This window comes from Orcinus orca, chromosome 2 (assembly GCF_937001465.1).
Source record: "Orcinus orca chromosome 2, mOrcOrc1.1, whole genome shotgun sequence".
Classification (NCBI taxonomy): domain Eukaryota; kingdom Metazoa; phylum Chordata; class Mammalia; order Artiodactyla; family Delphinidae; genus Orcinus; species Orcinus orca.
Window position 1 is genome coordinate 56,694,557 of NC_064560.1, and position 273,988 is coordinate 56,968,544.

The 273,988-nt window shown below is 48.9% G+C and overlaps 3 protein-coding genes across 9 annotated transcripts; 1 reads left to right on the forward strand and 2 right to left on the reverse strand.

Annotated features, from left to right (window-relative positions):
- The first annotated feature begins 2,776 nt into the window (after positions 1-2,776).
- On the forward strand, positions 2,777-37,903 carry MORF4L1 (mortality factor 4 like 1). Of its 3 annotated transcripts, none has more exons than XM_033402987.2 (13): positions 2,800-2,977; positions 7,423-7,469; positions 9,155-9,222; positions 12,483-12,599; positions 14,130-14,216; positions 15,022-15,102; positions 18,034-18,059; positions 18,544-18,632; positions 19,647-19,748; positions 20,924-21,012; positions 22,503-22,675; positions 22,958-23,042; positions 24,451-25,203. In XM_033402987.2, the coding sequence occupies exons 1-13, from the start codon at positions 2,938-2,940 to the stop codon at positions 24,533-24,535; spliced, it is 1,089 nt and encodes a 362-aa protein (XP_033258878.1). In that variant the 5' UTR covers positions 2,800-2,937; the 3' UTR covers positions 24,536-25,203. The 3 variants fall into 3 exon arrangements, with proteins under 3 accessions (XP_004278394.1, XP_033258878.1, XP_033258879.1); XM_033402988.2 differs by lacking the exon at positions 24,451-25,203 and adding an exon at positions 37,347-37,903 and having other exon boundaries at positions 2,830-2,977; XM_004278346.4 differs by lacking the exon at positions 12,483-12,599 and having other exon boundaries at positions 2,777-2,977.
- CTSH (cathepsin H) lies at positions 37,861-57,227 on the reverse strand. 4 transcript variants are annotated; one of them, XR_007475416.1, is made up of 12 exons: positions 57,044-57,198; positions 53,684-53,715; positions 52,908-53,013; positions 51,270-51,340; positions 50,585-50,689; positions 47,945-48,031; positions 47,118-47,173; positions 45,236-45,317; positions 43,902-43,970; positions 41,044-41,150; positions 39,109-39,367; positions 37,861-38,295 (listed from the first exon to the last, which is right to left on the reverse strand). XR_007475416.1 is itself a non-coding variant. In XM_004278342.3 (12 exons), the coding sequence occupies exons 1-12, from the start codon at positions 57,132-57,134 to the stop codon at positions 38,220-38,222; spliced, it is 1,008 nt and encodes a 335-aa protein (XP_004278390.1). In that variant the 5' UTR covers positions 57,135-57,227; the 3' UTR covers positions 37,861-38,219. The 4 variants fall into 4 exon arrangements, 3 of the variants coding, with proteins under 3 accessions (XP_004278390.1, XP_012391652.1, XP_049561666.1); XM_004278342.3 differs by having other exon boundaries at positions 39,109-39,234; positions 57,044-57,227; XM_012536198.3 differs by having other exon boundaries at positions 39,109-39,234; positions 57,007-57,178.
- Positions 57,228-65,276: 8,049 nt separating this feature from the next.
- On the reverse strand, positions 65,277-169,059 carry RASGRF1 (Ras protein specific guanine nucleotide releasing factor 1). Of its 2 annotated transcripts, XM_004278341.4 has the most exons (27): positions 168,332-169,056; positions 150,584-150,690; positions 142,144-142,291; positions 135,443-135,535; positions 132,636-132,889; positions 125,146-125,225; positions 122,441-122,634; positions 121,839-121,948; positions 117,767-117,885; positions 115,793-115,953; positions 111,801-111,864; positions 109,618-109,754; positions 107,180-107,262; positions 100,366-100,614; positions 97,501-97,874; positions 94,993-95,118; positions 93,177-93,347; positions 92,507-92,613; positions 91,974-92,086; positions 90,696-90,756; positions 86,586-86,689; positions 85,011-85,095; positions 81,693-81,890; positions 77,482-77,561; positions 71,202-71,319; positions 69,260-69,328; positions 65,277-66,603 (listed from the first exon to the last, which is right to left on the reverse strand). In XM_004278341.4, exons 1-27 carry the CDS (start codon positions 168,605-168,607, stop codon positions 66,511-66,513), a joined length of 3,774 nt encoding a protein of 1,257 aa, XP_004278389.1. In that variant the 5' UTR covers positions 168,608-169,056; the 3' UTR covers positions 65,277-66,510. The 2 variants fall into 2 exon arrangements, with proteins under 2 accessions (XP_004278389.1, XP_033258877.1); XM_033402986.2 differs by lacking the exon at positions 71,202-71,319 and having other exon boundaries at positions 168,332-169,059.
- Between the last annotated feature and the right edge of the window lie 104,929 nt (positions 169,060-273,988).

Genomic DNA, 273,988 nt, shown 5'->3' on the forward strand with positions numbered 1-273,988 from the left:
AAGTATACAACTTGATGAATTTTTACATTTGTAAGCACCCATGTAACCACACCAGATTAAGGTTATAGAACATTTCCAGCACCCTGAAGTTCCCTAATGCCCCTTTCCAGCCAATTCCCCCTTCTACCCCAGCAAACCACTATCTTGACTTCTGACACCATCGTTAAAGTGTATTGTCTTTGGTGTCTGGCTTCCTTTGCACAACATGACTTCCTCTTATATTAAAACAAGTTTTTAGAGACTGATAATACCATGTTTGTCGTGGATACGGGAAAACAGGCCCTCTCTTTAATTGTTGGTTGAAATCTAAGTTGATGAAGCCTTTAATAAGTTTAAAATGCCCACAGTCTTTGAATCAGTAATTCTACATCTAGGGGCCTAAAAAAATAAAAACAATGGGCACGAAGGTTTAGTTTGAAAGACATACGTTTCTAACAGTATGAAAAACTGAAAGCAACCTAAATGTCCAGCAAGAATCAAGGTTAGGTAAATGTGGTCTATTTATACTTAAGTATGTCACGAACAATTAAAATGTGAGGGCTTCCCTGGTGGCGCAGTGGTTGGGAGTCCGCCTGCCGATGCGGGGGACATGGGTTCGTGCCCCGGTCTGGGAAGATCCCACATGCCGCGGAGCGGCTGGGCCCGTGAGCCATGGCCGCTGAGCCTGCGCGTCCGGAGCCTGTGCTCCACAACGGGAGAGGCCACAACAGTGAGAGGCCCGTGTACCGCAAAACAAAAACAAAAACAAAAACAAAAACAGAAAAAAAAAAAAAGTGAGATAGACACATAAGTAATTGGAGTGACCTCTAAGCCATATTATGAAGTAAAAAAAGAAGACACAACAATATATACAGTCCATTTATGGTAAAAGGAAAAACAATTAGGGAGCATACAAAAATGTCCATGCAAAATGATGGGGAAGTAAATGAGGGAAAACAGAAGGATTCCTCAAGTTTTGCCCTGTATTTTATACCTCTGAATTGTTGCATCATGTACAACTCAAATATTCAGATATTACTTGCACAATTAAAACATAAAGGCAAAAAAATTAACTTTAATATAAATGGAGAAAGAACACAATGAGGGTGCTAGGATAAAGAAACTGCAAGGATACTCAAACAACTTACAATAGTAGTACCTTTGTGGGGGAAGGAGCAGATGAGGGACTGAAGTGGGAAAGGGACTTCTCACTATCTTCACTTTTTTTGTTGTTGTTGTTAAAGCTTCATGCACACTATCTGATCCTTATCCTCAGAATAAGCCAATGAGGTACATTTTGCAGATAAGGAAAGAGCATAGAGAGATTAGCCAAGCAGTCCAATTTCTTTTGTTTGTTTTTGTTTTCTTTCTTTTTTTTTTCTGCACTGCACAGCATGCAGGATCTCAGTTCCCCCGACCACAGATCCAACTGGAGTCTTAACCACTGGACAGCCAGAGAAGTCTCACTATCTTCAGTTTTATATTAAAATTATTTTGAATTATTGAATTTTGAATTATTTTAAAATATTCTGTATTCAAAACGTTAAAAGAAGTATACTTCAGAGTTTTGGTGTGGTGATGGGGTCACAAAGAGGCCCTTGCCCCTTTCTTTGATATTCTAAGGAGTGGAACAGACCAGATGCTGTGCAGACAAATGGAGTGAGGGTTCTTTGTGGGTTTCTGTGGTCAAAGAAGGGCTTGTGTTCAGGCAAGACTGAAGGAGAAACTGGAGTCAGATAAATGGAGAGGGGTCTGGAATTCATGGGGTGCATAGCATGCTCAGGGGAGGGTTTAGAAAAGGCATGGAGACAAGCACAAAGCCTGGAGGACGGTGGGGGACTGTTTGTGGAAGGACTTCAAATGCCAAGCTAAGGACCTTGGGATTGATCATCCTTAACGTTTGCTGAGCGTCGATTCACTGTTCAGCGCTGCACTGAGCCTTTCCATGCAAGTCTCACAGGACACCGATGGAAAGGTGGTCTTATTCTCCCCATTTTGCAGGTGAGCAAACTACAGACTTTTTGAACAGGGGAACGACACGAGGAAATTCGTTTAAACCGTGTGTGTACTCAGTAACAGTTCAAAGACATCAGGTGACCAAAAAGTGCACACATAGGACAGGTGCAGAACCCCAGCGTGGGTATTACTTGGTATTATTCACGGTAGCCTCTTTGGGCGGCGGGCATTAAGTACATCACCCCAAAAAGCCAGAGCTCGCCCCCACAGCCTGCCTAGTGTCTCTCTCTCCGTCCTCATTTCCGCAGGACCCAGGCTGGAGAAGGGGAGGTGCAGGACCCGACAGATGGCCGTCAGTCCCACCAAATAAACTGTCAGTGAGCTTGCTAAACAACGAAACTTCTAGACGCGGACTCCACTGCCTACCCCACTTCTGGCCAGATTGCTGGCCGTGAAACTTTTCTAGGCGGAAACTACTCGAGATGCTACTGAAAGTAGGCTTCAGGAAGCAGCCTTTTCTCTCAGGCCATTTCAAAGCCCACATCATTGTGGCCCTGTACTGCCCGTAGGCCTCCGCAACTGGGCCTCTCCCATTCTTAAAGTGAGGCACTGCCTTCCCTTGCCCTCGCTCCAACAAACAAGCAAAATCAAATCCCGGCTTTAAAAACCCCAGGCGGTCCTGGGGTAGGGGGTGGGAAGAGGCCGCCACCCCTCCCCCACACCGCGGCGCCTCAAGCGCCCGGGAACTACCAATCCCGGCGTGCCCCGGGGCGGCGCGGGCGCAGGGGCGCGTGCGCGGAGGGCAGCCGTTGGCTGGAACGGCGGCTGCGCGGGTCGCGATGCTGTGAGGTCTGCGACCGCTGGCAAATCGGGCCCAGGATGTAGAGTTGGCGGTGGCTGACGGCGCGTCTGACGCGCAGTTGGGTGGGGTAGAGAGTAGGGGGCGGTAGTCGGGGGTGGTGGGAGAAGGAGGAGGCGGCGGCGGCGGCGAATCACTTATAAATGGCGCCGAAGCAGGACCCGAAGCCTAAATTCCAGGAGGGTGAGTCTAAGCTCCTGGGGAATAGGCATCTATCGGCGCAGGAGAGGGAGGCGGGCTCGGGGTGGTTGAGGCTTGGGGGCCGGGGGTGGCAAGGGCTGCGCCCAGAGGAGGCGGCGGACAGGGCTTTGTGCGGGGAAAGCGCATTGCGGCGGGTTATTTCGGTGCGTCATGAGGAGAAAATACCTTGTGAAGCGAAAGCGTTAGGCAGGCGTTAGAGTGGCAGAGGGAGCCATTGCCGCGTGGCAAAGCCTTAGTGCAGTGTTTGTTCTGAGGAAGAGGGCGCGGAGAAAGTAGCCTATTGTAGGGAGGCGACTGGAGCGCCATGGCGGCCGTCAGGGGAAGTGATGTGGCGTGGGGGAGGGGAGTCAGCGGCGGCGGTTTCGGGCGCCGGCGCGGAGCACCCCGGCCGCGTGGGCGGCCAACGCCTGGCGCTCTCGGGGGGCCTCGAGTCCGGAGGTGGTCGCGCTCGGTGGAGCCGCCGGGCTGCGGCTGGGGGGGTGGGCTTCGCGTCTCGGGGCGGGAGAACTGCGTTGTAAAATGGCTGCTGCAAGATGGCCGCGCCATCATGGCCGCCGGCGCCTGGGTCCCCGGCTCTCGGCCGCCGACGCCGCTTTAGGGCAGATACAGCGCCCCCTTTTTCGCCCGCTCCCGCGCGGGAACCGGTTCCCCGATGCTTACCCCAGGGAGGTGGGTGGGAACTGGAGAGAAAAAGCGCGAGCGTCTGGGTCGGCTTTGTGTTGCCGGTAGGCGTCTCTTTGCTTACCGAAAAGCCGAGTGCCAAGATCCTATGGGGATGTGACTGCGCTCTTGCTGTGCGGTTGCTTGTAAAGCAATAAATAAAAGCTACCTGAACGCGGTATTATGTTTCCACCTAGAAGTCCCATTGCCTTGCTGTTATCTTTTAAGTACAGCAGTTGTTTGACTAATTGCAGCAATATTTGGTTAACTGATTTGAAAGTTGAGTTTTTATTGTCTTTGATCGACATATCTTGGCCGACGGTAGAATCTGATTTCAACCGTCGAAGAAGACAGCTCTTTAATTTCCACAATTAACGTATCCAATCATTTATATTAAAGTGGAGGTTTAGGAGTAAACTAAAATGGAAGTAAAATTCTGTGAGGCAAGCAAGAACACTTTAAAATTCCCTTTCATTATTATGGATGTGTTAGTTACCGTAGATGACGAGACGTCTGCAAAAAATTGTTGTAGCGATTTTCAAACTTTAATGTGCATTAGTCGTTTACACAAAACCCAAGTATATTGTAACTCTGTGGAATATTTAAGATGTTTCTAAGCGTGTGTCTGCTGTGACTGACTCTTAATACCTGCTTTCTCTCACGCTGAGAAGCTGTGTGACTACCTTCTATGGATTGCCTTTTTTTTTTTTTTTTAACCAGATATTTTGGAGCAGGGATTCTTAATCTAGGGTCAGTGTTTATAATTCAGAAGATCCGTGAACTTGAACGGGAAAAAGTGTTGGTTTCTATTGTCTAACTAAAATTTAGTATTTTTCAGTTGTGAATGTTAGAACCCCTCCCCCACAAAACAAGCAAAGCAAACAAAGAAACAAAAAACCGCAGTAGTATTAACTGGATGTTTTCATGTCCCAGCATTACAGTGGTGGGAGATACATTGAGACGAAATGTATGCTCGTTATTATTTCAGAGTTGTGGTAGTAATTGGATCAGTGGCTAAATGCTTATATCCATTAAGAAGCTCATATAAAACCATAGAACGTGATATTTTAAATGTTTTGGTAACTATTTCAATACAGTTGGTTTCTTTTGTAATACTGTTTTACGTGTTTGTAGAAAAATTCTGGGAATAGGCCCAAAGGCTTAACCAGACTGTGAAGGATCCATGGCACAAAAAATTAATCCCCACTGTAGGATATGAAAGGAAGATCACCCAGGTGTGCGACAGTTAAGGTTGGCTTACTGGAGGAAGTGCTTTAGTTCTAAACTAGAGGGATGGTAAGAGTGATAACAGCGAAGGAGAATCCATGTGCTGCTATAGTGGTGAATTAGAGAAGAGTATGAACTAGTGTATCTGTAAGGTTTTGAAAGCTACCCAAGAGTCTCTGCACTTACCATTACCACCACTTTCCAGACATGTTTTCTACTCTTGTGTCAAAGTTGTAACCATCTTTAAGAAATTATAATTATTTATAAGACATTTTCAGAGAATATCTTGTAAGGAAAAACGAATATTCTGTTGGAACTCACAGAATTATAACACTGCAGAAGAATTGAGCTTCTGTAATGGTGGAAATACGAATGATCAGAAACAGTTTTTTTTCTAAATGGTTCTTTTAAACTTGGAAGTTTTTATTTAATAATGGTGCAACATGTTATAAGCAGTTTTTAAGCACAGTGACTGTTTGGCACTCGACTTGGTCTTCCACTTGAAATGTTAAAGCATAAGGTAAAGAAAGCTATTGGGCAACTAGCCCATTGTCTGGGGGAGGACTTTTAGCTTGTTAGGAGACTGACTGATGCTGGAATTTGAGTAATGTTCCCAGTAAGCAAACGAGTGGCAGGATGGGGAATTGGAATCGCGTCACCCTTGGAATTTTAGAGCATTGGGCAAAATTACCTTTGTAGTTTGATACTAGAAAGGATTAAGAGTGAAGAAAGATTTAAAGAAAATACCTGAGACTGTGGTTTGCTCCTTAACCCAATTAACAGTCCCCAGTTAACACTTCCATGAAAAAAATAGGCATTTGTTATCCTGGGTCATGCTCTTCAACTTACTGTATATTTTTTCAACAGGATATTAGGGCCAGGTAGCTAGAATGGAGGTCAAAGGGTCTTAGCCTCAGTGCAATTGTCTTTGGAGGCAGCCGCCAAAAGGAGGGAGAGGGGAGTGAGGCCATTTTCAGGGTGCCTTTAGAGAGTACCTGGAGTGTTAAATTTGGGTACACAGGTCTGATCTTTGGCGCTGCTCTTTAGGCCCTATACCTTATCTATATCCCCATGGTCTCATTCTTATCCACCGTATTCAGCAGTGGCTCCAGCCTAGCTTTCTCTTGCCCTCCAGACACATGTACTCAACTGCTTAGCAGATGGCTCCAGTTTGGATGTCCTGTAGGCACTGTAACTTACTCCAAAATTGATCAGAAACCTCTCCCCCCATTTCCTTTTCTCATTAATGCTCCCACCATGCTGGAAGTCAGTTTAAAGTGTTTCTACTTTGGCTTAGCTGTCCTCCTCACTGCTTTTGATTCATACCTATTTTCTGTTCTTATCCCTGACAGTTGGGAGAAGTCTTTGGTCTCCTTGTTTCTAGTCTCCACTTTTTCTGCATAGGCCTAGTAGCCTCAGGCAGTGGTTCCTCAGAGTGGACCACTGCACAAGAATTTGTCATGTTTCTTCTATGCTTTGGTACCAGTTGCTTTCCTCAGCATGGGCCCTTCCCTGTGACCTTCCCAAGTAGCTCATCAGTCACTCTTCTTACTGCTTATGAAGATAGTTAAAATAGGAAATCCAGTAAATTGTGCAAAACTGTTTGGTTACATGTCAGTGTCACCTATACTGCCCTGTAGTCTTTTCAGAAATGAGCTAGTAGGCTATTTTAATTTAATTTTAGAGCTGAAAGAGCTGACTCTGTTGGCATTTTTGTTACCTCTGGGCCTGTTGAAATCAAGTGGACCGAAAATAATGTGAGAAGTCTATTTCTTCTACAATCAAATGATATTTTAAGGTACTGCCAGGAATTGCCTGCCTGATTTGTCTGATTAGCAGGGGTGTCTTCCAGATCTTATTCCAGTCCCTAACATTTTATTTAGTCTTGCAAGTCTTAATGGTAGCTGCAACACAGAGTGTAGTTCCAAAGTTTAGAATTGTCTGGGTTTTTTTCTTTCTTTCTTTTTTTTTTTTTTTTTACTTTTTCCCATTGAAGCAGCCCAACACCCAGAACATCATTGAACACACTGAAGGCATGAACATAGTGGGACCTCTTTTTTTAAAAAACAGCTGTATCTGATGCACATTGAAATTTTTATGCACAGATTGTTTTTCTTAGTTTAATCAGTTTAAGATGGTTGGAAGCAGAGAAGGAATAGGTAGAGCATAAGGTCCTAAACTTAAGATGTCTTTAAACACCATATGTATCAGTACATTGAAAAATAAACCAATTCTGCCAGTAGATAGCTACAGTAGATTTAATTTGTTTAGCAGGTGATAGATGATTTGATGATTTTAATAGATTGATATCCTGATTACTTTTTGTTGTTTACATCAGTTGCTAAGGTGTTTTTGTTGTATTGAAGTTTGATCTGAAGCGTTGATGGATGCATTGCCTTACCCACTTGCCTACTCTTTTGAGGAGTACCATGGTACAGGTGTGACGGCTCTCCATCACAACCAGATGTGCATATTCTTACATATGAAGATAAATCACAACTAACCCAGTACTTTTTTTTTTGTCTTTTTTACTTTTACAGGTGAGAGAGTGCTGTGCTTCCATGGGCCTCTTCTTTATGAAGCAAAGGTATTAAACTTGTTTTCTCTTGAAAAGTTGGCTGAAATTACTGGTTGGATAATACCAGTTTTCAATGGTTGGTAGCTTTAGTGAGAGCTACCTTTTTCATAGATTTTCATAGATTCATAGTTCCTCATCTTCTCTTTATGGATGTGTTTGTTTTCTTAGTGGGTCTTATAAAGCATTGCTGTCTTGCCATTCATCTTACTGAGCTGCTAAAGGTCCAGTAGTTGGAAAGAGCATTTGAGGGGAAAGATAGAATATTGACTATTAATGGGAGCAAAATAGCATTTTGTAGTTAATGACTTGTGAGAAAATACTGCCAAAGTTAACTTTATTTGCAAATATAATGTGCTGAGTAAGCACTGAGTAGTTACATTAAAGGTAAAAACTAACATTTAAGATGAGTACATTTAACTTGTTGGATTGTTTGGCAAAGTCTGAATTGTGGGGGGGTTCCGGGGGGGTTCCCTTTCCCTTTTCTCTGTATCAGTGTTGTGCTCAGGTAATAAAAACTGATTTTCCATTTAGCCAAAGGTAAGTGGGATGATGCATTACGAAGTCAAAGGTGTTCTTAGTATTTTGTTTCTGGTAACTTTTTTAGCACAAATATTTAAGGTGTGTCAACTTCTTTTACAGTGGTAGGTTTTAAAAAATGAACAGTATGCTGAACAGTATAATATTTAAAGGCAATTTCAATGTATGTTCTAGGTGAATATGTCTCTGAAAATAAGACTAAAGTGTCAGTGTGACTAACCATTTTCACTACTTTTTACTTATTTTGAATACATAGTGGATGTATGTTTTTAAAGTTCTTAAATGGCTGAAACTGGATTCATGGAGATGGTCAAGAACTTTTTGTGTGTGCACGTATATCTTAATGGTGTAATACCGCTGCAGCTTATAATATATTCTGAGTCCAAGTTTTTTTTTGTTGTATCAACTTCTGACAAACTACTGGACTGGCAGATTTTTCTGCTCTGGCAGCAGAAACACTCCAGTGAACAATTTTAAATGGTGATTGAAATAGCTTAAACTATTGTGGTTCTCTTGATTTGCATCTGATAAAAACTTAAATCCAGACAGCCCTCACTTTTTCATAGTTAATGACTTCTAATGATTGGATCCAATTTGTTTGGCTGCTTTTAAGAAGAACACAAGATGTTTTTCATCTCTCACTTTGCTAGTTGCTGATAATCTGCAGCAGAACAGCTATTGCCTTGTGTAAACTAATGAAATTTTTTAATGATTCAAATTATTCAAAATTTTTTTAATTCTTTAAAAGAATTTAATAATTCTTCAGCTGAATTTATTTTTGAAATAAATGTAGCTTTTGGCTAGTTGGACTTTGAGAAAGCACAAATACTGTTTTCATTAGCTGTTCTTGGATAGCTTATCTAGCCCAGTGATTTAAGGTTTTAGGGGGACCTTTTGTGCTTATGGTTCTTCAGATTTGTTGGACTGACTCCAACAAATTTTAAGACTGTTCGGCAGTTTTATAACTGAATACCTAAGTAGTCTGAAAGTTTAAATAATGTTCTTTTAAAGAGTTGCATCTTATTATGTTCATTTTGGCCACCAGAGAGTTTAAGTGTAGAGTTTGTCTTTGAAAGATTGGTCACTTGAAAATTATCCAGGTAGTCTTTTTTATTTCCTTCAGTATTTCTAAGTGAACTTTTTCTTTTTTATTTCAGTGTGTAAAGGTTGCCATAAAGGATAAACAAGTGAAATACTTTATACATTACAGTGGTTGGAATAAAAAGTGAGTATTAGATCTTCAAAAGCAATGTTTTATTTATAATTAACAAGGTAGCTTTGTGTCGTAGACTGATAACAAGCATATGCTTCTTAATTTTTGCAGTTTTAATGTAAATACATGTTGAGGCAAAGGTGAACCATTTGCAGTGTGATGAAAATAGAATAGAAATTAGGGTATACAGCCTTTTTTTTTTTTTTTTTGCTGCACTGCGCAGCATGTGGGATCTTAGCTTAGTTCCCTGACCAGGGATCAAACCCACGCCGCCTGCACTGGAAGCTTGGAGTCTTAACTACTGGACCGCCAGGGAAGTCCCCTACAGCCATTTTATTTTACATTCTTGGAGTATTTCTTGTGTTCCGGTATAATGTCTAATAATAATTAGCCCAACTATTTTCTGGTTTTGGTACATTTTAAGACAGCTTGAGTTTTTTGCCTTAACACAAACTTAGTGATTACATATGGTATTTCAAGCAGTTATACTCAAAGCTAGTTGGCTTTTTCTACCTAGAAGCGGGGGGAGGAGGAAAAAGATTGCCTGATTTGGAAGTATTAACCAGCTCATGTTTTGAACTTTAGAAGCATAATTAAATGCTAACAAAGTGAATTTGTGTGGTTCACTTTTTGGCATATGACCTAACAGAGGTACAGAAATTTAGTTACAGAACCTAATTTTGCACCCCAAAGAGTTAAAACTTTTTTTTCTTTTTTAGAAGTGATATTGATGTTGCTGGGAGTGGACAGTGGTTATAGATTGAACACATTCTAGAATGTTTAGCCATTGGAGCTCTTTGTCAGTGATGGGTCCTTCTTCTTGGGGCCCATAAATATCACATTTGATAATTTAATTCATTTTTGGTGCTTGTAATTGAGTAGCGTATAATTTTTACTATGAGAGGATTTTAATTTTACTAATGGTGTTTTGTGCTTCAAAAATAGTACTGCCAGAAAGTGTAGTGCTTGAGGAGTTGTTTTCTAGCAGATTTTAAAGCTTTGTGTCACCTTAGCCATACTCTGGTAGCCATACTCTGGTAGCTCTCCAAGTGAGCACTGCCATCTGATTTGATGAATACTCTTGCTTTGGAAGGAGCTTTTCTCCTTGACATTTACTGACTCTGTGACTTTGGTCGTCTTTCATACAGTCCCATAGCCAGGTGACCAACCCAGTTAGTTTTATTTATTAGTTAGAAAATTTTATCACAAAATGGTTTTAGCTAAGAAGAAATACCAGACCCTTACATTTTTTTCCATTAGTATAATTGTAGAAAGGTAGAGATGTAAAAGGTGTAAAAGTGCATTCAACAAATGATTTTTTCCAGTTAATGATAATTAAAATATTTATAATAATAATATGTTGGTAATACAGTAACTCAGAGTGACCCTGTGGGCTTTTAATCCTTTGGTCTTTTTCTTTTTTTTTTTAAATTTATTTTATTTATTAATCTTTGGCTGTGCTGGGTCTTTGTTGCTGTGCACGGGCCTTCCCTAGTTGTGGTGAGCGGGGGCCACTCTTCATTGTGGTGCACGGGCCTCCCACTGCAGTGGCCCCTCCTGCCGCAGAGCACGCGCTCCAGGCGTGCAGGCTTCAGTAGTTGCGGCGCACGGATCCAATTGCTCAGCGGCATTCGGGACCTTCCCGGACCAGGGCTCGAACCCGTGTTCCCTGCATTGGCAGGCGGATTGTTAACCACTGCGCCACCAGGGAAGTCCCTCCTTTGGTCTTAATAGAAGTAAATGTCTATGATTTTAAATGGGATTTCAGGATTAATGCTAAATTGAGGGTAATATCCAGGAAAGTTTATCTTCTGGATCCCAGTGTAGTTTATGGCTTTTTCTTCCCTGTTAAAAAAATGAAGTGTTTAAAACTGTATTGCAGTCTTTTACTAGACTTAATATGTTATATGTCAATATTCTGTTAACGTCAGGTAAAGTTGAGAGTATATCAAGATATGAAGAGAATCTCAGTTCTCTATAGGAAATAGAATATCTTATTTATGCATATCATGTATGGGAAGTCTATCCAGGAAATTAAAGAAAAGCAAATAGCAAATTCATGGAATAGATCTGACCCCATCCCCGTGTACACTGTAACTGTTTTAGGATTTCATCTTAATAGAGTGAAGACAGCTTTTGTGCTTAATTCTTTCATGTATAATATTTTCTATAAAATTACATGTAGGTATGTACAGTGTGAAGACTGGGTTTTAAGTGGCATTTGTAGCTTATAAGAAATTGTGGAAATACATAAAATGCTTGCATTTTCTGATAGTGTTGCTTGAAAATAAACCTTTGTTTCCTTTGTTACGTTATCTAGTAACAAATAAATGATAGGGTACACAGTTTTTTTGGTTTTTTGTTTGTCTCATTTTATATATTACTCCTTGTAAAAAGAATTAAGGAAAAAATAGCACTAAATATTGGAGATCTTTATATCTTTGTAGACATTGAGGAATATTAACAAGGATGTGTTTTTTGTAGTTGTTTTGGTGTATAGATGAATATAAGGAATTTTGAAATTTTTGATCTTTAGTAAGTATTTAGAGAAGCCTTTAAATCCATACAGAAAGGAGGAGGAGTTGCTCAAATACCCAGCAAGTATGTTATGTTTTTATTTAGTGCTGTGTAAGTAGTGCCATGGATCATTGTAACTTTGGGAATTAATGACAAGCTACCTTTAGAAAATTCTGAGATTCTTTTATGCTTGAGCTATATGTAAAAATTTCTGGATATTTGGCCTTCAGTTACTACCCTAGTAGTGGTGTTCTTCAGAGCAAAAGATGTTGTCATTTCATTTTCATGTGGTTCAGCAAGGGTTTTCAGCTCCTGACATGTGAAGGAAACTCAGGAATTGGTTTTTAGATCAAGGTCCTTATTTAGATGCATTTTATATCGGGGGAAGGAATTTGCAAGGTTCTAAAATAGAACTTTGTGGTAAATAAAAATTTGCTAGCTCCCTTTAATTTAGAGAGAATTGGAACAGGTATAAGAATCAGATCCTCATTTTGAGTACAGTTCATAGGATACTGTACTTTCAGAAAAGCATACCACAAAAGCTCAATCTCCAAACTGGAATTTTCTTAAACTTCAGTAAATGTATACTTTTCAAAAGCACAATAGATAGTAAGATATTTCTAAATTCTCAAAAACCTTATTGGAATTTGTTGACACAGACATTTAAGTATTATATTTGTAAATAAATCTTAAAGCTTAAGCTAAATTCTACACCTAGTTACTGAGATTACTTTGTACTATGCTGTCTGTATCAGAAGTGCTGTGAGGCCCAGGCGCTCTGAAAAAACTTTGAAGACACGTGAGGATATTGTAGCACTTTTTCCTGTTCCTGAAGGAGCTCCCTCAGTACACCACCCCCTCCTGACCTCTAGGTAAATGCATGTTTTGAAGTTTTCTCTAGGAGATCATGTTGAGGATTGCTTTTTATTTTTTATTCTTCTTTTGGCTGTCTTACATGAGAGGTCAAAGGTGGGAAATTATTAAATAAAAGACTTTGAGGATACATCTCTTTGTGTCACTAAAGGAGCTCCTCAGCAGGAGGAAAAAATTTGCACAAAAAGTTCAGCATTCCCTAAGAAATACCTTATCTTTGTTTTCCCCTTTGGAAAAAAAGCCACATCAGAAATCCTGTTCTGAACAACAAGGTCCTACTATGGCACAGGGAACTATATTCAGTGTCCTCTGATAAACTATAATGGAAAAGAATAAGAAAGGAATGTAAATATACGTATTACTGGATCACTTTGCTGTATAGTAGAAGTGAACACAGCATTGTAAATCAACTATACATCAATAAAATAAAATTTAAAAAAAAGATCTTGTTTTGAAGGAGCTTTTCTAAGTGCCAGAAGGCCTTAGCAACTAGATATTTTAAGAGAGTGGTTGGTTCTATCTTTTGATGTTTAGAACACCAAGAATGGTTTTGCCTCGAAAGTTGGTGTATTCGTTTGTGAGTGAGTGATAACCATTGTAACACTTCAATTTACAGTCTTAGCTGAGCTGATCTAGATGGTATTCCGTATTGTAGACCTCCTAATATGTTTCTGACAGACCTTGAGTGTTTATTTTTTATGTCAAACTCTCAAGTGTTTTATATGTATTATTTAATTCTCATAACAATCCTACGAGATAGGTACTATTATCCTCATTTTACGGGTGAAACTAAGGCACAGAGAGTTCTGTAGTTCTGTATCCCAGGCAACCAGCCAGTTAGTTTTAGTTCTTTAAGAAGTCAGCTTATTATGGATTCCTGTGCCTCATGGTTTTTTTGGAATTAAAGTTCTTTTAGGTACCTTTATTCTGTAAGGATAGTTGCTTAGGGGCTCTTATGTTAAATGCCATGCTTTTATGCCATTTAAAAAAACAATTTGAATAATCTCTTTTTGGACTCGCAGTTTAGATTTGGAATGTTGCGTCTGAGAATATGTTTATTGCCTTTAAAAAACTTTTATTTATTTATTCTTTGGCTGCACTGGGTCTTAGTTGTGGCACATGGGATCTTTCATTGTGGCATGCGGGCTTCTCTAGTTGTGGTGCGTGGGCTCTGTAGTTGCAGCATGCGGGCTCTCTAGTTGTGGCGCACGTCTCAGTGGTTCTGGTGTGCAGACTTAGTTGCTGCGTGGCATGTGGGATCTTAGTTCCCTGACCAGGGATAGAACCTGCATCCCCTCCATTGGAAGGTGGTTTCTTAACTACTGGACCACGAGGGAAGTCCCTTTACTGCCTTTTTACAGAACAGATTTTCACTTTAGTTGAGAATGAACTTGTAATGCCAGTTCGTCAAATTAGTTCAGAGAAGTCTAAAGTCTTGCCTCTTGTATTTCTAAAAAAACATAGTGGGAGGACAGTCTGAGTAATAATGAAATAGTTTTGAATGATATTTTAACTTTTCTCTTTTTCAGTTGGGATGAATGGGTTCCAGAAAGCAGAGTACTCAAATACGTGGACACCAATTTGCAGAAACAACGAGAACTTCAAAAAGCCAATCAGTAAGTTTGTTTTGCAACATGAATATGAGGAGAAATGCCTGTAAGTTAATTTTTGGAAATGAAATCCACAATGGAAGTCATGTTGGCTGCCTGCCTTTAAAATGATCCTTGGGACGTGTCAGCTGCTGTGTTATGACTTTGACTTCAAGTGATCAGAAAAGCTTCTCCTGGGGAAAGGAAGTAGCATACATATCATTTCTGGAGTCTGTCCTTAGAGGTAGGTAGAAAATAGAGCAGGATGTTGTTGGAAATTTCTGAAGTTGCATACTCATTGTTACGGTCTTATCTCCTGGGCTGTTTGGAAGGTACACTTGGTGGGGGAGGAATAAGAAAGGAAGTGGGGGTTCCCCATTGTTATTCACCTCTGAAAGCACATTGAGAAAAGGAACCCTGAAAGACAGTGTGGTCTATAGAGTAATTGTTTTAATTTCAAAACTGAAATATTAAGAAAATGGAAATGATAAAATGGGATCAGATTAAAAAAAACATTGGGATTGGTGAATTTTAAAACAAATGGAATTTTCAGTTATATGAGAATCTATTGTCACTTTTTACATTTATTTTAATTTTCGTAAGTATAGAAGAGCCGAATCTTAGGCCTTTTTACTGTTCTTCCTTTCTTGAATTGATTTTTGTAAATACATTATCTCTCTGTTGAACTCGTTAAATAAAAACTTTGTACCACAATATGTATAGGCTCGGGACTTCAATTTGAATATAAATTTCAGAATGGAATCAGGTGATCAATTTATTTTTCCACATAAATATTCATTTTAAGATGATTTTATTGAAATTATTTTTGAAGGGAGCAGTATGCAGAGGGGAAGATGAGAGGGGCTGCCCCTGGAAAGAAGACTTCTGGTCTGCAACAGAAAAATGTTGAAGTGTAAGAAGCTCTATCTTTGTTTTAATTTTACATACTGTTTGTGAAACTCATACTTGACACACATTGTCTTCTGTTAGGGTTTATTGAAAATGAAAACTGGAACATTGTTGTGATTGGAAAAATGCCAATGAGAATCCCCTTGGTGTTGGGTTGCTGAAAATACCTGTTAATTACATACTGATTCCTTAATTACATACTGAGTCCTTAGCAGTTTTTCTCCCCCCACCTTTCCTTTATTTAGTAAAGGATCCTTTATGTAGTAAAATATACATAACGTGAAAATTTACCACTTAACTCTTTTAAGTGTACAATTGGGTGGCATTAAGTACATTCACAACCCTCCTTCTTTTAAAATTTATTTATTTATTTATTTAGTTACTTACGTATTTACTTACTGCACCAGGCGGCATGTAGGATCTTAGTACCCTAACCAGGGATGAAACCCGCGCCCCCTGCAGTGGAAGTGTGAAGTTTTAACAGCTGGACCACCAGGGAAGTCCCTTACAATGCTTCTTTTAAGTTATATTAAATATGTATATATATAATGTGTTTTCTTTTACAAGTATAGTGTTGAATTATCAGGACACAAATTTTGAGATTGGAGGATAGATTGGCTTTTTCAGTAGTGCTAAATATGTGTATTAGTTTTAATTCCCCTTTTGAAACCCATGGTAACTGTGAGATGTTAAGGTTTCAAATCATCCCCCCTCCTCTCAACCCCCAAGAAAAAGAAAACCATTCCTTGTTAACGCTTAAGATTTAGAACATCTTGGTAATAAGCCTATGTGTGCAAGTCATATGCATACACACATTGGTGTAATAAGTTTATGTACCTGAAAGCCAGTGTGGGAATGGTAGCTTAATAAAAGAAAATAAAGAATCATAACTTTTATTAAAAGATCATTGTTTCTTGCCACTTGAATATTTTAAGAACAGATAGGTTTAATGAGTGGTCCGTCATGTGCTTCTTTTCAAAGGATCAAAAGTAACGTGCTCTAAAATATGATTTAAGAGAAGTATGTTTTCCTTGAGATTATATTCTGTTGCTTTTAGACCTAACTAGTCTGACTTTACTACCTAAAAATTAGGTGATAGTAATGAAGGTAATGATGCATTTTGAAATATTTGGGGTTTTAACCTTTTTGGGTGAGTCTTTTTCTCAAGGAGTCTTCCTTTTAATGGGAACGTTGACACTTTGATAAGATTGTAATCTGAGTACTTAGGAAGGCATCATGTAATTTTAAGTATTGCTTTGCCCTGGTAGAATAGAAGATCTATTTTAAAATAAAAATACTGAGTAATTAAACCTGGAGATTTATTTTTTTTTAATTCTTTCATTTTGATTTGAGATTTTGATACAATTTTTAATATTTAATGTTTAGTTTTATACCTTACACCATCTTTAGTGTTTGGTAATTGTTCTGTAGCTTTCTCTGAATATACATAAACATGTATGCATCTGGTTGGAAAATATGAGAACCAGATTTACCTTTACTTTGTTGACATCTAGGTCCTTAAGGTTGGGCGCTTATTCTTTATAAACTAATAGTGAATATACGTGAATTTTGTTAGTGCTTTGGCTTCCAAGCATACTTTGGTTGTTCATTATTTAGTGGAATGACTTTTCTCAAGAATGACTTTGGGCTTGTTATTCTTTCAGGTACGTTGAATCTAACAGTTCATATTTTGATTATAACATTTAGTCCTGAGGCTTAGAAATAGGAAGTCAGACAACACCAGCAGTTTATTTATTGTATGAAATCCGTTGGCGTACTTTGAGAAAGTAGCTTGCATGTTTAATTAATACAAGCAAGAAGGTTGAAGCAAGAGTTTTTACACCACTGGTATTCATTGAAGTATAGTTTATAGATCTTTAGAGTTGAGCTCAGTTGTCAGTATTTTTTCTTTAATTCTTTGGTATAGACTGGGTAAGAAAGGAGTGTAAGGGCTCTTGGCTTCTCTTGGTCTGCACATATTCTTGACATGTAAAAGTTCATGGTTTAATCTGACTCAGAAATACTGTCCAACAAATATTAGTGTTACAGAAGTTAACCTTAGAGAAGGAGGGAAAAACCTGTAATATCAGATGGCCAGATTTTTGTGTTTATAACCAACATAAGTTAATTTTGAGTCATCAAATGAACCCCAAGCTCTAAATTAAATAAATACAGGTCGTTAACATTCGTAAGTATTAAAGCTGTAGAAAAGTAAAAATATTCAGGTGTTCTTTTATGGTCCCTCCAGGCAGAATCTATAATTGTGGGTTTGTAAACTGTTTTCCTTGTATTACAGAAATAATTATGTATAAAATCAAAGTTAGTAATTTACTCTTTGTTAGTGTGTATATAAATAAACATGAGTTAAGTTGCTGTTAGAGATGATAACCAAGACATTAGCTTTGTTCTACGAATGGGAGAACAGTGTTTGGTGTGGTAGTGGAAGGAATATAGTTGAGACGAAATAAAGTGAAAGAATTTGGACCAGTGAGAGTGGAGTAATGGATTGGTCTGAAACATACAAATCTAAAATCAAATTATGCTGTACTAAAGTAATTGGGAGAAAATATTTTAACCTTTGGAGCTTTTTTTTGTGTTTGTGGAACTAATAATATTATCACGAAGTATATTTTTATCACTTAACATGCTATAAACTTACAAACGAATAACATAACCCTGGAAGGAAGTTTCCTGATGTGGTTTTGGTTTGGTTTTCTAGTATGTGGAGGGAGATATAGATTTAGCCAACTATCAGTAAAAGTCCTTGTGTCTGAGTAGTGAATGAGAATATGCAGGAAATAAGATCGCTGCCTGATCTTAGCAAACAAGGCAGTAGTATTTCTCTATGAACTTAACCTGGTAAAAGGAATTTAAACAGAGGCAATTTTACTAGCAATAATTATTTATCTTTCCTCTTTTTCTTCCCTCCTTTCAGGAAAACAAAAAAGAACAAACAGAAAAGTAAGAATATTAACTTTGTTTAAATTATTTTGCCTTTTATAACATTTGCATTTTGAATTCACTGTTAAATTTTTAAAGTTATGAAGTTTTAGAGTAAGCTTATGTTGATGGTCTCAAATATGAGTCACAGCAATGTTACAGAGTTAGGTACATAGTAGTAGAGAACTCATACTCTTTCTACCATGGAGAAGCCTGTAAGCGTTTATTATTTTCATGTTACTTAATGACTGATCCTGAGACAATAACATTTTAAAAATAAATGTAAGATGGTAATATTATTAAATGTCGCTTTGTACTAGATGTTTGGTAGAGCGGTTTATAAAAGTTATATTTTTGGTAGGAATATGATTCTTTAATGTAGATTTAAGTAAAATCAATGTAATGGAAAAGTCAAAAGAGGGTATGTCATGAAACTAGTTTCCTTAACAGAGTTTCTCATTTATTAAGCTAAAAATACCCCTTCCTGACCCCCAAATTTTTATAGCACCTGGAAATGGAGATGGTGGCAGTACCAGTGAGACACCTCAGCCTCCTCGCAAGAAAAGGGCCCGCGTAGATCCTACTGTTGAAAATGTGAGTTTTTCCTTAAGTTTATGAATATATAGCATGTTAGAATTTTTAATCTTGTCATTTTACAACACAGTAAAAGTCATAGAACTTTGAGTGTCTCAAAAGCATTGCTAACATGGTTAACTACTGAAGTGAAAATACTTCCCTTTTTTGGATGAAGGATATATTTGTATACATCTTTATTTCACTTGTAGCACTAGATATGTTCCTGCTAGATTTTACCCCCAATTCATCATCAGGTGTTCATTGTGAAGCTCTGTGGTCACGTACACCACTAAATATTTCTTTGGTATTAGACTGAATAGACTTAGCTAGGTCACATTAAATGGTTTAGTGTGTCCCAAGATGATTTAGTAAAGCCACAAAAAGTGCCAGGAAAGCCTGTCAGTTCTGCATGTGTGTGTGGGTACAATAGTGTAGGATTCTTACATAAGTGAATACAGTGTCTCGTTTCTAATTTAGTATGTTTATAATTTCCAAAGTTATGATTTTGAAAATAGGGGTTTTAAAACTTTAACCAATGTCGTTTACATTTCTGAAGCTGAGGTTAAAACAGTGGTATGTTCTAAAAATCAGGTATTTTTAGAAAGTTATTGAAGACAGATTAGAAGATAGTACATTTAATATTCTGTATTAAAGATGTAACTTTAAGATAGTCATGTTTGGGCTAGTCTTTGGAGGTATGCCTATTCAAAATCAGTAAATTTGAAAATACTAAGTTAAAATGCATCAAGTTGGAGTGGTCATTTATAGAGGAAAAGGAAATTTGCTAAAGAATATTTGCTTTCACATGAAAAGACATTGAATGGACTATCAAGATAAGATTCTTTCCTCCCAGGAGTTAGCTATATGATCTTTCCACTTATCAGTTTTGAAATGACAATTCCAGCAGTCCATTTGAGTAAATGATTATACCCAGAGGCTCTAAAGGTTCAGAAAAGCCTTTAGAAAACACTTGGAGCTGTTATGCAGCAAGAAAGGACAGATGTTTAATACTCTTCCTTTTTTTCTGTTTAGGAGGAAACATTCATGAACAGAGTTGAAGTTAAAGTAAAGATTCCTGAAGAACTAAAACCATGGCTTGTTGATGACTGGGACTTAATTACCCGGCAAAAACAGGTAACTTGAAAGCTACACAGATTGTAATCTATGTGATATGTTCTTGCTAGTGTAAAAAATTTTTTTCTAAAGGAAAAGCTTATAGACTTGAATATTGAAAGTATGATGAGTATTTTTTAATTCAGGGACAGAATAATTTGATCATCAGAAAGGACTTGGGATTAAAACGAAGTACATATATCAAAGTCCATGAGTTTATAATGTTTTTTTTTTTAAAGGTCAAGATAACTCATTGTTGGCAGTTGCTAGGGCAGGAACACATTATTTTGAAAATCCATAAAAGCAAGCATGTTGTTTCCTGTCTTAACTATCATTGAAAATGGGATATTGTCTCATATGTTGCTGCTAATGGAATGTAATAGGAAGCACACAATACTGGCTGCATGGTATTTGTGACCTCTAAAAAGAACCTGAATCTGACAAGATCCTAGGTCTAATTACTTGTGTACAGGAGATAGGGACATTATGAGGTATGTATGTAACATCACAAGGGTAGTCATCAAAGTCCAGAATGAGGCACTCTACAGGACAAAAGAACCAATTTCTAAAATAGCACAAGCAGGGGTAGGGGAGAAGTAGGGACTGTGTGAGGATTACGAAACTTCATAGACATCAGTCATATACTGTACAGTAATGTGGACTTCGTTTGATTCTTGATTTGCCTCTGGAGCTAAACTGCTAAGTTTAGCTGAGTTTTACCACTTACTGAGTTGGGGCAAGTTACCCGGCCTTTTTGTGTTTTAGTGTTTACATTTAGTGGAATAATGGGTCCCAACCTCATAGTATTGATGTGAGGATGAAGAGAATATTCAGGTAAGTGCTTCAGACAGGATCTGGCACATAATACTGTATAATACATGATGACTTGATAATATCACAGAGGTAAATTTATGTGCAAGTGTATTCCATATATAGTAATAGTGTAATGTGTCCAACAGATTGAGTCTTCAGAGCTGTGCTGTCCAGTATGGGAACCACTAGCCACTTTTGGCTATTGAAATTAAATAAAACTAAATTTTTAGTTAATCATATTAGCCATGCTTTAAGTGCTGAACAGTGCCCTTTTCTATTTTGTAATACTATTAGGTCATCTCTTATTGCGTTAAAGCTTTTCCAGTATACTTTTCCTTTGAAAAAGAAGATATTAGTATTCAAGTGTATTTTTGTTTTCATAGCTCTTTTATCTTCCTGCCAAGAAGAATGTGGATTCCATTCTAGAGGATTATGCAAATTACAAGAAATCTCGAGGAAACACAGATAATAAGTAAGAATATACATATCTTTGAAGTATACCCAAAGACATTTCAAACATTATTTCTAAATAAATTATCTGAAACGTGTACTTTAAAACAATACCATCAGGGGCTTCCCTGGTGGCGCAGTGGTTAAGAATACGCCTGCCAATGCAGGGGACACGGGTTTGATCCCTGGTCTGCGAAGATCCCACGTGCTACGGAGCAACTAGGCCCATGCACCACAACTACTGAAGCCTGCGTGCCTAGAGCCCTGTGCTCCGCAATGAGAAGCCACAGCAATGAGAAGCCCGCGCACCACAATGGAGGGTAGGCCTCGCTCGCCTCAACTAGAGAAAGCCCGCGCGCAGCAACGAAGACACGACGCAGCCAAAAATAAAAAATAGAATAAATAAATTAAAAAAAAAATCAGAAACTAGTAAAATAGAATTTCATTGCTTTAGGGAGTTTGGCTGGCAGATGTTTTCTTTTTTTGAATCTTATTTTTTATACAGCAGGTTCTTATTAGTTATCTATTTTATACATAGTGGTGTATATATGTCAGTTCCAATCTCCCAATTCATCCCACCCCAGCCACTTCCCCCGCCTTGGTATCCATAGGTTTGTTCTCTACATCTGTGTCTCTGTTTCTGCCCTGCAAACCGGTTCATCTGTACCATTTTTCTAGGTTCCACATATATGTGTTAATATATAATATTTGTATTTGTCTTTGACTTAACTTCACTCTGTATGACAGTCTCTAGATCCATCCACGTCTCCACAAGTGACCCAATTTCGTTCCTTTTTATGGCCGAGTAATATTCCATTGTATATATGTACCACGTCCTCTTTATCCATTCGTCTGTTGACGGGCATTTAGGTTGCTTCCATGACTTGGCTATTGTAAATAGTGCTGCAGTGAACATTAGGGTGCATGTGTCTTTTTGAATTATGGTTTTCTCTGGGTATATGCCCAGTAGTGGGATTGCTGGATCATATGGTAGTTCTATTTTTAGTTTTTTAAGGAACCTCCATACTGTTCTCCATAGTGGCTCTATCAATTTACATTCCCACCAATAGTGCAAGAGGGTTCCCTTTTCTCCACACCCTCTCCAGCATTTGTTGTTTGTAGATTTTCTGATGATGCCCATTCTAACTGGTGTGAGGTGATAACCTTCCTGTAGTTTGGTAAATGTTTTCTTAAAGGGCCAGATAAGTAAATGTTGCAGGTAAAATCGAAGCTATATCTAAGTACCTATATAACCATTTAAAATACAACTATTTGAAGATGTGAAAACCATCCCTAGCCTGAGGGCTATAGTTTGCTCACCACTGGTCTATTTTTGGAATTGATTTCTTGCCGCCTTATTAAATCTCTGTTTTAAAAATCTGTTCAGTAGAGGCTCAGGGTCATTAGTTTAACCTTTTAATTCGTTACCCTTAAGTTGGTTGACTTACTCTTCATCTCTCAATTCCTTTCAGTGACCTGCTTTGAAGGTAAATATTTTTATTCATTTATCAGGGAGTATGCTGTTAATGAAGTTGTGGCAGGGATCAAGGAATACTTCAATGTAATGTTGGGCACTCAGCTGCTCTACAAATTTGAGAGACCACAGTATGCTGAGATCCTCGCAGATCACCCTGATGCGCCCATGTCCCAGGTGTATGGAGCGCCACATCTACTGAGATTATTTGGTAATACTGCCATTTAGAAAACAATTTTACTTTTTTTCCTTTGAGCCTTTAATATTTTTGTCTTTCCTAATTTATATCAAGTGGTAACATAAAATAACATTTCAAAAATAATGATTTAATTCCAATTTGAACTTTTATTTAATATAGTAAAATCCAAAGTCGGTTTCTAAAATCATATACTTTAAAGGAATCAGTGATTGTTGCGTTTGCTCATGTAATTAAAATACATGCTTATAGTGCTACCTTGGATGTAACTTTGACTAAATTCTTTTGTTTAAATAGTACGTATTGGAGCAATGTTGGCCTATACACCTCTGGATGAGAAGAGCCTTGCTTTATTACTGAATTATCTTCATGATTTTCTAAAGTAAGTCTAAAAATTAATGCTTGAAATAAAAACGTGAATTAGTCTACTGTACTGAACATTACTCTGATAGATTGACATTATATAGATACTATTATAAAACTAAACAACAATGTGTAGTATTGGTACAAGAGTAGATACATTGTTAATGGAACAATGTAAGTGCAAATGTAAGCTCTTAAAGATGAAGGGAATGTATGTTACACATACATGTTAAAGGGCTGGTATCTTTAACACAAAGAAGAGTTCTTAATATGAAAAAGATGACCAAACCAGTGAAAAATAGACATTGGAAATTCACAGAAGTCTCAGTAAAAAGGCCATTAAAATGTGTTTAACATAATTAAAATATCTCTTGTCGATTGGCTTATAATTTTGGAGAAATGGAGGAAAGGGCAATCCTGCTTTTTACAGCTTTTTGGAGGGCATTTTGGCAATGCATATAAAAATTTCAAATGTGCTTTTTACCCTTTGACCAGACAGTTAGGCTTCTGGGAACTTATCCTGTAGAAATACTTGAATGCACAAAGATTTCCAAGCATGTTTATTGCATTTGAAAAAGAAAATGGTGAAGAATTTTAAACCGTTATTAATAGATGAGGTAGGTCTAAATATATGAATCAAGAAAGATGTCCATGTTGTGTCAGTGTAAAAAAAATAAATTGCAGTAGAGTATGGTATGATTCCTCTGATTTGTAGAGAAACACTTTCAATCTTTGGAATAGATTTGGAAAAATAAGGATCATACTTAACAGTGAGTTGTTTCTTGGGCATAGTTTTGGGCGAGAAGGAGTTTTCTGTTGCTACTTTATATAGTTCTGTGTTTGAATTTTCTTAAAATGGCACCGTGTATTTTATAATAATTTTAAAACCAACGTGAACCTGGGAATCTAAACAGCTTTATAGTCTTTGCTTTACCAATGATGAATTAATATCCTTCCTCTACCCCCACTTCTTTATGAAATGAAAGTGCTCTACTACTGGACATTTCAGGTCCCTTTGATTTTTATGGTGTTAATTCCAAGTTTAAACTTGAGAAATACTGGTCAATTTCTGAATTTATATTTAATATGATTTCAGAGAGCTAAAGAAAACACCTAGATGTTATTCTTTTAGACTAACGACACCTGTTTCTTAAAGGTAGTCCAAGTGCTCAGGTTGGTATTCTGGTGACTCCTGTTCTTTGCTTATTTGAAATAAGGGGAGTAACTCTGGACTTCCATCCTTATTTGTGTTGTTGTCTGGTATATAACCCTATTTACCTGAGTTATAATTACATAGTTTTACTGTGAGGTTGTGATTATTTTAGTATATTTTAAAGTGCTTTGTGTGGCTTCTGTATATAATTAAGAAGAGATTAGTATCAAAATATGATTCTTTTTCATGCTTGTAATGAATATTTCATTTTTAGATACCTGGCAAAGAACTCTGCAACTTTGTTTAGTGCCAGCGATTATGAAGTGGCTCCTCCTGAGTACCATCGGAAAGCTGTGTGAGGCGCTTATACTCACTCTTGTTTGGATCTCTGTAAACACATTTTTGTTTCTTAGTCCTTCTCTTGTACAAATGATGTACTTTGGAAATGTTAGTGTATAACAGAAGTGATGTTTGTTTTCTGTTTGATTTTAAACAGAAAATAAAAGGGGTTACAGCTCCTTTTTTCTTTTCTTTTTTTTTTTTTTTTTCATTTCAAAGTTGCTACCAGTGTATTCAATGATGGACAACAGAGAGACGTACTGTAGAGTGTTTTATTGCTTAGTTGACAAAGCTGCTTTTGAATGCTGGTGGTTCTATTCCTTTGACACTACGCACTTTTATAATATGTGTTAATGCTATATGACAAAATGCTCTGATTCCTAGTGCCAAAGGTTCAATTCAGTGTGTATAACTGAACACACTCATCCATTTGTGCTCCCCCCTTTTTTTTATGGTGCTTACAGTAAAGAGCCCATCCTTTGCAAGTCATCCATGTTGTTCCTTAGGCATTTTATCTTTGCTCAGATTGTCAAAGAATGGTGGCTTGTTTCATGGTTTTTGTATTTGTGTCTAATGCACGTTTTAACATGATAGACGCAATGCATTGTGTAGCTACAGTTTTCTGGAAAAGTCAATCTTTTAGAAATTGTTTTTCAGATCTTCAATAAATTTTTTCTTTAAATTTCAAGGAGCAGTGTGCTTGTGTGGATGCATCACAAAACATTTGTATGTTGTGTATTCCTTCTTGTATTTAGACAGTGATTTTTCAGGTGAGTGATTTTCTTGTTTGGCCTTTTATGGAATGAGAAGCTTGGCTTCATTATCTACCTTTAATCCACAGCAGCTTTGGTAGTTTGCCCTCTTGAGTTCTGGCTAAAAAGTTAGAGGTTCACGTGACTATTTCTCTACTTTTCATAGACTATTATTATTAATTTTGAGCATTGAGGGAGTTTTTTACCTGTGTGACAGCTAGCTTTCTGCTAATTGTTTACTTTGAGGTGTTTACCAACATTATTCACAATGCCTATAATTTGAGCTCCTTCCCCCAGTTTAAATGTAGGCCTCCTTGAGAGGTTTTGACCTGTGTTATCCCTCACCTTTGTACTGTGGAAGTTCTTGAAGTTAAAAGGCATCTCATCTCTGCTTCTAGGAGTACCCCCTGTGATTTCTTCTTTGTTCTCCCATACAGTCCATATATTCTTGTGAATGGTTATAAACATGAAATCGACTGGCCCAAAGCTGGGCTCAGATTTGGCTCTGTCCTCCCCTGGCCGTGACTGTCACTTCACTGTCTGAGCCTCGGTCTCTTCATCTGAGATAGGAAGGTTTGGTGATAGGTTGACACAACATCTCAGACAATTGTTATGTGCTTTTTTTAACAGATGAGTTGACATTGTGATCAGACAGAATAGTTCTCTGTTTACACTAGTTGTCGAGAGGAGAGACAGAAATCAGTCAGCTCTGGAATCTTCTTTCCTCCCCTTTTGTGGTTTGGCAAGAAGCTGACTCAGCAGGTGTGACTTAGCTCAAAGAAAGAATAGGCTGAGACCGGAGGTTGAATTCCAGAGGTTCCCCCACTTGCTAACAAGGCCACCTTGTTGACCTGGAAGCACTGCTGTCACACAGATGCCTCGAGGTTCCTAGCCCCACCCCAAATACGTAGAGCATTATGGGGGCAGGTCCTGTGTCTGGCCCTGATGTGGCCACCCTCAGTGCCATTCCTGGTGGGTCAGGACAGCTTACAGGGTTGGCACCTCTGCTAGTTCTAGGTTTTCTCCCAGTAACTCGAGTGGGTTAGTGATGTGTGTGGGAGTCCAGAACCCATCTGTATGATGTGAGCTTTCTAACTGTTGCTTGCTCTCTAACCTCATATTTTCTTTTAGCCATTTGAGACTGCATTGTCCAGGGCAGTGGTGAGATTCTCGGCCCTGCCCCCCAGAGATGTGGGTCAGCAGGCTCAACATGGGGTTCATAACTGCCGATTTTATTTATTTTAAAATTTTCTCAACTTTTTATTTCAAATTCAATCCCACAGAAAAGTTGCAAGAATAGTAGGATGAATACTTAGTTGTATACTCTTCACCTATAAGATTTACCTTTTGGGGCTTCTCTGGTGGCGCAGTGGTTGAGAGTCTGCCTGCCGATGCAGGGGACATGGGTTCATGCCCTGGTCCGGGAGGATCCCACATGCCACGGAGCGGCTGGGCCCGTGAGCCATGGCCGCTGGGCCTGCGCGTCTGGAGCCTGTGCTCCGCAACGGGAGAGGCCACAACAGTGAGAGGCCTGCGTACCGCAAAAAAAAAAAAAAAAAAAAAGATTTACCTTTTGTTAATATTTTTGCCATATTTGTGTACACATGTTCTCTCTCTCTCCACACACTTTCATTTCTCTGAATCATTTGAAAGTAAGAATGTAATTGCATTTTTAACAATCTCAGTGCAAGATCCTATTTGAGAAAAACTAGACTAGAGATTCACTGTATAGTAATTTATTGGGGGCAGGGGAAGAGAAGGAGAGGGGTTAACAATATTTTCTGTCTGGAAATTAGGGCACTGTCACCTTTGAGAAAGATAAACCAGGTCAGGATCAAACTGATTTAGGAGCCAAATATTAAGCTAACTGATTGAACTCAAGAAAGGGTTTTCAATGGCTTGTTTGCAGTTAAGAATATTGAGAGCTTCCCTCCCTCCCTTATTCCTCTGTGGCAAACCCTAAGAATAAGTGAGAGGGGACAGATAATATACACAGATAATTATGTAAATTTCTTAAACAGCTTTAAAAAAAAAAACAAAACTCCTTGAATATGACTTTAAGGAGAAGCTTCCTTCTCCGGTTTGCTGTCTTTATCCATAGGATAGTAATAGGTGTTGCCAACTGGTTGACCCTCTTAAGGAGTTTGGGGAAGGAAAGTTGTTCCTCCCTCACCCCTCACTCACTTCCACATGACACAAGGTAGCTCCTTTCACATTTGTCTCGATTTGCTTAAAATGGCAAGAAGGTCGTTATTCCAGCTGGCTTTGGCCCTCTCTCAGACCCACCTGTAGAGTTCAGGTGGGTCTGAAGTTCACCATGTTCCCTGCTCCTGACCCCTGCTCCTCTGCATTTGTAGTGCAGGCTGGAATGTCCAGACTAGGGGTGCGGTGGGGCAGGCCAGTGGAGGTGGGGTGGCAAGAAGCGCCCTCCCTTGGCTGTGAGATCCAGCAATAAAGCAGAGGGATGTGATTAACAGCCCCAGATTAACAGCCCCAGAACTCTCATTACAAAAGATGTATGTGCTTTGTTGAAAGAAAGTCAAATAACCCAGAAGGCTGTTGGTGGTTCTTCCTCACATACATTCCAAGTTAAGTACTGTTAGCCTTGTGGTGCAGGTCCTTCCACACCTTTCCCTATGGACAGATGGACACGTCTGAGTTCCACTGGGGCCAGGACAGAGGAAACAGAAACTCAGCCCCGTGGGGACCCAGAGGAAGGAGGACAGCACCTTCAACCGTCCTGCTGTCTTGATAAGCCAATTGTCAGATTGCCGTGCGGTGGGGTAGCCAGGCTGGGCTGGTCCCAGCAGCCTTTGGGGAGAATCAGATTGGGGAAAGCTGCAAAAACGAAACCGAAGTAAAATAGTCTCTAAGTATTGCTTCTTTATATTGTAACATTTAGATACTGAGAATAATTAGAAAAGCAGGAATTGAAAATGAGGAAGAAATGAGAGATGAAGTGGGTGGTTTCAGAAGAACAGATGGATGTGTTTTGTGATGCAGCCTTGGGAGAGACTGGAGGGCAGCTGAGCCTGCGAGGATGTCTCCTGCCCTTGGGAGGGACTGGGGGATGGGATTCATGGGTGTTGTGCCTGGGAGTGATCAAGGTTAGACAGACCTCTTGAGGGTTTGGTGCTCCTTTATCTGATGTTCTCTGGCATGAAGTTATCCATGGGCAGAGCTGTGGCTCTGATCTGAGTTCATCATCCTGTGAGTCTAGCAGTGGTACCAGCATTGACGCCCTTACCCCACCCTACCCGCCTTGGTGAGCATGCACAGGAAAGACAACATACTCTCCACAATGTTCATGGCATAGGTGATAGCTCTGTGTTTTTATTCAAGGATGACATCATCCTACCTTTCCTGGTCCCAGAGCTGGAGACACAAAGATGCCCCCATGGGCGGGTTGGTCTGGGACCCTGGAGGTTCCTGGTATGACCTGTGTCACCAACTTGGGGCACACTCCTTCACTTTACTTTTCCAGGTGATGCTCAAAGCTTTATGTCCATAAGCAACAATTCTTATACCTCCCTCTAGATCACCCTTCCCCTGGATGTCAGAGAAATCCAGGGGTCAGTCCTTCCCAAGCTGGACTGGGACACCAGAAAATTAGATGTGCACACTAATTGACCGTGGTGACCACAGGTGTCGCTGGTGTAAGTGAAGGTTTCCTCATGGTCCATGGGCCTGCCCACTCCCTGGGGACACATGCACAGGGTTGTGAGAGCCCACTCTGGTGCCCTAGAACAACTTCTCTTGGCTGTCACATGTTCAGCCTTCCTTCCTCAGAGCAGGACATCTGCCAGGGTCCCTAAGTCCTCAGTGGCTTCCCTCAGCTGTTGCATGAACCTGTTGATTCTGAATTTGGGTCAGCCTCCAGGGCATCTGCCCTTCTCCAGGGGGAGTCACCTTAAGGGCCTTTCCTGCCAGGTGCCTGCTTCAGGGCCACCCCAGACTACCCCGATGGCTGCCCCAACTTCATCCTCTGGGTTCCTGTGCAAACGTCCGCCCTGAACTGTGGAATCCAGGGAGAGGCAATCTGCTGAACCACACACAGCAAACCTGGCGGCTTGTTTATGTTTATCATCTTTCCCCAGAACAACTTGCTGCTTCTAGATTCACATAACCATGGAAGCCTAGTCAGAGGATTTTTCCCATAATAAACATCCATTCTCTGTTTCTAGTTTAAGACTCAAATTCTCTATCACTCTGCATTAGAATACTTAGTTTAAAATGTTTAAAAATATATATACCAAGAACTATAAAAAGAAAGTAAATATTACCCTTCAGATACCCCCTTGTATCAGCCAGGGTGCAAGAGAAAGGACACCTCAGTGGGGTAGTTTGAGGAGAGTTTAAGAAAGGGCTTATCTGCCAAGGAGGAGGGAAACCCCAGGCAGACATGGATAGTGCCCAGCTACCACCCATGGGCCCGCAGGGGCAAGGCCAGGTCTCCTAAGCGCATATTCAAATTACTTTCAAAGGTTTTAAGAATCCCAAGGATTCTAAATCCTCTTTGAAGAGGCGGCAGAGTGGAGGGGCTGAGAGCACAGACTTGCGTGCGAATGCTGACCTGGCCACTTACTGATTTTGTGATGTGCGGCACGTTGCTTAACCCGTCTTGTGCCTCAGTGTCCTCACCTGCATGTGGGGGTTATAGTAGTGTCTACTTCATAGGGGTGCTGTGAGGAGTGAATGCTGTACATGATCCAGGTGCATTGCCTGGCAAATGGAGCTTGTGAAATAAAACCAATAAAAAAATGTCACTGTATATGCAACAAGCTGATGTAACGTGCTGACTCCCAAGACGGGTGGGCCTTTTACCTTGCTCTTTGTTGCAGGCAGCAGACCAGTATTGTCCTTGGACTCTCAAGCCCCACAGGACTGTAGGGAAAGAATTCCTTTCTTACCACTTCTGCTCCCTTGGTGCCAGGCGCAGGTGCCTTGGACTTGGCAGGCCGGGGCGCCCTTGCTGGGCATCCCCTTAGGGGACTTGGCCTGCAGCCCTGACTCATTGGTAACGAGCCAGCAGAATCCCTCCCTCTCTGCCCTCCAGGGTGGCTGTTTCCTAGTCAGTCCCTGCAGACACAGCCTTCAGCTAAACTCATGTGCTTACTTGTTCTGTTGCCAGTTCATTTGCCTTTCTGAATGCTGTTTGAATGCTAAAAACAATTATTAAAAGTTTAAACTTCATTCTGAGTCAGAAAACTTCACTGAAGTAACTGCTGGTGGGAATCAGGTATACTTTCCATTCTGCTTAATTTTTAATACCAGCTTGGCATTTTTTTTTTAATTTTTAGATTAAAAAATTAATTGAAGTATAGTTGATTTACAACATTTTGTTAGTTTCAGGTGTATAGCAAAGTGATTTGGCTATGCATATATATATATACATACATGTCTTTATTCTTTTTTTCTGATTCTTTTCCATTATAGTTTATTACAAGCTATTGAATATAGTTCCCTGTGCTGTCTTCAGAGAAGGCAGAAAGAAAACTCAGTTGGAAGCCTGTGAGTTTGTGAATGCAGCTCCTAGACCTGACTTGCCCCCCTGCCATGTGCCTTCCCTGCCTCCTGGGGCAGGACGGGGCAGATGTTGGGGGCTTTTTTTTTTTTTTTTTAAGGCGTGCTGAGCAGCATGCGGGAACTTCCCTGATCAGGGATCAAACCCATGCCACCTGCATTGGGAGTGCGTAGTCTTAACCACTGGACCGCCGGGGAAGTCCCACATGTTGTGGGCTTAATACACAATTGGTTCTGGACAAATGAGTAGAAGATAACCCTCTTTTCCTGAGCACTTTCTAAAGGCCAGATGTGGCACTGGCTCATACAAATGCCACGTAAGTTATGTCACTGTCACGAGCAGACACGTTCTTGGGAGGAGATGCCTAGTTCACCTACAGTAATATTGATGGTGGCAAGGATAGGCCCTGATCTTCCACAATTAATGTGCCTTGATATTTTTAGGTCTTGAGTACAGACTTGTTTGTCTAAACATAGCCTACTGCATTCATCAGGATTGTTTTAGTTGCAACTCAAACTGGCTCAAATTAAAAAGGGAATTCATTGGCTCATGTAACTAAAAACTTTGTGGAAAAGCTTCGGGCATTAAGGTGCTTTGTGGTGCTTCAAAGCTTTAGGCATTGGTCCAGATGCTCAAGCAGTGTTCTCTGGAATAGCTCATCTCTTGACCCTGCTTTCCTCCATTTTAGCTTCATTTCATTTTTGGCATTTCCACATTTCAGCAGAGTGGCCAAACAGAAGGCTACTGGTTATGTCGTACTAACTTAGCCACCCAGGGAAAGAGAGTCCCTTTTTTTTTCTTTTTTCTTTTTTTTTTTAGCTTAAAACACCATACATTTATTATTGACAGTTTTGGAGGTCAGAAGTCACTCTCACTGAAACTATTGATAAAATCACTTGTCAGCAGGCTGCATTCATTCTGGAGCCCCAGGGGAGAATCTATGTCCACACCCTTTTTTAAAAAAATTGAAGTATAATTGACCTATGTTCTAACACCATGTTCCCAGTGTACAACATATTGATTCGATATTTCTATACATTACAAAATGATCACCAGAAGAGTCTTTTGATGCTTTCCACAAAATCCCTTGTTTATTGCCTCTGAGTGGCCCATCTTGAGCTATGTGCTGTTCCCTGGACCAATCACTGTGGCTGGGAGGATGAGGTGGTGTCACTGACAAGGCCTAGGTCACATGGTCCTGGGGGTGGGGGTGAGGGTATAGAGTCCCTCTAGTAAAACCTTAGGGATTAACGGGGGCAAGGCATGGCTTCCCAAAGAAAAACCCAATGCTTTACCCAAATAAAACATGATGGAGAGTTAGAGCTTACTAAACTGAAATTTTCTCTTTGGAATTTCTACAAATGTTTCTGTTTGATTTAAGCAAAACACACAGGAGCCTGTCACTCTCTGGGTTTCCCAGACTCACTGGTGTGGCATTTGCCTCCTCTTACCTCCCAGCCCCAACTTCCTGTCATACAGAGGCCCCTATACAGAGCTGTCCTGCAGTGCTCTTTGCCATTCCTGAGCTTTTGAACATGCTTTTGCCCTACCCTACGTGGAATGCCTGCCTCGTTCCTCATTAAGCCCATTCATCCCGTGAAACTCGGCTCAAAAGTCTCATCTGTGAAGCCCCTGGTTTCCTGGGGGCAGAGCCAGTGCCTAACTGTATGGGTAGCATCCCATACCTCACAACACACACACCTAGACTTTTTAAAAAGGATATAATTTACATACCATAAAACTTACCCTTTAAAAGTATACAACTGAATGAATTTCAGTATATTCACCAGGTTGTGCAAATATCACCACAATCTAATTCCAGAACATTTTTAAGACCCCCCAAAAGAAAGCTGAGACCCATAAGCAGTCACTCTCCATCCTCCCCTTCCTCAGCCAGTGGCAGTCACCAATCTACCTTCTGCTTCTGTTGATTTACCAGTTTTGGACATTTTGTGTAGACGGAATTAACACAATACGAGATCTTTCATGTCCGGCTTCTTTCACTTGCACAATGTAATAGTGTTTCCGAAGTTTATACACGTGGTAGCTCACCTTTTTATTGATATGTCTGAACAATATTCCACTGTATGAGTATACCACATTATCTTTTTGTCAGATGATGAACATGTGGTTATTTCCACACTTGGGTAATTATGAATAATGCTGCTATAAACATTCATGTACACGTTTCTGTGTGGACATATATTTTCAATTCTCTTGGGAGTGGAATTGCTGGGACATGATGGTAATACTGTTTTTAACTTTTGAGGAACCGCCAAACTATTCCAAAGTGACTGCAACATTTTACATTCTCATCACTAGTGTATGAGGGCTCCAGTTTCTCCACATCCTCCAACACTTAATATTGTCCATCTTTTTGATTATAGCCATCCTAGTAGCTGTGAAGTGGTATCTCAGTGTGGTTTTGATTTGCATTTCCCTATTGAGTAATGACGTTGAATGTCTTTTCATGTACTTACTGGTGATTTTTACATCTTCTTTGGAGAAATGTCTATTCAAATCTTTTAACCATTTTTAAAATGGGTTATTTGTGTTCTTATTGTTGAGACGTAGTTTTTTAGTCTTAATACTCAATCCCTACCAGATACTTGATTTGCACATATTCTCTCCTATTCTGTGGGCTGTCTTTTCATTTTCTTCATGGTGTCCTTTGAAGCACAAAAGTCTTTAATAAAGTCCAGTTTATCTGTTTTTCCTTCTGTTGCCTGTGCTTTTAGTATCATATTTAAGAAACCATTGCCAAATCCAAGATCATGGAGATTTGCCCCTTGTAAGAGTTTTATAGTTTAGCTCCTACATTTAGATCTATGAACCATTTTCAGTTCATTTTTATATGTGGTGTTAGGTAAGGGTCCAGCTTCATTCTTTTGCCTGAGGATATCCAGTTGTCCCAGCACCATTTGTTAAAAAGATTATTTTTTTCCCATTGAATTGTCTTGGCACCATTGTTGAAAATTAACCACAAATGTATAGGTCTCTTTCTGGACTCTCAATTCTGTCCCATTGATCTGTGCCTATCCTTATGTCAGTACGACAATGTCTTTATTTTATTGTAGCTTTGTAGTAAGTTTCAAAATTGGGATAAGTGAGTCCTCCAAATTTGCTTCTCCTTTTTAAGATTGTTTTGGCTATTCTGGGTCTCTAGCATTTCCATGGGAATTTTAGCTTGTCAATTTCTGCAAAGAAGCCAGGTGGGATTTTAATAGGGATTGTGTTGAATCTGTAGATCAGTTTTGGGAGTATTGCCATCTGAACAATATTAAGTCTTTAAATCCACGAACATAGGATGTTTTTCAGTTTATTTAGATCATTTTTAATTTCTTTCAATAATGTTTTATAGTTTTCATTGTACAAGTCTTACACATCTTTTGTTAAATCCTTTCCTAAGTTTTTTATTCTTGTTGATTCTGTTGTAAATTGGATTGTTCATTGCTAGTGTATAGAAATGCAGTTGGCTTTGTGTGTTCATCTTATATCCTTCAACATTGCTGAAGTTGTTTATTAACTTCAGTAGTTTCTGTGTTGTGTATGTGAATTCCATAGGATTTTTTTTTTCTTCTTTTTTTAAACAACATAATTTCTCAAAATAATTGATTTAAGCATATGCAGTGGTGACTTCAACCCTTGACTCCTGGCTCAGTACTGGTGAAAGTAATCAGCTTAACCATCTCAGAAGGACTGTGCCAAGTCAGTGAGCTGCTTGTGGATCCTCATCTGAAAACAGTCCCATATCTTAGAAACTTCACCACAAGGAGTTTTTCTTGTAGTGATGCTTAGAGTCTTCATAGGCATCTGAACTGGTCCTTTCACTTTGAGATTCTTTGCCTTTGCACCACTGATCAAGACAGCACACATCTTCTCCAAAGATTTTACACTGTGACTGGTCAGGGTAATTCTAATTCGGTGAATTGCCACCTCTGGTTCCGTGGGTGTCTTTCTGGTATCTTTAAAAGCCGTGGCTGCATCACGGCTTCCTGAAAGACTGTTCCTCAGGGAGATGGAACAGTACAGCTGTGAATCAGGAGCAGAAGTGGGCAGTCCAGGGCTCCACTGGGGCTGCGGCTGTGTCTGCATCTTCCTCCAAGAGCAGGATTTTCTAGATACAAGATCATGTCATCTGCAAACAGAGATGGTTTTACTTCTTCCTTTCCATTCTGGATGCTTTGATTTCTTTTTTTGCCTAAATGCCCCAGGTAGGACTTCTGATACAGCCGTGCATAGGAGTGATGCTGTGGGTTTTTCATAGCTGCCCTTTATCAGGTTGAAGTTGTTCCCTTCTATTCCTAGTTTGTTGACTATTTTGTCATGAAGGGGTGGTGGTGTTTTTTTTTCCAAATGCTTTTTCTGTGTCTATTGAGATACAGTTTTTGTTCTTTATTAATATACCATATTCTATTAATATGGTATATTACATTGATTTTCTTATGTGGAACCAAATTTTTATTCCTGGGATAAACCCACGGTGTGTAGTCTTCGTTATATGTTGCTGGATTTGGTTGGCCTGCAGCATTGTATTGAGGATTTCTGCATCTGTATTGATAAGGAACATTGATCTGTGGTTTTCCTGTGATACATTTCTTTTTCATCTTTGGACCTTATATTTTGTTGTTGTTGTTTTATTTTTTACTTTGTTGTTTTTTCCCCCAGCATGGGAGCTCCTTAGGGCCAAAGATGAGTACCGTAAACCTCAGATCTCTAGACCTCAGCACAGGACCTATGTGGAGGGGTCAAGAGATGGTGACTGAGACAAATGAGGCAGCTTCTGCCCTGTACCAGACTGTCTTCTGGATCCTTGGAGTTCAAGTGCATTTGGAATGTTTTCATCCCAGTTGGATAGAACCTTGCCTGGATAGAACCTTAAATCCAAACAGCACCAAGGCATGGGTCATTTTTCCTGTTTCACAACAGTCATGCCCACGGGGATGCCGGGAGCATCTTTGTATTCTCCCAGGAGCCTGGTGTGAGAGGGGAGTTGCAAACAGCTGACACTCAGTAGTTGTTTGGTAACTGAAGGAGAGGGTGGGAATTGGCCTTTGCAAGCCCCCTTTATAGGAGATCTATGATCACCTTGTGGGTTTGAGGGCTGCAGACATCCTGGGAGCTTGTGGAGAGAAAGCCTGCATCCAGGTCCAAGCCCATAATCTGTAATGAGCTAGGAAACCCCCCAGATGAGGTTGATTTTGAAAATGGTTATTTGCTTCTCTGTGGTAATTTGAATTTCTCTGAAACCTCATCCAGAATCTTTCTCTAAAATGAATGACTTAATAAAAATATGATTATTAATAACACGGTTATATTGGTTCATTAATTTCAACAAATATTACATACTATTGCAAGATAGTAATAATAGAGAAAACTGGGTGTGGGATATATGGAAACTCTTTGTATTATCTTCACAATAATTCTGTAAATCTAAAACTTAAAAAATTTTTAAACTTTACTTAAATGATATAATGCTGAGTGAAGATTCAGGTTAAGCTGTTTTTCCAAATACTGTCCAATTTCCTAGCTCCTTTTATTGAATAGTAGAAATTGGTTTGTGTCTGCTACTTACGTATAGAATTCTCATAATCTGGGTGTTAGTCTACTCTTAACTGATACACTCTTTTAAGTGTTGACATTTTATACATTTTGATATGTGAAAGAATCCATTTTCATTACTCAGTTATGAAATGCATCTTGGGCTCTTTCTCCCCCAGGTGAATAGAAGGCAGCAAAAAATTATATGGGGATTCTAGATGGAAATGTACCAAACCTGTATTTTTATTTTGGGCTAGAATCAATTTATTTATGTTAATCGTTCAAATTCAAGAATATGGTATGCTTCTCAATTTATTCAAGTCTTCCTTTACAGTTTTTAGTAATTTAATCATTTTCTTCATGTAGGACGTGTGTGTGTGTGTGTGTGTGTGTGTGTGTGTGTGTGTGTGTGGTTATTCCTGGCTACTAGTTTTGTTGCTACAGTGTAAAATACTTTTCTTCTGAGTTTTCTTGAAGGATTTTGATTTTTTTGTGTCTGGTAAGCAGCCACTCTCTGAACTCTTTCCATTAGTTCTGAGTTTTGATGTATATCCTCTTGAATGTTTTCAGCCACATTAGTATACCGTCCGCACATATTAATGTGGTTTATTCCTCACCACAGCAGCCAGACCTTCCAGATTAATGTTAAGCAACTGTACTGATCTTGGGCCTATTTGTTCCCCGTCTGCCTTTAATGGAACTCCTTTTATACCACTGCCCCGGGTTTGGGGATCTTTATTGTATTAAGGAATTATGCTTTCATTTCATTTAGTGTTTTTTAAAAATCTAGAGTAGATTAACTAGAATAAAATAGATTGAATTTCATCCGATTACTGTTTATTAAGGTGATTGGCTTTTGTCTTGACTTACTGTTGTGGTGTCTTATGTTACTAGACTTTTGTAACAGATTAAACCACACTTGCATTGTCTAAATAGGGCTTGTCATGAAAATAACAAGTCTCAAGCTGTTAGCTCTCCAGGAGGCCCAAATGACATGAAAGATTTTCTTATTAGGTACATCTGTGAACTGTAGGACCAACAGCACCAACTTGTGCCACAGACCCTACTCCCTGGAGCCCAGAGGCATCGGGAAGCAGCAGAGACTCCACGGCCACCCTCTGGATGGAGACCCCATTTTCTCAAGAGAAGGAATGGTGGAGGTGGTGGGAGCATCAGGGGAAGAAGAGATGAGGGCAGTCCCGGGCGGAGGGGCAGGGCAGTAGGAGCAGGAAGCTGGGATGGGGGAGGCCCCGTGGAGAAGTACAGGCTTCCTGGCCGGTGTCGTGGGTTTGAATCCTGGCTCTGCCAGGGCCTGACACACTAGCTCCTCTTTCCCCATGTGGGGACGAACAGTCAAGATCTCAAATGAAACCTGTTCTTCCTCCCGGGTCCCGCCTCTGGGAGACAGTGGCACCAGCACCCACGCCGTCCTCCCAGCCAGAGAGCCGGCCACCCCTTGGTGCCTCCCTCTTAGGAGGCCAGGGCCCGGAGGCAGGCCCAGGCCCCAGCACACAGCCTGACTCGGGGAGGTGCTCACGGAAGGTTTATTCAATAAAGACCACAGAAAAGACTGTCAGTGGAGCTTCCTCCAAATGGGAAAAGCAGCCCTTCTGGGAAGAAAACATTCTTGGTCCATGTGGCGCTGAGTCAGTTAAAAACCATGCTTAAGGGCACATGGCTGGTGGTGACCTCTGTGTCAGAAGACGTGCGTGGGCTTGTTGCTCCATGGAATTCTTCCTCATCGTTTTCTTTGGGTTTCCAGGCTCGGGGCCCTGGCGGGGGGTCTCCCACTGCTCACTTCCTCCAGGGCAGGGTTTTAGGCCCCAGGCTGCCCGGTCCTCCCTCCATCCACCAACCAGTCGCTGCTGCTGCTGCTGCAGCCCCGGCTCACACCAGGGGGATGGGGTAGGAGGCGCAGGCTGCCAGGCCGCACATGTTCTTCCCGCGCTCCAAGAGGAAGTACCTGCACAGAGGGAGGGGCTGAGGCGTGGCTGGCGGCTTCCTCTCCACAGGCCCTTCTGGAACCAAGGTCTGACTCCAGGGATTAGGCCCTCTGAACTTGCTCACAAAACAGCAGTACTGGGTTTATCTGACCACCAGGAAATCTCTGACCTGTGAGTAACTTCTCCTTCCCTCCACCTGGCTGCCCCCTGAACTCTCTTCCTTATTTTGTCCATATCTCACTTGTCCCAGAGTTTGCTGAGGGCCCCGTTCTTAGCTCTGCCTAGGCTCTCACGTAGTTATTTAATCACCACTGGGACCCCTCGGGTAACAGATGAAAACCCCCTTTTCAGGTGAGGACATGGAGTCTTAGAGAAGAGACAGGGACAAAGTCCCATCAAGGTATGTACCCAGGCCACCTGATTCCAGCCCCATTCTAGAAGGAGGGGCTGTCAGCCATCAGGTAAACTTGGTGCTCGGATTTCTCACCCACAGGCCCTCCCAGGTGCTGGCTTAGTCCCAGCAGCGTCCTGTGTTGTGAACTGTTTCCTAGTGGTGGTCATAGAACCTCCTGAGCCAAATGGACTCCTGTTCTGGACACAGAGTCATCAAAATCTGGGGTCCAGGATGGGAGAGGGGCTGCTGGAGGCTTCTTGGGGGTGTGAGGGTTACATCCTCAAGCTCCCCTCTTCCTGGCCTGGGCTAAAGGCTCTGTTTAGCAGCCCCTTCTTGGAAGCCACATTTGAGGTGGAGGAGACCCCCTGCACACTCCGAGGGCCCCCAGACCTGAGCAGTCACACCCCCTCCCAGCACACGGGACCTGGAAGCTGCTTACCCCTTCATTCCCCACTGGGGACCCCAAGAGTTCTTCACGATCCAATAGGGTGTCCCATTTTCTTCTCCATACCCAACAGCCAGGACTGCGTGGTTTACTTTATCTGGAGTTTTATGACAGGAAGTACTGGAAAGTGAAAATGAAAGAGGCTTGAAATATGGAAAATATGTGGGACTTCTGTGGCGGTCCAGGGGTTAGGACTCTGCTTCCACTGCAGGGGACGTGGGTTGGATCCCTGGTAGGGGAACTAAGATCCGGCCTGCTGTGCAGCACAGCCAAAGGAAAAAAAAAAAGGTGATTCGATCACATCCAACAAGTGAATTAGAGCAAGGTTTCCCAAAGCGGGGACTGGGAGGCATTTAAGGTGGTGAATTAACTCTCGTTTAGTCACGGGGAAAGAGAAGTATTCTCTTCAGCCCCTTGGGTTCTTCTCACCCAAAGGAGCGAGATTTAGCGTGGTGCTGGCCCAGCTCTGACACCTGACGCTTTCCGATGCCTCTTTCATAACAAGGAGAGAGCAGCCCTCCTGCTGCACCTTCTGAGGGCAACAGTGTCCGGCTGGAGTTTCACATGGCATTGCTTTGTTGCCACTGTATGTAATTTTAAGATTACCTTGTATTTGGGACAATTACACAGGTTTCTCATTTTAGCTAGTGAACTGGTTCTCATGAGGAAATTCTGAAAATTTCAAGAGGACAAACTGCAGTGGTCGTGTGATCACTGAGCCGATGTGTAACTGAGTTGTTGGTATGTGCCAGGCCTAGGGACGAGGTGCGAGACACCAGCAGCCTGAAAAACTCTGCTCCTGGATTTAGGACGCCTCCTTCGGCAGGGAGGATGGCAGAGAGGCTACTTCCATACAGTGGACCGAGGGCTGTGACGGCTGGGGGGCTGACAGGAGCCCGAGGGAGGGGATCCAACCAGGTGGGAACGGGGTGGGGCAGGGGCAAGGCTTCCCTGGGGAGGCAGGGGACTCGCATAAAACTATGAGCTCTTCAGTGGGGCACGGGCACGGGGTGGAACAGGGAGGACGCGGGTGGCTTTGACGGGAGATGAGCTTGGAGAAAGAAGGACCAGATCACGAGGGTTTCCCCGGCCGAGCTAAGACACGAGATGGGGAGATGCTGGAGGATGGAGAAGTTGGAGTGGTGAGAAGGGTGTTCCCGAAGGCTGACTCTGGCTCCGAGTGGAGGACGGACCAGCAGTGAGAGCACAAGGACAGAGCAGGAAGGAGGCAACGGTGGGCAGAGACACGGGGAGGGAGCGGAGAGCACGCTTCTGAGCAGTGTTAATGGGGCAGCGTCTGGTGAGGGACGGAAACATGCAGGATCTCAGGTTTCCACGGGCCATCCAGCTTGATGCTGCAGCGAGGCCCTTAGATCTGTGGGTCTAACGCCCGGCAGAGACCAGGCTGGCGGATGGAGACTTGGAATTTCTCAGCAAACAGCTGGCCGTGGAGTTCAAGGAGTGTGTGAGAAGAGGGCAGAGGACTGAGGAGAAAGCCCTGGAGAACACCTGCACTTCGGAATGGCCAGATGGCAAGAGGCCATGAAGGAGATGCTACCGGAAGTGGCCGAACTCATATTGCAAAACAGGCAAGAGGCCTGGGTGAGACGACACCAGTGTTAGAGAACTCGGGCTTCCTGAAAAACCCTGCGGTGGAGGCTTCAGCACGGGATTCTGGTGTCTGAGAGCAGCCATTTCCTATTTCACATCTTCAAATTTCTGAACACAGGTTTTCATCACGAGAGGCAGCTCTTCTACTGAGGAAGGGTGAGCTCTGGGCTCAAATGAGGGCCGGGACCCCAGCCCTGACCAGCCATGTGACCGCCTCTCCTCCTCCCACTTGGGGACCGTGGATCCTGACCTTCAGGGCTGCAGGCTGATGCACTGGCGGAAGGTGTGAAATGCCCACCCAGCCCCTCCCCGGCTCACCTGGAGTAGACACCCTTTTTGTACATCAGAAAGTCATCAGTCACCTCGAAGGCAAAGCTCACAGGGTTGTACAGGGCCACCGCCTCCACCATCGCCTCCTCGTCGTTCTGTGGACAGAGGGGCCGACAGGTGGACACACGTGGCCTCTGCCACCTCCCCACCCCACTTGTGAAATATGGCCCTTTGCCCCAAAGTAGGGGACAGAGGCTCAAAGCGATGATTCTGAGGAGGGAAGAGAAGTCTGTTTTAGGCCAAAAAGCTGCCGCCAAGGGGGAGCTGCCCTTCCTTACAGCACAGCCAAGCCCTGGGTATTGGGGGCTGGTATGGGGGCCGCTGCCCTCTTGCGCCTGAATGGCCGGGATCCTTGGGGTTTTTTTTTTGGCTTGTGGGCCCCTCCTCCCAAATCCTGGCTCCCTTGTGACCTCCCTCGGCTTTGCTGGGCTGGACCGCGCGCTCCTCTCTCCCCCCCTCCCTGCTCTGCTCCGAGGGAATCCTGCACCCTTCCGGGTCAGGCCCAGGGTACAGCGTGGACTCATTCACTCGCTCACTCACAGCCACATGCCAAGGCCCTCCCATGGACCAGGGGGTGCAGAGATGGGTGTGACTCCCCCACTCCCACCCGCAGGAACCCCTGCACCCACAACGCCAGTCTAAGGAGCTTTTTTTGGTAGAACTCAGGGGTTAGAAGTCCATGAGCAGATAAGGCCCAGACGGTGGTAGAAATGTGTGTGTGTGCCCGAGGAGGATGCATCCCCATCCAGTGGGGAAGGTGGCATGAGGAAGTCAGAGGCTTCCTGGAGGCTGCGGCTTTGGAACAGAGCTGCGGAGACTGGGCGAGAGCAGCAGTTGCAATCACCGGGGGAGCTTTACAAAATCCCAGTGCCCAGGCTGCGCCCCAGACGATTATATCAGCATCTCCAGGGTGGGTCCCATGCGCAGGATTTCTTAAAGCATCCCTGCTGGGACCCACTGGGTTAGCGTGAGCTAAGGAGGCCATTCCCCTGGCTGGAGACTTAGGGAGTTGAAATGAGGGTGAGCTGAGGCCCGGGCTCTGCTGAGGGAGGGTCAGGCTGCAGGGGCTGGGGCACCAGCCCTTCCTCCGTCCTGCCTCCCTGGAGGGGCAGGCAGTGACACGGCTGCAAAGAGCAAACGGCTGCCTGATAAGCCGCTCCCTTCCCTGTGCTCAGAAAGGGCCTTGTGAGCACAGACAGGTCAGGGCAGATGAGAGCAGGAAGGCACGGAGGCCTGCTCACCTAGAGGGGAGCATGTCGTGGAGCTAGCCGTTCCTGTGGCCATCCCTCGGCCCTGCCAAGGAGGGCCGGACACCAGTGCTGGCCTGCTCTTAGGGCCCTGCAGGTGCCATGGGCAAGGCTCTCCTGGGCACCAGGCAAAAGGGATACCTTTGAGCTCCCGGTTCACTGCCTAATGGGATACGAATGGGCCAGAGTCGGTCAGCCCTTGGTGAGTGTATCTAAGAGAAACTGGCTCTTGTTTTGTTTTTGTGTGTGGTACGCGCCCTCTCACTATTGTGGCCTCTCCTGTTGCGGAGCACAGGCTCCGGACGCGCAGGCTCAGCGGCCATGGCTCACGGGCCCAGCCGCTCCGCGGCATTTGGGATCTTCCCGGACCGGTGCATGAACTCGCGTCCCCTGCATCGGCAGGTGGACTCTCAACCACTGCGCCACCAGGGAAGCCCACTGGCTCTTGTTTGAAGATAAATCTACCATAGTCAGAAATATCCCAAATACAGGGTATAGATTTTGGAATGACATGGTTTCCGTTCAAATCCAGCTTCCACTTCTAGCTTTGTGGCCTTGGGCACGTTACTTAACCACTCTGAACCTTTCTTCACCTATAAAATGAAGGTGATAATGACATTTATCTCCTAGGGCTGTCTTGGTAATACATGCTAAGTGGTTGGTATAGCTCCTGTCAGCACTCCATAAATTTCATTACTGTTGCTGACTGCATGGCGCCTGCTTTAATTAAATGGTAGCTACTGTCATTACACAGTCATCACGTGTGTGATTTACGTACACATTTGTGGGCACACACCCTCAGCCTACTGCTCTCATCAGCACACGTCACACCTACACACACCCGTGGAAATATTCTTTCACTCTTTATGCATGTTCGCCCGTGCTTGCAAACATGCAAACAGTGGAGTCACGAGGGCTGTTCACACTTATTCCAGCTCCCTCTCGGACAGAGTACGGTTTGTACTGTACTGAAGTTATGGACTTCCCCATCTACCTGAGGTTAGGTGTGGCTGTGTAACTTGTTTTGGCTTTAAGAGCCAGTGCATAATTTACCACTCTTTCCGTCTGCCTGGGTCCTGGAGTGAAGCCAATGACACAGAGAACAGCCCTGCTTAAACCAAGGGACATGCCACACGAATGAGACATAAAATCTGATTGTTTTAAGCCATCCAGAGTTTGGAGCTGTTCCTGCAGCATAACCTGGTTTATCCTGACTGACACACATTCATACTCTGTGCATTCACATTCCATCTCTCACACACATACCCGACATCACACACATCCTCACATCCTCTTTGGTAGGATGGGGATTAAGTGTTGCATTTTACAGACAAGAAAACTGAAACACAAGATGGAAGAGTTGTACAGACCCAGGTCAGAACCAGAGCACCCGAATGCTAGTCTCTTGCTCTTTCCCTCCTGTCTTCCATCCTGCCCCCGTCATGGTGATTGAGATTCAAGGATAATCAAAACTCTTGAATCAAAGTGATGTGCTGCTCAGAAAGGCTGCCCTGCAGTGCCCATTGGCCATCTGACGGCAGTGGAGACTGGCCTCCTGATAGAACACATTCCCTATCCGAGAGAAGGATCGGTACTCACCATTGTGATGTTGGCCACATCCTTGACAAAAGCAATGGCCTTACTGGGCTGGAACTTGCACTCACCATCCTGTTCAGGGTGGCAAAGGTCATGGGATACAGGTTAGGGATGCTCGGCCCCGGGCTGAGACTTCAGGCTTCCCCTATGCAATTTGATAACATTTATAAAGCGAAAGCCTGGGTGATGAGGTCACTTATGAGAGAACTAGAGACCTCCTTGCCCTCAAGGACCTCACAGTCTAGTGGGAGGAAAGGGTCCTGTGCTGGCTTTGGCAGAGGTGGGCGCGCATGGCACCTGCTGGGAGCACAAGGAAGGGGCCAGTCTCAGCCCAAGGAACTTCACCTGCAAGAGGCAGGCACAGAGGACACACGGAGGGAAGATCAAACCCTTCTGAGGCGGGAGAGACGGTCAGGATGACAAGAAGGCAGGACCTGACGTTTAGGAACCAGCAGGTTGGGGGTGGGTGGGAGCATAAGGCTTATGAAGGGGAGAGTGAAGTAAAAGCCAAGACTGGGAAGACAGATCTGTGCGACGTGGGGGGAGGGCAGGCCTCGAAAGGCAGGCCGAAGAGTCTGGAGTTTCTCTTGCAGGCCCTGAGGAGCCTTTGAAGAGTTCTGAACAAGGCAGGGTGTGGTCAGAGCTGAGTCTCAGAGGCCACTCTGGCGGCCCCTGGGTGGGTGGGTGGGGGGGCCAAGGAGAGGGCACCCACAGTGATCTAGGGTGAAGGGAAGCCAAGGTCCGAGTGCAGGCAGGAACACAGAATGGACCAAAGGAGCAGATGCGAGAAGGTCTAAGATGGTCAGAAGGCTGACTGAGGTGAGGTCTGGGTCAGGGAGCCGGCCCAAGAACGGACCACCGGCCGCCAAGACATTTTAGGGAAGGGTGGTCCTCCCATCGCTGAGAGAGGAGATACAGGAGGAATCCCGGGTTTGTGGGACAGTCGAGGTGCCCAGCCGTGCAAAGGCGGGGTTGAGGTGATGGCAGGGGAGGCCCTGGACAAAGTGGGTGTGGGCCCAGGAGTGCTGTCCGCACGAACGGGGAGGGAAGAAGCCAACAGACGGCATCCCGGTGCACTCACGGCAGGGCGGGGCAGCCTGACGGTGCTGCCCCACACAGGGCGGTAAGAGGCCCCCCCGGCTGGCTGACAGCTGGGGCTTGGGCAAGTAGAGGAGGGGAAAAAGTGAGCTGCAAGAGACAATTCTGAGAATCCGGGCGGAAGTGGGGAGTCCTCCCGGGGGGGTGCAGGGGAAGAGATGTGTTCCGAGGCTGGGACAAGAACGGAGATGGGGAGCATTGCAGATCAAGAAGACGGAGCCCAGGCTGCCCAGAGTTACCTGGCCCTTGTAGGGGTAGGTGTCTTCACCCATGATGCCCTTGTTGTACCGGATGTACTCGAAGGCCTGGCTGGGGAGACCCCTGCAAGAAGCATACACAGCTGTGCCTACCTGAGACTGGCCCCGATGGAGGCAGGGCCTGCAGGGGCTGGAGCTTGGAGACGTTTGCCCTGGCAGGGCTGGGAGGCCGTGGTTGGGGCATGTCCCAGGGGCAGAGAAGTCTCCGAGGGGCTAGCAATGCCACCCTGTTTGCCCGGCCACAGGATACAGCTCAACAGACTCAGAAGAGGCTATCAAGGAGGGTCCAAGGTCCAGCCACACGTGCTTCCGTGGGACAGAGAGCTCTGGAAGCCAGGCCCCTCGCTCTGTCAGGAACAGGACCCGACAGGATCTGCCCAGCTGACTGTCGTTGCCACCACCGTGCCCACTGGGCCCCGCCTGGTCAGGCGGTCTGCAAACGTGACTTTCCAACCCCTCAGAACCCCGGGAGGTAGCTGCTGTTACTTCTTGAAGCTCAGAAAGGCTGAACAACTTGCCCAGGGCCCCAGAGCTACAGCCAGGATCTGCTTCCAAAGGTGGATCTTCCACCTCGTGTTGCCTCCTGGAGTAAAGAAGACTCGACAGCTATCCAGCCACGACTCCCCATCAATCTCCTGTCCCTTCTGGGTTTTGTCCAGAGCATCTGTCACCACCCCACCTGCGGCACAGCTAGAACATCAGCTGCTGTATCCCTCGTGCCTACATATAGGGCAGGTGCTGTCGTACTTGCTGAATGAACGAAAAAATGAAGTAAACCAAAGCAAACAGATCCCTCGGAAAAATGGTGGGGCCCCAGGATGCCCTTTCAGACCTGTGACGGGTGGTGTTTATAAGTTGCAAAGAGGAAAGAGACTAAAAAGCCATGAGGCTAACCATGATATGATGGTGGACCAGCAACTAGGCCGTGGCTTCACCCCCGACTCCCAGACGCAGCCCGAGCGTGGAGGCCCTCGTGCTGGCTCTGTCAGAGCAGGTGGAACACCGGGCCTTCCCAGGACTCGCCCGAGAGAGGGATGGGCCGCAGGTAGGCGAGCGGAGGCGAGGCTGGGAGCGTGCCCTAGGGGAGCACGAGGGCCTGGCTTTACACACGTATGTTCTGGGAAAGCCGCTCATCCCGAGGAAAGGTCTCAGAGCACGTGAGGAGGAGATGAGGGCTGGAGACACAGAGAAACGTGGGTAAATCCCTAAGAACCCGTGGGTTGGGGGAATTCCCTGGCGGTCCAGTGGTTAAGACTCAGTGCTTTCACTGGACTCGGGTTTGATCCCTGGTCGGGGCACTAAGATCCTGCAAGCCATGTGGTATGGCCAAAAAAATTAATTAAAAAAAGGGCCAGGAAAGCAGGCCCAGCAGAGACGCAGCCTTTATGCCTGAACCCTGCACCACATCTACAGGAAAGCTCCTCGACGCGGCCTGCCAAGCTGGGGTGGCTCGAGCTTTAGAGAACCTGTGGAAAGGCCAACGAGACACCTGTGTGTGGATCGTGGTTTTGGAGGATGATGTGCTTCTCATTCTATTAATTCTTTCGGCCACTCGCCAGAGGCCTTGGTGGCCGGTGAGGCCAAGTGTGCTATGGGGTGAAATCCGGGTGACGCCAGGGATCGAGGATGGATCTTGGAACCAGCCAGGCCTGGGCTTGCATTACAGCTCTGCCCGTTCCAGCTGAGGGACCTTGGGCGTGTGAGGTGACCTTCCCCCTCCACAAGCGGGGCCGATTTTGCTCCCACCGAGGGCAGAGGCTGTGGCAGTGCCCAGCCCGTACGAGGCCCGACAGAAGTGACCCCGGGAAATGAGCAGGGGCTTTGCCCCACCCCCACCCCCCCCCAACCCCGGTCAGGGCCGTACCCTTGGCAGCCGTGATTGTTGAAGTTCTGGGCGCAGTCCACCAGCTGCTGCTCGGCCTGGAGGGAGGAACGCACGCCCGGTGAGCTGGGCGCCTCCAGCGCCGTGCCTCCCAAGTGGACCCACGCCTGCGGCCCCGCCCGCCCGGGCCCAAGGGCACCAGATGCTAAGCTCCCGGAGGGCAAGGGATGTCTCCCCAGCAGCCGGCCCCTGTCGGGGAGAAGCTCAGCGACGGCCTGGCAGCCAAGCGGGCAGGTGAGAGGACGCGGGGGGCCCTGGAGGTGTGCACGTACGTGTGGCTCCTGGGGTCCCGTGGTGGCAGACGGGAGGGGGAGGGGACAGGCCTTCCCTCAAGCCGGTTCCTGGCGGCCCTCACCAGCCTTGCCGGCCCCTCTTCCCCATACAGGAGGCAGCGGCTGGGCAGTCACCCCTCACTCCAGGGGCTCAGGGGTCCCCGCTCGCTCTTCCCTGCCTGAAGGTGACCAGCTTGAGAGGGGCCACAGCTCCTACAGGGCTGCCTCCCAGGCAGGCTCTGCTCTCGGAAGGCCCCAGGTGGCCACACCGAGGAACACCCCGACCCACCCAGGGATGAGCCCTTGGGCCATCCCCTCAACAAGCCTCATTCCTTCTGAAGTGTCAGCTGAGGTCTGCACGCTGCATGTCCGTGAGGCTGGGACACCTGAAGTCCAACTGAAATGGCACTGTCAGCAAAAGCCACAAAGAAGCCTGATGGCCCAGGTCTGGCCCTCCGAATCAGGCCTTGGAGCGAAGCTGTGACCCCTCTCCCGCATCCCTCCCCCAGCACCACGGCTGATCAGCTGATCGCTCACCAAAGAGGGCAGCCTCCCAGTTGCTATGGCGACAGCAGACTCCAGGGCCCCGGTGGTGGAGAAGGTCCAGCAACTGCCGCAGCTGCCCTAGAGGCCAAGGGGAGGGGGAGGGAGGTCAGGGACCAGGACCCCGCAGGCTCCCGTGACTTCAGCTGACAAAGCCCTGGCCCACACTGTCCACGCTGACCCTCACGAGGCCCGCGAGGCCGGCATCCTTCTCCCCGTGTTGCAGATGAGGAGGCCGAATCTCGCACAGGGGAAGCAGCAGCCGCCACCGCTGACAAGCGCCCGTGCACTCCCAGTCCTGGCCCCCCGCTACCAACCCCCACCGGCCTACACGCCAGAGCCCTCCCTCCCGACCCCACTCTGTGCTCTTCTGTTCCTCGGAAGCTTTTTTTGGCATGCGGGATCTTAGTTCCTCGACCAGGCATGGAACCCACGCCCCGGCAGTGGAAGCGCAGGGTCTTAACCACTCGACTGTCAGGGAAGTCCCTCTACTTCTGAATCTTATGCTGATTCCTCTTCTTCCCACTGTCTTCCAACAGAAGGACTCGCCAGAGTCCTGTTTCTAGAAGCTTCTCTCTCACCTTTCCACCTCCAATCTCACCTACAGTCCCAACTGTTAAACTGACAACTCCCTAAACGCTCAGCCTTCACCTCCACCCAGGCCCAGACACCCTGTCTCCCAGATGATCCCACCCGTATATGCCCCAAACCCCTCAGACTCTGCGTGTCCTGCCCCACCCGTCCATCTCCCCATCCTCTGCCACGGTCACTGCCGCTGCCCGGCCACCTTCCTCCCGGCGCCTCCCGAGGGCTCAGAGTCGGGCGCTGGAACCTGCCAGCCTGGTTCAAATCATAGCTCTGCCCCACACCACCGTGCGACCTGGGCGAGCTGCTGCCCACTCTGACCCTCGGTCTCATCATTTGTAACATGGTAACAGCCGTGCTTGCCTCACAGGGCTGTTTGTCAGAGGGGTAGATGAGATCCTGCCCGTCGTGCAGTTACCCCACGGGCTCCGTAATATTAGCTGTTGTTTGTGTTTTTCTCTCAGCCGCATCTTGGTCTCTGTTCTGCCCCTTGCTGGTTCAGTCTTCCATATTTTACTTCTGAAACTTCTCCTAAGATTCCCGTCCTTGCCGTCCTTGTTGAGTCCTCACTGCTCTCTCCCTGGAAAGAGCCTTCACCCTACCCCGGGCCCCAGTTCTTCCTCTCAAAGCCTTCCCTCGGCAGGGAGGGAGGGCCTGGTCAGAGCGTCTCTGGCTGGTCAGAGGCTGGGCTTGGCCACCACTGCAGGAGGCAGGGCAGGGCCGAGTGGCCAGCACTGGCCTTGAGCAGAGACCCGGATGGAAGGGCCCTCTGTCATCTGCTTGCCTTGTACCTTCAGCGCTTCCTCCTCTGTAAAGTGAGAAACCCTCAAGGCTGCTGAGCTAATGTCAGATCCAGTCGCTGTATCTGTAACCGCATGGTGTCTACAGTGAGAGACCACACACACCCATGAGGGTAATCGCCTTGTTCTGGCCCCTCCGCCCCGGGGTTCCATCCTGCCCGAGGGTCAGTTAACACAAGGACCCGGAACGTTCTTGGCAGACTTCCCCTTCTCACCTGCCCACAGGGTGAGCAGGTTTCGGGCTTCCACATTTAACACTTGTTGCTTTGAACGGTCGTGGAATTCTCAGATGGTCTAAAAGCTGCCTTTGGGGCTTGGGGCAGAGGGCTGACTTCATTCTACCCCTCCGACTGCTGGGAGGGGAGACTTGTCTCGGCTTCCGGGTGCTGGTTTAAACGTCTAGATCACTAGGCAGGTTCTGGGAACCCAGTGAGCCTGGGAGGATTTGGAGCTGTGCCATGTGGCTTTAAGGAAAGGGAGAAAATGTTTCTCATGGAGAGTTTCAGTGGAAAGCAAAGTGCTTCCAGGAGGGAAACCTTCACCTGTATTTCCTGGGATCGAGAGGTCGGCATCTTCCTGAAGAAGGCCACTGCACTGTTACTTCCAGGGGACAGCAAGGGGTGGGTCCAGTCTCTCCAGGACAGAGCAATGTGCTGGGACCCTCCAGCCAGCGGCTGGGTCCTCACCTCTGTGAGTGCGGGGAAGACGCCGCCACTCCCCTTGCCAGGCATGCTGTACCCTGCGGGGGTGCTCCTGAGAACAGGTCTGAAACGCTGGGTTCCATTCTGTTCACTAACCACCTGCAGCTCCCTTGTGGGAAAGCAGCCAGCCAGGGAGGGGCTGGGCCCTGGTGCCTCGTGCAGCGTATGGAGGACGGGGAAGAAAAGATATGTGGGCAATAGGAACGGGGTCCCGGTGCGCAGTTACTGAAGGGCACAGAGAACGTGATGTTTTGGGTGACTGTAGAAGAGACCTAGGGCCAACGGGGAACTTTACACAGTGGGGTGGAACAAGGGGGATGGGTAAACTTCAGCCCAGTGAAGAAATACACTTTTATCCCCCAGAGCCATCCATAAAAACAATGACCTCCCAGCCTTTCAGAGGAAGGCAGCTAGAGAGATGATGAGAAAAAAGTAGAGTTGGGGATATACTCTCTGTGTTTTGGGATTCTTTTGAGTTTTTCTTCCCGGCATGCTGCCTGAGAATGTGGCCATTTGGGGTGTGGGGAGGTGGGGACTGTCATGCAAACCTGATTTTTCACTGGTGAGACAAAATTTCCTTTCTTCCGCCAGTCCGTGGAGGGTGGGTAGGGGCCAGTACCCCGAAGGTAGTTACCTTTGGTGGCTGAGCAATTCTGAAACAACGAATTACATTTTTTTCAGGGGGAAGAAGAGAAACCGTTTTGATGGAAAAGTATGTAATTAAAGTGGAATCACCAAGAGAGAATAAGAAAGACTGTAGCTGTCAGAACCATCCCACCTCCACCCATTGGTTCCAAATGCTAAATGACAGGTCCTTCTGGGAGCCCAGATTGGGGGTAGTTAGGACAGGGGAGGCGGATTTAGCAAATAAAAATACAGTTCACTCAGTTAAATTTGAATTTCAGATAAATGATGAATAAGTCTGTAGTGTCTGTCCTGTGCAATATTTAGGATATACTTATGCTAAAATATCATTTGTTGTTTATCCGAAATTCAGTTTTAAGGGGCAACTGTATTTTCTCCAGCAACTCTAAGTTTGGGGTCTGCATGAGGCCATGAGCATGGACTGACGAACTGCTGGGAACTGACATGTCTGGATCCCCCAAGAACCTGGGGGCCCCCCAGCTGCAGCTGGGGAGGGGCCGAACCACTCTGGAAGCAGAGCGGGCTATGAGCTGATTCCAAAGGTTTGAGCGAAAAGACTCAGATTTGGTCACAATGAATAACACCCACCTGAGGTTCTGACCAAAGATACTTGCGTTTTAATTCAGCAAAGCTCATGTCTGAAAACTGGTTCAGTCCCACTGAAAAAGAGAAGGAAAAACCATAAACGAACAAAAAAACACAACAAAAAAGAGGAGCTCAGTAAGTCACTAATAAAGAGAAAAACTAATGAAACCCCACGTTCACGTGTGTCCGATTTATAGCCCCCTGCAACTTGGCTCCTTTAAATTTTTAAATGTCGTGTACAGTTGACCCTTTCAAAAAAATTTTTTTTTTAATTTATTTTTTAGTGAAGTATAGTTGATTTTACAGTTGACCCTTGAACCGCATGGTTTGAACTGGGCAGATGCACTTACACACAGATTTTTTTCAGTAGTAAATACTGCAGTGCAGCATGATCCCAGGTTGGTTGGATCCTTGGATGCAGAACCGTGGAGACAGAGGAACTGGGTATACAGAGAAACCGTGTATATGGAGGGCAGACTGTAAATTACACTCAGATTCTCAGTGGTGCAGAGGGTCAGTGCCTCTAACCCTGCATTGTTCAACTGTAATTCAATATACCAAGGTCAACTTCACGTGCTTCAGAATTCCCTGGGGAGCTTGCCTTCGCTTTCTCTTTCTTTTTTTTTTTGTAATATTTGTTTATTTATTTTGGCTGCGCCAGGTTTTAGCTGTGGCATACGGGATCTTTGCTGCGGCATGTGGGATCTTTTAGTTGCAGCATGAGGACTCTTAGCTGTGGCATGCATGCGGGATCTAGTTCCCTGACTAGGGATTGAACCCGGGTCCCCTGCATTGGGAGCGCAGAGTCTTACCCACTGGACCACCAGGGAAGTCCCATGGGGGAGTTTTTCCACAGTACAAATGTCTGGGCTGCACCCTGGAGATGCAGATGTAATGGGTCTGGGGTGGGGCCTGGGCACCCATATTTTTAGATACCCCATCAGTGAGTCTGGTGAACGGCAGGGTACAGAACCAGCACACCTGCGCCAACTGCCTGCCCACCTGCCACCTCCTTCAGTCTTCCTAACCCGCGAGGGGAGCGTTATCCTCTCCACTTTACAGTCAAGTGAAACTTCAGAGCGGGGTCACATAGTCAATACTGGGCAGAAGTGAGATTCAAGCTCTGGTTTCCTTCCACCTCATGCTTTTGCCCACAACACCAACTTGGCTGACACTGCCGTCATTTCTGAGCCCTCAGTATACACGCTCAGTATACACGTGTGTGTGTTTCTAGTGAAACTAACCCGGAGGGAAGGCAGATGTCCTAAGAGGCTGCTCGAGTCCAGGGCACGTCTCTAAAGAGGCTGCCCCGACAGCAATCCAGGGGCTTAGCATCTGGGCTGGACCCACAGATGGCAGGAACAGGGCAGGGCTTCTGTACACCTCCCGTAAACTTCACAACCATCCAGGGGTACCAGCATCGTCCTAAAGCTACAACCCCTTGAATCTCAGAAAATAATGGCGGAGCCAGAATCTGAGGTCAGCCAAGCCCAGCTTCAGAGCCTGGCTTGCTGCTCCGTCCACCCCAAGCCCCTAGTGGGCCCTTTAATCAGTGGCGCCACTCATTGATTTCCTTCCCCATCTGAGATGCTCCCTCCTGCCATGGGCGAGAAGCCCGCAGGAAAGGTGTCCCCACGGTACTTTTGAATGTGTGGTTCCCGGCGTTGTGGGCATTGATCTTCCTCCAGTTGCTGACAAACGCCTGCAGCCTGTGGTGGTACTCCTCCGAGCTGTATTTCTTTTGGTGCTGAAACAAAACACATCAGCAATAAGTCACAGAAACAGGATGCAGCTCACCAGAGGGAGACAGTTTTGTTTTCTAAGAGGAGGATGGCAGGTTTTCTTTCTGCCACAATTCTCAGGCCAAATCTGTATCACAGGCAGGACACTGCCCTGGGTCTCTGTGGTGAAAGTCAGGAAGTTACAAAGCAACCCCCCCTCCCCCGCCCCGCTGCCTCTGGGGACCTGTGGCCAGAATGAAGCCCATGCAGCTGCCAGAGAGTCAGCCAAGAGACCAAGAGGCCCTGGTGAAGGACCTGCCAAGTGCAGGTCACCTCTGGACGCCGCAACTGGTACTAGGTCAAGTTAATGGCAGACATCACCATGTTTCAAAAATACGCACACTAGCGTTTTCCAACTGATTTTGCAGCAAACACACAATGTGACGTGAATACAAAATACAGAAATGAATCTCAAGGCTTGAAAGGCTGCTAGCCAACTTCATCACTGGGGACCACTGTTTGGAAGGAATTCACTTAACTGAATCGTTCCCAGTGTTTGACCGATTCCCGGTTGGGAAAGACCCAGGGAGATGGGGTTGGAAAATCCCTCTTCATTATCTCAAATCCAGCACAGTTTCGTTTGATAACAGGAAACTTAGTGAAGTGAAGAACTTCAGAAAGAAGTTGGACACTGACCTGCAACATCCATGACTTAAAGTGAAACTTCTCTGCAAAAAGAAAAAAGAAAAAAAAAAAATTAGGCCTGGGTGTCTCGCAGTAACGTCTATAGCCAAGTAGGGCACATCAGAACTGATTTGCATTTTAGGGAACTGGGCTAAATTTAAAGCACCCAAAATGGTGTTATCTAATGCTGAACGTGAAGAGGAAGTCAAACTCTTACCGCTTTTGTACTCCAAATTAATTTTGAAAAACTACATGCCATTAACCTATGGTATTAAAAGTCAGGATAGTGGTGGTCCTTAGTAGGGGTACAGAGGGGGCTTCTGGGGTGCTGGTGATGTTCTATGTCTTCATCTGGGTGCTGGTTTCACGAGTATGTTTAGATTATGAAAATTCATTAAAATGCATATTTAATGATTTGTGCCTTTTTCTGCGCTATACTTCAGGAAGAAGTTAATTTCAAAACCTATATATCCCAAGTGTGGGCAAAATTTTGTTAAAGGGACAGATGGTAAATATCTTAGACTTCGCTGTCTCTACAGTCTGTTATAACTACTCAACTCTGCCCTTGTGTGTGAAAACGAAGGGATGTGACTGTTTCAATAAAACTTTATTTACAAAAAACGGGCTGGCCAGTCATTTGTAGACCCCTGCTATATCCACCCTTGTACATTTTTAAGCTATCTAAAAACTGCACTTCAAATGTTCATAGCTGCAAAGGATGTATTCCAGCTTATTGTAAAGAATGACATATAAAAATAAGAATGTTACATCATTCTTTTAAAGCTAGCGAAAAAGATCCATGATACCATCATGATTTGATATCCACCATCAGTAACATGAACAAGTCCTTCTATAAGAGCTGGATATTTCAGATAGTTTCTTTTTCTCCTTGAACTCCCATCTCCACCCACATCTCACAGAATTTTACCCTAAGGGAGTATCTGTTTATACTTGGTCGCTCTAGCATCCTTTTATGCAACAACAAGAACAGAAAGTATAAATTTAAATTACTGTTACTCCCTGTGACCCATATGCCTCTGACTATTATAAAAATTTATTCTGGATTAAGTCATCATCATCACCATCATTATTAACACTGATTAAAACATGTCAAATATACCTTATGAAAAGTATTTGTTAAACATAAAAAGTAAACTTGTATCGGAAAGGCATCTCTTAATGAGGTAAATTAAACTTTACTAACAACCCCCCTCCCCATGGATTTATATATTCATGGGTGACTATTACCGAGTTTCTTGAATGGGTTAGCATTAATTCTGGTCTTTGCCTCAGCCCTTTAAAAGGCTTGAGAAATTCTGCTCAAATAAACAGGATTGTTCATTGCTTATTGCTTCTGGGAACAGAAGGCAATTTTTAGAGCAATGTCACTCAATTCCTTGCACTCCTTCCTACGCCCCAAATCACATGGTGCTCTATTACGCAACATTATTTCTAGGACCCCAGCAGCTGATACTTTGGTGAGGTCCTCTCTTCTCTTGGAAGTAAAGGGTTTGGGAATAGATTCCCTGTCTGTGCCGGTATCACTTGGAACTTTTTTGTGTTTCCCCACTGATCCACACCCCACAGTTTCAAGATCACTGTTGTATGGAATTTAGGATCTCCCCTTGTGGGTCACAGATCTGTTCCGGAAAGCAAGTGATAGCCACTTTCCCAGGGGAAGAAATGCACATTTCCCCAATATATGCCCTGCGTGGGGTTTCAGAGGATTGCAAATCCTAGTTAAGGCCCTGCTACAGCGGATGGCTTCAGAGGAAGACAGATTTAAGGCAGATGGAGTTTAGGACAACTGACCAGTGTGTGCCTCCAGAGGTTTCAAAAGCAACAAGCAGGTGTGAAAACCCAGTATTTGTTCTCATTCGCTGGAGGTCAGCAGAAGAAAAAGCCAGAGATGATCTTGGGCGAGAAAGATCTCTGGTGACCCTTCACCCCAACCTCAGATAGATCCATTTCAATCCATTGTGACTTTTGGAAGAAAGCACACATCCTTTATGTACCGCCCTGTCTCGGGGACCACGTGGGAGTGTCTAGAACAGGGATTAGCCTGTTTTTGTATGGCCCACGAGCTAAAAGTGTTCACACTTTTGAATGGTTTTTAAAAAATGACATTTTGTAGCACCTTAAAATCATTTGAATTCAAATTTCAGTGTCTATAAGTAAAAGTTTCCGGGAATACAACCCGCTTATTCATTTGCACACTGCCTAGGGCTGCTTTCAACACAGGTAGCTGCTACAGAGCCTGTGTGGTTCACAAAGCCTGAAATATTTACTATCTGGCCCTTTACCTAAGGAAAAGTTTGCCAAGCCCTGCTTTGGTGTTAAGACGGCTTCCAGCACCAGCCCTCCTCCTCCACGCAGGACACAGCCAGGGTAAAGCAAAGCCCTGGCTTGGGGGCAGCTGGGTTTTCCTTAGGTTGGGACTGAGCTGGAGCTGGGCGTCCTCCCAGGTCTGCAAGACTGGGGGACTTCCTTGGACAAATGGGTCGGGAGGAATAAGGCAAGATTCTGGTCGAAAAGATTCAGCCCCAGTGATCTCTGTCCCATCCCCAGGCTGCTCTTTGGCTACAATTCTTTGTCCTCAGGGTGAGGGGGCTGGTGGTCTGCTGAGGTCAGAGCCTGTGGGCAGTGGGCAGAGGCTGAGGGTGGGGAGTGGCAGGGCAGGAGGGAGGCTGCAGGGGCGAGCCTTCAGCCGGGGGAGGTGGCTGGACCCCCAGCAATAGAAGGGGTGTAAGAGCAGCATGAAGCTGGGCCACTCACAGCCCACCTGGCCATAAGGGGGAGCCCTGGGGCTGGACCTTACCACCCTGAGCCCTTGGAACAAACACCCTCAGTCTTCAGGGGCTAAAACTGCTATTGCTCTAAGTGCAAGTCACTCCTCCAAACAGCCCGTCCAGCCCATTGTACAGACAGGCTCTCAAGGCACCTCTGGGGATCCCCTATGTGCAAGTCCCTGGAAGCTACTAGGAAAGGCTGGAAAGTCCCTGCTTGCCTCTGGCACGGGCAGATCAACGTCCTCTAAGTCTCCAGATGGGGGGTGGAGGGCAGAAGAGGCCGCAGACTGCTGTGGCGTACTAGTCTCTGCAGCGCCTCGAGCAAGGGGGACCCTGGGCACCTAGCCACCCGCTCCTCTGCTCACGCGAGACGCCCGCCCTCCAAACCTTCCCCTCCTCCCGCCCCCCTCCCCGTCACACAGGTCACCCTGGCTGGATCCCTGTTCCCGACCCGCAGAGCCCTTGAGCCTCGGGCCTGGGAAATGCGCTGCCCGGCTGCTCCCGAGCCCAGAGTCCCCACCGCCCAAGGTCCCCAGAGTCTCCGACCTGCCGGGCCCCTTTCCGGGGGCGCTCGTCCCCGTACCTAGGGAGCTCACTGCCAGGTCGGCGGCGCCGCAGGAGATGGGGCCCAGGAGCCAGGCTCCGGCGCAGAGCAGCGGCAGAATGGCCCACATCGTGGCGGTGGCTGCGACTCGGCCGGCGCACTGGCTCCGGAGGCCGCGGGGCAGGCAGCCAAAAGCCGCCTCGGGGAGGCGGGAGGGCGCGAGGGGCGGGGCCGGGCGGGAGTCGGGGGGCGGGGGGAGGAGGCGGGAGGCGGGGGGAGGAGGCGGGACCCTGCAGGACTGCCCGGAGCGCCAGGCTCGTGGGAGTGGAGCACCTTCGACCTCCCGTCCTGGCCACATCACTCCCCTTTCTCCTTCTCTGCAATTAAGGGCAGAGGAGAGTTGGACCGCTCCGTGCGGCGGGGTCCTAGATCTGCTGGTCTGTCAGGACTGGCAGGCACTATGGGCGAGGGTGGTGCCTGTCCCCACCCCAGAGCCCCCATCTCCCATCCTCATTAATCACATTCCCCTGGTTGTCCCTTGAGCCTTGGGATGAACTTAAACTAGAGGAAGTAGATAGCAGTTTTTATGAGCTTGTTCCACCCCTAGCCCCGTCCGCCCCCCAAGAAAGTCTAAAGTCTTTCTGCTGAGAAAGTCCTATTAGCAGCTGTAGAGCCATTTTTTCTTTTTTGCAAATCTGAAAAAGGAAGAATATGATTTGTAAGAGTCTGGGTGTGAGATAAATAAAACAATGAACATCTCCAATGAAGGAAACATGCACAGGGGTTGCTTCAAGGGAGAGGAGAGGATGATCAGACCTGCCTGCAGCACTCAGTGGGACCAGGTTCTTCACTTAGGTCATCACCCTGCCAAGTGGCAGGTTGTGGACCTGCCATTTTACAAATGGGGAAACTGAGGCTCCGAGAGTTGATGGCAACGTTCCCAGGAAGCGTGCAGAGGAAGTCTGAACCCAGGTTTGACCTACTGCACTTGCTCACCCTGCTCCTTTGCAGCCCGAGGCATTTTGGTGTGGTCAGAGCCTGTTAGGGCTGGCCTGTCAGATCTGAGCTGTCTTATGTCTCCCTCCCTCAGACAGGAGGAAACCTAGTTCTCACCCAGACTCTGCCTGTGAGGCTCCTGGGGAAGCAGATTCCTGGAGTTCTGTCTTGGGATTTGACTAGCAGGTCTGGGTATGGCTCTGGAATCGGCACTTACAGGGCTTCAGGGTGACCGCTCAGGGTGGGCACTGAATCTGCATGAAGGTTAGCAGTGCCAGCAGACACTGTCTTTTCAGATAAAGCAGATCTTTGTCAGTTTATAAATCAGCCCCTGTCTGGATGCCCCTTGGGTGTGCTTTGAGGCAAATGTCTGAGAAAAGACCCTGCATGGTTGCTATTTGGAAAGTTAAGCCCCTGGCTTTGGGATAAAGGTGTCCAGCCTCTGTGATGGCCTATCCTTCAGGTGTGCAGGAACCACCTCATCTTTCTGCCCATCTGAGCCACCTGGAGAGTGGCAGGACCGAAGGCCCTAGTATTAGACCTCAGACCCCAAACTCATTCCCTGTGCTGGGTCTCCAGTGACCCTCCTTTGTGGTTCATTCCAAAAGGCCTGAGATATGAAAGGCACTGGCCTGGTCAGTTATAGACTAATGTTTGGTTCTAGTCCTACTACAGATTCACCATGTGACCTAAGCCAGTGGTTCGCCCCCACAGGACCTCAGTTTCCTCATCTGTAGAATGGGAGTAGGTGCCCTGCCTCCCAGAGTGGTTAAACATAGTTTTACAGTTTAGTTATAGGTAAAACACTGGACCCAAGCACGGCACCGTAATAGTGACTCACCCCAAATACGGGCTCAGTCTTGGGCTCTCTCTCCATCGTTTGCTCCCTGCAGCCACTTTCTTGGTGAGTTCATCTACTCCTATGGCTCCAGCTGGGCGTCACCTCTGTGAGGGTTTCTCTGCAGTCTTGGTCCTCTGTATTCCCACAGAGGGGAGGTTGAGGACTGGTGCTGGACACAGAGTGCCGAGCCAGGGATGGTGGGCAGAATTCTAGTTTCCATCGCTCAGTTATTTGATCGAACACAATCTACAGACTGCTGGGCAGGGACTTTGCAGGTGGAATTAGGCTTCAAATCAGCTGATTTGGGGGGATTATCCTGTATTAGCTGAGAGGTCCTGATGTAATCACAGTGGCCATTCAGAGCAGAAGAGGAAAGCGGGAGGCTCAGAGAGATGAGGCAGAGGGAGGTCAGAGCTCTTTGAACCATGAGAAGGACTCTACCCACCATGGCTGGCTTTGACGGGGACCCTGAGCCAAGGACTGTGAGTGGCCTTTAGAAGCTGAGAATGACCCCAGCCCACAGCCAGTAAGGAAACGGAGACCTCAGCCCCACAACCACATGGAGCTGAATTCTGCCAACGATCTCAGTCAGCTTGGAAGCAGATTCGTCCTGCGGCATCCGCCGGAAAGGAAGGCAGCCTTGCTGACCCCTTGCTTTCAGCTGTGTGAGACCTGGAGCAGAGGAACCAGCCAAATCCACGTGGACTTTTTTTTTTTTCTGGGCACACCACGTGGCAAACAGGATCTTAGCTCCCCGACCAGGGGACGAACCTGTGCCCCCTGCAGTGGAAGCATGGGGGTCTTAACGGCTGGACTGCCGGGGAAGTCCCTCCACGTGGACTTCCGACCTCTCTACCTGTGAGGTAATAAATTTGCATTGTTTTAAGACTCTTAAGTTTGTAGTAATCTGGTCCGCAGCAATAGGAAACCAGTACATCAGGTGAAATGCTCGAGCTGACTGGTGTCTCTGGTGATAGAGGGCCGGGCCTGATCTCGGGCTCCTGTGCCCCATTTTTGCACTTCTGGAGTCTGGGGAGGGCAAGAGGGGAGAGCAGGTCTTATCCTCCACACCCAGGAGTCATTATCTCCTCTAGGGATGTGTTAGACTCAGTGCCGAGCGCTTTACATGAATGAACTTTCTTAATTCTATTGATGTTTTCCCCCATGACATAGATGAGGTGACTGAGACACTTAAGTAACTCATCTGTGGTCCCACAACTAATCAGTAAGAGAGCTGGGGTTTGAACCCCTGGCTAACTGAGTCCAGAGTTCTCCACAGGAGTGGGCAGCTGCTCCACAGAAGCAGGTGAATGAAACTGAGCCTGGAGGCCTGCCTGCCTTCCTGATTGTCCAGGCCTAGAGTTCCCTGATGCATCAGCAGAGCTCAGGCATCCAACCAACCCCAACCGCAGCTCCTGGAATCCTCAGTCAGCGCCTCCTTCTTACTGTTCTAGGAATTATTGCCCACCCCACCTCCACTGATCCTTTTTCTTTAGGCCAAATCTGCTGGTCATTCCCCTCTTCCCCTCAGAACGTTATCCCCTCCCCAGCTATTACCTACGGCTTTAACTGGTTTCCCACATCACTTGTCAGAGTCAGCATCCCGGCAGGAAAACTGGGCCCCTCACCAGACTTATTATATTTCTGCCCTCTACCTCTAGCATCTTGTAATAATAATAATAATTGCCGTAATAACGTAATATTTACAATAACTACCATTTACAGGGATTTTGTTCTTTAATGCTCATAACAGCCCTGTGAAGGTTCTTTGAGAATGCACACAGCCACTTTCTTGATAAAGAAATTAGATTTGGAGAAGTTAAGTAGGTCTGCTGGCAGGTGATGGAGCTCTTTTCACACCCACATGCTGATTTTACATAGTAGGTAAGCAGAGGTTTGGTTAAGTGGTTTGGGTGGATGACGGTGTGTAAGATGCATAAGTGGATGAATGGATGGAAGTAGGGATGGATGGATATACAGGAAAATGGCTTTATGGTTGAAAGACTAAATGGATGCTTGGTTGGAAAGAAGGAAGGATGGATGGATGGATGGATGAATGGGATGGATGGGTGGGGGCTTCCCTGGTGGCGCAGTGGTTGAGAGTCCGCCTGCCGATGCAAGGGACACGGGTTCGTGCCCCGGTCCGGGAGGATCCCACATGCTGCGGAGCGGCTGGGCCCGTGAGCCGTGGCTGCTGGGCCTGCGTGTCCGGAGCCTGTGCTCCGCAATGGGAGAGGCCACAACAGGGAGAGGCCCGCGTACCGCAGAAAAAAAAAAAGAAAAAAATAATAATTTAAAAAAAATAAATGGAGGCAGGGTCAGAAGAAGCCTCACTGACGGATGGATGGGTAGCTGGATGGATTGGATGGATAGATGGGGATGGGTGGAAGGATGAATCAGTGGATATAGAGATGAGTGATCAGAGAGTTTGTAGAGTGGGAAAGGTAACGAATGCATGAGGTGTATGAGTCTGCATCAAAGAGCAACTTCGGTTGGATCGTAATATGAAGTTGGGCCTCTTGCTAGCTCCATTGTTGATGAGGAGACATCCTGTTTAGCTATCTTGATTATTTCTTGCCCTGAGTCAGAGAAGTCAGCCTGACAATGTCCTCCAACTGCATGAGAAGGCGTTGTTTGTCCCCTAAGAAGTCAGGGAACATGGGAACCACCACTGGTTTTGTTTTAAGCCCTGAAGATGCTGTATTCACATCCAAGAAAGTGTGAAGGCTTGCAGAAAAGTCCAGAAGCTGTGTTTCATTATGGCCAGGACTGGGGTGAAGCCAGTAAGGTTATGTTGAGCAAGTATAGGGTTTTATCCTGTCATTGTTTTGTTTCTTCATGTGTGATATTTTGTTCATCATAGGTTTTTGCATTAATTTTTGTTATTTTAAAATACTGCATTAAAATATTATGCAATAAAAATATCATGACTGAGTTTTTTGGCCCTCCCTTAAATGCTGCACCTGAGAGGGTATGTCTCATTTCTTTCACCCTCGTCCTGGCCCTATGACGGAGCACCAGTTTCTGGACTTTTCTGTAAGCCCCTGTACTCCTGTGCAGGGGAAACTTATCCCTGTTCAGTTTGCTGCACTCTTGCATCTGTGGGAGTGAAGATGTGTCTGCCTCCAGGGCCTCCTTCAGTCACTTGTTGTTCACACATTCTCCCCATCTACACTCCTTTGTTTTCACTTAAGACCTTCTATGATATATCCCTACTCTGTTTGCAGCATCCACTGCCACTGCACTCCTCACCAGTCCACAGGTGAGCTCCCTGTTCTGGGCACAGCCCTACCTCCACCCCCCTCCTCCTGCCTTGTCCTCTTGCCTCCACAGAAACTTCCTCTTCCTGATCTCCTGAATTAATCATCTGCATCACACACTGTTATGCTTCATCCCCTACTATTTTGGAGAGTGTCCTGCAGAGCTCGTTGATTTTCAGCAAGTTTGCACCCTTTTGGCCGTTAGTCTGAGTGGTCAGTACTCATGCCATACTGGTGGTTAAATATTTTGAAAATCAGGTTTCCTGTATCTTGCCCTCCTCTGTGAAATGGAGGTAAAAATACCCAGGAGCTCGAGCTCAGACACAGAGCCTGACACGCTGCAAGTTGGACAGAAACGGTAGCAGTAGCGGTCGCTGTTGTTATTTATTGAGTCAGACGATAAAACGCTGGTGGCTTTAAAGGTGATATGTGAGGGGCTGCGGATCCTGGCTGAGAGAGGTTTGCAGGTGCTGTACTCCCCTCCTGATGAGGTTTCCGGGTGCCGTGAGAGGGCTGGAGAGAAGCAAGAATGGGTGTACGGGTTTGTGGGTGGACACGAGGCTTGGCGGGAACCAAAGAGAAAGCACAGCAGTTGGGGCCGTGGGGAGACTCCAGACCTGGAAGGCGAGCAGCCGGTTTGCCAGGACCCTGTCCTGTGTGAGCAGGACATACCTGACTTCCCTTGCCGGCAATAAGAAATGGGCCTTGACTGTCTTTGGGCCACGAGTCACTTGATCTGAGTGTGGGTAGTAACTGCACACTAAACATACATTATGGCGTATGCTGTGATCAGTGCTGATAAGGGGCTGTCTGAATGAAAATAGAGTCAGGTTGGGCCAGAGGGAGTCTGCCTGATTTCACCATCAAGCCCTGCTGTGGTACCTCTGGGTGACTCCCCGGCCAGCCACTCAGGGGCCCCGGCAGGCCCCTCCCACCTGCCACCTGCCTGGTCCCCTCTCTCCCTGGATGCCTCACCAGACTTGCTCAGCCATCGCTCGGACTGTCTCTCATCTGAGACACTCAGGCCCCCCACTCTTTGCTCAGCTAGAAACCTTGGGTTTCTAGCCCTTCAAGGCCCAGTTTGGGACAGTGCCTCTAAGAAGCTCTCTCTGAACAACCCCCTGCCCCCGTTTCTTTTTTTACTGTTTTTTTTTTTTTAATTTCAAATGAAGTGAAATCAATATAGTATACAACTAACCATTTTAAAACATATAATTCAGAGTTATCCCATTAACTGATATAATTTCTGATCACATCTGGAGCACTTTTTAATGAGCAGATGGTTACATTCAGTTCTTTCTGTCTTTTTTTTTTCTTTTGAGGTGAAATTCACATAACATGAACTAACAATTTTATTTATTTTTATTTTTTAATTTTTGGCCACACCACGTGGAATGCAGGATCTTAGTTCCCCAACCAGGGATGGAACCCGTGGCCCCTGCAGTGGAAGCGTGGACCACTTCCACTGGACCACCAGGGAAGTCCCATGAATTAACCATTTTAAAGTGTAGAATTCAGAGACATTTAATGCCTACACAACACTGTGCAACATTGTGCACTACCTCTAGTTTCAAAACGTTTTTTTTTTTTTTTTTTTTTTTTGCGGTACACGGGCCTCTCAATGTTGTGGCCTCTCCCGTTGTGGAGCACAGGCTCCGGACGCGCAGGCTCAGCGGCCATGGCTCACGGGCCCAGCCGCTCCGCGGCATGTGGGATCTTCCCGGACCGGGGTACAAACCTGTGTCCCCTGCATCAGCAGGCGGACTCTCAACCACTGAGCCACCAGGGAAGCCCCACGCCAGATCTTTAGTCGCTGGTATGTGGGATCTTTTAGTTGTGGCATGTGGGATCTAGTTCCCTGACCAGGGATCAAACCCGGGCCCCCTGCATTGGGAGCACAGAGTCTTAACCACCAGGGAAGTCCCAAGGCAGGGACCTTGACTGCATTGTTCATGGCTAAGTCCACAGTGCCTAAGATGACCTGAAACAGTCAGGGCTCTACAGATAGCTCATGGTTAGCAAGTGCTTGTCCCGTGCTCATCACCTCAGGGTAGCAGCTTGTAGCAGCACACTGAATCCTCCCAGCAACCTTAACTGCTTTTCTGTGTCTGAAGAAAACAAGCAGTCATGGAGCCTGTTGGCTGCAGCTCCCAGGGAAAAGGGTCTTGCCTCCCAGCGGGCCTCATGCCTGTCACTGAGGGTCGTGTTCTGGGCCCACCCTTCATGGGTGGCTGTGAGGAGGGGTCTGGGGAGGACCAGGGTGCCTTCCCTGGGGCCACGCCCATACTAGCTCTTCCCCAAACAAGTGTATTCTTTTATGCTTCTGGGATTTTGCTGGTCCCCCTGCCCGGCATGCCCTCCCTGCCCACCTTCTTCTGGAAAATCATCCCTACTTATCCCACACCATCCTTACACCTCTGTAGAGCTTTTTCCAATCCCCCCACCACTGTCCTTTCCTCCGTGGTGTCCCCAAGGCACTTCCTGCACCATCCTGTGACAGCGTGGCTCAAACGGTCTGTCTCTCTAGTAGCTTAAAGATGGCTGCACATTCTTTCTGGCTCTTCCCATCAAGAGGAGGTGCTTGATTCTCTTCCCCTTGTGACCAGGCTGGCCTTGGTGACGTGCTTGACCAATAGAACACTGTGGGTGTGGTGTTCTGGGAATTCTGAGCCTAGGTCAGAAGAAGCCTTGCAGCTTCTGCCTGAGTCTCTAGGAAGGCTGCTCTTCGGACCCAGCTGCTACTGTGAGAAGCCCAAGCCACGTGGAGAGGCCACGTGTGGACGCTCCGGTCGACAGCCCCAGCTCAGCCCCCAGCTAAGGGAGAGCACCATCTTGGACACCCCGTCCAGTCGAGCCTTCAGATGACTCCAGCCTCAGCTGCTCTGTGACCGGCACCTCACAAGGGACTCCAAGCAAGAACCACCAGCTGGGCCCAGTCAACTCACAGAACTGTGAAAGATTGTTTTCAGCCATCACATTAAGGTTTGGAGGTATTTGTTCCTGCTGCAATAGAGAACATCAACAGTCTCCCTCATCAGACTCTGAGTACCCCCCAAAAGCAGGGATTCTGCCCTTATCGCTCCAGATCTCTGGTCTGAGCCCAGGGCCTGGTAAGGACCAAGTGCTCAGCAAATATCCCTTGCGTGAATCAATGAAACCCGTCAAAATGCCGCCGTTCACCCTGAGATAGAATAGATTTATTAGCAAGAGGTAATCAGGAAACATATATTTTTACAAAAATGGAAATTTCTTTTTTTTTCCAAACAAGCTGTAAGTTGAAATATTGTAGGACTTGAAATAGAATTCTCATACCACTAGGTATTGCTTACAGCAAAAGTTGTCTGTTTGTCAGAGTGGAGCATGCCTGCCACTTCAGAGTTAACCTGTGTTTTCTATACTGTACAATGTAAAAAATAGATGGTAATATTCACAGAATAAGCACTACGGTACTATATTCCTGCTAGAAGGCATTTAGACAGGACTACAGTATATGCAATAAAAACACTTGGCTATTGATTTCCTAATTCTACAGTGTGGTACTATTTTTTTCACAAGGCATACAGACTTGGAGCAACTCAACGTAAGCTTGTAGTGACCGTTAGGCAGCTCATAGAGGAAAAGTGACATTCTTGTGTGTTCCCGACTCGCAGTGAATGCTGGGCAGCCGTCGGCAGAAGTCGACATGACTTTGTGTCGTGATTCTGTTTTCCTCAGGAAGTTCCAGGGCCTTGTCCAGGGTTATCGAGACTGCTAGTCACGCTACCTGGTTTTATTCTCAGAGCCAGGAGCGACGTAGTGCCTGAACGAGGTGGTGGCCTCAGTGTCGCAGGGCGTGGTTCTCAGCGGGCAGGACTCCTTTCCCTCCAGGTCACTGGGAGACACGGAGTTTTGAGACCTGCGATTTTGGCTGAAAAAGCTGCTTTGGAAATTGGCATCACCGTCAGCGGGAAAATTCGTCGATGACTGGACTTCAGGGTACGGTTCCCCCTCCCGCCTCCCCCCTACCCCCCACCCTGTTATAACAGCTACATGGAACATGCCGGAGGATGCTGTGTGGCCAGCTCAACCCAGGGGCCTGGGCTGGGGACGGACAGAAGCAGGACTGGTGCCAAAGACTCGTGTATGCACGGATTCTGTTTTCCCTTTGGGGGAGAGTGAGGGGCTGGGAAGAACAGACTAAGAGTACAGTTGTTTCAAAGAAACAGGCACTGCAGGAAACGCGGGATGGGGTGCGTGGACCAAGTCCTAACCGGTGCAGAGATTCACATTTTGGTTCTATAGGAATCTAAGAACAAGAACGGATTTGTATTCTTGGAGAAGCACATACTAAAGAAGAAAACCCAGAGAAACCAAACGACTATGTACAATATCATATAGCATGTGTCCATGGAGGTGGGCTGGGTACAGCTTCAGGTGGGGAGTTTTGGTTCTATTCGGAGAGAACACTTGTAGAGACTTTCTTCGTCCATTACAAAAGATTGGTCCAGTAAATATTGGGTTACCTGAGAAAAGGAAAAGAGAAAAAGGAATGGCAGGGCGATGGGACCTCCATAATACTACGTGGACGTCGGGTGTCTCCCGGGCATCAGGCACTAGGGTGGAGGCGGGGAGGGGTGTCGGGCTTGCACATGAGGCAAAGATGCATTAAGCAGTGTTGTTTCTTAGTATTATTTTTTGCCTTTTTTGTCTTCACAGTAATATAAAATCACATAGAGTCAAAATTACTCTTGACCACCGTTTCTTTGGTTGAACATTAGGTGAAATATTTGGGGCTCATATTAAAAAAACATCTCTATCTACATATCTAAAACGTTAATTGTAGCATCTAGGTAGTGGATGTACGGGTGTTCACAATTCTTTCAATGTTTCTGTATGTTGGAAAAACGTAGTTAAACACCAGGTTTTGTAACACTGAGAGAGATTCACCCAAGAGAAGACGGTGGAAACTGAGGCCGTCTAAGGAGGCTTTCGTCTCATGAGGCTCACTCCAGGGCAAAATCTCAGAGTGGAAAATCAGGAAGAGTCACCTCGTGGACTCAATCACTCTCCTTCCTCCTCCCTCCCCACTTCACACTGCTCTCAAGTGTTTTGCTGGATTCCTGTGTGTTCAGTGTAGGATGAAAGATCAGAGCCCAGATCTCATAGGCAAACCCCACCCGCCCTTCGAAGAGAATCTTTCCCAGGCTCATTGACCTGTCAGTTGTTTGGAGCCGAAGGTTCATGTTTTTCCACAGAAACTCAGAGCAGGAAGAAGAAAACACATTATATTCCTTAGCACGTAATTGGGAATCATCTGAGCTGCTTGAGGAAAATCAAGCCTTTGTTGCGAGCGTCTTTGCTAATGGACCCTCTGCTACTGTGAGGGACGGAACCGGCTTCCTACGACGCTGATCACCAGTCACGGATGAAATGATTATTGTGTCTGACGAGTGGCTCTCACCCAGCACCTCTGGGAAGACGATCTCAGATACCACGGTCTAGATTAACTCGTATCCACTGATAAAGATGTGGCGATGTTATAGCCATGTGAAATAGACCAGACTTTTATAAATAGCTAGCAGCTTCCTGTGAACAGCCCTTTCTAGAGCACAAAATCTCAACCCTCCCAAACACTCTGGGAATCAGCAGACTGGTTAGTTAGTTTCCTCCGTCATGAGCATTTGTTTCCCTAAAAATTTTGCTTTAGCGGGAGACTGGCAGCAAATCCCACCACTGCAAAGCTGTTAAGGAAAAGAGTCTGAAGGGCAGTAACATGTATTTGTATTGCATATGGAGCTCGAGGGCTAGTTTAAGAAGGGGCCAAGGCCTAATACAGTGCCTGGCACACAGTACATGCTCAGTAAATACTTGAGCGAATGAGCGAACAAGGAAGAAGTGGCACAATTGGTTCACCCACTGATTTTTCTTCTCTTTGTGGCTGTCAGCTATAAGACAGATAGTGAGTTCACGGAACATGGCAGGAAACAGGGCAAGTCTATCACAAAGGAAAGTAGAAGGAAAAGTACTAAGAGCTTGATTTTCTGGTATGTTCAGGAGTGTGTCTGGGGCTGGATATCTTTTGTGAACTTCAAACTAGGAGGTTAAGAAGCTGGATGGAAAGCAAATACATCTCTGGGCAGCGTAAAAAAGTCATAGGATTCGGAGCCAGAGTCTGGATTAGCAAGTCCCAGTTATTTTAACTGTAAAAGGGGGGCTAACGGCACAGGGTTTGAGTAGTGAAATGAGACTAACATGCCAACCTCTCTCCATACAGCCCCACCACCTTTTAAAAAATGCGTATTAATCCAGTCCTGTAAGCTCCTTTCAGGGCTTCCCACTCTCCTTAGGACACGGCTCCAGATCCTTCTAGAAGCCCACAGTCCCACCTGGTTCAGGCTTGTCTGAGGCTACTCATAGCTGCCGTCTGCGGTCTCTGTGCTTCTCAGATGGGCCCTGTCCCCCAACCCCAGTACAGGCCCCTGGATTCACACTCTCACAGCACCCTCTGATTCCCGAATGTACAAGGTGTTTTCTCCCCCACCTTGCCTATAGCAGCAAAAGACTGAAACAACCTAAATGTCCATCAGTATAGAGGATCGAATAAATACCTGAATTTCTCTGCAGCCGTAAGGAAGGAGAATGCCTCTGCCTCAACAGGAAATATCTCCAAGATATGTTATTAAGGGAAAAAAGAATGATGCTGGAGCAATGTATAGTATGCTACAGTATACATTATAGTAAAAAAAAAGTTGGGGTGTGTTTGCATACACACACAAAAAATGGATGATACGGTTGGCTTTGGGAGGGGAACTTGGAGGCTGGGGGACTTTTTGCTGTGTGCCCTTTCTAGCTGTGAATTTTGAAACTGGTGAGCAGTTCGAAAAGATGTGATAAACACTGCCTCTCCTGCCTCAGGGGAGGTCAGACATGATTATAAACCATCCCATGGCAGGTAAAAATCAGACAGGAGCTGAAAGATTAGCACAAGCGCAGTCCAAAGGAGGGGGAACTCAGGGCGGGTCAGGGGACAGGGGACAAGAAGGGTTTCCTAAAAGAGAGGGCCCAGGGAACTCCGGGGCAGAAAGTGGTTGGGTGTGGAGCGGAAAAGGCAGGGAGGAAGGCAGTGCAGCCAGAGCCCTTGTGAAAAAGCGGAAGTGACCGAAAAAGCTGCCGGCTTACCTTTGCCTGGTGCTCTATCTTGTACGCAGTTTGTTGAAACTGGCGAATCTCTCGGATGATGTGGGATATCTGCGGGAAGGAAGGAGGGGTTTGGAAGACAGTTTTCTCTTAGTACCCCCTCCCCCAACCCCCCCCCTCCCCCCAACCCATGCCACACAACAGAAGGGACATCCACAGACATGTCTGCAGTCAGTCTCTTAATTCACCTCCTGGGAGACCCCACTGAGGCAGCGAGAGTTTCTTTAAACCAGACACCTGCCTCAAAGGCTGACACTTGGTAAGAATCTGTACATCGACAGGTTACAAGTTATGATATAGAGTATTTGTCCTTCTCTGACTTATTTCACTAAGCATAATACCCTCTAGGTCCATCCACGTTGTTGCAAATGGCAGAATTTCATGCAATTGATTTATTTACTGAACTATAGTTGATGTACAATATTATATGTTACCAGGTGCACAAACAGTGATTCACAATTTTTGAAGGTTATACTCCACTTATGGCTATTATAAAACATTGGCTATATTCCCCGTGTTGTACAACATAACCTTGTAGCTTATTTTATACATACTATTGGGTTGGAGAAAAAGTTCGTTAGGTTTCAAGTAAAGACACATTTTTCATTTTTACCGAGAACTTTACTGAACAACGTATTCAGTAACCGAACGAACTTTTTGGCCAAAGCAATAGTTTGTACCTCTTAGAATTTCCTTCTTTTTTATGGCTGAATAACATTCCTCTTTCTCCGTGTGTGTGTGTGTGTGTGTGTGTGTGTGTGTGTGTGTGTGTGTGTTTGTATACACCACATCTTCTTTATCCAGTCACATAATCTATAAAAATACTGCATTACTATGTCATATACCTGAAACTATCACAATATTGTAAATGAACTATACTTCAATAAAAAAGGTGCATATTCTGAAAGGTAAAAAGTGTATTTAGTAGGGTCACATGATAGATGATGAAGAAAGAATTGTTTTAAAGACTCAGAGATAATACAGTAAAAGAAAATTACCCATCATTTTCTCTGAGTAATGAAAATAAGTGAGTGATTTTTTGTTGCTAAAAAAAAAAAAGAATCTATAGGTTAATTATACTGTGTGATTAAGAGAAAAACATATCATTTGATCAGTGGTGCTGGCTTATCCAACATCCTAAAACAGCCCCCCTCAATTCCAGCAACAGCTAAAGGCCTCTGCCACTTTCTACGTGCCCACCATGTGCAAGGCCACACCAAGGGGCTCCCCCATCCTGTTCCCAGGTCAGTGCTGCCAACTTGCCTTTGACAGAGAAACCTTACCTATTGAACAAAATCTCAGGAGGAACCCCATGACACAGAACCGATACAAATAGAGGCTCTCTAGTTGGAGTGAGAAGACGAGAAGGTTGGCTGGAAAGCAGGCTCCCTGCTGGAAGGATCCTCATCTCCCCTCTCAGGGTCTAGACTCCTCTGGGGAAACTGGAAACCTACTTGCTTAGGAGGTGCTGCAGAAATGACTTTGCTGCGGCCACATAACGCAAGTGCTTATCTGAACAGTAATGGATGGGGTGCGAAAAAAGGGGCAGGCTTTGGAGTCTGACAGACTTGGGCCCCAGACCCGGCTCTGCCTTTTCCTTAGGGGTGACCTTGGGCTGGTCATTGATTACTCCAAGCCTCAGCCTGCTCACCTGTAAGGTGGAGAATAATAAGAGCACCCACCCCTCAGACTGTGGGCATTAAAGGAGGAGATGCAGGTAGAGCCGGCTCCGGGCCTGCCAGATGCTAGCTGCTCGTTTGAGGAAGTGACTGTTCTTACTGGAGAAGCTGGGTTCAGGCTCCCCAGTGCGTGTGCCGTGTCCAGTCGGCCAGGACTGTCGGGCACAGCTCGGGTGAGCCCGGGGCTTGGGTCTGGGTTTTGATGTTCCCCCCACCCCTGCCCCGCTCTGCTGTGGGGAACGCACCATTCTCATCTTGGAGAAGTTGACCAGGCCGTCCTCCGTGTAGTTGGGCGTCCCCTCTTCGATGAAGGCCAGGTCAGTGAGGTACATCCCCAGGTAAGGGACACAGGGTGGGTCACAACTTTGAAGCAAATGGCGTTAACAGAAGTTTTTCACTTAAAAGCTCGAGCCTCTACCAAGAACAGAACACCCCGCATGCATCTCTCGCTTTGCTGGAGGGAAAGGGATTTCTATTCGCCGAGAGTCATAGCAGCTCTTGGGGCTCGGATTGCCAGCTGCGTGTGAGGGTCAGTCCTCCGGGGTGGTGGGGGTGACATGGTGCCTGCTGGGGCCTGGGGCGTCTCAATCAATCACCCCTCCCACCCCAAGCCAGAAGGCCCTCCTCTACCTCTCTGCTCTCCCTCCCAGATGGAGCCCTGGGGCTTGGCCGCCAGCCCCCTCCCAGCTCGCCTTTCCTTTCTGTCTCTCCCCTGAAACTCTCCATCCCGATCCCGCCCTAGAATCACATCCTGGGGGGCTTCACAGCACCGCGCCCTTTCCTGCCAGTCACCACCAGCCACCCCACCGAGCCCCTTGTCTCTTTCTTTCCCCCAAGACTTCTCTCCCTTTACTTCTTCCCCACTGGGATCTCTGCCCACCCAAGCACTGGGCTGCCAGCTCAGGGAACCCTTGCCCTCTGAGATCACCATCCTGGATTCGGCTTCTGGGCGGGGGCGCTGGGTGAGGCGGCTCCCAGGATCGGTGGCTCCTGGGGGATGGCTTTCGTGGGGATGGTACTCTGCAGTATGGGCTGGACCTCTCTGACCTGTGGCTCTGAAGCAGGGGCTCCTGTTACTGTTCCTGCACAACTTGTTCCGGTGCCTCTGGGTGGGGTGCTAGGTTAAGGGGGTGACTCTGTGATGGGTCCAGTGGTCACTCTCCTCTGGCAGAGCTCCAGATAGTTCACCCAGGGGACTCCTCAAACAGTGTTCCGGAGCCTTCTCTCAGCTCAGCACACAGGTACAGGGACCCGCCTTTCTAGCCCATCTCACCTTTGTCTTCTTGTGACAGTCCTGCCACTCCAGAGGAAGGGGAGGCAGGGAGGATGGTAGAGCAAGAACAGAAACCTGGCCTCTGTCCCTTGCCTGCTTGCTGTGTGACCCTAGGCCAGTTCTTTCCCTCTCTGGTCCTCAGGTTCCCCTCGTACCAGAGAACTGATGTTAGCTAAGACAAGTTTAAGTGATTTGAGAGTTGATTTTAGGTGATGCCCAGACACTGTTTAAATAAATTGATTCATATGATAAGAAACATTAGATTTTCACTCCCCCCCCCCCCCCCACTGCTCAAGGAGAGAGCTCATTTGGTGACAGCATAGCTTTGACACTTTCTAACACGTGCCGTTTTCCTCTTTTTTTCTTTTTGAACAAATAGTAACAGGTCTCACTCAGGAAACACCAGGATCTGGCCAGAATTTAATAATATTATTTTGATTTCACTGTATTTATTTTTTATGGTGACCTGTGTATTTATGGCAAATATGCTGGTTTCCCATTTGCTGTATAGAGTTTTCCTTCTTATTTAAATGTATTTCTGGGAAATAGTGAGTTAATTTAAAGGAGACCATTAAGTAAATGCAAATATAGCTGACACATGGATACGGCAAAGTCTTGAAGGAGGTGGATGCTTGGAGTTTGGGAAACAGTGAGCAGGAGAAATGTTTTTTGAACTGTCGGTCTTCACCCTTTCATGGGTGTTAAAACCAATTTGGTGAGTGTTGACCAGATTTTTTTTTAATTAAAAAAAGAGAGAATAGATGATATCTGGGTTCATTTCATGGACTAAAATTGCTTTGTGAAATTTTTGTTGCTGTTATGCATATATGCATTTGTATATAGGGTCACACTGTCAAATGCAATTTTTTTTTTTTTTTTTACTGTGAGTTGTGAAAAAGAAAAAAAAGCAAGAATCATACTGGTCACTGGCAGACCTCTCTGGGTCCTTCTGGCCATTATAGTCCATGACTTCTACATGCCTGGCTTTTCACTTCCTTTCCGTCAAACTCCAAGTCTGGAGCACAGGCTGGTGGATCTGATGGAGAAAGAGTTAAAAGGTCTGAGCAGCCGCTCCGGAGCTGGATGGCTGAGGCATTGTGCTGACCGGCAGGTTCTGGGGGGGCGCCGCGCTCCCCCTGCCCTTAATGGGAACCAGGTAGCCCGCAGAGCTCAAAGGACCTCTTATCTCAGATAGAGGCAGAAGGGGAGGCTGGGTGCTGCTCGCTGCCTGTGAATGACTGAAGGACGCAGGGTGTTTCCGGATGCCTCACAGGGGCTCTGACCACCCAGACCAGTGAAAAAAGTCTGGGAGTCCTTTGGTCTCCCAGGGAGGTGGATCTCCCTGAGGTGTTTACTGGGGTTTCTGATCCAGTTGTGGAAAGGTGATGGACGGGCAATTTAGTCACGGCAAGTGGCACTGCCAGCCCCAGCACCAAACTCTGTTCCTGTTTCCTACCTTCACGGTGAGGGGTCCAGGGAACACCACTCTTAATTCAACCATGTACACACACACATGCACACACACGCACACCCAACCAACCCAAATCCAGAGCCACGTAGGTAAATATATGGGGCTGTCGGAGTGGCCAGTGTAGGGGGCGGTGGGGACAGGTGTGGGGCACACGGGGCTGGTGGAGGGCCCCCAAAGGGCCCCACTGCATGGAGACAGACCGTGCTGAGCATCTGAGCGAGCAGGGGAGCACGGTAGGGGCTTCGTGTAGACAAAACACCCAACCTATGGCTAGCTCTGAACTTTCCGTGTGGGCATCTGGCCCCTGTCAGGAGGGATCCAGCCTTGCCCTGGATCAGGGCGGGGCCAACAAGGCTGAAACTGTGTGTGGGGGAGCGCTTCCTCTTTCGGCAGAGCCCCGCCATGCCTGTGTCTGACGTTTCAGGGAGAGAAAGAAAAGTGCCCTGTCCCCCATCCTAAAAGCTGCTCCTGGCGTTCCGGGCAGGCCTAGACGGGGTGACACCTGACAGCTGGATCTTGTCTGTGGTTGTTTGGGGCCCCCGCACTTGATGTTTCTACCAAGAAATTCCTGCTGATGTCAAGGGGGATGAAAGAAATTAACTGGTACCGGCGACAAAGCGAGATGCAGCTGCCCGAGGGGCGCTCCACCTGACCCCGGGAAACGGGCGGTGACGGCACGGGTCAGCCCTCTCCTTCACCCCGTCGCAGCCGTGGGATGGGCTGCTCTCTCTTACAGGTCTCAGTGCTGGCATGGGGTGCAGGGAAATCAGGTACTCAGGTTATGGAAAAAAAAATTTTTTTTTTCTTTTTTTTTTGGCAGTGTGTGGGCAGTGTGGGTGGGACTCGGGGTCCAGTCTTGCTTTCTGCCTCCTGGATACTCCCTGCTCTGTTGTCTCATTAGCAAGAGACTGGGCTTTGCTCTGTGACCACAGACAGAAAATAAAGATGGAGCCCCTGAGACTCTGGAACTCCAGGACTCTGGATCCATCACATCCACGTAGATAGACGGATGCTCCCCCCGTTTGGAGGTGGCTGCGTGGTGACCTGCTGGTCCGCTAGCAGACTCGCCCCTCCAGAGCTGTTCCCATCCTCCACTGACGGGAACAGACGGGAAGGGCTTTCATGGCAGCAGCTAGCAGTGAGAGCCCGGCCCCTGTGTTCCTTCCGTGGGCATCCTAGTCAAGCTAAAGACAAAGGTGCAGATGAGCCCGTCAGAGACGGACGGGCAAAACTGGGACTGGCCCCCAAAGAGCTGGTGACCACATTTTACTGCCGAACGTAGTTAGCCCTCAGCCACATGTTGTTGGCTGGAGCTGTGGGAAGGTTCTGGTCCCTGGGTGGCTGAGAGGAGGGGACAGTCTCATGGGTTGGACCAGGGTGTGGTTTGGGGAATGAGAAGGATAGATAATGTTCATCCGGGGGCGCCCGGGCAGGGGACTGAAGCACTGTAGGTGGGCCAGGGGATATTTAAGAGAGTGGCCGGGGACGGGAGGCAGGATTTGGCGGTAAAGGGAAAAGGTCACGTGCTAGCCCGGCTGCTGGCACAAGGCTGAATGATATAATGACAGGCGAAAAAGGATGCCCAAGACCTCAGAATGAGTGTGAGGACTTACACGGTGGGGTCTGTCACGGGCTCCTTGTCTGGGTGGGTCACCAGCTGTGCCCACCACCTCACTGCACTCCCTCCGGCCCGTCCCCTGCCTGGTGAGACGACCCCCAAACCCTGACACAACACCGCTCTAAGTATAAGCCTTAGTACCTCCGAAGAAAGAGTGCAGACACGTTTGCCCCAATCTGTCCTTCCCCTGCCTGGCTTGGCCTATATCTGCATAAGGCAGGAACCCGGTTTGCATAAAGGTCTTAGCGCCCAGATGCCCGAAGGCCACCTCCGCCCCGTGTGGCAGGGAGCAGAGGCGTCTGGGAGAGGCACTTACATAGGCCCACGGGTAACCTGAAAGAGGGAAGACAGTCAGCATGGGGACTCGGACAGAATGGGGGACCACGGACGCGGTGGAGGCAGCGGCGGCGGTGGACGAGGAAGCCATGTGAAGGAGGCTGATGGAGCAGAGCACCCTGCGGGCGGACGGACAGGTTGGTGAATGCACGGGGGGGGCAGCTCCCCGCAAGCACAGTCCACGGGGGCTCCGCAGAGCCCAGGCGGAGGAGAGACGGCCGGACAGCACAGATGGGTGGAACATCTGTTTGAGGACACAAATAAAGTGGAGATGGTCAAGGCAATGGCACACGGAGCCGGCACAAGGGACAGACCAGGTACGGCAGGAAGAAAACGAGAAAGGCAGACGGGGGCTGGCAGGGCGGGTGTGTGGTGTGTCAGAGCCACCGGCGAGGCTGGACGTGCTGGGTGGTCGCGGACTTCAGTGGCCTTGTACTGGCAGTGAGCACGTGATCCCTCGCGGAAGGGAGGAAAGGCATTCCCGGGCTCTATAAGGAGCCGGGACCCTAGGGGTCTCCCAGGGTCTCTCCAAAGTCCAGCAAGTAGCCAGCCAGGCAGGGAGAGAGAGGGTGAGGGCCAGCCCAACGGGGCACACGTTCAAGTGCCCGAGGGGAACACAGTGGCAGAGACTAGTGGAGAAACCCCAAGTGCGCGTCTAACCAGAGTGAGCAAACCCACATTTCACGTGCGTACGTGGCCACAGCATGTACCAACGGGCCGAGTCACCGCTGCCCTGGGAGAGCTGGCCTGGACCCTCATGGGAGGTAACCTCGGGCAAACCGTGGAGCACTGGCCTGGGAGGCCAGCCTGGGCCGAGGCCCGGCTCTGTCACCATGGCCCCAAATCCTTGGGCCAGCCACTAGTTCCTGTGTCCTTGTCTGCAGAAACATCATGGGAGAATCTGTCTCACAACAGTAGTTCTCATCGGGGGCGACTTTGCCTCCCTGAGGATAGCTGGCCATGTCTGGAGACCTTCTCGGTTGTCATAACGGGGGGGGGGGCGGGGGGGGGGCGGGGCGGACACTGGCATTTCATGGGTAGAGGCCAGGGATGCTGCAAAACACCCTTCTATGCACAGGATAGTCCCCACGACAAAAACTGTCCTGGTCTAGGGACCTCCCTGGTGGTCCAGTGGTTAAGACTCTGCACATCCACTGCAGCGGGCGCAGGCTTGAACCCTAGCTGGGGAACTAAGATCCCACATTCTGCGTGGTGTGGCAAAAAAAAAAAAACAAAATCCTGGTCTAAAGGACAAGAAGGCCGAGGTTGAGAAGGCCCACCTCCCAGGCAGTGTTAATGGGGCTGCACACACCATGGCCAGGCAGGGCACAAACTTTGCAAACTGTAAGGTGTAAATTACTGGTAAAACCGTATTTCTTCGATTCCAAGATGCCATTGTGTGTAAAATGCACTCTTGTCTTGATGACTAATTATCCAGTACAAAAAGGAAACACAATCATACGAAATAAATACACTGACTGTGAGATGCATCCTGGTGTCAGAAATGGTAAAATGTAAAAGAAAATGTGCATTTTGGAATCAAGGAATCCGGCACCGCTATTATCATCATCACAGCTACTGCACGTCTCAAGACTATTCCTGTGGCTCTGCTGGGAAATGCCCTGACACCTTGGAATTTCTCTGGTAGAAGATGGAGGACAAAGCCGCCCTGCCCTGGGGGTCTGGGATGTGTAGGGGTCGGTCTTGTGGGTAGACAGATGGACAGACAGACAGACCTCCTGCTCCAGCCAGGGGTGGCACGTGAATGCCTCTGCAGTGTGGTTCTCCAATTTAAAAAATAACGGTGACAAAATGACACACACTTACTTTTTCAGAGCTTCTCTCAGATTCTTAAATCTGCCCTCTGACGACACAAGCTTTTGGAGCTTATCAATCAAAGTTTTTGTCTAGAAGGAATTAGAAGTATTTACTAGCACACAGCACACAGCAAGGCCCGCGACTCTGGCCCACACTCCAGGGCCTCGCTTTGCCTCCTCGAGATAGGGCACAGGGATCTGGGGACTTCCTGGGTCTGGGGACTTGACCCTGGACTCCTGAGGAGGCAGACACGGGTCTTTGTTTTGCTTGCCCGTGTTCACACATCTTTCAGAAACATGGGAGTAGGGTCAGGAGGGTCCCAGTGTCAGGGTCCTGAGACCTGGGTGGTTGGGAAGGACTTGGCGGGGGTAACTCCAGGGACCTGGACCCGATACAGGGCATGGCCGATGCTTCATCATCACGATCTTTCTAATGACTGTACCCAAAAGATGTGACCATCTTCTCATACCTTCACTTTGCTATATCAGGAGCACCACCCAGATTTAAGAATCAAGAAAAAAAGATGGCAGGTGAACTGATCATCAAAGGTGAAAAGACTTTGATGGAGAAGAGGAAACCCTGCAGCAAAGGGTCCCATCTACCAAATGACCAGGCCAGGCCCTGCCGACGTATCAGGCCGGAGCAACTTGGGTGGCTGGAGTTTGTCTTAAGGGACCAGCTGTGTGCCACAGAGCATGTCCTGGGTGGAGCCTGGCTCTGTGCTTCTCCTGCATGACCTGGGGAAACCCCTTCACCTCTGAGGTCCTCAGCGCCCTCATTCATAAAACGGGGAGATGACTAGTGACCACCTTTCCAGCTCTAATCCTCAGAATCCAGAATGTGGTTGAGAAACCGGGCCGGAGACCAGCCGTGCACCTTATTACCAGAGGGGCTAGTCAGCCTGGAGGGGACACTGGCCACAGAGGCCAAATACACCCCTGATCGTCGGGTCTAATTTTTATCTGAGAAGCCTGCCTGCGGAAGACGACAAGCTAAATCTTCCTTCTGATGGAAGAAGAGGTTGGTGTGCACTCTTCAAGGAGAAAGGATGGCAAAGCACACCCATCTGCTCGGTCCCTCCTATCAATCCGAAGTCTTGCCGCCTGGTTTGGACTGACCCCGCTCAAAGCAAACATTTATTCTGGATCTGGTGAAAGAGCCGCAGGCCAGGATGGAACGAGCCCCACCAAGCCAAGGGCAGGTGATTCTGCTTTCACCTGCGATGACCCTTCTCAGACACCCAGGCCAACCTCCACCCCAGGCTCTCAACGGCCCTCCTGCACTTCATCTCTTTCCAGAGCTGTGCTCTTGCCTCCTCTTCTTTCCCCTCCACCTGCAGAGACATGAGATGCTGCAGCTTGAGGCCAGATGTGGGGTCTGAGTGACCAGAGCCCTCAGTGGACTCTGTCGCCCACCCTCAGCACGCCCGTGGGCAAGGTAGCGCTCCACTCACTTTGCTAGGTTTTGACCTTCGTATCTGGAAAACGGGAGGGTAGGTCCAGGTGTTCCTTAAGGGCAATACTCGTTCAGACAGTCCAGAATTGTGGGTGACATAAAAGCTACACAGCCACGTAGCATCACCACGCTTAGAGACCATGAAAAGGTACAAAGGATATTCTGGTGGGTGGGGTTTTTGCATACACTTGGGGCCAATTCGTGGCTCTGAGGTGGGCACACTTTGATTTCTTCCGCACCTGCGTGCTTACTTGAGGTGTGTGTCTGCTCCTCTTCCGGTTATTGCTCTCTGTCCAGGAAGGAGATGTGTATCCTGGGAGGCCACTGGATTTTCCCAGCTGCTGCTTAGAAAGTGTGTTCTGACTTGAAGCAGCTCAAGCACCTTCTGGCCATGCCAGGAGCTTCCATCCTTTGAGGCTCACTGGGCTAGCAGGCCCCCTGGGGCCTTGGGCATCTCTGCTGGAGTATGGACACCAGGGAGCCGAAATATGGGAGCACTTGGAACACGTCTCTGAAACCAGAGACCAAGCAAGGAGCCTGCCTTGGAAATAGTGTCAGGACGAAAGATGATTATATATGGCCTCTTAAATACCATCCTTTCCTGTTCACCAAACAAGACTTCTGGATGGCCAAGGCTGCTCCTTCCAAAGAAGCCAAAAAGTATAGTTAGTCAAAGAGAGGCTTATGTCTCTACTGAAATCCAACCATTCCAGGGAGAGGAAGCACATATAACTGCATTAGTCATCTGCATCATCCTATAGAGATGCATCATCTGATCCTTTCCCGAGGGAAAGTTTTTATTTTCAAAGAGGATGGGAAGAGAGGTTGGAAGAAGAAAGGGGAGGCACCGGACATCCCAAACTAATTCTGACTCTTGCCGAGGCTAGACTGGACTTGGACACAGGCTTTTCTGCTTTGGGCTGGCACATGGAAGGGAATGATAAAAAAAAAACTAGCTGCAGAAATGTGGCCATCTTGGCCTATGGGATACCTGCAGAGGGACAGTGAACTGTTCCTGGTTGGTGTTGACCAGGCCACGGCCATGGCTACCCAGAAGCTCTTGGAGCCGGGCACTATGCACACGGACAACTATAGCGCAAACTGAAGGGCTGGGGGAAGCCAGTGTGGTCCAGTCTGCCATAGAGGGTGCAGGCCTAGATGTGTTTTCAGAGGCATCTTTGATTTTTGGACCAGGCTGGCTGGCCCTAGGTCTTGAATGACATCCCGGAAGGCAGGACAGATCACACACCTTGACCTCTAACTGCTCTCCATTTGCACTCTCCTCAGAGAATGGAAGACTTCAGGATGGTCAAGGCAGTTCCCTGCCAACTCTATGACAAGGGTGACGCTGGGGAATGAAGCCAAGAAATTCCCACACCCCCAGAAATGGGGTAGGAAAATGGAGCCTGGTCTGTGGGCTTCTAGAAAAGATGACATCATTCTGATGGAATAGGGCAGGAGAAGAAAGATGCTGACCTGAAATGGGTCCCTCAGACTCTGCCCATAGCCACGTCTGAACCTCGACAGGCCGACCAGCCTAGATGACTTAGAGGTTCTGTGGCAGCCCTGCTCAACCCGACTTCAGGAGTTTATGACACTGTGTGCCACGTGTGGCCAGATGTGCCTGCTCACCTGAGCTCCCGCACTTCCAGCCTCTGTTCTTTCTAGAAGCCCGCTCACAAGAGAGACATCTTCTGGTTTTCGTCCTGACCCTGGCATCTCTGTGTGCTAAGCAAGAGGCCCAGCCTCATTGGATGGAAGGGGTACTTTGCAGTCCTGCTGGAATCTGGAGCTGCAGTGATTGGCTGGCAGAGGAAGGGCAGCAGAGATGTCCCAGGGCTGTCCTGAGATTGGCTGCTTATCTAAGTAGGAGGGATTTATGGACCTGCTGCCTGCCTGGGGAGTAGAATCATGCCCTGCCATTGGCACGAGGAGAGTAGTGAGGGGCAGGGGAGAAACAGAACTATGAGGGGGGTAAGTCCAGAACGGTCCAGATGGGACAGGCCCCTTGGAGACCCTGGGCCCCACACAGCCCACCTGGCTGTAGGACCAGAGACACTATAACCAAGTTACTGGTGCCTTTGGAGGTTTACCCTGTCCCTTGGTGGTCACTGTCCAGCTTTCTGCCAACATGCAGGCTGGGGCTGGGACATCCAGTGCACCCAGAAAGGAGGTGGCCTAAGTGTCCCGTTGTGCTCTCCTTTCAGGAGATCTGCCTCCTCGTGACCCCAGGGCAAGGAGCTTTATTCCTGAGGAAGATTCCACCTTATGGTTTTTCAGAATCAGGTTCTGAGTGAATAAAGATCAAGCCCATATTTAAGATCACATATTATCTAATGGGTAACAGGGACAAGTTAACTCTCTGGGGGCCAGAAGGGCTGGTGAAATCAACATCCGAGGAAAGGACTTGCAGGATCATCTGGCCACCATCTCGGTAACCTGCAGATCTGGACTGAGATCCCCAAGAAGTCACCACTCTTTTGTCCCAACTCAAGGAAAAGAGTGTTGGGACCAATAATCATTGTCCTATATCCCACTTTGGCATATTGATTATTCAAGAGGGAATTAAAGTCCCACAAGGTCCTGGTGCCACATCCGTGGGCCTGACATCTGGTCCCAGGTGAAATAGGAGGAGAGGTTCTCTGTTTTACCTGGGAGTACTGGCCCTCACCCTGTCCTTCATCCACCTATGGATGGTGGCCCTCTGGTCTCTCCGCCCCAGCCCCAGCCCAGACCATCAGGCCAAGCTGGCTTCCTGCCCGCACCTGCTTAGAGACTTTGAGCCATGTCTTTTTCAGCCGGAAGATTGCGCTCCGGTTCATGGATGAGGTGATCTCCAGAACAGCATTGTAGTTGTGTAAGCATCGGCATATGTCAGCCACGGCCACCCACTTCTCAATGGCGCTCACCCTCGCATTGATGTCCTCATTGCGGATGATTTCTGAAGCAATCAAGTTACTGATCTTTAAGCCCATGCAATAAGATAAGAAAAAAGTAAAAGGAGTAAGTATTGTAAAGATGATAAATCACCATTATTTGCAGATTAAATGATTGTCTGTTTGAAAATTCCTGGAAGAATGAATTGGAAAACTGCCAGAACAACCAACGGAGCTCATTAGGGTAGCTGGTTAAAGACTCAATATACAAAAATAATTTTTTTTTATATATTAGCAATACCAATTAGAAAATACAATGAAAAAAGATACCATCTTCAAAATACCAGTGGGAATCTGGAAATTACCTGGGACCTGTAATGAGAATTATGTAGGATGCTACATGAAAAATAAATAAAAATACCTTTTATTACCAAAGGTAATAAAAGAATTGATTAATGAAGGAAAAGATTAGATCCCAAAATGGAAAGGTAAATATGTCTTTTTTCAAAACTAATGTACAAGTTTAATGCAATCCAATAAAACATGCAATGGGAGTTATCTTGGAAACTTGACAAAGTAATTCTGAAGTTTATCCAGAAGAACAGAGAGTTAAGAAGAGCCAAGCTCTGAGGGAAACTCCCACCATACAACTAAAGCTTGGATAGGACACACACTTTGGGGCATCCCTGGTCTCACATATCCAAGGACTACTCTACCCCTGCACAGCAAACAATCACATACACACAAACTAAATGTGGACTGGACCTGGAGCAGCCAGGGGGTAGGAAGCTGGGGCCAAAACATCAGGGAGCTACAACCACAAGGAACTGGGGCAGCAGGAAATACTGGACCTCCCTGTACATTTCTTTGCAATTTCCTATGAATCAATAATTATTTAAAAATAAAAAGTACAAAAAACACGACTTGTTATTAAAAAACATAAAGGTGATTAAAGGACAGTTACCGATGAATATAAATTGTAGGGTTTTACCACCCAGAAATATTCTTCTTTAGAAAAATTTCTAAGGGATGCATATAAAGAAGAATGAATTATAAAACTATTTAAGAAGGGAAAACTACTGAAGAGAATCCGGGAGGAATGGTAGTACAAAATAGCACACATATTATAAACCTTAATTAAATTGAAGTAGTATTTTTTTTTCCATAAAGAAAACACTGAATTCAAAACAGTTTTACATATGTTCTATAACTTTTTTAAAGGAATAGAGTAGTCAAATCTTCCAGAGAAGAGAGAAAAAAGGAATACCTGCCAATTTATACTATGAAGCCAGTACAATCTTGATACCAAATCCAGATACAGAAAATACAAGAAGGAAAAATTACACATCCATTTGTTTAATATAACATGAATATTTTAGATTTGTCCATGGAACACAAGGATGGTTGAATATTAGAGAAAACTCTGTAACTGTCATTCATCACATCAACAGATTTAAAGGAGAAAAACCATACGACCATCTCAATAGATGCAGAAAAAATTTTGATAAAATGCAGTATTCATTTATAGTAAAAACCACTATGAGCAAACAAGGAATAAGAAAAAGAATTTCTTTAACTTGATAAAGAAACAAACATTATCCTAAGCAGGGAAATATTAGAAGCATTCTCTTTAAAACCAAGAACAAGATTCACTATCACCATTTCTGTTGAACACTGTCATAAAGGGCCAGGTCTGGAGGCACCCAGGGTGCAAGTGCATGCACTCAAGGGTGAACAGGCCCTTAAATTTTGCCCCCTGAGCACCTCGTTCAACTTACCCTAGTTCTAGCCCTGATACTGGAGATCCTAGCCGGTACCAATCAATAAGATAAAGAATTAAAGACAACAGGACTGGGAAACAGCAAAAACCAAACCAAACCAAACCCTGTGTCAGGGAGAGATTAAGAAACAGAGTTTCAGGCTGCGAATATCACCTTCAAAGAGGTACACATGCTGTGTACCTGAAAACAAAGGAAGGTGGATTTTAACAGAGATGGCCAAATGCCAGGTAGCGATGAGGGCAGCCCTCTGGAGGTGGGTTGTGTGGGTTCAAAGCAGGCTCTCCTGCTGATGACTGGGGGTGAACTTTAACTTCCTTGAGCCTCGGTTTCTTCATCCATAACAGAGAATTAGACAAAAATGAGAATAACAGGATTAAATGAGATGATGCTTACGAAACCCTTGGCGTAGTGCTTGGCACATGGTCAACATTCAATAAATGCTCACTTCATATTCTCACCTTTTACTTACGTGATTCCTGGGCACACACTGGGGGAGGGGGTGGGAGGGGGGGAGAGGGAGGGACTTTTAATTTTTGGCCGTGCAGTGCGGCATGTGGGATCTTAGCTCCCCGACCGGGGATGGAACCCACGTCCCCTGCATTGGAAGTGTGGAGTCCTAACCACTGGACCACCAGGGAAGTCCCCGGAGAGGGACTTTTTTTGCTGCCTGGTGCTGTGGTTGGACTTTTGGGTCAGGCGTCGTCCGACTCAGGCCTTGTGTGTGTTTCCTGGGGCCTCACCCACATCTATCGCTTCCTCTCTCCTGCTATACATCCTGCTCTCCATTCTACGGCTGTGTTCCCTGTCGGGCTCCTCCCCTGAGCTGCAATACCTGGGTCCTCCTTGTTTCCTCCAGGCTGCCGAGGACCTTCCCAGGATGAAGGTCCGCCCCCGGCTGTGCGTGACATGATGCGGCCTTGACCAGGCGGTCAGGACAAGTGGACTCATATGCCTCCACTTCCGGCCGTCAAAACCTCTTGTGTTGATGGTTAAATTCATCAACAGAGGAATGAAGATGCTGAGTGCAAATGCCCTCAAGGCTGTCACAAGGCTGGGGGCAGACGGGTCCCTGCGGCTGCAGGGGTTGGAGCTTGGGCAAATGCAGGGAAGTTGCCGGGAGAGATTTCTTCCTTCTGGCTGGGTCTGTAGAGCAAAGGAAGGCCACGAGCTACCAGACACTGGTCAGGAGACCTCAGGTGTCTGCCCTGCAGAGTCTCGGTTTCTTTGTATCTAAAGTGTGATAACAGCCCCCATCTTTTAGGATGGGCGTGAGCTTTAAATGAAATTATCATGCCCATGAATCACAGAGCTGGAGAGGACCCAGGTGGTCTGGTTCTAGCCAGGTGTACAGCCCGTTCAGAGGGTCTCACCGAAGAGAAACCTGCAGAGAAAGGCACTGCACCCGCTCCCCTACCCCCATACTCACATCATTGAAATGCTTAGTGGTTTTCATGATATAAGGGGTCCTTTCATTCTTTTCCAGTTTCATCCATCCTTGTCCGAAGAACTCCCTGTAGGAAGAAAGGGAGAAACCCAGGGTGGATGAGGTTAGGTTTGCCTTGCTGATTTCTTTGCTTTGAGTTCTCTGCTTTTTGAAGTTGTCATTTCTGGGGAGTAACTTTCTGCAGAGCCCTCGAGAGGAAGGGACCCTGGGGTCAGGTCTAGCTCTGCCTTGTACCAGCTGTGTGGCTTTGGGTAAGCCCTTGATATCGCGGGGCCTCAGTGTCCTCATCTGTGAAACGGGAATAGTGACAATACTTTTCTTACAGGGTTATCGTGAGGCTGAAATGAGATATGGTGCGATGGGCACGTCAGATCTTGTTTTGGATCTTGTTTCTGAATGGGAGAGCTCCCGTTTTAAAGTCACCTTGCAGAAGCTGGTCTGTAGAACAGGGAGGACAGAAGGCCACAAAAAAGGGCCAGATGGAAGTATAAAGGAGCTCGCAAGCCAAGCCAGCAGCGTGCTCTGGTAATGGTGACCTCATGGGACCATAGACCATCCAGGCCTCCAGGAGAAGCTCCTTATTTGATAGTGACTGTGAGAGTGACCTGGACAGTTCCATGGGCAGGAGGGAGCAATAACTGCTGTCAGAAATAACTGGTGTCTCTACATGCAGGAGATGTGGCAGGTTCCTAAAGTGTCGACACTCTCTGTCTAGGTGAGGTAGTGCCCCAGTCGGTGGGGGCCTCTGTGTGTGCCAGGTGGGGCTACCTTTCTGGAAAGCAGAGATCAAAAGTCCTACAATGATTCATAACCTCAGAAGCGGTGATTCCAATTTCAGGAAACTATTCTAGGACAATTGTCAGAAATTCAAAAACATATTTAGTTACAAGGAGGTTTACCCCAGCTTTAAATATATAAGTGAAAACTGGGAACAAGCCCACGGCTTAGTGCACTGCTGGGGAATACTGTGCACTTATTAAAAACGGTGTCTTTACAGATACCATTTTGGTGTACCGTTAGGCGAGTAAAGGGTGGTACAAAATTATGTAGGTGGTATAGTTACAACGAACAGCTGGGGGTGATTGACTACAGGCCAGAGCAGGTAACAACCAGGCCTTGGGGCTGCGTCAAAGTCCAGAGAGTCCCCCCAGAGTCTGCTCCTGCACATGCATACACACCGACACATACTCATGCGTGTGTGCACATTTGTTCACATGTACATGTGTGCACATACGTGAACACATACTCCTTTTCTAGACCTCCAGGAAAGGAGCATCGAATTAGAGATGCTTCTGGAAAAGTGTGTGTGTGTGTGTGTGTGCGTGTGTGTGCGCGTGGGCACGCGCGTGTAGCTGGTAGGTAAGGATGGAACTTGGGGACAGGAAAGGGGATGGGATCCTCTCTCATCCCTGCCGGCACATGCATTTTTGTTTCAAGCTCTGGAGGATCAATCCATGCAGCTCTGGAAATCTACTGCGCATGCTTCAGGGATGGGAATTCAGCCAAAGACGGTGCCCGAGGAGGAAGGGTGGGGTGTCTGAACCTGCACCCACTCACTCATAAGGGATCTTCTTGAAGACCAGGTGGTCCAACAGGGTCAGCTGCTCCGCGATCTCCAGGGCTGAGTGGTTTTCAAAGGGCTCGGCCTTCACGCCTTCAGCCTGAGAGGAGCAAGGTCCCAGTTAGGTCCATGAGGGACACCTTCTGGCTTTTTGGCCACTTCTTGGAGGGCATCTCCACCTCGATTCTGGTGAGTGGGGGGTGGGGCGTGACTGGGGAGGCCCCCCGCCGGCAGACCTGCCGAGGGGAGATGAGGACGGGATGGAGGGGGCTGGGAGTCACTGTCTGTCATGCCCCGTGTGTGTGTGTGTGTGTGTGTCTATGTGCACGCACAGGCCTGTGCTGTGCTTCAGGGTCACTCGTTTGGTCATCACTTGCCCCCAGAGCATGGACGAGACAACAGAGGCACCCAGAGATTAATGACTAGCCCACGGCAATCAGCCAGAAACAGGCCGACTGAGACCGGAACCCAGGCCGTCCGACTCCAGGCTGTGATCCGTCTCTCCCTTCAGGTCCTGTCTGGGTCCACAACTGGCTCCATAAAATTTCTTTTGTTTTTTTTTGCTGTGCTGCATGGTGTGCAGCTTGTAGGATTTGTGGGATCTTAGTTCCCCAACTGGGATTGAACCCGGGCCCTCGGCAGTGAGAGCGTGTAGCCCTAACCACTGGACCGCCAGGGAATTCCCCATAAAATTTCCTTTTAACCTTCATTAGCAGAGAAGAACTCACCGGTGTGAGTGCCTCCTGGGACAGTGCCCCCGTCCTGCGCCCAGAAGACAACTGTCTGCCTTAGCCCTGGGTACCAGGCTCCCGCCCCCAGGGCCACCATGGACACCACCTTTACAAGTGACCACTACCTGAGCCCCCCAATCAGGGGAAATCCTCAGCAAGCACTGGCGAGGGGGCCAGTGTCCCCACGGCAGGGATTAGACAAGAGGAGGCCCAGGGCACAAAGGCCTCTGGAAAGTCTGCTGGATCTGGGAGAGGCTGGAGGGAGCTGGAGAAAATAGGGGGAGGGGACAACTGTGCAGTCTTGGGAAGAGAGTCAGGACCAAGGACACCCCTGTTCTCCCCCTTGGGGCCAACAGGGCTGCGAGGGAGGAGAGGGGCCAGCTACCCTGCCCAGAGGGCCCGGCCAGCCGGCGGAGCCCCTGGAAGCTGCACTGATCACAAGGAAAGCGGGGCGACCCCGAATCAAGGGAACAAGCCCCCGCTCCTGGACGGAGTCTCTCCCTCCCACTTCTCGGCAAACAGTCATCCAGGACTGCCCTGCCAGGTCCCCGCGAGACACCAGAGACAGAAAGACCAGAACACACGTCCCTGGCTTCAGGAGCTCCAGTCACAGGACCAGAGCAGGGACAGAGTGCAGGAAAGCCGAGGAAAGGGCTCCTCCTCCAGCCTCTGTGTGGTATGTGTGTGTGTGGTGTGTGTGTGTGTGGTGTGTGTGTATGTGTGTGTGGTGTGTGTGTGCATGTGTGTGCATGTGTGTGTGTGGTGTGTGTGTGGTGGTGTGTGGTGTGTGTGGTGTGTGTGCATGTGTGTGGTGTGTGTGTGCATGGTGTGTGTGTGTGGTGTATGTGTGGTGTGTGTGTGTGTGGTGTGTGTGTAGTGTGTGTGTGGTGTATGTGCATGTGTGTGGTGTATGTGTGGTGTGTGTGTGGTGTGTGTGGTGTGTGTGTGGTGTGTGTGTGGTGGTGTGTGGTGTGTGTGTGTGTGTGGTGGTGTGTGTGGTGTGTGTGTGTGGTGTGTGTGTGGTATGTGTGTGTGGTATGTGTGTGTGGTGTGTGTGCATGTGTGTAGTGTGTGGTGTGTGTGTGCGTGTGTAGTGTGTGTGGTGTGTGTGTGTGGTGTGTGTGTGTGTGGTGGTGTGTGTGGTATGTGTGTGTGGTATGTGTGTGTGGTGTGTGTGGTGGTGTGTGGTGTGTGTGGTATGTGTGTGTGGTGTGTGTGCATGTGTGTGTGTGTGGTGAGGGTCCATGCACCCCCCCGACACAGTCACCCTGGGCCAGGAATGCTCTGTGCAGAAGCCCAGATGCAGGAGCCCGGGTGTGAGGGACACGATGCCAACAGGGGAGGACAAGTTCTCAGGAAGGCAGCGGGGACGTGGGGACGAGAGCAGCAGGTGCCTCCTGGGACACCGTGTTGCAGGGTCAGGAGGCTCATGGGGAGGAGCCCCCAGCCTCTGAAGCAGGGGCGGCAGGCAGGGAGCTCAGCCCGCTCCTGAAGGCCCAGGATGGCTGAACTGTCAGGACCAAGGGCCAGGCTGGGCCTGGGGAGTGGCCTGTGAGCCAGGGTGGGGTGGCCCAGTGGCCGGGGGCACTGAGCGCTGTGGAGAGGCACAGAGGAGGAGCGCTGGGCAAGGAGGAGGGGCGGCTCCCCCTGCTTCCTCCTGGCGTGGCCAGGTGAGGGCTGAGCCTGGCAGCAGAGGCTTGGAAAGCCGTCACAGCAGGAAGCCCTCTGCTCTCTGGTGAGGCCGTGGGGCCTCCTCCACACTGGACGTGCCCCTTGCAGACCTCTGGCCTCTGGGAACCAGGTCAGGGCCGGGGGCAGTTTGGCGGGCAGTGCTTTGTTCTGGAAGCGCCTCAGCTCTTCATGAAGGAACAAGAGGCCCTCAGGCTCTTGAGGGGTAAACATTCCAGTCGGGCCCCTACTGGGAAACAAGAGCAGAGTGTAGCTGCTCCCCGAGCTTCCCTGTGGGGGCACATGTGGCTTCCTGGGGTGCCAGTCCTGCAGTGCTGCTCTCAGGGGCCAGGTGCAGGCAGGGTGCCAGTGTTCCATGGATGGCCTCACCCGACCCCGAGCAGGGAGAACGAGCTCCAGGAGTCAGGAGCGGGGACAAGAGGGGAGCAGCGGGCTCAGAACCCAGAGGCCCAAGTCCTCACACTGGCTACTTGGGACAGAATGGACGTCACTCGTCCAGCTTGAAGAGCAAGCCAGCGGGGGCCGAGGGGCCCGCACGGTCTCCACCTCCGGGGAGGTCGGAGTTGGCTTTGAGCTTCCTTGGCGGCAGTGGTGGATGGCAGGGGCCTGGGGCTCTGGGGCGGCTCGTGGTGGCACGTCATCAACCTGGGAATAAAAGTGGGCCCAGCCAGGCCCTGGAAGCCCACAGACCATCGTCCCCTTCCACCGCATGGAACGCTACCGTGAACTCTGCCCGGGGTCCCCTCATTTCTAGGCAGGTGGCCAACTGCATCCTGTCCCCTCCAGGTGAGGCAGTGTGGCGTGTGCAATGAGTTCTGAGTGCGAACACCAGCTCCATCACTTAGCATAACCTGGGCTGGGTCGCTCCCCCTACCCCTGCCTCAGCTGCCTCCTCCGGAAGGTGGGGATAATGATATAAACTTGCAGCACTATTGATAAGCGTGTTTAAGGCACTAGCACAGCTCCAGCGCAGAGGGGCAGCTCATACACTGAAGGCTTGACTTCCTACCCTCCTCCTTCCAGGGACAATGTGACCAGAGAGAGTTGAGGGGTCAGGGGAGGGATGGGAGACAGAGGATGAAGAAAATGGAGGTGGTGGTGTTATGGGTTGAATTCCCCACCACCCAAAAAAAGATATGCTGAAGTCCTAAACCCTGGTACCTGTGACTGTGACCTTATTTGGAAATAAGGTCTTTATAGATGTGCTCAGGTAAGATGAGGTCATTAAGAGTGGGCCTAATCCAGTATGACTGGTATCTTTATAAGACGGGGAAGTTTGGACACAGGGACAGACATACACGGAGGGAAGAGGATGCAGGGACACCCAGGGAGAAGATGGTCATGTGATTATGGAGACAGAGATGGGAGATTCACTGCCACAAGACAAGCAACGCCCAGGGCTACCAGACGCCGGAAGAGGCCCAGAAGGGTCCTTCCCTAGAACCTTTGGATGGAGCACGGCCCCAGCGACACCCTAACTTCAGACTTTGGGCCTCCAGCACTATGAGAGAATAAAATTCTGTTATTTTAAGTCACCAGTCTGGGGTATTTGTTAGGGCAGCTCTAGGAAACCAATACAGGGGGTGACTGAACTCCATCAAGGGGTCGTTGGGTGGGGATCCTGGGAGCCAGGAGGCCAGGGAAGGACAGACTTGGCCAGCGAGCAAGGGGGCAGGCCTGGCTCACCGTCTGTGTGAGCTCCTCCAGCGTGATCTGGCTGTCCCCCGGGTCATCCTGGGTCAGAGTCCTATGGGACGAGAAAGCACAATGAGCCCCATGTGCTCAGTCCCCCCAGCCTTTGGGGCAGCACCACCCCCACCCTATCGCGCAAGGCCCCACGATCTCGGCGCCCCCCATCTCTCTGTCTGTGCTCTGCCATTTCGTGCGCCAGGAGCCCCCTTTCCCCTGTCACTGACTTCTTCTTTTTTTTTTTCTTTTGCTGTACGCGGGCCTCTCACTGTTGTGGCCTCTCCCGTTGCGGAGCACAGGCTCCGGACGTGCAGGCTCAGCGGCCATGGCTCACGGGCCCAGCCGCTCCGCGGCATGTGGGATCTTCCCGGACCGGGGCACGAACCCGTGTCCCCTGCATCGGCAGGCGGACTCTCAACTACTGCGCCACCAGGGAAGCCCTGTTCGCCCATTTTACAGAGGAGAAAAACGAGGTTCCGAGAAGGGGCTTGGCCGAGGTCACACAGCGAGTCGCTGTCTGAGCCAGCAGGGCTTGGACATGGGGCCACCTGACCCCTGACCTCCGTCAGGAGAGGCAGTCTGGGGCAGGAGGAAAAAGGACAGGTTTGGGGACAATTTAACTCAATTCAACAGACATTCCCTGAGCACCTAGAAACGGGCTTGCCGGTGCTGTTCAACAGAACCCTCCTCAACAATGGGAATGTTCTTTATGCTGCCCAGTACGGAGGTACCAGCCACCTGTGGCTCGTGTGACCAAGGAGCTGAATTTTATTAATTTATTTTTTTTTAATGATATTCTTTTTTTTTTTTTTTTTTTTTGGTCTGGGTGGCATGTGGGATCTTCCCTGACAAGGGTTGGAACCCAAGTCCCCTGCAGTGAAAGTTTGGAGTCCTAACCACTGGACCGCCAGAAAGTCCCAGAACTGAATGTTAAATTTTATTTAATTTTAACTAATTGAGATTTCACACCTATATGTCGCTAGTGGCTACCACGCAGGACGGCAATGGGCTAGACAGGTGTTCGCAGTGGGTGTGGATGGAGACGCAGACACCCTTCTTGCCTCAAGGGGCTCAAGGCCTGACGGGGGCAGGCAGAGGGGAGAACTGCACATGGATAGCCCACTCGAGAGCCTGGCTGCCCCGAGATCCTCCCAGCACACCTGCCTGAGGCAGTCCTTCGGCCTGGGACCGTCCCTCCTCGCCTCTCTGCCTCTGGCCAGCCGTCTGGAGGCCGAGCACAGGGCCCCATCCCAGCAGGCCGACCTCAGCCCTTACCTGATGATGTTGGCTGCAGCCTTCCGCTCCTGGGTCAGGAGCTCCGGGTCGTGCATGACCTCCTCCAGGAAGCTGATCACCTTGCATTTGAGCTCGTCGTTGGTCTCAAAGTCCTGGGGGGAAGAAGGGAGGGCGGCTGTGGCTACTGTTCCAGCTGCCCTGGGGTGGTCCCGGCCCGGCCACAGGAGGAGGCTGAGGGTTCGGCTCCTGCCCACGGCAGGCTGCCGCCTCACCCCCCTCTTCCCTAGCTGCCTGGCCGGGCGTCAGTGGAACCTCCAGACCCAGAGGTAGAAGGCACTGGGCAAGATCAAGGACCATCCCTTGATCTTGACTGCTACACCCCTGGGCCAGGCTCTGGGAGGTATCCCTGCTGTAGACAGAGGTGGAGAGCAGAGGCCCCTCGTCCCCTGGAATGTCCTAGGTCCCCCTGTAGGGGATCTGAGCAGGCCCTCCCGAGAACATCAGGGTGGCTGGCTCCTGGGGTCAGTGGCCTCGGGTTCCCAGCAGCCCGCCCCGGGGTTAGTCCCACCCACCTGAGAGTGCTTGGAGACCCAGTGGCGGAGCACATTCAGGACGCGATTGGTGGCCGCTCTGCGGATCACAAACTCCTTGTCTCCGTTCCTCTGGTCAGGGGGAAAGCCTGGAGGCACATGTGGCAGAGGCAAGAGTGGGGATGTGAGGATAAGAAACAAAACTGGCCTCTAGTCCAGACTCAGACCCCAGATCTGGGGAAGTCGGGCTGCCCCGCATGGCTGCTGGCGGGTGGGCTATGGGCAGGGGATGAGAAAATATGCGACAACCATCCCAGGTTCTGACCAGTGAGACTGGATGTCACAACTTCTCTGTGGACACCGTCCGTACACACCCGCCCCTCCCGGACCTTGGCACCTTTCAGGGGCGGCTGGAGGCGTCTGGCAGCCTCTCCAGACAGGGCCACACTGGATCAGAGCCCTCCGGGACCCCTTCTCTGCAGGACAAATGTCGTGGCAGTGGGAGGCGGTGGGGATGGCCGAGCTTCCCGTGGGCAGTGGGCTTGACTCCGAGCAGAGGTTTGGAGTAGCAGAGGGGGTGGGTGGGGAGGAAGGGGCCTCCAGACAGGAGGCTCGGCACACAACAAGCCTGGGGCAGCAGTCGCTCCACATTCGAAGGGGGACAAGCCCCTGGGGCCACGCTGTTGTCACCAGCCGTGAGCGATCCCCGTACCTGTGCTAGCCAGGGACATCCTCCGGTACTTCTCCTTGTTTGGGGCGCCCTCATTGGCGCCTGCAGTTGCTATAGCAAAGGCGGAGGCTGCTGACAGGGCGCTGCGGTTACTGTCCAGCTCGCGACAGGAGGTCATGACAACTCCATTGTTATAAGAGAAGAGTGGGAACTCTGTGGAGAGCACGGAACCACTCGTCAGTTCTTCCTGGTCCAGCCCTCGGCTCAGGAAACCAGGGGTCCTGAGGCTAGAAGGGGCCTAAGACGGGCTGGCTGTGCTCACTGCACCCACGGCTTGTCAGGCGGTGGCAGCGGGGTCTGTTCCCCTGCTGGGGTCCCCGGGAAGGGACACGCTCATGCCATGCCATGTCACCCCAGGGCTGCCTCAGAGTAGGGAAAGCCCCTGCCCCCCTCTGTTTCTCCTGCTGAGTTGAGAAGGTCCCACCAACCGTCCACCCCTTCCATCCCTCTGCAGCTCCAAACCCTTTATCTCTTAGGCCCAGCTGGGCACAGCCCTGCTTGAGGACAGCATTGTGAGTTTTCTTCCCTTTCAGTCTATTTGGAATGAACACATAACCTGTCCAGTGTCTGACATGGATAACTCATACTGACGGTCTCCCTGGCACGGTGGGGTGGAAAGAGCACCGCACTCTGAGTCTTCGCCCCCTGTACTAGCTGTGTGGCCTTGGGTAAATTACCTAACCTCTCTGAGTCAAAATAATCTCTGGATAATAGGGATATTAACACCTGCTTCAAAAGATGGATGTAAAGATGAAAGGAGTTAACACTAGATGAAAGTACTTAGTATTGTGTGAAAAGCTGTATCTTATGGAAAAACCCAAATGAATTTTTTGGCCGACCCAATATATATGCCATGGAATATCAATGCAATTAATAATAATCATTATTTTTTTAGCAGTAATAGTAGCAGAATCTCACTCCAGAAACCTTAAGCTTCAGCTTGTAAGTCTCTGGAGAGCAATCCATCCTTAGGAGAAAGTAACAGCACTTATGCAGTGAGGTGCAAATGACTGACTTTAAAACTCAAAGCTGATTTCTGGAATCTGGCTGTCTGTGAGATCTGCTTCCGTGTACCTGAGGGGCTGTGGTAGGCCTGCAGTGTGTCTGGGCAGTTTCTCTCTGCAGGTGGGTGACCCTGTGACTTACTGGGTCTCCTCAGAGGGCCTGGGGGGTTGGGGGAGTTCGGGGTTCAGGCTGCACCTTGTATGTGGGACCAGGGGCTTCCATAAGCTTATGCCTCACCTTTGGGTACCTCAGAGCCCCCCTGTATGTGGGGAAGTGCTTAACGGGAACCAGAGACCCAGCGGCTCCCCGAGAACCCTCCAGGGTCATGAGTCTGAGACTTGGGTGGGCATCACCACAACCTCTCGGAGACTTTCCCCTTAGATGAAAAAACAGGAATGTCCCGGCCCCGCTGCAAGGTGTCGGATGTTATTAAAGAGTCTGGCCCAGAGCCTGACATGTAGCAGCAGCTCAGGAAACACCTTCTGAACCTGGATCTTTCCATGAATGAGGCCAAATGCTGGGCCTTCCTGCCCATCTGCGTTGGGTGGGTTAGGTAGTCTTGTCTGAGGTCAGGGGAGTGATTCTGCTGAGTTGAAAAGCAGGATTTACCAGCCAGTGTTGCAGCCCCCCGGGGTCGTGAAGTGCAGCTGGGTTCCTGCACTTAGGAGTCACTCATAAAACAGCAGGCGTGACCCCCACTGGCCTTTCCTCAGCCTGACCCGCCACCTTCTCCCCACCTGGATGGTACATGTCCTCTGGAATTGACCTGTGGTTTCGGGTCGGTGGATGGTACCTGAGGAATTTTTGCTTTTGACCGATTTTGGTGTTGTTGGCGATTTGGTTGGTGATGTCTCAGTGTCACCTTCGTCACTCTGGTTTTGATCGTTATCTGACTCTTCCCTCATGGAGACTTCTGAGCCTGGGAGAAAAGAAGGAAACAATTTGATGTTTCTCAAATCGTCCATGACTTTTACATGCCGGTCTAGAATCTAAGGAGGCAAACGGAGTAGGTTTGGCATATATCTGTTGAGGACAGTTTAACATCTTCATTTGCCACGGGGCCCCATCAGACCTTTTACTTGCTGATGGACCTGTCAATCTCCAAGGTGGCTTTTGCTCTGCCAGGGCTCCTCAAACCTTAATGGGCACACCTGGGGATCTTGTTAGAATACAGATTCTGCTTCAGAGGTCTGGGGTGGGACCCGGGAGGGGTGATGCCCGCGAGGCTGGTCCACGAACCACACTTTGGGTAGCAAGGTACTACCCCACGCCCCGCTTTTTTGGTGTCCGTGTGAAGCATCTTAGTTAGGGTGACCGTCCAGGATATAAAATCCTGCTTTATACCTCTTGTCCCACGCACCCGGTCACTATCAAAAGTGTCCTGGCTTGGACAGTCCCCCTGAATCTTCGGAGACTCATGGTTTTCACACTTCGGGGAAAGCAGATGAATTATATCAAAAGTCCAGCTCTGGCGTGGTGAGATCTTGGTCGAAAACTCTTCACCTCTCTGGTCCTCAGTTTCCCCAACTAGAAAGTAAGTGGAGTTACACCTGACCTTTGTGAGAAGCCAAAGAAAGCTATAGGTCTCCTCTTTAGAAAAGAATGTCCATATGTGTGCATGCACACACACACACACACACACACACACACAAACTCTGGTGCACAGTTAGACAGGTTCAGGGTCACCTGGATCACTGGTCAAGAAGCCCGGTACGAGGGGCTTCCCTGGTGGCACCTGCCAATGCAAGGGACACGGGTTCGATCCCTGGTCCGGGAAGATCCTACATGCCGCGGAGCAACTAAGCCTGTGCACCACAACTACTGAGTCTGCGCTCTAGAGCCCGCAAGCCACAACTACTGAGCCTGTGCCCTAGAGCCCACGAGCCACAACTACTGAGCCCGTGTGCCACAACTACTGAAGCCCGCACGCCTAGAGCCTGTGCTCCGCAACAAGAGAAGCCATGACAATGAGAAGCCCGTGCACCGCAACGAAGAGTAGCCCCTGCTCGCCGCAACTGGAGAAAGCCCAAGTGCAGCAACGAAGACTCAGTGCAGCCAAAAAATCAATAAATAAAATAAATAAATTTTTTTTAAAAAAAGAAAAAAGTGTGAGATGAGATGAGATGACTTCTCAGGACCGTCTCGCATCACATCTTGTCACGCATCAGGCCTGGACTCACTGCAGGCTGTGGCAGATGGAGTTCTGGCCCCTTGACGTTGCCCTGCCAGGGGCTCCGTCCTCCGCTCCTGCGGGACGGCATCTGAGGCTCTCTGCTCGGCTGTTACACTGGTTACTGACTTTCGGCTGCGCCTGTCCCCTATTTACTGTATGCGCCACAGTAAATGTCACTTGGTACCGGAAGCTCCTGGGGGCTTGACCCCTCCCCGGCTTTGCCGTCTGCTGGTCGTCCTGCTGACTTCCCTCTTCTCAACTCCGAGGACAGAACTTCCGACCATCTTAAAATGTTTTTCAAAGGCCTCCTCCTCGAAGGCTGGGGCTTCCATCCAGCCCAGGGGTGTGTGTTCGTGTGTGTACACGCCTGTGTGTATGTATGTATGCACATGTGTGCTAACCAAGACAAGGCTGGCGTCACCCAGGATGTGGGCTGACCCAGCCTAAGACACAGTCAGACAAGCCTCCCAGCAAATGCCATTCTAGAATGGGTGGGCTTCTGAGAGCAGGGAGGGCCGAGCCTGCCCGGCACCACCTCCGGCCACTGCCCCACACCCGGTGTTCCAGGTGTGCTGAGTTTCCCGGTGTTGCCTGAACACACAACGCTTTTCCTTGCTTCTCAGTCTTGCCCACTCCATTCCCTTTGTCTAGAATGTTCTCCCTTCCTCCTGGTGACAAGTCTAGATCTAACAGGTCCTCCAGGAAGCCTTCTCAGACTCTCCCGACGGCGTCCCCACTCCGTGCTCGGGGTCCCTCAAGCGCCCCTCTAACACCACATGCATCAGGCGCCCACGTTTCCGTGTCTGGTCCTGTTCCTCAGCCACACCATGAACCCCGGCCTGCAGGAGCCCCATCTGATGCCCTCTTCTCTCCGAGGCCCTGACTGGGGACTGGCCCAGGACACGTCCACTGCAGAGACGGACAGATACAAGGATGCAAGAGGAAGCTGTCATCAGGGCAGCGGGAGGGACACTCATCCCACTTCCTGGGCATCTCTGCCTGCCCCTCCCTGACCCAGGCTCTGCACTGCCACCACCATCTGGCCAGGATCCCCCAGCCTCCCGGTGGGGCTGGGCCGGCTCAGTGGGCCCGTGAGCAAGGGGCGGCTTGGCCCTCACATCCACTCACTCTGTTTGCTGGGAGCGGAGGATTCTTCGGGCTTCTCAGTGCTCATATCGCCCTCATCTGGAATCTTGCTGGCGAAGCTGCTGGACACGTACAGCTTGCTGGTGTCCAGCGTGGCCTTGCTGAAGGGCGACATGGCCGAGTACATGCTGGTGTAGCCGTTGGAGTTGCAGCTGAGGGCGGCCAGGTCCAGGGCCTTGCCGCCCGTGATGATGGGGATGTTTAGGGAGAGCTTCCGCCGGTGGCTCGGGGATGATGTCTTGGTGATGGACAGGGGTGGGGGTGAGGAGAACTTGCGGGTGGCGCGTGGCGACTTGGGGGGGTCGCCGTACAGGAGCTTGTTGTTCTGGCCACTGGCGAACAAGAGCTCCAATGACCTGGGGGGAGGGCCAGGGAGGGGATGAAAACAAACGGTCAGTGTAGGCCTGGCTGCCGGTCCAGGCCTGGGGGTCCCCCGTCTCCTGGGGGGTCAGCGGGGCAGCAACGGCTCCCTCATCCTCATGCTCCCTGACCGCCGGGCTGGTCCTCTGAGTGGGCAGGTTTGAGAGGAGGCCACGCCAAAGGGGCCGGGTAGTTCAGTGGTCTGTGGCCAGGTGTCTATAGGCCCAAGCGTCCTGTTCCGGGAGGGGGGCAGGGACTGTGGTGGCGCGTAGGCCTGCCTGATGCTCCCTCTTTGTATCCCTCTGGCCAGCAGCAGCAGCTGACCCGTGATGCTGTGGGTCTTCCTGACCTGCAGGCTTCTGAGAAACCTCTCTCTGTCCCCCGCACGGGCTCGGTGTCACCAGCACCTCTGACGTCCTCCTCACCCAGGTCCAGAGAGTTTACGGATGAAGCTGAGACTCAGAGATGGGAAATGACTCATTTGATGCCTCCTGACGCTAAACCCAGTGTCCTTTCCACCCCACCTGGGCGCTTGGTCAGCCTCAGGTGTAAACTTGGGGGGCAGGAGGCTCCCAGCAGCCCTGGCCACGCTCCTACCGCCTGCAGGCAGGGCCCACAGCTCAGGGCCGGGTTGGGAACAGGAGATGCATACATGATAACACAAACAGCAGCTCGTGTGCATGGAATGTATTCAGCATGGGACAGACCTCATCTCTTAATCCTCACGGTTACCCCAGGGGGAAGGTGCTGGTGTTCCCATTTCACAGACAGGAAACAGGCTCAGAGAGGTGAAGGGGTTTGGTCAAGGCAGTACGGCTGAACCTGCCTCTTCCCGCTACAGGCTCTGCCTGCTGGGTGGAATCCCAGGGGGTTCCCAGGTTCCGGCGGGGGTGGGGGCGGGGCGGGTGACCTGCTGGATCCCTCAGGAATGACCTCGATTGCTTTTCAGGCGTGACTCCATCCCGGATGGGGCAGTTTTTCCTGCTCTCTCAGAGCCCTGGGAAGACGGCTGCTGAGGTTTAGCAGGTGAACTGCAGCACTGGGGGGGAGGGGGACACGGAGGGGCTGGGGGAGGGGACGGAGGTGTACTCTGGGCAGCTGGCCTGCGCGGGCAGCAGAAGCATGGGGCAGGGCGGGGCGGGGGGATGGTTGCCCGGCCCCCAGGCGGCCCTGGGAGTTGGTGTTGTAGAGACGAGGACCCAGCCCCAGTCTCACCCGCGGGGGTGGGTGGGTGGGGGGTGGGGGAGGACTTAGCGGCATCCAGGCAGAAAAGGAAAGCACCAGTTGGCCTTCCTCCTTTCCTGGCAGGCCCCTCCTGGAGCGGTGAGGTTGATCAGGGTCCCTGAACTTGACCAACTGCTGGGTAGCCTCAGACAGGTCCTTCATTCCTCTGTGCCTCACTTTCCCCTCTTCTGGGTGAGAATTGAAAGCTACCTTCCTCACCCATCTCAAACTGGGCTGCGGGTAGGGTCTTGCTGGGTTTGACCTGCCCCCGTGGTGCCTCGCTGGTACTACCCTTGGCTGGGTAATCATCTGGCGAGATGGGGGTAAAGGTCTTTGTTCACTAAGCTGGGTCCCCAGCAGTTGGACTGGTAAATGTTGAAGTTCTGAGGCTGGCTCTTTGGGCTGGCCCCGGGTCTCGGCCAGTCTAGCGCCTGACCCTGCCGTGTGGGATGTGCCTGCCCTTAGAATTCTAACCTGGCAGGGACCCTGGGTTCACAGTGACCCCACCAGGCCCCTCAAAGCTTGGCCGGGCTGGGGGTGGGCAGCTGAAGGCTGGTTAAAGCTGGGATGTGAGGAGGACAGGTGGGAAAGGAATGCAAGGGGGGCACCTCTGCCCTGCCTGTCACCCAGACTCAGACAGGGGTGGCCGTGTGGGCTCAACGAGACCAGGGCCCTGGGTTCAAGTCCCCACTTTGCCACAGACTTCCAGGAGCCCTGGGGCAAGCCTCTTGACCTTTCTGGTCCCAGTTGGCCCCCCACAGGGCTGAGCTGTGACAACACAGATGGAAAAGATGGCCTTGACGCCAAGGCTCAGGTGGCCAGCCCTCCACAGGTGGAAAACCACCCCAAGTGTGCAAACAGTGACTCTTCTTCAGAGCAGGACGTGGTCGCAGCAGAGAGCGGATAAGATTCTCTGTCTGTCTCTTTCTCTCCCTCCCTTCTTCCCTTGACTCCGCCCCTCCTCTTTTTTTCCTTTCTTAAATGGGGAAGGTGGGGAAACCCTGTCCTGTGGAGGAGACGACCCCCCCCCCAAACTCTACCCCACCCCAGGAGCCGGGGGTGGGAGATGGAGAAAGCTGGGTTCGAGAAGCAGCGTCAGGCAGGTCAGCCCTCCCCGACCTCTTTGCAAAGGGCGGGCTTGGTTCCCGGGGCGGGGGGGCGGCCTCATCCCCCCAGCTCAGGTTCCAGCCCGCTGCCGAGCTTGGTCTCCCTCCTGGGCCCAGAAGCTGTGCGGGTCGGCCCGGGAGGAGGGGGCCTGCCCACCTGGCGGGGATGGCACTGATGGGTTTCCTGTAGATGGTGATGAGCTTGTCCAGGACCACGACGGCGGTGGTGAAGACGCGATAGGAGTGCAGGAAGGTGTTGAGGAAGTCGATGCTCAGGAAGCGCAGGTCCGTCAGCCTCTCCAGCAGCCGCTCCACGCTGGCATAGCGGATCTGCAGCACTTTGCAGGAGTTCATGGTTTTGCTGAAGCGAATGTCCACGTCATCACAATATAAGGAGGCGTCGGACCTGAGGAGGGAGGAGGGACCGAGAAGGCACTTGGGTCTGAAGGCGTCTGAGTCCGTGGCTGTCTCCCCGACCGGGCTGCGAGCTCCCCGAGGGCTGGACCACGGCACACCCATCACTGTCTCCCCAGCGCACCCACAGCCAAGGATGGAGGGACAGAGGAAGGACGGGGTGGCTCGTGACAGGAACAAGGAAAGCTTTGGAAGACGGACGTTGAGGAAAAATGGGCTGCAACTTCTTTTTCCCAGTAATACCTGAAGACCTGACATTATAAAACTCTTAGAAATGCTGGATGAAATATAACAAACTTAAAAATAATGTGCTGCCACGTTCACAAGCTATGAAGCAAGTCCGTTCACACAAAAGCATGGACACACATATTCAGAGCAGCGTTATTCATAATTGCCCCAAAGTGGAAACCACCCAAATGTCTATGAACTGATGAAAGGATAAACAGAATGTGATCTACCCATACAATGGAATACTATTCAGCCATAAAAAGGGACGAAATACTGATGCACGCTACAACATGGATGACTCCTGAGAACATGCCAGGTGAAAGAGCCTAGTCACAAAGGTCCACACACTGCAGGATTCCATTTATATGAAATATCCGGAAGAGCCAAATCTACAGACACGGAAAGTAGACTGGTGGGTGCCAGGGGGTAGAAATAGGGGGGAACTGGAAGTGACTGCTAATACGCATGGGGTTTCTTTTTGGGGTGATGGAAATATTCTGGAATTAGACAGTGGGGATGGTTGCACAACACACTGAATATAGTAAAATCCACTGAATTGTACACTTTCAAATGGTGAGTTTTATGTTATATGAATTATATCTCAATAAAAAAAAAAAACAACTAGGGGCAAAAAATATACGGGAAATTTCCAGGGGCCAAAAATGAAGAGAAATTTGGAAACCAGTTGATGCTTCAGCTGCCTCTAGGGCATCTGTTGCTCTTGGAAACCAAGCGCCTTGGTTTCAACAGAGAAGTAGACCAGGCCTGGGCCTGCAGGTGGAGGGAGTTGGAGTGAGACCCCCATGGAAAGCTGGGACCCTTGAAGGGTTAGAGGCTCAGTGAAAGGGGGCCTAGAAAAATCTACGCACCAGGAAAGGAAGATTGCAAGTTTTCTGTTTTAGCCCAGGCTGTGAGGGGGGAAGCATGGGGAGAGTGTCAAGCTCCCTTGAGAGTGTATTATTTGCCCTTCCAGTGGTTTTGGAAGACAAATACCTACTATCTTTGTGGTCTGGGAAGCCCAAAGAGTATTAGTGTAGTCACAGGATGTAATGCTCCTGGGGCAACTGGTGGAAAAAATGCAAGACCTTTCAGGAAGAGCATCTGTCAACCAGGCTCTACAAGACATTCAAAGATAAACCCCCCACTGAAAATGAGCTCACAATCCAAAATTAAAAACTACATGAGCAAGTGTCAGCAGATATGATGAATAGCTTAATTCAATCCCCAAAGGTCTAATTTTTTTTCTAAGTCTAAAAGTCTTACACATTTTTGTTACTAGTGGCTCCTGCTGCCAGCAATCTGCTGACATCTCTCCTCCCTTAGTTATGAAGAGCTACACCTCCGGCCCCCGTGCCAAGGCAGGGCAGAATCCTTAGCAGTTTATTCAACCTTCTCAGTCTTTGTAGAGGGAAGTCATCTCCTCCTTGACCTCACCTCGGCTGCTTCTTAAAGTATTAGGTCAATTAACATAGCCTGCGTCACATCAGCTGGACTAAAAGGGAAACCCTCAGGGCTGAGCAGTCATCCTGGATTAGATCTATCAAAGTCCTTCATCTCTGGCCAAAGTGATTTTTGCATCGGGTGAGGGTATAACCCAAGCCAGAGCAATCCAAGTCCTTTTCTGGGACCTTCTAAATTGGATCTGGTGGCAGCAAGTCCCATTCCTCTCAGGCTGCCAACACGTGAGGACAGGCGTCTGGTGGTCAACCAGACCATAGTGGGCTGAGGACCTGAGGGCTGAGCTGGATCTAAACATCCACAGGTCTCTCTTCTTTCAGTTTGAAAAGAGACAATCCTGAAGAAACAGGAATGATTCCTTCTAAGGTAGCTTTGCTGCAAGACACAGAACATTTTAGAAAACACCTGTTTTATTTTTCACCAAGATTCAGGAGAATATATATTGCATTGACCGAACCGCAAGAAGCAACCAGGAAGAGGAAATCATCTGAGATCGGAAAGATTTCTTGGAAACGAAAGACAAGAGTGTTGAATCAGAGGACATGAATGCAAGTAACAGCAGATGAGAGACTCAGAAAATCAAATGAGTGACACAAGAAGCCAACTTGAGAAATTTTCCCAGAATGCAGAGAAGGTGGAGAGGTTCGAGTGAGGAGAGAAAATGTAAGCGGCATGGAATAGACAGACAGGGATCCAGCCAGTTGACTACAAACCTCTAAAGGAAAAAGAAAAGTTGCAGAGAAGCAAAACTGAAAGAAGTGGGCAGGAGAAAGTACTTGCAGATGGGAGGGACGCAGTGGCACCATCCCTGGAGAGCTGCCCTCGGTCCTTGGGTGAAAGGACTCCCTTAACTCAAGCCAGGTCCCCACCATGGGACTGCACCTTCTAGAAGGACAGTGCAACTCCTCACACACCATGGATCCCGAAACGTCCAGCCTAGACCTGACATCCTCAGTGGTGATTACTGGACCCCTCTGGCAAGGGTTTGCTTCTAGCACCTTCTTTTTGGGCTCCTTCTGCCACTGGAGGGGGGTAGAGAAAGTGAGAAAAGCCCTCCCTTTTCTTTTTTTTCCAAGGGTTAATGGAATTTTTAAAAAGATTTATTTTTATTCTATTTATTTATTTATTGTTTTTGTTTTTTTGTTGTTTTTTTCAGTACCATGTAGCATGCGGGATCTTAGTTTTCCGACCGGGGATCGAACCCGAGCCCCCTTGCATTGGGAGTGGGGAGTCTTAACCACTGGACCACCAGGGAAGTCCCAAGCCCTCCCTTTTCTATCAACCTCCCTTGCCCCCTTCTTCTCTGTCGCAAGCCTCACAATCATTGTTGGTGATGGTGCCTCTGGCAACTCCAGTGTTACGTAAACCTATTCTGGACTTTAGTTGCCCTATCTGTAAAATGGGACGGCACAATAAAGCAGTGATAAAAACAGCTTTTATCCTGGACACCAGTTCTGCCAGACTGGGAGTAACTGCCTGGGGCTGTGTTGACCATTACAGGCTCAGCCTTAAAGACTGCCGTGACCCATTAGTAATGTCTGCCACGGATTCCGGATTCTGATCCAAATGGCTGGCTCGTGTGTTAGATATTTACCAGCCCTGCTAGAAGGGGTTTTCGGTCCCTCACAACACAAGCATCTTTTGACTGTAAATTCAGCCCTGCCTCTCTCTTTGCTCTCCCAATACTTTTTTTTTTTTGAGATTTTTTTTTTTTGACGTGGACCATTTTTAAAGTCTTTATTAAAATTTGTTACAATATTGCTTCTGTTTTACGTTTTGGTTTTTTGGCTGCGAGGCATGTGGGATCTTAGCTCCCTGACCAGGGATCGAACCCATATCCGCTGCACTGGAAGGCAAAGTCTTAACCACTGGACCTCCAGGGAAGCCCCCCAATACTTCTTGATGAAACTCCAAGTGGCATTCCTGTCTCCCAGGCATCGAGAGGCCTGGGCTTGATTGGAAAGGGCTTCCCTCTTCTTCCTTCTGCAGGGGGAGTGCCCCGCCTTCGGTCTACCTGTCCTTGAGGTCACATGTTGGGGCAGAGCCTCAGGACCCAGGGCAGATGGAATGAGACTTCTTGGATCTTTGGGCTGCTGGTGGTTGATGACCTTCATTCTCTGGGACCTTCCTTTCAAACGCTGCCACTAGCATCTACCCACCAGAGGGCCAGGATGCAGTGTGTTGGGAGGGTAGCAGGAATACTCAGGGTGCATGGGACTAAATGTTTCTTTGTATTGCAAACCAAAAATCCGGACGCTCTTAATTCAGTCTGACAACAGGGTGGGGTATCTGAAATGGGAACCATGCCAGAAACTCAGAGGCTTACGGGGAACACATCTAGGGAATGTCCCCCCAGCCACCGACCCTCCAGCTATACCACTGATGCCTTTTTCCAGGCAGGCTCTCTGTTGCCACTCTATCCCTGGCCACCAGGGGGCGCCCGTCACCGCCTTGGGTGCAACGCTAACGCCTACAGAAGAAAACCCAACTCCTCACCTGTCACGTTACTATGATCTGACTCCTGCCCACCTCTTCAGCCCGCTGTATTGTTTAAGAAAATACAGTTGTGCTATAAAAAATAAGAGAAACAAAAAAGGAGGACAGACGAAGGAGCAAACAGCTTGTGAGCCATGGCAGGCATATATATACCTAAGTATATATACCTTACCTTTACCTAAGTAAAGCATTCATGTGCCAGATGTAAATAGGAGGGGTGGAAGGACCAAGCGTGCACTAAATATTCCAGCTACACTTAATATGCATGAGGCATAGCGTACACTCAATATTCATGTCTTAAGTCAGCCACCCACTGGCGACATCCATTCTGACCCTCTACCCTCTGTCCCAGAACTATAGATAAACCTGTAGCTCTTCTTCAGTCTAACTGGTGAGCTGCCACTGTGGCCAGACATACTTGCCCCGACTTCTCAGACAGAGCAAACGTGTGCCCTTGGATCCACTGATCAAGCTTCAACTCTGGTCCTTGTAGCTGCTCCACCAGCAAGGAAGGGAGATGGGGCAGGGAGAGAGGCTGGACAATGGCCACGGTGTAACTAGCTCATGCAACTACGTGTAACAGGCACTAACCTACTATCCCTTCTCTTCCCCCTGGTTTCTCACTAAGTGTTTAAAATTGATTCACTAGACTGTGTGGTTAAGCATCTTAATTGGGTCTGCGAGTCTTTCTGTTCCAAGACCTCTGGGAGGGTTTATCTGGTAGTGAACTTGGAGGCCACAATTGCATTAAGGTTATTTCCCACAGGACATACCACTCTCCCAACCCTGCAGCCCCATGGAACGTTTTATCATTCCCCAAACACACCATGTGCTTCGCTGCCTCTGCGTCTTTGCACATGCTGTTCCCTCTTCCCAGGATGCCCTTCCAGCTCCTCCATTTAGCAAACCCTAACTTATCCTTTGAGGTCAGTTCTGATGTCCTCTTCTTGGGAAAGTCTTCCCCAGCTGTGCCAGGTGAACGAGTCACTCATTCTCTGAACCCTCGTTCGTAGCGTCATACAAATTCTATTCTGTAGTACCCGCTAGCGTTTTACGAGTTCTATGTGTCTCTTTCTCTCACTAAATGGAGAACTCCCTGAGGACGGAGGCCACGTCTGCTCATCTCTGCTCCCTGGCGCCCTCGCAGTGGGACGCTGCCCATGGGCTACTCCTGCCAAGGAGGCCACGCTTAAGTCTGGGAGCCGACAGGTCCTTGGAGTTGTCACTTTGACCTGGATATTCCATTCCCTTTATCACCATCATAGTTTAAAATGCTGTTATTTTTTCTTTCACGGGTGAGTTTATTTTGGTTTCATCTGCTCACTTTTACTGCCTCAATACGCACTCTTTGCAGAAGATAAGTAGGTACCCACTATACATTTAACCATCATTCTACATGTGGTTTTTTAAATTCATCGTTGAAACAAATCCAGGAGGTAGGCAGGTGGGTGTTATCATCTCCCAATAACAGGTGAGAGACCCGAGCTCAGACATGTTAAGTGACTTGTCCATAATCATACACAGAGCAGAAGCTGTGGGCCAGGGCTCGTGCCTTCAAGTCCAGACCTTCCTTCTGGGCTCCAGCACCTTCGGCTGTTAAACAATGTAGCCATGGGGTGGGGTGGGGCTACTCCTCATAAACTCAGCCGGATGCTTGAAAGCTCTGGCTTACACGACACTGCCTGGGCTAGCTCCTAGCTGCTGGCGTGCTCGCTTCAGCAGGCCTGCTGTCGAAACGGGGTGGGTGGGACCTTTCACACCCTCACTACATAACGGCCTGCAGTTCCCCCGAGTGTGCACTTCAAGTAGCAAAGAGGCAGTGGGTCCCCAAGGTTTGCTTTGGGCAGGACAACACGCCTGGGGTCGGTTAGCTGGGTCCTGGCGTATGCCAGGTGGGCAGAGCAGCCGGGAATTCAGCAGTTCAGATGGAGGCCAGGGAACCAGTGGGCCACCTAGGGGGCACCGTGAGGGGGTCAGGCGAGCAGATGCTGGAGGAGAAGCAGGGCTGGTGCAGGCCAGGAGGCTGCGCTGCCCGGCGGGGCTCAGAGAGCTGAGCTCAGCAGGATGGCAGCCCCCTCACCCTTCCTCCCTGGCATTGCCCAAACAAAAGAAAAATAGTTATTAAAAAAAACAGAGTGCATGAAATGTCATTCCTGATGTTCTACTTTAAACAGCCTAATACGAAAATCCACATTTTCAAGACAAACAACTACAAAAACTAAACCAAAGCCATCAACCAAATAGAAGTTAACTGAACTCAAACACCTAACGCACCCCAGAGATGAACCCCGGCATCTTCCGAGCCCCTCGTGGTCACTGTGTGGCCCTCGGTCTCTGGAGCTCAGCCCGGACAAGAGGGGGCTCAGGGCACTTACTTGATCATCTGCGGCACAGTGACCTTGGAATTTTCCTCAAATGCGTTCATCATGAGGCCATTGCACCGGATGTTATCCACGCACTGGAATCAGAGAGAGGACCCCCGGGTCAGAGCCTCCGTCTCCGTTCCGAGACCCAGGCCCAGCGGGGGTTCTGCCGAGCGAGGCTTCGCAGGCCCCGGCCTGACGCAGGGTCAAAGGGCGTCGTCCAGGCAAGGGCAGGGTCAACGCACAGCATCCCTTGGGTTCTGATGGGAAGTCAAGTCCCCAGCTCGGTGACCTTTTGGGCATGTACTCGACTTCCCTGGGCCTTAGTTTCCCTACCTGCAAAATGGGGATAATGATTCCTACCTCCTCGGGGTGTTTGCAAAAATGGAAGTGTCCGACCCTGGCCACTCTGTGGCTGACCTCTGAGGTCCAGCACTGAGGACAAGATCAGATCCACAGTGACCTGGGGCCTCTGTCCTGGGAGGCCGGCTCAGCGGGTGCCGTCCTGCCCCCCCCGTCCTCTGCTCACCACAGTGCCCACATCCTGAAGCCACAGACGGTTTTCCATAGTAAAAATCCTGCCTGGGGGTGGCAAGGCTGCCAGCACTAAGGGAGGAGATTGTACATTTTACTCAGCCTCTGAAACAAATTCAAAATCCAAATCTTTCTTTGAATAAACAGTACACACCCAAACAAAAAGCAAAGACACAGAGATACATCACTTTTTCCTTCTCATTGCCCCCTGCCCCAAGCTGTCACATTTCTGCCAAGAGAGGGTCTCTCCTTGGCCTGGGCTATGGGGTACTCTGCAGGGTCACATCACAGTATCTTCTGGTTTTGAGGATATGTACGTGCGGGTAGGGGCCAAGGTCACCGGGAAGTGAGAGCAGAGAGGCGGGCACAGTGGGTCAGGGCCAGGACCCCTAGTTTTTCGCGGGCCCCAGAGGAAGGCTTGTGTCAGTGGCCCTTCCCAGCCCACTTTCTCCAGCTGCACACTCTGAGACTCTCTTTAGCTCTGGTTCGCCTGGCCACCGATCAGAGCTGCCTGGAGGCATCAGTGGGCCTGGGGGGCCCTGACGCCTGGTGGTATCAGCAATGCAGCCCTCAAGAGGACACAGGCCCGGAGGGTACCCTCCAGGCGAGCAGCCCTGAGCCTCTGATGGCTCCCTGAGGACTAGAAAAGGCCATGCTCGAGCCTTCCAGTTTTTCAGTTTTCTCCGGGGCACGCTGGTTGTTTTTTTTTTTTTTTTTTTGCGGTACGCGGGCCTCTCACTGTTGTGGCCTCTCCCGTTGCAGAGCACAGGCTCCGGACGCGCAGGCTCAGCGGCCATGGCTCACGGGCCCAGCTGCTCCGCGGCATGTGGGATCCCCCAGGAACCGGGGCACGAACCCGCGTTCCCCGCATCGGCAGGCGGACTCCCAACCACTGTGCCACCAGGGAAGCCCTCAGGCTGGTTGTTTGAAGCTGGGAGGGCAAGACTGAGAAAGAGCAGACGTCTGCTACTAGTTGTCCTCACCCTGCCACACTGCGGGGCGGCGCGCTGGGCAGGCAGGGCAGCCCAGGTGTGAGGCCTAAAAATGAGGGGCAGGGAGTGAGTGGGGGGACTGCCCTGAAACACAGTAAAGGCTCTGCCCCCCAGTTCTCCATAAACACAGCTCCCAGGCCCCCTCCCCCGAAAGGGGGACATCTCCAGCCTTGCTGCCCCCTTCCTCCCACCATCAGCTGCTCTCCTAATACTCTCCTCCAATGTGCAGAGAGCAGGTGGTCCGGAGAGGTTCCTGTGCTCCTGGGACGGGGCTGGGCTGACCCATTGCAGGCCCTGGCTGGGCCCAAGGAGAGGCCTGTCCTGGGCCAGCAGCCCGGTGCTGCCGACAGCCTCTTTCCAGACTCAGACCTCTGCCCTGGTCCTGCAAGTGACCGCAGCCCTCTGGGTCTGCTCTCTGGTCCCTGGGAGGTCTGTGCTTCCTGTGACTCTCCCAGTAGGGTGACAAAGGTTTGCTGGTGCAGGCAAACCTTCCCTCCTGCAGAGCGGACTCTGGGCTTTGTGGGCCCTTTGCCTTCTCTCCTGGCTCTGCTACATCCAGCACCCTTGGGTCACGGTGCTCAGACTTTTCTGTGGTACCAATGGCCTGGGGCGTGTGCCAAAACGTAGGTTCCCAGGCCTCGTGCCAGAGACTTGGATGTAGTAAATCTGCAGGGGACCAGAGGGGAGCCCAGGAATCTGGAGTTTTAAAAACTGCCCTAGGGATGATCCAGATGCAAGGGGCTCCCAGACCACACTCTACGGGGGGCCCAGGGGACTCTGCGAGCTGGACAGCTAGCTGGGCTCAGCCTTGGTTGGCAGAGATACTCACGTCTTTTCCATTAGAACCCTGTAGCTGCCTCCCGCCCCCCACCAGCTTAGGCATGAAGGGACCACTTGCTTTCAAGGACAAGTGATGCCGCTCACCTGGCTGATGTCACTGGTCCACGCCGCCTTCTCCTGTCTGGATGAGGCCACGAGGATGACTGTGAAGGGCGGGGAATCCTTTGGTTCCACCCCGATCTTAAAATCCAAGTGGTCTATGTCTTGGCTGGATCCTTTGGCTTCCAGGTGCAAAACACGGAGTTAGCCGAATGAGTGTGGGCCTTTCTGAGTTGGAAAACGACTGCACGATACCTGCCTCGCCCCACTGGTGAAGGCAGCAGTAGGGCACCAGGCCACTTGCTAGTTTCAGAACATCTTTTTTTTTTCTTAAGGTGAGGAATCCCCACTTCAAAGACGGAGAAACTAAGACCTAGAGCGCAGAGTAGCTTACAACCACACAGGGACAGCTCCGATGCCGCGTTGGAAGAGCCTTTCGGAATCACCAGTCGGCTCTACCCTCATTAGGCCAACAGGGAGCTGAGGTCTCCGGGGAGGACTTTATAAGACCCCCAGCCGGGCAGCGGCTAAGCAAGGTCTAGAACTGGCCTCACAGCTGGGCCCTCCAGCTACACCAAGGTGATACAGGGGCCGGGAGGAGAACTTTAGATCCTAAGCTTTTATGGACCCAGCTGGACATTTAGCTCAGTTGAGGGCTCCCCAAAGCCAAAGTAAATTCTAGGTATTTTTATTACCGCTCTTAACCTGAAGGATTCCTTGAACTCTTTATTTGGAAAGACTAAGATCACAGTTCAGAGATTCCTTGCAACACGGCCACATTCATCAGGGGTCCCCTGAATGGGGTGGAATGTTGTGGAAGGCCTGCTACAGCTCTGGTCTCTGCTTGCTGGCTGTGTGACCTTGGGGTGATACCCTTCCCGCTCTGGGCTTCAGATGTCCTCCTGTACAAGCAGAGTGGGGCGTGACGGCTCTGAGGTCCCCGACCCTTCCAGTGCTGACACGTGAGAATGTGAGGGCACTGGAGAGCCCGCTCCGTGTGGTGACTCGAGGATGGGATGACGCTGGCTCCTCATAAGTGCGGTGTCTGTGTGTTGAGTGGGTGATACATGGGGCCACGCCTCTCTCCCTTTCGTGGCCCTGGAGGGAAAAGGGCTTTGGGGACTGACAGTTCCCCTTGAATCGGGACCAGCTGTGGCCAAGACTGAAGATCATGCTGGTAAGAGCTCCGGGTAAATTGCTGCACATGTATTTTTGCCTTGGTGGGGGAGGTGGGGGGGCGCTTGGCTCCGTCCCCAGTGGAGGGTCATGAAGGGTGCAGAGCCCAGCTCCCGCTGCGGCTGACCAGGGCACGCGTGCACGTGTGTGTGTGTGTGTGTGTGTGTGTGTGTGTGTGTGTACTACGCCCCCAGCCCCCAGCAAACCCTGAGCCCAAGCCCAAGCCATGCCGGGACTGGGATCTGGGGTCCTTCAGACACAGCCCTGCTTCGAGGAGCCCCACCTTGGGGAAAGGCAAAGACGGAGAGTCCAGCTGGTGCACCCCCAGGGGAGGGCCTCCAGAGCCTTGCTGGGGGGCCAGTGAAGGAGGGAGACGAGGACCAACTTTGGTCCAATCAAGAGACAGTAGAGACCCTACCCCTTCACCTAAAATAATAAGCCCATCCCCCAATTCTGATTCCCCAGGGAGATCCCATGGACACCCCTACACAGCGGCTTTCCGAGCACCTGGGCACCACCTTCCCCCAGCTCCCCGCCCAGCCCTTCTGGTTTGCTGGGGCCCCACTCACATGCTCCCTTCTCCCCAAGTCTTGCCTCCCGTCCTGGTCACTCCAACACCACTGCGGGGGACCGTTCCCCTGCACTTCCTCTGGTGGTGGCACGTGTGTCCCTGCACACCCCACCCGTTTCCACTGGAGGACAGAGATAGGCCCAGTGCCTCCCCGGCCTCTTCCTCGTGGCCCAGTGAGCCACTGTGCATGTAGCACATTGATGCGTGAAGGAGGGGTGCTCACTGAGAAGTGTGACCCCCAAACCCAACGGCACCGGGTCCAGGGACCCAAGGAGCTTGGAAGGAACCAGGAAGGGGGAGGAGGCTGTCACCTGCAGGGCCAGAGAGCTCCTTCTCTAAAGACCCAGGACCAGCCTCTCCGGGTCCAGCATCCTCCCTTTCTCCCAAGAAAAAAAACCAATGCCCGGGTCCAACCTTTCAGGGTGAGTGTGTGTGCGTCTGTGTGAGCACACACAGGCTTGCACGTGACTTGCACACTTACCTTCTTCCTCCGTGCTTTCTGGCTCCTCCAATAAAGTGCAGTCAATGAGGGATATGACTCCATTCTGAAAAAGAGCAGGGGCCACCTTGAATCAAAGCGAGAGAGGTGCTAGTTTCGGAGTTCCAGAATATCAGGGTGAGGAGTGAGCACCCACATAGACGCACATGTGTGTGTGGACATTACGTGCCAAGTGGGCATTTTGGTTTTCAAGTTGAAGAACTTTATCTCCATATAGGAAGCCCAGGGAAGTGGCTCAAATGGGATTGCTCAGAGACGCCGTCCCCAAAGGAGGGCCAAGGTCGGGCTGGGGGTGGAGGGGCTAGAACCTGGCTTGCACGGCCTTTTCTTGCCCTACAGCGGCTCTGAGGCATCACCTGGTAGCCCTAAGTCTGAAGTTTGAACTCCCTCATTCTAGGCTAAACCCTGCATGTTACCAACAGGGAAACAGGACCAATGTACAGACCTGTCTCAGGTATTATTCCGATTTTACAGATGAAGAAATGAAATCAGGGAGTTAAGCGTCTTGCCCAAGGTCACCTGGTAGGTAAGTGGCAGAGTCTGGAAAGAGCCTCATGGGCCTGTTCCCAGCTCAAGGTCAGTGGCTGGCTCTTAATTATTAGGAATGTCTGGAAAAACGCCTCTTAGCCTTGAGTGTCTGAGCATCTTTTAGGTGTGAGATCCCTTGATCTTGTAGTGAGAAATGAAAGTTACCACCACTGTGCTGGTTGCAAAGCACGTCCACGAATTCTCTGATACCCCATCCTTCAAAAGGTGAAGGCTACTCCCCTTCCTCTTGAGTGTTAACTGGACTTAGTGACTTGCTTCTCATTAAGAGAATAAAGCAGGAGTGATGGTGTTCCGCTTTGGGGTCTGCAGCCTCCTGCTTGCTCTCTTGTTGTTTCTTGGACCATTCGTTCTGGGGGAAGCCAGCTGCCGTGTCATGAGGAGAGGGCTACAGATGAGGGACGAGGCCTCCTGACAACAGCCATGTGTGGGAGCCACGCTGGAAAAGGATCCCGGCCCCAGTCGAGCCTCAGATGACTGCAGCCCCAGCTGCCACCTTGACTGCAACCTCATAAGAAACCCTGGGCCACATATGTCCAGCCAGCTAAGTTGTCCTGACTTCCTAACGTGCAGAAACTGTTTGAGACAACAAATGTTTGTTTTAAGCCACTCCAGGGGACTTCCCTGGTGGTCCAGTGGTTAAGACTCCACACTTCCACTGCAGGGGGCGTGGGTTCAATCCCTGGTCCGGGAACTAAGATCCCACATGCTGTATGTGGTGCGGCCAAAAAAAAAAAAAAGGCACTCCATTTGGGGGACAGCAACAGATAAATAACATAATAACTGACAATAACAGAAACCTGCCCAGGTGGCTAATCTATACGTGAAAATGTCTGCAGGGCAGGCTGCCACCTGGAAGGCAGAGGGGGACCTGGAGAAAGTATCACGAGTGGGCCCCCGAATCCTGCATTCTGCTTCTTGTTTGGTTCTTTGGTGGCCCTGGGGGAGCCCCCCAGGCCTTGTTGGGCCTTAACCTGACCACTGATGTCACTGGGCTGGGTAATCTCCAAAGCCCATCTAGCTCTAACCTTCTCTTACTTTAAGTCCCAAAAAATTCTTACGGTAGTTTTAGATCTTGGGGAGTTGTAGCAGGTCCCTTTTAGGAGGACTGAAGGCATTCGATTTCCAGTGGCAGTAGTGGTTTGAATTTTAGCTTTGGTTGCAGAACACAGACTCTGGAGCCAGACTGCCTGGGTTCAAATCCCTGCTCTGCCACTTGCTGGCTGTTTCTAGAAGCCTCAGTTCCCTTATTTATACAATAGGGAAAGTAACAGTTATCTGCCTCCGTGGGTTGTTCTGTGAATTAAATATACATGATGTATTTGGGCTAGTGCCTGGCTCATAGTAACCATCATGCAAAGGCTTGCTATTATTATTATTATTACAAGTTCATACTGCATAATTAAGAGTGACAACGACTATTACCTGCTGAGCACTTACTATGTACCAGGCATGGGGCCATGTGTTTTGCATCCAATTCCTCACTTAAGTCTCACAGCACTCCCATGAAGTAGGTATTTTCACTCCCATTTAAAAAAAAATAAATTTATTTATTTATCTTATTTATTTTATTTTTGGCTGTGTCGGGTCTTCGTTGCTGCGTGCGGGCTTTCTCTAGTTGCGGCGAGCGGGGGCTACTCTTCGTTGCAGGTTTCTCATTGCGGTGGCTTCTCGTGTTGTGGAGCACGGGCTCTAGACACGTGGGCTTCAGTAGTTGTGGCATGCAGGCTCAGGACTTGTGGCTCGCGGGCTCTAGAGTGCAGGCTCAGTTGTTGCGGCGCACGGGCTTAGTTGCTCCGTGGCATGTGGGATCTTCCCGGACCAGGGCTCGAACCCGTGTCCCCTGCATTGGCAGGCAGATTCTTAAGCACTGCGCCACCAGGGAAGCCGTTCACTCCCATTTTGCAGGTAAGTAAACTGAGGCTTGGTGAGGTCACCCACTGGTAAGTGGCAGGGCTAGAATTTGAGTAGCTCTCAGATTCCATGCTCTTTACCAATATGCTAAGAGACTTTGAAAACTCCAACAAACAAATAAACAACCCCCCAAACCAAAATAAGATAAAACTAACAAACATGAAAGCACGTGCTTTCAGACTAAAAAGCCGTCTTGAAGTCTCCAGTTCAACCTGCCCCTACTGACCCCCACCTGCTGGAGGAACCGTCCCCCCAGCCTGGACAGAGATCTTCCCAGGAGAAACTCCAGCGCTAGTAAATAATGAAGGCTTTCCTTGATACATAATTTGGTTGAAACTGGAGTCTTCAGTGTTTGTAAATTAATTGCCCCTTGTGCAGCCGACCAACTAATGAGTTGACATGTTAACATAAGCAGTATATTCCCTGAAGCCAGTGCTTGATCAATTAGCTCTGCAGGAGGTTACGGGCCAGGCATCCAGGGTCTGGAAGAATGGTTTCCCTGATGCTCTGGCTTAATTAAGGGCACCTTCTGGCCCTTTCCAGGCCACAGCACGTTCAGATTTAAAATCTTCAGAAGCGAGCTTCCACGGGATGGACGCAGTGCCGGGGAGACTGTCGCTTACAGAGGCAAGGGCTTCCTACTTCCCAGAGCAGATTTACGGGCACCTGCCTGCATCTGTGCACGCCTCTGCTGAGGACAGTCATCCCTGTTTTGCAGATGAGGAAGTGAGGTGCAAACAGGCGCGGGACGTTTCCAGGGTCACACATATGTAGCAGACAGAGGTGGGACCGGATCGTGAGCTCACAGCAGCGGGATAAGCCGTGTGCTGTGCCGGGGAGCAGGAGATTCTGCCGGGGGTGCAGAGTCTTGTGCTGGCAGAGTGAGTGCCCAAGGGCGTCAAGAGGGGGCGCTGTCTGAGCTCTGTTTTTTCTTTTTTTTTTTGCGGTGGGCCTCTCCCGTTGCGGAGCACAGGCTCCGGACGCACAGGCTCAGCGGCCATGGCTCACGGGCCCAGCCGCTCCGCGGCATGTGGGATCTTCCCGGACTGGGGCACGAACCCGTGTCCCCTGCATCGGCAGGCGGACTCCCAACCACTGCGCCACCAGGGAAGCCCTCTGAGCTCTTTTTGGTTGGAAATGAGACAAAGGCTCTGGCTGCTGCTCTGCCCTCAGCCAGGTGCCACCATCCTCCCCGGCCCCTTAGATACATGTACACAGGCCTTTGAAGGTCTTGTCTGGACCCCCTGGCTCCTCTGCCCCAGCCCCCAACTCTGGGGGCTCCTTGAGGGGTCTTCGTGCTCGCTTTCCCATTTCCCACGATTTCTCCAGTAGAAAATCCGTCAGTGGCCTTCTCATGCCAAGCCGCCAGTCAGACCGGGGCGCGTGCGTGCACACTCACGCGTCTCTGACACCCTGGTCCACCCTGGGCCCCGCGATCAGGGTCAGTCGGGACCCCTAGGGTAAAGGCGGTGTCTGACCTCCAGCCCCAGCAGCTTCGCTCCCGCCGCCCCTACCTTGGTCAGGTGAAGCTTCCCACCAGAGCCTCTGGTACAGATGATCAGATGCTTAGAAAACAGGAAGCACTGTCGCTCGCCCTCTTTCTTTAGGGACAGAGACCCCAGGCGCCCCCTGGTGATCTTGCCCTTTTCAGACATGGGCACCTGGATGAGGGAGCCTGCGGATGGAGGAGAGAGAGCCTGAGTGCATCTACTGGAATGACCCTCCGCCTCTGACCTGGCTTTGAGGCTGCAGGTGGAGGTGCGATGCCAGCAGCCAGGGCAGTGGGACAAGGCAATCCTAGTTCTTGGTAGCAAACACGCACCTTGGACCCTCCCTCCAGCCCCTCCTCAGGGCCGGGTGGTGGGGTTTGGGGGGTGGAGAATGATGAGAGAAGCTCCATGCAGGACCTTTGACCTCCCAGCCAGGGCCAGAGCCTTGGAGAGCAAAGGAACCCCAAAGGACATGGCCCATGGGGTGAGAATGCAGGGCTGGGCTGAGGTCTGGGGGTGGCAGGAGGTTGAACAAGCGGGGAGCTGGCTCTGGCCCAGAGGGATGAACAAGATCCACTGGGCACCTGCTGTCACATGCAGCCACCGCAGACGTGACCGACTGGTCACAGCACGCTCTGCTGCAGAGCCCAGTGCCGCCTCTTTGGGAAGCCCTCCCTGACTCTCCCCAGCCCTGCTCTGGGCAGCCATCTGCCTCCTGCCCACGTTCATCACTGCACAGAACCCTTTCCTGTATCCTGACTCCCTCTCCCCTGCACAGTCAGTTCTGGAGGGCGGGGCAGGGTCTATTCTCTGGGCGTCCCTGGAGACCTGAGTTGCCCTGGCATGAATAGGGCAGGTGTCCTTGGTGGTGGCAGCACGACTGAATAAATGAGAAAGGGCTTGCTGGGTTCCCCTGTCTGATCTTCCCCACCCTCGGGAGGGGAAGAACTGCTTTGGCTCAGGGTGATGGAGCAGATTCCTGGTCTCTGGGGACACTGCTGACCCCAAGATAGGTCATTCTTCCGGCCACCTCCAGCTTGGGCACAGCACAGCTCAGGGGGAGCTGGGAGTCAGGCTAGGCTGGCTCTGGGCTCAGCAGGTCCCAGGGTGGGCCTGTGGGAAGGACACAGGGGCTCAGAACAAACTCCACATTGAGGATACTCAGGCCAAGGGCAGCGGGGGCCAGAGGCAGCTGCACAGGCCAGCAGGAGGTGCTGGGAAGCTCTTCATCTAGTCAGAGAACCCCAACTCGACGGAAGGAAGGCGGGAGGTCCATCCCGAGGTGGAGTCACCTCTAGGGCCCGTGAGCACAAGCTGAGTTTCCCATAGGACATGGAATCGGACAAGGACATGGAATCCCAAGGACATGGAATCCTTCCCATAGGACAAGGCATCGCAGCTCTGACATCCCCGAGGTGGAAGTCAGTCCCCTGGGCCACAGAGAGCCTCTCCTGCCCCTCTCAATAGGGCTGTGACCCTCAAAACTGTCCCCAAGGTCAGCTGAGGCCCAAGGGTGAAGGGAACCCTACCCAGGACCACTGGGACCACGGCCTCCCCCAAGAGGCGAAGGATGCCGAGCAAAGGACAGAGGGACTGACCCACGCCAACTCCATCTCGGACCCTGAAAATGCTTGTGATTCATGGGGCCAATTGGAATCTGTCCTCATCCTCCGCCCCCTACTCTCTCCCCAAAAGGACATGTCAATGTTTTACTATGATGTACAATAGACAAACCAAGACCATCTGGGAAGAATTATGTTTACATCTGGAGAGAAGGAAACTGTGAAAACCAATAATACCAGCATCGATATCTATAGATACCGACATGCACATGTAGCTGTCGCATTCCCCCCGCAGGCCCGGAATACTCTGCGATCACGCTTGCAGGTTTTGGCATGCAGCAGCCCAACCCACTGGTGGCGTCCTGAGTGCCGCGTGCCTCTCACTGCTGGGGCCAGCCCGGTGGTGGGTGGGAGAGGCGGGGCGCACGGGCCATACCTTGTCTCACAAAGGTCTGGCTGGTGTCCAGGAGGATTTCACAGCCTTCAATGATCATGCGCTCAATGGCCAGGTTTTTCCGGATGTTCTCTGTCTCACTCACTTCGTCGTGCATTATCCTGTGGGGACAGGAAATGACAATCAGAGACAGGCTACCCTCACCTCCCAGGGTGCAGGGAATGCTGGGTCTCTGGCTAGACCTCGGAAGAAAGCCTGGATTCTCAGGTGGAACCTGTTGTCATGAAAGGGGAGAGAGCGCGCATCTCTTGAGTGCCCGCTGTGTGTGTGCACTTTACAGGCGTGATCTCATTTTATCCTCCAACAGCCCAAGGAGGCTGAGAAGCAGGTCTGTCTGATTTTAAAAAGGCTGAACTGGGGACTTCCCTGGTGGCACAGTGGATAAGGCTCCACGCTCCCAAGGCAGAGGGTCCCGGGTTCGATCCCTAGTTGGGAAACTAGATCCCACATGCGTGCTGCAGCTAAGACCCAACCAAATAAATAAATAAATTAAATAAAAACTTTAAAAAAATTGGCACGTGATTACCAATAATGATTGTGAAGCTGAAATAAACTTAAAAAAAAAGTCTGGGGCTTCCCTGGTGGCGCAGTGGTTGAGGGTCCGCCTGCCAATGCAGGGGGACACGGGTTCGTGCCCCGGTCCGGGAAGATCCCACATGCCGTGGAGCGGCTGGGCCCGTGAGCCATGGCCGTTGAGCCTGTGCGTCCGGAGCCTGTGCTCCACAACGGGAGAGGCCACAACAGTGAGAGGCCCGCGTACCGCAAAAAAAAAAAAAAAGTCTGAACCACATGGAAGAGAAACAGCAGAACTGGAGGAAGATGGGAGTAGAGGGGACAACCTTTGTTCATTACCCTGCCCCTCATCCCACTATTGGCCTTATTTCCATCCAAAGTACGAACCAAGCTCATTCCTGCCTCGGGGCAATTAGTACTTGCTGTTTCTTCCCCCTACACACTCTTTAAAGGGTTGTTTCCTTAATGTTTGGGTTCTGGAATGGCTTATTTTTGGAGCACCTGGCAATCCAGCTGGCTCAGGGGAAGACTGACTTCAGTTTACTTCTATAGGCTCTGGCACGACCGGGAAGTAAGCAGGACACAGCTCGCCCCTTCATCTGAGAATACAGACAACTTTTTGTCCTTGTTCTGACTGTTGCAACACCTCTCCTCTCCAGGAGGTGGCACTGTTTAACTGTTTTTGTTTTTGTTTTTGTTTTAAAGAGCGTTGGTGGGAAAAGGTAGGTGTGAACTGCCAACTTTGCTAAGACCCTGGATGGGTCTCCAGGAGTCTTAGGAAAGTAGTGAATCTTTTTTTTTTTTTTTTGGAGGGGGTCTGGAAAAAGCACCCCACCTACTCTAAGGAAAGCACAAAGCCTCCTGTTTGTCTGCTGATGCATGAAATTCCACAATTAAGACCACTAAGAGAGCTGATTAATGTGTGTGTGGCTTACAGAGTTCTCTCACAGTCATTATCCAGTTTAAACCCTCCAACAATGAGAGATGACACTGGTGGAGCTGGAGCTGTGATTACTGGAATCAACACGATGCTGAACAAATTACTCAACCCTTCTAATCCTTACTTTCCCCATCTGTAGACTGTTGGGGTGAGGATGGAAAATTATGCATTTCATGGGCTGACCTCATGCCTGGCACATGACAGGTGCTGGAATAAAGGGTGGTGATCATTGCCATTATCAGGGCTGCAAAAATGGTATTGTAAAAAAAACATAGGTGGTGTACTGTGACTCGTTATTTCTTCTGGGTATCAGACTGGGGCCTCGAGATGCGGTCTCTGCCTCAGGAGCCACGGTTCTCCACCCACATGCCCCTCCTCCCACCCGGGCCCCAGCGATGCTCTTCTCAGAAGTCCAGGCCTTAGCCTTCTTCTGGAAAAGACATGGGACAGGGAGGCACCTTTCAGGGCATCTGCAGTTCCATGGATAGGGATTCATTTTTGGAAGTAGTCCAAGGCAATCAGGACCCTCTCTCTTGATGAGGGTGGGGACTTTGCTGAGGCTAGATTTGCTAAAATATAAGGAGGTGATTCCAAAGTAGCAAAAGTAGTTTTGCTGTTAGACATGGATAAACTTCAACTGCTCAGGGTCAGTGGCCCCAGGCTGGGATTTGTGCTGGAGGGGCCGCCACTGCACGCGCAGCTGGGGGTGCTGGGCGGGGCTCCAGGAAGGCAGCCCGGGGTTCCGGGGCCTGAGGCTCCTGGGGGAACCGGAAGCGAGGACCTGGGTTATCAGTGAGCCCAGGAGTTAGGGGCTCCGTAGACAAAGTGGGACAAAGGCCAGAGGTAGGAGACAGCCAGTCCCGAGGGGAGAGGGGTGCAGGGTTCTGAGCACTGCCAGGGAGGGCTTGGTTGCTGGCTTCCTGTCAGGGCTGGAGTTTTCCTCAGGGCCCAGGGGAGGGCGCCAGGAGGAAGAAAGGGCTGTTGTCACGTGATGGGAAAACACTTTTTTGTGCTGCTCGGGATGGGTTCAGGGCCAGGTGCAGGTGATCAGGGGACAAAAGAAAAACAGGCTGCACACCCAGGACCCGGGGTGGGGGTGGGAGGGGATTGGGGTGCTGCCTGCACACCTGCCTGCACCGGGACAGGGCATCCCGCGGTGTCGAGGAACTCACAGCCTCAAGGGGGTCCCAAGTCTTCTGCTTGGGGAAGAGTACGCAGGATCTGGCTCCCTGGGGCATGAGAGAACTGGGGTCCACGCCCCCTGATGGTTTTGTTTGCCTGCAGTCACGCCCTGATTACATCTCCTCCCTAATCCTGCGCTCTGGGGCCTGTGCCCTGCCCTGGTCCTCCCTCTGTCCAGCCGGGAGCCATGGCCTCACCGGCTGCCACTCGTTGGACCTGGGCAGCCTTTTAGGGCTCTGAATGGCCGGCAGGGCCCCGGGCAGGGCTGAGGGCTGAACCCCACACCCTGCAGACCCATCCTCCTTTGCAGCTCCTGGCCTCCTATCTCTGACCACAAGGCCCCTCCTTACCTCTTGGCCTGCACCGGTGGAGGCCCCAGGCTCAGCCCTTGGTTCATACCTCATTCCCACCTAAACTCACTCCCTTGGTGATCTCACCAGCCTTGTGACTCTAAATACCATCTCTGAGCTGACGATCGGGTATATCTTGGCTCCCTGAACTCCAGAGTCAAACACCGACTCCCTTTTTGTCATTTCCACCGCTGTTGTCCATCTCAGGTCCAACACACCCCCAAGTAAAACTCCAACGTGGCGAGGAAGACGCCCGCCTCCAAACCTGCCCCTCTGGCGCCTTCTCCATCTTGCACAACGGCAATGCATCCTTCTGGCTGCTCGGCAGAAAACTCTGGAATCACCCTCGACTCTCATTTTCTCTCTCTCTCCTCACCTCTCATCCATCAGAAACTCTTGGAGGTTCCACCTTCAGAAAACTCCAGAGTCCTCACCTCCACGGCCACCCCCTGGTGTGGCCGTGTCCCCTGTTGCCTGGGCTGTGGCAGTGCCTCCCTCCAGTCCTTTAGCTCCTGCCCGTGCAGCGAGGAATTCCTTGGGCTTCGGGGAGTGAGGGAGGACAGGGGAGGGCCTTGACTAGGGGGGGCTGCGGCCTCTGACGGTGGCCCAACCATGGCCTGTCCCCTGACGGACACTGCCTGCTGCTGAACGGAGCCTGGGGCACATGAAAGCCCGACACCCAGGACCCCTGGGGCTCCTAAAGCCACCGGTTTTGACACACGGACACTGGAGAACCGAGGAAATGGGCAGAGAGTGCCTGCGAGTCCTGGGCAGATCCCTGACCTGGGAGATGGGCCCACTAAGTGCCCAGGGCCCTTCCTCGGACCCCATCTGTACCAGGGACAGCGTACACCGCATCCTATCTCACTGGGTGCCCACCTGGGCCGGAGCTGCACACCCCTCAGACTGCTCCTGGGGACCCGGCTTCCAGGTGGGACAAGCTGTGGGTGCCCCCACCTCGGAATCCTAACCGGAGCACGAGCTTTTCCCATCTGGGGCTCGGCAAACCCCGGGTGGGGGCACCCTCAGCCTGGGCCTGCCCACCGGCTGGGACCCCCGCAGGGCTCACCTGGACAGCTCCTCCAGTTTGGACTTGGCGTAGTCCAGGCTGTTGCGCTCCACGTGCTCGTGAGGGGTGTGGGCCAGGAGCTCGTGCAGCGTCAGGATGTACCTGGGGATCTGCAGTGGGGAGAGGCGGGGACAGGGCCAGAGGGCCAGAGAGACAGAGGCAGGGAGAGAGACAGCGATGAAGCAAGAGAGAGACGGAGAGACAGAGCAGGGTAGACAGATGGGGGGGCAGGGTGGGCAGAGAAGGGGGCTCTCAGCTCCGAGGACCCCCATGAGCGGGGCTGAGGAAGGACACCCACTGCACTTCTGATCCCAGACTCTCTCAACTTGGAGGCTCTTCCAGGGTCTTGTCTGGGACGAGAGCCCAGAGCTTGAGGTTCTGCCCCGCAGAAGGCAGGACCTGGAGATGGACTCAGGACCAGGAGCTGCCCCTCACTTCCTGCACGGCCTCCCCCAGCCAGGGTCGGCGGAGGGTCCTAACCCCGTTCGTTCTCCAGGCCACCGGGGGTTTGCACGGCCGTGGCCCTCGGCACTCCGCGCCCCGGCCCCCAGTCGGCCGCAGCCCTCCCGGCGCATGCGCCCTGGCAGGCGGGGCGGGCACACCTGGAACATGGGGTAGGTGAGGAAGGTCTCCAGCGTCCTCTCCTCGCAGTCGGGCTTGGCCTCGTAGTGCTTCAGCAGCTTGTCGAAGTCGCGGTTCTGCTTGCAGTGCGCCAGGATCTGCAGGCTGTACTGGTGGTTGCGGACGAACTCCTGGTAGATGTTGAGCATGGGCAGCAGGATGTCGAACAGGTCGGCTGGAAGGAGGCGGGACTCAGCGGGCAGCGGGGGCGCCCTCGGCTCCCCCAGCCCCACCCGGGGAGGTCGGGGCGCGGCTCAAAGCCCCACCGGAGTCGTCGGAGATGACTCTGGCACCACTGCCCTCTCCTAGGCCAGACAGGGTGGCCCCAGGCATTGAGACCACAGCAGATTCACAGGTTTTTGAGATAGAGCCCTGTCTAGTCTGACACCTGTGTACCGGAGGTCAGAGAAAGGAGGTATAGAGGGTGCTGCGGTGTGTCCCCCGGAACCCCTGGTGGACCCAGGCACTTGCTCCCCAGCTGCCACCAGTGCGGGTGGCTCTCAGCTGGGTTCGCCCTTGCTGGGAACTGCTCTCAGCTGAAGGAAGCTGCCTTGCACAAGCTGGAGCCCAATGACAGGTCCAGGTCGGGGTGTGAAGGCCAGCCCCTGCCTCGATGGGGGACGTCCCTGAAGGGCCACCTCAGTTCCCGAGCTTCCCTGGGGGTGGCTGAGGCCCCTGTTGTAAATGCTTTGTAGTCCGCTCCCCCCAGTGCCCTGGCTCTGCCAGGCTGTTATGCTGAGGGGTCCCCAGGGGCCCCCCTCCCAGAGTGTCCCACCTGTGACTGTGCCCTGTCAGAGGTCACGAGGTGAGTCAGGAGCTGGCCTGGAACCAGGCTTTCCAACTCCCCCATTCCAGCGCTTTCCACCCCATGATATGCTTTCCTGAGTCTCTGTCCCTTCACCTGTTGTCCCCTTTGTCCCTGTGTCCCTGTCCTTCCAGACCTCCCCAGCTCTGCAGCCCCTGGCTCAGTGAGGTGGACCCCCTGATCAACCCTCCGTCTGTCTCAACCGCCTGGGTATCTAACATCCTGTCCTTCTAGCTCCCCAAAGCCCAAACCTACCTTTCAACACTTGATGGGATGGGATGGACCCTCTAAAACCTCTGCTTACTAACCCCATTAAAAAGAAAGACAATGCAACTAGAAATGATCATACAAAGTGAAATCAGAAAGAGTAGACAAATACCATATGATATCACTTATATGTGGAATCTAAAACACGACACAAATGAACTTATCTACGAAACAGAAACAGACTCACAGACATAGAGAACAGAATTCTGGTTGCCAAGGGGGAGGGGAGGTGGGGGAAGGATGAAGGGGAGGTTGGGGTCAGCAGATGTAAGCTTTTGTATATAGAACGGATAGACAACAAGGTCCTACTGTATAGCACAGAGAACTATATTCAGTATCCTATGATAAACCGTAATGGAAAAGAATATTAAAAAAAGAATGTATATATATGTATAACTGAATCACTTTGCTCTACCGCAGAAATTAACACAACATTGTAAATCAACCATACTTCAATAAAATAAAATTAAAAAAAAAGAAAGACAAGCTTTCCTTGGAACAAACTCTAAGTGGGAGCTCTTATGTAGGGCATCCAACTACCCAGTGGACAACCTCTTTAGCTGTATGACTACAGAAAGTGCAGCCTGTGTCTTTCTAGGGCTGCTTCTTATTTTGACCTTGGAGAAAAACAAAATGGTGCCACTGCCCCTGGAAGTCTCCTGGCCGGTGGGCAGAGGAGCCTTTTCAGACTCAGCTGTCCTTTCACCTCCCTGAGCCTGTTCCCTCGACCCCAGAGTGGAAGTGACACCAACACTCACCTTTTCGCATTGAATTAAGTGAAAGGAAGATGGTACCCAGTGTGGGAGGGGCGGGATGTGGGATGCACTCCTGTACATCACTCCCAGGAGTGAGGGCTTGGAGAGCAAGGTGACGATGTGTACACGGCGGGGAGTCCATCCCCATTGTTTCAGTAATTCTACTTCTGGGCACCTTCTCAGGGGAATGCTCTCTAACATGGAGACAACTTCACACGCAGGGATGATTATTTTTAGTAGCAAAAAGGTAGAACAACTTTAAGAGTCGACAAAGGGAGATGGCTACATAGATGGTGGCAGACTCACGGGGCACTGGAACATTATACAGCCATCAAAAAGCATACTTTCAGCTTGAGAAAACACTTATGCAATTATGTTAAGTAAAAAAAACCCACAGCAAGATTCAAATTCTATATTCAGTATGTTTGCAATTATGTAAAATGGAAAAAAAAAAAACCAACCCCAAGATCTATGCATAGGAAAAAAAATTGGAAGGAAACACACCGGAGTGTTTACAGTAGTTATCTTTGGGAAGCAGAAACGTTGATATTTTTAAGTGTTTCCTGCTTTTCTGGATTCTCAGATTTTCTCAGATGGGTACCTATATATTATTTTTAAAAGGGAAAAGCAGATAAGAAACTAAAAATATATCACTTCCTCCTAGAAATGTAGCTTTTGCCAACTTCTCTTTCCTCTTCTGCTCCCTCTGAGGGATTCTGTGAGTTTTTAAGGGGCCGCTCTGTTACATTCGGGAAGGACAAAAGTACCAGCAGCCAGGAGGTGTGGCCCCTGCACAGGGACTTCTCAGGTGGGGATGGGGGCGGAGGGGCAGGAGACCTCTGCCAGGGCTGCTACTCACCGAGGACCAGAGTGGGCCAGCTGGAGATGCGGGCCTTCAGGCCTTGGTAAAAGATCTGGTGCAAAAACATGATGGTCTCGCTGGAAGAGAAAGCACAGGGTAAGCTCCGGCCAGGAGTTCCTCTCCTTCCAGGTGTCCCCTCCCCCAAAGTTCAGTAGAGCTGAGGGGCCCCAGGGGAGAGGGCAGGGGCTGTCACTGCCTGTGGCACTATAGCAGCAAACCTTCTCAGGTGAGACCCCACGAGAAACCCCATCAGTGGGATGGACCCTGCAGTCTACGGGGCCTAACGCAAAACAAACACGCCGGCCCCTGGTTAACCAATGATTAAGAATTTCAGGATGGTGACAGCAGAGCCTCAAATTAAGCACGGTTTTTCTAAGCATGCAGTCAAATGCCCGTGAAGCCGGCCGAGGAGGGGGTACTGCGGCTGCTGGCTTCCCTGGCCCCCTCAAGTCCCCACTGGCTCTGTCATTGGGTGCTGTCCCCTCTCCCAGGAGTTTGTGTCCTGAAGGCAAACCCCCATCCTGGGGTCTCACACTCTCAGAACAAGGGCAGGGAGTGGAAGGCGCTGGGTGGGCGCAGAGACGCCCCTGAGCTGTGAGACACAGGAAGCCAATGGGGGCCTGGGACCTCATGTTCACGGTGGGCCTGGGAGGCACGGGGCTCCCTGACCCCAGAGGAGTTTGAAATGCCCTGAGCACCCCACTCTGCAGAGAAAACAGGGTGGGTGGGGAGAAAAAGGGTGTGAAAAAGAAAAGAAGGGAGGGCTGCAAGACAGAAAGGGGTGAGGGAGGTGAGAGGTTGTGGTGCGGAGAGAGAACAGAACACGGCACCTACGGCTGAAGAGCAGAGCCTATAACCCCAACACACCCGCAGGATGTGCAGAAGGGCTGGAACCGGTAGGGCCTTTAACAAGTATCTAAGTAGCAGAAACACTCCCGAGTTCTCATTCCTGAGAGTGGCTCCTCTCATTACCGTGAATTAACTGTCATCTCCCTAAAGTCCCAAAAGAACAGGCCCCCCCAGGTGTGGTGACACCGTGATTTCTGGACTAGGGGCCCCGCCTGATGGCTGAAGTCATTTGCAGTTTTCAGGTAACAAGTCTGTGACAGATTCACCCTTGACAGGGCTGGTTTCTTCCTGTCTGTGGCCCCTGAACTAGTTACTGAATAGATAAACATGTACTGTACCAATGTGAAGAACTTTAGTCGTCCACACGGGAAGACCCTTAGAAAAATTCGAAAGAGACCCGTCCAGGGGTGCGTGAAAGTGCACAGAAGGGAGAACGTGGGCCCTGATGCGGGGCAGGGTGGAGGTAGGAGGACTTTCAGGGGTTCCTGGGGAGCTGAGAGGCTCTGGATGCCCCCGAGCACCGCCACAGCAAGACTCAGGGCCCCGTTCCCGGGCAGCTCCCACAGACGGCTGCAGGTTGCACTGTGCAGGGTTCACGGCATGGACTTGTAGGGTAGCACGTTAGGAACATCGTAAGCTGGGACTATAAAAATATAATAGATGAAGCCTCCGTTTTTAAAGTACTATAAACTGTGAGGATCTCACTTGTCCTCCTACTACGCAGAAACGACCACTGTTACCTATCTGATAAGAAAAAGATAATCTCATTTTGATTCGACTTGCTTTACAAAATCATTGTGAGTGGGTTGGTTGAACATTTCTCCTTTGTATTGGCCATCTGAATTTCTTCTTTGGGGAACTGCCAAGTCATGTCCATTTACTAGTTTCACTTTTATTAATTTAAAATAACTCTCCACATTAAGCGTATAATCTTAACATAGACATTGCAGATATTTTTTTGCTCAGCTATTTGCCCAACGATTTGTGTTTGGTGTTTTTGGAAGGTTTTCCATTTTGCCCTGTGAGATTTTCTTTCTGTGTTTTTGCTTCAGGCATCATGTCTTTTCCCACTCTTAGACTGCATGCACACTCACCTATATTTTATTTTACTCTTTCATTTTTACACATAAATACTTACCTAGAGTTTACTTTGGTGTAGGATGTGAGTCAGGGATATAAACGTTAATCTTTCTTTCAGTTTGTAGCCAATTGCCCCATTTTATTTATCAGATACTGCAGCTGCTTCCACTGCTTTGCTAAGCTGCCTTTTTTGTTACTAAATTCTCATACATGCGTAAGTCTGTTTCTGGACTCTGTATTTTATTTTGATGGACTACTGGCCTGTTCTGGCAATAGTCTCACGCTGTTTTCATTACTTTTCATATATTTATGGGCCTATAATACATTTTAATTAATGTAGGAAATGTTTCTTTCATTGTTTTTTTCAGAACATTATTATCTATTTACATGCATTTTACTCCTTCAGTTGAACATTAAAATCACTCTGCTAGGCTGCACTTCGATTGGAATTATATTGAGTGTATAGCATGATTTGGCTGAAACGACGTCTTTACGACATGGAATCTTGCCATATAGAATACTGGCCCACTTTCTGTTTCTGTACAGCCTGTAAGCTTAGAAGGACTTTTTATAATTTTAAACGGTTGAAAAAAAATCCAAAGAATATTTTACGATAAGTAAAAATTAGATGAAATTCACACTTTAGTGTCCATAAGTCAAGGTTTATTGGAACACAGCAACACCCATTCATTTAGGATTGCCTAAGACCACCTAGTTTTGACAGAGACCCTCTGGCCCACAAGGCCTAAAATATTTACTATCTGACCCTTGACAGAAGAAGTTTGCTGATCCCTAGTCTATGTGAATGTTGTCCCTGAGCTGTGCAGCGCACAGCCGGGGCAACTATATTCTATGGCCCCGCACACTTATAGTCCAGCAGGGAATCTATGCACAGAAGAAATCATTATTTAAGTGCCATGAATGCTACAAAAGGGGCAGCATGGGGGCCCTGGAAGCACACAACAAGGGAACATAAGCCAATGGTGACAAGGGGCATGGGGGTGGTCAGGGACATCCAAGGAAAGACATGGAAAAAAGAGTCGGAGACAGCTGTCATAAGGAAAATAGGAACGACAGTAGGGTGGGAAGAATTCTAGGGAGAGGAAGTGACTTGTCTGCTTCGGGAAGTGCTCATTTTGCCTGGTTCCCTTCTTGAGCCCAGAAAGGAGTGTGACTTGCCCAAGGCTGGTCCTAGGTACACAGGGCTTGGCCCGTGGAGGGCAGAACCAGGCCTCTTTACTCCAGCCTCACCCTGTGCCTGTCCCTCCTCACTCCCCGGGCCATGCAGACAAGACGAATCGATGGCAGCACACGCCCCCACTGAGCCTCATCATTCTTCTCCACCCAGGACTCCAGGCAACCTCTGCCAATCAGTCAGAGCGGGCATCAAGATAGGAACCATCTGTCCCCCAGGCGGGATGCCGCTCATCACGGGGCAGTGCCTGTGGTTCCCAGCACACGTTGCTGGGCATGGTTTTTATTAAAGGGAAATAGCCCAAGAGTATATGCTCATTGTTTCAGTTAAACATAACCTGGTGCACACGTTTCCTTCAAAGATTCCCCCCGCAGCATTCAGGAAGCACACAATTAACCCCCTCCCCAGCTCTGCAGCGTCCTCCGTGAATCTGCCAACCTGCAGAGAGGCCTCTCTCTTCTCAAGGACTTCTTTTAAAGAACTCCAGCAAAGGAAATCACCAAATTGGCATCAGGTATCTAATGTGGCTGTACATTTCAGCCTAAATGCAAATCCAAGGGAAAGCTATGTGCAGAAATGCCTTCTAGTGAGTGGGCTGGCAGCCTCCGCCCTTGACCTGTGACACATACAGACTCTGTGCTGTGGTCCGAGGCAGGGAGACCTGGACGGTTCATGTCCCGGATCCGGCCTCCACAGCACCTACACGGTAAGAGGGAAGGCTGGACTCACATATAATCGAAAGTTCTCGACAGTGCAGGCGTGGGCAGGAGTACGTGCTGAGACCTGGGCTGTGAGGAGCAGGCATGGGGGTAAGGAGGATGGGGGTCGGTGAAGATTCCAGCCCGTTATTTAACAGGGTAGCAGGGGGGAAGCACAGGCCTTCACATAAAACAGAACTGGGTTAAAATCACAGCCCACCCGAACCCTGAGCACACCCCGTCACCTCTCTGATCTCTGGTACCAGCCTCATGGGGCGTCTCTGAGGATTGGAAATTACGTAGGCCAAGTGCTTACAGAGAGCCTGGCACCAAGCAGGCCCCACAAAACACCATCTTAACGTGGTGAGAGTAGTCCAAAACATTCAGTCACGCAAAGTGCTGTGCAGGGTTGCTATACAGTTAATGAAAAAAGAATTTCAGCCGTTCTTTGTGCTCACAAAAAGCACAGAGGTTAAGACAGTGAAGCTTACACTCTTGTGTACCCAGTGGATCATATAGTGAGGGGTGAATGATTAGAAGGCAGTAATTTTCTAGCTCTTCCTGCCCCACCCTGGGCCCCGGGGGAAGGAAAGAATTCTGACCTGCTCCCCATTGAGAACAGGGGCCAGGGGGTGGAGAGAAGCCAGTCACCTCAGATTGGCACCCATTGATAGGATCATTGGTTCTTCTTACTTAATATTGTAAGAAAATACAGTAAAACATATTTGATTAATTTTCAATGTTGAACCAACCTTGCATTCCTGGGATAAATTCCACTTGGTCATGATGTATTATCCTTTTCATATATTTCTGGATTCGATTTTATAATATTTTGCATCTATGATCACGAGCAATAGGGGTCTGTAGTGTTCTTTCCCCATAATGTCTTTTTCTGATTTCGGTATTAGAGTCATGCTGGCCTCACAGAATGAGTTGAGAAGTGCTCCCTCCACATTAGATTTGAATTCAGTGTCTCACAGGGTGCATCATAGTGAAGCTTTCTTGTTGTACTAATGTCTAGCTCTTATGAGCACTTGGGCCATGCTGGGCTCTGTACTAGATGCTTTACGTGAGCTCTCATCTGATTCTCCAACACCTACAAGAGGCAGGTCCCATTCCCTGGTCAGTGTTTCCGAGGACCGCTAGAGTCCATATTCTGGAGGCCTTAAAGATCGATCAGGCTGGGGCTATTTTGACCAGGATCTATGAGACTGCTAAGATGGGAAACAGTCAACCTTGGGCACATTGTGGAAAAGGAGAAACAGGGCTTGCAGGGGCTTAGAAGGACACCAGCAAAAGAGGGGACTTTCTTCTCTCCTGTTTATTCTGTTAAAGGCATCTGATCTGATCCATGCAGTGACTAACAGACAAAAATATAAAACCATGTTGCGATTTTCTTCAAACAACTTTTGAACACATTCTGTGAGTTGGTCTGAATACTCTTAACCAAAGATTACAGGTGAAAAGAATTCCATTGAATGCAGTGTAACAAAATGATGCAAAGATTAAATAAATACAAAAGGGCACCTTTCTCTCTTAGTGGTTATGATAAACAGTCACCAAAAGTTTGCACCTGTGGCCTAAAATGCAAGGAAAGCACAAACAACCTAGAGCTATTACAATGCTTGCTGAAGTATTTCTCAGGTAGGTCCGTGCCCGAGCCTCCAATACAGGCAGCCCCCTGCGGTTACCTCAAGCCTCTCATTTCCGTGTGCTCTGGGACCTGCAGCAGCAGCTGCACCTACAGACTTGTTGGAAATGCAATCCCTATGCTCTACTCCAGATCTACAGATGAGAAGCTCAGGGTGAGGCCCAGCGTTCACGTTTGAGAAGCTGTGACTCCAGCTGAGCTGTCCGGAGTTTATTCAGGAAGAAACAAGTTCTTCACACTTTTTAGCCAAATTCCAGGTCATTGAGTTTAAAAGACCCAACTGTAGTTTCTGGAGAAAATCTTACCTGACTTCACAAAACAATAATACCTATTTTCTTTGTTTTAATAAAGAAATCAAAGCATTTATTTACTCTCTAAAAACTGTGTTTGAAATGTATATTAAAAAGCAACCTTGGGCTTCCCTGCTGGCGCAGTGGTTGAGAGTCCGCCTGCCGATGCAGGGGACACGGGTTCATGCCCCGGTCCGGGAAGATCCTACATGCCGCAGAGCGGCTGGGCCCGTGGGCCATGGCCGCTGAGCCTGCGCGTCTGGAGCCTGTGCTCCGCAACGGGAGAGGCCACAACAGTGAGAGGCCCGCGTACCGCAAAAAAAAAAAAAAAAAAAAAAAAAGCAACCTTGTAAGGCCCAGTGATTCAGTTTCTAGAAGGTCTAATGAGGCTAAAAGCCACTCCCCTCCCCCTGCTCCCCACCCCCACCATGTCCCCATACTCCGACACCTCATCCACATCCATGGTGTCAGCATCCCAATGTCCCTGTCCTTGTCCTTCTCCCAGTGACTTTCAGCATCTCCGGCTCAACCTCTCAGAATCAGACCCACGTCCACTGCCTCTACCCCATCTCCTTCCGGGTGTCCCACAGGTCCCTAAACCCGTCACAGCACACTGGCAGGTAAAGGGGAAGAGCAGGGCACAGGGGAGGTGACCCTGGGTCCCAAACACCTCTGCAGAGGGCGTGGATGAGGGCCAGCTGCAATTAGTGAAATGACTGGAATGATGGATACTTTAAAAGAAATGCAGCTGAATGAACAACCTGGAGCACATAGTGATTTCCTTTAATTCCTGATCGAGAATCATTTGTAGATAGCACTCTGTTGATAGGTTTTCATATTTGTTGCTTTTACCTAGTTTACCCAATTTTCATGCCTACCAAAAAGCTCATTTAAACCATTTCCTAAGACTTTTAAAAAGAGGTTGACAGCAGAAGGGCAGCCATCAGCTCAGCCTTGCTTTCGTAAGATATGTGGGTAGTGTGATACACAGCCCCACGCTAAGGGGACTCAGGATCTAAAAATTTAGCCCTGTCTTCTAGATCGTTACGACGATGATATGAAGGTAGAAGAACGGAACCCGTGTGGTTTTCTGTAGCTTGATTTATAACTTGTAAACATTTAAACCAGGGTTTCTCAACCTTGGCACGATTATTTTTGGTGGAAGAATTCTCTGCTGTGGGAGACTGCTCTGCGCACGGTAGGATGTTCAGCAGCTTCCCTGACTTCTACCCGCCAGATGCCAGTTGCAAACCCTCCCCTGCAGCCCCGCCAAGTTTCGACAATCAAAAATGTCTCCCGTATATACACTAATATGTATAAAATGGATAACTCATAAAAACCTGCTGTATAAAAAAATAAATAAAATAAAGTTCAAAAAAAAATTTGCCTCCCAGGGATTGCCAGCCATGGATCCTATGTGATCCTTCTGAAGCAAAAAATAAATTAAAAAAAAAACATGTCTCCCAGCATTGCCCCAGTTGAACCGCTAGTTTAGACATATACTACGTGGGCCTCTGTCTGTATTCCCGCCTGCAGTAGCTGGGGCACTGGCTTCTCGTCATGGGACCTCGGGCAGCTTTCTTCCTCTCTGGGTCTCAGTTTCCTCCTCTGCATTTGGCGGGGACTAGTCAAGGGCTCGTGTCCAAGTTCAGTGCCGGCTAGGCTCCCTCTTCCCGCCCCAGCCAAGGGCTCCGGGAGGGGGCGCTGAGCTTCAGGGTGCTCACCTGTTCAGGAAGATGCTGCTGACGTCGTCGTGCGTGATGGGAGGCTTCTTGGAGCTGGCGGCCATCCGCAGGGGGCGCAGGAAGTTGTTGACAAGGATGTGCAGCTGCTGCACGTACTCGGCCTCGGCCTCCAGCATGCTGAACACCACCTGGTTCCTCTTCCGCATGCTGTCGGCGTGCGGCGACCGGATGTAGTCCTGGATGATGGTCTTCCACTTGCGCCGGCACAGCCAGCCCCGCAGGAAGCTCTGCACCTGGGCGCCGAGACCAGCGGGAGGGTCTCCCGTTAGCCTCAGCGGCTCTGGTCCTTCCAGGCTGTGAGCGCCCCAAGGGCAGGGGCCAAGGCCCTGCTGTCCCCCACGCCGGGCACGTAGGGAAAAGAGCTGAGGCAAAAGATCAGGCCTGGTGCTTCTGCCTGCGTGGTGCCAGGCAAGCCCTCTGGTTCCTCTAAGCCCATTTCCCATCTGTGCCATGGGGCTAATGAGATGACGGCTGGACTCAAAGTGAGGTCCCTGCACGGGAGCATCAGCATCTCCCCAGAACTTGTTCGAAATGCAAACCCCCAGGCCCTGCCCCGGCCCTCTGCATTTAAACCACATCCCCCAGGTTGCTTTGGCAACATCCTCCGAAGGAGGAAAAGTGTGGCCCTGAGTCCCCATCACGGGAGGGGGCTTGAGCATAGAGGGTTGCCAGGCTGTGCTGGGCATGGCTCACACCTCTTCTTGCCTAATGACTGGCCTGAAAGCCCAGAAGTTTCAATGAAAGCTCGTCTGGATAGAGGGCGATTATCAAATTCAGTGCGGCAAATTAGTTAATCTCATGCTTGGGCCTCATCGGCGCCCGCCTGGAGCCTCTCCTCTACCTCCGCGGGGAAATGAACACAGACACTTGACTTGCCCAACTTGGAGTCGGGCTGCTTGGCCTGGCCTCGTTCTGGCAAGAACTTGGGAAGGGCCTCAATTCACAGACACAGAGAACTGTTTTAAGATATGCACGCTTCCAACCAGGGCACCATGTAGCTCCCCACCATTCCTGCCGCTGAGCTGTGTGCAAGCTCAGGGGCTGCACAGGGAGGGCCCCAGGGCCCCAGGAGCAAGGGTGCTGGGCGGTGCTGGGGTGGGGGCACCTGGAGATCCAGGGGCCACCTGCCAAGGCACTCATCAAAATATTATCAGCTGCAAAGGGCACTGGCCATGCACAGCAGATGCAACCATCCGGGTGCAGACCTTTGGCCAGGGACGTCTGCCCTGGGGAAGAGAGGCCTGGCCTCAGCACGACAGATCTCCTTGAAGAGAGAAAGCTTTTCTGGATAAAGGAGGGCCTTGCTCTGAGGCTCCAGGAGGGTGAAAACAAAAGGAGGGAGGTGCATTTCAGGTGGTACTTAAAAAAATGTTCCAACCAGAATGGCTTTGCAAAACGGGCCAGGAAGCCCAGTGGGGCCATGGCAGAGAAGGAAGGCCAGTGCATCCCTGCCTGGGCGGGGCTTGGCTCAGACCCCAGGTGGCACTGGTGGCAAATCCCAATGTCCATGGGGGCCTGGCAGGTCCTATAGATCCTGAAGCCGGCTGGGTGGGCACTAATGGGAGAGCACCTGGCCTAGGGCCAGCAGTCACCACGTGCAGGAGGTGGGCCCGGGCTGTGAGACCTTCTGCTTTTCCAAGAGATCGTGTGTCCCAGTGACCAAGGATGTGGGCTCTGGAGCTTGGTGGCCAAGGTTTAAATGTCACTCTGCAAATACTTAGCTGTGTGACCTGGGGAAGTCACTTTGCCTTTCTGTGCCTCAGCAACCCCACATGTGAAATGCAGATAATAATAAAACCTCAGAGGGCTTTTAGTTAGGAACAGATTAATCTGCATAAATCTCCTAGAATAGTGTCTGGCACATGGAAAGTGCGTAATGAATCTTAGCTCTTCCTATTTTTGAGAAACCAGAAATACATATTTTTATGTGAAATGTTTAGCTTTTAAAGCACTGGCAACAAATTAAAAAGGGAAAAAAGAAACACCGTGTGGGCTAAGAACCCCAAACATGCTGGTAGGCTGAACTTGGCCTGTGGGATGCCAGTTTGCAGTTTTCTGGTCTGGATGGCGCTGGTGTCCTTTTACGCTCTCAACAAGGAGGATTTTCTGGTTTCGTGTGTTTTTCTTACGGTGAGTCAGGCTCCCCTGCTTCAAGTCTGGCAAGCTGCAAACACAGACCATACTCTTCCTCTCCACATGCCCCTCCATGGGGGGGCCTATGGTGCTGGTCATTATCTGCCACCGGGCAGCTTTCTCATACCTTCTGAGATGTTTCTCCTAGCCTCTAATAGTGTAAAACCAGTGGGGCCAGCTAAGGGGTGTCACAGAGGCCGGCTCCCATGTTGACGTCTGCCAGGGATGAAAGGAGGAGGTGTTTGCAGGACAGTAGCTGGGGGGAAGGCGGGCATGCAGGGCTGTGACAGTGGACGTGTGGCCTGGGGTCTCATTGAGGCTGCCCAGGGTTGTGAGGAAAGCTCTCGGCTGTGAGTCTCACAGCCTGGGTTCCTGCCCTGGCTCTATCTACTCTTTCATCTCTTGAGCCTTAGTGCTCCTATCTGTCAAATGGGCTGAACCACCCTACCTCACAGAGACAACCAGAAAACATGGCTCGACGAGGTGCTGGTCTGGGGCGAGGGGCTGTTGATTCTGCCTTTGGAGCGGAGGTGGGAGTGGCACGCCCGGGAGCAATGGGACAGTAGGTGGACACTGCAGACCCTGGGCTGTGCCAGGGGGCTCTCTAAAAGAGGACCAGGGCAGATTTGCCAGCCCCGAGAGATGGTACAGACCTTCTTGATTTTCTTGATGTCACTGTCTTCGTCGTTGGGTGTGACAGTCTGGGTGGACTGGATGCGCTCATTGTCCTTGAGCAGGGATGCAATCTGCAATGGAAACACAGGTCAACTGCAGGGGCCGAGCGGCACCAGCTGGTGGAAGCCCCACCCCTCCGGCTGCCACCAGGCGTGGTGTGGTGAGTGAGCGCCCTGCCACGTGCTCCCCAAGGACCAGTGGTACTGCAGCTCATGTCCTTTGCTCTGTGGGAGGTTTCGAGCCAGAAGTCGGTGAGTGAGCACCGGACAGGGACCCTGTCCACCTGGGTCCAGGGCAGCTGGGCTCTGACTCAGAGTGACCCTGGGAGAGGCACTCTCTGGGCTGCAGGCAACCCATCTGTAATCTGGGAGCTTTGGTCCAAATCTGTGATTCTCTTCCTTTTTCCCTAAACCATCAGTCCCTTTACTTTCCAATTTTTACTGTGGTAAAACATATATAACATAAAATTTACCATTTTAACCAATTTTAGGTGCACAGTTCAGTGGCATCAAGTACATTCACACTGTTGTGCAACCGTCACCACCATCCGTCTCCAGAACGTTCTCAACTCCCCGAGCTCTGTACTCATTAAACAATGATGAGTTTAATGAGTTTAATAATGAGTTTAATGACTTCTCTGGCGGTCCGGCGGTGAAGGCTCTGCGTTTCCACTGCAGGGGGTGTGGGTCTGATCCCTGGTCAGGGAACTAAGATCCCGCATGCCACACAGTGCAGCCTAAACGAAACAAAACACACTGACTCCCCATCCCCCCTCCCTCAGCCCCTGGCACCCGCCCTTCTACTTTCTGTCTCTATGAATTTGACTCCTCTAGGGACCTCGCCTAAGTGGAATCAGACAGTCTTTGTCTTTCTGTGGCTGCCTTATTTCACCAGCATAACATCCTCAAGGTTCACCCATGTCACAGCATGTGTCAGACTCTCCTTCTTTTTTAAGGCTGAGTAACGTCCATTGTATGTACAGACCCCATGTTGCCGTCCATTCATCCATCGGTGGGCACTTGGGTAGTCCCATTATTTTTTTCAAACAAAACCGTCCTGGAGCCCCAGCAGGACTTCAGATGAAAGCACTGCTGGCTTGGCTGTCCCGTCCTGGGACAACCCGGAAGCACTTCTCTGACTTGGAGCCCTCTTTGGAGCACAACCTGGAAACTGCTGGCCTAGAAAAATGGAAGAGCCCTGGAAACGAACGTTTGAGCTGATCTAAGAATCTCCATTTGCCAGATCTCGGGATCAGAGAGGTCGGCCCAGCTGCAAGAACAAGACCAATGGGGTGGTGACCAGGAGAAGGGGTGCCTTTAGCCATACTGTGGCTGGAGCCTCTGGCACTGCTCAGGAGGACGGGCCTGTGGTGTAGCCCCTGGGTGGGTTCCTTCCTGCCACCCCCGAGTCCACAAGTCTCTGCTGGGGGTCCTCCACAAGGCTCCCACGGCCTGCGGACTTTCCCGGGAAAATGCAGGCAATGCCTATGTATTCCATCGCGGCTGTGAGCTCTGTGGGCGAAGGACCACCCCGTTTCATTCATTCCTGGGCTGCCGGTGCTTACCATTCGGCTGGCACTCAACATATATTTGTTGGCTACATAAGTAAGTAAGTTAAAGAAGGATCAGAGCAGGGACCTCCCTGGCTGGGAGTCCAGTGGTTGGGACTCCACGCTTCCATTTCATGGGGCACGAGTTCCCTCCCTGGTCAGGGAACTAAGATCCCACGTGCCGCATAGCTCGGCAAAAAAATAAATAAATAAAAAATAATAAAAGAGGTTTCATTAAAAAAATTTTTTTTCGAAAGGATCAGAAAAGCAGCAGCAACAAAAACCTCAACCACAGGAAAACACTGCAGTCATCAAGCCCCACACGTCTAAAGATAGCAGCTCAGGGGAATCCACAAACACTGCCACAAAGCCAGAGCCCCTCGATCCTCTTCAGAGCACGTGGCTTTGTCCCCTCAAGGCCACTTGCTGAAGTGCAGAATGAATGGGCTCTCACAATTGAGCGAATTGAGCACTTTGAAAGCAAGATGGAACAGTTACCCGCTCTCCACTTGCGGGTTGCTAAAATTACCCTGGCCTGTGCTTGGAGAACGGCTGAAAATATCTGAGAAATATTCAGCACCGACATGGGCTTTTCTTTTTTCTCTCCCCCCCACCTTTTCTCTCCATTCTCTGGGAACATCTGCACATTAAAATAAAGGCTGATTCTTTGATCTGTATTCTAAAGGCCTAAGGAACGTGTGTGCGCGCGCACACACACAAACACACACATACACACACACACACACAGAGGCAGGCTACTGGAGAGCTCAGAGATGCAAGGATGCCCAGTCAATGCCCACCTTTGGTCTGATGTTGTCACCTCCTTGCCAGTCTGCTTTCTTTGCCAGTTTTGAGATTTGCACACGGAAACCTTTTTTTTCTTTTGGATGGCAGTGTGTGTGTGTGTGTGTGTGTGTGTGTGTGTGTGTGTGTGTGTGTGTGTGTGTGTATGTGGTCTGTATTTAAAACTGGCGTTTGTCTCAGAGAGAGGCATTCCAGGACATCTACTCAGCAGGGACCAGGGCAAAAAATAGATGCAATTAGGTCAGGTACTATGCTACGTGCACAGGCAGTGCCAGCAGCCTTGGAGTCTTTGTTTAAGGATCAGGCTTGGGGGGCAAAGCTCTAGAGGGCTGTGAGCCTGGGGACCCTGCAGAAGTCTTGGGCTACAGCCCATCCCTGCCAGGAGCCAGTGTCAGGTGAGCTCACGGAGGCAGCCTTTCTCTTACCCTGGCAGGTCTCTTCTGGAGATGGACTTGCCTTGGACCCTGGTTTGCTTGCTGGATGTTCAGGGTCTGCTCAGCTGACCCCTGTCAATGAAGGCCATACAGAGTGGGGACTTTGGCTCACACCCAACTTGCCAGCTAGAGTCCAGCTCCAGCTGTCTGACCTGGCTCAAAGCCTGGTGTCTCCGCTGGCCCCCGCCCACTGGCCACCCATGGTCTGGCCCCCTTGACCCATCAGAGGAAAACCCTGCTTGCCACACCCCTTTGAGGCATAGCACATGGGCTTCTGCCCCATCCTACTCCCCCCTCTGGAGACAGTGTCTTTCATCCAGAATGCATTTCGTCAGTGCAGTCATTGATAGTGGAATTAATCCAGGTTCTTTCCTTTTTGTTAGCCTCCAAGGTTTTACTAACGATCTCTGTAGCTCTTGCTTTTCCTGCAGGTCTCTGTAGCTCTTGCCATGCAGCTCAGTTCTTTCTCCCTCCTTCTTGATCTCTTCCGGTCTCCTCCAAGCCCAGTGGGTGCCCATCTCTGTCTGCCTTTGTGCCAACACCGCCAGCGGATCCTGATGCAGTCTTTGGGTTGGGTATTGGTGAGACACTGTCTACCTTTGTGCCAACACCGCCAGCGGATCCTGATGCAGGCTTTGGGTTGGGTACTGGTGAGACACAGCTCGCCACTGGGTAAGGTGGATGAGTCAGATCCCTTCCCGGGAGGATCTTCCAGCCTGAGAAGGGGGTCAGACCCCCAGAGAGGCAATTTATAATCGGACAAGGAGAGGCCAGAAGCGAGGTATGTACCTACTGCAATGGGAAGGTCTCACCATGAAAGCGGCAAGGGCTACCTGGAAGGAGTTTTGAAGGACAAAGAGCCCAACAGGTGGGCTACAGGATGGAGGGAATTTGAGAGGGGGTGTGTGAACAAAGGCACAGGTATGACAGGGTGTTGTGTGCCAGGGCGGCAGGGGCGAGGATGGCAAGGGGGAGATGGGAAGCGGGACTCAAGGCATGCAGGGTGGGCCCTGGAGAGGGGGCCTGGGGAGGGGCTGCGTGGGAGGGGTCACGGCCGTCCTTTCTTACTTCTCCCAGAGTAGTCCCCTCACTGACCTAGTTTATGAAGTGGGGTACCATGTTGAAGTTTGTTTGCAAAACCAATCCCATGGCTAAATTTTTTTTTCAATGTTTTTAGTTCTTTTATTTATTTATTTATTTAATTAATTTCTTTTTGGCTGTGTTGGGTCTTTGCTGCTGCCTGTGGGCTTTCTCTAATTGTGGCTAGCGGGGGCTACTCTTTTTTGCAGTGCGCGGGCTTCTCATCGCGGTGGCTTCTCTCGTTGCGGAGCACAGGCTCTAGAGCGCAGGTTCAGTAGTTGTGGCACACAGACTTAGCTGCTCCACGACATGTGGGATCTTCCCAGACCAGGGCTCGAACCCGTGTCCCCTGCATCGGCAGGCGGATTCTTAACCCCTGCGCCACCAGGGAAGCCCTAAATTTTTATTTAAACCCTGAACTAAAGATCTTTTCCATTTCTTCCAGTGTCAGCCGCCCAGGATCCTGAGTGCTTCCAAGCCAATAAAATATTACGACTACCTCTAAACTCCTATTTTGCCCTTTAGGGCCTGTCTTCACTCTCCAAATTTACTTCCCATCATAAATGGGAGGAAAACAGCTATTAAAACAATGAAATGGGGGAATTCCCTGGCGGTCCAGTGGTTAGGACTCTGCGTTTCCACTGCAGGGGTCGCTGGTTCCGTCCCTGGCCGGGGAACTAAGATCCCGCAAGCCGCATAAAGCGGCCAAAAAAACCCCAACCAACCAACCAACCAAACAATGAAATGGTCCAAACTGAGCATTCTAGAGGTGGGGGGGGGGGGGGCGATTCTTCTCAGAGGTAGACATTCCGTTTGTTTTAGATGGTCCTTAGAGCCTTTGGGTTATGAAAGATGAAGCCTAACAGGGCTGTTTAGATGGGAGAAAAGAGACTAAGACAGAGGTGGATAGTTACGCCTGGTAAAGCTTTCTGCAGGCTTTTGTTTGGATGTGATCTCCTGTCACTTCCAGGGCTAGGGGTGGGGGCTACAGGGTTGGGAGTAGAAACAGGGCTGGATTCCTGGATGTGTGACCCGTGCACGGCTCCAGGCTTAGAAGGGACCAACGCTTGCTTTAAAGCTCTGCTGCTGCTGCTTTGAGATTCTTAAGGGCCCTGCAGTTTTATTTTGCACCAGGTCCTGCACATTAGGAAAAAAGATGTAGACAATGGGATATCGGTAAATGCTTCATGACCAGCTCTCTGAAAGAAAACCTCTGACTGGTAGCACCTGCCAGTTTCCATGGTGGGCATTCCTAGCTCAGCCCATTTGAAGCTACCAAAGGTTGAATAACTAGCTTGCAAAATTCTTGAAAACGTAACAATTGGTTCTTGCAAAGGTGATAGACAGCAGTTGCTGTCTTGAAATTCTTAAGAATCTTCTCTTTGAATTTGCGTTTTGTGAGTGAGTCTGATGGGACCATGGGGCACACCCCAGGGGCTTGGAGCCTCAGCTCATGCGTGTTCCTGTCTCCCTGCCTATTCCTTGTACCCCGGCATCCTGGGACCCAGGCCTCTGCAACCCTCTGTCTGGGTGACAACAGGTCAAGTCAGCCCAGCAGACACATCTCACTGTCCGCCTCCACCCTCTGCAGGGCCTGGTGTAGGTACAGAGAAGGTGGGTCTTGTGCATACCTGTGGTGTCACAGGGCAGGGCGAGGAGACAACTGTCCTGCCCGGGCTGATACTGCCTGGGGCATTAAGTGGGTGACTTGGCAAGGGTCCCTTGCCCACCTGAATCTAGATACTGAGCGCATCATGGCGCAGAGGTTAGGGGAGTTGGCGGTTGAAGTCGTCGGTGGCCTGCCCACGATGGGTGGAGGCCGTGGCGAGTGGGAAGGGGAGACTGACTTCCCCCACGCTGGCCGGGGCCTTGCATTTTCACCTTGCATCGGGCCCTGCAAATTATGCAGCTAAGTCCGATTGCAGGGATCTGTGTTTTCATATGCCCCTCCTCGGCTCAGAGTCGCAGACCTTGTGTGAGGAGCCAGATGGTTCTGAGCGCGCTGGTGAAGTGAGGGGGTGAGAGGCGATCAGATCCCTGCGTGGCGGCGTGCACAGCTGGGAAGGGGTGTCTGAGGGCTGAAAGCCAGCGCTTCCCAAGCTTTAATGCATTGGGTTGGCCGAAGAGTTTGTTCGGGATTTTCTGCCGATGTCACGGAAAAACCTGTACGAACTCTTTGGCCAACCCATAAATGAGAATCTCCCGGGATGTGGTTAAAGTGCAGGTTCTGATTTGGGAGATCTGGGTGGGGCCCTAGGTTCTGCATTTCTAATGGGCTGCTGTTTCATGGACCACACGTTGAGTAGGGACGTTCTAGAAGGCTTAACCTAGCAACGGCTCAGCCTCCGGACAGTTGTGCCAGGCAGAGGGAAGGGACCGCCTTGGAGCTGAGCCCGAGCCACAGTCTAAGGACCTACCAGCCACCCTCTGGCCCTGCCCTCACCCCCTCCGCCCATGTGGCTGTCAGCAGAGTAACCAGGAACTCGCCCATAAATGATCTCACTTGATCCTCACAACCTCGTCAGCTAGGGAGAAACAGCCTGTTTTAAGGATGGAGGTGCAGAGAGGCTGGAGGACTTGCTCCAGGTTGCAGTTGGTAAGTGGCAGAGGTGGGCTTCGACCCCAGATCTGACCCCAGGACCTTCCCACTCTGCCAGCATCACTGACTTTAAGTTTGGAAGCTGGCACAGCCGTGGCTGGAGCGGGTCCCTCTTGCCCATCACGTGCCTCCCTGACCCTGCGGGAGCCCGGGTTTGAGGTCTGAGGCCCGGGCCCTCCGCCAGCCTCCTCCGCTCCCCAGGTGGTTGGTCACCTCTGCCTTCAGCCGTTCAATCTCAATCTCCCCATCCTCGATCTGCTGCCGCAGCTGCTTGGCCACTGTCTTCTCAGTCTCCACGATCTGCAGCAGGTGCAAGTACTTCTGCATCAATGCCTCGTGCTCCGTGGCCAGGGTCCGGTAGCTGTGGACAGAGGAACACGGCAGGTAAGCCACGGCCTCCTGGCCCCCTGGAGATCCAACCAGAAGTGGGGCTCCCCACAGACTGCACTTAGGAGAAGGTCCTGACTGCCAGACACAGTGCCCGAGGCCTTAACCTGGCTGCTGTGCTGCTACTGATGGCTCGGGCCCCTTCCCCAGCTCCCGGCTCACACTCTGACATCTGGTTCCTCCACCTGGTCTTGTTCTCACCTTGCCCGACCGCCCTCACCCTCTGGGCCTTTGCGCAGACAGATCTTCTGTCTGAAACATGCCTCCTCCCTCCTCTCCCTGGGCTAGCTCCATCCTCTTTCCCAGAGTAGGTCCTAGTTGAAATGTCATTTCCCAGAAGTCTTCCCTCCCCCCTCCCGCCATAATGTGTAGAGTGTTACTGCAGTACTCCCGGGGTGCTATTACCATAGCGCTGGCCAGACTGATTGGGGGTGTCCGGTTACTTTTGTTTCCTCAGGAGACCCTGCCTTCTCTGATGGCAGGGACTATGCCTGTGCTGCTTACTCCTGTCTGCCCAGGGCCTAGCCCAGTGAACATTTATTGCATGGATGCAACTGAGTGAATGGACGACACACAGAGGCAAGTCAGGCACAGACATTGCACTGGCTGGGAGACATCTGAAGAACCTGTGCAGTATACCTGGGTGCCAACTCATGCACCAAAGGCTGTTAGTGCTGTAGGAATCAGAAGAGGGGCCAGGCCAGCAACAAGGACCTGTAATCAGGGAAGACTTCCTGGAGGCGGAGCACTCTCTCCCACCAGAATCGGAATCTAGGTCTTTGGATTCCAAACCCAGTGCTCTGGGCACATGCCCATCCAAGGGCAGCCTCAGGTGGAAGGCCTGTGCTGGGGGTAATTAGCAATGGGGCTGGATGTTTAGGTGGGGCCAGATCAGAGAGTACCCCAAAGGATCAGAGGGTAGAAGAAGTGGTCCCAGCCTTTGTGTAAATGAACATGTCTCAGATTTGCAGAGCATCACGACGAGGGGGAGGGCAGGCAGGTGGGACTTGGAAGATGAGCTGGGCCGGGGGATGCCCAAGGTCACAGGCCTGGCTTCTCCCTGATACCCACAACACCTGCATTTGAAGGTGTCAGAGCTGGGGAGAAACCCGATTCTATAAATGGGGTCCAGTCTCAGAGGGCAGAGAGGCTGTGGAAGGGAATCTCACCATTCCAGGGAGGGGTGCCCACCGGGGCCGGGGCAGGAGACTTGCAAGGCACAGATTCGGAGGGCGGGTTTATTGGTCTCTGGGAGCGTCTGCAACGAAGTCTGGGGGCCGAGGTCTCCAGTCCCCCCTCTCCCTGGCCCGCATCTTTCCTCTCCCTTTTTGCTTCAGCCCAGGACCACCAGATAGGATCTCATAAGATTCCCCTCTGCCCGCATCCTGGGCTCCTCCTCGCGCTCACCCTCGTCTTCCTTCCTGTGTCCCCCTCTCGGCAGTGGGCAGCCCCCCGTTTCCCACCTTCCAACCTCAGCGGGGCCTTGAAACATTTCTGGTGTCCCTGCCAGCTCCCCACCCACCCCAGAGCTTCGGCCCCCTTCAACCTCATTCCTCACCACCCCCCACCCCCACCCCCAGTCCTCTGCAGGCGGTCCTGCTCTGACATCACAGCCTGCATGATGTGCAGTGCTGTTCCGTCACTTCCCGCCAGCCCCGCGGCACGCCCACCCTCATCCTGTCTCAAGTGCAGCATCCCTGCTCGGACCTAATCTGCCCGGCTCAGCCCCAGCTCCCACACCCACTAGCTGAGGGACCTTGGAGAGGTCACTCAGCCTCTCCGTGCCTCAGTTTGCTCATCCATACAATGGGGATGATGACAGTCCGTACCCTGCAGAGTTGCCGTGAGGATGAAATCTGTGGACACACATGAAGCTCTGTGCGGTGTGCCAGTGCTGTGGTAACTACCATCTCCCTCCCCTCCACATCCCTAGCCCCTGACCCCTCCTCAGGATTTCTGTGCATCAGATTCTGCCTAACAGCTCCACTGGCTTTTTCTCCCCAGCATATGTGAAGCCTCAAGTCACTCCCCACTTAGGATGAGGATGCGCCCTCGCCCTCCTCCACCCTCCCCTGAACTCCTGCCCCTCTTTTCCACCTTCAAGGTGAGGCTTGTTGGAAGAGCAACCGCACCCATCATCCCCATGTTCCCTCTTCCCCATTCACCCCTCAGCCCTCTGCGGGCTGGCGTTTGGCCCCAGCACCCACAGGAACTGGGTCCCTCTCTGGGGTCACCAACTATCTCCCACTTAAATTGAGGGGACACGTTTCAGTCTGGAATCTACTGACATGACCTTCCAGGTACCCTGGATGTGGCTAGTCAGGGGGGTGCCAGTTTAGGGACACTGGCTCTTGTCACAGACTCAGAAGCTGTGTTACACAAGTTCTTTAAGTCCCTGTGACCCTCATGGCAAAATGGGACAAGGATAGCTTCCCTACAAACCCCCAGGTTTGAGGTGAAGAGGTCAGGAGGCAGAGGGTGGGAAACAGCTTTGCTCTATGAAAGGGGCTGTGTAGCAAAGTGGTAGGCAGTGGTCCCCTGATGGCGTCAGAGAAGGAGGCTGCCCAGCTGTGCCCTGAAGGTGGGAGGGTGCGGCAGGGCAGGGAGAGAATTCTTCGGTCTGCAGTACTACTTGGTTAAAATGAGGATTTTTGTGCATCTCTTATTATAATGAATTTAAACCAGAATGATCACGTTTTAATGTTTTCCCAACTTCCCAAGAGGCTTAATTGTCTTTACTTGCAAAGGAACTTCAACCGAGAGCATGAAGGCATCCATTTTCACACCACCTCATCTCTCCTCGCTCCAGGGGGTGTGAAAATGCGGAGCCTTCAGTAGCTTGTTTTCAGCGATGGCACTCGCCCTGGTGCTTCAAAATGGGGAGCCAGAGTCTCATCTGCAGGACAATTTGGTCTGTTTGCACCTCCCTTGTCTTCCCTTCACCGGCCCTCTCTGCCTGCCTCCCTCCCTCCCCACTCCGGCTCCCCCTGTTCTTCCTTCTTCTCCTTCCCCTCCCCCCTCTCATCAATACAGATTTATTGAGCACCTCTTTGTGCAGCACTGTCTCTTTTTTAAATTTTTATTGAGTGTAGTTGCTTTACAATGTTGTGTTAGTTTCTTGCTCAACAGCAAAGTGAATCAGCTATACGTATACATAGATCCCCACTTTTTTAGAGTTCCTTCCCATGTAGGTCGCCACAGAGAATTGAGTAGAGTTCCCTGTGCTCTACACAGGTCCTCATTAGTTATCTATTTTATACGTAGTATCAATAGTGTATATGTGTCAATCCCAATCTCCCGGTTCTTCCTACCCCCCTTCTCCCCTTGGTATCCATACATTCGTTCTCTACGTCTGTGTCTCTATTTCTGCCTGCAAATAGGTTCATCTGTACCATTTTTCTAGATTCCACATATATGCGTTCATATAAGATATCTGTTTTTCTCTGTCTGACTTACTTCACTCTGTATGACAGTCTCTAGGTCCATCCACATCTCTGTGCAACACTGTCTTTATAGATGCACAGATTCGCAGGGCTGCAAGGATACTCGGGAATCACGAAAGGCCAACTGCCTCATTTTATAAATGAAGAAACTGAGGCCCAGAGAGGGGAAGTGAGTTGCCCCCAAATAACAGTCAAGGAGCGTCAAAGGTGGAGTCGGAATCAGGCTCCAGTCCCTGAAGAGGACTCCCACGTGGCTGTCTGGTTTGCATCTAGTTCTCCTTGCTGAGATGCAGGCCACACTCGGTGTTACATTTTATACATTGCTGTACATACGCATACCACAGGGACATCCCAGAATACTAGACTATTATGCATATGGTGGGAGAGTACATTGTGTCTCTATACCTATTCATACACTACAGTGCTTATTTTTGTATATACCATGTATCTACTATGTATAATGAAATAAGAACTAAATTAGGTACATGCAAGCATACCTACTACTCAATATTGCTGTGGAAGAGAGCCGGTCTCTCCCTTGACACACACACGTGCACAGACTCTCACGGTGCACACGATCTGAGGTTAAATAACGCTCAGAGCCTATCGTCTGTCCTTTGGTCACACAGCCGGCTGCCTAGGGAAGAGCCTGTGGCTTCTGTTGGCCCAGGAGGTGCCTGACAAGCTGCACCTGAGCCAGACTGGCTGGTGACAACTATTCTAGGGAAGGGGACTCTGTTTCCCTTATTGGTGACCATCACTGTGACCCCCGTCCCAGCCCTATAGGCCCAAAGGAGGACATTCCTCTGAGGCCAGTGGGTTGACTCAGACCCCTGGGCTTGACCAGGGAAGACAAACCATGTCCAACTGACACGTCCCCCTGGCTTCCTAAAGGATGGTGAGTTCCGAGAGGTTTTTGTTCAAAGGTAGGTGGTGTCGGGCTTCCCTGGTGGCACAGTGGTTGAGAGTCTGCCTGCCGATGCAGGGGACACGGGTTCGTGCCCCGGTCTGGGAAGATCCCACATGCCGCGGAGCAGATGGGCCCGTGAGCCATGGCCGCTGAGCCTGCGCGTCCGGAGCCTGTGCTCCGCAACGGGAGAGGCCACAGCAGCGAGAGGCCCGCGTACCGCAAAAAAAAACCCAAAAAAACAAAAAAACCCCGTATGATTAGGATTTTATGGGCTACTTGGAACCAATTTCTAGTTTAGTGAGTTGCTTAAAGAATCACTGTCCCCTCTCTGTGGCAGACAGAATTCTAAGATAGCCCCAAGTTTCCTGCCCTGGTTTCGAAGCCCTGCATAATCTCTGGGATGATGAATACGACGCGTTTCATTCCTCTTACTAGGCTATACTATACGGCATAGCTGATCTTAACACAGGGAGATTCTCTAGGTGGGCCTGACGCAATCACATGAGTCTTTGAAAATGTAGAGTTTTCTCTGGCTGGTTACAGAAGGGGAGGTCAGAGATTTGGGGCTGGAGAAGGGTTTGGTGAGCCGTTGTTGGCTTAAGGATGGCGGGGACCACAGGGCAAGGAAGGCAGGACCTCGTGGAGCTGAGAGCCATCCCTAGCTGACGGCTAGTAGGGAAACAGGGACACCAGTCCTACAAGGAACTGACTTTTGCCAACGACAGGAGTGAGCTTGGAAGCAGAGATTTCTCCAGAACCTGGAGGTAAGAGCCCTGCTTGACTGACTCCTTGATTTCAGCCCATGGGCCTCTGTGCAGAGACCACAGCCGAGCCCAGACTTCCGACCTACAAAACTGAGCAATGGGTGTGGTTTTAAGCTGCTAAGTTTGTGGGGATTTTTTTTCGGCCGCACCACAATGGCGTGTGGGATTTTAGTTCCCTGACCAGGGACTGAACCCACGCCCCCTGCAGTGGGAGCATGGAGTCTTAACCACTGGACCTCCAGGGAAGTCCCTTAAGGTGCCAAGTTTGTCATCATTTGTTCTGTAGCAGCAGAGAACTAAAACACTCTAATAGATAGAATTTATTTAAAAAATTTGAGGATTAATGCCCATATAATGGAAAGCACAGACCTTAAATAAACAGTTTGATCCATGTAGATAAATGCATACACCCTAATCGAGATAAAGGAAATTCCCATCAACCCAGGGAGTTCCCTCGTGCCCCTTCCCTGTCAATCCCCATCCCACAAGCAACTACTGTTTGGATTTCTATCACCACAGTTGAGTTCTGCCTGTTTTAGACTTTCATATAACAGGAATCAGGCAGCATGTGCTACTTTGTGTCTGGCTCTTTTTACGCAGCCTATCGACTTTGAAATTCATCTGTTTTGTTACGTATTTATGTATATATATATAATATATATATTTAATAGATCTTTATTGGAGTATAAATGCTTCACAATACTGTGTCAGTTTCTGTTGTACACCAAAGTGAACCAGCCATATGCATACATGTGTCCCCATATCCCCTCCCTCTTGAGCCTGCCTCCCATTGGCTTCCTTTTTGTTGCTGAGCGGTGTTCCATCGCGTGGATGTATTAAGATTCCTTTCTGCATCTGTCTGTTGATAGACACCTTGCTTATTTCTAGTTTGGGGACTATCGTGCAAAAAAGCTGCTGAGGACATTTGCATACACGACTTTTTGTAGACGTTTTTCGTCTCTCTTAGAAGAATACTAAGAAGTGTAACTGCTGGGTCACAGAGTAGGTGTATGTTTCACTTTTAAAGGAAATGCCTAACAAGTTTTCAAAGTGGTTGAACCACTTTATGCTCCCACTAGCATCATGTGATTTATGGTTACTCCACCCCCTCTCCAATTTTGCTACTGTCAGTTGTTTTTCAATTCAGCCCTTGTAGAGTCTACAGGCAGTGGTATCTAATTGTCTCTAGAAAATTTTGGTGTGAATTGATTTTCGAAGTCAGTGTAGTCCTGGTTATCCAGAATATACACCAAATTAGAATTCTATAATACCTCAACACTTACAAAGCCCCGCCACATAAATCATTTCATTTGGTTCTCAAAACAACCCCGCTATTGGTTCTAGTTTAGTGCTGGGAGCCTGAGGTCCAGCTGCTTTCCCTGAATCTGGGTTCTTCCTGCTTGATTCCATTCTCCACAATGCCAGCAATTTCCACTCCAAATCATAGCTCTGATCATCCTGGTGTAAAACCTTTGATGGCCTCCCACGGTTCACAGAGGAGAGCTCAAACATCTCGGCTGGGTATTCAAGATCGTTCCGATCTGGTTCCAGTCCAGTGTCCAACCTCATCAACCTTCTGACACCCAAACTTTGTCTCTTCATTTTTCTTGGAATTGTCTTTCCTAGATCACTGCCTTTATTTAAGGCTTTTTGGGGGCTGGTGGAGGGGCTGACGTGCCCATAGCTAAACTCATTAGATATGAGGCTCCAATCTCCCCTTTCAAGTCAAATGTCACCCTATTTCCAGATCCCCCAGATTCCCCCATTTCCCTGAAGATGTCTCCTGTGGTGCCTTGTACTTAACACGGCCTTCGTGCACGGGAGCTGTTTGTACATCTGTCTAGTGTCTTCCTGACTAGGCTGGGGTAGCCCTGGGGGAATACCTGTGTTGCATCCATCCCTGTCTGCCCAGTACCACACTCAGAGCCTGACTCTGTTGATTCATAGGTGAGAACCTAGTCTCCATTAGCTAGACTGGACACTCCTTGAGGATAGGGATGGAGGTGGCTTGACCTCAGGGTCAAGGTCAGTGCTATAGCCATAATAAATGGTTTCTGGTCAGCTGGCTTGATCCAAGGCTCAAGGAAGGGCTCTGGTATCCATCTATCTATATCCATCTTCACCTGATGGATCCATCATCTACCCATCAACATTCATCTGCCCATCATTGATTTATCATCCATCCATCCATCCGTCCTTCACATATACTTTCAACACTCATCCATTTATCATTCATTTACCCTCTATTGATCCATCATTCACCTTCCACATATAAACTCAACATCCAACCTCTATCCATTCATTCATCTTTGCATTCTTCCCATCTACACTGCTGAGAACTTGTCTATACCTTTATAAGGCCCTGGGGATGCAAAGAATCCTACTTAGTCCCTGCCCCGAGGAGCTTACACTTTACTAGAGAGTAGACACAGGAACACACCAATATCCACTCAGCCAGAAAGATCTACTGCTCAAAGGGGTGAGTCTGGGTGTCCATCCCACCTGACAGTACTTAGCTTTGCCAGGGGATTGTTAGCTTGGGGGCCACACCCTAGCCCACAAGCCCATCATCTCCCCAAGACCCAGGAAGACTCAACGCAGCTTGGAGCCCCCATTTTCTCTGCAGCATACACTCTCCTTTTGCTTTTCTCCCCACCTGGCCCAGTGAATCCCTCCAGAAAGGGGTACACATTGTTGGGAATGAAGGGACGAGCAGGTCTAGAATCCCTGAACATCTGAGCTCAGAGAGGTTTACAGAATTTCAGTTTACAGATGACAAAACCAAGGCCCGGAGAAAAGACAGGACTAGTCCATTCCTGCCGCATCCGGGTTAGAACCCTGGTGGTCTTAGCCTTTGGTGGCTATAAAGCCCTGTAATCCAACCAAATTGTACTCAGTTCTCCTAGTATGAAAAAAAAGGAGCTCATCTGGTTGAAGGGGGCAGGAGGCTGTAACGCTGCACCTCAGGGCCCTTGGTTCCCTGTGCACCCCAGGGAGGCACGTCCCAGAGCTCCGGGGCTCTAAGGGCGGGCCTGTCAAGATGCCCTTCTTACAGCTTCCATCCTCCCCCCATCTCCTCCTCCTCCATGCCTTCCCCTCCTGGGGTTTGAGTCTGCTCAGGACGGGGCCTTTGGGTGGGCGAGACATACCTGGCGTGAGCGATGGCTGCCACCCACTCGTCACAATCCCTGGCGTCCTCTGTCCTCAGCTCCAAGGCTTTCTGGTTCTCGTGGCTGAAGTTAACCGTGAAATAGTGCTGCACCAAGAAGAAGACAGCTCCGATTACCAGGGCGATCGGCACGGAACCGGCAGCGTCTCCCGTTAACGATCTGGCTGTTCTGCAAAGTGCTCATTGCCACATCTGCTAGGCAAGGATTCATTATTCGTGATCATCGGAACGCCATTCTGTTTAGCGGTTTCAAACTCTCTATTAAGGCAGGCTTTGTACCATGTAACAGAACCTACGCTTAGGCTATTGTAAGAAGGAAGCAAACCCCACAAAGTCCTATTTACCAACAAACTGCAAAAAAGCCACTTTTAAACCATCAGGTATGCCGGGAGAAAGGCAGAGAAAACACACCAAGAGAACATCCCCTTTCGGGACCTGGTATCAATTCAGGGCAGCATGCATTTAATTCACTCCACACAAATGTTTCAACACACTCTTCTAGGTCCTGGAGTTAGAGCAATGAACAGATAGACCCGAGCAGAGCTCACTGGAAGCCAGCTCGTGTTGGGTGCAGTGACCGACTTAGAGCTGCTCAAATGTGGGGTCTGCTGCCCGAGCTCCCAGGGAAGCAGAGGAGCCAACGAGAGACACACATCTGTAATATCGTTCTATGAATGAATACGTGTAAAGCTCTTAGAACAATGCCCGAAATCTAGTAAGTACAAGTGTTTCCTATAATGAACACAGTGCAATGATCATTACTGTCATGGAGGTAAGAAAAAAGGGCCCAGAGAAAGCCAGCCACTGATTCAGCCCAGGGAAAGCAGAAGGCCTTCCCAGAGGATGAGGCGTTGGTTGGTCCAGGTTTTATTTCAGTTGATGGAATCGAGAGCGCACGGCGTGCTTGCGGGTAGGAGGGGCCGTGCGGTGGGGTTAAGGATGCCAGGGAGGAGGCTGGGCAGGGGGCGGGGCCTGGGTGGTGGAGCTGAGTGGCGGGATGGGGTGGAGGAGAGTAGAAAGCCCAGGTTTCCGGCTGGAGCAACTAGGTGGGTGGGGATGCCATAGACTGGGGGAGGCATGGGCAGGATAAAGGGCAGGTGTCGGGGGTCAGGGGTGGGGGGTGGACATGCAGACCCTGTGTGCCTGTAGGCCACGTCTCTGCGGGCTGCAGACAGGGGTCGGGGGTGTCAGCCTCGGGGCGGAGAGGAAAGCTGGCTCAGCCAGAGAGAAGGGTGCACAGGCAAAGTGCTGGGGGCCCCACCTGCGGAGGCCTCCTGGGTCTGGTCCTGGTGAAACTAGGAGGAGAGAGGCAGGCAGTGAGGTGCAGAGAGGGCCCCCGAGGCCTACCCATTCAGAAGATGCACCGCAGGCCGCGGTGCGGTCTTGTGTCAGTGGGCGCTGTCCCTTGTCCCTCCGTCCCTCGGGGCCCAGGCAGCAGGGAACAGCAGGATGGAGCACGTAAACTTGTTTTTAGCTTCCGCTGACATGACTGTCTTTCTGTTAATTGTCGTTCTTGGTGGCAGCCAGAAGTGTGTGTGTGTGTGTGTGTGTGTGTGTGTGTTTTGCAGAGTCAAGGTCTCTCACTTCTTTCCTAGGAAGCAGATAACTGGCTGTCCTCCCCCTGCGAGGGAGCAGGTGAAAGCCCGAGCTGCGGTGGCCACCTATGCACTTTCCCCATCTCTCGAGAGGTGGTGAACACGCAGATGCTTGTTTCCCATGATCTCTTTTATTCCCATATTCACCAGGTGGAACAGGTCTTATTACCTGTTTACTGCAGAGAAACCTGAGGTGCAGAAAAGTGAAGCCGCTTGCCTGAGCCCACATGGCTGGAAAGAAGAGAAGCCAGAATAACACACCTTCCCTGGGTACCTACTGTCCACTCAGATCTTGGAGCTCCACTGCCAGCAACTGCCTGAGGATCTCACAAGGCTGGTGGTCTAGCAGGTGAATGGGGTGTTTCTGGGGGTTCTGGGGAAATGCTATCAATAGCCATCATTTCTAGGGATGAACAGTGACCCTGGGTACCATCAGAGCTCTTGAGACAGCCCCATCACCTCAGCTGGTGTTGGATCAGAGCTCTGACAGACCCCAGGTCACCCTTGAAAGCTGAACCACCCCTGGGCTTTCCCAGAGTTACAAGGATGTGTCGAGGCCAGAGGTGAACCATTGCAGAGCGGCAGAGTGGACACCAGGCTCAAACTGGGGCCACTAGAGCGGCTGTGATGAGACCAGGACCACACCTTGGGCATTCTGCCCAACCAGAACTCCCTCAAAGCTTCTCGGAGTCTGGCAGACTCACTGAGAACAATACGTGGGCCTCAGCGTGACCATGGGACAAGAACTTAGCCATGTTTGCCAAAACGATGTGACCATATGGGCTCATGTGGGTGCTGGCTGGACCCCTCTGCAGAACAGAAGCATTGTTCTGGAGTCAGCCCTGGGGCACTCTAGAACTCTCCAGTCAAGACAGAGCCACATCTGAGGCCTCCCTGGGACATTGATCAGGACTCACACACTATATGTGATCAAGGATGTGGGATAAATTCAGAAATAAACCCAGGGGCCTCCTCCAGGAACCCACATTTCAAATGTGGAATCCTGACAGGCCCAACTAGAGTTGTTGGAACATACCTGGAAATCCAACAGAGGCAGAGACCACCAATGGACCATCCCTGGCTTCATTAAAGGAGAAGCAAGACTTGGTGAAATTACTCCTGGAGCCTCACCAGGTCTGCAGGGATGGGCCCAGAGCTCCACCTGGCGCCTCCCCAGGGCTTCCCTGGACCTGAAGTGAGAGGTGGATACCTTGACTTGGGGCTCCACCAGGAGTCCCAAGATGGATCCCGAAACCCTCTAAGCATCAACATCAGACCCCTAGAACGATCCCAAACGACTCCAGGAGCCGTACCAGGTTCAGGGCAGAGCCTGGGGCTTCACCTGGGCTGCTAAGTATCTCCGCCAGCGGGTCTCAACCCTGACTGTACATTGGGCTCTGCTGTCACTAGTCTGGGTGTGGCCTGTGCGCCCCTTGGTGATCCTAATGTGTGGTCAAGGTGGAGAGCCACTCGCTGGTCTAGACCTTCACCTGAGGCCTCAGCAGGTTAAGAGGGATTGATCCAGAAACTACACCTGGGACTACCAAACTCCTAGGAAGGGACTCAGACATCACACCTGGGGTTGTGCCGAGACCAGAGTCATGTTCAGGTCCTTATCTTGGCTGGAGGACACGTTCTAGAAGCATACCTGTGGCCTCATCTGGGTTCGAGGTACTAGACTTAGAACTGGGGCCTCACCAGGCTGCGATCCTGGGCTTCAGCTCATGCCTGGTCCCCAGGATGCCCTCTCTCTGCCCTGTATCACCTGACCACTAACTGAATGCTGCTGCCCCATGCCTGCGTGGGCTGGATCTATGCCCCCTCCTGCCTCAGGATGGGCCTTTGTTTCCAAAGTCCCAAGTGCCTGTATGGTAATAAACTTCTATCTAGCACAGCTAAAGCAGACCTGAGCCTCCGCGGGCTGGGGAGGTAGGCTTGGAACCCTGCCTGCTTGGCCTTCCCCTTGCCTCCTGCCTGTCCCAGTCGGCTGGCCGGGCTGCGGCACCTCCACAGGACAGAGAACATTGGGAAACCACTGACAGGTACGGTGACCAACCATCCCAGTTTGCCTGGGACTGAGGTGTTTCCGCGGGTACAGGACTTTCAGCGCTAAGACCAAGACAGTCCCGAGCAAACCGGGATGCTTGGTCACCCTACAAAAGGTGGAGGAGGTGGAAGTCCCAGCAGCCGGGTCTGGGTCTGGCTCTGTTGCTCAGAGCCAGGGATTCTGGGCAACCTCTGCATCTCCCTCTGGCCAATGGGCATGACACTAACACTTGCCTTGGTCTGCTACACACAAGTGGCCTCAATCACGAAAAATCAAGTTCTCTCCGCCTTTAACTCTCTACCTGAATGATATCTCATTCGCGAATTCAACCCGTATTTTTCAGTCCCCACTATAACCCAGACACTGTCCACCTCATGGTAATCAATGACGCCCACGATGCTGAATGCTTTCTGCAAGGCACGGGCACTCCACACCATCGGGTCTTAGTGTATCTCTTTCCTGCTCCTTCTAGACTGTCAAATGTGCTGCCCCCGTCCTTCCCCATCAAAGCCATTATCAGCTTGTAGTGATTTTTTTTCCCCGCTTTTGGGACGCCATGTGGCATGTGGGATCTTCATTCCCCGACCAGGGATGGAACCTGAGCCCCCTGCAATGGAAGCTCAGAGTCTTAACCACTGGACCGTCAAGGAAGTCCTGTAATGCCTTTCTACTGTCTTTCCTACCACAGCAGAGAGTCTCAATCTGGGGTGCACATTAGGGATACCTGGGAATCTAAGAAAACACGGATGCTTGAGCCCCCTTCTCAGACACATTAAAGCAGATCGTGGGAGAAGGGGAACAGGGAGAGGACACGGTTCAGGCACTGGTATTTTTCAAAGCCCCCCAGTTGGTTGCAATGTTCACCCAGTGCTGGGAACCCCTAAGAGGGAGCAATGTCTGCAGCAGAAGCACCTCTTCCCCTCCCCCCATCCCCCCATGTTCTCCTAGAGATGCACGGTCCTGGAGCCGATACCTGGAGTAGCCATAGACACTACGCAGCCAGGAGTTCCCAGTTATTTGGAAGTGACACAGACAGACCAAATGAATGAGCTGTGTGTGCTGAACTCTAAGTACAAATGACAAAGGAGGAAGTGGAAGTGTCTCAGAGAAAAGCGGAGATGGGAGACCTGGTAACTAGAGTGGGAGTTGGGGAAGGTGGGGCGGAGAGACATGGTTCCTGGTCCAGGCCTTGGAGACCCAGACACATGGTTTCTCCTTGGGTTCCATTAATTATCACTGTAACTATTCCAAGAGTCCTCCTTAAGCAAAAACCTTAAGCTGCTTTGAATAGGCTCCTGTTCCTTTCAAATAAATGATTCCTGACCAGGAATATCCCCAGAGCCTGGCACTGTTCCTCGGCCTGGGCATGGAATAGCCTTCATTCCTTGAATGGGTGACTGAATGCATTTTTCAGCATGGCATGGGAGCCCGGCTTATTCATTAATTGATTAACAGCAAAAGCCGTAAAGCAGGTGGCATTGAATCTGCTTCTCAGGCCTGAGCAGTGAGCTGGCTGGAAGGGTGTGGGCACTGGCTTTTCATGAACGAGGCTTATATCTCTTCAGGGAGAGGAGGCCCACTCACCTCATAAAGGCACTGAACAGTCCTGCAATGTAGGACCTTCTTCCAGAACTTATCCCACCACGGAACCCTTTTGTTTTCATTTTTGGGAAGATCTACCAACATTCCAGAAAACCAGTGTTCCGGGGACTTTGGGACCCTGGAGTTGTGGCACATACCAGGCTTTGGAGTCGCCTGGGTTTAAATTTATTATTTAGCTTCGGTGTCTCCAGCGTGTCTCTTCACTTCTGTGGACTTGTTTTCTCTTTCACAAAAAGGGGAGGCTCTTACCCATCTCACAGGGTTCTGTAAACAGATGATGTTGTCAAAGCTCCTGGTTCATAAAAGGGCTCATGATGGTTTTTAAAGTAACTGAATCATCTGCAAAGTCCAAGAGATGGGTCTAATCAACCTATCAGTGGACAATTACTAGGAAAACCACATACATGTGCATTCACATGCCCGTGTACAAACAGCGTTCCCCCTAACATTCATGTTCGTCGGAATCTGTCAAGAAGACCTTAGGTGAAAATACGTGGAATCTAAAAAAAATGGTATAAATGAACCTATTTACAAAACAGAAACAGAGTCACAGATGTAGGAAACAAACTTACGGTTACAAGGGGGGACAGGTTGCGGGGGGGATAAATTGGGAGACTGGGATTGACATATACACACTACTATGTATAAAACAGATAACCAACAAGGACCTACTGTATAGCACAGGGAACTCTACCCAATACTCTGTAATGACCTATAAGGAAAAAGAATCTAAAAAAGAGTGGATATATGTATATGTGTAACTGACTCACTTTGCTGTACACCTGAAACTAACACAACATTGTAAATGAATTCTACTGGAACACAAATTTAAGAAAAAGACCTTCTTTGAAAACAGGGTCTTTACAGATGTAATCCAGGTAAGATGAAGTCATACCAGATTAATAAGAAGAGGCCTTAATATATAAAAAGAGGGAAATGTGGACACAGGCACACAGGGGAGAAAGCCATGTGAAGAGGGAGGCAGAGACTGGAGAGATGCGTCTACAAGGCGAGGAACACCGAGGACTGCTGGCAGCCATCAGGAGCTACAAGAGGCAAGGAAAGATTCTTCCCTCCAGACTTCAGAGGGACCATGGCCCTGCAGGCATCTTGGTTTCAGACTTCTAGCCTCTGGAGCTGTGAGAGAATAAGTTCCTGTTGTTTTAAACTAACCCCCCTCAAATAAACCAAACCAAACCAATCCATATGCACGTGCACACACCCAGGAGGCATGGGAGAGGCTTAGGAACTGGAGTCGTAGCTGTGCCAAGATCAAAGGATGACGACGACTCAGCAATTCGGGGCATTCCTTCCATCACCTTCGGCTCCCATTTCTTTCTCATTTCTGATATTCAGTTGGTCACCAGGGTCTCTGCTCTGGATATCTCTGGAACTCTGCCTTCTGCCAAACTCACTGCTTGCTTCCAGGCTCCCTCATCTTCCACCCGGGCCATTGTCCCCTGTGGTCTCCCTGCCCCCGGTCTTGCCCCCTTCTGATTCATCCTGTTTGACCAGAATCCAGACCCACTGTCCTGTCTGGGCCCCTGCTTGCTGTCTCCTCCAAGAGGGAGGTGGGCTGGGGTCAGCTGCAGGATGGATGCCATCACTCTCAGTCAACCCCACCCCTTCCACTTAGTAGGTCCACTCTGGTGGCCTGGTCAGGCAGGGTCAGCTTCTCCCCCACTGGGTCCTGGCTCCTTCCTCCTGGTCCATCTTTGGGACCACAGTCCCAGCTGGTCCTGGCCTGGCAGTCCTCTCTGCCCGACGCTCCCGAAGTCCCAGTGCAGAGGGGACGGTGCCAGAGGGAACCTGAAGGGGCCTCAGCGGTGTGTGTGTGTGTGTGTGTGTGTGTGTGTGTGTGTGTGTATGCTCTGGCTGGAGTCCATCTCTCCCACTATAAGGGGCTATCCATCCAGGCTCCCCGTCACCTGAGGTCCCTGTCCACCTCTCACCGCTGAGATCCCAGGGGAAGCCTGTCTGCTCTCTGGCTCTAGCAGGAGAGATCCCGCTCTTACCTGGGCCAGGCCACCCTGGGAGTGTGTTCTGCCCTCTCTCAGGGCTTCTGCAGCACCGTGCACAGTTCTCAGCGTTGCTCCCTCCCCGCTCTGGCTGCACCAGCCTCATGCTGGCCACACAGCGGGGCTTCACTGGGCACAGTATGTCCCAAATGGCCCTGCTCAACAGAAGTGTTGGCTTCGAGCAGCCCCACTGGTGCTCCCACACCAATCCAGAAAAGACCCACCTATCCTGCCCTATGGCTGTGGCCCCACCTATCCTGCCCTATGGCTGTGGCCCCACCTATCCTGCCCTATGGCTGTGGCTCAGCTGGTATGGCTCCGCACAGGGTCTGGACACCCCACTTCATGACATTCTTGCCCCCTGCTCTGAGTGGCCTCGCTTCACCGACCTCTGCCTCTGGGTTCTCAAGTCTTGGCCTTCCCAGGGCCTGGTTACTGCACCGTGACCTCTGCTCTGACCCGGGGATGAGCGCCTGTCTCAGACCCCCATCTCCTATGGGCTCCTGAGAGTCCCAGGGCTGAGAGCTGCTGCCAGGGACCGACCTCCTAGACACCTTATCACTCGCTTGCTTCTACTCCCTGCCTGCCCCCTGGGGACAGGAACAGAGGTGGGAGGAGAGACAGGAATGTCAGAGCTGAAGAGCCCAGTGAAAGTCCCTCCCTCCCAGAGTCAGCCTTGAACTAGGCAGTGCTTGACCAGTGGCCTGGGGGACTGTGTCATCCTCCAAGCTTCTGCTGCTGAATGGTCTGTGTTTCCATGTACATTACTCCAGACCCCATGAGCCACAGCCACAGATGTCATGCTTGGCTGGTCCTGCACGAACACCTTTCAATCTGTCATCACAAGTCAACAAGCCTGCCCTTCCCCCTCCCACCAACAGCCTCTCTAGACGTTTGCTGAAAGAAGGAATGAATTCCAGTCTGGACATGTCTGCCTTTCACCTTCTGTTAGAAATGACCTATGCACAAAGGTGTTTATTAATTGCAGCTCTGTTTGTAATTAACAAAAGACTATATATTACCCAAATGTCCCTCGAGAGATTAGCTAAATAAACTACAGCACATCCACACAGTGGAATACTATGCAGCTGTAAAAAAGGACGAGGACGATCCATATACTTATAGAGAACGATCTCCACAACATAGTGAGAAAAACAGGTGTAGAATAGTGTTTGTAGTATGCTACCACTTGTATAATTATACAGATGTGCATATATATGGCCATAGAGCGATACATCTTTGCATATATTTGCATATATAATGCATATATTTGCATATATAATGTCTCTGGAAGAATGCATAAGCAACTGGTAACATCAAAATCCTTTGGAGAGGAGAACTGGATTGCTGGGGTCAGCAGCAGAAACGAGCATTGTCAATGTACACTTCTTTGGTAATATACTACCAATTCTAAAATTTTATCTACCTACTTATTTATTTTTGGCCATGCCACGTGGCATGTGGGGATCTTAGTTCCCTGACCAGGGATCAAACCTGTGCCCCTGGCATTGACAGCATGGAGTTTTAAACACTGGACCTCCAAGGAAGTCCCAATTCTAAAATTTTAAAATAAAAGGCAGTGGCTGTTTGAGAGGCCCAGCCGGCCATCCACTCCCCAGGTTCATCAACCTGCACCCTGCACTCCTGGTCACCAGGACACTCCTCTTTCGGACCCCAGCGGTCCAGCGTACTGGAGAGTGATCTCCACCAAACATGCTTAGCCTGCCCTGAGAGCCCACGGGAGCCACTGATGGGGTGGGCCCCTGTTCTTGCAGTGATTCTGCCCTGGAGATCGTCATCACTTCCCCACTGGTCCCCCTTATGAAAGCCCCTGGATATACAAGTGCTCGTGCTTGAGGAACTGCACCACGTCTTTCCAGGAGGCAATGGGTGTCCCATAACCAGCTTGTTTCCCTTTTCTGTCCAGGCTACCAGGAAGTTCTCAGATGTAATTACTTACTTGCCTCTCCTCACCCATGCCCACACCGTATGGGCTCTGCTTTTGGAACACCAGCCCTTCCCCCAGGTCCCCAAAGCCTGTGGATCTGACCAGAGGTGAGGGGAGCCCAGGTGACAACCCGTGTGGCCGGAGGGCAGGTAAGGTCCCTTGCGGGAGAAAGAGGGTAGAAGGGCAGCGGCAGGCTCGGGGCAAGGTGAGTGGGCACGCAGAGAATGCTGCATGATTGCCTAGGTGCTTCCAAACTATTTCACTCATTTCTTGAGTGTGGCTAAGAGTCTAAGAGAATTAAATAAAGTTGGTTATATTTTATTCATATAGTCTGACAGAGGAAAAGTCAATCTAGATCAAGCTTGTCTGAATTTCTAGATGGGTTTCTGGAATACTGGCTAAGCTTGCTAAAAATTCATTCATTCACTCTTCTAAAATGAATTTTATTTTAAGGTCTGAGTTAGATTTTCCAAGTTGAAAAAAAAATCAAAATTCAACTAGGAAGTATCTTCTTGAAAATAATTCTCTCTTTTTTTCAGGGCAAAGAAGTTGCGTTAGCCTTGCTGGATTAGTAAGATCTGGTCTTTAAGTATAAATTGCTGAATTTAACAGTTGGCCTGGATGTCCACTGACCTGAACAATCTAGAACAAGGAGGGCTGACATTTATTAGCAGTGACAGCTCGGGGTCTGGCACAACAGACACTCAGGTATCTGTTGAGAGATGAGCTCCCTCTATCTGAGCTTTACCTGCCAAATGGGGATTCTCTCTCCCCTGTGTAGAACTGCAGTAACAGCAGCGTTACTTTGGTGGTTACCGGAAATGCTAAGCCTGAAAAGGACTTTGTAAGCTGCAAAGGTGCTCTATCTGAGTGGTGGCTGGAGGAGAACGTATGGTAGGACAGCACCTGGTGCTTTCACGGGATGAGAACTTGACACTCCCTGCCGTTGCCCACCGAGCCCGGGAGGTGGGAAGCCCCAGAGGCTGTGCGGTGCATCCTGGGATGGTTTTTGTAGCACAGTGCAAGCCCAGGTTTCAGTGACACGGTGACGCAGTGACCGGCTGGGATGGGAGTGGAGGGGGGACCTTCAGTGCTCGGCACTCCCCAGATTCAGGCCTCTTTTACTGCTCAGTTCCACAGCCTCCTCTGACCTGACCTCCTGCCTCCAGATGGGTCATCCTTCTGTCTCTTCTCACCCTGCCGTGATCTCTCCAGCACAGAGATCACAGCAGTTCGTCTCTAGCGGAGAGACCCGTGCTGGCTCCCCACTGCGCTCTGTAGCCTGCACACAGGCTTTAGGGGCCAGCTCTGCCTACCCTGCAACCTACATTTCCTGTCCTACTTGTCCCTTTCTTGGCGGAGTCTCCCTGATGCCCCCAGGCTGGAAGGAGATGCCCCTGTAAGCGTGAGCACCGATTCTGCTTTCTGTCATTAAACCCATCAAGACGGCGCCTTTGCCTTTCTCCTCAGCTACTCGAGAGAGAGAGAGAGAGAGAGAGAGAGAGAGAGAGAGAGAGAGAGAGAGAGAGAGAGAGAGTGTGTGTGTGTGTGTGTGTGTGTGTGTGTGTGTGTGTGTGTGATCAGATCTGCATTTTGGAAAGTGGTCTGGCTGCGGAGAGGCACGGAGATGGTGGGACGCAGCGGATGTAGGGAGACGGTTCTCCCAGCATCTCTAGAGCCCTGCTTTCAGGCACGTGGTGGGTCTGCACGTCCCCACCACCGCTGAACTGAAGCCACATGACCTGCCTTGTGGTCATGTGGTCAGCATGGGTCACTTCCGGGGGGCGCTTTAAGAGCCAGGGAGAGATCTGCTGCATTCTCTGCCCTTGGCTGTGGTGACTGTGGAGGCAAGTGTCAGGATGAATCTCCATCAGGCTGGGTCCCTGAGCGATCACAATGAGCAGTGCCCTCCTGCCAACCGCATGGGACCTAAAGCATGAGCAAGAAATCAGCCTCTGTCATGGTCATGGAGATCTGGGGCTTGGTTGTTACTGCAGCATGACGCCACTCATGCTGACCAGTACACCTGTTAGGAGGCCCCCACCTAAGTCCAGACAAGAGATGATGGCTGTCTGGACTAGAGCCTTGGAGGAAGAGAGGGACAAGAGTGGATGGTCTGAGAGAGATTTAGGAGGTGAAATCCATGGGGGTGGGTGAAGGTGTGGCTGCCAGGGATGAAGGAAACTCCTGCAGCCATTTTTTCTCTTTCAGGGGCATGCTTGCTCAGACATTCTCAGAAACCCATAGGTTATTTGAGATAAGATTTACCATCCTACTTTTATACCCAGGGTCAGGGCTCCGTGTTGACTCACTTCAAACCTGCCAGAGACCCAGGTGATCTGGGTAATTGCTTCATGCAGAAGCAGCCTTGTCCTAAAGGTGAAAGCTGAAGCCACAACAGCTACCGTGAATTGATCGGACCTACGGTGCTACGCTAGGGCTTTACCAATAGCATCAAGTACCACACTCAGAACAGGGCTGCCGGGGAGGCTGTGTTACGGTTTCCACCTCACAGATGGGGAAACTGACGCTCAGAGAGCAATAAGACCTTCCCTAGGTAGGAGGCGACAGAGCCAGGATCCAAAGCCAGTCTGTGTGGCTCGAAACCCGCAACTTTTACCTAAGGCTGCGTCATTGCCAGAGACAGAGAAACCCCTCAGTGAATGAGCTGGGAGTCGAGGCTGCGCCCTCCTCTCCGAGCAGCGGATGATGGGCGGTGGGGGAGTCCGAGGCTCCCAGCTGCTCCCTGCACGACAGCCGCCTTTACGGAGGTGTTTGGGCGTTGGCAGTGTTCTGGGCCCCCCTCAAGTGCACGCGTCACCAACTCTCCTGCATAAACATCGGGGGCTGAGTCCTGTTCTTGGCTCTGTACACATGGGCGCCGGCTCCAGGCTCCCACGGATTCCAGGGAAACGGGACTGCAGGGTGTGGATGCCTGCCTTGGGGTGTTTATTCTTGACTCCTGGGATTCGAGGTGCAAGGTTCCAACCCAAGCAGAAACAAAAGCTGCTTCACAGATGTCACCAGAGAGGCAGTGGCATCATTCCGCTTGCTGCTAATTCTCTCTCTCCCTCATTTTTCATTTATCTCAGCAGAGGATGGTAAACTCACACAGTCCCTCAGCCCAAGTCTTTATGCTGTGCTTGTGCCTGGAGAGCTCAGGTTTTAGAGTCAGGTAGACCTGGGTTCACAGGCCAGCTTTGCCCCATATGCTCTCCGTAACCTTGAACAAGTTGCTTACCATCTCTGAGCCTCAGTTTGGTCATCTCAAAAATGGGTTACCAGGTATAACCTCACAGGGCTGTTGGGACGATTAGGGGAGGTATTGTACGTAAAACATGCACTCTGACCCTTACTTCTAAGGGGAAGGAAGACCCTTCACAAACCACCAGCCAAATACATCAATTAATCCCAACCTGATGAGCGATGTGGATGAAGGAGAGAGGGTTGTCCCTGCCTGTGATGGGGGACCTGGGGCTCCTCTAGCTCCTGCGGTGAGGGGAGGCCCTCAGGAGGTGACTTTTAGGCTAAGACCTAAAGGGAGGTCTTAGGAGGAGGAGAAGTTGGTCACTAAAGGCTGGGGGGAGTCGGGGATCATTCCAGGCACAGGGAGCAGCTGCTACAGAAGCCTTGAGGTGGGAAAGAGGAGGCAGGTGTAGGGTGAGGAAGGAGGGGGATGGGAGGATGGGGCAGAGTTAGCAAGGCAGGCAGAGGCCGGAGCCCGCTGGGTCCTCCAGGTCATGTTGGAGAATCTGCATTTTTTCCTAAAGGCAATGAGAGCCAGTGACAGTTTCAGTGGTCAGCACATGGTCAGGTGTGCCCTTTAGAAGCTCACTCTGGTGGCTTGCTGTGTGGCAGGGGACTGGCGTGGGGCGAGATGGGACCATGTGAGCGAGTTCAGCACATCAACCCTGACACTGTGAGCTCCTGAACCAAGGCAGGGGCAGGGAGAGAGTCCGGACTCCTTAGGATGGAGAATTCCTCGCACTTGGTGTTTGCTGCGGGAGTGAGTCTAGGGAGAGTGCCTACTCCACCGTGAGCCCTTTGAACACAAGGGTTAAGTTTGATTTTTCTCTGTATCCACAAGACCCAGCATGGGCTTCACACCGAGAGCCAAAATGTTTACGGCACGCACAAATGGCAGTGAGATTTTAGGGCAGGCTTGTGTGTGTACAGTCTGCTTCCGACCTTCATCCCACTGTCGCCAAGCAGAGGGGCAGGGACCTGGTACTTCCTTGTCCCAATTAAGGTGTCCTTACTGAGCTGCTTCAACCTCATTTCAGTGCTAGAAATATCTGGGGGCTGGGGTGGGGAGATGGGCACCCCACACACTTACCCCTGGGGTCCCACACCTGCCGGGCTGGGCCTGGTCTGGAACCGTGGGGCAGCCCTGCTGGCCCTTCCATAGGTGCAAGGATCGTGGGCTGAGTTGCTGGTACCACGTGTGTGCATGACGTCCCTGTGTCCCTGTGTCTGGGGCGGGGGTTGCTTTTCGAGTACACTTACTCCCCTACATTCACGTTTGTGTTTTTCTGATTGGCCCAGAGGGCTGAACGTGCTACAGCAACAGGCAGGCAGGCTTTGTGGTGAAGACGGCGCAGCTGCACAGAAAGCCAGAGAGCCTTTCAGTGGCTGCCTTGCTGGGTGGCGCTGGTGAGATTGTTTCCTCATCTGTAAACCGGGCACACTCATGGCTTTAGGGCTGTTGTGAACAGGTATCCACCAGGCCAACCAGAAATGTGTCCTGTGAATGAGGACCAGGAGAGGGACTTCCTCTTGTCTCCAGGGAAAGCCACCCACTGGGTGGATAACAGGTGCTAATGGGCACCACCAGCTTCCGGAACCTCTGCCCACATCAGTGCTGAGGTTCCGGCTGAAGGGATCTGTGTCCCTTCTGTTTTACAGGAATCAGGAAGAGTCTGGGCGGGGTGGGGGGGGGGGCGGTAAGGGGAGTGCTGGGGTTGGTTTGGTCAAGTCCACCACTGAGAAGCTGGGTCTGGAAGCTCTGTTTCGGGGGGCTGGGAGTGAGGGTGGGAAAAGCCAGTGTGGGGTGACTCCATGCCTGAGCAGGGCAAGAACCCCAAGGGTCAATCTCTGAACCCAAATTCGAAGTCCAGGGCCTCTGGGCCTTCAGTGTGTGGGCTGTAGGGTCAGAGGTGAGGAGGTCAGGGCTGAGCAAGCAGGGCTCAGGCCAGCGTGTAGAGGGGTGCTTGCAACTGTCAGTCAGCACAGGAGCGCGGCTGTGCCCCTCCGATCTCAGGAGGTCTCGGGATTCCAGGCCAGAGCTACCACAGACGCCGTCAGAGCAGTGTAGAAGCAGCCAGAGGGTAGCACATCACGTTAGGATGGGCCTGGGCTCCCAGAGCACCCTGAGAGCCCTTCCTATTACAGCATCTTCACAGTGTAAGGTGACCATCCTATCCTACTAGAGCCTCTTCACGGTGTAAGGTACCATCTTTATCTGTGTTCATCTTCCCTGGGGGCTGGGGACTGTGACATCCAGCTTCCTGGGCCTATGACCCCACGCTGGGCCTGGACTGGTACACAGTCAGTCCTCAGGACATGAAATGTGGAATTGACAAGCGACACCAGTAAGTTCAGCTCAATTAGTCTCCTGAGCACATACTGTGTGCTTTGTCCCTGACTCATCCCTGTCATTCGGGTGGTTCCCAGCCAAAACCTGGTTTCTATTTCTTGAGAAACCATCTCTGGCCCCTCCAGATGGAAGCTGCCTGCTCAGGCCTGGATAAAAATGACATCCTGCTAAAACCAAGTCTTCACTAGATGTTGGCCAGTCCAAACTGATAGCCTCTTTGAGGCCTCCTAACATGGGTTCTCTGCCACATGCCCAGCAGGTTTTGAATCAAGGTTTCCTGTGGTTTACAAGGCAAACCCAGTCACAGAATGGCTTGGAGCTGGGCCTCTCATGAGGGTGCTCTGTGGGTGCTACGGGGGCTCCCCCTCAAGGAGAAACATGGAGCAGCTGCAGAGGCTGTCAATTTTACTCAAAGGTTTAGAAAAGAAAAAGATAGAAGTTTTTATAGACACGTGCAGACCAAAGGAACGGGATCTACTTTTCCATACGAGCCAAACTCTCGGTCTGGAGTCAAATGGAACATCTCTATAAGTGTACGGAACAAAGCACACATCTTTAACAGAAATTTGCACCTGAGCTGGGCAGCACCAGACCATCCCCTATTATTCCCAACCCTCTGCTGTTCTCTTGTGCCAGGAGGGCTACTCTTGTGACCACATTTGAGGATCTCTGACTGTTGGTGTTCTGGGGAAACGGCTCAGACCACACGTGCACATGGTCAAGTGGTTTTGCACTCCTGTCCCTCCCATAATCCACTGCTATCAAGATTCAACACCCAAGCCAAGAGGTGAATGATCTGGAATCAACGCTAAGATCTCATTTTCAGGAATTCTTAGACATTGGGTGAATTCTAGGTCTGACTCTGCCACTGAATCAGAAACAGGTAGGTAATTTCTTCCCAATCTGCTCTTCAGTTTCCCTATCTGTAAAATGGGAGTGGGCTGTACAATCTCTCTGAGGTTCCTTTCAGCTTCAACATTTTATGTCAGACCTCTATTCCTTGTCCAGGTGGGTATAATTCAGATTCAATTAACATTTATCATGTCAAACTAAAATGGACTGTGAGCACACTTCCATACATATTATTTGTGTTCTCAAAACCCCAGAAATATAGGTGTTATTACTTCCATTTCGTTTACAAAACAGCGGCTCAGAGAAGTTTAGTGTGTTAACTGAGGTCACACAGACAGGAAGTTGCAGAGCTGTGATTCAGTCTCAGGCCTGTTTCTGGCTTTGTGTCCAAGGGGCTGAGAGCACACACTGTGTGCCCAACAACAGCTCAGCTTCCTTCAGCCCTCTCTCCCCGCCTGCCCGGGAGCTCAGCTCTGTGCTCTGGGGTAGGGGGCCGAGGATGGGCGCCAGTTGGGGCTATAGGCCACTGGTAGTACAGGTGGACTTTGGCCAACAAGTGTTGATAATGTTCTGGAAGGCTGGCAAAGGGCAGGTTATCAAGGGCTGAGAGGGCATCTCTGGCCTAGCCTGGGTCTGGGTCTCCCAGGTGTCTTCCAGGCCCCATTTGTGCCTTTAGCTTAAGAAGCTGCCTACTCTTTGCTTTGCTTTGCCATCTGGGAGCCCCTACCTGCCACATGGCTTGCCATCCCCAGAGACCCACCCTCACATATTCCTGTCCACCTTTCTCAGCCTTCGAAATCATCTCACAGTACCTCTGGGCTGAGGGCAGGGAAGGAAGAGATGTGCTGCGGGGACTGAGCTCAGATCTGTCTCGACCATTAGGAGGGCGACTTCAAGGATGCTTTTATTTCAGCCAATTCAATCACCACCAGTCTGCCTGCAGTAATGGCTTTTGAGCCCCCGGTTATCTTCTCAGAACCTTAAGGTGGCCTCAACTCCTGGCATGACAGTGGGCAAGTAAATTTCTCTCTTTTGGCCTCAGTGACCTCATCTAGGCAATAACCAGCTGGTTGGGTCCCCATGGATCGCAGGTCCTCCCAGCGGTGACATGTTAGCATCCACTATCTTTGACTTTACCTTCCCAGAGGAGGGGGACAGACTAGATGCCTTTGGAAAGCGCATCAAGCTTAAAAATTGCACTCCCGCTGTCTGGTGCTCTTACTCGGCACCCGCAGGTGCTAATCCATCCCTCCACACCAAAGGCACACCCGCGCCCCGCCCAGGCCCCCCGGTAGATCCGAGCCTGGCCTTTTAGCCTCGCAACTCCGGAAACGCTAGAGCAGCGCTAGAGCCGCGACTGCGGCGGTGGCGGAGGCGCAGGGGGCGGAGGAGGAGAGATGCGCCCACTTGTCCCGCGGCCTCCGCAGCGGCCCTGGCGCCAGCCCCGGCGCATCAGAAAGGTCCCTGGAACCCTTCGGTTTGTTGCTTGCGCCCGGGGCCGGCTGGGAGTGCGCCACCGGTCGATGGCACCTAACCGACCCCTGCGGCCTCGCAGCCTCCCAACTTGGCAGAGAGAGCGCAGGCTCTTCTTCGCTCCCAGCCGCGGTGAGGTAGGGGCCGCGGCGCTCGCACGCCTCCGTCTCGCCCTTCCCGTGCCTAAGCGCGGGGAATTACACCTCCCCGGTCCGGGGCTCTCCCGGGTGGGAGTGGAGGTGGGAGCACCATTTCTGGCTGGATGTGGGTCTACATTCATTGCTTACGTTTCCCGCGGGAGCCCATCTCTCTCCGCGCCTCATCCCCCTCCGCGTCTCCGCGTCTCGCCCGCTCTGCGCCCGCCTCCCACCGAGCTCGCCGGGTGAAGGGCAGCCGCAGCCCACACCCGCTCCCTGTTCGCAGTCCCTGCCCCCTCTGGCCACCGCGGGGTCACCGCCCGCTTAGGCCAACCCTCCCTTCTCGCCGAGGGCGCCGAGTAGAGGGACTAAAGTTCGGGCGCCTTCGGCCGGCGGAAGGGCCTGCGCCCCGAGGGCCGCGGCCCGGGCGCTGGGAGGTCAGACGCGGCGCTGGCCTCACCTGTTTCTCCAGAGGCTCCTTGGCCGAGAGCGTAGGCTTGGGGGAGGGCGCGCGGTCGCAGACGCAGCCCTCCAGCAGGTAGAGCCCCGAGGGCCGCGAGCTCGAGTCGCTCTCGAAGTAGAAGAGCAGGTTCTGCAGCAGCGCGAACCACTTGGTTTGCCATTTTGTGTTGTCCGAACTCCGCTTGCTCAGGTAGCCCTTGCGCGTGCCGTCCTTGCGCGCCAGCAGTCCCAGGGACGCGACGTGGCCATCGTTCAGCCGGATCCCCTTCTGCATGGTGCTCGGAGGCCAGCTAGACTCCACGCGCTTACATTTTCTCCGCGCGGCACCCGGCAGCCCCTGTCCGTGCGGCGCGCTGCCTCTCTCAGGCGCTCGCTCGCTCGCTCCTTCTCGCTCTCCCCTCCCCCCAAATTTCTACAGTCCGGGATCTGGCGCCGAGCCGCGGCTGCTGGAATCCAGATGTACCATTCCCCTCCAGAACCTCTTCCCCGCTTCGCAGAGCCCCGGGGCCCTGGAGATGCTTCCCGACCCTCCCCTGGCGCCGGGCAAACTGAGGGACTGGCGAGCTGCGCGCTGGCGAGGGGCAGGCGGAGTCATGTGACGCCGATCCCTCGAAGAGCCCGCTTTAGCAGCGCGGACAGGGACACACGCACGCAGCCCGCCGAGGCGCAGAGCCGCGCGCAGGCTGCACCTTGGCGCCTCCTCCCCCTCCCCGGACACACAGACGCACACGCATAAACAAATCCTGTCCTCCCTCCCCTGATATCCTCTTCTCCCCTTCGGGTGTTAAAAAGCAAATCGGATCAATTTTCGTTTAACCCAGTGGAACAACAGAGGCTCGCCATCCTGGGAGTTTGCGTCTTTGCGCCCCGCCGCGGCGCACTGTAGACCTGGGGTTAAGTCCCATTTGTCATTTTCTCCTCCAAAGGCTTCCTCCTGGCACTTTATTTTTCTAATCCGTGGTGGATGGAGGAAGGTGGATGGCGAAACAGAGCTGAAAGAGCTTTCAGTTCTAATATTTGCGTAATCGGCCAGGTCACATTCATTTCAGCATCCAGCCCCACTTCTGGTGGCTTCCCCAGCGACCTAAGGACAATACAGACGGAGATGTGGAGGGGGAGGTGAGCGTTTATTTTATTTTATTTTGAGTGTTGCCATAATTACGGGCGCCACCCCCTGCGCCCCGAGGTCTGGCCGGCGAGCCGCTGCTGGGAGTTTTCTGCAAATACCCTCCAAAGCCTGAAGGCGGGCTTCAAACGCAGGCGCCAGGGACCATGGGAGCCTTCAAATAGCTGCGCTGGCGCAATGATACCTTAATGATAGATTTTCCGTTCTTATTTTTAGCTCCCATTCGCCTACACAGTTACACGGCATTTATCCGAGAACGTCACAGCGCCCGCCTGCTGCACCGGGAGGGCGCGCGGGCCGCCGGGCAGCCGGGGCGCTGGAGCGGGGAGCGCGCACCGCCGTCTGCCGCAGAGGGCAGCGGCCTCGCTCGGGCCGGGAGCGGCGCCCAGCCCGGCCTGGCCTGTTTGCAGCGAGGATAGGCGGCCGCGTAGCCCTCAAGAGGAAGGAAGAAAGGACACCATTTTTCAGAACCTGCGGGGCCCCCTCCTCCCCCACGGGCAACATGCACACACCCTGGTCTGGAGCGAGGGAAGGTCCTGGGAATCAGGTAGCCCTGGGAAGGCCCAGGGAAGTCCACGGAGAGACACCCGGCTGTGGCTGAACTGGACCTGCCCCGGTCCTGGGCACGATGGTGCAAGCCTGCCTTTTTTAGGTGGGGACAGTTCCGAGGGAGAGATTGACAGTGTTAACCTTACTCTTCCCTCTCGGTTCCCACGCTCCGGGCTTGGGAACTGTCTAAGGACGCGGTGAGGCTGATTTTTCTTCGCGAATAATGAAAGCAAAGAAGGGAGATGGCTAAGCTTCTTTATTTAGTCTCGATTTTCCCAAGAAGGTCCCTATACTGTGACCACCTTTACTTCTCTTTTGCCCTCTTTATGGAAGCAGAGTTTCCAGAAGTGAGGTTCCTAATCCAGGCTCTCATCGTGTAAACTTTTCTATTAGGAAGCCTGATACAGAGGCCGAGGAAGCGTCAGAGAAGGGACACTGTTCTGAGTGCTTCAGATCCGCTAAGTTGTTTAATCCTCACACAATTCTATGGAGTAGTGTCCACCCCTCCCGCCCCCGACCCCTCATCAGCTCCATTGTACAGAAACGGGAAACGGAGGTGTGGAGGGGTTGAGTGACTCGTGCAGAGTCACTCAGCTGGAAAGTGGCAGGGGCGGGATTTGAACTTGGTAGCCTGTCCCCACTGGAATTCATTCATTACTTCACTCATTCAGTTACATACACCTCATCCCGCCAGTGTTCACTGAGCCCCTAGTCTGTGCCAGGGCTTAGGCTGGGCCACTGGGGACATGGTGATAAAACACAGTGCCTGCTTTCTGGAGCTTAGACCAGCCCAAGGGTTCCTTCTGTATGGGGCCCTTGGCAGGAGGGAAACCATTTTCCCCTGGGTTTGGGGAAGAGGTGTAAATCAGGAAAAGAACTGAATCCACTTCCGTGGGCCTCAACCTTGGTGCACTTAGAGCCCCTGGAAAGGTTTGTTAAATATCTTTGTTCAGGCTGCACCCCAGATGGGTAAGTCAGAACCTCTGAGGGTGGGACATGGGCATCAGTACTTAGAAGGCTCCCCAGGTGATTCGAACACACAGCCAAGGCTGAGAACCACGGATCTGAAGCTTGGATGAAGAAAATCCCCTCTCAACCTCCTCCCTCCCCACGGCTGGCACTGAGTCGGCCAAATGGCCCCCTCTTGCTGGTTTTGGAGTTCCTGGTGGGAACTCCAGGAATTCCTGGTGGGTCGGGCCACGCTGGGTGGTTGGGCTTGGCTCAAAGTATCCAGGTCAGAGAGAGGAGGGGACAGCAGCCCTGGCACTTTGAGTATGTCCATCTGAGCTCCATTCATATTGCTTTCTCTCCAATCTCTGTCAGCAGAAACCTGAGCAGAGCCTGTGAATGGGCCCTCTGGTCATTCCCCTGGTCTCCAGCCAGAGGGCCCTTGGAAGGCCCTCAGGGGAGTTGGTTAAGGAGACATCGTTTACCAGGCTGGCTCCAGCTTGTGTTGGGGGTGCCAGGAAGCAGGTAGGCATGTCTTGCCATAGCGGGCAGAGGTGGGCACGTCTAGCTATCATGTGTGTTGTCTACCAGGCCAGAGACCAACTCTTCCCCGAAGGTGGAGAAGAGGTCCATGTGAGCATCACAAAGTGCATCCGGGCTTTGCCTTGTTTCACTGCATCCTCCCAATAAGGCTTTTGGACAAGGGTTAATAACCCCATTTCACAGATGGAGAAACTGAGGCTGGAGAGTGGAAGCCATCTGGTCCTGGACAACACATGAAAAGATGCTTAACATCACTAATTATTAAAGAAATGCAAACCAAAACTACAATGAGGTATCACCTCATACCGGTCAGAATGGCCATCATCAAAAAAATCTACAAACAATAAATGCTAGAGAGGGTGTGGAGAAAAGGGAACCCTCCTGCACTGTTGGTGGGAACGTAAATTGATACAGCCACTATGGAGAATAGTATGGAGGTTCCTTAGAAAACTAAAAATAGAACTACCATATGACCCAGCAATCCCATTGCTGGGCATATACCCAGAGAAAACCATAATTCAAAAAGACACATGTGGGGCTTCCCTGGTGGCGCAGTGGTTAAGAATTCGCCTGCCAATGCAGGGGACACGGGTTCAAGCTCTGGTCCGGGAAGATCCCACATGCTGCGGAGCAACTAAGCCCATGTGCCACAGATACTGAGCCCGTGAGCCACAACTACTGAAGCCCGTGTGCCTAGAGCCTGTGCTCTGCAACAAGAGAAGCCACCACAATGAGAAGCCCGTGCACAGCAATGAAGAGTAGCCCCCACTCGCTGCAACCAGAAAAAAGCCCGCACGCAGCAATGAAGACCCAATGCAGCCAAAAATAAAAATAAATAAAATAAAATAAAATAAAAAGACACATGCACCCCAATGTTCATTGCAGCACTATTTACAATAGCCAGGACATGGAAGCAACCTAAATGTCCATCAACAGAGGAATGGATAAAGATGTGGTACCTATATACAATGGAATATTACCCAGCCGTAGAAAGGAACGAAATTGGGTCATTTGTAGAGACGTGGATGGACCTAGAGTCTGTCATACAGAGTGAAGTATGTCAGAAAGAGAAAAACAAATACCGTATATTAACATATGTATGTGGAATCTAGAAAAATGGTACAGGTGAACCTATTTGCAAAACAGATGTAGAGACACAGACGTAGAGAACAAACCTATGGTTACCAAGGGGGGAGGGGGGAGTGGGAGGAACTGAGAGATTGGGATTGACATATATACACTATTGATACTATGTGTAAAATAGATAACTAATGAGAACCTACTGTATAGTACAGCGAACTCTACTCAGTGCTCTGTGGCGACCTAAATGGGAAGGAAATCTAAAAAAGAGGGGATATATGTACATGTATAGCTGAGTCACTTTGCTGTACAGCAGAAACTAACACAACATTGTAAAAAGACTATACTCCAATAAAAATTAATTTAAAAATGAAACAAACTGATCATCATAGGCCAAGTGCTACCTGTTACTGATAGGATTAGCTTGTTTTTCCCCTGAATCATAGCTTTGTACAAATCTATAAATGTGGATGTAATATCATTTCCTGGATATTTCTCGAGACTTGTCTTATGGCCCAGTATGTAGTAAATATTTGTAAATGCTTAAAAAAAAGAGTGGAAGCAACGTTCGCAGGGTCTTACAGGGAGGAGCTGTGATGGGGTGTCCTGACTGCTCGACCAGAGGACTTTCCTCTCTGGGTCTCCCAACTTCCAGCTCTCTGGGCTGAGGTCTCTGCAGATAAGGAAACAAGAAGGAGGATTAAGGAGTATTCCGGTGGGTTTGATATCTGCATTTAGAAATGGCCAGCTAATGACAAGGACATCACTTAGTCCAAATTCCTATTAAGTCTTTTTTCTCTTTTTAACTTTTATTGGAGTATAGTTGCTTTACAGTGTTGTGTTAGTTTCTGCCGCACTGCAAATTGAATCAGCTATGGATGAATTGGGAGATTGGGATCGACATATATACACTACTATGTATAAAATAGATAACTAATGAGAACCTACTGTATAACCCAGGGAACTCTACTCAGTGCTCTGTGGTGACTTAAATGGTTAGGAAATCCTAAGAAGTCTTCATGGGGGGATTTCCGCCAGCCTTCAGACTAGAGGTCAGCTTGGGCATTTGTTGACATGGGTGTTGTGTGGGTCTGACCTGCCTTTAGGCCCTGGGAAGAGAGGATCTCCGGGCGGTGTGTGCGTGTGTGTCTGTTATGTGTGTGGAAATATCTGAGTGGTGTGATGTGCACGTGAGAGGTGTATGTATGGTGTGTGTGTAACATTTAGAGGACCTTTGGTTTTTTGACAACATACTCTGAAAGAAAAATGTAGCTTTCACATCACTTAAAACAATGAAGCATTAAGTTTGTGGAGTCAGAGGACTTTTGGAAATGGAAGCTTTGTGGGTAGGGGCTCACTACTCCGGCTTTGGGCTTAATTGGTTAGCTTTGCCCCAGGATCCACATGCAGATGTCAGGGGTTTATACCTTTACTTTCTGGCCAGTGAAAATAGCCATATTATACCATCGGATTATAAGTGTAATGCAGGCTTTTTGTAAAGTCTTAAGGCATTATAGAAAATAAAGAGATAACTCCTCCATTGATTTTTTTTTTTTGCTATTTAATATCCTTGACTTTTCTCTTTGCTGATATATTTACCACAATAGGCTTCTATAACACACGCTATTTTATAATCTCAATCTCTCTCTTACTCTCTATTTACTTAACAGTATGTGAGGACATCTTCTCATATTACTACAGATTGTCATCAACAGAGTCTTTATGATTGGGCATTTAGGTTGTTTTCAAGTCATAGTTTTTGGAATAATGCTGCAATTAATATCTTTGTATATACATTTCCCTCCCTTAGGCTAAATTCCTGAAAGTGACATTTCTAGGTTAAAAGAGCATATGTTTGAAACATTAGTACCTGTTAGTAGATTTCCAAAGAGAGCTTTTATTCTTCACATGGCTGTCCCTAGGGATGAGACTGTCCATTTCTCCATTTCTTTGTCAATCTTGGATATTGACATTATCCATCTCCTAAATATTTGCCTGTTTTGAAAGAACAGAAATGATATTCCTTTCTTGTATTGATTTTCATTTTTTAAATTGCTGTGAGGTTAGACTTTTTTAATGTTTATAATTATTTACATTCCTTTTGGGAATTTCTTGTTAATATATATTTTTTTCAGTTGTGTTTATATTTTTCATGTACATTTATCACAGTGCTTTATGTATAAGGGATATTAACCAGCAGTTTTTATGTGTTGCAAATAATTTTCACAGTCTGTTGCTTGTCTTTAATGCTCTATATCTATATCTGTATATTGTATATGTCTTTATATGGATTGTAAGAAATTTTAAAACTTGGGTGTAAACATCTTTTTCTTTATGGTTTCTGATTTTAGATTCCCTGCCCTCTTGTGTCAGTTCCTTCAAGATTGAAACATATTTGCCCATATTTTCTTCTTCAATTTTATAATTTTATTTTTTTCCATTTATACTTTGAACTCATTTGGTGTTTGAGTGAGGTTGGGATCGGCTTATTATTAATTTTTCCCAAATATCTGGCAAGTTGATCTAATACCCTTGATTGGATAATCCAAACTCTACCACTGATAGGAAGTAGCATCTTTATCATATACCAAATTCTTGTCAATACTTGGGACTATTTCAAGATGCTGCTTTTTGTCCCATTGTTCTGTCTGTCTGTTCTTAATGCCAGTGATTTTTGTTTGTTACTGCTTTACCAACCATTTTGAAATCTGGCCATAGAGAAACACCCTCCTCATGTTTCTTTTTTACCGTGTTCCTAAATATTCTTTTGTATTTATTCTTCAAGATTAATTTAGTACTCATTTTGTCAAGTTCCAGAAAAGTCTCTTTGAGATTTTGACTGGGATGACATTGAAAATATCTATTCATTTAGGAAGAATAAATACTTTTACAATGTTTTGTCTTCTTATTCAAGAAAAAAGTACATCACTCCAATTTTTTGTCCTTCAAAATCTTCGGATAGAATTTTATGTGTTTCTTTTTATGTATATATCTTGCACATTTCTTGTTTAATTTATTTGTGGGTATTTTATATTTTTTGGTTGCTAATGAAAATATGAACTTTTTTTCCTATTTTTAAAAAAGACATTGTTGGTATATAAGAAAGCTATTGCTATTTATTTATTTTGTAGGCTGCTGTCCTGAATTCTTCTAGTTTTCAAAAATTTAATTTTTAAACTAGAAGACAATTGGAATAGATTTCCCAATATTTAGGCATTCTTGTATTTCTTAGATAAAACCCACTTGGCCATGGTGGATTTTTACATTATCACTGGTTTACTTGGCTTGTTTATCTCTCCTGAGTTAATCTTGGTAATTTAAGCTTCCAAGACCATTTATTTATATTTTCCAATTTATTACATAGATCTGAACCAAACATTTGCTTACAAGTTTTCTAATTTTCTCCATCTATGTTACTTCTCTATTATAGGTGCTGATTTTGTGTTTGTATGTTATCTGATTTTTCTTGCAAATGTTTTAACTATATTATTATTAAGACTTTAAAATTATTTGTTAATTCTATCCTTTTCTGGCTCATTAATGTACACATATCTTTATTAAATTTATCCTCCCACTTTCTTTAGATTTGTTGTTTTCTCCTAACTTCTTGAATGTTTAATTTATTTATTTGAATGCTTAATTCATTTTTATTATTTCTTGCTTAGTAGCTATTTAAGATTACGCCTTTTCTTTATATATATATATATATATATATATATATATATATATATACTTAAATTTATTTTATTTTATTTTATTTATTTTTGGCTGCGTCGGGTCTCCGTTGCTGTGTGCGGGCTTTTCTCTAGTTGCGGCGAGCAGGAGCTACTCTTCGTTGTGGTGCGCGGGCTTCTCATTGTGGTGGCTTCTCTTGTTGTGGAGCACAGGCTTTAGGCACGTGGGCTTCAGTAGTTGCAGCACGTGAGCTCAATAGTTGTGGCTCACGGGCTCTAGAGCACAGGCTCGGTAGTTGTGGCGCACGGGCTTTGTTGCTCCGTGGCATGTGGGATCTTCCTGGACCAGGGCTTGAACCTGTGTCCCCTGCATTGGCAGGCGGATTCTTAACCACTGCACCACCAGGGAAGCCCACACCTTTTCTTTCAAGTGCAGACTTTTTCTGGATCCACTAGGATTGCTATATAAATTCCTGATTATCACTCCATTAAAATATTCTGAAGTTAGTTTATTTTTTAGGCAGATACTTTTCAAAGTTCAATTGAAGACTCTCTGAACTTCCAAGTAGATTTTTTGCTTGCTTTGGCATATTTCTGGTTCTATTATATCGTACTTAGAGAACGTGGTCAGTATTATTTCTACATTCTGAAGTTTCTCACTGTTTTTATTGTGCCGTGTATATGGTCAATTTAGTGATTGTTCTATGGCCCCTGGGAAAGAAGATACATATTCTGTTCACAGAGTATGGAGTTTGACAAATATCTAACAGCTTAATTTAATAAGTTATATTTCAGGACAAATCTCTAATTCTGGTCTCTGTTCAGGGCAGCTGGCAGCTGTGCACAGAAGTTACAGCTGTTGGCACGGTTGTGAGCACCAGGGCTGAAAAAGCCAATATTCCCTTCTAACTCAGTCCAGTGTCCCTGTGGCTCAGGGACTTGCTAACATCCAGAGCTCAGTAGCAGACCAGGAAGCAAACATAAAGGGCCTCTGAGTAGCCAAAGGGAAAACCAGAGCTCCAAGACTCTGATTTAACCAGAGACAAGCCCCCTGGGCCATCGTCCATCACCTCTGCATATACGCTGTATACTGCCTTCTGGTGAACTTGGCTGTTAGGCTTCTTAGCCCGTCGAGAATCAGGAGCAAAAATTTGGCCTGTGTGTGAGCTGAGCATATGGTTGTCCATCCATTAAGTAAAGCAGATCTCAGCCCTCCACGAGCACAGAGTACAGTGCGGCAGTCTGACCACCAGTGTAAGAAGCTCGTGCCGGGCATCTCCCATTTGCCACTTCACACCTGCTCTCCACTCTTCCTCGGCCTGCTCTGTGCCCCGGGAGGCTGGCATCAGTCTTTGGTCTCAATCCCGTCAAGGGCTTCTGGTTTGGTTGCAGTGGGGAGTGAGGTTGGTGTAGCAGCCCTGCTGTCAGTGGTGCTCTCCACTCAGCCCTGCCTCTGGGTTCCAGTGACAGCTCCCTCCCCTCCCAGCTGCTCAGGACCTGGGGTGGTACTTACTGCAGGGTGGAGCTTTCTCTCTGGTTTCCCTCCTCCCAGCCCAAACCTTTGGACAGAGTCCCTTTTATATAAAAGAGTCCCTTTTATATCCTCTCTCAAATTACCCAGTTTGAATGTTCTCTCTGTTTCCTGCTGGACCCTAACTGATTCAGAGCTGATAGGAAACCTAAGAAGAATTCAATCCAACCTCCTCATCTTTTTTTTTTTTTGCGGTATGCGGGCCTCTCACTGTTGTGGCCTCTCCCGTTGCGGAGCACAGGCTCCGGATGTGCAGGCTCAGCGGCCATGGCCCATGGGCCCAGCCGCTCCACGGCATGTGGGATCTTCCTGGACCGGGGCACGAACCCGCGTCCCATGCATCGGCAGGTGGACTCTCAACCACCGCACCACCAGGGAAGCCCTGCCTCATCTTTTGATTGGGAGAGTGACATGCTCAAGATCACACAGATAGTCCATGGCTGGCTAGAACCAGAATCCAGGCCTCTGGGATCTTAGTTTACCATTCTCGCCTCTCCAGTATTCTTTCTTTGGATCAAATTTTGTGACATACAGAGGGCTAGGACTGACTTATAACCATGGAGGAGTATGAACAATAAGTCAAAGATTCACCACCCCCTGCATTGGAATCAGGCCCAGCTAATCTGATCTTTTGATTGAATCATTTTGGAGGAGTGGGAGGGGAGGAGGCATATGTGCTCTGCTTCTCATTTTGATCCAATTTTCTTTCAATAGTCTTTTTTTAAAAATCTTAATTTTCTACTTTTTGTAATAAAAAAGTTTCTATAGTAAAGAAATAAGAAAGGGACAGGAAAAGAGGTTTGAGAAATGCCTTCGGTTAAAAACTGGTGCTTAAAAGAGTAGGCACATCTTCTGCTATTTAGAGAGTGTATCTTTCCATGTGCTACAGTTCTAGAATGTTCTAGATTGTTCTGGAAGAGAGATTTTACTGAGTTATTAGATGAGAAATTGTTCCAAGCTTCCATTATTGATTCTTTGGGGTAGCTTTGTGCAGAGTCCAAAGGAGGAGAGGATTTTACGAAATGGAATTCAGAGTGGTTTAAAAATCAATCTAGTGTCATTAGCCTCTTTTCGTATTTTAATTAAAGAAAGAAAAACGAAGGAGGGAATTCCTTGTTATAACTGAGGCAACCAAATTGGATAATCATTTGATAACTTTTCAGGATGTCCCCACCCTTTCGAATAGGTTGGCAAGTGAAAAAGGCAAATATACATTCAAATAAGTGCTTTTTTGCTATCAGTTGATATTAAAATGGGATTTTTCTCCTTAGCATGTTAATATGATAGATTATTGATAGGCTAGATTATTAATATGGTTGGTTGACTCTCATGTATTGAACTACCTTGCGTCATTGGAAGAAACCTTTTTTAGTCCTGGCATGTAATTATTGTTATATACTGCTGAATTTTCGTTGTTAATATTTTAAGAATTTTTGTATCTCTATTCATGAAGGAGATCTGTAGTTTTCATTCTCTGAATTGTATTTGTCTGACTTTGGTATAAGGGTAATTTTGGTCTTAGAAAATGAATTGGGAAGTGTTCTGTTTTTTAGAAGAGATTGTATAGAACTGGTGTTAATTCTTATTTGAACAATTCAACATAGTACTGGAAGTCCTAGATCACTCAAAGGCAAGAAAAGGAAATAAAAGGCATACAGGTCAGAAAGGAAAAACTAAAACTATACCTCTTTGCAGATGACATGATGGTCTACATGGACTGTCCCAAGGAATCTACAAAGAAAAAAAATCTCAGAATAAGTGAGGACATCAAGGTCACAGGATACAAGAGCAACTTAAAAAAATCAACTGTATTTCTATAAACTAGCAATAAATACATGAAAAACAAAATTAAAAATACAGTGTCATTTACAATTGCTCCAAAAAAGAGAGATGCTTAGTGTATTAGTCTGGAGAACCAGGAAAGCTGGTGGTATAATTCAGTCCGAATTCAAAGGCCTGAGAACCAGGGGAGCCAATGTCCAAGGGCAGGAGAAGACGGATGTCCAAGCTCAGGCAGAGATCAAATTTGCCTTTCCTCTACCTTTTTGTTCTATTCAGGCCCTCAATAGATTGGATGACACCCGCCAGCACTGGTGAGGGCAGTCTATCTTCTTCACTCAGTCTCCTGGTTCAAAATGCTAAGCTCTTCCAGAAACACTCTCACAGACACAGCCAGAAGCAATGTTTCCCCGGCTATCTGGGCATCCCTTAGCCCAGTCAAGTTGACACATAACACTTAGGTATAAGTCTAACAAAATATGTACAGGACTTGTATACTTAAAACAGCAGAAGCTGATGAAAGAAATCAAAGAATATCTAAATATCAATAAATGAAGACATGCTATATTCCTGGGTTGGAAGTTTTAGCATTATTAAGCTGTCAGTTCTCCCCAGATTGATATACAGGTTTAACACAATTGCTATCCAAGCTCCAGCAAGACTTTTTGTAGTAGAGACAAGATCATTCTAAAATTTATACAGAAAGACAAAGGACCTAGAATAGCTAAAACAATTCAAAAGAAGAAGGAGGGGGAGGGGGAGGGGGAGGGGGAGAAGAGGAGGATGAAGGGGAAGAGAGTGAGAGGAATCAGTCCACCCAATTTCAAGACATTATATAACTGAGTGATATTGGTGCTGAGATAGTCACATAGACTACTGAAACAGAAGAATCCAGAAACAGACCCAAACAAGTACAATCAACTGATTTTTGAGAAAGATGTCAAAGCAATTCAATGGAAGAAGAATCGTCTTTTCAACAAAGGTGCTGGGGCAATTGTATATCCATAGGCAAAAATATACACCTCAATTTAAACCTCACACTGTGTACAAAAGTTTAACTCAAAATGGATCACAGATAATTGTAAAATATAAACCTATGAAACTTTTAAAAGAAAACATAGGATAAAATAAGGTATAGGGCTTGGTAGAGAGTTCTTACCTATGACAAGAAAAGAATGATCTATTAAAGAAAAAAAAGTCAATAAATTGGACTGCATCAAAATTGAAAATGGCTCTGTCAAGAAAATAAAAGATAAATGCCAGACGGGGAGAAAATATTTGCAAACCACATATCTGACAGATGATTCATATCTAGAATATGTATTTCAAAAAACCTCTCAAAACTCAGTAGTAAAACAACAAACAATACAATTAGAAAATAGACAAAAACCATGAAGAGATAGTTCACTGAAGACGGAGGAGGGCATACGGATGACAAATAAGCACATGAAAAGATGTTTAAAGTCACTAGCCATTAGGGAAATGCAAATTAAAACCTTGATGAGCTATCACAACACATCCATTAGAAGAGGTGAAAGAAAAAAGAGGAACGATACCAAATGCCGGCAAGGATGTGGAGAAACTGGATCTTTCATACATTGCTGGTGGGAACGTACAATGTTACAGCTACTCTGGAAAAGAATTTGCCGGTTTCTTACAAAACTATACATGTGCTCACCCGACAACCCAGAAACCACACTCCTGGACACTTAACCCCAGAAATGAAAACGTATGTCCACATAAACTGTACAGAGATGCTTATGGTAGCTTTATTGCAATAGCCAAAAACAGGAAACACGTGGAACGTTCTTCAATAGGTGAATAACTAGCTGTGATAAATTCGTACCATGGAGTACTACTCAGAAAGAAAAGCAATAAACTATGGATGTAGCCAACAGCCCAAATGAACTTCAAGGACACTATGCTGAATGGAAAAAGCCAATCTCAAAAGTCGCATGCTATATGATTTCATTATATAATGCTCTCAAAGTAACAAAACTATAGAGATAGAAATCAGATTAGTGTTTGCCTTGTTTTATGAATAAGAGGTAGCAGGAGAGAAGTCTTTGTGATGGTGAAATAGTTCTATGTCTTGATTATAGTGGTGGTGACACAAATCTACACGTGCTAAAATGGCACAGAACTATACACACACTATACCAATGTCAATTTCCTGGTTTTGATATCGTAAGATAGTTATGCAAGATATAACCATTGGGGGAAACTGGGTGAAGGCTATACCAGACCTCTTCATACTATTAATATTTTTCAACTTCCTGTGAGTCTATAATTATTTTGAAATAAAAAATGTAAAATATTTACGTACGAGAGAAAAACAGTCTCTGACCCACCATAAATGTTTCTAAGTCTGTTGTTTATGCCTTTAGGGCCTTGGCTTTAAAAAATTGATTCAAATTTTATTTTATAAATTCAAATTTATAACATTTTCTTATTACGGATTACAGATACAGAGGTTATATTGCTTCTCTCTAGTGTGTTAAAATTTGTTGTGTAACATATTACAAGTTGCATGATACTTTTTTACTATAGGTTTTTCAAAGCTGTTATTTCTGTTTAATGATATAATGAATGTACATAGTTTAAAAAGTTAGTAGTATCCCACCTCTCTCCATGTCCTTAGTTCCATTCCCCCGAGGCAACTACCCTCAAATCCTCTGACTCCTTTCCCCTACATTTACCATGTCTCTAAATAATACGTTTACATGGATATTGTATCATTTATCAGTTATAGACATTGGTTCATGTTTTGTTGTGGTAGATGTGTACTGAGCTCTCCTACAACCCTCCCATTGTTTGTCCTGGAGTTAACAATTGCCTTGTTTTTCATTTGCCTGCTTTTCTCCCTACCAATGTCTACAGGTTTCTCATACGCTCTCTCTCCTGGTTGCTCTTTAGGACAACTGGATACAGTTTCCTGGGACTTCTCCTTATTGCTCTTCTGGATTGAATCCCTTGCTTTCTGGATCCTGTGTGTTCCTCTTTCTTGTTTTACATTTGCTACCTAAACAAAAGGTGTGTAGGAGGTATAACATGTGAGGTATTGGGTGTCTCAAAGTGTCTTGATCATTTGGCTGGGAATAGACTTTTAGATTGAAAATGATTTTCTTGCAAAATCTTGAAGGTCCTGAGAAGGATGAAAGGAGATCTTGTGTGTAAAGCTCTTTGCCAATGCAGTCATATGGAAATGTGTGACAGCCTTCTTTACTATATTGGTATCCTTCCTGTGGTCCACACCACATTCTATTGGGCGTATTTGAATACTTGTTTCATTTTCTCTCGTAAGCTGAGAAACGTGAAGGTATAGGCCCTTGAGAGTCAGAAGGACTCAGCCATCTCTTTGTTGCTGTATGAATTTGTATCCCCACGGTCATATGCAAGAACCATCCCGCTATTTTATTTTTGTAAATCAAATTAAATATGGCTGTGAGCTCCCAGTCACCATGGTTGAGTCATTGCCTGGAGCACCCCCTCCTTAGGGTGAGCAAGGACGGTTTACACAGATCAGAAACTTCAGCAAAGCTTGTGTTCTTCAGTCCCATATGGTCACTGTTGGAGTCTCAAGTTCAAGTCCAAATGTTTCATTCCAAGGAAGGGTGGCTCCTCTTCCTTCAGGCCGAGCCAGGCTCTGAGATCTTTTGCAATAGTTCACGAGGTCTTCAGAGCTTGGGTTTCAGTCCCTGGCACCCATGGGCCACCCTGTAAAGGGTCTCGCCCCCTCCTGGGGATCTGCGTGGAGGTGGGCGCATGTTGCCGTGTCATTGGTGTGCTGTGGAAGGCTTGTACTGGCTTGTGAGAGCCGACTGTTTGCTCCCCTCTTCCCAGCTTCCTATGCAGTGACATGAAGCTGGTGGCCTGACGTCAGTCATGGTGGAAATATTTACACCACAGAAATCGGTCAACAGTGCAAATCAAGACCCATCCCCTCTGCCCTAAGGCAGGTCGTTAGCTTCACCAGCATAGCACTACCCCTCCCAACACCCCTTGGCTCCCTATCTCAGGGAGACCTGGGTCTCTCAGAGGGTTGAGCCTCTTCCTGTCCATCCCAGACCCCCTTCCCATGCCAGACAAGCCAGCTCTTTGTGCCCAGAGCCTAGTCTTGACAAATTAAAAGCCTCTCTTCGTTCCCCTAGGGCAGACCTCATGGAGAGCTGTGCTGGCTCTCTTGAGAGAAGAAAGGGGAGATTCCTCTCATTTTGTTTTCTGCAGCTTCCTCTTTCAGATGAGTCTGCAATCTCATAAAACACCACCAATTTGCTCATTTTAAAAATCCCGCCACATTCGAAGTCCTCCCCACAGTGCCTGGCACTGTGCTCTGATCTGAGCAGAGTGAATGGATAGTGGATGGAGGGAAGTTCAACCTTCATCGCTCACGGTCAGCTGGGCAATGCTCTTGACACCTCCCCACCCCCGCAGTGCACATTCCCCCTGGGTCCTAGGCACCCCCCTTGCTGCAGCTCTGCCCTGACCTCTTGGCTTCTGTAGCTCTTTATGTAAGCAAGTACTAAATGTTCCATCTGGGAGGCTGGCTCCAAGGAATTTCTCATTTTCAGATATTTATGCTTTAAACCGAAGACCAAATATTGCTGGTTCCTGTCTCCTGTCTCTTCACGGCATCATTAGTAGTTTTCAAGAGCTGCATTCTGTAAGTGAATCTGCCAGCTTGTCACTGGTGAGTTCTAAGTTACCAGTGACACTTGAAGAAATGCCCAGAATAACTTCAGCCAGCCAGCAATGCATAACCAGGGAGACAGAAGCTCAGACACATGAATTTATGGAGAACAGTGGGGATCTCATCTATAAAACCCCAGTAATAGCTGGTATCCTTCTCCAAGGAGATAAGAAAACTATTGTTGCTTCCAACTACCTTCTCAGCACTCCTGTGATGGAGGAGTGCTTTCATGTTGCATGGGTACCCTGAGATGGAGGACATTATTAAAACTTAAAGAAAATTAAGTGATATATAAATGAGAGTCGCTTAAGTGAATATTTACAAAGGGAAGTAGTGAATCATTTATTCATCCGTTCATTTATTCAGCAGGCTTCCATGAGCATCTATGTGCCAGGCTTTTTACCAAGATGGAGACAGATACAACAGTTAATGAAACAGGACTCCACTATCAAAGAGCCCTTATTCTGGTAGAAGAAGCAGTTAAGCAAATTATTTCAGTGTTATATGTGCAAGGCCGCCATGTACGGTTGTTCGGGTGCTTCACTGCACAAACGTGCTCAGCAGAAGGGGCAAGTAGGACCTGAAATCTAGTCCTCGGTCTGCTTGCTGGGCCTTTGCCCTCGTGAGGAGCTGGGTCTGACTGAAGAAGGGGTACATTTTTCTAGTGGTGAAAAACATATATAGGTAAGCCCTGGTCTGGCCACAGGACCCTAACCCCACATTTTTATAGCATTATCTTCTGTAAACCATTCCAGATGCTAATCGTAACTAGATGTCCTGATAATCAACAGCAACCACCTGATCTGGGTTCTAGATTTTACTCTGTCTGTAATTTTACCCTGTCCCTGTGCTTCTTCCTCTCCCTGGACCTCAGTCTCCTCTCTGCAGTGTAGGGGTAGACAGGATGGGTGTAAAGACCCTTCTTGCATCAGCAGTCTAGTTGAGTACCGTTCCTTGCAGAGCACCTGCCAGGCGATGGTTCCTGCCTTTACACCTGGGGGCTGGATATAGGCAGAGGGAAATGTCAGTAAAGGCAGGGTATTCTAAAGGGGGACCTCTGCTAACACGAGTCTGGGACTTGAAACAAGACAGAAGGGCTGCCTGAGCTCCAGGGTCCAAAGGGTGGACTAGCTCATGCCCCGATGCTGGAGGCCATCCTGGTGGCAGGGCGACTGGAAGTGTAGGCCAGTTAGAGGGCTTGAGGGGTGGTGACTGGCAGAAGGAGATCAGCAGGTGGCCTGGGACGGACTCCAGCTTGTGGGTTCCAGAGGCTTCCTGATTCTTTCAGCAGGGCAAAGGTCAGACTAAGAAGTCGGCATCAAAGCAGGGACTGGGTCAGCACGGACACAGGGGCCCTGGGGACATTCAGCCCAGCGTTCCCTGAGTCTGTCTAACAACGATGGGTCTCACAGGGGCCGGGTACCAGCTGTGCCTGCCAGGACCCAAAGAGGCCAAGGACAGAAGGGAGGGATGGGAAATGCCCATGACTGAGGCAGAGAGAGCGTGGTGTTGCGAGCAGAACTTGGGGCAGGGACAGCCAGACACCTGAGCTCAAACCCCAGCCCTAGCACTCTGCAGTTGGGTGATTTTTTGGACAAATTATTATTTAAAAAAAATATTCATTTATTTTGGTTGCACCGGGTCTTAGTTGTGGCACGCAGGATCTTTAGTTGCAGCATGTGGACTCTTAGTTGCAGCATGTGGGGTCTAGTTCCCTGACCGGGGGTCAAATCTGGGCCCCCTGTGTTGGGAGCACAGAGTCTAACCCACTGGACCACCAGAGAAGTCCCTGGACAAATTATTAACCCTCTCTGAAGCTTTGGTTTCCTCATCCATAGAATGGACACGACAGTCTTGGCTTTGCAGGGTGGCTGTGAACACGAGCGGTGTTGGACACGGAGGCCTAGCACAGGGCCTGGCTCAGAGTAGATTTGTCTTAAATGACGGCTTCTCTTCATCTGAGCAAAATTATTCCGGAGCGCAGTACAGGCATGACTAGCGAACAGCTTTCTGCCTGGCAAAAGGGGACATTCCACCTGTCCCCCAGTCTATTAACACGCCTCCCTCTGCCGCACACCTGGATGAAGGGACACAACGTCTAGCTTCTGTGACTCCTTCCTTTACTAGAAAGAATTCTAAGCGAGCCCATCACCAAGTTTGTCTTCTAAAGACTGTGACGAGCTGTATCCAGGGTAGCTGGAGATGGGATTTCTATTTTGGTTGTCAACAGTATCAAATAGATACTTGGAGCAGGCTGTCAAATCAGAATTGGACAGAGAGGACAGGAGATTCGTACAGAGGCAGGGATCTCGTAGCTTTGTGAGGGGCACATTCAGAACACCGCTGTGCACCAGCACGTCCGGGGGTCGACAAAACCGACACTCTGGGACTTTCCGAAAGAGAGTGCCTTTAATGACAAGAGAGAACACGTGGCTGTCACAGTGATCAGAACCTTGGGAGGAGTGAAGCCCAGTCCTGTACCCTGTACCGTGTAGAAAGCCTCTCTCATTTGATTCTCCTGCCAACCCCGTGAGGGAGATGTTGCCCCCATTCTGTAGACAGAGAAACTGAGGCTCAGAGAGGATGATAACAGACAAGTCAGGGCAGTACAGTGAGGAAGGGGATGACACCAGGACCCGAACCCAGGAACCTGCTGCTAATGGTGGGATCGTTTCTACAGAGGCACATTGTGAAGCCCTGGGGTCTGCGTCTTGCAAAGTTTCAGCTGTGGGGGAACAAAGCTAACGAGGCAGGTCTGGGTTTGTCCCCTCTGTTTTTGTTTCTATTTGTTATATTTTCTATTTTTTGACCCAGTATGGGAACATTAAACCCCCATGTGCTGGTACCTACTGAAGACTCTGCACAGCCTTCCCTGCACCCCCCAGAGGGGCTGAGACACCTCACTATACTCTCAGAGGCCCCTGTGGTGTCCTTGCGCAGCCCACACCACGGGTGGAGTGACTTCATGCTTTGTGGAGTGATGAGTGTAACGCCTTCCTCACTGGACTTTAAGCTCCCTGAAGGCACACCATGTCTCTCCGATTTACCCCAGTGCTTAGAGTGATGGCTGGCACATAGAGGTCGCTGAGCCAAAGACGACAGCTTCCATTTGGAAGAGGAATGGAATTTGGTCCAGAGGAGATGGGTGGCAGCCACTCCAGATGGAGAGGCGAGCCTGGGTGGGAGAAAGGTCCGGGCTGAGTGTTCACCCTATCTACACCCTCAGTATGGAAAGCACAGGATCTTACACAGAGTAGGTAGCATATAATCATTGATGGAAGGAAGGAGGGAAGAAAGGAAGGAAGGAAAGTCACAGCAAACTCTGATCAGGGTTCTCTGTTCCAATTAGTTTCTTTGCATGGCTGGTGTGGGTGTTATTGGCTCAAGCATACATGGTTTGAGGGGCAAGAATGCAGAGAACTTACAAGGGGCCCCCAGGCATTATGTATTATTTATTTATTTTTAATTCATTTTTTATTTATTTTTGGCCGCGTTGGGTCTTGGTTGCTGTGTGTGGGCTTTCTCTAGTTGCAGGGAGCGGGGGCTATTCTTTGTTGTGGTGCGCGGGCTTCTCATTGCAGTGGCTTCTCTTGTTGTGGAGCACGGGCTCTAGGTGCGCGGGCTTCAGTAGTTATGGCACGTGCGCTCAGTAGTTGTGACTTGCGGGCTCTAGAGCGCAGGGTCCGTAGTTGTGGCTCACAGGCTTAGTTGCTCTGCGGCATGTGGGATCTTCCCAGACCAGGGCTCGAATCTGTGTCCCCTGCATTGTCAGGCAGATTCTTAACCACTGCGCCACCAGGGAAACCCCCATGTATTATTTATAAATATTCCGTTATCCTAATTAGGAGAACTCCTGGGCTCTGGGCCTGGGTCACTTGGGATCCCAGGGGTCAAAGATTGGACGCTGGCTTAGGGGTGGGGTGGGAGGAACTGGGAGACTGGGATTGACATATACATGATTGATACTATATAGAATAGACAACTGATGGGAACATACTGTATCACACAGGGAACTCTACCTAATGCACTGTGGTGACCTAAAAGTGAGGGAAGTCCAAAAGGGAGGGGATATCTGTACCTGTACGGCTGATTCATTTTGTTGTGCAGTGGAGGCTAACACGACATTGTAAAGCAACCATACTCCAATAAAAAATAATTTAGAAAAAAGATTGGACACTGGCTTAGACTGACGGGAATGGTGATTGCATATCTAAGCTCACCCCGTGGGGATCCGAGCTATTTGAGACTCCCTTGCCTCCAATCTGAACTGGGCCAGTGCCTGGGGCATGGCTTGGCTGAATCTGCAGAAGGGGATATGGGGTGATTACACTGACATGAGGCTTCTTGAATATATCCTGTTAGGGCAGGATGCCTTAAAGTGTGAGCAGCCAGGGAATCAGACTCTTACTGATGGTAAGGAGAATGATGAAGTGGATCAGTGCTATCAAATGTGTGACCTAGAGTAAATGGTAGGTTTTTCTCCAATTCCTTTCCTGTCACAGGACCTTTGCACATGCTCTTCCCATCTCTGGCCCCACCTTTCCTTTTTTCTGATGATTGGCTCCTTTTTTGTCCAATTGGCCTCAGCTTATTTGTCTTTCCTTAGAGGGGCTTTCTGTGACCACTCTATTATAAACAGAAGTCCCCATATCCCTTATTCTCTTTCTCAGACCCTTATTTGTTGCTTTCATTATATGTATTAGAATTTGTAATCATTCTACTTATTTGTCTGTTTACTTGTATTTTCAAAAATTTATTTTCCCCAGTAGATTGTAAGCTCCATGAGGACAAGACTCATGCTTGTCTTGTCACCATTGCCTTTCCTCCTCCACCCACCCCAGTGCCTGGCAAAAAGTAGATAGCCATCAGTATTGGTACGATGTTTGGTTGATTGAATGAAAGATTATGTAACTGATCAAGATTGCCCCTGAACTTTGGCTTCCAGGAAATTCAGAGCTAAATTTGTAATGCAGCTTTAGTAACTGTCTGGGTCCTTAAGATGAGCATTTCTGTGTGCTTATTTTTTTTGTATCTGACTTCACCTCCCTCAGTGGATCTTTTTTGTATTGACCCATGTAACTGATGCTTATCATTTATGGTAAGAATCACACTTTCCCTCATGATTGAAAGCAAACACGATGTACATTGCAGGCTAGGCAACATTATCTTTGTATAATTTCCAGAAAACAGAACAGTGTAAACAAGAGCAATAGCTCTATGGCAAATGGTGTTTTCTCTTCATCGGAACTGTCCTTCAGCAAGAACTCTCAGGTTAGGCCCTGATACCCTAGAGGCTCGGGGCTGGCAGGGGAGCCCTGTGACAAGTGAGGGTTCTGCCACAGGTGGACAAGGGCTATGGCTATTCTGCATAGGACTTTTGTGGATATTAAGAAAAGGTGCCCCTTTGGGTGGATGCAACACTGTGCAAAGGCAAAAAGGTTGGCAAATGGAGAGTTGGCTGTATTTCATCCCCCCACCCCCACCCCAACCCCTTGGTTCAATGTCTTTGTGCAGTAAACAACCTGAACCACTGTACATGGTGGCCCTGAATGGAAAGGTCTTGAAGGCTGTTCCTCTTGCCTTGGTAGTTGGACCGCTTCCTTTAGGGCCTGCCCCACAGACAGGACTTCCTATAGTCTGTCATTGCTTCTCTCAATCATATTAGAGCCTGCTCAGCCCTTTGGAAAACATGGCTGGGAGAGGACAAAGGGCATAGGCAGAAAGCAACTGTTTTTCAGATGTCTAGTATGCGCCAGCCACTGGGCCAGGTGCTGGGTATATAAAGGTGAGTACAAACTGGTTCCTTCCTCATAGTCTGATGAAAGGAACAGACAAGCACATAAAACAGGAACAAATTCTCACAATGAAATGAGTGCAAAGATGTGGGAGCAGAGGGGAGCACATGACACTCCTACAGGAGTCATGAACAGCTTCTCACAGAACATACTCTATGACTTGGGCCTTGGAGGAGTTTCCAGGCCAGCGAAGCAAGGGAGAGGCATTCCAGGTAGGGGAAGAGCCAGTGCAAAGGCACAGTGCCCTGAGTCTGCATGACGGGGCTGAGGAACAGAGGCTGCTAAGGATGCAGTAAATGTCCTTCTCCCACCCACCCAACTCACCCATCTCAATGTCACCTTTTCTGTGATACCTTCCTTTGCTTCCCTGAGACTCTTCCCTTACGTTTCTGACGTGCACACGCTCGTGTCTTGTAGCACCTGGCATCTCGTACTGCAGTCATGTACACCCCTGCTCTCTCACTAGAGCCTGAGCTCCCTGGGCGCTGGGGCAACTCCTGCTTATCCTATGTGTCCTCTCTTCTCACACAATGCCAGGCACAGGTCAAGGGTTGGAGAAAGGTTTTGTTAAGTGAATGAATGAACCGTGTGCCTGAAGCAGAGACAGTGCGGTGAAGCGGGTTTGAAAATAAGGCTAAAGAGAAATGCCAGGGCTTGTAGTGCCACGCAAGGGGGTCTGAAAGGCATCAGCAGCCCTCACCCATTTTGGCTGGAGGACGACCTCAGGGTCAGAGTCACACCTGTTCTGCAGTGGGTATTCAATCTGGCAGGCAGATTTTGGCAGCAGGACACACAGGGGGCCTCTGACCCTCTGGATCTACATAGGTGCCTGAGTGCACAGGGGAGGGTCCCAGGGAAGCGCCCCCTGGAGGTGGGAGAAGCCCAGGGCTGCCTCACTAGGGTGTCTTTGAGTCTAGATAACAAACAAACAATACTGCCTTGTATTATCTCGGTTGATAAAACGTCCATAAGTAAGAGAGCTTTCAGGTTAATACGACTCAAAAATATAATCATATTATTGAGGTTCCTCCCATCTCTCTGCCTCAGCCTCGTCCAATCATTGTTGACCCTTATGATTCCAAGACGGCGGCAGCAGCTCCAGGAATCACCCAGGCCCATCAGTGCTCATTGGTAGAGAAGAGCCACGCCTTCTGGGAGTCTCCTTCCCAGGAGCAAAGACTCCTTTCCCAGAACTCCCTGAGCAGACCTCCCCTCACATCTCATTGGCCAGAATTGGCTCACATGCTCACTCCTACACCAATCACTAGCAAGAGACTGGGAGCTCTGTGATTGGCTTAGACTCACCACTCCAGTTTACCGGCCCTGCAGCGGGTGGTGCGGTGGAGCCGTGGATACCCAGTCACAGAGGACAGGGACCCAACTTCCAGACCTTAAGGTGGGGGGTGTGTGTGTGTGTGTGCAAGGTTAAGCAGCGACCCCTCCAGGGGGTTCAGGGAAGGGCATCTTCCAGGAGAACCTTAACTGCATTAGAGGAGTGGGTAGCATCCTAGGATGGTTCCAGAGGGAAGAAAGGCTTCCCCTGCTGGGCTCCAGTGCTACATTAGCCGCTGGCACAGTGAGGTCCTGGCCGTGCTGGAGGCTTGATGACTTAGCAGTCTGGGCATCGAGGGGGCAGGTGTGGCTGAGGCCTGGTCTGTAGGAGGGAGGCTGTGAGGGCGCGGGAAACTGCACGGCCTGTTTCACTCAGCCCACACACCACACACGCGCATACCCATACACGCACACGGCCTTGCCGTTTACAATCGTAAACTCCTCCTCTTCGCCCGAGCAACGAAGGAAAGGCCTGGTTCTTATTCAGAGAAATACAGAGGAGTTAACTGTATCTTACTACCCTTTTTACATCTTCAACTGGACGTCTCGAAATCCCCCAGTGCCCAGCCGCTGGAATAGCTGGGGACTGACTGAGCCCCTGTTTCTCCATGCTGGTCTTTCCAGCAGGGTGGCAGGGCTTTTTACATGACGGCTAGCTTCCAAGAGGACAAAAGAGTAGAAGGTACAAGCTTTTTAAAGTCTGGGTGCAGAAGTTCTGGAATATCCCTCCCCCGCCCCGCTCCCGGTCAAAGCAAGGCATAAGGCCAGCCCAGAATCAAAGGAGAGGAGAAATAGACTTCATCTCTTGATGGGAGGAATGGCGCGTGCACACAAGGATGAGATAGATTATTGGTGACCGTCTTGGAAAACAAAAGCTCTTTATACAGAATTGGTGAGCTGGAGAGCAGGGGCTCAAGCCTATGCCTGTATAATGCCAGGTCCACCTCTCCACATCCCTGATCAGATCATGGACTTTTCCAGCTGGGAATGACTCTTGAGATCATGCAGTGGCCCACAGCCCTCAATGTCTTAACCTGGGGTTCCTCAGAAGCACACCCTGAGGCCCAATTTGAGTATCAGTGGCTTATTTGGGAAGAAGCCCTGATAGGTAAGTGGAGGAGTAAGACGGGGAAAGGATGGGAACCATTAAATAAACAGATGACATTGTGGCATCTAGAGCTCAATCTTCCCGGGGGACTTCTGGGAGGTGGTGTGGAGCGCCCCTAAGGGGCAGGAAGCTGGGGTATTCATCCTCCCATTGCCTACTCTGGTGCCTAGATCTCACCCCAGACTCATGGAACTGGTGCTTTGGGGCTGGTTCAGGACACCTTCATTCACTCCCAGTTCTAGAGGCTTCTTATTGGCTAGAGAGGCCATACTGGTGCTTACCCTGGAGCCACATGCCACAAGCTGGCTGAGCTCTTTAGCAGATGATAAAACTCCAGACTTTTCCAGGATAACAAGTAGTTCCTTCTGCTTGTATCCCTGGGCTGTCCTTGCCTGGCTGTAAGATCTATAATTAGAACTTGTGGTAGACTGGTACTTTGGTGGCTGCCAAAGAACTATGCCTCCCAGTACAGAAAGTCCCCTACATACGAATGAGTTCCATTCCGAAAGCACATTTGTAAGTCCAATTTGTTTGTAAGTCCGACAAAGTTAGCCTAGGTCCCCAACTAACACAATCGGCTCTATGGTACCGTACCGTAATAGGTTTAAAATATTTTTCACACAAATACTACATAAAACACAAAGAAACACACACAAAAAATAAACATTTTGACCCTTACAGTGCAGTACCTTGAAAAGTACAGTAGTACAGTACAAGAGCTGGCATCCAGGGGCTGGCATCGAGTGAACAGGCAAGAAGAGTTACTGACTGGAGGAGGGAGAGGAGGTGGGAGATGGTAGAGCTGAAGGATCGTCAGCAACAGGAGACGGAGGGTGAGCTGCAACGTCACTCACGCCTGACGTGGATGGCACAGGTTCTGGTTCCTCGCTGGATTCAGTTCTATCTACCCTCTTGAAAACAAACGATCCAGTGATGTCTGGATAGCAGCTCTTTTTTTCTCATCATAGATGACGCGGTAGCACTGGATTGCATTCTGAATGGCTGCTGCAACCTTTGTATACCATTCTGCGTTCAGGTCCTGTGCCTCAAAAATTAATGGTGCCTCCTCAAATACAGAAAATCCCCTTGCCATTTCCCGTGTCATGAATCTCTTTGGTTCTTCAGTTACTTCTTCCTCTTGTCTCTCTTTGGCCTTTCTCTGGGCACATGCGCGTCTTTGAAAGTTTGCAACTTGAAGGTTCATACGTAGGAGACTTACTGTACTCATATCCTGGTGTGGTCCCTTCCCACATCGATTCTGGGCTTGGTTGTGTCACTTGCTTTAGCCAGTGGGACATCAGCAACCGTGGTGCACACAGAGGCTTGATGAGTAAATGCTTTTCTTCTTGCAGCCCAGCTGCAATGCTGTAAGGAAGTCCAAGCCATCCTGCTGGAGAGAGAGATCATATGAAGAAACCAACACATGGAGAGAGAAAAAAGCCACCCGGAGTAGCACTGGGCCATTGGACAGGTGAGTGAGGCCTTTTTCTACTTTCCTAGTCAGCCCAGTCACCAGTGCAAGGATAGTACGTGAGCAGAAGAACCACCCATCTATGCTGTATCTGAATCCCTGACCCTCAGAATCTCAAGCAAACAAAGATGTTTTTGTTTTACGCCACCAAGTTTTGGCATAAAACTTAGTGGCGTACCGTACCACATACCATAAGCATCTTTATGGCTTCTGAAATTTACTGACTCTGTCCCCCCTTCCTCCGTAAGTCGAGGGGATACTTACCCGAAGACACTCAACACTCAGCTCGAGGAAGTGGGGAATGAGGGCAACCAACACCACCTGTTTCGGGGCTTGGTAGGGGTGGCAGAGAGGTAAGTGCCTCTCCCCTGGGAGGGCATTCCCCTGCTGAAAGGCCCCGGCAAGCCTTGTAGCAGCATGTCTGATGGTGCTGCCCTGCAGTGCCGCCCACAAATGCCACCGAGTGTCTCAGCAAGCAGTGAGGTGAGTTCCCTGCCTCGCTCTGGAGTGCTGACTTCTCACCCAAGAACGAGAATGGGATGCCCAACTCTGTGAGCCTGGCCCAGGCCAGGGCACAGGGAGCCCTGAGTCATAGGCCAGCTCAAGATCCCTGCCCCAACCTGTCTGAGCTGGAAACCCCACCTCTTCAGGAGGCTCGGCTGGACCCAGGTGCTGCTAACAATCTTGTCTCAGAGCCAACTCAGAAAAGACACAGACGCCGCTGAAATCCCACGGCTGCATCACAACAGAAGCAGAATGCAGTGTTAGAGACTAATCGTCCTGTGGGATTTCTCAGTGAGTTCCTTTGTTATTGGTGTGCAAAAAGCACCACCAAATGGAAATGTCCTGTCTGAGTGACGGGTTTTGCATCCAGTGGTGAAGGCATACCCAAAGTACAAGGGAAAAAAACTTAATTCCCATAAAAACGAGCCAAGTCACCAATGAAAATCTCTCCCTATCCAAATTAAAATCATCAACGAAATAAATCCCCCCAACTGATGAATGTACCCAGTTCAAATTTTATTAATAAAACCTAATTTGTTTTCCCAATTTTATGGATTAAATTCCCCAGTTATGTTATTTATTCCCACCACCTTTTCTTCTTGAATCACAAAATAAATGTCAATTTCAAAAGTTAGATGGTGAATATTCATCTCTCTGCCTGGAATCTTGTGGGTGGGAAGCTTTCTTCCTGATTTAGAAGGGGAAAAAAAACCACAATTTAAATATGAAGTATACATAAAGGAAAAAGAAATGGGAAAATTATTATAAAATAGTCTTTTTTTCTTTTATTCCCTTTTTATCCCCATTCCCCACTCTCATTACCTTCTTCCCCACAGGAGACCATTCTAGTATATTTAATGTGCATTGCTTTTTATGTATGTATCTTGTAAGTGTGCACTGTCGTTGGGTACATATGTTTTTTTTGTTTTTTGTTGTTTGTTTTTTGCTGTACGCGGGCCTCTCACTGTGTGGCCTCTCCCGCTGCGGAGCACAGGCTCCGGACGCGCAGGCCCAGCGGCCATGGCTCACGGGCCCAGCCGCTCCGCGGCATGAGGGATCCTCCCGGACCGGGGCACGAACCCGCGTCCCCTGCATCGGCAGGCGGACTCCCAACCACTGCGCCACCAGGGAAGCCCTACATGTGTATTTTTAATTGTTGTTACTGGTGTTTGTTTCTTTCTTATTTTCATTCGCTCTGTGTTTCTAAGATCTATCTATGTAGTTATATGAACAACTGACCTTTCGATTTTAACTGCTGTAGAACATTCCATGATGTGCATCCGCCACATTCCACCTTTTCATTCTGCCAGGGATGGACACCTTGTTGACCTCCAACCCCTGGCCACTTTAAACAACACTATACTAAGCATCCTTGTTCATGTCCCTTTACAGACTTTATAAAACAAATGTTCACGCATCTTATTCACAAATCGCCGTGTGTGTCCACATGCCTTTAAATGAGGTGCAAAAAGAATCCAGTAAACATCCAGATTTATAAAGCTGAATTTAGATTTCCTCAATTCTTTCTTTATTTTCATAATGAAAATGTTCAAAAAGCTGTTAACATTATGACTTTGAAAACATAAAGAATCACTTGTTCTTAAATTTATTTTTTATTTTTTTGGCCACATCGACGGCTTACAGTTCCCCGACCAGGGACTGAACCCGGGCCTCCTGCAGTGGAAGCGTGGAGTCCTAACCATTGGACTGCCTGGGAAGTCCCACAAAGAATCTCTTTAGAAACAAATTATTTCCTAATCAGTAATAGCCTGTGAAGAAAAACAAAGCACGTTAAAAAAATCAGATCTGTTGTATTCATTTAAAGCAAACACACGCTCACAGTAAAATCTCCCAAGATTTGTACAGTGAGTCCACTTTTTTCCAGTTGAGCAGTATTACAGTTTTTCGGAAGTGCTGCTAAATCACAAGCAAATGGATGAGACAGGTGCATGTGGTCTCTGTTTCCGCACAGCCTGCTTCTGTGACAACAGCATTCTTGTCCTCTTTTCAATTTTAACTCCTACTTGAAAGGGAAAAAGTCAGACACATCTCTAGATGCAGCAGGGGTCTCAACCTGCCCTCTGTCCCTCTGGGAAGTTACAACTCTTACACTGTGAATATCTCTTACATGTCAAAATGTCCAACCGATTCAAAAGATGGATTTATCAACATACTCTTCCATCTTGTCCAGGCCTGACATTTTTGGTCCATATTCCCCTTCGGATCTGGTAGCTCCCTACTTAGTGGCAGTTCGCAGCCCCAGCTGGAGATCTGCCTGCTTGTGAGTTGGTGGCCATTTCCTGGTCATCTCCATGGGTGGACAGTTTTTTCCCTCAAGTTTAGCGGGTCTCTGTTTGTTCTGGGACCCAGCTCCAGCTCTCTTAAAGGAGTCCAGTGGGGCAAGGGACTTGCATATCTTGAATCCTTCTCTGTGAATGAATCCTTCTCCAGCTCCCCTTTGGACGTGGAGCCTTTGTGACTCCAGCAGTTACAGACTTCGGCAAAAATAGCTTTTCGGAGGTTCCTGAGCCCTCCATAACTGCTGGGAGAGTGAATAATCTAAGCTGTGGTTTGGTCACCCGTTTTGCCTCTCAGTGCACGTGAAGACCCTCGAATCCTCTTTTAAACAGATGTGCAAGGATAGTCAGGAAACTTTAGGGATGGTTAATAAAGAAGGAAGCTTTCCCACCCAGATACTAAAGTGCATCAAGTTGTGACAGCTGAAACAGTTTAGACCTGGCACACAGAATGGTACATGAGTAGAATGGAAGAGAAAGTCTCGACATAGAGCAAGAACCTGGAGGAACTTAGCATATGAAGATGACAGCATCTCAGACCAGTGATGAAAGATTGGGTGATCCAAGACACAGTGTTAGGAGTCCTGGTTAATCATTTTTTGGGGAAAAAAAGTTAGATCCCTACCTCACACCAGAAGATGAAACATCTAAATGTTAAAAAAATAGAAAGGGGGGCTTCCCTGATGGCGTAGGGGATAAGAATCCACCTGCCAACACAGGGGACACGGGTTTGAGCCCTGGTCCGGGAAGATCCCACATGCCACAGAGCAGCAAATCCCGTGCGCCACAACTACTGAAGCCCGCGTGCCTAGAGCCCATGCTCTGCAACAAGAGAAGCCACTGCAATGAGAAGCCCGTGCACCGCAACAAAGAGTAGCCCCCGCTCACCACAACTAGAGAAAGCCCGCGCGCAGCAACAAAGACCCAATGCGGCCAAAAATAAATAATAAAATAAAATAAATAAATTTATTTTTTTTAAAAAAAGAAAGAGGGTAGGAGAAAGAAGTCATCAGTAGATTAGAGAATACTGGCGACTATTTATACAACCCCAGAATAAGGAAAGTTCTATAAGCACAGCAACAAAGGCAAACACCGTACGGGAAATATTGATAGATTTCACCAAAAGCAAAAAGGAGACACTTTTCTGTCTATAAACCCATCAAAAACAAAACTTAAAGGCAGGGGCTTCCCTGGTGGCACAGTGGTTGAGAGTCCGCCTGCCGATGCAGGGGACACGGGTTCGTGCCCCGGTCCAGGAAGATCCTACATGCCGCGCAGCGGCTGGGCCCGTGAGCCATGGCCGCTGAGCCTGCGCGTCCGGAGCCTGTGCTCCGCAACGGGAGAGGCCACAACAGTGAGAGGCCCGCGTACCGGAAAAAAAAAAAAAAGAAAACTTAAAGGCAAAATAGAACTGGGGGAAATATTTATAGCATATACGCCAAGTTGTTAATATCAGTATAGTAAGAATTGTCACAGACCAATAGGAATAAAGGTGAGACGGATGATGAGCCCCAGAGAAGACACCGTTGCTTGAGGAAAGTTGCCAGCGGCCTGGTAATATGTTGATCACATCACACCCCTTCTTCGCCTAAAGGGACAGCAATTTGTGCTTTTTAGATTTTTACCTACGGCGGATAAGGGTTTGCCTGCCCTGTCTACAGTATGTCTGCCAGCACTCCCGTCTGTGGACTGGCAGAACTGGCATGATATTCTGAATGACATGGGCTCAGCGTGAGTGACTCATTTTTCGGAAGAAAGGAGGGCTGACAGTGGCACACACAATGGGTTCCACTGGTCTTCCTCCACACCCCATCAGCTGGAAGGAGCCAGCCTAATGTAACAGTGGAGCGCTCTGTCCAAGTCTTAGCCGAAGTGCTGGCTCTGGGACAACACCCTGCAGTGCTGGCAGGACGAGCTCCAGGACGCAACATGAACCGATGAGCTGTTTGCAGAGCTGTGTCGCCAGTAGCTAGAATACGCAGGTCTGGCAGGAAAGGAGAGGCTGCTGTTTTCTTTCTTTGTGGCTTCCATGGCTGTCGACACTGTCATTGCCATTATCTTTATAAGGACTGTCATTCCTTGTTTTCACAAGAGCCAGAGCCAGCACCGCAGCCTGTGCGTCCCCTTCCTCCTATGTAGCGCTGGGATGCTGCAGCTTGGCAGGACGTCTCACCACCACGCTTAGCACCAGAATTCAGATCCTTGTTGCCCCCCGCCCGGTGAGAGATCCAACTCCAGGATCCCAGCCCGAGGGTCTGCTTCCTAGGGCTACTTCTGGTGCCGAACATCCTAGTTTGGGTTCCCCACCAAGCAGACTCTTGAGACTAGACTGTGAGAGTGAGAAGTGAATCTGGGAGTGATTCCAGGAAATACCAGCAGGGGAGCGAGAAGGTAAGACAGGGAAGGGAGGGGAGTCCGTACGGTGTGTGTTAATGACCACAGGTCACCACTGCGGGCAGTGGGAGATGATGTGGAACATGCCTTGGAATTGCTCCAGTCTCACTGGAGGGGGCCTCATGGCTGGGGTAGTTATCTACCCGCTCCTATACATCTCTAGTCAAGACTGTCCCTGAGGTGCCCACTCCTCAGCCCCTCCGACCTTCTTGGAGAGTGAGCTGAACGTGTTTCCCCAGCCTTTGGGCGGGGAGTCTCTGGGGCTGGAGGTTAGAAGCCGCCCAAGTACATGGGACAGTGATTGTTAAGGTGATATGACATGTCTGACTTGGGGTGTGTGTAATTGACCCTAATGACCACGAGGTACTGGGGCTGCTGCTCTACTGTGGGGACAGTGGGGAGCAGGTCTGGAGTCCAGAGAATTCACTGGAGTTTCGTAGTGTTTCCAAGCCTGGTGATAATGGTGAGTGGGGAGTTTCAGCGACCAGCATCCCACCAGGGCAAGGCAGTTAAGGGCTCAGGCCCTTCAGTGAAGAGCTGGGTCTCCCCAACAGGTAGGCAGCATAGACCAGCGTGCTGGCTGAGGGCGAGGGAAATCTAGATTGACCGGTAGAGGAGGAAGATTATGGCTTCAGGACCAGCTGCATTATATCTCGGGAGAGACCATGGTTGGCCACCACCTTGAAGGGGTCTCTGTGAGGAAGTGACCTTGCGGGAGGATTTGTGCGGATCTGAGTAGTACGGGGGCAGCCTGGATGCTATGCCCATCGTGTATCACTTCAGATCTTCTCAGCCCCAGCCTCGTCTCCTACTCCATCCCCGCTGTGGCAGGCAGTTCCACACTGGCTTGACCAGTTTCATGAAGGTAATGCTTCTTGCTTCTTGCTTCCTGCCTCAGGCCCAGGAAACCCAAGGATCCTGCTCGGGACTCATACATGTGTAACCTGGGTGATCAAGGCAAGTTGTCTCTCACGATCATGGGGGACAGAGCCAATGGATACAGGCTTCTCTGATCTCCGAGGAAGATCGTTCTGGATGCATTTCATCGGCTCCTCAGAAGGCCCCATGGGACTGAGCACTGTTGCCCACATAGGTGGCCAGCTTGATAACACATCCTTGGATCAGCTCTCCCCTCTCCCCCATTTTACTTCCACCGTCCTTCACTTCTGTTTCTTGGGATTAATTCCCAAATAGACTATCTTCATGGAAGCTTTGGGGGGAATCCAGGCTAAGATACTTAAGGTCCCGTGCACTTATGGAATTAAGCTTCCATTACAAGTCATTTCTGTGTTCCTTCCTTTTATTCATATGAACCTGATTGATGAATGGTTACAACATCAAAACTCAATATCTTCCCAAACTCCTCCCCAGACCTCAGGCAAGCTGTCCACTTTGCGGCTCCATCATTGTTTACCCTGACATTCCTCTGCACATGGGTGTTCTCAATATCATTACGTAGAGCGGTGATCCTCCAGCGAGGGAAAATAGTGCTAGTTTATTGTTCACAGTTAATTCTCTGTGGGACTTTGACATTTCTGCCTGTCTTACAAGCCGAGGCTTCTCTGTTTGCTCCAGGCTGTTGTTTTTCAATGATATCTACACAGTGAATGGCCTTGGAAGATAAAGACTGTTGTGTTTGCCTCTGGAGCAAAGGGCAGGCATATTTACTGCCAATTAAAAAAGATTCGGGTTCCCTAAGTTCAGGATTCCTGTCCTCAAATGCAGGTGTCACGTGGCATTCTTTCTGTCACCTAGACCTCCTTCTGTCATCCTGTGGAAGCAAAAAATCCAACCAAGCAAAAACCCCCACTGGCTCTCTGGCTGTTGCTGTCACTAGGAGTCCCAAAGTCCTTTGCTCTGACCCAGGAGACCTGTGTCTTGTGCCAGCACCCATGGAACCGTGACAGGCTAACTTGGTAGATTGCAAGTAGGATAAAATCTTAGACAGTTCTTCACGGCTCTTGATATGTGCTGTTTTAGTCTTTACCGAGACCCTAAATCCACCTAGTTAAACTCCCACTGTGTTCTTCCCTCAGCCTTCTGTTGCTGCAAGAATTCCTGTAGCGGTCACTCAGCCACTGTTTACTGAGGCCCTTCTGTGCGCCCAGCGCTCTTCTAAGGCCAGGACTAACTGAAACAGACAAAATCCTCACCCCCTTGTGACTTACATTCCAGTGAAGCCCTCATCTGTGCTATTGGCTTTCTCTCTTTGTTTTGTCCGTCTCTCTCTAGATAACGTGAACCTAAATTCACCAACGACACTCCAGTGAAACGGGTTTCTTCTCCGAATTTACTCTCACATCAGTATGCCAGCTCCTCCCATTCTGAGAGCGAGATCCTAGATTCTGTTCCTTACTCAGCCACCAGCTCTGTGACCTCGGACATGTCCCTTTCGCTTTCACAAGTCCTCAGGTCCTAATGGGTGCAATGAGGTGTATCCTGCTGAGCGGCTGGAGGGGCTGGAGGAGGCCGTGTGTGTACAATCACCACATTTCTGTGCAACACACGGGGACCCTTCAGTCGTTCTCCCCATCCCAACCCTAGTCCAGTCCTCAGTAAGGACTGGTTAGAGAGACGGAACCCAAGCGCTTCTAATTTTCAGGGTTTCTCTCATTTCTGACTCACGGTTGCTCAGACCTCACGTTGTGTCTGCCCTCCTTTTCCACCCTGATTGCCACAGTCTCCTCAGCTTATTCCTCCCATAGTATGGTGCAAAATCGAACAACTCCACACACAGAACATGGCTTCCCGCACTGAGCAGCAGCTCCAGACACTTCATCACCAAGTAGATTAGAATAACACTAACTTTTGCTACCATAGCAACTGCTGTTGGTTGCGCAATAGCCGACTTTTCAAAGCTACTTAAAAATGCTCAAACTGTTTTGCATAAAGTGGATTTACATCACCAAGAGTAGTGGCTTTCCTTTCCCCTTGAGAGTCTTCTTTAAGAAATTGAAAATTTTCCCCCTCAGAAGAATTTCATAATTTAGTTTTAAAAGAACCATTTTAAACCAAAGTTTTGCCAATAGTTTCTTCATGCCCTTGTAAAGACAAATACAAATTAAAAATAAGAGGCTTACGCCTCCCTGTTGAAGCAAGAGGAGAATTCTCCCCTTCCCTTTTCTTAGAGCATTTACTTTGGAAACTTGTAATTGTTCCTCTGTCTCTTTGAAATGTATGCAAATCTTTTTAAAAAGCTAAATAAGCCTCTTGCCAGGTTTATGAGCAGGAATGGCTTTCTCAAGGACCTGGGAACCATCTCTTTGAAATGCCAGGCTTGAGGAAGATGGTGCCCTTATCTCCCTGTTTCTCTGGGAGGACAGAAGCCTCCGAGCTGCAAAACTACCTCCTGTCATAAAGGTAGGAGAAGTTAATTTTTCCTTTGGATAAATCCAGTTAACACAGGGGGTTACCCCAACTACCAAGTGAATTCATCTTAAGATGAATTATGTGTGACCAATGATGCTGTCAAGTCTTTTTTACTTGAGGGCTAGTTATTGTTTATCTTCAGACCGTGTATGTAATTGGTTGTATCTGCTCGGCCGTATAAAAGGACGAGATTCCTTTCTGTCTTTGCTATCTCCTAGCGGATTGCCTGAGAGGCGCATCGCATTCTGGTTTAATGCTTATTCAATAATAAAATTGTTTTCTTTCTTTTCTACCTCGATGGAGAGGTTTCCTGGGTTGGGAGGAGAATTTGTTTTTAATTCTATTTCCCCAACGCCCACCAGAACCAAACATTTAAAACAGCACTCATGGAGTATATCATTATGAGGTTTTGTTAAAAGCTCTGGAGGAAGTTGCCAGGGAATTATAGGAGGAGAAGGAAACTGTATCCAGCTTTCCCTTCATTTACTCTGCCCCAAGGAAGGTGAGGCTTCCGTTCAGAATCAGCCCTGGAAGCGGTCCTCCGATAACAGCCTTGGGGGATTCTGGAGTTCTGGACCAGATAATAGTGGAGGGTCTTTTCCTTTGCTTTTTTAGGAAAACACAGAATCAACACCTAGACCTGAGATGCTAAGTCTGCAACCCATCTCACAAGTTAGGGAATACCTAGGTACCAGTCACAACTCCAGGGGGCGCCATTCCCACTGTCGCCTGTGTGGATGACACCCCTGGGGTCTTGCGGTGCCAGCCTGCACCTCTCTATATTGTGGCCATGTCCCTTAAAGAGTTTATTTCAGAAACCCTGGGTTCAGTTCATCTATAACCGCCTACTGCCACTGCCTGAGAAGGATCCAGGGAGAAGTCCAGACAGAAAACTCCAACATCCCAAGAATTGATTCTGCTTCTTTTATCTCCAGCTGACATTTTTCTTCTCTTCTTTCCTTCCTTTCTTTTCCTAACCTCTCTCTGGTAGAATACAAGATCTTAAAGAGCAGCAGCTTCCTCTTCCTGTTTACTCCTGAGCCCCCAGCATGCAGCAGTGCTTGGCATGCAATAGACCCTCAACAGGCGAGACCAGCACGCTTGTTTTCTTGTTTCCTTCGTTGCCATTTAGCACTATCTTCTCAAAGTTTTGAAAGAGACTTTTGTATTTCTGAGCTCAGCTTCCTGCCTGGCCTCCAAGCCCCCCAGATATTTCAGGTGGAGTCTTTTCACATTGAGCTGTTGGTCCATTCTGACTTTTATAAACACTGAATAGAATTACATTATATCTTTGAAAAAAAAATCTAATCTAAGGTAATCTCATGTTTCAGATTTCCCACGTTTCCCACTTTTCAGATGTCTCCTGGTGGAAGCATCTTTTCTCAAGCTTTGGGAAACTTGAGGACCTGTGACATTATGGAACCAGGAACTTAAGCCAGTGAGGCTTTTCCCAAGGGACGTATTGAGAACTGCCCTGAGCTGTTGACATTTAGACAAAAAGCAGAGAAGGGGCGGCAAGGAGAGTCCAGAAGCAGGGATATGCACCTGGGCTGATGTCAGAGCCTGGCCCAGACCCCAAGTTACAGGCCTGCCCAAAGACTGGAGAGAGCGGGGTTGAGAGGTTTTGAACATACAGGATTGCATTCCAAATACATCCTCGGGCAAGAGAAGTAAGATGCCAGAAACTCATATTAGGAAGCAAAAGAACTTCGAAAAGCTATAACGCTGTGGGGGAATTTTAAACATTCACATTTCCTAAACTAGTCTTTCTTCTGAGAAATGACTTGTCTTTCAAAACCATATGGCAGGAGCACACTCAACGTATAATAAAATCCTTGGTTTTGGTAATTATGATGAAGCTGCCGCAGTGTTAAATGATGCCACCTGATGGATTGTGAACACGCAAGTGCCACCATCAGCAATAGCTGGGAGTTTATTATTTTTAACAATCTCTGAAGGCCTGAGAAGGAATGAAGCAAGTGCCCACGGTTGCTCTTGGCCAGCTTACGGCTCAGAGAAGAAAGAGGGAATGAGGAGGAGGGCGAGGAGGAGGAGAAACAGGATAAAGAGAAGAAAATAATATGGAGAGGGGGCAGAAGAGAATCTATTTTTTTCTTTTGATAAAAGTCATTACACTGTCGACAGGAGGTACTTTAAGTAGAGACTTGACTTTTCATGGGGCAGACACAGTTTGCGTGAAGGGACGGTCATCTGTTGAGCGCCACCTCCTGGTATAATCCCCTTTTGGAGCTAAGGGGCCAACACCAAGCTCATGGGGGGGCAGAAGAGTGGCAGGGGCAGGGAGGGCCATGACAGAGGGGGGTAAGCTTCAGTGGGTGAACATATTTATTTATAAGAAGGGATCCCCCTTTTCCTATCACCCCAGACTGTATACACACATTCAGGAGTCTGTCCTTCAGGGGAAAAAGAAATACAGTGGAGGGGCAGACCCCTCTTGGTCTCACTTGCTGCCCCCTTGCAGTGGACTCAATAACCCTCGCTTTCTACCCTCACTTCTGGCTTGGTAAATTCTTTTACCACACGCGTTGCTGACGCCATTGCCGAACTCTGTGGCATTTTGGTGGTCCATACGGGGAGGCCTCTCTCTCCTCTCTCTGCCCTTTCCGATCCGTCTTCCAACACGTAGCGATCGGCCTGCTGACTCAGGGCAATTGAAGGTCCCCGAGTCAATTGAAGGTACTCCTTGGTGGGACCCAAAGGCCTCCGGGATAGGACTCCGACTCCCTAAGGGGTACATTCTGGAAATGGTCTTTTCTCCTCTCCAACACTGCCCACGGCCTGAGGTCCCTGGAGACTAGGGATTGTGCGTCCTGGACTAGGCGACTCTTTGGCAGACCTGAAACCTGGTCCCATACCGACCAACCGTCCCTGCCTAATGGGGTGGCAGTGTCCTTTGGCCCTGGCCTTGGGACTCCTAACTTCCACACCTGGCGCAGTAGGCAGCGGCAGCTTGTCCAGGGCGAATCCAGTCACACTGTGAGATCCCCTTTCTCTTTCCACCCTCCCTTGAGGACCATCCATCCTGATCCGCCAACATCTCCAGATATTAATACTTCAAATGAGTTGCCACAAAACTGACTTCATTCCATCAAGCTACAAATGGTGACAAGATAAGGATTCCAACCCCTAGCATCAACACAGCTGGCTACTCTTGAACAGTGCTCCCAAAATTTCTATTCACACACACTCACATAGCCCCACGGCTAATCAGCAAAGCTAACCGGGACCCCATGTCGCTGCTTCTCAGCAGGAAGTAGCCCAAGATGATGTCATCACCTAGATGTCAATGATTTGACTTTGCTGATCTGTCAGGGGAGAAATGTAGAGCTTAACAATAGAACAGCCATCTTAGGCTGGGGAGGTCCTTTCGAGATAAGACAATCCCACCCTCCCCTAATGGAAAATTACCAGCAGTTACAAACAGTCAGCATGCCAGGAAGATTGAGCAACGACACACCCAGACCTAACTACCGTATGGGTGGAACATTAACCCAAGGGTGACCAGAAGGGACCATAAAAGAAGCCCAGTGTCTCTCCCCCAGGCACAAACCCTCTTTTGATCTCGCCTGCTGCTCCCTTGCAGTGTACTCAATAAATCTCACTTTCTACCATCAAAAAAAAAAAAAAGAAAGAAAAAAGAAAAATACACTGGAGGGCTCTCTCTAAAGAAATTGAGTGGCTCTGAGCCAAGAACATCCCATCTGGTGTGTGTAGGAGTCACCCTTGTAGATCACCAACTGGTTTCCTGCTTGTTACCCTAAGCTAACAAGGCCACCGGAATGCATAGAACTCTCTCTCAGCTTTCTTATTGTTTCATCTTTGCATATGAAAAATAAGGACCATCATGCATTTGAAGAAATCCTCCAGAATGAAAGAGAGAGACCAAAGAAACAGAAAAAAATGACCCTAGAAAAAAATAGATTAATTTGGGGGAACAAAAGGGAACTTAAAAAAAAACAACACACACCTTGAATTAGAATCCATAGAGACTCTAGAAGATATATTCATTAACCAAGAACAGAATCCCATGAAAAAGTAATGGTTAGGGAAAAAGAAAGCACTTAGAAATTAAGAATGATATCACTAAAAGAAAGTTCAAAAGAAGAGATGGAAGATAAACATGAAGAAATACTTCAGGAGGTTGAATAAAAAGACAAATAGAAGGAAAAGATGAGAGAATCAATTGAGGAGGGTCCATATCTGAATAATTGGAATTCCAGAAACCTAGAACAGAGAAAACAGAGAGACAGAAATAATAAAAAATAATGCAAGATTATTTCCCTGAGCTGAGGGCACACCAAGTGACAAGAACAAGGAAAGAAGACCACTACCTAGCCGTACTGTTGTGACATGTCAGGCCACTAAGAAGAGCTTAAAAAACTCCAGAAATAATGCATGTTATCTCAAGAAGAACAAGAGTTAGATTAGCAGTGGCTTTCTCATCTACAGCACTGGATTCTGGACAAATAGAACAACGCCTTCCAAGTTTCGAGGGAAAATTACTTTTATTAAACACTTTAAAATGTATTAATCCATTTAAAAATAATAAACCCATTATATGTTAACATAAATGACATTTTAATTAAAAATAACATTTTTGAAATCTTTTTAATGTCTGGTTTAGTAGAAGACAGCTGGAGTCTCATATCTGCTTCTGCCGTCAGTCTGTGTGATTCCTTGTTTTGGTTGAGGGAAACGATTTTAACCTAGAGTTCTATACCCAGCCAAACTGAAATTAGAAGGTAATATTAAGATATTTTCAGACAATCAGGGACCCTGAAATGTTACTTCCTACATCCATTTTTTGGGGGGGAAGCTATTTGAGAATGTGCTTCAGCAAAGCCAAAGAGTAAACCAAAGAATGCAAAGACCTGGGGTTCAGGAAACTTAGGAAATCAACCCAGAAAAGCAGTGAAGAGAAAGTCAGAGGGAGGTTGCGCAGACTGCTCTGTGAGACAGATCCTTGGGGAAAAGGGTGACTTGATAGGATAGGTGATATTATGGAGCATGTGGAAAAAAATGGAAATATTGATAATAGAAAATGGAGAATAATATAAACTGATAAACTTCAGGAGAGACAAATAGGTGTGAAAGAGTGAGCAGTAATCGTCACTCAGCAGTGAATGATTGTCCTAGAACCACAAGAATGCAAACACTGCTTTTTTTTTTTTTTACCTCTTTATTGGAGTATAATTGCTTTACAATGGTGTGTTAGTTTCTGCTTTATAACAAAGTGAATCAGCTATACATATACATACATCCCCATATCTCCTTCCTCTTGCGTCTCCCTCCCACCGTCCCTATCCCACCCCTCTAGGTGGTCACAAATCACCGAGCTGATCTCCCTGTGCTACGCAGCTGCTTCCCACTAGCTATTTTAATTTGGTAGGCAAACACTGCTTATTGAATTTCAGCACTTAGTTACATCCTGTAGACAAAGTAAAGACGACTTAATTTTTGTTTCAGAACAGGATGCTCCTGCTACTGGTGTTAAAACGCAAAGGTAAAAGTACAGCTGGCAAAAATAGAAACGCAGAGGGAGGGGAAAATATCGGTAGCTGAAGGGAAGCAAGGGTTACTGAGCTTCTCATCTTAGAAAGGGGAAGGAACTGATGGAAAAGGAAATACAGCATCCTTTTGTCGCTCACATTTACAAAAGTAACCAAAAGAGGATCCCTAACTAGTGCTGTGGCTATCGAGACGTTGGGGAAGGGTGAAGGGAAGGGAGAGGTTTTAGACAGCCACATCCTCATCTAATATAGCAAAAACTCAACCGTGCAATCCATTGATAAATCAAGAAATAGTGGTGGAAACCGATTATATCGCGAAATGGAGTTAAATGCCAGATCAGCTAAAAATAGAGAGATGGGAAGAGGAAAGGCAGGAGATCGCTGCCTCTATTAACTGTGTTTTAAAATCAATTGAAGGACAAAAGAAAAAGAAATAAATAGGTTTGTGTGGTCCAGGCCACCAATATACATGATCAAATCGACCTCATTCATTCTTGTCTTGTGTTTGTGATATTGAGTTAGGGGAGGTAGAAATTAGAATCTGGTCTGGTCTCTTTCAACCTACATATCGAATTTGGACCACAATGCGCCAGAAGAGCCTTCACTGATCATGGTATGCAAGCGAAAACCCACCCTTTTCCACATAACATTGTTCTTCCATATTGAATCCTATCTCCGTAGGAGGACTGACAAATCTTCTCTATTATCAACCATAACTTAATCTGCTTTCAGTGGAGGGCTGTGGAGGTACCAGTAGTCAGAGGTGAAATGGGGTAGAAGACAGCGTTCCCTCTTACAGTGGCTTCGTGGTGACCATGACTCCCAAGGAGAGACTCTGAGAAAAGTCTTGATCTGTCACCTGCCACCATCTTGGTGAATGCATTGGAAGATCGATCCAGATGCTAAAGAAAAGCCAGTCCATCAGATCGAGCACTGGAATCAAAACTGAGATTTAGCCGCAGCTTCTGATATTCAGAAGGGGGAAGAAAGGCACCAAGGAAGCAGGCTTTAAGGGACCCCTTCTAACCAAAAGAGGGCGATTCTAAGTCAGGTGACCGACCACATTAAGAATAACCAACCTGGTGTACCAGATGTAAATGGAGGCCTGAATGCCAAAAAAGTCTCAAATTCTCTGACTGGAAGAAATGTCCCGTTATCATTTTGTAAAGAGCAGGGACTCTCTAAACCAAACGTGTTCATCATGGAGTTCATTCAATAGTGGTTTATTTAGAGCCAACTTAAGATTTGGGGGAAGGGGCTTCCCTGGTGGCGCAGTGGTTGAGAGTCCGCCTGCCGATGCAGGGGACACGGGTTTGTGCCCCGGTCCGGGAAGATCCCACATGCCGCGGAGCGGCTGGGCCCGTGAGCCATGGCCGCTGAGCCTGTGCGTCCGGAGCCTGTGCTCCGCAACGGGAGAGGCCACAACAGTGAGAGGCCTGCGTACCACGAAAAAAAAAAAAAGAGAGAGATTTGGGGGAAGAAGGAAGAGAGATTTCTTGGTCTCGATTGCATTTATCCATGAAATAGTCTCTAGGCTTCTGGGAGTTGATCTCTATAACTCCTAAAGATATAGGATTTTGGCAGTTGTCCGATTAAATTTCCAGATGTGGATTTCTTGGCTAAAAATGCAGTTTGATGATGGTAGTGGGCATTGACCACATTTTATGGATTCTTGTAACCTTTTGAGCCACGTTGCTACATTCAGAGAATTTCCAGCCTTACAAGTCCCATCTTCTTCCCTAAATGAGAACCTTGAAAACGTATTTCCCCGGCTTGCTTGGTGTCTGACACACACACACATGACCTCATATATATGAATCAGACTCGTCTACTTGAGGCTCTATTTGGAAAGAGAGGAAGGTGAGGAAGAGGCTCTGGGTATCCATTTTGCCGATGCAGGTGCTGGCGAGACACCTGACTTTCGGAGGTGGGGTGACTGCAGGGTGGAGTGTCCACAGTGGGACAGTGGAGGTGGCAGCAGTGAGGGAGGCTTCATCCACAAGACAGCTTTGTGGTGTGGTTTTGTTCATTGATCTGGAAATCTTAGGCTCCAGGCTCAGCTTTCCCAACAGGTCAGAGAGCAATGCACCATCCTTTGATGAACTCCTTTGCTATTCAATCAGCTACACACAGTCTCTGTTGCTTGCAGCCAGGAACCCTGATCACTACGGTTGTCCGTGCTGATCAAAAGAACCAGGTAACTGCCAGACTGCTCTGTCAAATGAGAGCATATCCATCCAACAGAAGTATGGTTAATTTACGTACTTATGAACGTATTTGTTCTGTACAGACACCCATGTATGATTAAGGGTGGGTGGGGAAATTGGTCTCTTACGGACATGAATGAAGTTTGAACTCCAGTTTTAGAGACAGTGCCCCAAAGTTTAATACGCTGACATTTTATTTGGTTTTCAAACAGAGTGCTAACTAACTTTGACTCTGACTTATTATGGCAGGAATGGCTGACAATATAATTATTGATTGTGCCTCTCAGTCATCTTATATTGTACAAAAAGTAGATCTTTATTCCTCATTGAACTTCTGGAGTGTGGGTGGGTTTTCCTGCTTCCATGTGATTATGAAGGAACTGAGGTTTGGATATCTTAGAAAATGTTTTCATTGTATTATTTTCAAGTGCACTTAAATCAAGTTGTTCTTTAAAAATTTCAGAAGGAATTCAGATTCAACATGAGAATGCACCAGAAGTCTATTTACTAAAGGTCAGTTCAGTCCAAGTTTTCTGGAAGGATTATTTTTAAGTGACAGAAATGACAAGAGAGGGCTTCAGATTCAAAGACCATAACTTGGCAGGATTTCTATTGTGGGAATGCCAGCTCAAAGGAGACACTAGAAAACAATTTTTCTGGCACAAGATCAGAATTTTAAACGAGTTTGTGTGATTTAATACCCACAAACTGGTAAAGTGGGTCTGTGATGGCTTAAACCCAAAGGAAACTCCCAGGACCCCTTAGTCATCCAACAGGAAATAGGCTTCTAGGGCAGTATATTCTTCAGAAGGGAAATATCTCCCCAATCTCTGATGTCATGGAGAATAATGGACAAGAGATTTTCTCAGTGTGCAAAACTGGGGGCACCCATAGTGATAGACCAAGAAATTCACCCCATGGCTAGACATTGGAGCCCTTGTAATCCTTGTATAGAGGGTTTGGCCTACACTAGTGTTTGGGGACTGTGCTTCTTGGTTTCCCCTTTTTCCTTTTCTCAACAGGTATATGTGTGTGTGTGTGTGTGTGTGTACCACTATTTCTCCACCATTGTATACTGTGTTTAGGGATGGTTGAATGTATCATTTAATCATAGGTTGTGTGACCATTAGAAGCCACATCCAGATCTGACTGCGAGAAATGCACAAGCGTTTATATATATTTGATGTATGTAGGATAGTTACATCGTGTTAGGTGGGCATTTAAAGACAATATGCAGAGGAAGAAATGCGTGTATATGTGCACGTATGTGTGTGTACACCTGTTGGGCGTTCAAGGGGTGTAGGTAGGAGACCGCTTGAGTTTCTGACTACTCAGCACAATTTTCCACATCCTTTCTCTGATAAAAGTAGTTCACTTTTTCTTTGGAAAACTCTCTCTGCCTCAAACTCTGTTGTTTTTACGGGATTGTTTTTTCGGCTGTGCCACACGGCTTGCGGGATGTTAGTTCCCCGACCAGGGATTGAACCCAGGCCATGGCAGTGAAAGCATGGGATCCTAACCACTGAACCGCCAGGGAAATCCCTGATGGGATTGTTAATCATGGTGACTAATATTATTTTGGCTGCAGAGTTGGGGCACATGAGCCAGGCCTCTACCATGAAGAGTAACCATGTTCTGGACCACGGTGACTGTTTTAAAGATGAGCATTTGACCCAAATTGGGCTACCAGAGCCCCAGCTGAGATCTTTCAGCTAATGGAGAAGACTGTCTCTTTTCTATGAGGCTTGGATGATGTGAGCCTGCAGATGCCAGTGGCCAAACAGCCTGCCACACGCAGAGAACATGACTCACTCGTACAACAGCTAGTATTCGGTGAGTACTTACTATGTACCAGGTGCTGCTCGAAGTGCTGGATATACTTTCTCTCATTTAATCTACGCGACAACTCTACGAAATAGGTTTTATTATGTCCTCATTTTGAGAACGTTGAGACAAAGAGGGGTTAAGTAACGTATCACTTACATTCATGGTGGAACAAGGGTTCGTATTCAGGAAGTCTGACTTCGTAGCTTGAGGCTTTAGCCGCTATGCTACATTGTTATGCTGTACTGCATGGCTCAGATAAGCAGAGAAAAGCCAAGCAGAGAGAAAGAACCGGGAGAGGGAGAGGGCAAAAGAACCCTGATGATATGATTTGAGGAAGCCAGGACAAAGAGATCCAGCAGATGGAGAGAAATGAAGCAGGAAATCCAGCTGTGTTGAAGCCAGCTGTACTTCAGGGCTTCGCAGGTACTGAGCGCATGTCTCTCGTTAGGGCTTTCAGTGAGTTTGAGTTGGGTTTATGTCACTTGTAACTGGAGGCGTTTGAACCTGTACAACTATATGTTACATTCTGTAGCCTCGGTGTCCCATAGAAGGAACCGTTCTGCATCTGGGATGTCTGATACAGGAGCCACTAGCCACGTGTGGCTATTGAATCATTAAAATGTGCCTAATGCCCTGGGGAACTGAAGTTTTCGTTTTATTTCAGTTTAATAAATTAAAATGTAAATAGCTAGTAGGTACTGTATTGGACAGCATAGATCTTGAGGACACAGCTAAAGCTCTTCTCGGAGTCCTACATTCCTAAACACGAAGGGGTGAGAATTAGTTATGACAACCCAAGAAGTTGGAAAAATAATGAAAAAACAAATGTAAGGAAAAGAAATGAAAGATTTATAAAAATGAAAACCAATTACTGGCTCAGAAAATAGGACACCAGAACATAAATCCAAGAGCTAGATAAATTGAAATAAAAATATACACATAATGAAATTGGTAAATCACTAGCTAACCTACACAAGACAAGAAGGAAGGGAAAGCACAAATATATAAATTTGGAAATAAGAATGGAAAAATAATCACAGATACGGAGGAAATTAAATAAGTTTTAAGAAAATGCTTTACTTATCTTTATGTAAACAAATATGAAAAAACTGGATTATTCTCTTGGACAGCGTAAATTTCCAAAATTGATTGTATTATAGATAGAACTGAAGTCAACCAATGGATTGTCAAGGAATGAAGTGAGAAATTTGCCAAAGAGCTGCCCCCTCCCCGGTCTGCCCAGCTGAGACAGTTAAACAGCCTCATAGCATTCTAGTCAAAGAAATTTAATCACCCCCCCATTGCTGGGCATTTATGACTTTGCAAGTGTTTTTCATACAAAGTTTGAGGACTTCAAAAGAAGCGTTACAGCTTTTGCTTTAAGCCAGCATGGTATGGATTTCAAATCCAAAGAAGCATAAAAAAGAACAATAGAGATGAACTTCACATATGAAGAGCAATACAAAATCCTAATCAAATAATAGCAAATGGAAACAATGAAAAGAAAGGGGACTTCCCTGGAGGTCCAATGGTTAAGACTTCGCTTTCCAGTGCAGGGGGTGTGGGTTCGATCCCCGGTCAGGGAGTTAAGATCCCTCATGCCTGGCAGTCAAAAAACCAAAACATAAAATAGAAGCAGTATTGTAACAAATTCAATAAAGACTTTAAAAGAAAAAAGGTCCACATCAAAAAAATCTTTAAAAAAAGAAAAAGAACCATAACCAAGAGGGGCTCACTCCAGAAGTTAAAGATAATTCAATATTAGGCAGTGTTTTCTTGTACTTCATTTATTATCATTTTTGATTTTTAAAACAGATTTATGAAATGGGAACTGGGAAAACTCTTAACAATACAGGTATTTCCTCAATAAAACAAATATATATCTCACGCCAAAGTCAGTATTATTCTTAATGAAGGAAACCCATTTTTTTTGTTGTTTTGTTTTATTAATTTGGCCACACTGAACAGCATGCGGGATCTTAGTTCCCCAAGCAGGGATCGAACCCAGGTCCTGGCAGTGAGAGTACCGAATCCTAACCACTGGACCACCAGGGAAGTCCCTGATGGAAACCCATTAACATGATTAAAGTCAGGAACAAGATAAGGATGTCCACGGTCACCACTGTTATCTGATAGTTTTTCCAGAGTATGAACCATTAAGAAAAGAAATGAGTATAAAAATTGTAGGGGAGGGGGAAGGATAAGCTGGGACGAAGTGAGAGAGTGGCATGGACTTATATACACACAAATGTAAAATAGATAGCTAGTGGGAAGCAGCTGCGTGGCACAGGGAGATCAGCTTGGTGCTTTGTGTCCACCTAGAGGGGTGGGATAGGGAGGGTGGGAGGGAGACGTAAGAGGGAGGAAATATGGGGATATATGTATACGTATAACTGATTCACTTTGTTATACAGCAGAAGCTAACACACCATTGTAAAACAATTATACTCTAATAAAGATGATTTAAAAAATTGTAAAGGAAGAGACAACATTGATATTATTTCCAAATGTTGTGGTTATGTAACTGGAAAACCCAAGGAATCAACTGAAAAAAACTACTAGAAACAGTATGAGAATTCAGTAAGGCTGCTGGTTCCCAACTCAATATACAAAAATTGGTAACTTTTTTAAATAAAATAACACTTTACTAGTTAATATAATGGCACAGAAACATGAATATATGCACAATCACATTCATATTTAATGAAATCGAATGAAAACAAGGACTTTTTTCATTTATCAGGTTGATAAGGTTAAAAAATGGATAGTGTTTAAAAGTGCAGGGAAAAAAAAAGTGCAGGGAATTAGACATTCTAATACAATATTGGTGACAGTGTAAAATTGGTGCAACTTCTTTTGTAGGCAATTAAACCTTATCTAGCATCATAAAAATATACACACCCTTTGACCCAACTATTCCACATCTAGGAATTTATCTAACGTATAACTTTCATATACACATATGCACAAATACATATATACAAGGGTGTTTATTTTAGCATGGTGTGAGATGCCAAAAGATTTGTAAGGTCAGGAGTTTCCAGCAAAGGGGCAGTGATTAAATATATTTGGAATAGAATACTATATGGCTGTTGAAAAGAATAAAGTAGATCTATAGGTACAGATATTGAACAATCTCCAATATATATTTTAAGAGAAAAAACCCATGAGAGATTGAGCAACGCCCGTAGTGCGCTCCCATTTGTGCCAAGAAAAAAAACGATATATTAACAGTAATTTCTGGAAGGATAAAATAAAATAAGTAAAACCCTATTAACAGGTGACCAGAAGCTCCGCCATGGTGGAAGCTTTGCTCTTTCATAACGTTTAATGTTTTGCCATGGGTATGTGTTAACTTTTCAATTGAGATGGCCAGTATCAACCTGTGAATGAATCCAATATTCATCTATTCATCCACCTGTCCATTCATATAGCATGTATTGAGCTTCTGATCCTTCTCCTCCATGCTTCTGTACCAGGTACCATGCTAGACCCGGAGGAGACAGCAGGTAATAAGACATGCATGTTCTGGTTTCTTCCTTTATAAAGATTTAACCCTCTCAGCTAGGGTTTTGCCACTCAAAGTGTGGGCCGTGGACCAAAAGCATTAGCATCATCTGGGAGCCTGTTAGAAATGCAGCATCTTGGACCTCATCCCAGACCTGCCTTTGTGTCAGACTCGGCATTTTAACAAAGTCCCCAGGGCATTCTTAATATGGTTTGAAAGCGCTGTTCTAGGGATCATCCCCAAATACTGCATTGTCGCTCGTTCAGATATGGTTTCTGGACTAGAAGAGAGAGGGCGTAGCTACAGCTGCTGGGGACATGCTGACTGTACTCATAGGAGTAGGGGGAAAGAGGTTAAATGCCCACAGTCCAAATTGTACTATAACTTCACATTAATTTTTGTCCTGCCTTTTCTCTCAGGAGTTAACCACAAAATAGCTTTGCTGTGCTGTCGCTATGGCAACAGGGTCTAATAGCGCGTTTACTCTTTTCCCATTGCGGTAGCCTCCGTACTGGTCTCTGTGCCTCCAGCCAAGCCTGTTTTCTGTTAATCAAAGTTGAAATCAAACACGTGGCAACAGGGGCAATCACAGTCCCTGTGTGACACAGCAGGTGCAGTAACTGCCTAACTTTGCATTAATTTAGGGCCCTTCAGGGTTATGCTCTGTTGAGCCCTGAATTCAGAGCATAGTCGCCCCTTCCCACCGAGAGAAATATAGCTTCCTTGACAATCATGTATTTTCCACTTTAAGTTTCTATAGTACTTTTTTGCTGTATGTCGTAAAAAATTAGAAAATGCAAATCAGTAAAGAAATACACGATCTCTCCAAGTTCACACATGTGTCTCATTTTTAGTGACTGTGCATTATTCCATTATTGGGTAAAATGACACGGTGCATGTGAAGCCCTTGGTGCTCGGCCCAGCACATGGGGAGGCTACGAATCATGGGCATTTTCATCCTTTCTTCTCCCAGGTGACGAGGCAGGTCCTGGGCACACGCCTTCCCTTGCAGTTCTAATGGCTTCTATTCATCTCTAGCATTTCAGCCTTCCGACGGGCTTTCCTAGGTATTCCTGGTGTAGGCACAAACTCACAACTGACCTTGTCCAAAGGACAGTGCCTGGAAAGGCAAGCGCCAGGCACCCCATAAAGGGAGCACCGACCCTATAGACTGGATCATACCTCAATTCTTAAAAGGCCTTCTCTGTAGCTGCCTCTTCTTTTCTTGTTTGTTTTGAAACAAAGATCTAGAGGATTAGGGGACAAGGAGGCCACGTAGACCAGTTCCTTGACCTCTAGCAAGACTAACCCATTTCACGGATGTGGTAACTGTGGTCCACGCCCAGGCCCGCATGGCCAGCAAGGGTCCCTGTGACATCGTGGCTGTTGAGCCTCATCCTAACCCAGGCTCTAGCTTGCAGGCTGTGGGGAGTCAGCGGTAGAAACAGCTGGGCAGAGTTCCAGCTCCAGCTCCAGCAGCTGGGGTTCAGGGGAAGTCCCTGTGCACAGATATACGTGGTGTGGAGCGCGGCCCTTCAGAGCGGGGGTCCGGTATTGTGCTGACCCACCTGTATAATGTCGGGCAAGTTAATTAACCTCTGCAGTCTGCAAAATGGGTTCAACATAGTACCTACCTCACAGGGTTTTTGTGAGGATGAAGGGAGATGATCAAGGACTCGGGGAGGCTGTTTACAGTCTGCTAGTCGAGAGCTGTGCACACCTGTAGCACTCACCCTTGGAGGAGAAGCTTTTGGGCTGGATGGTGGGGAAGGAGTCAACCTTGCCCAGCCTCTGGACCTCCCCGCAGCCGGAGCATTGAGATGGAACAGGGTGGAGGCCCCACCCTACATAGGGCTCAGCTCAGGCCCTGGGTCGGGGGCGTTAGGGGGACTGCAGGGTCAGGGCAGTGATGGGGCTGTGGGGGCGGGGAGTGGCACCTGGCAGGCCTTGGAAACTGAGCTCCGTGAAGGATTTTATCCCCCCGCCCCATATCCCTGCCCCAAAAGAACAGCAGCCTTTCAGAGGCGGGTCTTTAAGGCACTGTTCTGCCCACCTGGCAGCCCTGGGCGAGTCAGCAGTGGAGTCCTGGGCATCCGGACAGTCCAGGCCGAGGGAGGGGGAGAAATGGAGTAGCACCCTCACAGCCCACTGTGCCACGGGCAGTGGGGGCAACTCACTTTTTACTATAAACTCTTTTAAAAAGTCTTCTCTTGCTTCCCTGTTCCCAATCACTCTGTTTCCTTCCCCAGGGACAACCTGTGTTACCAGTTTCTTGTTTATCCTTCAAGGGAAGTTGTACATATCTATGTGCAAATCCACTACATATGTCTTCTTATTCTGCATGGCTGGATTCTACCGTATATACTGTTTTGCACCTTGTTCTTCAGTTAGTGTGTCTGGGAGATTATTCTGTATCAGCACAGTCAAAGCTCTTTCTTTTTTAGATGGATGTATCGTCATTTAATAACTTCTTTACAAAACAGAAATAGAGTCACAGATGTAGAAAACAAACTTATGGTTACTGGGGGGAAAGGAGAGGGAGGGATAAATTGGGAGATTGGGATTGACATATACACACTACTATATATAAAATACATAAGTAATAAGGATCTACTGTATAGCACAGGAAAGTCTACTCAATACCCTGTAATGGCCTATTTGGGAAAAGAATCTTAAAAAGAGTATATACATGTATATGTGTAACTGATTCACTTTGCTGTACACCTGAAACTAACAGAACATTGTAAATCAACTCTACTCCAATTAAGAAAAAAAAAAAAAAGAAAAAAGTCTCCAATTGATGGACTTCTAGGAAGTGTTCCATCTTTTGTTCTTACAAACAACAACATGACTTTGTACTTTTGTAATTTGGCACGTGTGTAAGTATTTCTGCGGGAGAACGTCCTAGAGGTGGAATTTTAGGCTGAAAGGGTGTATATCTTTATTCTAGTGATAGATATCGCCTCTCTTCCAGAATTCATTACGATTCATTCTTCTGTCAACAATTTATGAGAACTCCTGTTTCTCTTACCTTCACCAAGACAGTATCGATCATTTTGCTTCTTGGCAAAAAAATGGTTTATCATGTGCATTTAATTTGAGGTTAAGTATATTTTCATAGGTTCAAGAAACATCTGTGTTTCTGAAATCTGTTTATATCCTTTGTCCACTTTCTTATTTGTTTGCTGGTCTTTTTTATCCCAGACTGATTTGTAGAGCTCTTTATCCATTAGGATAATTAGCCCTTTGTCTGTAATACGTGTTGCAAATACTGTATTTTTCCTAGATTGCATTTTGATTTTGTTTATGGTGGTGTTTGCAATGTTACTTTTACTACCAATTTATTAGACTTTCCCTCCCTTGCTTTCCCCTTTCTCCTTCCCCGCCTCCTTCCCAGCTTCTGAGTTTGTTATACTTAGAAAGTCCTTTCCCATTCTGAGATAATAACAAAAATTCCCCATTACTATGCTTCAGAAATGTCAGGTTAATACGGCAAGGAAGTCAGTTTCTTTGAAATTGACCAACAAAAGGACCTCTGGTATGAATGACAGAGAAAAGAGAAATTTCAACTTTTAAAGCCAGAACATGGAGGCGGGTGCCGTCTGGGCAAAGACGGTACGCAGCAATCCAGAGATCCCAGCCAAGATTAGCCTGACTCCCCCGGTACAGGTGCCCAGATTTTACCCCAGTTCCAGGCTCCCTCACACTGAGGACCTGAGGCCCATGTTGCCAACAAGTGTCAGCATCTTTACCTGTAAAATGGGAACGTCATTACCTGTCCCACCTTGCCTGCCTTGCTGGGTGGCTGTGCAAAACAAGTGAGACGGATGAGCATGAAAAGACCCTCAAAGCTGTCAAGTCCGTTATACAGGCACATTGCCCTCCTTAGTTGTCCAGGAAAAATATGTCCAGCTGGATCAACACCAACGGCTCCACCATCCTCAAAAGTATCCTGGCTGGAAAACTCCAAGTCATCTTTCACTCCCTTTTCCCCACCTCGTCGACATCCAAGGAGTTGCCAAGACTCTTTGATTCTAATTTCTAAAATTTCTAAATTCTAAATTCTAAAATTTCTCTTGCATGTGTCTTCTCTTTTCTACTTTAACCATCACTGCCATCGTTCTGCATTCATCATTTCTTGGCTCAAAATGGTTGTTCTCAGTGTCTGCTTGTCACTGGTCCTTTTCTTCCCCCAGTCTTCTGCTCCCAGACCTGGGCCCTGGCTTGTCCGTGGAAGGGCACTGGCCACACCTGCTTGGAGCCAGTTAAACATGAATATGGAGGGAGACCATGCGATTGCATTCCCAGCAGCCGCCCCCTTTTCCCCTGCTTACTGACCTCAGTTTAGTGCAGTAGCAGGTGGACAGGGCCAGGTTATACCCCAGGGGTGTGACTCTTTACTATTTTAAGCCAATCATGGTGATGGTAATTCCATACCCCTTGTCATCGGTGATTGGCTTAGGAATGGGCGTGGGACACAATTCTGGCTAATGAGATGTGACAAGAAGACTACCAGGGGAATTCTGGGAAAGATTTTCTTTCTCTGAAAGGTGAGCGATAAGAAGTGCTGTTCTGCTGCTGGTCTGCATGTGATGCCTGGAGCTGTGACAGACATTTTGAGACCAGGATGGGAGAGAGAAAAGCCACCTCAAGCTGTTGATGGCAGAAAGGAAAAAGGGAAAGAATCTGGGTGCATGATAATGTTGAACTGCTGAACGAATCAAGTTCAATTTCTCTGCCTCTGGGCTTCTTCCATGAGAGAGTAAACGTGTGGAATGTTCTGTATTGGATTTCTGTGACTTGTAGCCATAAGTGGTCTCACTGCTAAAAAAAATACCACGATGACATCTATTGATATAACAGGTGGCCTGGCTGGGGCAGAGCTGCCACGTGGCTACCCCTGGCACTGGGGACACCTTGTTCTCCAAAGATCTGTCTGCTGGGGGCCTTGTTGGAGAGAGTGTGGGACCAGGAGCTGGAAGTCATGTTCATGAAGGATGTTGGGAAACCCTGAGGGCAAGCTGCTTCAGGGCCCAGCAGGCAGGGAAAAGTGGTAGCAGGGGGGATGGGTTAGGAGGCTCTGCAGGAGTCCAGGTGGGGAGCAGAAAGAGGCCTGGCCCAGGACAGTGGCTGGGGGGCAAGGAGGGGGCTGGCTGGCTCTTCCTGTGGGAAGGGAGGAGGAGAGAAGAGCTCACCAAGGGCCTCAGCGGTGAGTGACCACAGAGCCTGGATCCCGCACTCGGCAAGCTGGGAGTGACACATCCCGACATGCCCTTTGGCTCCTTTGGCGACGTCACGTTGCTGGGGCCAGAGTGGGTCGTGGGAGGTGTCACATGGGCCAGCAGACCCGGGAGCAGGACAGAGCCCTGACTCCCGCCCTTGGTTTGGAGGTGGACGTGGGAACAAGTAACAGATCCGGGAGATGGGCCTTAGGTCTGCGGTAAGTGGTGAGTTTCTGCTGGAAGCAGGGGTGGTGGTGGCAGTGGTGGGCGGGGTCTGCAGGAAGTGTCTCGCCTGCATTTTGCACCCACCAGTGCTTGCCAGTAGGGGAGTCATGGTACCTCTAGCATGCACAGCAGTGCCTGCCGCCAGGAGAGGGCAGCATTGCGGTTTTGTGCACACACCCAGGGATCTGGGCATCCAGCAGGGAAAGTCCACAGATCTGCAGCCTGGACTTGCTTCCTAACCGCCACCTGGAATTTCCTGAGACCACACAAAGCCTTTCCATGTTTGTTTCCGCCTTCCCCACTCTGACAGGTGTGTCCAGATGCAGTGGAAATCTAGCCCTAGTGTTGGTGACAGGGGGGCACCTGTAGCTGGATTCTGTTGCCGTAGCAACTAAGTAGGGAAAACTGCCCCAGAGCTCAGGGGCTGATTAGACCACAGAGCCAGCCTACTTCCCTCTATCCTCATGTCTTCCGGGGCACTGTCGTGTGAAAGTGTCCAGGATGACCCAGGAATTTTCTGAGAGGAAAGTTACGTGGATGGGATATTTGACCAAAAAATATTTTCCCCATTCCCTTCCTCATATATACCTGCCACGACCAGCCACAAATGCAGTTTCGCGTCTCCTCGTCAACTCGCAGCAGCCACCAGAAAGGCAACCCCACTTCCTGTTGACACACAGAGTTATGGAGAATAAAGTATGTTTGTTTCAGAACATTATTCAGAGCAGTCTGAAAAATTTACCGCGGCTCCACCCTGTGACCTAACATTGGACTTGGGAATAGCTTAGTCATCTCAGGCTGCCGTAACAAAATACCACAGACTGGGTGGCTTTAAAATAAAAAAAAATAAACATTTATTTCTCTGGAGACGGGGAAGTCCAAGATCAAGGTGCTGGCTGATTCAGTTTCTCGTGAGGACTCTTATTTCTGGTTTGCAGATGACCACCTCCTCGCAGTGTGCACACACGGCCGTTCCTCGGTGTGTGTGAAGAGAGAAGGAGCGAGCTCTCTGGTGTATCTCCTTCTTAGGACACTAGTCCCACCACGAGGGTTCTACCCTCATGACCTCATCTAACCCTGTGACCACAGCTCCAAATACTATTACATTTGGCTTTAGAGCTACCACAGGTGAATTTTGGGAAGATACAAACATTCAGTCCGTAATGTGGGGTTACACAAATTGAAAGTGACCCTTCAATACCTAAAAGGAAACATTTATTTTTTTCATTCATTCATTCAATAATTTTTTTTGAGTGCCGGACTCTATTCAATGTCCTAGGGATAGAGTAGTGCAAAAAACAGACAAAAATTCCCGTGCCATAAAGCTTACCTTATTAGTGGCAAGAGATGGGAAAGTTAATAAGTAAGCAAGTAATTATGTGATGGGTGGGTGGGTGACAAGTGCAATCAGAAAAGCATAAGGTGGGGGAGAAGGACAGGGATGGTAGAGGGAGATTTGCTCTTTTTATGGAATGATCAAGGAAGGCCTGTTGGAAAGGGGCATTGGAACAGGTTTAACGGCTATAGAATGACTCTTGCAGGCTTTCTACTACAGAGAGCATCCCTGACTGAGGGCAACAGTTAACTAAGCTTTGAAATCCGCTGCTGCATTGGTGTGAAGGTTACGTCTCCCACAGCTGCTTCCTGCCAATGACTGCCCTCTCCTGGGAGACAGGGACCCACTGTCAGCAAACCTTGGCTCGGGGATTTTGCTGAAACTTCCTGAGACTATGCCAAACTCTAGGACCCTTCCGTTCTGCCTTCTTTCTTCTCTCCTGTCCTTCCCTTGGGGTCAGACTTGTGTCACCATCAGGCCACAACCCCAGTCTTTCCCTGCTCCATCCTTATTTCCCATCATAAAGGCATTTCCCTCAATAAAAACCTCGCATGATTCCATCTCAGCATTTGCTTCTTAGAAGACCAGGAGTCACACAGGTTTGGAGGAAGTTAGAGAGTAAAAGCCAAGTGACGGCTGAGGGAAAAGTGTTCCAGGCTGAAGGAATGGAGGCTGTCAGTGGCCCTGAGGCAGGATTTGATTTGACCCTATACACATGCTAATAAGTTAACCTGTTATCATTTCAGGGAATGCCTGCAGAAGATACGAGACTCCTGGGTCAGAGACAAAGGACTTTAGTACTCACGAACCAGCAACACATTCCATTGGTCGAAACCAGTCAATAGGACAGTCCAGATTCAAGGGGAGGGAAGAGGGACTCCTCCTCCTAGTGGGAGGAGCTGCAAAATCAGTTGCAAAGAGGCCTGGGTAGCAGGAGGGGAATCACTGCAGCTGGTTTTCCAGACAACTGCCACAATGACAGGAAGCAGGTGATTCAGGACCTTGAGGACACAGAGAAAATTCCCCCAGTGATCAACCCAGGCCTCCCGGGAGGCTTAAGTCTTTTAACCTTTCCTACATCTTACTCAGACCTGACCACCCACCCTGCCAAGGGCCAGCTGCTGCCACCCTGTGGGTCCTGGAGAGAACACAGCCACCACCTTTCCGGCTGGCCTGGGAAGCAGGGCTGAAAGAGATCATGTGAGCCTTCCGGTTTTTCACATGCTGTTTGGGTGATGGAGGGAGCTGGGAGGGGTGGGGACCGCGGGGAATAACTCGCTAGGCCCGCTCTCACCCCCACCATAATTACTCTCCCGCTCACTCCCAACACTTGCCCTGCCACCGGGGTCCGGCTCGCCACCGAAATAGGAAAGCAATCTGTGCAGAATGTGCCACTGTTGGAAGTTTCTCTCTCATCATTAACTAATTTGCTGTGCTTTGCCTTGGCCCTTGTTATCTATAACCATGGTAACAACTCAAAGAGCTGTACACACATTTATTTTGGACTGTTGAAGCCCAAGCAGAGTCTATTTCTGGCTCTTGGCTTCAGAGAGGCTGGGTGGGTCTGGAGGCCTGGGGTTGGGGGTCCCACCCTCGGTCCTGTGCCTGTCCTTGTGTGACCTCTAGATGGAACTCCTCCTCTGGGGCCTCAGTTTCGTGGTCAGCGGTCTCTGCGTGTCCTGTGTGTACTTAGGATCTAGAGGGAGAGTTGCCTGGCCCAGCCGGGAGCTGGCTACGAATGTGGGGACGTAGGCAGTGGTGCGTGGTTGCCGCAGCTGGTGGTCCCCTGTCTCTGCTAATTTGGTGTCCTCACTATATAATTATCCTGTGAGATTCCCTGACTGAAGACAACTTTTTAAAATATCCTTCCCAGCTCCCACCACTCATTGCCCAGATTCGTGAATGGGGAAAGTGGGTGTTTGTAGCTTTTGGCGGAGAACGAGGGATGTTATGCAACCTGCCCGTCTCTGAACTTCCCCAGCACCATCCCCACTCTGGGGTTCAGGAAGGAGGAATAGGGCTTTTCGGGATGGGAGGGTGTGGATTTTGACCTCTCTGGGCCTCAGTTTTCTTATCTGTCAAGTGGGGGAGAAAAGTATCTTCCTTATGGGGTGATGTGAAAAGACAGCACACTGTGCCTTCCGACCACAGAGAGTGTGATGGGAATGTGGGCTGTCTCCCTATTCATGTGACCTTAGGCTGGTGCCTTCACTCCTCTGAGCCTCAATTTTCCTAGCTCTAAAAGGGCTCAATCATAGGTGTCTAACAGGGAGCTTGTGGGGTTAAAAGAAATCCTGCCCAAAAATGCCTGGCCTGGTATCAGTCCTCAGCGATTGGTATTTATTGTGATCGTCAGCATAGGTACAGTATCCTGTTTCACCCTGCAGGATCCTTGCAGATCTGGGTGTGTCTTCCTGCTGGCTGTGGGCTGGGTTGCCAGCCCCATAAGATGCGGCCAGAGCCGGTAACTAATGGACCTGTCAGCTCAGTTCAGAGCACTTCTTGGAGCTCCCCAGAGGCAGGTGCAGATGCCACATAGATGAGCCACGTTCCCCTGATGCACTCCTGACATTTCCGGAGAGCCTTCCCCCGCCCACCTGGGTCAGTGGTCAGACTGAGTCACAGCCCCTCCCGGCAGGTCCCGGCTGCCCACTGCCCCGGGGCGCAGAGGAGGAGGAAGCTGGACAGAGTCAACCCACTGATAGGCAACTCTTTCTCTACATTTATATTCTAAAACTTTAGACGTTTTTTAAAAAATTATTTATTTATTTAGGCTTCGTTGCTGTGCGCAGGCTTTCTTTAGTTGCAGTGAGCGGGGGCTACTCTTGGCTGGGGTGCGCAGGCTTCTCATTGCAGTGGCTTCTCTTGTTGCGGAGCACGGGCTCTAGGTGCGCGGGCTTAGTAGTCGCGGCTCGCGGGCTCAGTAGTTGTGGCTCGTGGGCTCTAGAGCGCAGGCTCGGTAGTTGTGGCGCACGGGCTTAGTTGCTCCGCGGCACTTGGGATCTTCCCGGACCAGGGCTCGAACCCGTGTCCCCTGCATTGGCAGGCAGATTCTTAACCACTGCACCACCAAGGAATCCCTAGAATTTGTTTTTTATTTAGCATGCGTATTGGTTGTTATTCTGAGACAGCAGGTACTTAGAATGCTCTGACCATCACTGATCTACTGCACATGTCATCACATGTTGAGTTAAACACAGAAGAAGGTCTGGAAAGAACCCCCAGAGTGTAAGAGTTGTTACCTCTGGGGCAGCGAGTGGGGGTGGACGGAGCACCTCCTGCTTCACAGACAGAAGGAAGGGGCGGGGTTAGCAACGATGTTTACTAACGTCGTTTGAGTGAGTGTTCTTCTGTATGCTTTACGTTTAAAAATTAAAAAAAAAAAAAAAGGGGTCTTCCCTGGTGGCGCAGTGGTTGAGAGTCCGCCCGCCGATTCAGGGGACGCGGGTTCGTGCCCCGGTCCGGGAGGATCCCACATGCCGCGGAGTGGCTGGGCCCGTGAGCCATGGCCGCTGGGCCTGCGCGTCCGGAGCCTGTGCTCCGCAGCGGGAGGGGCCACGGCAGTGAGAGGCCTGCGTACCACAAAAAAAAAAAAAAAAAAAAATGGGTTGTTTTGGAATTGGAAATAAATTTTCAAAATTTAAGAAGAGATATTGAAAACCCTTTTCAGAAGGAGGCACACCTCTATTATCTTTGACGGTTTCGACTGGGCTCATCTTCAACCTCGCCCTGAGGCCGTTTCCCATGCCTCTTCTCATTTCACACATGAGACAGTGCAGCCTCTGTCCCGGGGCCTTTGCGTGCAGCATCTGACTCACACCTGTTTCAGTTCTCTGAGGCAGGTCTTTCTCTTGCCCTAGGACATGCAAGCAAGGCAGGTTCAGAGCGTGACTCTCGGCCACCCTGCCTCCTCACGAAGGCCAGACTGAACGCAGGCTTCCTGAAGCCTTACGTGCCTGCCATACACGCAGCCTTTCTGAGGAAAGACCCTCAGCTGTGCAGACCCCTGGGCTGGCCACCCCTGTCCCCACTCCAGAGAAAATTTGAGGAGTGGACTGGTGGGAGGTGACGCTTCCTGTTTCAGGGGATTATCTCCCCTTGGACCTGAGGGAGGTCTAGCCAGTGTTCTGTTTTGGGGGGACCTCCAGAGCAGAGGGGCCACGCCTCTCCCCGATCCCCAGGATTTTCAGCATTCACGCAGGTCGGCATCAGAGTGTTTGCCTTTTCACGCCGAGGTTAGCAATTTTTAAAAGCAGAGATTGAAAGTCTGCGTTCTGGTTGTGTGCACTGCCAGGACGGGACCAGAGCGGGGCAGTCACAGGTCTCTCCTCGGTGGCAGAAGGTATGTAGATATGCTGACTTGCTTTGGCGGAGTCTCAGCGGAGGGTTTGAAGCTTGCCTCTGCTACTTGTTGGCTCTGGGACCTTGAGTAAGTTACCGTAAATATCTGAGCCTCAGTTTCCATATCTACCAAAGAGGGATACAAAATACCTCACAGAGTTGAGAGGGGCCTCCATTACCTGAGATCGAGGCTACAGGCTGCTCCAAGTAATGAATATTAATAATAAAGGTCAGAAGACAGATCACGAGCAGTAGGATAGGGAAAGGTTCTGTGCAAGGCAGTGAGGCTAAAATGTAAGGGTTTATCAGCGCTGCTGCCTGTGTGTGAGAGAAAGAGCAGCCCCCCCATCCCAGATTATTACAGGGAAGGGGGCCAAGTGTTGTGGGATCTCACTCTAACTCTGCCACTTACCTGCTGGGTGACCTTGGGTGGGTTCCTTGCCCTCTCTGGGCCCCAGAGCCGAGCCTCTCCATGGAAGGTGCCCACGTCCACTGTGTTTCGAGGTGTTTCTTTCCAGGCCATCGCTACTGACCCTTCTCTCCTTGTGTAGGAGGGCTATTGTGTCTGGGGGGAGGGAGGGGGCAGCCCACCCTTCTCTCTCCCCAGCTCCTGTTCACTCCGGCCTGCTGCATTTCTGAGCCAACCCAGCACCAGACACCCCTTAGCCCGCCGCCCTGGCTGTGGGTGCCCCAGACTTGAGTCGTTCCCGGGATCACACTGACCTCAGAGCCCCGGACCCCACGTGGACCAGCTCACAGGCCTGAGGTTCGACTTTTCGATCCCCCGTTTCAGTTTGGCTCCCTCACTCTGCCTCTGGGTTCCTCTGGGATTACACCCTGCTCTGGACCCCTAGCGCCGCACCCTCTTCTGCCAGCCGGCTGCCCCGTGGGCTCCTGAGGACAGGAACCACCTCTTCTGGAATTAGGCAGACGTGGTTTTGCTTCCCCTGGCACCGTGCTGGGCTGGCAGGTGACCCCTCTCTCCTGGGACCACCTTGGAGGGGTTCACTGCTCCCTTGCCAAAGGTCGATCTCCACTGCCCCCCATTTTCCCTCCTTGGTCTCCGGCTGTGGGCTGCCATGGGCCTGGCATGCCTTTCCCCCGAGCCCCTCCCCGGGCCTGAGCCCACAGGGCTCCACAGGGCGGACCTGGGGACAGGGGAAGCCGCCAGCCCCTGTCCCAGCGGCTGGCTTTGGCCTTGGGTTTTCCCTTCACTCCAGGCAGCCTCTGCTCCTTCACGCTCCTCCCTTTAGCTGTTCAGGATTGGGTGCCACCAGCCAGGCCCAGCTCTGGTCCCAGGAATGCACTTCCACCAGCACCTGTGGTACCAGCTCATCCCGCCACACGAGGGCGTTGGCAGGAAGGTGGGGGTGACATGGAGGCCACACGTCTTCCCGGGTTCTGCAACGCCGAGTGAAGCCGCTGAGCCCAGACGGCAACCCCCAGCCCGGAGGCCGTGCAAGGCTGGGGTCAAGGTGAGCCTCACTGCCCACTCCTTCCCCCAAAGTTGTGTGTAAGCAGATGTCAGATCCCCAGGCCGGGCAGCAGAGGGTGGGGGCAGAAGCTGACGTGGCAGGGAGTTTGCGCTGAGAACACAGTCTCAGCTCATCAGCAGTGGAGACGCCCAAGGTCTTCCGACTCCCTGCCCAGGGCTCTCCCACACTGCACCACAAGCACTGTTTGGAAGTGACCGATAGCTGGCTGTATCCGGCAAATCTTCATCAAGTCCACCCCAGGCGTGGCTACTGGGAGATTTCAATTCTCTGAGCTGTCCTAGTGCCCGGCCTTGGGCTGTTTCCTCTGGCACTGTGTGGGGCAGGCAGGTGACTGTGCTGGGACTCACCTCTGCAATGGGTCAGCTGCCCTTTCTCTAAACTATAGCCCGGCCACAGAGCCAGCAACAGACATAAAAGAAGAAATCCAATAAGCCGGGTAATGGTGGAAATTAATAGTGGTAATTAATTGCTAAGAGCACGCAGAGACCATGGCAACCATGGTTGGATGGCAAAGGCACAAACCTTATTTCCTTTTGTGGGCTGCGCTCCAAAAGGCTCCATTTCTTTGTAAACAACCTTCACTAGCTTTGTGAAGATGCAAAGCGCCCTGGGTCTGAGGCCCCACCTTGAGTAGAAAAACACTGACTTTGGAGTCAGCCTTGATTCTGAGCCCCATCTCCCTTGCTCTCCCTTGCTGTGCCATCTTGGGGAATTCGCTGTACTTCTCTGAGCCTGTTTCTCCACCTATAAAATGGGGAGAACAAATCCCAATGGACAGAGCTTCTGAAGAGTCAACAGGTGATAAGTGTGAGAGAGGGATGGGCTTTGGGGCCAGCCTGCCTGAGTTCAGTTCTGGTACCATCATCTACTAGCTGTGTGACCTCGGGGCAAGTCATCAACCACTCTGAGCCTCAGTGGTCTCATTTGTAAAATGGGGATAATAATAACAGTACCCATATCAAAGGGGAGAGGGATACAGGAGTGCAATGAACCTTGGGGTCCAAAACAGCTTCCTGGAGCTGGAGAACAGTTTTATGGCAGATTGAATTTTAGTATAGCTTCTGATTCTAGTACTAAATTATAATACTATTTATGATAACTAACATTTGTTGGGTACTTGTTATTCACTGCAGCTTTATACATATCTCATTCACTCTTTACTACAACTCTGTGATTACCCCCATTTTTTAATGTTATTTATTTATTTGTTTGTTTATTTATGTATTGCTGCGTTGGGTCTTCGTTTCTGAAATCTGAAGGAGGGCTAAGGGTGATACCAAGGCTCGAGATCCAGGGTGTGTTCTTTGGACCAGAACAGTGTCAGCATCACCTGTTAGATGATGCTGTTAAGGGCTGGAGAGAAATGCAGAATCTCAGGCTGCCCCAGACCTACTGAATCGGAATCTGCTTCACAAAATTCCAAGGGATGTGTGTGCACGTTACCATCTGAGAAGCCCTCAACCTGGGGTGAATTCCACATTCTCTTGCTTCAGATGGGTTAAAAATCATGGCAACTGGAACTTCACACAGGGCCCCTGATCACACGACCTCATTCAAGGCCATCATGGACTCTACCTGTCCTGTGATCTGACCCGATCAATTCCCCACCCCAGACCCCCAACCTGGAGACACCCCTCCTGACTGAGCACCACATGGTGACTCCCCCTCCCACCCCCACCCAGGGAAATTAAGCGTCAATTATCAGGAAATTAGTTGTCAGTAATGCTCTTCCTATACTTTCTCATGGGGCGGGGATAGAAGCTTCTGGGATGAGGTCCCCAGAGAGCTGAGCACGTCTGATTTCATGGCTCACAAAGCTTAAGATGCGTGCTTCCCAAAGGACACACTAGCCCTCTCCCCTTCCCCTACACAGCCCAGCACGTGGAAAGGGGTGTCTCTTAAGCTGGGAGATGTCAAAGGGGACCCCGCTAGAGATGAATTATGCTGCTGTGCCCCTGAGCCTCAGATAATTTTGAATACATGGGACGAATGGTCTCTATGTATACATGATTGAAGTCTTTTTCACCATCCATTTTCTTTTCTTTTCTTTTTTTTTTTTGCGATATGCGGGCCTCTCACTGTTGTGGCCTCTCCCGTTGCGGAGCACAGGCTCCGGACGCGCAGGCTCAGTGGCCATGGCTCACAGGCCCAGCCGCTCCGTGGCATGTGGGATCTTCCTGGACCGGGGCATGAACCCGTGTCCCCTGCATCGGCAGGCGGACTCTCAACCACTGCACCACCAGGGAAGCCCTCACCATCCATTTTCTTTAATGCTGATAACTTACTCATTGTGTGACCCCGGTGGTTTCTAGTAGGTGACGTCCTCTTGGGTTTAGCAGAGAACCAGAAGTAAAGATATTTTTGTCGACTGAGATTGCACAATGTTCTGAAAGGGCCCTGTGGCCTGAAGGTGGAGAGCACTGGGGGGGTTGGAGGGGGAAGGACAGCGGCCCCACAGTTGAGGGGGGCCCCCCGAGGGTGGGTGGTACCGATCCTCTGAAGCTGTCTCAACGCAGGGGTCCCATGACAACTGATAGGATCGTCTAGACGGCACTGGGCCCAGCTCTTATGGCCCTGGAGAGTGACTCGTGGCATCTAGGCCTTGTTAACCAGTTTACATGAGTCATCTGACTGCCTCCCAGGGATGTGAGGGCTGAATCCAAGCGCCAAAGGTGGCGAAGGGTCTGCTGGACCATAAAGCACCCTCCCCACATAACATGGTGTCGCTTCGTGCCGCCAGCAGGTTCTCTGCTTCCTGGTGGCCGAGCCATTGCCCATGAGAACAGCACTGCCCAAGTGGGGGTCGCTTACCAAGCCTAAAGAGGGGGAGAGCAGAAATAACTCGAGATGGTGTTGGATTCAGAACACTTCTCAAATTCTGCTGTCAAAGAGCGGTTATTTTCCAGTCCTCATGGCATCGGAGGAGTCACCTGACACATTCCCATTGTGATGCATCCCCTGGCCCTGTACTCTGGGGTCAGGAAGCCGAGAGTGCTGGCACAGCTGCCAGGGGGATATTCCTGGAAGGCCCCCTACACGGAGACAGCTTGCAGTGACTTAATTGTACATCAGATTGATAGTGAGCCTTACTAGCACAAACTAAATGTACCCCCAACTCAAGTTCTCCTTGGTTTGAACCCCCAAATGTACGCTTCAGTCCTTGCAAGGTGGGCTCGGGATGTTTTGAGGAATCTAAACATATTTTTTAAGATTTGGAAGAGGAACTCAAACACTGATACAAGATACAAAAGTTTTATTTAACAATTTAATAAAACTCAAATACACCATTTTAACTGTAGTTTGAAAAGACATTTTGGAATGTTTCCATAAAACAAATGAGAAATCACAGACTCCTGATTTGTACATATAGGAAGGTATCCTTCTTTTGAGATCATTCAATTAGTTAATTAAAGAACGGAGAGAATATTCAAATAAAAATAAATGGAATATGGAACAAAAGCTTTAAAGATGAACAACAAAATTAACAGAAATCATTCTGGCATTGGGGAGTGAATTAAAGCATATAATTCATTAAGATGAAGAGATGAATTTTCAGCACAGGCCATGAATTAGTTCTTGGACGTTTTGATCATCCAATTAATGAAGAGGAGCAATCCTATGAAAATATTTGGGAAAGATTTAAATTTCTTTCTGATTTGGAATAAATAGTGACATTGACAAAGATAATGTGAACCTTACAATATGCTGTTACCAAAATCTATCGGTAACAAAGTTGTTAATGGGAGCCATCAATTTAAAGAGAATTTAAGGTCCATACATATCATATGCTGTTTATAAGAGACCCACTTCAGACCTAGGGACACATACAGACTGAAAGTGAGGGGATGGAAAAAGATATTCCATGCAAATGGACATCAAAAGAAAGCTGGAGTAGCAATTCTCATATCAAACAAAATAGACTTTAAAGACTATTGGGCTTCCCTGGTGGCACAGTGGTTAAGAATCCACCGGCCAATGCAGGGGACAAGGGTTCGAGCCCTGGTCCGGGAAGATCTCACATGCCGTGGAGCAACTAGGCCCGTGAGCCACAAGTACTGAGCCTGCGCTCTAGAGCCCGCAAGCCACAACTACTGAAGCCCACGTGCCTAGAGCCCGTGCTCTGCAACAAAAGAAGCCACTGCAATGAGAAGCCCGTGCTCTGCAATGAAAGAGTGGCCCCCACTCGCCACAACTAGAGAAAGCCCACATGCAGCAATGAAGACCCAACACAGCCATAAGTAAATAAATAAATAAGTAAATAAATTTAAAAAACAAAAAAAACCCTGAAACCATATCCTCTAAGATCAGGAACAAGACAAGGTTGCCCACTCTCACCACTATTATTCAACATAGTTTTGGAAGTTTTAGCCACAGCAATCAGAGAAGAAAAAGAAATAAAAGGAATCTAAATCAGAAAAGAAGAAGTAAAACTGTCACTGTTTGCAGATGACATGATACTATACATAGAGAATCCTAAAGATGCTACCAGAAAACTACTAGAGCTAATCAATGAATTTGGTAGAGTAGCAGGATACAAAATTAATGCACAGAAATCTCGTGCATTCCTATACACTAATGACGAAAAATGTGAAAGAGAAATTAAGGCAACACTCCCATTTATCATTGCAACAAAAAGAATAAAGTTCCTAGGAATAAACCTACCTAAGGAGACAAAAGACCTGTGGAAAACTCTAAGACACTGATGAAAGAAATTAAAGATGATATAAACAGATGGAGAGATATACCATGTTCTTGGATTGGAAGAATCAACATTGTGAAAATGACTCTACTACCCAAAGGAATCTGCAGATTCAGTGCAATACCTATCAAACTACCAATGGCATTTTTCACAGAACTAGAACAAAAAATTTCACAATTTTTATGGAAACACAAAAGACCCCAAATAGCCAAAGCAATCTTGAGAAAGAAAAACGGAGCTGGAGGAATCAGGCTCCCAGAGTGCAGAATATACTACAGTACTGTACTGGCACAAAAACAGAAATATAGATCAATGGAACAGGATAGAAAGCCCAGAGATAAACCCACGCACATATGGTCACCTCATATTTGATAAAGGAGGCAAGAGTATAGAATGGAGAAAAGACAACCTCTTCAATAAGTGGTGCTGGGAAAACTGGACAGCTACATGTAAAAGAATGAAATTAGAATACTTCCTAACACCATATACAAAAATAAACTCAAAATGGATTAAAGACCTAAATGTAAGGCCAAGACACTATAAAACTCTTAGAGGAAAACATAGGCAGAACACTCTTTGACATAAATCACAGCAAGATCCTTTTTGACCCACCTCCTAGAGAAACGGAAATAAAAACAAAAACAAACAAATGGGATCTAATGAAACTGAAAAGCTTTTGCACAGCAAAGGAAACCATGAAAGAGACAAAAAGACAACCCTCAGAATGGGAGAAAATATTTGCAAACAAAGTAACTGACAAAGGATTAATCTCCAAAATATACAAGCAGCTCATGCAGCTCAGTATCAAAAAAACAAACAACCCAATCCAAAAATGGGCAGAAGACCTAAACAGACATTTCTCCAAAGAAAATATACAGATTGCTAACAAACACATGAAAAGGTGCTCAACATCACTAATCATTAGAGAAATGCAAATCAAAACTACAATGAGATATCACCTCACACCGGTCAGAATGGCAATCATCAAAAAAATCTACAAACAATAAATGCTGGAGAGGGCGTGAAGAAAAGGGAACCCTCTTGCACTGTTGGTGGGAATGTAAATTGATACAGCCACTATAGAGAACAATATGGAGGTTCCTTAAACAACTACAAATAGAACTACCATATGACCCAGCAATCCCACTACTGGGCATATACACTGAGAAAACCATAATTCAAAAAGAGACATGTACCACAATGTTCATTGCAGCTCTATTTACAATAGCCAGGGCACGGAAGCAATCTAAGTGTCCGTCGACAGATGAATGGATAAAGATTATGTGGCACATATATACAATGGAATATTACTCAGCCATAAAAAGAAATGAAACTGAATTATTTGTAATGAGGTGGCTGGACCTAGAATCTCTCATACAGAGTGAAGTAAGTCAGAAGAGAAAAACAAATACCATATGCTAACACATATATATGGAATCTGTAAAAAAATGGTTCTGATGAACCTAGGGGCAGGACAGGAATAAAGACACAGACGTAGAGAATGGACTTGAGGACACGGGGAGGGGGAAGGGTAAGCTGGGACGAAGTGAGAGAGTGGCATGGACATATATACACTACAAATGTAAAATAGATAGCTAGTGGGAAGCAGCTGCATAGCACAGGGAGATCAGCTTGGTGCTTTGTGACCACCTAGAGGGGTGGGAGACACAAGAGGGTGGGGATATGGGGATATATGTATGCATATCGCTGATTCACTTTGTTATACAGCAGAAACTAACACAACACTGTAAAGCAATTATACTCCAATAAAGATGTTAAAAAAATAAAATAAAATAATAAAGAGAATTTAAGGGACTTCCCTGCTATCCTTGATAGTTTTCCCAAATAGGTAACAATCCTAAAATTTTATTTGACTTTGCAAATAATAAGTTGTGACATTATCAAACGACAAAAAACTTTTTTTCTTATCCACCATACTGGAGGAAAGACTGATTTATCTCTATATTCTCCCTACCAAAACAATTGATCTCATCAACTTATTGTCCTATGCAGAGGCTGTCAAAGATTATGCAGGCAGAAGTATTTTAAAGATGTCAGACATTCTGTTAATAAAAATACTGTGTTCTGATTTTTGTGACGTTGGTAGTATTTTCCAGCTTCAAAAAATCACAATTTGTTGTGATTACTTTTCTCGTTCTAAATCAATGTTAGATTTTTTACTCAAATTTGGTTTTGTATTCTTCTACTTAAGAGGCTTCCCACTTCCCCCTGCCAGACACACACACACACACACACACACACACACACACACACACACACACACACCCCTGTATGATCTTCAGGTCCCATGAAAACTGGAAGTGTCTAAACTTATCCTTCCTGATTCCACGCCAGTCTCTAGGCCTTCCCTGAGTCCCCAGGAGAGGAAATGCCCTCTGCTCTGGGTTTCCATAGGACCACGGAGGACCCTCTATTATTGCCCATCACCTAGTTTAGTATTTATGTGCTTCTCCCTTCCCCAAGGGCAAGAGCTGCATCTTATAGGTGTTTCTAGCTGCACCCAGCACAGGGCCTGGCCCTGAACAGACACTTAAAAATGTAAGCGTTGGGGAGGGGGGTGAGGGCGCCCCTCTGAGTCAATGGGGATAGTTCTTGGTGCTCAGAGCATCTGCACCCTGCACACTTCCTCCTTCAGGAGGGACCCCCTCTGGTTTTCCAGGAACTTTCATATAGTTTTTCTCTTCTCTCCTTGCTCTCTGGAAAAGATTGGATACTCATTCACTCTGGGATTCAAATATCTGACTGATGTCTGACTTTAGATTAAAACGTGTGCCTTTCCAGAGACTTAACCCCAAGTACTGACACTCTTAGTGGTGGACTTGTAGGCATGGTGAGTTGGGGAGGCGTGTGGGGCTTGGGTAGCTTTCTGCCCGATTCAGGCCTCAAGCTTCCGGGAATCCATGTCTGTTAGTGGTTGACTGATGTCAAGAAGAGCACGGCTGGGACTTCCCTGGCGGTCCAGTGGTTAGGACTCTGTGCTTCCATTGCAGGGGACACGGGTTCAATCCCTGGTCCAGGAACTAAAATCCTGCATGCCGTGCAGAACGGCCCAAAGAACAAACAAACAAAAAACAAACAAACAAACAAAAGAGTATGGCTGGGGATGGCCAGGTGGGAGGGAGGGAAGGAAGAACTGAGCACGTGCGGAGGGGTGGAGAGACATTCTCACGGGGCAGGGCAGTTACTGGACCACAGGTATAAGCCTTCCATTTCTCGAGTTCCTCTGGAGAAACTGGGAGTCCAAAACGATTCCATCCCTGAGTCTATGTGACTTATTTTTTCTCTCTTAAACAGATCATTTGAGCATCAGTTTCCTCATCTGTAACACGGGGAGGTAATTCTTACAGTGCTGAACCTTGGGAGAAGCGGATTAAAGAACAGACATGACGTCGCTGAGCAAGCACAGTGACAAGCCCTGGGGCGTAGCAGGTGCTCATGTAACCTGCATTGCGGATGCTGTTGACCCAGCACTGGCCTCAGGTCAGGACACCTGCCTGCTCTGAGTCCCAGCTCTGCCCCGGCTGGCTGGGTGCCTCCCCAGAATTTTTCCAGATTATCAGAGGGCCGCATGCCTTTGCCAGTTTGGAAACTATTAAAGGTCTGAAGCCACATAGATTCTTGGAGTGAAGTTGTGGAATTCCTGGGCCGTAGCCATCCTCAGCGTCCACCAAAACCAGGGCTTTGCAAACTGTTTTAGCCACAGAACCCTTTGTTCACATGAAATTTTATGTAGTAGCCCAGTATATGAAACAGGTACAATGGGGCTGGTCTGGTGGCAGCACAAGGCGAGGGGCTCAGAGGCCTGTGCCCTGCTCGCTTAGTCTGGAGGTCTGAGGACAGCCTTGTTCCCCCAATCCTGTTCCGCATGAAACCCAAGGTTCCATCGTGGAAACTGATTCTAGTCGAAATGCCTTTTGGGACTGAAGGGGAAGACTGTATATCATAAAGGAGGAAGATAATGTCTCAGAATAACTCGAGGAGTCCTTTGCTTTCTCTTGGCCTCAGTTTACCCATCTGTAATCAGGAGGGGTAGGTAGGTGGAGCACCTCTGATTTTCCAGGGTGTTTGTCTGTAACTCCAGTCTAACACATGGCACAGGCGCCACCTAGTGGTGAGGAAGGGCTCTGGCAGCTGGCGAGATGCCCAGCTATCTCCCCAGGTGTAGGAGGCATAGGTGAGGTTGTATGCAGATGACCCCACCTTTTGGCCAGGATGGCACCTCTCTGGATACAGGTATTAAGAGGCACGGCGAGAAATCTGCTCCCTGGTTCTGCCACTATACCCTGTGTGACCTTGGCTGCCCAATCTACAACCCGAAGGGCTCGAATGAAGTTCTTAATGTGGGATCTATGGATCTGTGGTGGGGGATTTTGTGAAATGTAAAGAAAATTTTGTATGAATAGGCAGTTATGTGTGAGTGAGGGTCTAGTTCTTTAACTGCTTTCTGAAGGAGTCTCTTAGGTCTAGATGAACTCCAAGGGCACCCAGGGTTCAGGAATTCCGGGATCTCCCCCTTTGGAAGGTACACACGTTCAAACGACTTAGATGGCTGACATTCGGCAGACGCATCCCGTTTACCAGTTTATGTGGAGAAATACTAAGGAAGCCAAAGATAAATGGAAAGCAAAAGCCCCCTAGGTAAGTCCCAGCAACCAAGGATAGGCAGCTCTGGCCCCAGTGGCCTGAGGTTGGGAGCTGAGATTTGGAGCTCTGCAAACCTCTGCTAGCTAGGAGCACTGTCTGGGCTTTCCCACCCCTGATGACGTCCGTGGTCCCTGGGCAACTTCAAAGGTAGGGATTGACAACTGGTACAACTGGAGGACTGTAGTCCTAACGGTCCAGCTCCTTCTAGGCCATGGTGATGGGCTTCTTGTCTCAGGTTTCACTCAACTCCCTTCACCCCCAAAGCCCCCTTTTATGACTGGGCAAAGAACTTTATTCACCTTTGTTTCAAACTTTATTCCCAGGCTTCTTCAGCTTAATTAGCTGTGAAGAATGAATTGTGTACAAGCAATAACTCTCTGCTACGTGTCCCACTCTGGCTCCTTCTGCAAAATATGAAGCAGGAGGTGGAAGGCATTTACTGTTGAGTGTGCTCTGTGGCCGGCACTGTGCTAAGTATTTTACTATAATGAGTTCATCTGATCCTCACAGTGGCCCTGGGAAGTAGGATATTCCCGTTACACAGTCGCACACTTTGAGCTTGGCCAAAAAGATCGTTCAGGTTTTTCCGTAAGATGTTACGGAAAAACCCGAACAAACTTTTTGGCCAGCCCAGTATTAAGTGACTTGTCCCAAATCATACAACTAGTAGATGGGCTGGGGTCTTAATCACATCTTGTGGTCAGCACACGCTGGGCTTTTAGGACTGAAGGGGAGTGGCATTCCCGAAGGTGACTCATGCCTCACTTAGAGCTAGGGTGCTGGTGGGGCTGCCCGGCAGTGAGATTAAGCACTGGCCCAGCTCCCAGGACCAACTGCCAACCCGTCAGCCTAGAATTGCCCACTGACTCTGCTGGGATGTCTCATTTCCTGGGATCGTGATGGTGACGGAGGATCTGACCCAGACATTCCCCAGACCACACCCTGCTCTGCTCCATTGCTGGGTTTGGGAGTCCACCCATGCAGAAGCCCACACCTCCTCTTCGCTCCCTCTGGGGCTTTCAGACTGCCCCTCCCTGCAACAGGCCACACCTGCCTGACGCCGGCTCTCTCTGTGCTCCCAGCCCCACGAGCGGTGACAGCTGCCACCCCTCACCTGGCTCACTCCCCAAGCCAGGCTTCTGCACCTGGGGGCTTCCTGGCCAACATGGAAAACGATCAGACTTTCAGATGTCACGCTTCTCTTTATAGACAAAGCCTGAGGGACTCAGAGTCACGTGGGTGCCTTGCTTTCCTGTCTAGAACAGGGCCTCCGTGTCGGCTTTCCACCACTTCAACAGAGACTACCCGTCCCTGCGCCCCCCACTTCCCCTCCCACCCATTGATTTAATGAGGGAGATACTCACTTAGTGATGGTTGGCGCCCAAGCGATTTGCCAAAGATAGCTAGCTGGTAAGTGACGGAGCTGGGATTTGAGCCCAGGGAGACTCAGTTCGGGGAGTCTGTGCTCCATCACGAGGCTGTGCTGTTGTCCAGGTCAGAGGCTCACGGATCCCGACTTCGTCGTCCAGCTTGTTGAGTTCTGTACTCAACTTCATGGTGTTTGCAAATTAGGTCAGCTTACCTTCCACCCCTTCCCCCAAGTCACGGCTGCAGTCTTGTGAGTGGCTCTGACCGCCTTCCAGGTGACAACTTCCTGTCATCAATAGTCTTTGGGTATTAGAGTGTCAGTTGGTTTCCAGACCACCTGGAAGGATATACGTCACCCCAACGTCTTCATAAGTTTGTCACATTACGTGCCTCCCTGAAATCTGGATGAAAATATCTCCAGCCAATTCCCAACTAATCTATTAAGCCTATTAAATCAAGGGAAGGAATTGAGTCTGTGATCATCTCTTTTCAGTAAGATCCTCTTCTTTCTTGGAATTTTCTCCTGACTTCCAATTCACTTCCTCCACTCCTGTCCCTCTGTTAATGACCCCTTGGCTGTCACAGGTTTAGAATCTTGGTCTGCACTTGCTCAAACCATGTGAATTTGGGTGGGGTATGGTGAGGCCTGATGCAGAGCAAAAGAAACCAGAAAGAGGTGTACAGCTTTATAATTTTATACCCAGTTCCCTGGGGAGAACACTGCATGCCACATAGGGCCACCCAAAGGAAGCACGGGGTTGGTTATGAGGCAGAGGGAGAGACCGGAGCTGTGGGCAAGTACCTTTATGGTGGTTTCCTTGGGAAGGAGTGAGAGGCCAGGCAGGGTGAGCAAGCTTGCGACTGGCTCTGTTTGAAAGTGGCGACCCCGTGAAGTTCATGTTCGCTGTGACTCTCAGAGCACGGGGTGTGAGACTATCTAAAGTCTGCAGGTGTTTTGGGGTGAGCCAGGGTTTACTTGGGGACAGCTCGTGGCCATTTTGCGGATGTTAAAGATCAATTTGCAGAAACGAAGAGCCTGGTTCACACACCCCTCCACCCCAGGACCCTGCCGAGACACAGCCCAAATCTGCCGGTCTTGCTTTTGAGTCGTCTGGGGTCTGACCCCACGTGGCGATCAGGGAAAGGAATGGTCATCAATTGGGATGAGGAACTCAAATCTGTGCAGGTTCTCCAGGCTCGCCAGCCATGGGGCTGGGGGTGGAGGCCTCTTCCTTCAAGGTGGGACCTCCCCTTCCCACGGCGAGGCTTTGAGCTACTTGTCTGTTAAGAAGAGGACCAGCCTTGGTCTCCTAACAGTTCTTGCAACTTGTTTGTGAAGCGGGACGGGGTTCCTGATTCCTAACCCAGTCTCCTGATCACACAGGTGAGGGCTAATAGTTACCAGCTGCATCAGAGTTCCCCCTTGCAGGCAGTGAGAGGGGGTGCCTGTGTGGGTGACAGACAAGGCAGGCGATCTGCATTGCAGATCACTGTTGAAAAACACGGGGAGGGTGTAGCTTCATGTGAGTAATGTGTTCTGAAGGCTGAGGCAGCTTTGAAGCTGCTGCTGGGGACGGGCAGTGATTATGAAAAGCAGCGGTGGGCTGAGCCAATGCTTTTGATGTTACTTAGCTCTTCATTCGGACAGGGGCCCGAACTAGAGGGGCTGGGAGCTGAGAGGACTGAGCGTCCCTGGTAACCACATCCTAATGGGAAGGTGGGAGTCAGGGGGCAGATGGAGAAGGCAAAGCTGCCGGATCTTTCTCCATCTTTCCCACCCTGAGCCCAGGGAGGGAAAGGTGAGGTGTGATGTCACAGCGCCCATCTGGAAGGGCTCTTAGCAACCCCCTGTGCTGGCATCCTCGGGCGGAGGGCTAGCGTCCCCAGCACGGACTCCCTATAGCCTTGAAGACCGGACACCAGAGAAACACAGCCCAAGGAGGCTCTAGGAAGAGAGTTAAAGTAAGTTTTCCAACCAAGGTTGGGTTAACTAGGTATAGGAACCCTTGAGTTTAGTCCTGTTTGACTCTCACAATCACTAGATATCTCTAGTCCCTTATTTTTAAATTTCAGATGACTCTATTTACACTTCTTTTTTGTGAATAGAAACATATACTCTATAAGTTTATTGACAACTTTATTATTCTGGGAGAAAAAAATTTGAACATGCCTTGCCTCTACCTACTCGGGGTCGCCATACTTTTTCTGCAAAGAGCTGGATGGTAGCTATCTTAGGCTTTGTGGGCCATAGAATCTCCACTGCAACTGTGAACTCTGCCTTTGCAACATGAAAGCGGCCCTAGACGATGTTTACACAGGTGAGCCTGCTGCGTCTAGCTGGCATCACCACGTTCCTGAAATCGAAGCACGTGTCGGGTGGCCGTTCCCAACAGTGACCAGCAGGCGGATGCTGCCTGGGTTCCTGTGATCAGAAGGTCAAGGCCTCGGGCAGGCTTGGTTGCAAAGGATGCTGGGATTGTGTCGTGGTATCTGCCGCTGGTCCAGGAAGGGAGGGTAGCAGGTGCAGGCTAGGTATTTGCAGATCTGCGGGGCAGCTCCATGTTGGGGAGAGTGAGGGGGATTACGAAGAACACAGGCTTCGAGGCTGTGGAATGTGGGGAACAGGAGAGGAGACATGTTTATTAGGACCAGGACCCCTAATTTCCCAAGTGGTGCAGAAACCAGTCTGTGCCTCTGATGAGACCTTACTAAACATTTGGGAGGGTCGTGATTTGATAGAACAGTCTCCCTGCCCATCTCTCAGCCTGCCTCATGCAGTGGGGCCCACTTACACCTCTCTGAAAGGGTTGTGAGCCTGCCTGCGCTACCAGAAACCTGGTCCCAGGCTGATGACAGCAGAAATGTTCACTCCCTGCATCAGAAACCCCACCCAGTCTCAGCTTCCCTCATGACCCCAACAGGCAGATGACATCAGAACACAGCAGTGCAGGATCTGCACGCTTCCAAATGCCGTGAGGGTCTTAGTTCTGAATAGCTTTCTGTGCAGAACACGTGACTGGACACTCCAGGTTGAATTTTCCCATATCAGGCCCTACTTTCCTATTTATAGAGGTGCCTCTAACATGGGGCAAAGGTGGTGTTTTCCCCCTGGATCTCAGCCTCAGAATGCCTGATACCAAATCTTCACAGAAGCACACATGCGCTTCTCAAGAATCAGTAATGGGGGACTTCCCTGGTGGCTTAGTGGTTAGGAATCCGCCTGCCAATGCAGGGGACATGCGTTCGAGCCCTGGTCTGGGAAGATCCCACATGCTGCGGAACAACTAGGACGATGCGCCACAACTACCGAGCCCTGCACACCACAGCTACTGAAGCCTGCGCGCCTAGAGCCCGTGCTCTGCAACAAGAGAAGCCACCGCAATGAGAAGCCCGCGCACCACAACGAAGAGTAGCCCCTGCTCGCCGCAACTAGAGAAAGCCCGCACGCAGCAACGAAGACCCAACGCAGCCAAAAAAAAAAAAAAAAAAATTCAGCAACGGTATGCAAGCTCAGGGCGGCAGAAATCCATAGTGAAAAACAGGCTCGTGGGAAGAACCAATTCTGTAGAGCAGATGCTGACCTGACCGTGAACTACATGTGATCTTATCTTACAGAATTCTTAGCATCTTAACTGAAAGCAGTGGTTTTTCACTGGAGCTGCACAGTACACTTGTCTGGGAAACTCTGAAAACTACTGCTGCCTGAGCCACACTCTGGAGCAATAAAGTCAGAAGCTCTCAGAGGGGTCTGGGAGCTGGCATTGTCCCCAGAGTTCCCAGATGATTCTAATGTGTAGCCTGAGTTAAGAACCACTGCTTTGAAATGCTGACATGGAGGTGACTGGTCTTATTCGTCAGGAGAGGCTGGGGTATCCCACAGTAACTAATGAATCCCAGTATTTTAGTGGCTTCTCATGACAAAGTTTGGTTTTTCAATCACACTGCATGTCCAGTAAGGGTTAGTGGGAGACTCTGCTCCCTGCAGGCAGCGTTGTGACGGAGGCATCCTTATTTGTGAGGACACCATCTTAAACAGTTGGTTTCCTTGGTTGCTATGGCAGGAGAAGACAGCTGGAAGGTCAGGCCAGCCTCTTCTCTGTCTGGGGCTGGAAATAGCACATGTCGTTTTCTCTAGAAGCCCATTGGCCAGAGCTGCTCACATGATCCCACCCAGCAGCGAGCAACTTGGGGGAGGGGCCACAGGGCTGGGGGGTATTCGATGAGCAGTTTGTTGGTGTTTTTTTCTCACAGTCAATCTCCCAACACTGACTTGGTTCTTGCTTTACTGAAGGATCATTCAGGAAGTTTTACCAGAAGGAAACAAACAGGCAGCCCTAAAATAGTGGTCAGGTTCAAGTCTCCATCCTTTGGAGGCAGAGAGCTGCATGCCATTTGAGGAATTTTCTAGCTTTCACAAGTCCCACCAAAGTTGAACAGAAAATCCTATTTTCACCCTGGTCACTTAATGTACAGTCAGCCCTTTCAGGACTTTCCATGGATTTGTCGTTTCTTGCAGGTGTAGTACACTGTATTAAGTATTGTAGCTTTGCAGGGGATATTGACATTTGGTAGGACCAATTCCCTCTCCCTGCTTTTCTTTTTCAGAGTTATCTCATTTTTTTCCCCATGCATTTATTGTTTCAGAAAATTTTTAAATAAAAAACTTATAAATTTGGTTATAATTTTTGGGGGACTGGATGTCTTTATACTGTTATCTCTGTCTCAGGAAAATGCTCTATCGTTAGTCTTCTAAATGTTTCCCAATGAATGTTAGCATTTTTTCTCCTACATCTTAACGTATTCCTTGTTAAGTTTATTTTCAAATATCCATACATGTACATGCATATATGTGTGCATGTTACGTATTTATATTGAAAGTGTGTAGAGGATACTTTTCCCATCATATTTTCTAACTGCAGTATTTCTCTGATAAGGTTAATATCGATTGGTATTTGGGGATAGATATTTTATTATATGAAAGTATTCTAATCTCAGTTCACAGAGTATTTTTTTTTGTTAGTAGTAGATAGTGGACTTTATAAAATACCTTTTTTTAACCATCTATTAATATGATTATATGCTTTTTTATCTCTTTGTGTGTCCTGTTGATGTGATAATAATATTTTTCGAGCATTATACTTAATCCCTAAGGAGTAACAGCAGAACTCCTTGACTTTGCATCTGCGACCTTTCAAAGACTGACTCTAAATGGACTTTTCCCGTCTTATCAGTACATTCCATCATCACTCCCACCTCACTTCAGGTCACCTGATGATGAGCATTTCCCCAATCCCACACACTTTTTGTAACCCTCATGTCGTTCACTTTGTCTGTTGCACAGTACCCTTATCTTCCAAATGGCGACACCCCCAAACAATCTTCAGAGCTAAGGTGAGCAGGGGTCCCAGTTGGCCTGGGACAGTTCTGGTTGGACACATGTCCAAATGTGTCTTGGGTTGGACAATGAATTCTACGGTCACCTTCTCCTTCGATGAATTGTCCCTGATCCCACCCCCCTCCCCACAAAGACTTGAATTTCTCCCTTCTGCGCTCCCATACTTCCTGTGCAGAGTTTCACTATGGTATTTATTACACTGTATGCTCCCCCAGCAGCTCTGGGCGGGCAACCCTAGGTGCTCGATACATTAGCCACATTGGCTGAATGAATGAATGAGTGAATGTCATGACCTCATTTTTTTTTTTTAAATAAGAGGAGGTATTTTTCAAGAGCATCTCCCTTCTCAGAGAGTATGCCCTCTGAGGCTTCTCTGATGGGCACTGGCCATGCTGCTTGGTCACCAGTAGCCACATGCCCTCAGAGGGGTGGGGACTGGACCCTGGCAGGGACGTCTGCAGACAGCCGGCTGCCTCAGGGTCACTGGTAAATGCAAACCGTCGGCTTGGTTCCTGCCAAAGGGGAGATGGAGGGTGTGGAAGGCAGGCGGAAGGGACGGAGGAGAACAGAAAGGGCGAAAGGGAGGAATGGGGGAAGGAGAGAAAAGGAGGAAGGTGGCAGAGTGGGGAGGAAGGGAGGGATGGAGAGAGGAGTAGAGGGGGAGGTAAAGCAGCAGTGGCCGGCCCAGAACAAGGCTGTGCCCTCTCGCTCTCACACAGCTATGTCGGGGGCGCTAATTTCTTGGCTATTTGGGGAAACTTTGCAGGCATATTCACCTGTCTCGAATGTCTCGGGCCTCACCAGCCTGTGACTGCAGAACAAGGTCACGTGTCTCTTAACGACTCAAATTAAAATAGGATCAAGACCCACTGCCTTTGGTGTCAGGACAAAAACCCCTGAAGGAGTCCCAGGGCTCTGTTTCTGAGGGTTCTCAGGGCGCGGTCTCCTGGTTGTGCAGAGGGTGGTATTGGTCAAGGCCTGGCACGTTGGCCCCTCTTTCCTCTGCCCTTTGCTGCCTCTGATGCCCATGACCGTGATGGGCTCCATCTTTCGGGGCTCAGCCATTCCAGTGATTCTCCTGCTCCCATCACCCTGCTCTCAGGGGAGAGGGACTCTGTTTCCCCTTTACTCCTCAGGCCCTTCCCTCAATTTTCTACTACCCAGCAGACCTTGAGCTCTAATCTTTAATGAAGGTTTATTGAGAGTCGAGAGAGAGTGAATGAGGAGCCCGGACGGGTGGGAGCTTGCAAAGATGCCTCTCTTTAGGATCCCCCCTTTTTGAGGGACCTCGCAACCTGGCTCCGACCCTGCAGGCTTTCTGCGGGTTCCCCTCACCACCCTACCCCATTCCCTATGGCCATGTGGCCCCTGAGATGAGGCAATTGTACCTCCTCCCTCACCTGCCTTTGGAGTCTGTATCAGTCTCCTGTGGCTGCTGTAACAAAGACCACAAACTGGGTGGCAGAAAACATAGTCATTTATTCTCTCACGGGTCTGGGGTTCAAATTCAAGGGGTCAGCAGGGTTAGTTCCTTCTGCAGGCTCTGAGAGAAAATCTGTCCCTTGCTTCTCTCTTAGCTTCTGGTGGCTGCTGGAAATCCTTGACATTCCTCAGGTTTGCAGATGCATCACTCTAAGCTCTGCCTCTGTCTTCATGTAGGCTCCCCTGCCCCCCCACCCCGTGCATCTCTGCATCTCAAATCTCCCTCTCCTTCCTCTCATTCCTCCATTCCTTGGACTTAGGGCCCCCTTCCCTTAACCTAGAATGATCTCATCTCAAGATTCTTAACTTAATCACATCTGCGGGGCATCCCTGGTGGCGCAGCGGTTAAGAATCTGCCTGCCAACGTAGGGGACACGGGTTTGAGCCCTGGTCTGGGAAGATCCCACATGCCGCGGAGCAACGGAGCCCGTGCACCACAACTACTGAGCCTGCACTCTAGAGCCCACAAGCCACAACTACTGAAGTCCACGCGCCTAGAGCCCGTGCTCCGCAACAAGAGAAGCCACCGCAATGAGAAACCCGTGCCCCACAATGAAGAGTAGCCCCCACTCGCTGCAACTAGAGAAAGCCCGTGCACAGCAACGAAGACCCAACGCAGCCAAAAATAAATAAATTAATTAATTTTTAAAAATTCACATCTGCAAAGACCTTGTTTCCAAATAAGGTCGCACTCACAGGTACCAAGAGTGAGGAGTTAGATAGATCTTTCTTTAAGGCCACAGTTCCTAACCCACTATGGACTCTTTAGTTCCCATTTCGGGATGGGCACTTTCCAGGATGAAAGGCCATTAATTCTAGACCTTCTGCAAGTGTGGTCTTGCTCTTTGATCCCCACAGATAGACCACATGGAGCACACAAGTCAAATATCCATCCTTGTCGTATAGTTACTTTCAAAGGGCAACTTGTTGGGATTGCCCTATACACACTACTATGTATAAAATAGATAACCAACAAGGACCTACTGTGCGGCACAGGGAACTCTACTCAGAATTCTGTAATAACCTATATGGGAAAAGAAACCAAAAAAGAATGGATATACATACATGTATAACTGAGTCTCTTTGCTGTACACCTGAAACTAACACAACATTGTAAATCAACTCTACTCTAATAGGAAATAAAGAATTAAATTTAAAAAATAAAGTTAAAAAAAGGGCAACTCAGAGCTACCTGCAGAATGAACTGAGTGGAGAGTGGTACTCTGTTAGGAAGGTAGCACAGGTCGTAAACTGAAGCTCATGGAAGAGACACAGAGGCCCTGACAGAGGTTGTTAATCTCAACGTTGTAAACGCAGCTGGTGGACCTGGAGGAGAAAGGCCAGATGGTCTGTAAATGTCTTGAGGCATCTACAGAAGGAAGTAAGCTCACCAAGGCTGGAGTCTGTTAATAACCGGGTGCTGATAAGTAGAATTAGAAGACCTTACTCACAAAGCAGAAATAGAGACACAGACGTAGAGAACAAACTTATGGATATCAAGGGGGAAGGGGGGTGGGATGAACTGGGAGATTGGGACTGACATACGTACACTACTATGTATAAATAGATAACTAATGAGAACCTGCTGTATAGCACAGGGAACTCTACTCAGTGCTCTGTGGTGACCTAAATGGGAAAGAAATCCAAAAAAGAGCAGCTATATGTATACATAGAGCTGATTCACTTTGCTGTACAGCAGAAACTAACACAGCATTGTAAAGCAACTACATTCCAATAAAAATTAATAATAATAATAAAAAAGAAGACCTGCAGCTTTTCCTGTTTCGTGCCTCCTTAGGAACACTGCAGTCGGCAGTACGTAGGAGGTGGGTTGAGAGTTAGTTCTGTGGTTGAACCAGTAGAGGATGCCCTGGGTTAGGTAGAGACAGACACGTCTCCATACTGAAGAACATCTTGGCTCTTAAGTCAAGGGTTGCCAACTCAAACGTCTGCACGGCCAGGCAGGTAAGGGAAAGGAGTGTCTTGGACCAGGCGGGGGACTGCCGGACTCCGGGAAATGTAAGCTCTGTCTTTAGAGCTTAGACTGGCTTATAGAGCCAGTTGTGGGAGAGCAGGCATTTCTGACCTAATGTACGGAGGGGTAGAGGCTTCTGAGGTCAGGAGACAAGAGCAAAATCCACAAATACCAGGGAGACCTGGGCAGGAAACGTCGCCCAAGGAACCCATGTGGTGGACTGAGCCCCGAGGCAAAGAGAGGCACGAGGGGCATCCCATCCCAGCACTGTTTTCCTGGCAGCCTGCAACCTTCAGCGGTGCTTCTGTACTTTGCATAATTGCTGGCCCTAAATACTAATGCACTGGGAAAAGTCACGTAGGAACCAAGGAGGGTTCTGTCATAGATCGACATCTTCCTTCTGTTTACCAAGCAACATGAACTCTTTCGTGCTGTAGCAGAAAAGACTGTAGGCTTGTCAATGTCCCCACACTGAAGACCCAGCGTTCAGATTCCAGCTCTGGCTTCCCTCCTTATGAGTTATGTGATGACCTTGCGTAAGATCCAACACTTCTTGGAACCTCTGTTTCCGTTATTCATTGTGATGTAACAACCCATCCCCCAAACAGTGTCTTCAACCAATAACAATGTTGATTTTTCTCAGCCAGTCTTCCCATGTGCGGTCAATCAGGCAGTTGGGGGGAGGGTTCCCTTGAACGAAGTCTTCTTTGCTCTCACATCTGGCGCCTGGGCTGGGAAGACTCACACAGCTGGGTTTCTGGGGCATCCTGTTCTCCCCACGGCCGCCTCAGGGCAGCTGACTCCGTCCATAGTGGTTCAAGGGTCCTAGAGCAAGTGTCCCAAGTGAGACAGGCAGAAGCTGTGTGGCCTTTTCTTTTTCTTTTTTTTTAATAAGACTTTAATTAATTTATTTATTTTGGGTTTTTTTTGTTTTGTTTTTTGGTTTTTTTTGCCCACGCTGTGCCACATGCAATATCTTAGTTCCCTGACCAGGGATTGAACGCACGCCCCCTGCAGTGGAAGCGTGGAATCTTAACCACTGGACCGCCAGGGAAGTCCCTGTGTGGCCTTTGCTAACCCAGCCCGGGAGCCATGCAGCACCCCTTCCTCCTCATGTTCCTCCTCGAGGCAGCCACGATCACCATCCCCCGACTGGAGGGGCAGGCTGTGGACTCCACCTCTTGATGGAGTGCGTGTCAAAGAACTTGAGGACATGTTTTAGGACCATGACACTATCCGTACCACTTCACATAGAACGGACGCACCTCAGTTTCTTTCACTGAACTTTTCCTAGTGGCCACTTGGGTTATTCTGGGGTTTTTTTTGGCTGTGATCTGCAACGCCGAATAAAGCATCTCTGGGCGTAGAGTCCTCTATCTTCTGTTGCTTGCCTGGGAGGGGGGTGCCCAGAAGGGAGCTTGAAGGATCAAAGAGTAGGGACATTTTAATCCACTTTTCAGGTTTCACTTTAAAATGTCTTGTTTGTAGAAATAATGTAATAAAAATTACAATAGATTGTCTTCAATGTATTTGGAGACATCCTGAGAAGCAAGGAAAACCAAAGTATATTGTTTTTAATAGGATATGTTGTTTTTAAAGCTATTTGAAGACATGAGAAGATTCCCACTTTCCACACCTGGGTTGTTGTGTACGTGGGCCAGGGGGTATTTTGGGCCCACTTACACTCCACCTTCATGATACATAATCAAGATACTTTTGCTGAGATGCAGATAGGTTCACAGCTCTAAAAGCAGCTCTCATGCGCTGCAGGAGAAAGCTGCCCCTTTGTGAAAGTCTAATGTGTCCTCACCAGTGGGGCCAGGACAAAGCAGACAGGACACGAGGCGACCCAGCTGAGCAGAGGATCGCCGGAATTACAGACCCACACTCAATCTAAGTAGCATTTCGCTGCCTTTTAGAAACACAAGCCCATGTCCCCATGCCAGTCTTTCTTACGCGATCTCTGGCTCTGCTGTCCCAGCAGCTGCCCTATTTTGTGCTGTGTATTATGGAAAATATGTAAGCATTTGAATACAATTTTTTTTGAGCTCCATCTTTCCCTTCTTATGGATTGGACCGTTCAACTAGAAAGAGAGAAGCTCTGTTCTCTGCTAGTAAGCCGTGGGTCTCCTTGAACAAGACCAAGAAGAGTATGGAGACGTGGCTATTACTTGAATGACTGCCATTACAGCAAACCCTCCCTGGGCCTAAACTGTGTAGATCATTGCTCCTAGAATTGACTTCTCTTTGCCATCTAGACACATGGGCTTGGTAAGGGCTAGGTTCATTCTCTTTTAAGTGTTTGCAAGGTTCATAGGGGAGAGTTGGAATGTTAGAGCTTGTTTTTCTTTGGCTGTGAACGTAACCAGTGACCTTGGGAGGGACTTGCCACTTGGTTAAACCCTTTCACAGCAACATGGCATAGAGGATCCAGCCCTGAAATTGAGAGTGGAGAGACTCCAGTCTTAGTTCCAGCTCTGTCATTAACCTGGTGGGTGACTTTGGGCAATTTGCTTCTCCATGGATGTCTTTAGGTGCCCCACTTGAGAAGTACAGAGCTGAACTTGGCCAATCCCTGTAGACATCATAGTTCTAAAATTTGATGATGTGTGACTGCTATCCCTGAGGGTCTTACTTTGTTTTAGAATTTCTTCCATCTTTCTCCTGCTGGTTCCAGATAGAAGTGAGGGCTTGGGCATGGAGGAGAAGCACATATTATATTCTTGGCAAAAGGGGTTTAAAATGGCAGGGAGATTGTCTTAGGCTGGAATCTTCCAAAGCACACTCTTAGACAAAAACTTGAGTATAATTGGTTTAGTTAGGAGGCTGACTGGGGAAGTGAGACAGGGAAGAGAAGGAGACCAATACAGAGGGTATGAGCAAGTTACTACCATGGGCAACTGGGGCTCAGTCTTGCTGGAGACCTCTGGGAGAACGTATCTCAGAGTTGCCCACCAGAGGGTGAGGTCTCTGGGGTACTTTCCCCCCAGAGGTGTTAATTCCCCAGCGTGTCCAGCTGGTCCCTGGCGCAAGCCAAGAAAAATCCCTCGGATAGAGCATTGCAGATGTTTGCAGCCCATAAATTCCAAGCCAGGGGGCATGTACAGGAATGGTGACGCCAAGAGGATATGGGTGGGGCGTTGACAACATCTGCTCTTACGGAGGCGGCATGGAATTTTTTCTGATCTACTTGGCCGCTCGTTGTATCCGAGTGCATAAGAAATATATCTTGAGAGAGATTCCACTTGTACTTACGCAAATTTGGGAGTCTTTTGATGTTCCACTGTGTTTGGTAGACAGAGATTGTATTGAATTAGAAGGAGATGTCTCTTTCGGCAAGAGGCTGGAGACCTGGGCTTGACACATGCGGGTGTGACTATGTTGAGATCACATGATGTTGGAGGAACTTATGGAATGTAGGAGGAGTTTGTGGACAGAACAATAACTGAGACCCCATGAGGGAGAAGTTCAAGGGTGGAAATAAGGACATGTGTGGAACTTAGATGCCCAAGAGTATCGTGTAAATGAGGACGGCCTGATGCTTTTCTCATGGACATGCTCCCAGCCAATGCCAATTAGCTGAAGGTTCATAAATTCACCTTTTCTCCCTCATTCTGTCTGTACCATCATTGTAGGGAAGGAAATCTTAGAAGGTGCAACACCACCCACTTTGATAAGTTTTTGCAAGCATCCACCATGGCAGACAGAACACTCGACATTCAGGGCAACTCAAGAGAAGATGTAGTGAACAATAACTCCACGGGGAGTGAGACACAGGGAAATAAGGACCAGAAGAGAGAAGGAGTGAATGCAGGCCTGGGCCAGAACAGAGCAGAGGGCTTTCCTTCCTACCGTCAGGATCACGCAGGCATCTCAGAGGCATCTGAGCTCGGCTTTGAATTTGGATAGAACAGGCAATGCGCATGAAGAAAACCATGCTGGACAGAGGTATGGAAAAGGGCACGTTGAGAACATGTTTGTGTTTCACTGGCTGTTCTGATGTGGCTGAGACGTAGGCTTTATGCAAGAACATCTTGGACAAATATCAGGGTGGGGACCCGTGTGTACAGAGCTCTGAACGCGGGCACAGGAGGCAGGAGTGGGTTGTGAGGGCAATGGCAGCCCTGAGGGTCCCAGAACAAGGTGGGGTGTGTCTGTGAGGTCTTTATAGAACACGTTTATGAGTGTTCCCCATGACTCAGAAGCAACCCGTTGAGAAAGAAGTGTGCAGAAGCTTGCCAAAGGGTGGCTGGTAGGCTGGCAGTGACATGGCGTCTTGAGCATGGAGGTTTCTGAAAAGCAGCTTGTACATTTGGCTTTCTTTCTTTCTCCTGGAGAGCAAGGGACAGATCTGGGACTGGAACCCTGGTCTTCTAACCCCCCAGCAATTGCCTCCCTCCAACACATCTGAGTCTTTTTTTTTTTTAGAAGGGTGTGGGCACCAGAACCAGTATTAACAAAAGCTTAAATTCCTCAATAGCCCCTCTCTCAAGAAATCCTTTCCCTGCTCATTCATTCATTCACCCAATATTTATTGAGTATCTACTATCTGCCAGTCTCTGTTCTAGGCACGTTGGAAGCAGCAAAGGAACAAAACAGAAAACGTTCCTGTCTTCCCGGTGTTTACGTTCAAGTGGGGGAGACAGAGACTACGCAAAGGACAAACAGGTGTGTGAGATGCTATTTCACATCCTTTCACAGTTCCTCACACCTTCCAGGACAGAGGCCACTCTCCTCTGCTTGGCCTTCTAGACACTTCCCGGTCTGTGCCGGGCCACTTCTCCAGCCACTTCCGCCCACCCTCCCTCTGAGATCCAGCTCAAAGTCTCCGTCCAGTTGCCTGCGCTTGGACAGTTTCCTTGTCTGGCTCTGAGTTTTGTTCCCCTTTCAAGCTGATGACCCAGGTTTTCTGGAACCATTCCAAAATCAATTTTTTTCTTGTCTTTTCTTATATACTGAGGCCCCGAGTTAGGATGCAATTGTAACCAGATCCCAAGTTTGATGTGGGAATTTGGCCCGCTTTCCACACCCCTATTTCTCTCTTCTATCACATCGAGTGTGCTGCTTTGCCTGCCCACATTCCCTGCTCCCCAGCCCAGGAGCTCTGGGCTGCGTCCCAGGACCCCAGCTCAGAGCCAGCACACAGCACTTCCTAGACCAGCATTCAGATGGCCACGTGGGCTTCAGAGGGAGCAGATGCTGCCCGTGTCCCTCAGAACCGAGCAGTATTCAGGGAAGGAAGTAGCTGGTTCTTGACCTGCCACCTCCAGCTCTGAGGCAGGAGGAACCGAGCTGGAACCAACTTCAAAGCCATGTGGCTTCCTTGGCTCCCAGGACGGGGTCCGTGCCATCTCTGCAGGCCAGGCCTGGTAGATGTTTATCATGCTTCACAATATATTAAATGCAGGCGCTGAGCCCTGTTCTGGGCGTAGGTCACCTGTTGCCCCTGGATGTTCTCTGAGGACTGAATCGAGCAAGCCTGCAGGTGGATGAGCAGAGCCCGGGGCACGTTTCAGCTCAAAGGGGCCAAAGCAAACACTGGGTGTCTCAACAGAGCACATTCCTGAGCGCATTAAACTGGGTGAAGTGAGCACAACCGGATGGAGACCGGGGAGGAGACAGGTCGTGGCCCCTGAATGCAGCAGGGCAGGGCAGCCTGCTCTGGAAGGGGCCCAGCACTCAGCATTCTCCTTCCCTCCACCTGTCCTGATGCTGCCCGCTCCTTCCACGGCCTGTTATACCCCCAACCGTGGGGCAAGTACATCCCTCCAGCTTTGGGGGGAAGGAGTTGGCCGGCTGCAGGTCGCCATCAGCACCACCCATAAGGAACTTACTAACCCTGGCGGGCAGACAGGCTGTGGTGGAGCCAGTCAGACGGCAGGAAAGGATTATGTGAGATGCAAAGTGACTGTGACAGACCGCCCAGCCGGAGACCTGGGAGGTGGGGATTTCATAACCCACGAGAGTCAACCAAGGCCAAAGGAGTTACAGAAAGCACCAGGTGGGATCCGCAGGGGAACTTCTTGGACGGGGTGCCCATGAAAGACGAGCACGGTGTGGTTCAGCAGCTCAGCAATTATTTCGCTTCATCCTCAAGCCTGCCTCCTTGACCATGACCGTCCTTTGGTTTCTGGGCTAATGAACAGTAAACTGTTTTAAAAGGCATGTGTCAAGGGGGGAAAGTGGTGGTGGTGGTAGTGGGGGGGGTGATGGTGGTGGGATGAATTGGGAGATTGGGATTGACATAGACACACTAATATGTATAAAATGGATAACTAATAAGAACCTGCTGTATAAAAAAATAAATAAAATTCTAAAATTCAAAAAAAAAGGCATGCGTGACTTGGAATGTTTGTGAGAAGTGTTGAAGGTGATGCCTATTCACTTGTTTGTGCGCTTAGAAAGGGAGGGTGATGTGGGAGAAACCTCTGGAGACAGAAATACCTTGGCTTCAATTCTGACAAGCTGTGAAGCCTTAGGCAAGTCGCTTAAACTCTCTGAATCTGTTTTTTATTCTATAAAAAGAAAATGGTGATGCTTGGAGTAGAACTAGTCCCTGAGAAAATTTATTGTATTGGAAGTGGGAAAACTCAAGTCAAATATGTCCATAAAAGTATATTTTAGAGGGTATATATTTAGAGCGCCCATGATATGTCCATAAGTGGTTTTAGAATGTCTTTTGGTAAAAAGTCACGAAAACACAACAAAAGGAGGAGAGGGAGGCTGGAGGGTGTTTCAGTTCTGGGGTCACAGAGTGAGTGAGCTAGGGGGCAACCTGTGTTGTACAGGCACCCCCTCCAGACTCTCTGGCTAGGGGTCCCTTCCTCGTGTTGATGCATTTTAGTAATAAAAACCATGTGCTGATAAAGTCCTAACTGAGACAGGGCAGTACACGGTCTTATGACTTAGCCAGGGAAGATCGACTTGAGTGAGTTGGGGAGCTGAGGGGATAAGATCAATGGAGCAAAGCTTGGGTGGACAATCAAAGGTCTGTCCTGAGCCTGCAGCCCATGGGTGTCCTGTCCTGCACATGGCGTATGCCTGGGGTCTCTCCTTCTGGCATAGCCGTGACCTGTGTAAATAATACAAGGACAAGGACTTGACCTGTGACTGTCACCCCTTTTCCACTTGGTGGCTTTGCCAGCTGGAAGTGTCCTTGGAATGGAGTTCGTTCTCCTGGGAGAGTTTTCTGAGTTTGACATTCTGTTGCCTTGATAGCTTCCCATGACCCTTGCTGCCCCCAGGAAGGGCGGAGCCCACCCCAGATACACACTGCTCAGGGTTGTTGAGAGGATGAAATGAAATACTATATGAAGATGAGCTGAATCCAGCAGCACCTACCTACTGTAGGCGTTATCCAAATTTAAGTACCATTACTTTCACGATATAGTTATTTAAAGAACGTGCTAAGTTTAAAATTAAAGGACACCATTGCGACTGCCACTGTGTTAATTCCAACTCTTCCCACCCTCTGCAGCCCTTCTCTTTCCAAACCTTTGGCCCTTATTTCCTTGAATCAGATGTGACTTTCCTCAGAACTCCAGAGCTTCCTGTTGCCTGCCAGGTAGGACTCAAACTAATTAACCGGGTGTTCAAGGTGTTGTGATTGACCCCAATCTTATACCTCCAGCCTCATTTTACACCATCACCTCACAGTGGGCTTTTTGCTGGTCCCCAACCAAGTCCTTGCTTCACACCTTCCTACCTTCACAAGCTGCTCCCTTCACCTTTCAATCCATTCCCGCTTCTCTGCTCCTAGGCAGAGGTCAAAAGTCACTTTTCTCAGTCTCCCCCAGACAGAGCGAATGGCCCTCTTCAGCATGTGGGTCAGTATCAGCCCTGGGTTCTCATTTCCTTGAGCTCAGAGACTGAATCTCCTCCTCCATCCAATGGCTCGAGCCATCCCTGGCAATAAAGGGTCTCATCAATGCCTGTGGGATGAATCGAATGATAATGAAAAAGCCCCATGCAAGTGAATCCCATGGAAAGGTATAGCTGTCGCCTGGTGGGCATCTCCTGCGTCAAGGTCACTGTCGGTGATCATGTTATCTTGTGAATGATATCAGCTGCACTTCTGTTGAATTCTCCGTGCTTAGGGTTTTTTTTCACCTTTACTACAGCCCTGAGGTAGGACTGTCAGGAGAGTCACAGCCATTCTGCAGATGTGGAAAGTGAGGCTCTGAGAGGCTGGGTGACTTACACAGAGCCAGTAACTGACAAAGTCAGGATTTAAATCCAGGCCAATGAACTACAAGGGCCATGCTCTTAACCTTGTACCATATATCTATTTTAATCCTCAGAACAACCCTTTGAGGGAGCTATTAGAATCCCCACTTTGCAAAAGAAGAAGCTAAAATTTAGAGAGTTTAAGAGACCTGCTGAAGGCTCTGTCACCAAGAAGCGCCTGACATGGGATTTGAACCTAAATTTAAGCATACACACTCTCCACCCCTCTTCTCATTTAACTCTCACAGCAATCCTGGGAGTTAGGTGGTACTAGCTGTTTCAGAGATCAGGTACCAAGGCTCAGAGATATTCAGTCATTTGCTAAAGGTCACACAACCAGGAAGTGGGTGGCAGGCAGTTGGGATCCAAGCTGACGATCTTTATACAGTGCAATACTTCCCATAATGCACTGCTCTGTAGAAACCCATTCCTGAAAGCTGGCTCTTATTCTTGGTTTCATCCTGACATAGAGAAACATGTTAACCTCTCCACAATCGAAGCCATGTCAGTAGTGTTTGGTTTCCAAAGAGTCTGTGTACGGATCAGTGGGGATGGTCAACCGTCAAGAGGGAAGAATCTGACACGATGGGCCAGTGAGTGTGGATGCAGCAGAGCTCACCGTTAGACCCGAACCCCACCCTAGCCTCATCCCATCAAGGCCACACAGCACAGTGGACACATCCAGCTCGAGCAGATTTGCAGCTGATGGGTCCTGGCCTGGGGCCAGCACCTCTGGAGGACCAATCCTGGCAGGAGGAGGAGACTCAGAGTAGGGACTTTATGAATGGCATGTGGGTGTGAGCTTAGACCCAGAGACCAGGAGGAGGAGAACGTGCCGGGTGCCCTGCCTCAGACCTGCAAGAGCTGTTGGGTAAAGACTTTGCTAACTTTGGTTTATTTATTCATTTTAAAATTTAACTTTTAAACATTTAATTTTTTTTTTTTGAAAAATGCAAAGAATCCACGACTTTCTATAGCGATCCAGGGCTGCATGTCTCCATTTGAGTGTGCAGAAACAGAAAAGCCTTGCCAAATGTCAAAAGGAGAGACTTGGGGAGAGGCCGGAGCCAAGCAGCAGGGCACGGAGATCAAGTCAGTTTTCTTCCTGTCCCTCAAAACTTCATCAGAATGTCGTTGCCAGCCAGTCACATCCCCTTATCACTTTTCCAGCCAGCTTTGTAACTCTAAATGTTGGACGGAGAACTGATAAGAGTAGGTGATTGACACTCACAGCTTCCAGAAGCCCCGAGGGTCACCTGCGTGTTGGGGAGACCTGCTGCTCCTGCTTGGATGCCCAAGGGCAGCAGGGGATCCTAGGAGGAGGAAGGAGGATCATGCGGCATCGGGGGCCCTGGGCTGTGCTCCCTGCCGGAGGATGCTGGAGCAGCCTTGGGGTTTTGTTCTCGGGGAGGTCTTCACTTGCCTTATTCAAAACGTGCTCTCTGTGACTGCATTTAGGGTCTCCCCCGTGAGAACAGTGGTGGAGTGTTTGGGGTGCTTACTCCTGAGGCTTCCTCATCATAGTTGGGAGGTAATAAAGAGGCTAAAAGGCTTTGGAATTTTAGGCAATCTTACTTTAGAAAAAAAAAAAAAAAGAGCAGGAATTTCCATCTGATTCGTGAGAAAGTCCCATCCCAGACATTTCCCTCAACAAATGACAAACACTCACTAAACTCAACTTATAAGGACCATATGTTAACACAGGGCATTTCATGGTACTAACTAAATTTATCTTCTTTCTGTTATATTAAAGATGGTTATTTATTATGTTGTTGATTCAGAATTATCCTTTAAACTTTGCTTATACTAAAACAAACAATAAATCTCTGTTGAGTTGGCGAATGATTTAATCGAGTGACACGCAAGCGAGTCTAACTGCACCTACTTGGAAAGACAAAATCGGGGATTAATATTCCCTTAACTACAAATGCTTCTATTTCCTGGGCGGTGAATACAGATTAACAGGCAGTGGATTGCATCTCGACTGAACAGGTACGGTTTTTTGTTTGCTTGTTTGTTTGTTTTTTTGGCTACAATGAAGTATTATGATCTTCCTTAAAGAGTAGAGTCTTAAAGTTACATTAAGATGCTACATTAAAACAGTGGTTCTCAAATGTAGCTGCACGTTGGGATCATCTGGGAGTCTTTAATGATCCTGATGCGTTGTCAATTACATCAGAATCTCCGGCATATGGTTTGGGCGTGAGTAGAATGTGAACCAAGGCCTTTAGTGTTCACATGGGGGTCTCTTTGCTCTAATGCAGTGCTGTACAGCCTTGGGTGCTAGACATTGATGCCTGGGTCCCACTCGCAGAGATTCTGATTTAACTAGTCCAGGCACGGCACCGTAGCTGTGCCCAGGTGACCCAATCTATAGCTATAATCTGGTCGTCCGACGGCCCGTCTTCTAGCCCTGGCTGAGACCTTGACTCCTGTTATGACTCGAGAGAAATCTTTAACCTTTATCATGTCTCAGTTTCCTTTTAAGCTCAGTAGAAACTGGGGGCCAATGTCGGAGTGAATGTCCCCTCCAGGCCCTTCCTGCTCTAAGGGGTGGCTTTTACCAGAGGGGACTCAGCACCTGGAGGTCTCCACTCTGGGTCCAGGAGTATGGAGAACGGCTCCAGAGGCCGTGGGGTGGACGGGCAGAGGCTGCTGGAAGGAGCAGACAGCACAGCCCAGAGACTCAGTACCTCATTTGGACAGAAAGAGGCCAGCTAGGGGATGGCCAGACAGTGAAGGGGCTGTGTAGAAAGGGGGCTGAGAACTTCCCATCCTCCTGCATGGCATGGGATGCTGGAAGCACCTCGTGGGCACCTGGCAAGACACTGTTGAGCGCAGAACAATACAAACAGAGCATCTAGCTTTGCAGTCAATTCTCCAAAGGTGTTGGGTTGTTTCCACAGTTCCTCATAACTCTGTGCAGCGTTTCCAATTTTTTTTGTTTTTTGCACTGGTCCAAAGACATACATGTGGCAACACAGAAAAATACCTTGGACTAGACTTTGGATTATAAGAATATTAATGATGAAAAGTATAGCTCACATTTCTTTAGGGCTGATGGGGAACATCTCTGTGCAAAGCCCCTTACTTTTAAATTTTAATAATTTTTAAATTTACTTTTGAATTACGTCCTTTAATTATCATACCCACAGTCTGAGCTAGGTACTACTGTTATCATCTCCAGTTTACAGTTGGGAATACAAGGGTCCGAAGAGGCTAAGTACCATGGAGCAGGTCACACAGTACGTGGCAGAGTCAGAATGTGAACCCAGGACTGTCAGATCGTGAGGGCAGGGTGTGTAACCACTGCACGTACTACCCGGAGTGACCCTGGACGTACGGCAGAAGTCAGACCTCAGTTCACAGATGCGGCGACAGGCGAGAGAGCGGATGGACATTTTCACTTACAGAACGTCAGCTGATCCCTCTAGAGAGTCCTGAGAGGCAGGTTTCAGGGTCACACACATTTTGCAGATGAGGACACTGCCATCCAAATAGATCACCTGCCTGAGGACACAGTGCCAGTAAGCGGAAGGGTGGGGACCGAGTTCACCTCTTCCAGATCCGCGGCCCATGCTCCTTCCACCCCTCGTGCTACAGAGATTGGCGGGCTTTGTCGACCCTATTCCCCCCTGAATCCCGGCATCTGGCATGCATGATATGCGGCACACGGTGGGCTCACAATAAAGATTTGCTGACGAAAAGCCTCTCAGACCTGCTGGGCACAGAGGCAACGTGAATCCCCGCACCCCCGCCCCCGTCCTCCACCAAACGCAACTTTTAGAGATTCAAGCGTGGGTGTCACCTCCCCAAGAAGAGGAACAGAGGGCCTTTGGTGGACGTGTCCCACCTTTGGACCCACTCTTCTGAGTGTATTCACCTCCTGCACCCAGATACTGAGTCGGGGACAGCACGATACATAGCTCCCGGCAAGTGCCGAAGGCGACCTCAGCCATAAGAGAGTGGGGACCCTAGGCGGTGATTCAGGAAATCTGTCTGGTTTAAACCCAGGTATTGACCCAAGCATATCCGGGGTCACGCCCAGCCTCAGCTTCCCCTTTGCAGATGTAGATAACTTTTCTGTCACTGCACATCTTCTCCCCAGGCTTGGGAGCCTCCCCAGGGCTCATCGCCTGGGGTCAGGGAGAGGGGAGGGCCCCGTGCCCAGCACTGTCTACAGAGACCCAACGGGGCATGCAGGCCCCCCCTCCCCCTCTCTGCTCCAGGCTGCTGCCTGATTGCCCATGAAAAGGAGGCTTATTTCTGGCTGGAAAAAGCCCCGAGGCAGCGGATTTCGGTGTGAGTAAGCGATTCCAGGAGCATTAAGGGGAATGCGGTCTTGTCTGGAGCGCACAAAGCTGCCCGGGTTAGATTTAAAAGGAGGAGGAAGCCTGGGCTTTCTCAGGGGCCAGGCATGCAGTCCCGAAATTAAATCCCTGCAAAAGAATGTCCTCATCTTTATGGATGCAGGAAGAGGCCAGTGTTTCATAAAAGGAACGAGGGACAGCAAAGCCAGCTTCAGGAAATTCCCTTCATCCCGGTTGGAGATCTAAACAGCTCGGATCCCAGGCCCCTCCGGCCTCCAGCCCTCACCCCATGGCAACCTCTAGGTGAACTTGCTCGGTCTGAATCTGGGGGAAGGAGCCCCTCCCATTTCTGTCTTCATTGATATTCATGGCTGGGAGAGCAGAGAGCAGGAAGCGACATCTATTACTTACCACTCATGCATTGCGTGCACAGTATCTTGCTTAATTCACTCTTTACCTCCTTTACAGATGAGGAAACTAAAGCTCACAGAGGTCCCTGTCCCTGGCTCAGATCACACAGCTAGTGAGAGGCACAGCCAGGCCTCCAGTTAAATATGCCCCTGCTAGGAAGCCTTTCCTGCCCCCCGGGACCATGCCCACCCCCCAGCCCACTGTATCTCCTGCAACACTCCGCTCTGTCCAGTGTAAGTCCGGTGTTTGTCTGCCATAAAAAGGAGAAAGTGAGCTTCTGGAGGGCAGGGCCTCCAACTCACCTCCATATATTTAGCTTTTAGCACAATGCCAGCCACAGGGCAGGCTAACAGTTCACGTTACTGAATGGATCCTGGGCCCCTTATGTGGCCTCACGAGGTCAGGGATTCTGACAACCAGAAATAGAATCGCCATGACAGCAGCCAACATTTGCATCTTGCTTATATCAGCATTTTGGTGCCAGAGGCAAGTCTGATTCTTGCAACAGCCCAAAGGCCCCAATCATTAGGTCCATTAAGGCCTTCCCTGGTGGCGCAGTGGTTGAGAGTCCACCTGCCGATGCAACGGATGCGGGTTCGTGCCCCGGTCCGGGAGGATCCGGCATGCCGTGGAGCGGCTGGGCCCGTGAGCCACGGCCGCTGAGCCTGCACGTCCAGAGCCTGTGCTCTGCAACGGGAGAGGCCACAGCAGTGAGAGGCCCGCGTACCGCAAATAAATAAATTATGTCCATTAAGTGGCCAGAAGACCCAAGCACAGGATCAGGGAACCCACAGGGCCCGCGTAGGCTCCTCGGTGAAAAAGCTGGGGCAGACCTGCCCCTCAGCTCTGCCAATTCCAAACCCTACATGACCGTAGACAATTCTTTATTTTATCTCATCAATAAATACTAAATACTAATAAATACAAATACTCATATACCTCTTGCTATGTGCCAGGCAGTGTTCTAACCTGAGTGGCAAACATTAACCTATTTATTTATATAATTAAAAAAATTATTTATTTTTATTAATTTTTATTGGAGTATAGTTGCTTTACAGTGCTGTGTTAGTTTCTATATCACAGCAAAGTGAATCAGCTGTACATATACATATATCCCCTCTTTTTTAGAGTTCCTTCCCATTTAGGTCACCACAGAGCACTGAGTAGAGTTCCATGTGCCACACAGCGGGTCCTCATTAGTTATCTATTTTATATATAGTATCAATAGTGTATATGTGTCAATCCCAATCTCCCAATTCATCCCACCCCCCTTCCTCCTTGGTGTCCATACATTTGTTCTCTACGTCTAAAATTACCTTGTTTAATCCTTAAAAATAACACAAAGAGGAATGTACTATTAAAATCATCTCCATTTTACTTCTGAGGAAACTGAGGCAGAGAGATGTTTAGGAATGTGACTTAATGCCATACAGCTGGTAAGGGGCCGAGCTTTCACCACTTGGCTACATTGCCTCTCCTTCAAAGTGACTATTCATAAGCCTCTGCTCTGTGCCAGGCACTGGGTCTCACGTCATTTAATCTTTGTGGCAGCTCCTGGAGCAGATCTAGGCATCCCTAGCAGAGTCTCAGAGTTACGTAGACGGTAAGTGATAGAGATGCATTTGGACAGGGTCTACCTGATTCCAGAGCCCGGGGTCTGTGCTTCCTGTGGGCTGGAGCTGGCTTCTCAATCATTTTGCTGTGGTCCAAGGGGCTGTGTCCACAACCACGGGTCACACCCTTGGCTTTGACTCGGATGTGCTGTCGTGAAGATGGGGTCGGGGACTGGGGTTCACTGTGAAGCCGAAGTTTCTAAATTAGTAGGATTAAAGCAGAGCCCCTAATTGGGGGGTACAGTCTGGGGCTTTGGGAGTGGCTGGAGTGGGGCGCCACCAACCTCTGCAGTCAGGGCTCTGGTGCCAGGCGGATGAGAGCGCCTCCTTTGAGTGGGGAGGGAGCTTAGGTGGGGGGCCCAGTTCCCTGGGCCTGTAAGCCCTAGGAGCAGGGCTGGCTCCACAGCGCCATGCTGAAAAAGGCCTCAGGCTTGGTTAGACCCTCCGCTGTCATCAACTTGAAATTCTTAATTTTTTTTTTTTTTTTTTTTTTTGCGGTACGCGGGCCTCTCACTGCTGTGGCCTCTCCCATTGCGGAACACAGGCTCCGGACGCGCAGGCTCAGCGGCCATGGCTCACGGGCCAGCCGCTCCGCGGCATGTGGGATCTTCCCGGACCAAGGCACGAACCCGTGTCCCCTGCATCGGCAGGCAGACTCTCAACCACTGCGCCACCAGGGAAGCCCGAAATTCTTAATTTTTAACAAGGAACACTGCACTTTCATTTTCCACTGGGCCCTGCAAATTACATAGCCAGTTCTTCCTCCGAGGGGAGCCTCCTACTGGCGCTTTCATTTGAATCTGATGCACGGTTTCCTGGTACCAAGCATGTTTTTGCAGCCAGGCACCCAGAGGGTGGTCTCTGAGAGTGCCCTGTGTATCAGCCGGGGAGGAGGTCTTGGAGCCCGTGAGACTGGGACGTGGTGAGGGAACTGGGGCTTCAGGTCTAAGTCATCTCTGTCTCCCTGCAGCCGAGCCTGGGAACCGATGGTGGAAGAGCCACGTGGCAGATGTGCAGGAAATGGAGATGGAACGGTGACATCCTCCAGCCTGCAAGACGGCTGCACTCAAAATGCATCTCACCGCCACACCCTTGCCCCTTTATCTTTCCTCTTGTCACCTGAAGCTGCTTACTTGCCATTCCTAGGACTCAGTTTCCCCATCTTTAATTGGCCATATAGACCTAGATGAAAAGGCAGCTGGGTGTTCACTATCCAACAGTGGGAGAGAGCTGTCTAGGGACGAGAGCAAAGCCCAATTCATAAACAAAAACGAGGGACTTCTCTGGTGGTCCAGTGGTCAAGACTCCTTGTTTACAATGCAGGGGGCACAGGTTCGATTCCTGGTCGGGGAGCTAAGATCCCACATGCTGCGCATTGGGGCCATAAATAAATAAAAACAATCACAGTCTGATGACACAGACATTCTACAACTGAGCATTAAAAACAAACTCTTGCATCGATACTTACTTCACAAATCATACTGCTACATATCTGGAAGAAAATAAAGCCAGACGTACAACCTCACCCTATGTGAAAAGAAATTCTTTGTGTGTTAAAGATCTAAATGAGAAAAAGTATAAAAATATGAGAAGTAAAAAATGGAAATTAAAAAAAAATAACCTTGGGAAAGGGTTGGTTCTCATAAGCAAGAAATATATACCTAATAGCCATGAAGAAAACGTTGTCAGATTTAACTCTATAAATATTTCAAATTAGGGATGGCCAAGACAAAGACACCTAGAAAAGATGAAAGACAAATGACAGTCAGCCAGCGCTGTCTGGTCGAATGTTCTCTGGTGGCGGAAGCGTTCTATCCTGCCCTGTCCAATACCGTACTCACTAGCCATACACAGCAAGTGGGCCCTTGCGATGAAGCTAGTGTGACTCAGGAAATGAATTTTAAATGAAATTAAATTTAAATTGGTTTAAGGGACTTCCCTGACGGTCCAGTGGTTGAGACTCCATGCTTCCACTGCAGGGGATGCAGGAACTGAGATCCGACATGCCGTGTGCAGTGGCCAAAGGAAAAAGAAAAAAAAATTGGTTTAAATATATATAGCCACAGGTGGTTGGTGACTGCCATGACGACCAGTGAAGGCCTGAGAAAAAAATGCCTAAAACTTTTTATGACAGACAAACCCCTAAAAAACAAACTCCTACCAAATAATAAGAAAAAGATAAATAATTCAGAAGGGGAAAAAATTAAGGACATAGAGAAGACATTCCTAAAAGAGGAAATGTAAACGGAACATAGGCGTTTGCTCAAGTTCGCTAATCATCAGAGAAATGTAAATTGAAATAAAATGAGGTATCAGTGTTTGCACATCACATTGACAAAGCTTAAGAAATTAGTAACACCCAGGGCTGCCAAGGGTGTGGAGAGATGGGAAGTCAGACATTACTGGTGTGTGTAAATTGCTACAAGTTTTGTGGAAAATTATCCACAATGATTATTCAATTATTGCAGTTGAAACTGTGCATACCTTTGATATGGACAACCTACTTCTAGGAATGATCTTATGAGATCAAAAGCAATAATACCTAAGAATTGATGACTAAAGAAATATATTACATCACTCTTTGTATAGCCCTAAACTGGAAACAATCTTAGTATTCACCAACAAGGGAACTGGGGGGAGGGACTACTCATTTTTTTTTTTTCTTTAAAATCCCCAGGTGATTCTGACTGATCAGGTTTGGACCAACAGAATTACATGTACCATAACTGAGGCACCCAATTCTCTAAGGAACATTTAGGTTGTTTCCAGCATTTTGCTGTTTTTTTTTTTTTTAATAAACTTTTAATTTTAGAACAGTTTTAGACTAACAGAAAAATTTCAAGGATTTTACAGAGTTCCCATACCCCCTAAACAAAATTTCTCCTATTATTAATGTCTTACATTATACGACACATTGTTATAATTAATGAACCAATATCAATATATTACCTTTAACTGAAGTCCATTGTTATTGAGGTTTTCTTAGATTTTATCTATGTCCCTTTACTGTTTTAGGATTCTATTCAGGAAGAATATTTTTAGAGCTAAATCTTAGAACACATTTTAAATTTGTTCCTTCAGATGAAATTGCCTAAATTGGAATGGTTGGATTTAAGGGTACACGTATTTTTGAAAGCTTTTTATAAGTATTGCTAATTTATCCTCTTCTGACCTATTTTAGCTGATTATTTTGTTTCTCCATTGTGCCAGCTATCTATTTCTGTATAACTGATTGTAAAATTTGGTGGCTTAAATGACAGCAATCATTTATTTTGTGCACAGCTGCCATTGAGGCAGGGCTGGGTGGATATAACTTATCTCTACTCCATGCAGTGTCAGCTGGGGTGACTCCACCCGGGACCAAAGGATCCCCTTTCAAGATGTCTCACTCACGTGGTTGGCAAGTTGGTGCTGGTGATCAGCTGTGAACTGACCTGGAACACTTACATGTGACCTCCTCACGGGGGCTGCTTGGGCTTCTTCACAGCATGGTGGCTGAGTTCCAAGAACCAGTGTATTGAAATTGCCAGGAAGAATATGTATCATTTTCTATAACTAGCTTTGGAAGTCATACAACATGGCTTCTACTGTAGTCACAAATCCAGATTTAAGAGGAGGAAACACAGACCCCATTTCATCATAGGAGGAACGTCAAAGTATAGAGTAAGATCACGTGGGAGGGAAGATATTGTTGCAGTCATCCTTGGAAAATATAATCTGCCACATGTTAATCCTGGCAGCCAAGTTTTACAACTTTTCTAGAGCCTGACCTCTGATACGAATTTTCCAGTGAAAAGAGCTTTGAGTTGTTAAAACCCAAGCCTATGCCAGAATTTCATACTTTTAACAGGGATTTGAAGAATGTTAGTACTTCTGAGGTGGAATAGGCAGCCTTTTATCCCAGTGGTTTCCAACATTCTTTCATGGCATGGCACACATAGTAACATTTGCCTCGCACATGGGGGTTAAGTGAGGGGATCTGAGGACATCTGCAGGGTTATGTGAAAAAGCGTTGTATTTTCCTTAGAGTACATAGTTAAGATAAAATATTAGAGAAAATACTAAATATTGGATTTGTATAAAACTTATAAATAAAATATTTTCAAGTTTCTTTTTTTTTCTTTCTTCTTTTTCTTTTTTGCCCACATCGCGTGGCATGTGGGATCTTAATTCCCCAACCAGGGATAGAACCTGTGCTCCCCGCAGTGGAAGGGCAGAGTCCTAACCACTGGACCACCAGGGAATTCCCTCAAGTTTCTTAATGAGAAACTTGCACTTGCATCTATTTTTTTAATATTCAGGTTCTGAAATGGCAATATGAAACTTCTGATCAAGATGTTTAAACTCAAAACACTGACTAGCAATTTTCCCACCCAGGTAAATAATAAACAATTAAGAACAACAACAACAACGACGAAATTAAGAGCGATTGTCACAATTTGAAATTATGTTTAAATAACCTAACAGTCCTTTCTTTTATTTCTTTGACACCTGTGCTGCTGAAATTTTGGGGGGGTTAACATGAAGGGATTTTGAGTCAAACTTTTCTATATAAAATTTTTGAAAAATCAGTGAAGCTCTATTTTGCAAAAGTGTACACATAGTTAGAGCCGTCACCTACAAATACCGGAGATGTCACAGATGAGCAGAGTCTCAGGATGGTTGCCTCGAGCTTCCTGCTCCCCGCTCCCACCATACAGCTACCATACCAGGTCTGTGAAAGGCAGGCCAGGCTCAGCACCACAGTAGATGCCCAGGTAGGAGGGCACATGTCCGCAGCACTCAGGGCTTGCAGCCTGGGGAGACTGCTCTGGGACTCCAGCCCCCGAGCCCTGCCTTTCCAATACATTTCAGGCCGCAAAGGCCCCACCCAATGCATAAATTACACCCCCAGCAAATACTCAATACACATTTGCTGGAAGTGAATTTGAGTTCTGGCAAGAAGCTCCCTGATGGGGACATAGGATGCGCAAAGTCCAGGTCTTTCCCTCCAGGAGCAAAAACGTGGAATGCCTCCAAATGGATCCCCTCATGTCCCTAATTGACAAAGCCCTGCCCAATCTGTTCTTGAACACAGCAAAAGAAACTAAGCAGCAGAGCAGTCTAGCAATCGGCCACTAGAGGGTGAACACTTGAAGCTCTTTTTGTGATGATTGTAGAGGGCACAGTTTGCTTTAGTCAGCCCTGTTATTAGGTTGGTCATACTGAAGGTCACAGACATTTCATAACAGAGACATCTCCTGTTATCTGAGGCCTCAGTCTGGGGCCTGGGTGCCCCAGATAGGGGAAAACAATGGGTTTTCCAATAGTGGGAACATGATAGGGGAAAACAATGGGTTTTCCAATGGGTTCATTCATGCATTCATCTGTCCATCCATCCATCCATCCATCCATCCAGTCAGTCATTCTATTACTCATCCAGCCATTCACTCAAGAAGCACTGACTGAGTTCCTACTATGGGCTGGGTCTTCGCTGGGTGCTGGGGAGAGAGAAATGAATCAGAGCCCTGCCTGCCCAAGACTTTCTCAGTCCGGGGAGACAGAGAGTGTCACAAGCAGCCAATGACCCTACAGCCTTGGGACTGTGTGACCTCAGAGGAGGGCACAGGCCATGACTGTGGTTGGACCAAAGGCACCATGATGTGTGATGTCCCCCTACTTCCAGGCCTTTCCCCATGGCTTCTACACAGTGAGGACCGGTCACCGGGGCGCATAAGAGTGGTCAATAGCCTTCCTGGACTATAACTTCCACCAGGAGAACGCCACGCCCATCTGTGCGCACTGGCCCCTATGCCTCCCTCCTCAGTGGGAACCGACTCCAATCCAGCCCCAGCCTGGCATTCCTGTCCCTTGTCAGTGTGACTCCAGCTGGCCTTGGTAGCAAGACCTCTCCTGGCTTGGCTGCCCGGTCACATCTGTGGTCCCTGGTGCCTCACTCTCCCGCCTCCAGGTGTTAGAACGCTTCTGAGCCAACCGGTTTGTATTAGCATAACTGGTTTATTGAGCAGTTGCGAACGTGACATGCATTGCTCTATTTTTTTCTGGGAGCTGCCCTGGCTGTGTCATGGTGAAGGTCTTTCCCTCTGGGTAGCGGCTCCACTACGGAAGGCTCAGCCTTCTTCCAGAAAGTTCAGTCACTTGCAATTAGGAAGAACTCAGCTCTGTTCCCTTGAAAATGTGGATCTCACATCTATTTAAAGCTCTTTCTCTTTTCCCCCAGAGCTGGTGAGACTGAGAGCGCTAAGGGTTTAGGATCAGGGCTGGAGGCTGGCTTGGGGGAGGGGCGGGCTGAGATCTGCTCCCTCGGGCCCCTGCCCCCACCATCCTGGCACATCCCCTCAGACTGGATGGGGAAGGAGAGAGGTTTGCTTCACATACCCACAGCAGCTGTCCCTTTGCCTGGCTAGCACCGCCAGGCCACCAGCAACAACTAGGCAGGATCCATTCTCCATCCTCTTGGCGGTCAGAAGGGATGACCCTGGCCTGTCTTCCTGCCTGTGGCCCTGTTACACCCTGTCCCTCCGGAGAGTCCCTCCCGGCCCTGGTCACACGGGGAGGAGGAAGTCTGGGGACCAAGCAGGTATCTAACCAGGGACCCAGATCTAGTCTTTTCACTCTGAAAACAGCTCCCCAATTTACATGTTTTCTTGGGACCGCCCTCCTTTTCCTTGGGGAGGAAACACACCCCGTTTCCCACTCTCACAGGAAAGAGGGAGACAGAATGCTTTCTCCTCACAAATGCAGCATGTCCTCAACAGTTGCTTTTCTCGTTTCCTGTCCTCCCGTCTGTCCCAGGGGCTGGGGGTGGTAATAGTCTGGGTCGCCAAACTGGTACCTCCAATTTGGCTCTGCTGCCGGGTGACTGACCCAGCGCTGGGAGTTCCTGGACTTCACATGTGCGGTAGTTGCCACCTCTTGTTCTCGGCTGTGGGCTTTAGTGGTCCTTTCAGAGCAATAAGAAAATCCTGGTTAGGCACTGTATACCATTGGGACACTGGCCTGGGTCCTCAGGGGCCATTTATAAAGGAGTGGGGAAGCCATCCCGGCCTTCTGAGTCCAGACGTGCTGCTGTGTCTCCACCCCCCCCCATCTCTCTGGGCCTCAGCCCCGCAGCTCACCCACCGCAGTGGCGCAAGGGCAGCTGGAACAGGGTGGGTGAACAGGGTGGACTGTGCATGCGGGTGTCACCGCATGCTAGTAATTTGGCCCCTTTAAAACACGGTCTTGGGCTTCCCTGGTGGCGCAGTGGTTGGGAGTCCGCCTGCCGATGCAGGGGACGCGGGTTCGTGCCCCGGTCCGGGAAAATCCCACATGCCGCGGAGCGGCTGGACCCGTGAGCCATGGCCGCTGCGCCTGCGCTTCCGGAGCCTGTGCTCCGCAACGGGAGGGGCCACAACAGTGAGAGGCCCGCGTACCACTAAAAAAACCCCAAAAAACAAAAACAAAACACGGGTCTTAAGACAACTGGTTCAAAAGTAATTTGGGGAGAGGCTGCGTTCAAATGGGGGAGGGGCAGAGAAGGAGGATGGGCAGGGGGTGCAGCCTCATCTCTCTTTTTTCCCCTGGCTTCAAACCTATATATGCCCCACGAGCAAAATACAGCCTTGCAGCTAAGGACCCCTGTCCTCGGAGCGCGCCATCTATTGCTACAGGACACTACCAGGGCTTTGAAGGGGCTGGGGTACAATTCTACTGCTCCCTACAAGATGGCAAGGTACCCCATCCCAGCCAGCACAAGGACTGCATGTACATTCTGAAGGCTCCTGTCCATCTGAAATCTTGGCCTTTTAAGCTGTTTGAGTGCTGGGAGGGGATCTCAGTGTGGGCTCGGGGCCCCTTTCCCATCTAGAGAGCACTTTGTGGAGGTGGGGGATTCCTAAACACTTTCAGTGAAGCTCCCAAGCTCTGGCCTTCTGTCTTGGTCTGTTGGCTGGGCCATGGACCCTGCCTCAGACCTTGGTGGCCTCCCCGGGAGCCCTCCCCTGGGGTCTGCTGGCGCTTGCCATTCACCTACAGAACCAGCTGTGTCTGTGGCCAGGCTTCCCTCGTGCCTATACCCTAGTATACCTTAGCCCCGCTAGGGCTACTCAGATGTCCTCTGGGACCAAGCTTACAGGACCCATCCCTTCATCTCTCCATATGCTCTGTGTCCAAGCCTGACTCATTGTGACAGCAAGAGCTGGTGTCCTCTGGAGAATCCTGTCCTTCCAACCTCCAGGCCACCATCCACGGTCCCAGCCTCCAGCCCTGTAGCAGGTCTATGTTGCTTCAGAAGCTCGTCCTAGGGGCAGGGGCGTGCACAGAGTTGGACTGAGCTCTCTTGGGTTTTCCACTCAACGCTATTTGGAACCTGTCTACCAGCTCGGCGTGTATCCCTCTGCCCTTCTATGTCACGGGATTGTACTCTCACCATTCTGTTTGAGCTCACATTCTCCATGACCTCCTGTGCAGCACCCCTTATCACAGAATGTTCTGTAGACCCTTTTCAGGATTAGCCAGTTACACTTGGAATTCTGCAGCCTATGCATTTGGTGCTATGTAGGGGAGACAGAATGTTGGGGTTCACCTTACCTATTGGTATGTCTGCTGGATGAGCATCTATACCCTAGCAGAGGCCCTTGTGTCAAGTTCAGGAGCTGTTAGTTCTGATTACCCAGGGCTAGGAGTCTCAGCAACTCTCCTGATCATCTAGGAGATCCCAGAAGACAAAGCTTTCTGAACTGGGGCAGATCACTTTGCTTATCCTTCTCGATCAAGCGTTCCACTGATTATTATGGGATGTGAGCTGTTATGGTGATGGGAAAGGCCCTCAGTTGGGAAGGGGTGGTGAGTGAGGCTGAAAGAAAGACCTCGGGAAAGCTCCGCCTCTGAGCTAAGTTCAGAATCTCCCTCTGTCTCTACTCATGTTGCTGGGGACTATTGGAGGTAGAGAAAGTCTTATGGATCTGGGAGCCAGACGGCCTCTGAATTCCCTGCATTTACGTGGCAGAGATGGCTGTCCTCCCTCACCCCTTCCTCGTCTCTATCACTCCTCTTCTCCACACCGCTCCGCAGCCCCCGGCCCTCAGTCCCCTCTGGGATGATACACTTACCCGAGAGGGCGCACCTCCTGGTTTCCCGTTGCCTGTTCTGCGGTTGCAGTTCTAGATGCTCTGCTGTGTCCAGATGTAGGGGTCAGCTACAGGAGCCCTTGAGTCAGCCCCTCATAAGGAGTATTTCCTTGACTCCTGCAAACATTCTCGATCCTGGAGAGTTCATTGATTCCAGTGAGTGTCCTGCATGTCAGTCACTTCCAGTCTGTTTCCTGGTAGAAGGACAGGCATTTGGGCGGCCTCTGCCTTTCTGACTGGTCTTCTGTCTGCCCCCCTTTACCATCCTCCATGGCCTGTGGTTCCTGCCAGTCCCAGGACCTGCAGGAGCCCCGCCAGCCCTAAGTGCTTCTCTTTAATGACCCGCAGGATTGCCATGGCAATGAGAGATGATTTCAATCTGTAAAGTGGTGTCTTCGTTAAGCTCCTCTTGGAAACCACTTGAGCTGGAGTCTGCCAGCTGCACCTTCAGGCGAGCCCTATAATATCACAGAGCCTCTCTGGGTGAGATTCCAAATGGAAAAGTATCTTCAGAGCCTCTGAGGATAGCTGTCTAGACAGAGGGCCTGGATTGTTTTCCTTTGAGGGAGGGAAATCTGGAACACTTCAGTTCTCCTAGCAGCTACTCTTGGCTCCATTTCATGGCTCTGCATACAGCAGGTGCTCTATTGATGCTGGTTGACTTGAGTGGGTTGGCCTTGAACACCAGACTGCTTATCGATCTGAGTCATTGCCCATTTTTTAATTGTGTATTTATTTATTTATTTTGCTATTGAGTTGTAGGAGTTTCTTACGTTTATGCTTGTACTTTACTGCTGCTTCCCTGAAGCATCCTTTCAGCCTCTGAAGGAAGTGAGAGAAGGAGGTGATGGCTGTGTCACATGACTAGCAGCAAGGGGTGGGGCCCTAGCTCCTTCTTGTCAAAGTCCAGGACAGCGTGAGCAAACCCATCCGTGTAGTGGGCAAGCTGAGAAACACAGAGGGTGGTCACAAGGTGAAGCAGGTGGGGTGACGCTGTTCTGGTCCTGGGGTTCCCGTTCAAATCGCTGTGCCTGTGCTCAGGCAGCGGGTTTTGTATTTCTAGGGGCAGGTGCATTCACCCCGTGCTGAGATGCTGGAAGCTTTGCGGGAAGAGGGCAGCAGCTGTGGAGGAGGGATGACAGAGAAACTGATGACACCTTCGATTCCTTGAAAATAAATGCCTACATAAGAGGGACTTGTGAAATTCTCAGAGGAGCATATGACTGGAGGTTGGGTAGCAGGGTTGGGGGCATGAGGCTGGAACTGGTATCCATGGCCATTGGTGCAGGGTGTTTTCAGGGATGCTGTGATGGTTCCATTTTCCATACTAGAAAAGGCAGCTCTCCATCCAGGCTGGTGGTACTGTGCACCTGAAATGCTACCATCTAGGAAGTCTTTTGGCATAAGGCTAACATCTCAGAATGGGTAAAACCTGAATACCAATAAGGACCTCTTTTGTGTCATGGACTTAATCAGAATGTTTTCTGAGGATGGGTTTTAGGAAAAGGAGCAAGGAAGAGACAGCATCTAAAGAGGGCTGATGGTGGGCTTCCCTGGTGGTGCAGTGGTTAAGAATCCGACTGCCAATGCAGGGGACACGGGTTCAGTCCCTGGTCCGGGAAGATCCCACATGCCTCAGAGCAACTGAGCCTGTGCGCCACAACTACTGAGCCTGTGCTCTAGAGCCCGCGAGCCACAACTACTGAGCCCGCGCACTACAGCCTGTGCTCCGCAACAAGGGAAGCCACCCCAATGAGAAGCCCATGCACCGCAATGAAGAGTAGCCCTCACTCGCCACAACTAGAGAAAGCCCGCGCACAGCAACAGCAACGAAGACCCAACGCAGCCAAAAATAAATAAATTTATTTAAAAAAATAAAAAGTAAAGAGGGCTGATGGGGAGTGGAATACCTTGTCCAGGGAAGATAATTATTATGCAGATATTATTTTCCCTATGATACATATTATCTGATTATCAAAGTAAATACAGATTCATTGTAGAAATATTGGAAGAGACAGGACAGTGTAAAGAAGAAAATAAAAATAACCTATCTGTTCTATCCCAGGCATAACTGTTGTGGACATTTTGGTGTAGCCTTCTAGATTTCAGTTAGGTGCACCGGCTCTGGAATCAGATTAACTTGTATTGGGGAATCGCATCAATAACTACTGCTCTCCTACCTCACAGAACTTTCCCTTAGGGCCCCTGGAAATCTCATTTCCATAGTGTCGTTGTCACTAGTGCTGGTCTTCAGATGTTTCTGGGACCCCCGTTTGTGAGACTGCACTTCCGGGTTCCCTTGTGAATCAGTGGGACCATGTGATCTGTTTTGGCCAACGAATCATGAATGAGGGCCATGTGCCATTTTCGGGCAGGAGCTGGAAGTTGCCGGTGCAGGACTCTCTGGAGTTCTCTTTGCCACCTCTCTTGACAAAGTTTCTTTCTATGGAAAATGGGATGATAATAATACCTACTTTATCGTGTTCTGGGAAGGATTAAATAAGATGATGCAAGTAAA

Excerpts from the sequence above, each read along its gene's own strand:
- MORF4L1 (XM_033402987.2), top strand. The coding sequence starts at position 2,938 with ATGGCGCCGAAGCAGGACCCGAAGCCTAAATTCCAGGAGG. Across the intron at positions 2,978-7,422 it reads GAAGCCTAAATTCCAGGAGG|GTGAGAGAGTGCTGTGCTTC; the intron begins GTGAGTCTAAGC and ends TTACTTTTACAG. Across the intron at positions 21,013-22,502 it reads CGAGGAAACACAGATAATAA|GGAGTATGCTGTTAATGAAG; the intron begins GTAAGAATATAC and ends TTCATTTATCAG.
- CTSH (XM_004278342.3), bottom strand. The coding sequence starts at position 57,134 with ATGTGGGCCATTCTGCCGCTGCTCTGCGCCGGAGCCTGGCTCCTGGGC. Across the intron at positions 51,341-52,907 it reads CGGGAACCACACATTCAAAA|TGGGACTGAACCAGTTTTCA; the intron begins GTACCGTGGGGA and ends TCTCTTTTTCAG. Across the intron at positions 50,690-51,269 it reads ATCTTTGGTCAGAACCTCAG|AATTGCTCAGCCACCAAAGG; the intron begins GTGGGTGTTATT and ends TCGTTGTTTCAG.
- RASGRF1 (XM_004278341.4), bottom strand. The coding sequence starts at position 168,607 with ATGCAGAAGGGGATCCGGCTGAACGATGGCCACGTCGCGTCCCTGGGA. Across the intron at positions 107,263-109,617 it reads GGACCAGTGACATCAGCCAG|TGCGTGGATAACATCCGGTG; the intron begins GTGAGCGGCATC and ends CTCTGATTCCAG. Across the intron at positions 100,615-107,179 it reads ACTGTGCCGCAGATGATCAA|GTCCGACGCCTCCTTATATT; the intron begins GTAAGTGCCCTG and ends CTCCCTCCTCAG.